Raw genomic sequence first — 251246 nt, 5'->3', positions numbered from 1 at the left:
CACCCACGTGGGTATAACCAATGAGGAGATGGCACGTGGGTACCTGCTTCTATAAACCAATGAGGAGATGGCACGTGGATACCTGCTTCTATAAACCAATGAGGAGATGGGAGAGGCAGGACTTGCAGCACGATCTGCGTCAGAAATAGAACTGATATCTATTTTAGCTCTTGGCAACGCAGAAGTTCGTCGCCGCACGCGAGCAGTGTGGGTGCAATAATTGAGTAACATAGATTTCTAAATGTATTTTGCAACACTCGCGCATACGACGTGAGTGGTGTGGTCAGACTGTAAGGGTAGAGCTCAAACATTCAAGCCCCTTGGGTGCTGCCTTAGAGTTACTTTAGAAGTGCCCATCCAAGAAGGCGCAAGGTCATTGGCCACAGATAAAAGGACATAAAATCACGTTATATCTACAGTAGCTTTGATTGGACTGATCATGTGAAAATCAAACTTTCAAAATCTAAGCTAGCCGTCTGCATTCTGTTGCTGTACATTTCAAAAGTGCTGAACACATAGTTATATTGACTACATCCGTCTTACTGTAGCTCGCTCATTGTCTTCATCGAAATTACGGAATGCCTCATATCCCTTATGTCGTAGTTTGTACATCTTAATTGACAGTAGAAACCACATTTGTTTAAGCAAGTCAGCAATATCAGCTGTGTTTTTTTTAAAGTCAGTAAACGAGGCTGAAATAATTGTTTCGCTGCCAGACAAGGCTCCGCTGATAGCCAGGTGTAGCGGCCATGCTTTACACCTGGCTACCCCTACCCCGATCAACAGCCCTGTACCCCCCACAGCAACTCGCCCAAGCCTTCCCCATTTCTCCTTCACCCAAATCCAGATAGCTGATGTTCTGAAAGAGCTGCAAATTCTGGACCCCTACAAATCAGCCGGGCTAGACAATCTGGACCCTCTGTTTCTAAAATTATCTGCCGAAATTGTTGCAACCCCTATCACTAGCCTGTTCAACCTCTCTTTCGTATCATCTGAGATTCCCAAAGATTGGAAAGCTGCCGCGGTCAACCCCTCTTCAAAGGGGGAGACACTCTAGACCCAAACTGCTACAGACCTATATCTATCCTACCCTGCCTTTCTAAGGTCTTCGAAAGCCAAGTTAACAAACAGATTACCGACCATTTCGCTATGCAATCTGGTTTCAAAGCTGGTCATGGGTGCACCTCAGCCATGCTCAAGGTCCTAAACGATATCACAACCGCCATTGATAAGAGACATTACCGTGCAGCCGTAATCATCGACCTGGCCAAGGCTTTCGACTCTGTCAATCACCACATTCGTATTGGCAAACTCAACAACCTTGGTTTCTCAAATGATTGCCTTCTCATGGTTCACCAACTACTCTGATAGAGTTCAGTGTGTCAAATCGGAGGGCCTGTTGTCCGGACGTCTGGCAGTCTCTATGGGGGTGCCACAGGGTTCAATTCTTGGGCCGACTCTCTTCTCTGTATACATCAATGATGTTGCTCTTGCTGCGGGTGATTCTCTGATCCACTTCTATGCAGACGACACTATTCTGTATACCTCTGACCCTTCTTTGGACACTGTGTTAACTAACCTCCAGACAAGCTTTAATGCCATACAACACTCCTTCTGTGGCCTCCAACTGCTCTTAAATGCAAGTAAAACTAAATGCATGCTCTTCAACCGATCGCTGCCCGCACCTGCCTGCCCGTCCAGCATCACTACTCTGGACAGTTCTGACTTAGAATATGTGGACAACTACAAGGTGTCTGGTTAGACTGTAAACTCTCCTTTCAGACTCACATTAAGCATCTCCAATCCAAAATTAAATCTAGAATCGGCTTCCTATTTCGCAACAAAGCATCCTTCACTCATGCTGCCAAACATACCCTCGTAAAACTGACCATCCTACCGATCCTCGACTTTGGCGATGTCATTTACAAAATAGCCTCCAACGCTCTACTCACTCAATTGGATGCAGTCTATCACAGTGCCATCCGTTTTGTTACCAAAGCCCCATATACTATCCACCACTGCGACCTATACGCTCTCGTTGGCTGGCCCTCGCTTCATACTCGTCGCCAAAACCACTGGCTCCAGGTCATCTACAAGTCTCTGCTAGGTAAAGCCCCGCCTTATCTCAGCTCACTGGTCACCATAGCAGCCCCCACCCGTAGCACGCTCTCCAGCAGGTATATCTCACTGGTCACCCCCAAAGCCAATTCTTCCTTTGGCCGCCTCTCCTTCCAGTTCTCTGCTGCCAATGACTGGAACGAACTGCAAAAATCACTGAAGCTGGAGACTCATATCTCCCTCACTAGCTTTAAGCACCAGCTGTCAGAGCAGCTCACAGATCACTGCATGTGTACAGAGCCGATCTGTAAATAGCCCATCCAACTACCTCATCCCCATACTGTATTTGTTTATTTATCTTGCTCCTTTGCACCCCAGTATCTCTACTTGCACATTCATCTTCTGCACATCTACCATTCCAGTGTTTAATTGCTAAATTGTAATTACTTCGCCACCATGGCCTATTTATTGCCGTACCTCCTTTATCCTACATCATTTGCACACACTGTATATATACTTTTTCTACTGTATTATTGACTGTATGTTTGTTTATTCCATGTGTAACTCTATGATGTTGTATGTGTCAAACTACTTTGCTTTATCTTGGCCAGGTCGCAGTTGTAAATGAGAACTAGTTCTCATCTAGCCTACCTGGTTAAATAAAGGTGAAATAAAAAATAAAATAATGGTGGAGCGGTGGTAAGGATTCATTCCATGGTGCTGAAAAGAAAGCTCTGCTGTTGGGACAGCTTTATGTAGGCCCTAACAGTTTGTGGGCACCGCTATCCACCGTTATGGTGCAAGTAATGTATTGTTTAGTGTTGTTTTGTGTAGTGTCTTTGCTGGCATGCATCTAAAAAAAGTTTTCCCCACCAAGATTTACATGCTAAAATCGCCACTGCATGTAGCCTATAACCTGTTTTTGAGAAATGTAATCATCTAATATCGGAAGAGCTTTCATTGTCTGCTTATAAGCCCCCTTTATGTATTCTACGGTTCTGACTTGGTGTACAGGAAACACACTGTAAGAACGGCCCATGTTCTGAATTCTGTCGCTGTACATATCAAAAGTGCTGAACAAATAGTTATGACTACGTCCATCTTAGCTTGCTCATTAATGTCTTAATCGAAATTACGGATTGCCTCTTATCCACTTGTCATCCCCTTATGCCATAGTTTGTACATCTCAATTGTCAGTAGAAACCACATTTGCAAGTCGTATATACATGTAGTTATTACCATGCATGAGATCCCCACATCGTAGCCTGTACATTTAATATATTCACTGATCAAGTAAGTACTCTACCTTTGCAAATAAAGGTGCAGTTCAGGTATGAATGTCTGAGATTCTTTTTCAGTCATATCCAATACCAGGAGTATCAAATTCCAGTCTTTGAATGATGCTGTGTCTGCATGTATGTATTACAATTATACACTTCAACAGTGTTTACCAATCCTGGTACATCAATGGGTACACATTGTAACTATGCAATAGACTAGAAACATGATTTAATTAGTTAAAGGCTGATGTTTAATTCACATATACAGAAATATAATTTAAAAAACAGTACACTACACTTCATATGCATCATGTAAATACTCTAAAACCGGTTCATCTCAATATCTCATTTCCTTCATCTGCATTGATCTGATAAACACAGGATAGGTGTCATCAAATGAGTCTTAATTTCAACCAGTAGAGAAAGTGAAACGCTTTATTGAAAGACATTCATTATCCAAGTGTTATAAATACATAATACTTACATTATAAATATTATAATTGTAATATTATATTTATAAATACAAGTATAATCTGCACTTAAATGCACATCTGGTGTGCATTATAAAAACAGAGGAAGAAAGAGGTGGCGAGAAAGGTATAAAAGACAAAAAGGGAACAGAGAAGCAGGTTAGACCGTATATGATTAATGAATCACAGTGTTACCCTAATATTCTCTGTTCATCACAATTACATAATAGTGTCTCTAGCTTAGTCTCCTAACCAGCCTTAGGCCCCCAGTCGGCCCGAAGGTTATCTTAAGAGCGGGTGAGGTGGCGATGACGGGACTGGGGGTTGGCATCTCACATCAAAACATACCTGCAGACGAGAGACAGATGGAGAAAGAGAGAGCATGTTTAAGCCTTGTGTTTTTTCTTTATTCTAACACTGTCAGTCATCATAATCATCAGGAGGTGAAATGCATAACTGGCCTTGGATCATTAATTCTGGGACTACTACATCTCTATCTGTATTTCAATGTAAAGCATATCTATAATAATACTTCCTGTTGACCTGACCAAGTGACCTCTCACCTCTGATCATGTTGTGCCCTCTATGTAGCCTGTTCACATCTGATATAACCTAGAGGATTCAGGGAAAAGGGGAGATAGGGATAAAGTGAAGTACTTTATGCTGAAAAACACGCACAGACACACAAGGACAAATAATATAGCGTAGTTATAGAAATAATGAAGTGTCTTACTATTCTCCATGGTTGGCCCTCATGCCTATTTGAAGTTGGAAGGAGCCACAGTTATACACCTGAGCCTGCTTACTGCACAACACAATCCATCAATCAGATTGATACGCGAGTGTGTAGGTGTGGGATATAGGGTGTCTAACTGTTAAAATAGCCTGTTTTGTTTTTGTATAGACATCACACCTTTACCTAAACAGCATCCTCAACTGAGAAGTAGAAATCAAATGGAGAGAAACTGGGAATTGAATAACTGCAGTTGACATAGCTAAGTAAATTGAAGAATACTCTTATTGCAATGTGGATGGCTATTAAAATAGCCTTTGGTTGTGCATAGTGTAGTCTATGGTTTTGCCAGGAGACAGCACCCTCTTTGAAGAAGTAGGAGGTGAAGATCTCCAGCACACGGATTGCCTCTCTTGCTGCGTTGTTGGACCCGATCCTTGAAACATTGTGCAGAGCAGCAGACTTCTCCTCTGGCACACAACAGAGAGCTGCAGATCCCCTCCTGGTCCTCGTGTCCATCCTCATGAAGTTGTGCAGGACACAGGTAGCCTTCACATGCCTGAATTCCCCCAGGAGGCAGTCCGAGATGGTCATGGTCACCCAACCTTGCAGTGCCCTACACGGTAACTGTAGGCAATCGTTTTGAAGCAATCTCCAGTTACAAGGTATCTGTAGGGATATGAACGATAATGTCATTAGTAATCATTATCACTTATAACATCATGATAACATTGGATAGATGCAGGTGCACACACATGTGCATGTGTAGCTTGTGACAATAGAAGGATAATATCAAGGATGGCATCACAAATGAATAAATAAATACCACTTGAAGCTTGATGATGAGTTGATCAGCTGTGTAGTGCTAAGGCAAAAACGTGCACCTCTTTGAGTTCCCAGGACCAGGACTGAGAACCACCATGCTTCATTGGGACCTCTTCATCTGCAGACAGGCATTCACAGCTCTCTGTATCAGAGGACGGAAAACCTCACAAGAAACAGATTTCATTACACTCAAATTAGACAGGCACTGAATATTATGTTACTATTATCTCCGTGCTCACTTCTGGGGACTGGAACTACACAAAAGTACCTGCCCTATCCAAAATAGTCTACTCCCTCACTTTGACAGTTGGGGCTGCTATCCTTTCACCCTCCTCCATGGCTTTTAGCTAGCTACCTACAAATGCATTTGGAGTTTGTTTTTTACAGTGATAAATATATTGATAGCTAGATAATATGAAGTTAGCTAGCTAAGTGAATTAAACATCACCATCTGCCTATGTAAAGTTGACTAGATAGCTAGCTAGCTACATTAGCAGCTATGTGGACAATTGGAAACAGGGCAGAAAGGTTTGTCACCAGTGTTTTAGACCATATTACTATTTACCTGTGAATAAATTCATGAAATGGAGAATGGATTAAACTATTGACCCATATAATAACCAGACCTTCAGACAAACTTGCTGCGCTGAATTCTTGACGCACAATCGAACATGCTGCCACATGCTGCCAGAAGAGAGCCACTGGGCGGCCTAAGCAGCACATGGCAATTTACCGCATGCTAGTGTACACGAGCTGTCCTGCCTAATGAGCAGGCTGACCCTGGCGCCTGGCACCTACTACCATACCCTGTTCAAAGGCACTTACATATTTCGTCTTGCCCATTCACCCTCTGAATGGCACATATACACAATCCATGTCTCGATTGTCTCAAGCATTAAAAATCCTAATTTAACCTGTCTCCTCCCCTTCATCTACACTGATTGAAGTTAACAAGTGACGTCAATAAGGGATCATAGCTTTCTCCTGGATTCACCTGGTCAGTCTATGTCATGGAAAGAGCAGGTGTTCTTAATGTTTGTACACTCAGTGTATATCTGGGGAAGGGTATAAAAGCATTTCTAGAGTGTTGGATGTTTCCAAGAGCACAGTGGTCTCCATCATTGGGAAATTGAAAAAAAATGGAACTACCCAGACTCTGACTAGAGCTGGCCGTCTGACCACACTGAGCAACCGGGCAAGAAGGACCTTGGTCAGGGAGGTAACCAATAACCCAATGACCACTCTGACAGAACTACAATGTTCCTTGGCTGAGATGGGAGTACCTGCCAGAAGGACAACAGTCTCTACAGCCATTCGCCAATCTGGGCATTTTGAGAGAGTGGCCAGACGGAAGCCACTCCTAAGAAAAAGGCACGTGACGGCATACCTGTAGTTTGCAAAAAGGCACGTGAAAGACTGAGATCATAAGGCAAAAGATTATGTGGTCTGATGAGACAAAAATGTAACTCTTAGGGCCTCCCGGGTGGCGCAGTGGTCTAGGGCACTGCATCGCAGCGCTAGCTGTGCCACCCACCAGAGACTCTGGGGTTTGCACCCAGGCTCTGTCGCAGCCAGCTGCGACCGGGAGGTCCGTGGGGCGACGCACAATTGGCCTAGCGTCGTCGGGGTTAGGGAGGGTTTGGCCAGTAGGGATATCCTTGTCTCATCGTGCACCAGTGACTCCTGTGGCGGGCCGGGCGCAGTGCGCGCTAACCAAGGTCGCCAGGTGCACGGTGTTTCCTCTGACCCATTTGTGTGGCTGGCTTCCGGGTTGGATGCGCACTGTGTTAAGAAGCAGTGCGGCTTGGTTGGGTTGTGTTTCAGAGGACGCATGGCTTTCGACCTTCGTCTCTCCAGAGCCCATACGGGAGTTGTAGCGATGAGACAAGATAGTAATTACTAACAATTGGATACCATGATGAAGGAGGTAAAACATATATTTTTTAAAATAAAATACAAAATGTAACTCTTTGGCCTATGTTTGGAGAAAAGCAGGCACAGCTCATCACCCTTCTAACACCATCCCTACCGTGAAGCATGGTAGTGGCAGCATCATGCTATGGGGATGCTATTCAGGGACTGGGAGACTGGTAATGATAGAGGGAACAATGAATGGAGCCAAATACAGGAAAATTATTGATGAGAAACGGCTTCAGAGAACCAACAACCTTAGACTGGGGCGAAGATTTACATTCCAACAAGACAATGACCCCAAGCATACAGCCAAAAGAACGCTGGAATGGCTTCAGAACAATAAATGTGAAAGTCCTTGAGGGGCCAAGCCAAAGTCTATTTAAAATCTGTGGAAAGACTTGAAGGTTGCTGTTCCCTGCCGCTTCCCATCTAATTTAACAGAGCTTGAGAAAATCTGCAAGGAGGAATGGGAGAAAATCCCCAAATCCAGATGTGCAAAATGGATACAGCCTACTGTAATCGACACCAAATGTGCTTCTACAAAGTATTGACTCAGGGGTGTGAATGCTTACAATATGTACATTAGATATTTCTGTATTCAATTTTCAAAAAACATGTTGTTTTCACCTTGTCATTATGGTGTATTGTGTGTAGATGTGTGAGAAAAATAAATACTGAACAAAATTATAAACGCAACAAGTAAATTGTTGGTCCCATGTTTCATGAGCTGAAATAAAGATCCCAGAAATTTGTTGACAAATTTGTTTACATTCCTGTTAGTGAGCATTTCTCATTTGCCAAGATAATCCATCCACCTGACAGGTGTGGCATATCAAGAAACTGATTAAACAGCATGATCATTACACAGGTGCACCTTGTGCCGGGGACAATAAAAGGCCACTCTAAAATGTGCAGTTTTGTCACACAACAAACACAATGCCACAGATGTCTCAAGTTTTGAGCGAGCATGCAATTGGCATGATGACTGCAGGAATGTCCACCAGTGCTGTTTCCAGAGAATGTAATGTTAATTTCTGTACCATAAGCTGCCTCCAATGTCGTTTTAGAGAATTTGGCAGTATGTCCATCCGGCTTCACAACCTCAGACCATGTGTAACCATGCCAGCCCAGGTCTTCCACATCTGGCTTCTTCACCTGCAGGATCGTCAGACTAGCCACCCTGACAGCTGATGAAACTGAGGATTATTTATGTTTGTAATAAAGCCCTTTTTGGGGAAAGACTCATTCTGATTGGCTGAGCCTGGCTCCACAGTGGGTGGGCCATGCTCTGATGTGGGTGGGCCTATCCTCCCAGGCCCACCGATAGCTGCGCCGCTGCCCAGTCATGTGAAATCCATAGATTAGGCCCTACTTAATTTATTTCAATTGATTGATTACCTTATATGAGCTGTACGTCAGTAGAAATCGTTGAAATTGTTGCATGTTGCTTTTATATTTTAGTTACGTATATACGAACTCTGTAATGGTCTTAAAATCCCCAATGGCCTCATGGAAACATCCCTGAGCAGTTTCCTTCCTGTCCTGCAGCTCAGTTCAGAAGGATGACAATATCTTTGACGTGTCTGGGTGGTTTAATATATCATCCACTGCATAATTATTCACCTAACCATGCTTAAAGAGATATTCAATGTCTGATTTGTTATCTTTACCCATCTAGCAATTACTGCCCTTTTTTACAAGGCTTTTCTCTGGTAGTTTTTAATCTGTGCTTGAAATTCAATACTTAACTGACGGACCTTACAAATGTTGTATGGGGGACAGAGGAAGGGTTAGTCATAAACAATCATATGTCAACCCATTTATTTCATACAGAGTCCATTTAACTTTTGATGTGATTTGTTTAGCCACATTTTACTCCTGAACTAATTTAGGCTTGCCTAAACAAAGGTACTGAATACTTATGCAACAACTGACTATAGTTATTTCATTTTGTATTAATCTTACAAAAAACATATCATTTTTCACTTTGACATTACAGAATATTTTGTGTATATTGTTGACAAAAAAAATGACAATTACATATATTTGAATCCCACTTGAAGAACAATAAAATGTGAAGAAATCCAAGGGTTCTGAATCCTTTTCAAGGCACTGTATTTCTACACTATGAGGTTGGAATAATACTGTGAGAATGCTGAAAACACCCTTTCAGGTTAAGAGCTGTTTGAAGAGACCGCCTGAAATGTCAGCATGTATTGGCTGGATGGAGTTTTGGCCTGTCTGGTGACATCACCAGGTGGTAAATTAGTTAATAGACCAATAATAAAGAGAGTTCCAAACATCTCTGCCAATAACAGCACATTTTCTGTTTTCCATCTCAGACCACTCCTAGACAGTCTGAGCAAAATTATTGCTTGAGAAATTTCTCTTGGCAAAGTAACTATTTTTGACCATGTTAAATGAAAACAATCACAGTAAGGTACTTAATTGATATTGAGCTAAAAAATGGCTGCATTGGCCCTTTAAACATCCCTCTCAAACTTGAAAAACATACCATGCTGCAATTAACAATAAATCTCTATGTCTCTGCAGCTGAGGTAAAAACACAATCAATAGGCCTTCAATTAAACTCAACATAAAGTGAAAACATACTCAATTGCCAGTTTATTAGGTACACCCATCTAGTAAATAAAGGTTAAATAAAAATGTCAGGTACCAGGTCAGACACCCTTTTGCCCATTCCATCTTATCCCAAAGATACTGTATAGAGTTGAGGTCTGGGGACTGTGCAGGCCACTCAAGTAAACTGAAATCGCGGTCATGTTCCAGGTGATATTTTTCCACTCCTAAATTGTCCCGTGTTGGTAATCGAATGCCCGCTGGAGCCGCTTCTTGTTGTTTTTAGCTGATAGCAGTGGAACACAGTGTGGTCGTCTGCTGTAGTAGCCCAATCCATGACAAGGATCTCTGGGTTGTGCCTTCCGAGTTGCCGTTCTGTGCTCCACTGATGTACTGCGCCGTTATTGGTTTGTTTGTGGCCTGCCTGTTAGCTTCCACGATTCTTGCCATTCTCCTTCAACCTCCTCCACCACCGAGCTGTTTTCATCCACATAATTGCTGCTTACTAGAAACTCCTTGTTTGTCACACCATTCTCGAGAAACCCTAGACACTGTCGTGCATGAAAATCCCAGGAGGGCAGACGTTTCTGAGATACTGGCGCCGACGATCATAACACACTGAAAGTCGCTTAGGTCACTCGTTTAGCCCAAATAGAACAGTAACTGAATGCCTCGATGCCTGCTTTATATAGCAAGCCCTGGCCACGTGACTCATGGTGTACTTAATAAACTGTACGCCAAGTATACATGTGTGGTTTGGCAAGGCAGATTTTGTAGGTAAATAAATCAAAGGCACACTCAATCAGGCCAAATAACAATGAAAAGAGTGGACATCAACATCATTATAAAGACTTGTTCCAGCACTAGTAAGTGTGGGGGATCTCCTTCCAAATCAACAATCCTACCTTCACAGCAAACCTCAGCAAGAAATCAATACAGTACAATCAATGAACAATCAAAACATTTATAATTTCAGTGGACTCACATTTCAATGCTTATTTAATTGTTTTAACTGCTGAGGCAAGCAAACCAATAACTACATGCTTTCTCATTTAGCAGATTGACTTGGATGGATCAAATAATGTCGGCACATAGACAATGGGTCAAAGTACCACAGAGCAACCTTGAGATACTGCAGCTACACCTGCCGTCCCACCCACCCACCCACCCACTCACCCACCCACCCACTCACTGACTCAGCAAACAGGGAAAGCAGTGGGTGAAGAGGCTTTCAGATTTACAGTCAAACTTCTCCACGAAGCCACACCACCTGCCTGCACTGCAAGGTGTCACTGTCATCCTCACACACCTGTGTCCGTCACATTACCAGGGTTACCGTGAGCGGTTGGGATCCGACTCCAGTGACTCTGTGACCTGGAAATGGATGCCGTCCCCAGGCAGTGGGGAGGGGATGAGTGGGCAGAGCCAGCAGATGTACCAGCGGGTACCCAGGCCGTGCCGCAAGTTGCCCAGTAATCCCAGGTTGTAGGGCCTGCGGATGGAGTACCACTCTCTGGTGGTCTGGCCTCGCAGGAGGAGGAAAAGGTGGAAGAAGAGGAAGGCTGCCACCAGCAGGAAGCCCAACACACAGGTGTCTGCGATGAAGGCAAAGGCAAAGGCCCGCGCTGTCACCTGACCTGGAGGAGAGGAGAGAGAAGCGAGAGAGGGTCAGATAATAGTACAATGCTCACACACAAATACACCTTTCTCTGTATTGCAGACACACAACCTTTATCTCTCTCTCACTCACACACACACCTCTCACTCGCCCGTCTCTCTATCTCTCCCTCTCTATTTCTGTCACACACCCTCCCCCTCTCTCCCTCCCAGTCTAACCAGAGACGAGCATGATCCAGGGCATGAGAAGTAGCAGGATGCTGTGCAGCGTGACTCCTTCCTTCAGGATGATGATGAAGACCTCAGCGTTCATCACTACAGCGTACAGCAGCCCCGTCCACATGAACAGCAGACAGCTGAGGAAGTAGCGGTAGTTACGGAAGCCCACACACTGGCCGAAGAACACACAGTGGTGGTCTCGTCTCAGAACACACACCTTACAGTCATAGCAGTGGGAGCACCGCGGGGGAGTGTGGGTCTCACATGTGTAGCAGTACCTGTGGGTGGAATAGATGTGTGTTACAATGTAATAACTGCAGGTATAACAGCGTCATGAACACTGGGGAAATAATATTTGAATAATGAGAACAATCTCTTGCCCCATAACATTTTTTGAATACCACCAGCCTATTGATGAGAAAATACCTCCGGTCATCATTGCATTGTCTCAACACACATGTGATTCAACCAGTCTTAACAGTTTGTTTGTCCTAATGATGAACCATTATGTCTGTTTAGATTACCTCCAGCCTTGTGCCATGCCTTCTGAACCCAGGAACACTCCTTGAATGCTGGTGCTGGTTTTCAGAAACAGCGAGGCGTTCCATGTGATGTTGCCAAACATGAAGTACTGCACGAGGAGGTGCAGAGTCTTCCACACGGTAGACCACTGGGTCTTCTTCTGGTCCGGTTGGAGCGGCGCCTCGACCAGGACCAGGTAGCTCACCTCCGCCGTGATGGAGAACACGAGAACGGTGTTCAGAACGATAGGCAGGTGGAGACACGTCTTCTCCACGCGATCCCACACCCGACCTGCGAAACTAAACCATGTCATGGTGCCTTGTCGGTCTTGCGTTCTCTATGCTTCCTTGTTTTCGCCACTGTTTTGATTTGAACTAACACGATATCTGACAGGCGACTGAAAAGTGGTGTGTGTGATCTGATGCTGACGTTAGCGATTTAGTGAGTAAAATACACTAAACTACAATTTGTTTGTTGTCATTAACCGGTGTGTGGATAAGCGATGGTGGTATTTTCACCAAATGCGTCTTCATTAATTAAACAAATGAAGTGGAGCTGTCAGTGTATCCTGTGTTACATGAAAAACCGTCCCCCACATCTTAACATAGCTCGTAAGTGATCCGTGTGAAATTACTAAAGGACCGTACTACAACAAAAAATTGTCACGTGCATTTACAGTAAAATAAACTCTCCTAAATATGAACGTTTATTATTTACTATCAGACATTAAAATGACATTACTTTCATTTTATTGAGGTTATTCATTAGTGTAACATTATTTGTCCTATATATTTTCTTACTCATAGTGAAGACAGCAAAGATACTAAGGTTTATCCAATTCATCTGTGATGACAGTAATGTCAATATACCCCATGTTCCTCCCCCTATGAGAGAGTAATCCAACTAACCCTTAATCCATGTTAATCCCAGGCGGCTGTTTGTGAGCCTTCGATTTCAAAGGTTTGTGGTTCCTGTCATGCCAGTAGTGAAAGATAAATGATGTCTACCTGGTATATGGACGGTGCCGAGGATAACCGAGGGGTTTATACAAAACAGGGACCAGAAGGACTGCTACAGAGGTGAGAGCGCAAACCAGAGAGAACCTCTCATGTATCCTTTTATTTGAGATAATACAGGGGTTGAATGATTGCTGTGACTTGATGTGACTACTAGTATGATATTAAAGTATTTTTTATTTTTTTACTTGCTTTTTTAACACTGTTATTTTGATTATGAGAAGTATATTTTAGTTTATTGTACAGTATGAAAAAAGACAGAATCTATCCACCACCAGGGGTCATTGTCGCCTGTATGATGGAGTAATCCATGTCGGTAAACTCTGGAAATAAAATCATTAGTACATGTTCAGTAGGTCTGTACTGTGTGTCTTCCTCCCCACAGTGAGCGCAGGAGGATAAAGCTGCAGAGTGACCTTGTGACCTTACAGAGGGATCAGCGCCTGTGAGTGAGCAGTGTACTTTTTATTTGGGAATCAAAATATATAAGAATAAAATACTACTGTGTGTGTGTGTGTGTGTGTGTGTGTGTGTGTGTGTGTGTGTGTGTGTGTGTGTGTGTGTGCGTGCGCGCGCGCGCGTGCGTGCATGCGTGCGTGTGTGAGTGCCGGCGTGCATGCCGTCTGTGCAGTTGTGTAAAGTACTTAAGTAAAAATAAGTACTACTTAAGTCGTTTTTTGGGGGTATCTGTACTTTACTATATATATTTTTGACTACTTTTAATTTTACTTCACTATATGCATAAAGAAAACAATGTACTTTTTACTCCATACATTTTCTCTGACACACAAAAGTGCTCGATACATTTTCAATGCTTAGCACGACAGGAAAATGATCCAACATACGCACTTATCAAGAGAACATCCCTGGTAATCATACTGCTTCTGATCTGGCGGACTCACTAAACACACATGCTTCGTTTGTAAACGATGTTGGAGTGTGCCCTTGGCTATCTGTAAATTAAAACAACAAGGAAATAGTGCCGTCTGGTTTGTTTAATATAAGGAATTTGAAATTATTCATACTTGTATGAAACTACATACTTTGTTTTATTTTTTTACTTTTGATACTTAAGTATATTAAAAAATATATATATATTTTAGACTTTTACTCAAGTAATATTTTACTGGGTGCCTTTCACTTTTACTTGAGTCCTTTTCTATTGAGGTATTTTTTACTTTTACTCAAGTATGACAATTGGATACTTTTTCCACCACTGCGTCTGTATGTGTGTGCGTGCATGCCTATCTGTGTGTATGTGTGCAGTAGCCGGGCTGTGCGGCTGCAGAGCCGGTGGCAGGAGCTGAGTGAGAGAGAGCGTCAGGCCCAGCAGCAGAACAGGCAGCTGCTGCAGGAGTTTGACAGAGCCCAGGACACTCTGAGAGACATGGTCACCCGCAACGCCGCTATGAATACCATAAAAGTGAGGACACCAATATGAAAGAATTAAATGAACACACATGGCATGCACCACCCGCATGTGGAATGGTAGACATCCACCTACCTCCACACCTTGACAAACACAAACACTTACATACAATCTTCACCATTGTCCCTCTCTGGGCCCCCAGATGACCCTGATCCCTAACTGTGACCACTGACCCCTCTAGGTGGAGTATGAAAGGTATCTGGAGGAGAGCTTCCCTCGCTGGCAGCAGCAGCTCAAACAGAAGACACTATCTGCCCAACGCAAGGTAGGCCTACCCTGCCGGACACCATAACAACAAGTCATTTATTAGATGTTTACAGATCTCATATGTGATGTGATTTGAGACACACCAGGCTAGGTTAATCCTGTAGTTTCCTCCACAGCGATTGGAGCAGCACCTGAAGGAGTGCCTGAGGAGTATGGAGGAGGACAATGCTGAAGAGAGGGGCTCCAGACCCCCCATTGGAGCCCAACCTCCACTTTCTCCATGTAACACCAACACACCCTTATACAGTTCACCTTACCTCCCACCAACCTACCTCACTGTCATTTCTCTTTCTTTAGGTCATGTCCAACAGCTCCAGAATGCCGCTGCGCATCAAGAATACCACAACCAAAATGGCCACCAGGACTACATCCAAAATGGCCACCATCATCCCAGCATCCCTTCAATTCAGTCCTCCTGGTTGATTCATGCTCGTTCCCAATGGGTTGATTCCCAAACCAGAATGCACTCCAAACTCCAACAAAGAGACATGACTCACCAACCCGCTCACCCCCTCCACCCCTATGACCCCCAGTTCCTCTACCCCCTCAGCCTTACCCTGTCCAGCACCCTCAGTCCCTCTACCCCCCTCAGCCTTACCCTATCCAGCCCCCTCAGTCCTACTCTAACCCCAGTAAACACCACATTGTGATCCAGCAGGAGGCACCACCGGCAGGGTTCCCCATGCAATGGGCTGCTGGAGTCGCCACAGCTGGGCTCCATTTCAGGGCCCCAGTGGGCCTTCAAACTTCCTGGACAAGCCCTGCCATGCCGGATACCCAGGGATGGAGAATAGTACAGGATGTGGCGGGGGAGGATCTGGGGAGGGTGGCCAGTGCAGCGACTAGTCCTGAAGGAGGGAGCAGTGTGGGACACAGACAGAAGAGAGAGAAGAGCAGCGATTTGGCACATGAGCTCGACATCAAACCAGGTAAGAACTGCTTCATATAATCTAAACGTGCCTAACTGTACACTAACCAACAATGAACCAGCAACTAAACCCAAGCTAACTGTCAACTCTGGCCACACTGGTCCGAGCTGACTGCTAAATGTAATTGTTGAACTCATCATAACCCAAATCTGTGTGTGCGTTTGCAGTGCGTCTGTCGAGTGGACATGGAGAGAGCAGTGAGAGTAGCAAAACCTCCAGTCAGGCCAGTAAAGACAGCGTCAGTAGCAGGGAGAGGAGGAAGAGGAAGGAGAAGAATGGAGGAAGAGCAGGACAGAGTGCAACAGACAGGTCCTCTGCAGGATCCGGGGAGGTGGTTATTCCTGAGGCTTCAGTATCTTCTGCCTCTGTGGTCCAAAGCTCAGAGAATGATGGGACATCGGTGGTAGGGAGAAACAGGAGCAGGATGAGTAGGGGACTGGCTAACCTATTCAGTGCAGAGGAGTCAGGAAGTCATAGAGACGAATCAGGGAGTGATAGGGAGTGGTCGGTGAGTCAAAAGGAGGAATCAAGTCAAATTCAAGAATCAGGGAGTCATAGGGTAGAGGCAGTGAGTCAAATGGAAGAGTCAAGAAGTCATATGCAGGCGTCAATGATTAAAAAAGAGTCAGTGAGTCATAGGGAGGAAGTAGCCAGTGAGAAAGAAGTAGGAGATAATGCCATGGAGGCCACAGAGGGAGAAGAGGAGAGTCTGGTTGGACTCAGTGCGGAGGAGGGAGCAACAGGAGAAGAGGAGAGTCTGGTTGGACTCAGTGAGGAGGGGGGAGCAACAGGAGAAGAGGAGAGTCTGGTTGGACTCCGTGTGGAGGGGGGAGCAACAGGAGAAGAGGAGGAGGAAATTAAACATGACAGAGAGGAGGGGAGGGAAACAAAGGAAGAAGAGGGAATGGGAGAACATGAAGGCGAAAAAGAGCAAGGAGAAGATCAGGATGAAGGCAATGAGGCACACCAGAGAGACAGAGAAGAAGGAGAGGAGGAGGAGGAAGAGGAAGAAGTCCAACCAGAGAGTGACAGCGTTTCTATAAGGGAGCACACTGCAGAGGACGAGGAAGACAGGGAGAGGGGAGAGGAGGAAGCAGAGGAGGCACAGGACTCAGAAGGGCAGGTAGAGCGCGAGGAGGTGGAACGGGGTGATAGAGGCATGGAGGAAGAGAGCGAGAACGAAAGAGAGGAATCACACACTTCTCAGAACGGAGAGATAGAAGAGGAGGATGTGGGAGTTGGGGATGAAAGATATGATAATGAGGAGGGGTCAGAAGGTGAAGAAGATGGTGGCGAGGAAGAGGAAGAGGAGCAGCGTTGTCAGGATGCTGAGGAAGACTCGGCAGCAGGGCAACCTGAGGATGAAGAGGAGAGAGACTCTGACGACAGCATCATCTCACCACCAGAACACAGGTAAAACACACTGATGATGATGATAAGACAATGACGATGATGAAGATGGTGATGATGGCGATGGTGATGATGATAAGGACGATGATGATGGTGATGATGATGAAAAGGACAATGATGATGGTGATGATAAGGACAATGATGATGATGATGATGACTCAATTGTTATGATTCTCAGGTCATCCAAATGCCTGGCAGAGGTAGCAGAAGAGGAGGAGGAAGAAGTGATCGGTGATAATGATGAAAATGATGATGGTGAAGATGATGAAGATGACAAAGTGAAAGGGTATTCATGGTCTGTGGATCCCTTTCCAGATGAGGATGATGATATTGAAAGTCTTCTCGCTCCACAAGCAAAGTCTCAGGAAAAACAGTGAGTGTTGTTATTTCTTTGACAAATTACTGCTCCAAATTACTATCTCTGGACATTTTTCTAAAAAGGATCTTTGTTTCTTTTAAGAGAGAAAGAAGAAAAGAAAAAGACAGTGGTCCTTGTGAAACCCAAAGGTAAGATCACTGCAGACTGCACTTAGGTATCCATAGATACAACTTAAAAAGGTTAGCTACTCGCACTATTTATAACCTAACCTGTACTATCTGTCTTTTCAGCCATATATGAAGACTTGGACAGTTTCTCTGAAGTAAAAGCACTTCACAAAAAGAAAGGGGCTAATCAGGACACAGACTCAGAAGAGTTTGATCACTTCTACGACTGACAAGCCTTGTGTTCCAGCTCACCTAAAACCTCAACAAGATATGAGTGACTGCAATTCTAATGCCAGACTTCTAAATCCACAACACTTGAACATGAAATCCACAACACTTGAACATGAAATGAACATTCCTTATCTAATGTCAAGATGCACCGAATGTAAATCATTAGCATTTTATTAAAAAGAGAATATTGAAAATGCTGTTTTGAGATTGAGATATAATTACCACTCCAGCACAGTAGGGGGCAGCACGCCCCAAATGAGTTGAGACTGCACGCGCCAAAAGCATATCTTTCTGTGGTGAAGAAGAAGATCTTATCCAATCACGTCGAAGTTTTACTTGCCCTCATGGAAATTGGAGGAAAACATTAGAAATCTTGACCGTTGAAAGGTAAATATTGAGATATGTAGCAGAGAAACTGTCCAAGTCTTCATATATGGCTGAAAAGACAGATAGTACAGGTTAGGTTATAAATAGTGCGAGTAGCTAACCTTTTTAAGTTGTATCTATGGATACCTAAGTGCAGTCTGCAGTGATCTTACCTTTGGGTTTGACAAGGACCACTGTCTTCTTCTTTTCTTCTTTCTCTCTTAAAAGAAACAAAGATCCTTTTTAGAAAAATGTAGAAGTCGGCTTCTACACCTGCATTGCTTGCTGTTTGGGGTTTTAAGATGGGTTTCTGTACAGCACTTTGAGATATCAGCTGATGTAATTAGGGCTAAATAAATACATTTGATTTTGATTTGTATTTATGGTTGAGTCGTTACTGTATAGTGTAACTGTGTTTTTCAGACCACATACTGTATCAGTATTCTAAACCAAATGTTTGAAATGTGTTTGCGAAAGTGCCTTAGAACATCTATCTGAATGCTGAGCAAGGGAATCAGTCCATTGTCATTGACTAGACAAGCTAGCTAGCTAACGATAAACCAACGTTTGACCAATTATACTGTTATCATCGGGTTGATAAGGATTTATTTAAGTTTGAGAATTCGCTGCAGTGCATTCATTTTCCGTAAAGGGGTATACTATAAAGGCAGATCAATGACTTTTTTTTTAGAGAGATACGTTTGAAATTGGCAACAACCAAAGACAAGACTAAATATAGCTTTCTTAATTACCCAAAAACTTAAACATTAATTTCTGGTTGTTTAACAAAGTTAGCTGGCTAACTCATTGATCTTGCTTTGTAGTATTTATTTAACTAGGCAAGTCAGTTAAGAACAAATTCTTATTTACAAAGATGGCCTACCCCTCTGGTCGTGGGTCCCCATGCACTTCTTGTGTTGTGTTTTCACTTTGACCGAGGAAGTAACTTTCTACAGCCGCTAAAGATAAAAACTGAATTCACCACACCATTTACTTCCATCGAAGTGTCATACCTAAGTGTCCATACAGAGAACATGTTGGTATCTATAATAGTGAATATGGGCCATATACTTGTTTTGGACATTTTGCCACTCTCTTTCAGGATGTCATCCAATTGCAGTGTGACCACATTACAGCTGGACTCAGTGAGCCAGGCAGAATGCCCCTCTGTTCACCTGCTGCCCTGTGAGATAGAGCATGACGGGCCTGCAGAGGTGTCCCAGTTCTTCACAGCCACCATCAAAGACCGAAAACATGGTACATAGAGGCAGCAGTAGCTGCATGCATTCTGTACATAGACTGTGGAAGACCAACATCTGATGTCACAGAGTGCTGTGTGTAGCCTACTGTCAATACAGATTACTTTAATAGGGCTTGTGTGTCTATTCCACATTTTCCACAGAGAAAACGGTGTCGTTCAGGGGTCGTGGGTTAAAAGGTCAGGAGGTCAGCTGTCCACAGGGCTACACAGGCCTGGTGCTGAGAGAGGTCAACAAATCAGGCTCTGACCAGGAGGTAAAAAGTAAACACTGCCAAAATCATCACTCTCTGGCCAACATCCACATAATCTACTGTAGCAGGTCAACAACTCACAAAGAATGCTCTCAGAATCTCCTCTAATCTATCTGTAATCACCAACCATTGTCCACAAGCTCTTGCCACTGGGCAACAACTCAAAGGAGATTTTTGAGCCGTTTTTGAGCTGTGAACCCCACACACCAACCAGGAAATATGAAACTTTTTCATTGTCTGCAGCAGGAACACATACTGTATAACACTATATTGCATATTTAAACTCTTCACACACTGACAGTAATTATATATGTGAGGTAATGTGTGTGTCCAGGACAGGACTGTGAAGGTGTCCTCAGTGTTCCATAAAGTCACCTACTGGAACCTCGAGACTTCGCCCAACTCTGATGACGGCATCGTCATGGCAATGGCCTGGCCAGATCTGGCAGAAGCGGTGTGTGTAATACAATAATTTGTTTTACTCCATTAATCAAAATTGAATTGTATTTGTCACATGCGACGAATACAACCGGTGTACATTTTTACCGTGAATGCTTACTTACGAGCCCTTTCCCAACATTGCAGAGTTAAAAATGATAAGTACCGGTACCGAGTAAATGTGCAGTGGTACGAGGTAATATATAAATGTAGGTTAGGGTAAAAGTGACTAGGCAATCAGGATAGATAAACAGTAGCAGCAGCGTATGTGATGTGTAGTATGTGTGAATGTGTGGGTCGTTTACAGTGAGTGTGCATAGAGCCGGTGCAAGAGAGTCAGTGCAAATAAAAAGGGGGTCAATGCACATAGTCAGGATATCCATTTGACTAACTGTTCAGCAGTCTTATAGATTGGGGGTAGACGCTGTTAAGGAGCCTTTTGGTCCCAGACTTGGCGCTCTGGTACCGCTTGCCATGCAGTAGCAGAGAGAACAGTCTATGATTTGGGTGGCTAGAGTCTTTGAAAATGTTTAAGGCCTTCCTCTGACACCGCCTGGTATAGAGGTCCTGAATGGCAGGGAGCTCGGTCCCAGTGATGTATTACCATACATGGCCCATGGGTAATAACACATTATTCATATTTGACAGATACATGGGCCGGTGGATGACTGACATGGAAGAGGCCAGAGCAAAGAAGATCAATCCCTTCTCTACCCTCCTTTTCATGCTGAAGACTGCCTCTAAACACATTTTGGTTGTGTTTTCAGTAGCCATTGCTTAGTTTGTAAAAATAGGAATAATGGACAGAACACTCCTCACAGTCCCTAGTGTTGTAGTGGACACTGTCTATCTTTTACAGATCCATAGGGGTGAATTGTGCTTGCTGCTTCTTGTGACTAATGTTACTATTGTACCATGTTCTTTTTGTTGTATTTTTCTATCATCAATTATACTCATATTATAGACCATTGTGATACAGATCGTGTTGGAAGTCATTTATTGAACAGTACTCCAATGGAAGTATGTTAGACTGAAGAAATGTGTTCTATTCACAGCAATGAAGTAGTATTTTTATTTTACCTTTATTTAACTAGGCAAGTCAGTTAAGAACAAATTCTTATTTTCAATGACGGCCTAGGAACAGTGGGTTAACTGCCTGTTCAGGGGCAGAACGACAGATTTGTACCTTGTCAGCTCGGGGGTTTGAACTTGCAACCTTCCGGTTACTAGCCCAACGCTCTAACCACTAGGCTACCCTGCCGTCCCCGATTCAGCCAATCGTAAAAGTTGGCAACAATGGAGACTTACAGGTAGAAGTATCACAGACCATTACGCTATTAGTGTTGACAAAAAACAGTACCCTTGACAACTGCCAATTTATCTGGAATATATAACATAGTACAGTACACAAAGTATTTTGGCACTGAGGTCATAGTAAGACAACTGGTACAATATGTAAAAGACAAAAGTCCTGAAAGTCCCATTTAAAATAGCTAAAACACCACCAGCCCCTGTCCTTTAGGAATGCCAGCACCAGCTTGTTGACTAAGCACCGGGCCCACTCAGTCCCGGGAATGGGCATGTCTGAAAAGACCATCCTGGTGGAGGGAAACACGTATCTGACATATCCCAGATCATTTGGAAGTGCCCCAGATCATGGGAAGTATCCCAGATCATTTGGAAGTATCTCAGATCATTGCCATGGACATGCAAGACCAGGATGTCTGGTGTTGGAAGGGGGAAGGCATAAATAATGTGTCATTCTCCGTAGCATGGAGAAGTATACAGCTAGCTGTGTGTGTTAGCTGTGTGGAGGCTGGCCCTCCTCAGTGTCTCCTTTACTGCGTTTGGCTGGCAGGCTGGAGTCATGAGCCTTCCTAATGTGGCGGTACAGGTCACCTGACTGCGTGTAGCTACGGTAACAGTAGCGGCACTCGTAGGGACGCTCACGTGTGTGCACGATGGCGTGTCGCCTCAGGGTGTACGCGCACGAGAACGTCTTTCCACAGACACTGCACGTGGGGACGTCCTCGACATAGTTCCCCATGGAATCCTGGAAGTAGACGGGCTGGTCGGAATGTTGGCCCACGGAGGGGAAGAGGGAGGAGGGGAAAGGGGGAGCATCAGAAGAAGTGGAGCTGGGTCCGGAGGGGGAGAAGGAGAAGGAGAAAGGCTCAGAGGGGTGGGAGTGGGTCATCTGGAGTGAGGTGTGGTGGGGGTGAGGAGGGATGAAGTGGGGGTTGTTTAGTTCATCTCTGTCTTTATTATCGTCGTTAAACTCATTCCTGTCCTCTACCTCCATCATCCCTCGTTCTCTACCCCCATTCATTCCTCTCCTTATCATCACTCCTTCCATCTCCTCAAACTCCTCATCTGAGATCACTATGGCCTCCACCTTTACCTTCACCCCTTCCCCCTCCTCCACTCCCACAGTCCCCATGTCAGCGTGTTCACTAGCCTCCTTGCTCTCCCTCTCTGACCCCCCATGCTGCAGCCCGTCAGGCCTTGACAGGGCTGAGGTTTGGCCCTGATGGGTTACAAGGTTCAGGTTGGGAGGTGAGGTGAGGAGTGAGTGTGGAGGCTGTATTCTAATCTGAGGGTGTGTGTTGATACTGAGACCATGCTGCTGGCATTGCATGCCTGGTGTGATTACTGTGCTCTTGTTAGAGACAGGGTCATGGCTGTCCTGTTCTGGGCTGGAGGAGCTGCTGTGGTCAGACTGGGTCAGTATCCCCACCATGGAGCTGGAGCCATCAGTCTGGGTCACAGGTACCACTGATGATGCACCTGCTGATGAAGAGGGCTGGCGATGGTGGCTGCTGAGATTGTATGACTCTGTGGAGCTGCAGGGGCTGCAAAGGGCCGAGCCCCCCTGAACCTCTCTCTGACCTCCCAGCCTGAGAGAGGGACCGGAGGAGAGGGTAACCAGCTCACCCACATGAAGGAGGGCGTGGTCCATGCCCGGCTGGGTGGTGTCGGCCATGTCAGGACTCAGAGAGGCGTGCGCATGAACCTCCACCCTCCTCTCTGACCTCGTATAACAGCCCAACTGGCTTCTCTGCATCGCCACTGACGCAGACTGAGACACTGACATCGCCATCACTTTGGCAGCTCCTGTTGCCACCATGCCAACTCCGGGTCCACTTGCACCCACCACCGCCACTCCACTCTCCTCCGGGCGCGTGCTGTCTGCCTCAGCTGGTGGTGGTCGGTGCTGTAGCCGTCTCTTACACACCCGGACCACCTCGTTCATGTGGAGGAAGCTCGCCGCCGCCAGCACGTCCTCTGCTGGGGGAGGGGCCTCAAGCCGCAGCACACCCTCGTACATGAAGTCTAACAACAGGCCGAATGCCGCCGCCGTCACGATGTCCCCGTCCAGCGTGACCGAGCTGGCCCCGGTGCCCCCTGGGGGATCAGAGTAGAACATGTGGAAGAATGGAGAGCAGGAGGCCAGGACAGCACGGTGGGCCAGGAAACGTGAGGAACTCACGAAGACGGTGCAGTCGCACAGGAACCCACGCTGACGCTGAGAACGTAGGCCTGACAGGAGCTGCAGGGCGTGCCGGGGGAACTCCATTACTGTAGAGAGAGAAGGGAGACAGAAAGAGCGAGGGAGTGGAGAAGAGAGAAGGGGGGTTGGGAGAGAGAAGGGGTTGGGAGAGAGAAGGGGGAGGAAGAGAGAAGGAAGAGAGAGAGTGAATTACAAGATCTGATGGATAGGAAGACAGAAAGAAAGAACCAGTGAAGCACCTACTGGAATGTGACAGTGTGCTCCCTCACACTGGCAATCAGTCTGCTTCAGAGAAGTCGGGTTGGACTGCCTCCCTTGTCTCAACAGACTGTTGCCATGGTTACTCCATGGATTATCAATCTGACTGGAGTCACCCTAAAAAAACACGCAATAGTCTCTACTAGACAATGTTGAATAAAACTATATTTACATATACTTTACCAGTAGTACCTGCTGTTAGCCCTTTTGGCGGTAGGAGGATGGAAAGGGTTGTTAAACCGACTCTTGCGGCGCTGGTAGGTTGTACAAGTGTTTGTCACGTGCGAATTGCATCAGTATTTAAAATAAAAACCGGAAATACCAACCATATACTGTACAGACCAGTGTATAAAAAACGGGCTAATAACACTTCCCTGTGGCTATTTTGTCTCAGATTACTCCTACATAAAGTAAAATTAAGTGGACAACAAGTAAAGTAAGTTAAAGGGGAAGTGTATTCAACATTCTGACTGTTAATAGCCTGTCCGGGAATACTGAGTTTACATAGAGACAAGTGCGTAAGTGTTTCACTCTAGGATTCTAATTGAGGATATCGCCTCGCTAGTCCTCAGGCACTGGTTACCCTCCTTGTATGCATGATAAAGGCAAGAAAATATATCCGTAATTTTCAATAGCTACACATCAAGCACTGTTATTCATCAATAGAAAACAATACAGTTTCTTAGTAGCGAGTAAGTGCACAATAAACACAAATGATTAATGTATTTGAATATTTACCAGTTATGCCAGGTTTATAGCTATTTGATACTCGCTGGACCAATATTAGCAAGCTAACTGGTAGCTTGCTAATACTGAATTATGACCATTTTAGCCCGTATATCTCTAAATAAACATATTTTAGATCACTTGATAAAGCCTTTATCGGGACATGTACCAAAATGTAGTTGGAAACACCATTGTTATATTTAAATCTATCATTAGCCCGCTGCTACAAGATATTCTTACCTGCTAAAAACGTAGCCTCTTTTCTTTATTGACACAAAACAAAGGGACAAAGCCCATTACTGGCACCTACTGGTTGGGAGTCTGAACAAAGTGCCTGCTTTTTTACATTTCGTGCAATTATTTTTAACTATATATGTCAATCTATATTTTGCCAGTGAGTTTTACCTCAGTAATTTACTGTGCTTCCGTAAGAACATTCAACATTTGCGCTTTGAATGTCCAAACTTTTCTTTAGTAGGCATGGCAGTAGGCAGGCCGGGCACCATAACGTTTGAATTATTGTGGTAGCTTGCCTTGCTGTGTAACTTAATGTTATGAGAGTTGAGAGAGATCCATTCCATATTGAACCGACAGAAAGAGCTGTACTGTAAATGGACAGTGGAGGAAGAGGACGTGGAAGGGGGAAGTCAGGTAATCGTGAAGAGGTGTCAGAAAATAGACTGACATTAGTCCTCTTTGGGCTGTTTCATATTTCTGTCTTTCGCTAGCCCTTCTCTAATGAAGTATTCAAATGCAAATCAGAACTAGGAAACTCGGAAATGTCCGACTTGTTAACTAGTAGTTAATCACGTGCAGTGTTCAAAGAATTAGCAAGTCGTACGAGTTTCCTTGTGAACGTGACATAAGACTAATTTGAGGACGTTTATTATATTCTAGCAAGTAGCAGAGTACTGGAAGCCTCTCGTTTTGCAAGTCTATATTGATTGGTGGTGTTATAGTTAGCTGGTGTGAGTTACCACCACAGACTCGCACATAAACAAAAATACTACATGTTTACTATAGAATATTAACTGTATTCTACAATCTGCAAAAATACTACATTAATTACTATAGCATATACTACAGTTCTTTTACTACAGTATTTGTACTGTAGTTCACTTTTAATACTATAGTATATTACAGTAAATACTACAGTATTCACTGTAGTGTTTTTGCAGACTTTAGTGAATACTACTAAAGTAAAGTCCGTAAAAACACAAAAGTGAATACTATAGTATTTATACCATGGTATACTGTAGTATTTTGTTTATGTGGGTAATCACAAGTGTGCATGTGTTGTCTTTCAGGACAAGGATGCCCGCCTGTCCAAGTCTCTGTCCTTTGCACTATGGAGCCAATCAGATGGAACTTCACATAAATCCTGTTATAAAAGCATCTTATTTAATCCCACTGTTCCATCATTTCACTATAAACATTTTTTTTTTTTAACCTTTATTTAACTAGGCAAGTCAGTTAAGAACAAATTCTTATTTTCAATGACGGCCTAGGAACAGTGGGTTAACTGCCTGTTCAGGGGCAGAACGACAGATTTGTACCTTGTCAGCTCGGGGATTTGAACTTGGATCCTTGCGGTTACTAGTCCAACACTCTAACCACTAGGCTACCCTGCCGCCATGACATGCACCCCTACAATCTTTACTCCTCATTTACACTGAGTGCACAAAAAAGTTTGGATTGATTGATTGATTTTGTCCGGGGGAAAAAAACATACATACCACTAAGATGACCGGGATTGCACAGTAAAGTTGGGGACTTATTTCCATTGTGGTCCCTATTTTGTTGTTGTTACATAAATACATAAACAATTACTTAGAGACGAAAAAATGCTGAATCTCCAGATGAGTATGATGTGGTTTTAAGTACAATTCTTACCAGTTTGTTTGGCTGGTAGCTTATTCTTTAGATGTTTGTGGCTGCTGGTGAACCATGATGTGCAGCATAATCAAGTGACACTGGACTGGTGCACTTGCCAGAGTTTTTAGGGTGTCTATAGCTAGGTTTCCATTCAGTTGGCGACAGATTTTCATGTGAATATTGTGGTAAACCGGGGTGTTGGGCTGAGCTGCAGAAAAAAACACACAATCCTCCCCTGTGTCCCCCCCAAAAACACAACCATCCCCTGTGCCCCCCCCCAAAAACACAAAACCCTCCCCTCTGTCCCCCCAAAAAACACACTACCCTCCCCTGTGTCCCCCCAAAAAACGCACTACCCTCCCAAAAGAAAAAAGAAAAGGTTGGCAACCCTCCCGTGTTTTGGACCACCCCTCACCCCAGTCCGATCTGTCCCTAAGCACTGTGAAATTATTTGTTGCCCAAATAAGGAGGGCTTTCTGGGAAGGCTTAATAGCCTACTCCTAGCTTTACAAGCATTCTCAATTAATGATTTCTTTAAGTGCTTTAAGTCCTGGAATATGCTTAATCTGGGTCTGGGAAACTTGCCATAGAGCCTCTCATAGATGGGCTTCCTTTGATGTCTGTATCCTCCCTTTGCTCCAGGTATGAGGAGAGACTGTGACCTGGCCATATTCACTGATGTCCCCAAAGCCTTGTCTGATAACTTAAAGTATCAGAGTGCTGTCATTGTCTAAATGCATAAGTATTTTTCTTGATGTGTTTGTGGTTTTTGTGCAGAGGCTATCCAGTTCTTCTGACTGGAGAACGGTGTATTGCTGACACATGGGGATACTGAGGGCGAAACTACTTCCCCGCCCTAAAACTAAGACCCACATGTGAGTACCTCACACATGACACACACTCACGAAGGGGAGGATGTTAGATGGGATGGATAGAGAGGGAAGTGAATATTTACAAATGATATAAATCATCTGTTTTAGAGAGTATTCTGCCACTGGAGTAGGTGAAGAGGCTTATCTGCGCTTCGGAGGTAAAAGACATGGCTGAGTTTGTCATCAGACAGCTGTCGATTTCCAGTTCTGTCTAGACTGTTTCCATGGAAACGGATACTGTTCGGAACCAGAACCAGAAGACTGAATGAAGACTATGAGTCTGAAAACACCCTCAACAACAGCTCTATTACCATACAGGCCACAGTACAGGCACAGAGACTGACGGGTGTTCCTGATAACACTGTCACATGACTGGAAGACACAAAAGGATGCTATCTATCAGATGGGAAGCAGAAGGCACAAGCTGTGGTTTTGTCAACGGACAGTCTCAACTGTGCCACAGAGATAGGAAAACACACACACACACACACACACACACACACTGCATGCCTTCCTGTGGCTTCCTGTGCATTTAGCAACATTTCCGGAAACTGCCACCATACTCGAGGACATTCAACCATCAAGCCAAATGCCTCATAGGGAAATTAAAACGGTCAACTTTTTTATGTATGTCAATAAACATATTTAATTCTGGATTTCAGAATTGAAAATTCATTACATTGTTAATCATTTTCTATAACTTTCTATTCATGGGTCACCTCTTCCTTGATTTATTGAATAGTCAACTGCATGTCTGTTAGGATCCCAGCGTGGACTGGTTGTCATTTCTCTTCAAGGCTGCTGCAGCCGCACCCTAAAACACTCAAACTGTCCACTGGTGTATCTGCTGTATGGATATATAGATTGCTTCTTGGGCTATAGCTGCTGTATATTACTGGGTGAGGGTGTCACAGAGCCTCGTGGCCTCCCGTCAGCTTGTGGAAGAGCTCTTCGTTGAGTGTGTCACTCTGCTCGCGGCTGCGTGTCGACATGAAGATGTAGCCTCCAATGAACTCATGGACGATCTTACAGTCAGCCGTCACACAACTGAACGCTATGTTCACGTTCCCATCGAACTCTATGGCCACCTGTGGGTTAGTAAAACAAACAAACACAAACACACAAAAGACGAGCAAAGCTAAATGACCAGGAAAAAGGGATACAGAGTTCAGTGTGTATTTGTATTACTAAAGGAGATTGTGTGCAGAAAAATGTGAACATTTTGATTGTTTGATTGACGGGTCTGGTCACCTGTCGTATGTCCCAGTTGACGTTCCACTGCCTCATGTTGTTGTAGCGCCAGGTCTTGACCACTTCTCCCACCCCCAGGTCGATACGGATCAGGCGGTTGGGGGTGATGCCCAGCACCTCGTCCTTCCTGCTGCCCTTAAACCTGAACGGGTCAGAGACCGTCCATTAGACTCAACTTTACCACAACTTATCCTTAGACCAGCCACTAGACTCAGCTTCACCACAACAACTTATCCTTAAACCAGCCACTAGACTCAACTTCACCACAACTTATCCTTAAACCAGCCACTAGACTCAACTTTACCACAACTTATCCTTAAACCAGCCACTAGACTCAACTTCACCACAACTTATCCTTAAACCAGCCACTAGACTCAACTTTACCACAAATTATTCTTAGACCAGCCACTAGACTCAACTTTACCACAACTTATCCTTAGACCAGCCACTAGACTCAACTTCACCACAACAACTTAACCTTAGCCAGCCATTAGCCTCTCACTAATCTTTGGTGATAGACTGTTAACATAAATGTAAATTGTGGTAACTGCCCAGCTAGTGCACGCAAGATTTGATTCTAGGTATCGAGAATAGCCTGCTGTGAAACGTGTGATGCACTGGGTTGCCAGATCCGCCTTACCTCACCACCACCAAGGAGATACCAAAGTCAGGCAGGGCCTGCCAGATCTGGAGGAAGCGGAGGAGGGCGTCAGTCAGGGAGAGCTGAGCCACGTTCTGATATGCCTCCAGGATACGAGGGCTCAACTGGGCATGGCCAGAGAGAGAGAGAGGGTCATGGTATATTATGTGGGGTTAGAAGGAAATAAAATGGTCTCAAAAGTGACTCAACTGTGTGGTACTATGTTGGACAACTGCCAAAATAAAGCACACACTTGAGTAAATGAGGGTTCTGGCAGCTCTATTGTGAAGTGTAATTTTCCTGGCATGGGTTAGGTCCTCTCATCCCTTTAGAGGGTCAGGTAAACGCCAATACATACACAGCCATTCTGAGTGATCACCTTCAACCTATGGTAAATCATTTATATTCAGGATGACAATACCCTCATCCTCAGGGCACGAGTGATCAAAGGATGGTTTGATGAGCATGAAAATGATGTAACCCATATGCCATGGCTGTCTCAGTCATCAGCTCTCTGAGCACTTAGGGAAGATTCTGGAGCGGCGCCTGAGACAGCGTTTTCCATCAACACAAAACTAAATTATGAAATTTCTCGTGGAAGAATGGTGTTTACATCCCTCCAACAGAGTTCCTGACACTTGAAGAATCTATGCCACGGTGCATTGAAGCTGTTCTGGCTCAACGCCCCATTTAGACCCTTCATGTTGGTGTTTCCTTTATTTTGGCAGTTACCAAGCTCTACTTGGTACCTGTTTGGCCTTGTACTTCTTGCTGTAGCGTGGAGAGACCAGGCTGTGTGTGTTGATGCTCATGCTGTCATCTGTGTGTGTGTTGGGGTTGGTCTGCTGCATGGCCAGGAAGGATCGGATGCTCTGGACCTCACTCTGGAATGAGCTGTCTGCCAGACTCTTCCCTTTAGAGGCCAGACGACACGCTGCCATCCAACTGGAATACTGCTCCTCCTATTGATAGAGAGAGAGAGAGACTACAGTCATGGGCAAGATCTTGGACCTTATAGTGGATCTTATCTACACTTTCAACAAATATTGCAAGGAATGTAGTACTCACGTATCTCGCAGTTTGTGTGTGTGTGTGTGTCTGTGTTTGTGTGTGTGTAACCCACATTTTCACAGCGCAGGTAGACCTCGTTCATGCCCTCTGGAGCTGGGATCAGAAGTTTGATGCAGAACTTTTGTCCAGCAACGTTCACATCTGGAGCAGCCTCACAGCCTGAAAAGGTGAAAGGTTATTGTACTGTGTGTATAAGGTCATTGTACTGTTAGTATAAGCAGGTGAAAGAGACTAAAGACAATTGATCTAAGGGAGAACATTAATTGCATTTCCTTGATTCCTTCTCCTCTGACCTCATCCAATGGGTTTTGGGAAAGAGGCCAGGAGAGAGGATGCAAGAAATCAAGGAAATGTAATTGAGATTCTCCCTCAGTGTCTGCTTCATACCTTTGAGGTTGATCTGTTGAATGGGTTCTCCCAGGCTCTCCTCTTTGCTCTTATAGTAGGAGATGGAGGCATCCTTAAACTTGAACCAGTACTGCTTGTATCCCTTCAGAGTCAACCTCTTGGGCCTCAAACAGAAGTACACTGTTATTACTGCTTTACATGCTGTGGGAATGACTTTGTGGGTGGGTGGGTGTGTGCATGTGCTGATAATGCATGTTTGTGTGTGTACAATTTTGTGTGTTCCAGTCTAAAAACTGCAGGGAAATGAGGAATCAGACATTTTTTCACACAAATGTCGGATCTTACCGGAATATCTTCAAATAATCATTCAGCTCTGGGGCGGTCAGGTTCTCCTGTGTGGAAGCCAAAGCAACATGCAAATTATTCATTGTTTGACATCTGCTTTTCAAATAGGCATGGGAAATAATTCTGGCATCTGTGTCGATAAAAAATATATTATAATTGAATTCTACTTAATTTAACCTTTTACTGCAGGGGGCTAAATCAGAGTCACACCGACAGTTTATTGGTCGTCTTAAACAAATCTACTTTGAAAATAAAGTACACACCTCCAACACAAGGTTATGGTCTTCAAAAAAAGAAGCATGTCAGATATTTGAGTTTGCCTCCCAATATTACACTTTATATACATCACAGAAGATAGAAACATAACCGGATTGGTTATGTTTCTATCTTCTGTGATGTATATAAAGTGTAATATTGGGAGGCAAACTCAAATATCTGACATGCTTCTTTTTTTGAAGACCATAACCTTGTGTTGGAGGTGTGTACTTTATTTTCAAAGTAGGTTTGACTGAGAAACACCAGAGGGGATTTGGTCATTTGACTACAGGAAAGGGCTACGCTACTTTATTTATAATTCAAATACATAACTGAAATACATATCATATTTTGACTCACAATAAAATATATTGTGGGAAATAAAGAGTCATAATGTTCTGACCAGCATGTCTTGGGGGCTGCTGTTCGCCCCATCCAGCTTGACCTCCAGGCACTGTAGGGCTGAGTCCAGGTCATCCATGGCCGGACTAGAGGTCATCGTCTGGGGCTCCGACAGGGACAGCTTGTTGATGTGGTACTGGGGGGGGGGGGTTGAAGATGACAAGGGAGAGGTAGTCATAGTTATACTTACAGCACATTATAACTAGGACAACAAGGGCCAGTTACATGTCAGTACGTGTTTGTGAACATGTTATATCTGGTTTAAAATGACAGCAGCTCATTTTGACAGTTGATGCTCTCTTTTGGTGAACGCTTGATGGGGTTCAGGTATTAGAATGAAGGCACATGTCTTGGAAGTATCCATTCTGTGTACCTGTATAGCTCCAAACAGCAGCATCTCCTCCTCAGTACAGTCTATGTCCTCCAGTAGGATGGCCCAGCGAGCCTGCTCATACATCTGGGTCAGACGCACCGCATCATACTGAGAGAGGGGTTGGGGTGAGGGGGCAGAGAGAGGGTGAGGGGGCAGAGAGAGGGGTGAGGGGGCAGAGAGAGAGAGAGGGGTTGGGGTGAGGGGGCAGAGGGAGAGGGGTGAGGGGCAGAGAGAAAGGGGTGAGGGGGCAGAGAGAGGGGTGAGGGGGCAGAGAGAGAGAGGTGAGGGGGCAGAGAGAGAGAGGTGAGGGGGCAGAGAGAGAGAGAGAGGTGAGGGGGCAGTGAGAGAGATAAGTGAGGGGGCAGAGAGAGAGATAAGTGAGGGGGCAGAGAGAGAGAGAGAGAGAGGTGAGAGGGCAGAGAGAGAGAGAGGTGAGAGGGCAGAGAGAGAGAGAGGTGAGAGGGCAGAGAGAGAGAGAGGGGTGAGGGGGCAGAGAGAGAGAGGAGAGAGAGGTGAGAGGGCAGAGAGAGAGAGGTGAGGGGGCAGAGAGAGAAAAATGTGAGGGGGCAGAGAGAAAGAGGTGAGGCGGCAGAGAAAGAAGGAGAGACAAAAGGGGAGAGAGAAGAAAGAGTGAGAAAAAGATGAGAGACAGAGGTCAGAAGATGTCACAGAAGTGAGTCAGTGAAACCCAGATGGTTAGATTCCAGAGTAGAGTTCACACTTCTATTTTAGAGCCTATTTCCAATTCAACTATCATTTCCATTCGGTATATCACTCACACACACACACACACACACACACACACACACACATACACACACACACACACACACACACACACACACACACACACACACACACACACACACACACACACACACACACACACACACACACACACACACAACACACACACCTTGGGCTCCAGGTCATGGAAGCAGTAGTATTTGAAGCGCAGCCAGAGTCTGTCATTCTCCTGAACTCCCTGCTCCATCAGTGAACGAGAAGAGTCCAGCCACCTGAGATAGGAGAATGGAGAGAGAGAAAGTACTTAGAACGAAGGACGACGACAGAGTGAAGTGAAGATCGAGACAGAGAAATGTGTGTGTGTGTGTGTATATGTCTACCTGCTGTGGATGTGGGCCTTGTCTACCACACTGGCGGGGCGGTACAGCTTAGCAATGGCCTCTGGGGGGGGAGCAGGCTGGGAGACTGACAGCATCTTGTACACCTTCTCAGTCTTAGGGGAGTCAGCGAAATGGGCAGGCATTCCATTATACAAGCAGGGGCGGGACACTGGGTAGGAAGGGAAACAGGACAGGGCCAATATTGGGTCAAATAGTGAAGATATCTAGATCGTACTACTACTGCTACTAGTACTACTGTTACTGCTACTACTACTGTTACTGCTAATACTGTTACTACTACTGCTACTAGTACTACTGTTACTGCTACTACTACTGTTACTGCGAATACTGTTACTACTACTGTTATTGTTACTACTACTACTACCACTACTACTGTTACTGTTACTACTACTACCACTACTATTACTACTACTACTACTGTTACTGCGAATACTGTTTCTACTACTGTTATTGTTACTACTACTACTACTACCACTACTACTACTACCACTACTATTACTACTACTACTGTTACTGCTAATACTGTTACTACTACTGTTACTGTTACTACTACTACCACTACTGTTACTACTACTACTACTGTTACTGCTAATACTGTTACTGCTACTGTTACTACTACTACTGTTACTGCTACTACTGTTACTACTACTGTTACTGTTACTACTACTGTTACTGCTAAAAATGTTACTACTACTGTTACTGTTACTACTACTGTTACTACTACCACCACTACTACTACTGTTACTACTACCACTACTACTACTACTATTGTCACTACTACTGTTACTGTTACTACTACTGTTACTACTACCACTACTACTACTACTACTACTACTACTACTGTTACTACTACCACTACTACTACTACTATTGTTACTACTACTGTTACTACTAATGTTACTGTTACTACCGCTACTACTACTACTACTGTTACTACTATCGCTACTACTACTACTACTACTGTTACTACTATCGCTACTACTACTACTGTTACTACTATCGCTACTACTACTACTACTACTACTGTTACTACTACTACTACTACTACTACTACTACTATCGCTACTACTATCGCTACTACTACTACTACTACTACTGTTACTACTGTTACTACTACTACTACTACTACTACTGTTACTACTGTTACTACTATCGCTACTACTACTACTACTACTACTGTTACTGCTAATACTGTTACTACTATCGCTACTACTACTACTACTGTTACTGCTAATACTGTTACTACTACCACTACTACTACTACTACTGTTACTACTACTGTTACTACTATCGCTACTACTACTACTACTATTGTTACTACTACTGTTACTACTATCGCTACTACTACTACTACTACTACTACTACTGTTACTACTGTTACTACTATCTACTACTACTACTACTGTTACTACTACTGTTACTACTATCGCTACTACTACTACTACTACTATCGCTACTACTACTACTACTACTACTGTTACTACTATCGCTATCGCTACTACTACTGTTACTACTACTACTACTACTACTGTTACTACTACTACTGTTACTACTATCGCTACTACTACTACTACTACTACTACTGTTACTACTGTTACTACTATCGCTACTACTACTACTGTTACTACTACTACTGTTACTACTATCGCTACTACTACTACTACTACTGTTACTACTATCGCTACTACTACTACTGTTACTGCTAATACTGTTACTACTACTGTTACTGTTACTACTACTGTTACGGTTACTACTACTACTGTTACTGTTACTACTACCGCTACTACTACTACTGTTACTGCTAATACTGTTACTACTATCGCTACTACTATCGCTACTACTACTACTGTTACTGCTAATACTGTTACTACTATCGCTACTACTACTACTGTTACTGCTAATACTGTTACTACTATCGCTACTACTATTGCTACTACTACTGTTACTGCTAATACTGTTACTACTAGCAAGCTTAGTTATTCTATAATTAGTCAGACATAACGATGCAGGTTCTGCTCTTCATATTGTGATTGGTCAGCTGAGGGTCGATGGGGACATGATGATGTCATAATGTGTACCTGAGGTGAGAGGCACTTCTGTGAGGTCATACACTACTACTGTTACTGTTACTACTACTACCACTACTATTACTACTACTACTACTGTTACTGCGAATACTGTTTCTACTACTGATATTGTTACTACTACTACTACTACCACTACTACTACTACCACTACTATTACTACTACTACTGTTACTGCTAATACTGTTACTGTTACTACTACTACCACTACTGTTACTACTACTACTACTGTTACTGCTAATACTGTTACTGCTACTGTTACTACTACTACTGTTACTGCTACTACTGTTACTACTACTGTTACTGTTACTACTACTGTTACTGCTAAAAATGTTACTACTACTGTTACTGTTACTACTACTGTTACTACTACCACTACTACTACTACTACTACTGTTACTACTACCACTACTACTACTACTATTGTCACTACTACTGTTACTGTTACTACTACTGTTACTACTACCACTACTACTACTACTACTACTACTGTTACTACTACCACTACTACTACTACTATTGTTACTACTACTGTTACTACTAATGTTACTGTTACTACCGCTACTACTACTACTACTGTTACTACTATCGCTACTACTATCGCTACTACTACTACTACTACTGTTACTACTGTTACTACTATCGCTACTACTACTACTACTACTACTACTACTACTGTTACTACTGTTACTACTATCGCTACTACTACTACTGTTACTACTATCGCTACTACTACTACTGTTACTGCTAATACTGTTACTACTACTGTTTCTGTTACTACTACTGTTACGGTTACTACTACTACTGTTACTGTTACTACTACCGCTACTACTACTACTGTTACTGCTAATACTGTTACTACTATCGCTACTACTACTACTACTACTACTGTTACTACTGTTACTACTATCACTACTACTATCGCTACTACTACTACTACTACTGTTACTACTATCGCTACTACTACTACTGTTACTGCTAATACTGTTACTACTACTGTTACTGTTACTACTACTGTTACGGTTACTACTACTACTGTTACTGTTACTACTACCGCTACTACTACTACTGTTACTGCTAATACTGTTACTACTATCGCTACTACTATCGCTACTACTACTACTGTTACTGCTAATACTGTTACTACTATCGCTACTACTACTACTGTTACTGCTAATACTGTTACTACTATCGCTACTACTACTGTTACTGCTAATACTGTTACTACTAGCAAGCTTAGTTATTCTATAATTAGTCAGACATAACGATGCAGGTTCTGCTCTTCATATTGTGATTGGTCAGCTGAGGGTCGATGGGGACATGATGATGTCATAATGTGTACCTGAGGTGAGAGGCACTTCTGTGAGGTCATACACTACTACTGTTACTGTTACTACTACTACCACTACTATTACTACTACTACTACTGTTACTGCGAATACTGTTTCTACTACTGTTATTGTTACTACTACTACTACTACCACTACTACTACTACCACTACTATTACTACTACTACTGTTACTGCTAATACTGTTACTACTACTGTTACTGTTACTACTACTACCACTACTGTTACTACTACTACTACTGTTACTGCTAATACTGTTACTGCTACTGTTACTACTACTACTGTTACTGCTACTACTGTTACTACTACTGTTACTGTTACTACTACTGTTACTGCTAAAAATGTTACTACTACTGTTACTGTTACTACTACTGTTACTACTACCACTACTACTACTACTACTACTGTTACTACTACCACTACTACTACTACTATTGTCACTACTACTGTTACTGTTACTACTACTGTTACTACTACCACTACTACTACTACTACTACTACTGTTACTACTACCACTACTACTACTACTATTGTTACTACTACTGTTACTACTAATGTTACTGTTACTACCGCTACTACTACTACTACTGTTACTACTATCGCTACTACTATCGCTACTACTACTACTACTACTGTTACTACTGTTACTACTATCGCTACTACTACTACTACTACTACTACTACTACTGTTACTACTGTTACTACTATCGCTACTACTACTACTGTTACTACTATCGCTACTACTACTACTACTACTACTACTACTACTACTGTTACTACTACTACTACTACTACTACTGTTACTACTGTTACTACTATCGCTACTACTATCGCTACTACTACTACTACTACTACTGTTACTACTGTTACTACTACTACTACTACTACTACTACTACTACTGTTACTACTGTTACTACTATCGCTACTACTATCGCTACTACTACTACTACTACTGTAACTGCTAATACTGTTACTACTATCGCTACTACTACTACTACTGTTACTGCTAATACTGTTACTACTACCACTACTACTACTACTACTGTTACTACTACTGTTACTACTATCGCTACTACTACTACTACTATTGTTACTACTACTGTTACTACTATCGCTACTACTACTACTACTACTACTACTGTTACTACTGTTACTACTATCGCTACTACTATCGCTACTACTACTACTACTACTGTTACTACTATCGCTACTACTACTACTACTACTGTTACTACTACTGTTACTACTATCGCTACTACTACTACTACTACTACTACTGTTACTACTGTTACTACTATCGCTACTACTATCGCTACTACTACTACTACTACTGTTACTACTATCGCTACTACTATCGCTACTACTACTGTTACTACTATCGCTACTACTACTACTGTTACTACTACTACTGTTACTACTATCGCTACTACTACTACTGTTACTACTACTACTGTTACTACTATCGCTACTACTACTACTGTTACTACTATCGCTACTACTACTACTGTTACTACTACTACTGTTACTACTATCGCTACTACTATCGCTACTACTACTACTACTACTGTTACTACTATCGCTACTACTACTACTGTTACTGCTAATACTGTTACTACTATCGCTACTACTATCGCTACTACTACTACTGTTACTGCTAATACTGTTACTACTATCGCTACTACTATCGCTACTACTACTACTACTACTGTTACTACTATCGCTACTACTACTACTGTTACTGCTAATACTGTTACTACTACTGTTACTGTTACTACTACTGTTACGGTTACTACTACTACTGTTACTGTTACTACTACCGCTACTACTACTACTGTTACTGCTAATACTGTTACTACTATCGCTACTACTATCGCTACTACTACTACTGTTACTGCTAATACTGTTACTACTACTGTTACTGTTACTACTACTGTTACGGTTACTACTACTACTGTTACTGTTACTACTACCGCTACTACTACTACTGTTACTGCTAATACTGTTACTACTATCGCTACTACTATCGCTACTACTACTACTGTTACTGCTAATACTGTTACTACTATCGCTACTACTACTACTGTTACTGCTAATACTGTTACTACTATCGCTACTACTACTGTTACTGCTAATACTGTTACTACTAGCAAGCTTAGTTATTCTATAATTAGTCAGACATAACGATGCAGGTTCTGCTCTTCATATTGTGATTGGTCAGCTGAGGGTCGATGGGGACATGATGATGTCATAATGTGTACCTGAGGTGAGAGGCACTTCTGTGAGGTCATACACTACTACTGTTACTGTTACTACTACTACCACTACTATTACTACTACTACTACTGTTACTGCGAATACTGTTTCTACTACTGTTATTGTTACTACTACTACTACTACCACTACTACTACTACCACTACTATTACTACTACTACTGTTACTGCTAATACTGTTACTACTACTGTTACTGTTACTACTACTACCACTACTGTTACTACTACTACTACTGTTACTGCTAATACTGTTACTGCTACTGTTACTACTACTACTGTTACTGCTACTACTGTTACTACTACTGTTACTGTTACTACTACTGTTACTGCTAAAAATGTTACTACTACTGTTACTGTTACTACTACTGTTACTACTACCACTACTACTACTACTACTACTGTTACTACTACCACTACTACTACTACTATTGTCACTACTACTGTTACTGTTACTACTACTGTTACTACTACCACTACTACTACTACTACTACTACTGTTACTACTACCACTACTACTACTACTATTGTTACTACTACTGTTACTACTAATGTTACTGTTACTACCGCTACTACTACTACTACTGTTACTACTATCGCTACTACTATCGCTACTACTACTACTACTACTGTTACTACTGTTACTACTATCGCTACTACTACTACTACTACTACTACTACTACTGTTACTACTGTTACTACTATCGCTACTACTACTACTGTTACTACTATCGCTACTACTACTACTACTACTACTACTACTACTACTGTTACTACTACTACTACTACTACTACTGTTACTACTGTTACTACTATCGCTACTACTATCGCTACTACTACTACTACTACTACTGTTACTACTGTTACTACTACTACTACTACTACTACTACTACTACTGTTACTACTGTTACTACTATCGCTACTACTATCGCTACTACTACTACTACTACTGTAACTGCTAATACTGTTACTACTATCGCTACTACTACTACTACTGTTACTGCTAATACTGTTACTACTACCACTACTACTACTACTACTGTTACTACTACTGTTACTACTATCGCTACTACTACTACTACTATTGTTACTACTACTGTTACTACTATCGCTACTACTACTACTACTACTACTACTGTTACTACTGTTACTACTATCGCTACTACTATCGCTACTACTACTACTACTACTGTTACTACTATCGCTACTACTACTACTACTACTGTTACTACTACTGTTACTACTATCGCTACTACTACTACTACTACTACTACTGTTACTACTGTTACTACTATCGCTACTACTATCGCTACTACTACTACTACTACTGTTACTACTATCGCTACTACTATCGCTACTACTACTGTTACTACTATCGCTACTACTACTACTGTTACTACTACTACTGTTACTACTATCGCTACTACTACTACTGTTACTACTACTACTGTTACTACTATCGCTACTACTACTACTGTTACTACTATCGCTACTACTACTACTGTTACTACTACTACTGTTACTACTATCGCTACTACTATCGCTACTACTACTACTACTACTGTTACTACTATCGCTACTACTACTACTGTTACTGCTAATACTGTTACTACTATCGCTACTACTATCGCTACTACTACTACTGTTACTGCTAATACTGTTACTACTATCGCTACTACTATCGCTACTACTACTACTACTACTGTTACTACTATCGCTACTACTACTACTGTTACTGCTAATACTGTTACTACTACTGTTACTGTTACTACTACTGTTACGGTTACTACTACTACTGTTACTGTTACTACTACCGCTACTACTACTACTGTTACTGCTAATACTGTTACTACTATCGCTACTACTATCGCTACTACTACTACTGTTACTGCTAATACTGTTACTACTATCGCTACTACTACTACTGTTACTGCTAATAATGTTACTACTATCGCTACTACTATCGCTACTACTACTGTTACTGCTAATACTGTTACTACTATCGCTACTACTACTACTGTTACTGCTAATACTGTTACTACTATCGCTACTACTACTACTGTTACTGCTAATACTGTTACTACTATCGCTACTACTATCGCTACTACTACTACTGTTACTACTATCGCTACTACTATCGCTACTACTACTACTACTGTTACTACTACTGTTACTACTATCGCTACTACTATCGCTACTACTACTACTACTACTACTGTTACTACTGTTACTACTATCGCTACTACTATCGCTACTACTACTACTACTACTGTTACTACTATCGCTACTACTATCGCTACTACTACTACTACTACTACTGTTACTGCTAATACTGTTACTACTATCGCTACTACTATCGCTACTACTACTGTTACTGCTAATACTGTTACTACTATCTCTACTACTATCACTACTACTACTACTGTTACTGCTAATACTGTTACTACTATCGCTACTACTACTACTGTTACTGCTAATACTGTTACTACTATCGCTACTACTACTACTGTTACTGCTAATACTGTTACTACTATCGCTGCTAATACTGTTACTACTATCGCTACTACTATCGCTACTACTACTACTGTTACTGCTAATACTGTTACTACTATCGCTACTACTACTACTGTTACTGCTAATACTGTTACTACTACTGTTACTGTTACTACTACTGTTACGGTTACTACTACTACTGTTACTACTACCGCTACTACTACTACTACTACTACCACTACTACTACTACTACTACTACTACTGTTACTACTACCACTACTACTACTACTATTGTTACTACTACTGTTACTACTACTGTTACTACTACTACTACTACTACTACTACTACTACTACTGTTACTACTATCGCTACTACTATCGCTACTACTACTACTGTTACTGCTAATACTGTTACTACTATCGCTACTACTACTGTTACTACTACCACTACTACTACTAATACTGTTACTACTATCGCTACTACTACTACTGTTACTGCTACTACTGTTACTACTACTGTTACTGTTACTACTACTACTACTACTACTGCTACTACTACTGTTACTGCTACTGTTACTGCTACTGTTAGTGTTACTACTACTACTACTACTGCTGTTACTACTAATGTTACTACTACTACTACTACTACTACTACTACTACTACTGTTACTACTACTGTTACCGCTAATACTGTTACTACTGTTACTACTACTGTTACTGTTACTACTACTACTACTACTACTGTTACTGCTAATACGGTTACTACTACTGTTACTACTATCGCTACTACTATCGCTACTACTATTACTACTACTGTTACTACTATCGCTACTACTACTACTGTTACTGCTAATACTGTTACTACTATCGCTACTACTATCGCTACTACTACTACTACTACTGTTACTACTATCGCTACTACTACTACTGTTACTGCTAATACTGTTACTACTACTGTTACTGTTACTACTACTGTTACAGTTACTACTACTACTGTTACTGTTACTACTACCGCTACTACTACTACTACTACTACTACTGTTACTACTACCACTACTACTACTACTACTGTTACTACTACCACTACTACTACTACTATTGTTACTACTACTGTTACTACTACTGTTACTACTACTGTTACTACTATCGCTACTACTATCGCTACTACTACTACTGTTACTGCTAATACTGTTACTACTATCGCTACTACTACTGTTACTACTACCACTACTACTACTAATACTGTTACTACTATCGCTACTACTACTACTGTTACTGCTAATACTGTTACTACTATCACTACTACTACTACTGTTATTGCTAATACTGTTACTACTACTGTTACTGTTACTACTACTGTTACGGTTACTACTACTACTGTTACTGTTACTACTACCGCTACTACTACTACTGTTACTGCTAATACTGTTACTACTACTATTACTCTTACTACTACTGTTACTACTACTGTTACTGTTACTACTACTACTACTGCTGCTACTACTACTGCTACTACTACTGTTACCGCTACTGCTACTGTTACTGTTACTACTACTGCTACTGCTGCTACTACTACTGCTACTACTACTACTACTACTACTGCTGCTACTACTACTGCTACTACTACTATTACTGTTACTACTGCTACTACTACTGTTACTGTTACTACTATTACTCTTACTACTGCTACTACTACTGCTACTATTACTCTTACTACTACTGTTACTACTACTGTTACTGTTACTACTACTACTACTACTACTACTATTACTGTTACTACTGTTACTGCTACTGTTACTGTTACTACTACTACTACTACTGCTGTTACTACTAATGTTACTACTACTACTACTACTACTACTACTACTGTTACTACTACTGTTACCGCTAATACTGTTACTACTGTTACTACTACTGTTACTGTTACTACTACTACTACTACTGTTACTGCTAATACGGTTACTCCTACTGTTACTACTACTACTACTACTATTACTGCTAATACGGTTACTACTACTGTTACTGCTAATACTGTTACTACTACTGTTACTACTACTACTACTAATATTACTGCTACTATTGTTACTGCTACTACTACTACTAATACTGCTACTATAGCAATTACTTAGTTACATAAGCTTTAAGCAAGCTTAGTTATTCTATAATTAGTCAGACATAACGATGCAGGTTCTGCTCTTCATATTGTGATTGGTCAGCTGAGGGTCGATGGGGACATGATGATGTCATAATGTGTACCTGAGGTGAGAGGCACTTCTGTGAGGTCATACAGTTCCTCTGACAAGTCTCTAACTTTCTTCCTCTTCTTCTCCTCTACAGGTCGCAGCAGGGACAGCTCCTCTGGCCGACGGATGTCTGGAACCAGAGAGGAAGGAGAAAGAATGGAGGGATGGGTGAAAAAGTGTTTTGTGGAGTGCCAAACTTTCTTTCACTTAAAACTATAAGCAGTAATATGGTAGATTGTGGATTCCTTTGTTATGTTGATGTGAAAACAAACTTCTTGGAAAGAGAAAATAAAGTAATTGATTTTTGAACTCACTCAGCATCTTGCAGATGCCCAGCACAGTGCGGAACACAGGCCCAGAGAAGCAGACCCGGAGCCTGAGGTTCAGTCCGTTGGGCAGGCCCAGCCTCAGGGGCTTGTGCTGGGGCATGAAGATGAGCCCGGCATCTGCCTGGATGCCACACTTCTCAAGGGTCCAGGCCGTTCGCAGGAGCCACTGCTGCTTCTGCTCCCACCACAGGGCATGATCCGACCAGTCACGCTTTACCTCTGCACAGGGGAGGAAACTGGTGAGCCCTCTGACACAACATGTCCGCCATGCATCACCCACACAGTCAGTGCCTTGGGATCTACTTGTGGTGGATCATATGAGTGAATATCACCTCTATACAATGCTGTGTAGGATAGGGAGATTGCTGGTCTCCACCATACAGTGTGCACTATCTGAATACGTGTATGTGTGTGTGTGTGTGTGTGTGTGTGTGTGTGACTCACGTGACTTCTCCACCAGTTTGAGGATGACCCCACCTATGTGTAGGTCAGAGGTCACACTGACAGTGATGGGCGGAGCATCAGCTCCCAGGTCCTCCACCGCAACTGACAGGTCCCACGCTGCCATACTGAGAGAGAGAGAAATAGAAAGAGAGAGAATAGTAAGGGAGAAACAAGTGTTGGGTTGGGAAAGAGAAAGAACGTGTGAAGGGGAGGACAGAAAATATGTCTGTATGTCACATGAAACACACTTTCGAATCCCAACCACACGTCCCACACCCTGGATGACCGGGTTATTCTGACAACACACACACCCTGGATGACCGGGTTATTCTGACAAGTTTACTATGACAACACACACACACACACACACACACACACACACACACACACACACACACACACACACACACACACTAGATTTTTTTAATTTTTAATTTTACTAGGCAAGTCAGTTAAGAACAAATTCTTATTTTCATTGACGGCCTAGGAACAGTGGGTTACCTGCCTGTTCAGGGGCAGAACGACAGATTTGTACCTTGTCAGCTCGGGGATTCGAACTTGCAACCTTTCGGTTACTAGTCCAACGCTCTAACCACTAGGCTACCCTGCCGCCCCAGATGACCGGGTTCTTCTGACAAGTTCAATATGACAACACACAAACACACACTTCCTATTTCTAACTTCAGCAATCATTCTGGACGCATACTTCCGCTTTCAGACCCTACCCGACTCTACCCAACCCAATCCTACCCAACCCAACACCATTAAATGTCCAACTGTGTGTGTGCACAGGAGGTTGGTGGCACCGAAATTGGGGAGGACAGGCTCGTGGTAATGGCTGGAGTGTAATCAGTAGAACGGTATCAAACACACCAGGTGTTTGATGCCAATCCATTAGCTCCGTTCCAGCCATTATTATGAGCCGTCCTCCCCTCAGCAGCCTCCACTGGTGTGTGTGTGTGTCATGTCAGTATGGTAATAACAACATGGTGTAAGGTTAAGCACTCTGTAACTTGACTAGTTGTCTTGTTCTACATACAGCAAAGGAGTCAGAGTTTTGGCCCATCGATAGAATAGAAGCCGACTGCAGTCATATACTGTTCACATCCATCCCTCTGTCCCATCCTCCAACATCACAATCGACCAGAAAGACATCTCTCTATCTCTCTCTGAGACCCCGGGTGAAACACTCTCACACAAACAACACAGTCCGTCTCGCATTTGCTACACACTCTTGTGCATCTTACCTTCTCCACCGTCCAAAATGCAGGGGACTCTGGCAGCTTCTTTTAAAAAAGACCCACTACCCTTCTTCTGCTTGTTCTGTGAAACTACCCTTCTGGACTCATTTGGTGAAACCTGCCTATTCCACTTCCCCTCTCTCTCTGTTGGGTTGGGTCTTGAGTTGTGGTCTATGTATGATATGTGGTGCACATGTCAGTGCTGAAAAGGGTGTTCCTCCTTTGTCAATTTCCGGCCACCGGAAGTGTGAGTGACAGTGACACTGAATTTAGCTCTATGTGTGTGTGTGTGTGTCAGTTATAATGACCGTATGTCAGTCTCATTGCTTCTGTAGCAGTCTGGGGAGGGTGGGTAGGGGAAGGGAGGGTCATGTGATCCATAAAGTAGACCAGGGTTCATCAACTAGATGATTTTTTTCATGGGCAGATGGTCAGAGGGCCAGATCATCTGTAGACTGCAAATTGACCGCAAGAAGCCCAAACAGATGTCATATTTGACTAAAACATTCTCATTTCAAACCTGGCTTAGTGTCTCTCTATTATGAGTGGGAATACTTTGGAACAGATTTCCCTAATTAAAATCACTAGGAGATGATTTTCTGGTGTTTTTACAGTCTTTTAATGTCGAACAATATAAAAATATATTTTATAGAGCTCAGACAACTTGGCCAAATAAAATCCCCCCGCAAGTTGGGGAACCACCTGCAGTAGGCTGTGTGTCAATTGACATGTGATGGACACACACACACAGTCTTGTACAGCTAACCTTGTGGGGACACACAATTCAGTCCCATTCAAAATCCTATTTTCCCTAACCCTAACCCGTACTATTACCCTAACCCTAACCTTAACCCTAGCTCCTAACCCTAAAACTAACCCGTAACATAATTCTAACCTTAATCCTAAACCACCTAGAAATAGCATTTGACCTTGTGGGGACTAACAAAATGTCTCCAGTTGGTCAAATTATTATTTGTTTACTATACACCCCCCCAACATACACACACACACACACACACACAGGAGTAAGGGGCACTTCTATGTAACCTTTGACACTTGGTTGACATAGTCTTGCATTAGCTTTTGAAGGATATGCCCTAAAAGTTCTAAATGTTCTCTTCTCTCCTCATATTTCCTCTGGTCGCTGACCTGAAAATAAATAGTGTGTACAAGAGGAGTTGAGGAAAGAGGATTTTTTCAATAAAATAAAAAAAAACTCAGTTAAGAACACATCCTTATTTACAATGACCGCCTACCAAAAGGCAAAAAGGCCTCCTGCGGGGACGGAGGCTGGGATTGAAAAAAAAAAAAAAAATAGAACAAAACACACATCACGACAAGAGAGACACCACAACACTACATAAAGAGAGACCTAAGACAACAACATAGCATGGCAACAACACATGACAACAACACAACATGGTAGCAACACAACATGGCAGATGAGCAAAGAGGAGATGTGTTCTAAGCAACACTTGTATTGTTTTTCTTTTCAGGAGGGCTAGCTCGGAACATTTATATTGTTTTTCTTTTCAGGAGGGCTAGCTCGGAACATTTGTATTGTTTTTATTTTCAGGAGGGCTAGCTCGGAACATTTGTATTGTTTTTCTTTTCAGGAGGGCTAGCTCGGAACATTTGTATTGTTTTTCTTTTCAGGAGGGCTAGCTCGGAACATTTGTATTGTTTTTCTTTTCAGGAGGGCTAGCTCGGAACATTTGAAAATGGATTTGAAAGAACTGATTTTAGCATTAAAAGACTCCAAAAATGTAAATAATGATAGTAAAAAGCTATCCATTGCACAGATTGAGGGAGACAATGCCAACCTATCTGATGTTCAGACTCTGCTTGCAGATGTAAGAGAAGAAATCAGTACTGCCCTGCCCACTTCATTGTTGAGATCAACAAGGCCTATGGTGTCATCACTATCACTATCGCCACCTTGGCCTGTACGAGGGCAAGGTTCTTGGCAGTCTGGCGAAGTACACTTCCAAGCAAGGGCTTTGGGATGGAAATGCAATATGGCAGTCGTGCCAACATATCTCATCAGCCACCTGGTGGAAGGGACTTTGTGGATCTGAGGCTCTTTCCCCTGTTGCATCCATCATCCTCCAAATCCCACCAACATCAGCCGCCTCAGAGCGCAACTGGTCCTTGTTTGGGAACAAACACACCAAAGGACGCAACAGGCTGACGAATACAAGGGTTGAAGAATTGGTGGCCATCTGGGCAAATTTGTGGCTTTTTGAGCCTGACAACGAGACATCCTCAACAAGGTGGAAAGTGACAGTGAAGATGAGGCCTCAGTCTGATGTTCACGAGGACATTGAGGAGGTCCAGGGAGAAGACATGGAAGACTGAGGGGAAGACAGACTATCATTTTACAGATGTATGTTGAAAACATTTTTGGGAGATGCGATGGATCAATATTCCCTTTCTTTTGCAGTTCAGTGAAATCATCCCATGTGAAGAGTCAACTCATTTAATTAAAGTTAAATTCGTAACTAAATAGTTAAAAAATATATATATTGGAAGGATTTAATAATTTGCAATTATGTCTACTATGATAAGGTAAAAGGTTTATGCTTCTGTCTCCATATGATATGGTAAATATATCCAATGCAAAAAACTTCTACATGGTATTAATGTTAATTTGCATATATTTCCATTAATTCCCATATTTTCCTGTTAATTCCCATATATTCCCAGAAAGTTTCCACCTCTGAATATTCCCCAAAATGTGCAACCCTGGCAGTAGCTAAGATGGGGAGAAGTCTGTCCATAATAAAGCGATGCTCTGCCTTCTTAACAACACTATCAACAAGGCAGGTCCAACAGGCCCTAGTTTGTCGCACCTCAGTCATGTGGTCAGGTGCCACAAAAAAGGACAGGAAAATTGAAATTGGCTCAGAACAGGGCAACATGGCTGGCCCTTGGATGTACACAGAGAGCTAATATTAATAATATGCATATCAGTCTCTCCTGGCTCAAAGTGGAGGAAAGATTGACATCATCACTACTTGTATTTATGAGAGGTATTGACATGTTGAATGCACCGAGCTGTCTGTCTAAACTACTGGCACAGCTCAGACGCCCATGCACACCCCACAAGACATGCCACAAGAGGTATCTTCTCAGTCCCCAAGTCCAGAACAGACTATGGGAGGCGTACAGTACTACATAGAGCCATGACTACATGGAACTCTATTCCACATCAAGTAACTGATGCAAGCAGTAAAATTAGATTTAAAAAACACCTTATGGAACAGCAGGGACTGTGAAGCAACACAAACGTAGGCACAGATACATGCATACACACACATGATAACATACGCACTATACACACGGATTAAGTACTGTAGATATGCAGTGATGGTGGAGTAGGGGCCTGAGGGCACACAGTGTGTTGTGAAATCTGAATGTATTGTAATGTTTTTAAAATTGCATAAACTGCCTTAATTTTTTCCTGGTCCCCAGGAAGAGTATATGCTGCTTTGGCAGGAGCTAATGGGTAACCATAATAAATACAAATACACTAGATGTAATTAGGCTACAAATTACGTTACAGAGTAAGATGTAATTCTAGCTGTTGGCCAGTAGAGGGCGGTGAATGACAGACAGAGAAACAGTAAACTTGATCAGCTCAACACAGAGCTCCTGACACGTTGGGCGACTGGCTTCCGGGCTAAGCGAGCAGTGTGTAAAAGCAGCGCGTCTTGGCGGATCGTGTTTCGGAGGACCTTCGCCTCTCCCGAGCCCGTTGGGGAGTTGCAGCGATTAAACAAGATTGTAATTACGAATTAGATATCACGAAAATGGGGAGAAAAATTCGCAAAATAAATTAAATAAAACACTGAACTCCTTCCTACCATACGTTATATCCACATTCCACACACAGCCTTGATAATTCGAGTGAACGGTGATGGTTAATTTGTTGAATCATTAATTTGTTTACACTCAACTTGCAAGGTATTTTATAACAACACAACAATACATACTTTCCTGGTCATACTCTATATAGGTCATATAGCTCCCCTCCCATTTGGTACAATCCATGCGTCATTGTTTACAACAAAATGGCCAAGTATTTCTTCCCCAAAATTCAAACTGGATGAAGGCGCTTTAAATAACGAAAACGAAACTAACAACCGAACTGAAAAACACCGGACACCGACGTAACGTTAGTAGTTCTGTGTCGGATTGACTTCAGGATCACACTCGCAGCATGGCATTTCAAATGTCAACTCTCTCTTCGCGTATCAGAGCCATAGGTCCATTTTCCCGCTGTCGTAGTGGTGACTTTCATACTAGTGACATCGGTGTGTGCTCCAAATTTAGAAACATTTTTGGTGTTGCAAATCGTCAGGTTTATTCGCTAGTGCGAAGTGGGCAGAGTTCGGCGAACTCCAGCCCTGCAAAGTGCAAGGCCATTCTGAACCCAGGTGGTATTCATTTTGCAAACCGCGTGGAGAAGTTTTCAACAACTACAGCTGCCGCGAAGTCGTTTGAGTCGTTTCAGGGGCAAAACAAGGCCTCGCCCTCCGGGGGAAAGTACGGTTCGTTGTACCGGATCGCCCTCGCCGCGCTTGGGGTGACCACCGCGGTCGTGTCCCTGCACTTTAGTGCCCATCTCGCCATGGCAACGGGATTGGAGCGGCTAAACCTTGACTCAGCCAAAGGCGACTGGAACGAGGTGAAGGGTAAGTCTGCAGACAGACACAGTCTGGGTGAGAATCTATAGGTGCTCATGTTGAGAATTTGGTTTCTCAACAGGACCTGTTGCGTGTGAAAAGTAAAGTTGTCAAAGTTGTGTGGCCTAAATTGCAATAGAAAAAAAGTAGGTGCCAACTCAAAGTTTGAAGTGGCTCATCGTGGCCTTATGTGGTACTAGGTTACAACCAAGCCATTAGGGCATTGCAGCTTTTCACTATGTTGTCCCTACATTACCCACATTGATTAGTGGAATGATCATAATCATCAACTCTGTCCCTCTCCTCTTCCTTAGCTGCCTTGCTCCATATGAGTCAGGAGGAGAGAAGGAATCACTACAGAACTACCTACCTGTCCCTGGAGGTGGTGCCTGTGTGGACTGCCAAGTCACTCACAGTGGACAGAGGTTGGTGGCACCTTAATTGGGGAGAATGGGTTCGTGGTAATGGCTGGATCGGCGTCAGTGGAACGGTATCAGACGCATGGTTTCCATGCCGTTCCATCTGCTCTAAACCATTGTTGTTTCTCAACTCCCGTTCTGGGGTCCTACAACACAGGTTTACATGTGTTTGGTCCAGCCCAGCATTACACACTGTAATTTAGTTAATGCTAGGTTATTAGGTCTATCGGGCCCCAGGACTACAGCTGTGAGACACTGGAAAGCAGCATCGCTGAGCGTCCACTATAGATATTCTTGAAAGGCAACATAAACGGTAAACGCATGTTGATATTACAGTGTTCTTATTAACAGTGTTTACAGAAGCAGGTGTTCATCTGTCTCCAAGGTGATTCAGTCAAGGCGACCAAATTCAAGAGGAACGAAGCTCTGGACAAGAAGATCTCGCTGTTCAGCGGTGACATCACCAAACTGGAGATTGATGGGATCGTCAATGCAGGTGATCATATAGTAACCTAGCTAATATTAACATAACATTATAGAAATAACATAACTTAAAGATGGAATCTGCAGTAGGGGAAACGACGCCATTGCCCCACCCCCACCACCGCTGTTGTTGTTGTTGCTGAGCGGAGGAGTGTCATGCAGCATGGTAAATAAATCGCAGTACTTATTGTGCTCTTCTATTGCACATGCAATGATGTCAGAGGGCTAAAAGCTGTGTTGGTTGTTTACAGTAAATGATTTGTTGTAATATCGCAAACAGACGTGGCTGTTTCACCATTAAAGGATTCCAGCTTTAACTTGTAGTAATAACATTACTTAAAAATAACAGAGTCACATGTAGTAATAATATTACTTAGTAATAACATAGCATTACTTAGTAATAACATAGCATTACTTAGTAATAACATAGCATTACTTAGTAATAACATAACTAGTAATAACATAGCATTACTTATTATTAACATTACTTAGTAATAACATTACTAGTAATAACATAACATTACTTAGTAATAACATTACTTAGTAATAAGATAGCATTACTTAGTAATAAGATAGCATTACTTAGTAATAACATAGCATTACTTAGTAATAACATGACTAGTAATAACATAGCATTACTTATTATTAACATTACTTAGTAATAACCTAATATGACTAGTAATAACATTTCATAGTAATAACATTACTTAGTAATAACATAACATTACTTAGTAATAACATTACATGACTAGTAATAACATAGCATTACTTAATATTAACATTACTTAGTAATAACCTAACATGACTAGTAATAACATTTCTTAGTAATAACATTACTAGTAATAGCATCGCATTACTTAGTAATGGCATTACCTAGCAATAACAGCATTACTTAGTAATAACCTAACATGACTAGTAAAAACATTACTTAATAATAGCATTACTAGTAATAACATTGCATTACTAGTAATAACATTACTTAGTAATAACCTAACATGACTAGTAATAACATTACTTAGTAATAGCATTACTAGTAATAACATTGCATTACTAGTAATGGCATTACCTAGCAATAACAGCATTACTTAGTAATATAGTATTACTTAGTAATAACATAGCACTACTTAAAGTAATAATAAGTGACATTTCTTATAGTATAACATGAATTGTGTACCTGTCCTGAGGCCTCAGTGCTCTATATGGGACAAATCACTGTGAAATGAGAAGTATTATCGTACTGATCGCCTGTCTTGGTTAGAGTCAGAATTCTATGGCCTGGGGTTGATACATTATCCTGATCCCATCATATATTTTTGAGTGAACTGTATCTTATTTCACGCTCCACGTCACAGTTGACCTGGTTACACACCCACATTTATAATCCCTCCATGTGGGTAAATATTGGTCTGGGAGTTTGATGAAAACCCTATCTTCTCTTTGTGTGTGTGACTCTACTGTACTGCATTCAGAGTGACACCTAGAGAGCTTATAAAGAGCTAATGCTTATGCTCTACTTCTGTTTTTGAACTTTGACCTTTACCCACCCTGAACCTGTGGTCTTCTCAGTTTCTTTTGAAATACTGCCCTGTTGGCTGTCTGCAAGGCCTCTTTGTTTAAAAAAAACAACTATAGTATTAACTAATCAGAATCATATATTAATGTCTTTATTATGTGTGCTTTAGAAAGAGGTTAATATAATACAATACACTGGTTGCTCAATGCCATTTGGGTGTAGTGTAATTTTCCACCTCCAGATGGCAGTAAATGCAAGTGTATCATACCATATCCGTCTGAAGTTTCTTTGATCATAGCAAGACTTTAATTAGTACTGTGTTTGGCATTGAATTGGCATTACTGTGTACAGTCCAACATCAAAAGAGCTACTTTATGATCAGGTTTTGCATAGAAAAGTATGTTTCTTCATTGGGTCATTTAGTGTTAACTGTCATAAAACAACATGGCCGCCTATGTGATGCTGTGTGAATAACTCATCTCTCATTAACATCATGTTGGCTCCAACATCAGAGCCAGCAGCCTGTATGTTTTACAAGGCTTTTTATAGAGTCCCACTCTCAATATGCAAAGTGCCACTGAATAACAAGAGAAACAGAGCTGTAAACAACCCCTAGAAGGGACAGGCAGAGCAAGGTGAGGGAACGAGAAGGGCTGACTGAGGATGCATCTGAAACCAAATGGCACCCTATTCCCTATGTAGTGCAGTTTATAAAGAATAGGGTAGGGTTTTGGACAAAGCTAGAGTACGATAGGAGTAACAGGGAGAGGGATCAAGGGGACCTCTCGTGAGTATCTCTGTCACTATGGCAACTGCTGTGGTGACATGGAGTTTGGTGGGGGGGCCTGCCCTACTACAATAATGATAGGTGAAGAACTGCACACACCCATTGCCACGCATTCGCATCACTTCACTCACGGCTGCTGATCGATCAGTAGGGAGGGCGAGCCGATAAGGGAGGACTGTTGATGTCGTTTGTGTCATTGTCAATAAAGATTGGATTTACAGTAACCCCCCACCCACCCACCCCTTCACCATTTTACTGCTGCTGGCTCCTGCATTCTCCTATAAAACACTGCAAACATAAAAACCCATAAGCACTTAAGAGCTGTCTTAGAGATGGAGAGGAGGGCGGGTTGCAGGGTAGAACATCCTTCTCTTTACACCCCTCAATCACTCCATCCAGCCTCAGCACAGAGAGAAAGCGATTGAGAGGAGAATATATTGTGTCTGATGGGCTATTTGATTAAGATGGATTACGCAATGAAATGTGAATTGTCATTGGAGTGATGAGGTAAATGTGTGTGGGTGCGTGACTCTACACTCTTGTACAGTTCTTCAAGTCAACAAGTTTTTAGTTCTGTTTTATCTACATTCGATTGCATTTATTTCAATTAAACCCACAGATCAATTTACACGAGTTTCTACTGTAATAGCTTAACTACCTGCTGTCAGACAGCAAGGTATGGGCAGGGGATAAATGTTCTGATTATATTCCCAGGTCCCCAGCCTCTTAGGGGGTGTCAGAGATAAGAGGCCCCTGGTTGCCGTGGGGAACCGTCACTGTCACCACTGCAGCAGTAGCTCAGATACAAGATAAGCGGCAATCCTGTCTGTTCAGGTCAAGGCCCCACAGACAAACAGAGAGACGGGAGCAGAGCAGCTGTGTTTCAACCTCAACGCCTAAACCCACTAGTCTAGAGATAACACAGCCGCATTGACTGGCCACACGCACGCAGGGCTGACAGGTGGCTGGCCCCAATGGCCACAGGGAGTTAGTGATTTCCACTGCTTCCCTCTCAGTGACGGGAGGTAATCTATAGTACAGGCCCCACAGGTACACTACCTCCATACTGATCTACACTGTACTTAGGGCTACTGTTTTAACCACTGACTGCTGTATCTACTGGCTGGCCTAAATCTCTGACTGTAGGTGTTCTGACTGACTGCTGTCTTGACTGGCTGGCCTAAATCTCTGACTGTAGGTGTTCTGACTGACTGCTGTCTCTACTGGCTGGCCTAAATCTCTGACTGTAGGTGTTATGACTGACTGCTGTCTCTACTGGCTGGCCTAAATCTCTGACTAGGTGTTATGACTGACTGCTGTCTCTACTGGCTGGCCTAAATCTCTGACTGTAGGTGTTATGACTGACTGCTGTCTCTACTGGCTGGCCTAAATCTCTGACTGTAGGTGTTATGACTGACTGCTGTCTACTGGCTGGCCTAAATCTCTGACTGTAGGTGTTATGACTGACTGCTGTCTCTACTGGCTGGCCTAAATCTCTGACTGTAGGTATTATGACTGACTGCTGTCTCTACTGGCTGGCCTAAATCTCTGACTGTAGCTGTTATGACTGACTGCTGTCTCTACTGGAACTCTGCTGTAGTTTCTGCAGTGACTTCAGGCTATTTCTGTCAGTTTTAGTTAGTGTATCTCTAACTGGATACTGTACTGTAGGCCAAGTATATCTGCACTGTAGTTAGGAAGTTTGTCTGTTGACTCACATGCTCTCACACACACACACACACACACACACATATTCCGGTCGGACCACCATCAGCAACCACGGCAATGCTGAAGCGCTCCAAAACGGACAGACGTATTATCCCAGAATAATTTACAACGTTCTGATTTATATTTCATTTCCATGTTTGACATTGACGAGTTAACAGGAGCCCCCAGAGTCAAGCCTTAATGACTGGTAAACAAAACGGTGGAGGAAAAAACAGTGAATGAGTTTGCAGATCGCCCATTCATAGCAATTATTTCTCTCCTCTGTAAAAGCTTCCCCCCCAATCAATCGCCACTTTAGCTCAAATGGATGAAGTGAGAGCCTCATTAGCCTGATTGGCCCAGTGCAATGTGGGAATTTCAGAGAGGAGTCAGCCTGCTCATCAGCACCGTGCTCCTCAAGCTGCGTTCATCAAGGCTGTGTGCTTTATCTGTTCAACTGAGCTGGGCCTATACTTTTAATTAGGCCAATAGAGTTCAATAAAGTTTTACCTTGATTAGGGATTCTGTCATTAGAGCTAGGTTGACTGTACACACCGGTAGTGGTGACCAAGCATTCAACGTGGTGTAGTGTCACTGAAAACCAGGGTTGTAGTCACTAAACCTCGAGTCCGAGTCAACTACCAAGTCTGCTGTGCTCGAGTCCGAGTCATGAGTCCCTATGGCTGAAGTTAGAGTCCATGGCCGAGTCACGAGTCACGTCAGGAGACCCTCAATTTATACTAGGTGTTATTATGCAATTGTTTTTAGTCGCCACCAGATGGCAATATATGAGGGGTCCAGCTGCGACACATCTCAGTGCAGTGCATCCCTCAGGAAAAGTGGACGTTTTGAAAGGAACCATATAAGGAGAAGTGGGGGTTTCGAAAGGTGCCACTCAAGACTTCGTTTGAGTTATCGGATGTTAGTCATGCTCTGCAGAGATGACAGTGTGTTGTTTTTCCTAAATGTAAATGCTAGTTAACGTTAATTTTACAATGTATTATTTGTTATTGAATATTTGAAATAATAATTGAAATATCAAGTCATGGCGGTTCTAGTAGTTATGTAATTCCAGCACTTTTAGTGTTGACTCCTTTCGAAACGCCTACTTCTCCTTTATATGGTTCCTTCTGAGACGCCCATTCCTTTCCACACTCCCACTTTTCCTGAGAGATGACATATCAGTAGGTGAGAACATAGAGACTCAGAGATGATGTCGCAGCTGGACCCTACTGCACTATATCGCCACTCGCTCATGAAAAACCCTAACGAATCCCTATCACTACCTCAAGTTCTACTCAATACCTGTGTTACTTATTTCCTACATAAATTAATGGGAAGTCAGGCTCTCAGCTACTTTTTTGTAATCACCCACTGATATATGTGTAGGTTTTATTGTCAGAACCTGGCTGTGGGATACAAGGGGAAAGTGGGAAGGCAGAGCTACAAGACAAAGACAGATTGGAACAACATGATGCTTGAAATACAGTACATCCACAGATTCACCTCCAATTGACTCAAATGATGTCATTTAACCTATCAGAAGCTTCTAAAGCCATGACATCATTTTCTGGAATTGTCCAATCTGTTTAAAGGCACAGTCAACTTAGTGTATGTAAACTTCTGACCCAATGGAATTGTGATATAATGAATTATAAGTAATAATAATCTGTCTGTAAACAATTGTTGTGTCATGCACAATGTAAATGTCCTAACTGACTTGCCAAAACTATAGTTTGTTAACAAGACATTTATGGAGTGGTTGAAAAACAAGTTTTAATGACTCCAACCCAAGTGTATTTCCGACTTCAACTGTACATACATACATACCTACTTTTTCCTGCCACTGTATGTGAACCCTTTGGAATTACCTAGATTTCTGCATAAATTAGTAATACAATTTGATCTTCATCTTTGTCACAACAATAGACAAACACAGTGTGCTTAAACTAATAACACACTAATAATTGTATTTTTCTTGTCTATATTGAATACATCATTTAAACATTGGAAAAGGGTTGGAAAAAGTACATTATGTGAACCCCTAGGGGCGGCAGGGTAGCCTAGTGGTTAGAGCGTTGGACTAGTAACCGAAAGGTTGCAAGTTCGAATCCCCGAGCTGACAAGGTACAAATCTGTCGTTCTGCCCCTGAACAGGCAGTTAACCCACTGTTCCTAGGCCGTCATTGAAAATAAGAATTTGTTCTTAACTGACTTGCCTAGTAAAATAAAGGTAAAAATAAATAAAATGATGACTTTGAGTCAGCTAACCTGGAGTCCAATCAATGAGATGAGATTGGAGATGTTGGTTAGAGCTGCCCTGCCCTATAAAAAAACTCACAAAATTTGAGTTTGCTATTCTCAAGAAGCATTGCCTGATGTGAACCATGCCTCGAATAAAAGAGATCTCAGGATATGTAAGATTAAGAATTGTTGACTTGCATAAAGCTGGAAAGGGTTACAAAAGTATCTCAAAGTCTTGATGTTCATCAGTCCACGGTTAGACAAATTGTCTATAAATGGAGAAAGTTCAGCACTGTTGGTATTCTCCCTAGGGAGAGCACAGCGCAGAATGCTCAATGAGGTTAAGAAGAATCCTAGAGTGTCAGCTAAAGACTTACAGAAATCTCTGGAACATGCTAACATCTCTGTTGACGAGTCTACGATACGTAAAACACTAAACAAGAATGGTGTTCATGGGAGGACACCATGGAAGAAGACACTTCTTTTCCAAAAAAAAACACTGCTGCATGTCTGAAGTTCGTAAAAGAGGACCTGGATGTTCCACAGCGCTACTGGCAAAATATTCTGTGGACAGAGGAAACTCCAGTTGAGTTGTTTGGAAGGAACACACAACATTATGTGTGGAGAAAAAAAAGGACCAGCACACCAACATCAAAACCTCATCCCAACTGTAAAGTATGGTGGAGGGAGCATCATGGTTTGGGGCTGCTTTGCTGCCTCAAGGCCTGGACAACTTGCTATCATCGACGGAAAAATTACTTCCCAAGTTTATCAAGACATTTTTCAGGAGAATGTAAGGCAATCTGTCCGCCAACAGAAGTTGGGTGATGCAACAGTATAACAACCCAAAACACAGAAGTAAAACAACAACAGAATGGCTTCAACAGAAGAAAATATGCCTTCTGGAGTGGCCCAACCCGATTTAAAATGCTGTGGCGTGACCTCGAGCAGTTCAAACCAGACATCCAAAGAATATTGCTGAACTGAAACAGTTTGTAAAGAGGAATGGTCCAAAATTCCTCCTGACCGTTCTGCAGGTCTGATCCGCAACTACAGAAAACATTTGGTTGAGGTTATTGCTGCCAAAGGAGGGTCAACCAGTTATTAAAGCCAAGGGTTCCCATACTTTTTCCACCCTGCACTGTGAATGTTTACACTGTGTTCAATAAAGACAAAAAATGTATAGTTGTTTGTGTGTTATTAGTTTAAGCAGACTGTATTTGTCTATTGTTGTGACTTAGATGAAGATCAGATCAAAGTTTGACACATTTCTGCAGAAATCCAGGTAATTCCAAAGGGTTCACATACTGTTTCTTGCCACTGTGTGTGAACAGCTCTGGACAAAAATTAGGAGACCACTGGAGAATGATCAGTTTCTCTGCTTTTACTATTTATAGGTATGTGTTTGGGTAAAATTTACATTTTTCTTTTATTCTATAAACTACTGACATTTCTCCCAAATTCATTTATTTGCAGAAAATGACAGCAGTGTTGTCACACCTCGAATACTGCAAAGAAAATAAGTTCATATTCATTTTTAAACAACACAATACTAATGTTTTAACTTAGGAAGAGTTCAGAAATCAATATTTGGTGGAATAACCCTGATTTTCAATCAGCTTTCATGAGTCTTGGCCTGATCTCCACCAGTCTTTCACATTGATGTTGGTTGACTTTATGCAACTCCTGGTGCAAAAATTCAAGCAGCTCGGCTTTTAATTATAATTTTTTTACCCCCTTTTTTCTCCCCAATTTCGTGGTATCCAATTGTTAGTAGTTACTATCTTGTCTCATCGCTGCAACTCCCGTACGGGCTCGGGAGAGACGAAGGTCGAAAGCCATGCGTCCTCTGAAACACAACCCAACCAAGCCGCACTGCTTCTTAACACAGTGCGCATCCAACCCGGAAGCCAGCCGCACCAATGTGTCAGAGGAAACACTGTGCACCTGGCGACCTGGTTATTAGCGTGCACTGCGCCCGGCCCGACACAGGAGTTGCTAGTGCGGGATGAGACAAGGATATCCCTACCGGCCAAACCCTCCCTAACCCGGACGACGCTAGGCCAATTGTGCGTCGCCCCATATACCTCCCGGCTGCGACAGAGCCTGGGCTCGAACCCAGAGTCTCTGTTGGCACAGCTAGCACTGCGATGCAGTGCACTAGACCACTGCGCCACCCGGGAGGCCCCAGTTCGGCTTTTTTTGATGGCTTGTGACCATCCATCTTCCTCTTGATCCCATTCCAGAGGTTTTCAATGGGGTTCAGGTCTGGAGATTGGGCTGGCTGTGACAGGGTCTTGATCTGGTGGTCCTCCATCCACACTATGATTGACCTGGTTGTGTGGCATGGAGCATTGTCCTGCTGGAAAAACCAATACTCCACCAAATTTCACAGTGGGTGCGAGACACTCTGGCTTGTAGGCCTCTCCGCACTCACTGTGTAATTGTGTGAGAACAGAGTGATGGCCTCTATTAAAAATAGGAGGATCCCATCAGCTTTCTGTAGGCTAGGCCTACTATATTTCTCAACACTCCTCATATTAAGCACATTGCTTTGCTTTACAACAGGAGTATAGCCTTCCTGGCTGACATGAAAATAAACCACGGGAAAAGCATCCTCCATTCGCTATTTAAGAGATTACATGTATTTTTTCCCCTGCCCCCTTCTGAGACAGGTGCATGATAATGGTTCTTTCAAAATCAAACTCATTTCACCCATATTATTTAGTATATGTAAAGACAATATTAAATCAAGACTAGTCTGATGGGTGACCATATTAGCCTACCACTTGTGAGTGATGTATTATCACTTGTGAATGAGGCAAGAAACAGCGCATGCCTTTTTCTTGCGACTCTTTCGAATCATAGTCGCACACCTCATATAGCCTAGCACATAGGCCTATATGTTTGATACGGTTTGTATCACAACTAAAGTGGCCAAATAACTTCTTAAACTGAAGCACATTAATCCGCTTATCAACCAGTGTAGCCTAACTGGCACACATAAGCGGCGCCTGAGTTTCACGTTTGGGGAAGATACATTCACCATTAAAATGCACCTCTTATATTAAAGTATTACTTGCCCAATCACATTAGCGGTCACTTTTGAAAACAGTGTTTTCCCGCTATTTGCAATTTGGAACATTCGCACTTATAACCTGCTGCCGTATGTGCGTTGCTGTGCTTATAATGTGAAGAAATAGCCTAATAGTTGATCAACATTTTAAGCTAAATGTTCTGATCTGTTGCATCAGCCTCATTGCTTTTAATTTTTTTTTTGATGTGATTGGTTGTAATAATTTGGGATCTATCGCATCCCAGAACTGTCCCAGAGTATGTTTGGAATATGCATTTCTTGCACAGAGGGACAAGTTGACCAATAGAATAGGTCAACTTTTGTACTGTGGGGGATAGTAGATTGACATAAGCTAGTGATTTTGCTGGTCGTTAGGCCTACTCATCTTGTTGGCTGACACAAAGTAAATGAGGACAGTTCTTCTAACATCTTCAATGTGCGTCTCGGAATTGGATAAGAGGAACTAGCACAGTTGCGTCCCCGATGTGTTAGTCTTCACTTGTAGCTTACTTGTTAGCTACAAGTGAAGAGATGCTGAGATGCCTGTGAGAAGGAACCGATCACGTGATGGGCGTTGGCTAATAAGAATTGAGATATCTGAGGGAGCCATGTGAGTGAGAGGTGCTTCGGAGCATGGCAACTGGGAGAAGGGAATTATAATTATTATATTCAGCCCAAGGGCACAGCGGCCACTTTATCCGCAAAAGGCATGGATTTTTTTTTAGGGAGCATTACGGCCACACAAGGGGTATGCCGCCAGGAATTTTGAGGCCTGGTGAGAATATTATCAAGTACTTGTCAAATGGTGAAAGAGAAACTGATGAAGTGTGTGCAGCCTGTGCAAGAAACAAAGCAGAGCTCATGCATTTCATGCAACTTTTTTCAAATCATCATTAGTTGCATCATGCAGCCTTAGAATGTATTACAAATCAAAACATATAGGCCAATGTTTTGTATCACAACTAGAGTTACAGAAATAGTTTTAAATGAAGCATATCGGAGGACCTGTTTCTTTGTTACCCTCTCAACACAGAACAGCTGCATGTGCACATTTCCTCAGAAATCATTTGGTTAAAATATCATTTCTATTTTATTCAGCTTTGTTCAATTGTATTCTTCATACTATAAAAAATAATGCCACGGAATTCTAAGCATATTTTGTCTGCTAAATGAACTAGTGTAGCCCACAGCCATATGCCATAGCCACATCAGGACCTAACATAAGGACAACTCAGAGTATGTTATTCTGTTCTTCTGAAATAGACTATATTTTCTTCATATCATGTTTCTTTAGACCGGTCTAAAATAAATAATGGATTTATTGTGATGGTGTAGGCTATATTACATGGATTTATTAGACTTTTAAAATGTAGATGTTCCAAAGGTCTGCATCAGTGGCTTATAGGCTACAGTATGCCTGGAAGCATGGAGATGCCAAATGTGTTTGTTAATTAACAGTCAATTGCCATGAGACCTGCAGTTATTTGCTTGACAATCACAGGCTGACAAAATGTCATGACTGCCACAGCACTAGGTCCATTATCTTTTCAACCTACTTTATATCTGGTTATAGTCGTTCAAGTTTACACTGAAAATGTTTTACCATCCCCCAAAATAATTGTGATGTTTTATTTTAATTACATTTTTTACTGTTTGGACAAAAATCGCTGAAGTTGGAGAGTTTTATATCTCCCTCACTAACTTCAAACATCAGCTAACCAATCGCTGCAGCTGTACATAGCCCATCCAACTACCTACTTCATCCAAATATTGTTTTATTTACTTTTTGCTCTTTTGCACACCAGTATTTCTACTTGCACATCGTCATCTGCACATCTATCACTCCAGTGTTAATTTGCTAAATTGTAATTACCTCGCTACTATGGCCTATTTATTGCCTTACCTCCTCACTCCATTTGCACACTGTATATAGACTTTTCTATTTTGTTATTGACTATGTTTGTTTACTCCATGTGTAACTCTGTGTTGTTTGTCTCGCACTGCTTTGCTTTATCTTGGCCAGGTCGCAGTTGTAAATGAGAACTTGTTCTCAACTGGTCTACCTGGCTAAATAAAGGTAAAATACAATTTGGAAAAAATAGGCTGAGAGAGGCTGGACTGAGGGCTTGTAGGCCTGTTGTAAGGCAGGTCCTCACCAGACATCACCGGCAACAAGGTTGCCTATGGGCACAAACCCACCGTCGCTGGACCAGACAGGACTGGCAAAAAGTGCTCTTCACTGACGTGTCGTGGTTGTGTCTCACCAGGGGTGATGGTCGGATTCGCGTTTATCGTTGAAGGAATGAGCGTTACACCGAGGCCTGCACTCTGGAGTTGGAACGATTTGGAGGTGGAGGGTCCGTCATGGTCTGGGGCGGTGTGTCACAGCATCATTGGATTGAGCTTGTTGTCATTGCAGGCAATCTCAACGCTGTGCGTTACAGGGAAGACATCCTCCTCCCTCATGTGGTATCCTTCCTGCAGGCTCATCCTGACATGACCCTCCAGCATGACAATGCCACCAGCCATACTGCTCGTTCTGTGCCTGATTTCCTGCAGGACAGGAATGTCAGTGTTCTACCATGGCCAGTGAAGAGCCCCGATCTCGATTCCATTGAGCACGTCTGGGACCTGTTGGATCGGAGGGTGAGGGCTAGGTCCATTCCCCCCAGAAATGTCCGGGAACTTGCAGGTGCCTTGGTGGAAGAGTGGGGTAACATCTCACAGCAAGAACTGGCAAATCTGGTGCAGTCCATGAGGTGGAGATGCACTGCAGTACATAATGCAGCTGGTGGCCACACCATATACTGACTGTTACCCCCCCTTTCCATTTCTGTTAGTCATATGTCTGTGTAACTTGTTCAGTTTGTCTGTTGTTGAATCTTATGTAAATACAAATATTTACACAAGTTAAGTTTGCTGAAAGTAAACGCAGTTTATTGTTGACAGTGAGAGGACATTTTTCTTTGCTGAGTGTTTTTATATACATATATATACACTTCTATGTGGAAAAAACACTGCATTAAACTCAGTACTAGTATTGTTTTTCAATTTCGTTAAGCAGTTTGTGTTTCTTAACCAGGCAAAGCTAAATAGTAGGCTGGTGACTAATAGTTAAGGGGAAGCAAGAGGTTTGCTTGCATGATGTGTAACCTATGATCAGATGCGGAGCCTGCCTGCCTCTCTGCCCACAATCATCGCATGCTCCCCTGCAGCTCACCAGCTGATGTAGGCTGCGTGTGCTGGGTGTGGTGCATCCTTCCCACTGCTAGAGAACAGAACCCTTGCTTCTCTGCCCACCCAGTGCTGCTAATAGTCTGCTTATCAAATTAGCCTATCCAGTCCATGTGCAAATACAAGTCACAGAAGGGCGAGTCCAAGTCTGAGTTACTAATGGTCGAATCCAAGTTGAGTCACAAGTCATGAAAATCGGGACTCGAGTACAACAAAACCATTACCAGTGTTGCCACAACTGACATGGGTAATATTGGGATCGATGCTCTCACCCCCGTTTAACCCCCTCGGCATGCTCGACTTGTCTTGCACATTCTAAGCGCTAGCAAACCCTCTTCAGAGATGAGGATGAAACTCCCATGGGAAATTCTAGAGGAACCCATTCTACAAGGTTGTATTGTTCTGTGCTCATACTTTTCCTTTTCTATTCCTGCCGTTAAGTAGGGTCGTTAAGTAGGGTCATTGAATCTGTAAGAGGCGGAAATGAGTCGGTGTTAATTCTGTAGGTCGGAGAGAGGCTGTGTTGCCCGAGAGCTCTCCTGATGCTGGAGCACTGTGCATTCTCTCTCCTGCTACTCTACTAGGAACGCAATTAATTTGTATCAATTGAATGTCATTGCCAAAGGTTGTCAGTTTTGTACTGTACTACTATTAGTTCTACTCAGTGAGAGGTAGTTAAATGGACAGGAAGAGCACAATCACATGGGCTAGCTAGCTCACTGAAAGGTTTCAGAGATTAGATGGCTGGTGCACACACACACACACATGCCCTTACCGTCGGGGAGATGGTATGAGGTCTGATACCAACAGACAGTTTCTATCTACAAGCCATCAGAATGCTGAACACTGGCGCACGTCGTCTCTCTCTCCTCCCTACTGCAGCGAAAGGGCATCACAGCACAGCAAGTGTTTATAGCGCTGTCCCTGCTGAAGCATAATTTCAGACATTTAGTTTCTTACTTGTTTCTGACTGAAAGGTTCTGTTACCGAAATCCCTCAACCCTTGCTCTCTTTACATGAAACATGTAAGCATCGCATGCATGTGACCAATATCTCCTGGTTATGACAAACTCAGAACACAGTAACACGTGTCAGCTCGATAGTGTTTGTACAAGCTACTAATGATAACATTACTTATTATAATATTGATGATTAATAATAATAGTAACAATAAGGAGATCAAGAAAAAGGAGGGTATAGTTGTGAGACCTGTGTGTATATTATGTGTGACAAACAGGTGCTGTTAGATTACAGTATCATTGTTCTGCCTGTTTGAAACAGTGTAAACAAATGTAATTATAAGTAATACCAGTCTGTTCTAATGAAAAACTAATTGTAAAGCCTTTAAAAACAGCCAAATCTGTCAAATTGCTTTCTGCAACATTTTGCTGCTGCATGAGGTTCACATAATCAGTCATTTATTAAACACACAGTCAAACAGGAAACAGGAAACAGAATCTGTCTTATTTCTGGAGATTTCTGTCTGTATGTATATGGAGGATTTATGAAGACAGGCACGTTTGACATTTAGGCTATTGATTATAGACCTAATTAAGTTTGTGTTTCCTCAATTTTCTTAGATAATTGGGGAATGTATCCTTGTCTCTGCTGCTGCGGCCTCCGCCACATTGTTTGCTATTATGCACATACAGTGGGGAGAACAAGTATTTGATACACTGCCGATTTTGCAGGTTTTCCTGCTTACAAGCAAGTAGAGGTCTGTCATTCTTATCATAGGTAGACTTCAACTGTGAGACGGAATCTGAAACAAAATTCCAGAAAATCACATTGTATGATTTTAAGTAATGTCGAGAAGGAAACTGCAAGTAAGCATTTTGTTGGACGGTGTATACTATGTGTATCCCGTATGACTAATAAAATGTATAAACACACAAACATATAGTACACACATACACACACCCGCCCTGTACTGTGTTACACAAACTGTTTGTCTGAGATAGACACTTTTGCCCTCCCTGGCTTGTTATATTGATTTGTGCTTACAGCATTTGTACTCACTTAGAATGGGAGGCATGTCCTCACGTTAACATACAGACAGACTATGTAGACTAGATACACACACACACACACACACACACACACACACACACACACACACACACGTCTCCAGACCATATAGACTAGATACGCACGCACGCTCAAGAGCATGCTGATACAAACACACACAAATCGATAGGGAGTAGCTTCCGAAGGCTCCTAGTCTAGTCAGAAAATAACACATCTATGTATTCAGAGAGTATATTTAATGAACATCACTCTGCCGCTTTATATATACTGAACAAAAATATAAACGCAAAATATAAAGTGTTGGTCCCATGTTTCATGAGCTGAAAAAAAAGATCCCATACATTTTCCATAAGCACAAAAAGCTTATTTCTCAAGTGTTTGTTTACTTCCCTGTTGGTGAGTGTTTCTCAAAATAATCCAGTCACCTGGCAGGTGTCGTGAGGGGGCGCCGGCCGAGCCGAGGGGGAGCCGGGCCGAGGGGAGCCGGGCGGGGCGAGCCCAGGGAGGGGGAGCCGGGCGGGGCGAGCCCAGGGAGGGGGGAGCCGGGCGGGGCGAGCCCAGGGAGGGGTGGGCGGGGCGAGCCCGGGGAGGGGGGCGAGGGTAGCCCGGGAGGGGGGAAAGCCGGGCGAGTCGGGCGGGGGAGCCGAGCCGAGGGGGGGGCGAGGGGGTGCCCGGGCGAGAGCCGGCCGGGACGCGGGGGAGCCCAGACGAGGCGGGACGCTGGAGAGCCAGGAGAAAAAACTCTGATGCTTCCAATATGTGATGTCAGCATTCTGTGAGGACTGACGATGGGAGACGAGAAGCAAGTAGAGGGAGTGAATATTTTAATAAATAACCGACATGAAACTAAATCTACCAAAGCTCTTGCCAGAGAATTGAATGTTAATTTCTCTACCATAAGCCGCCTCCAACATCGTTTTAGAGAATTTGGCAGTACATCCGACCGGCCTGACAACCGCGGACCATTTGTAGTCACTTCATTCCAGGACCTCCACATCCAACTTCTTTACCTCCACATCCAACTTCTTTACCTGTGGGATAGTCGGAGACCAGCCACCCGGACAGCTGATGAAACTGAGGAGTATTTCTGTCTGAAATAAAGCCCTTTTCCCGACAAAAGCTCATTCTGATTGGCTGGGCCTGGCTCCCCAGGGTTGGACCTGGCTCCCAAGTGGGGGGGGCCTATGCGGGTGGGCCTAAGCCCCTGCCCAGTCATGTGAAATCTGTAGATTAAGGCCTAATTTATCTATTTCAATTGACAGATTTTCTTATATGAACTGTAACTCAGTAAAATCGTCAATTGTTGCGTTTATATTTTTGTTCAGTATATTTAAGTTGACTTGATTCTTCCTAATATTATGGCAGTATATTTGTACAGTATAATTTAACACAACCCACCACCTCTCAATAAAACACATATGAAAACATTTGAAGTTTAACCAATATATTTTTTTTATTCGCATAGAAAATCAAAGAAACCAAACAAACAGTTCTCACTGTTTAGATTTATACATAAGACATTGTGAAAAGCTGAGCGTATTTAAAGGAAAGGTTTCTAAGACTTATAAAGAAGGCTCTAGATCTTTTCTCTTCCCCCAGAATGCTTTTCCCACTGGAGTTTTGGATTGGAAAAAGACACATTTACATTTAAGTCATTTAGCAGACGCTCTTATCCAGAGCGACACAAGGCTAATTAAGTTTAGCATGGTATATTTAAGCAATAAGGTACGAGGGGGTGTGGTATATGGCCAATATACCACGGCTAAGTGCTGTTCGTATGTACGACGCAACGCGGAGCGCCTGGAAAAACTCCTGTGGTATATTGGCCATATACCACAAACCCCCTCGGTGCCTTATTGCAATTATAAACCGGTTACAAATGTAATTAGAACAGGAAAAATACATGTTTTGTCATACCCGTGGCCAATCAGCACCCAGTTTATAATAAAAACTATAGTCTATACATAACTCACTCGAACAATCTCTTTTCTTTCTCTCCCTCCTTTTCCCATCACTCTCTTTACTCTTCTCTCCATTGTGATTCAGTTGTGATTGAGAGGCCAGAACATTGTTATAATATACGTAGAGTGACAGAAATACACTTCAGAGTGTGTGATTAGTGTGCATAGATGCACAGTGCTGCAGTTTGGTTCATCCATGATTTCTACGTAACTCTCCCCCCCCCCCCCCCCCCACCTGTGACCTGACTGTCTCGCTGGATCTGAATGACTGACTGATGCACACAGAGCTACTAAGTAGATACTAAGTGGCTGTAATGGTACGGCTATTACAGCTTGCTGTGTTCAGATGTTTGCGTGCTGAATGGGTACATCACTGTAAACACATGTTTTTTCCCCTTCATCTTTCCTGATAGCAACCAATAGAAAATGCCTTTTACTTTGGGTTGATTTACTTAATTTGATTGCAGACATTTCTGTATGATTGTCCAGTTAACATGCCTTTGCCGTTCATATTATGATGACATGCAATAAGCAAAATGATATATCCTTTAATATTGGTGTTCTGTATGTTAAGGGAAATGCCAATATGTTGAATTATTTTATTCCATGGCCAAATTGTAATAACAATTTTATCTCTTTAAAGATGGGCACGTTTGATGAACACACTCTTTTCACTGTCTGCTCCTTCCTGTACTAAAATATCAACGATAGGTCAAGTAGAAATGAACTGGTCCTGTTAAGAAGTAGCAGGGTTTGGATGAGGTCCTAGCTATATTCCTACCCTTTTCACTGTCTGCTCCTTCCTGTACTAAAATATCAACGATAGGTCAAGTAGAAATGAACTGGTCCTGTTAAGAAGTAGCAGGGTTTGGATGAGGTCCTAGCTATATTCCTACCCTTTTCACTGTCTGCTCCTTCCTTTACTAAAATATCAACGATAGGTCAAGTAGAAATGAACTGGTCCTGTTAAGAAGTAGCAGGGTTTGGATGAGGTCCTAGCTATATTCCTACCCTTTTCACTGTCTGCTCCTTCCTGTACTAAAATATCAACGATAGGTCAAGTAGAAATGAACTGGTCCTGTTAAGAAGTAGCAGGGTTTGGATGAGGTCCTAGCTATATTCCTACCCTTTTCACTGTCTGCTCCTTCCTGTACTAAAATATCAACGATAGGTCAAGTAGAAATGAACTGGTCCTGTTAAGAAGTAGCAGGGTTTGGATGAGGTCCTAGCTATATTCCTACCCTTTTCACTGTCTGCTCCTTCCTGTACTAAAATATCAACGATAGGTCAAGTAGAAATGAACTGGTCCTGTTAAGAAGTAGCAGGGTTTGGATGAGGTCCTAGCTATATTCCTACCCTTTTCACTGTCTCCCTCTGCCATTAGTTCTCCCTTTGCTCTCCCTCTTCACTCTCCCTCTTCACTCTCCCTCTTCACTCTCCCTCCTCTTTTGTCTCTCGCTCCCTACTTTTTCTCCCTCTCTCTTTATCTCTCTCGAAGGATCAGGGTCTATATTCTTCCTTTTCACCCTTTCCCTCTTTTATTATCTCCCCCTCCTCAATTATTCTGTCTCTCTTTTTAACCTCCCTATGCTTACTCCTATCTCTCCCTCTCACTAGAGTCCCCGGGCGGACATCGCTGCAGTAGGAGCCCCTGTCCCTCAGAGCTGCTATCAGCTCTTCTCAGCTAGAACACAGTTATCTCGCTCTCATTCTCTCTCTCTCTCTCTGCAGCACAAAATAAACAGAGAAATAAAATATAAAAACAGGAGGGGAAAGAGAAAAGTAGAGGTCTAATATAGGAACATATATATTTTCTGTCAGTCAGTGATGAGTTGTTGTGACTAGTACCATCAAACCCTTACCCGTGTGTCTACTCAGCGCATACAGAAGTAGGTAGTTGTATACACTACATGACCAAAAGTATGTGGACACACTCGTCAAACATCTCATTCCATAATCACAGGCATTAATATGGAGTTGGTCCCCCCTTTGCTCTTCTGGGAAGGATTTCCACAAAATTTTGGAACATTGCTGCGGGGGCTTGCTTCCATTCAGCCATAAGCATTAGTGAGGTCAGGCACGGATGTTAGGCGATTAGGCCTGGCTCGCAGTCAGCATTCCAATTCATCCCAAAGGTGTTGAGGTCAGGGCTCTGTGCAGGCCAGTTATGCTGTAGCGTAAAGATTTCCCTTCACTGGAACTAAGGGGCCTAGCCCGAACCATGAAAAACAGCCCCACCCCATCATTCCTCATCCACCAAACTTTACAGTTGGCATTGGGGCATGTAGTGTTCGTCTGACATCTGCCAAACCCAGATTCGTCCGTTGGACTGCCAGATGGTGAAGCGTGATCACTCTCGAGTCCACTGCTCCAGACTCCAATGGCGGCGAACTTTACACCACTCCAGCCGACACTTGGCATTGCGCATGGTGATCTTAGGCTTGTGTGCGGCTGCTCGGCCATGGAAACCCATTTAATGAAGCTCCCGGCGAACAGTTCTTGTGCTGACGTTGCTTCCAGAGACCGTTTAGAACTCTGTAGTGAGTGTTGCAACCGAGGACAGACCATTTCTACATGCTTCAGCACTCGCCGGTCCTGTTCTGTGAGCTTGTGTGGCCTACCACTTTGCTGCTGAGCCATTGTTGCTCCTAGACGTTTTCACTTCACAATAACAGCACTTACAGTTCACCGGGGCAGCTCTAGCAGGACAGAAATTTGAAGAACTGACTTTTTGGAAAGGTGGCATCCTATGACGTTGCCACGTTGAAAGTTACTGAGCTCTTCAGGAAGGCCATTCTACTGCCAATGTTTGTCTATGGAGATTTCATGGCTGTGTGCTTGATTTTTTTTTCACCTGTCAGCAACGGGTATGGCTGAAATAGCCGAATCCACTCATTTGAAAGGATGTCCACATACTTTTGTATATATAATGTAGCAGTCTACACAAGTGTTTCTCTCTGGAATATATTTGCCTTTTAGCGTCTTCCTACGCCTAAACATCCACTTCAAACTACTAACGGTCTTTTATGGAATAGAAGGAAGAGTACAGTAGCTGTAAAGATACTGAGACCTCAAAACAATGTATAAACATGAGAAGCACTGAAACACTTCTGTCACCCAGCAAACATGTATGTGGGGTGGCCCTGTGGGGACACAGCAACCCAAGCCAGTCAGCCAGTAACAGATAAATAAGATTCAGAGCAGAAGTGAGGAGGCACAGAGGGTACTTTGGAACCAAGGAGACCAACCAACCAACCGCCTGCTGGAACCGTATCCTTAGAACGGCATCCAACCGGTGGAGGTGGGAGAAGTGTGTCTGAGATGATGTCATCACGTGTAGGTGTAGTCTATATCCGGGATCATCCCTTGCTCCCGGTAACCCTGGTTGGTCCCGTAGCCTGCCGTGTGACCCAGTTGGGTGATGATGCCGTTGTGACTCTGGTTGCTTCGGTAGGTGCCGTTACCGTGCGATGAGGGGAAGATGGTGTGCACGTAGGTCACATCTTCCCCTCCTTTGGGTTGCAGTGGCTGATGGGTCGTCATGGGCGTCATAGCGAAGCCGGGGCTCCTGATCTCCAGGATGGAGCTGTCCTTCTTAGTACCCGACTCCACGTAGTCATCGTACGGCTTCCCGACCACGCGCTGACCTCTGACCCCATAGGAGTCTGTTTCCCCGGAGACATACCCGGTGCGCTGGCCATACCAGCAGAAGATGCCGAAGATGAGTATGAGGGAGACTAGGGCTGTGGCTCCGCCAATGATCTCGGCCAGGGGGAGGGCTGCCATCTCTGTGTCCGAGTCCTCACCCCCATTTCCCCCCTCGGGGCGCAGAGCCTCCCCCATCTCTATCTGAGAGCAGACGGGGCTCTGGTCTGTTGTGTCCTTTTCCTGTTGCTGTCCTCTCTGTGACCCTCCAGAGTGGGAGGAGGTGGAGCGCAGGGGGAGCAGGCAGATGAGATAGTGTGATCGTGGCGTGAGCTGGGTTAGTAGGTACTGCTGTCTCTCCCCGGGTACCAGCGTCTCTGTGATGGAACCCAGAGCTGCGCTGCTGCCCAGCCTCAGCCAGGACAGCCGGAAGGAGGGCGCCGGCCGCGTGCACAGCCACGTCACCTGCACACTGTCCGCCGACAGAGGCTTCACGGTGAGTTCTAAAGCGTTGTGTGAGGCATGACCCCCCGCCTCTCCTCCCGGTGGTAATGGCTTCACCAGGCCCGGCCGTATGGCTCTGAGGGTGAACAGAGAGCCCTGGGTGGGGGGAAAGGTGGTAGTACTAGTGACACCTCCTCCTCTACCCCCCACACTGTTCACCCCTCCTGGGGGGCCTTCACACTGGTCCATGAGCCCAGAGAGGTCCCTGAGGGCCTGGCCTCGCACCGCCTCCGGTCCGTGGCAGGTCAGGCCCCGTACTGTCACCGCCGCCCCGCGGCCATACAGCCAGGCGTGGAGCCAGTGCAGGTTGCAGCCACAGTACCAGGGGTTCCCCCGGAGCAGCAACAGCTCCAGGCCGTCCGTGTCCCTCAGCAGCCCCCGGGGCAGAGTGGTCAGGTTGTTCCCTGCAGGCATGGAAGTGGACACAAGTCACTCTACGTATGGCACCTGATGTAGAATAATATGCTCATCTGCTGCTAATTTTGTTAGTAGTTCACTAAAGTTACTCTGCAATATACAGAGTATATGTCTAGACTCAGAGCAATGTCAAATCTTAACTAGAATCCTAAGCAAACTATTTGCAGCTGTTCTCATTAGGGTTGAACAGTGGGAACCGGGTTACCGAGATTTACCACCCAAACCCACTCCCCTTTCCCGATTTTATAAATAACTGCGAGAAACCGGTAAATTTGAATGTTATTTTTATGAACAGCATGACTTGAAATGGAAGTGTTAAATTATATGCAATATCTAAATCTGTCTTCTCTACGGGCCATGGTCTACTCTGCTATCTGCATGATCAATCATTAACTCTTAGGGTGGGGACAGACAGCGCATCTCAGTATGAAGAGGAGTTCACAATGCATGTATCATCTCATCATGGCAACTTCTTTTCTTGTGGATGGTAGGAATACATTTGTTGCAGCATAACAGTAATATAAGGACTGAATGCATGTCCTATTTACACATCTCCATCTGGCTTTCGGAGGTTTCCTTATTTTTTCATTGTAAATATGCATTTTTTAAATTGCAACTGCAGAGTTTTAAAACAGCCCATCAGTCTAATATTGTTATTTTAAATCAGTGCGCACGCAAGTGCACCCTGTCTTTCTCTCCATCAATTCTGTGGTTATGTCGTGTGTAATGTGCAGTAGCCTGTATCAAAATTATGTATTGGATAACGGCACTATTATTTAGACTTTCTTGGGATAATAAAATGTCTTATGTAGGGCTGATCAGGCTCAGGTAGCATCAGGCTGGTTGGTTACCTGACAGATCCAGCCGCTGCAGCCTCCTCATCCCGTCCAGGGTCCCCCGGGGCACGTGAATCAGTCCGTTGTCCTGCAGGTGCAGCCTCATCAGGTGTGTGCTGGGCAGGTTGATGGGTGGGGCCTGCAGGGCATTGCGGACTAGCGACAGCTCCGTGAGGTTGGCCAGGCGGGAGAAGGTGTCGTCGGCGATGCGGGTGTTGGCCAGGAGATTCCCGTCCAGGACCAGGCGCCTCAGTGAGGCCAGGCCCCGGAAGGCGTGGGTGGGGATGGTGTTGATGCGGTTGTCGTCTAACCTCAGCTCCTCTAAAGAAGCCGGGAGGCCGGCTGGGATGCTGGACAGGTGGTTCCGGGAGAGGAAGAGTAACCTCAGCCGCCGCATACCGGAGAAGGCCCGCTCCTGAATGCTCACCGTGGAGATGGAGTTGTCGTCCAGGTGTAGCCTCTCTAGCAACGGTAACCTGGCCAACACCGTGCGCGGCAACGTCCGAATGTTGTTGTCCTGCAGGTGTAGTTCCCGTAGCGACGGCGGCAGGTGTATAGGAAACTCATCTAGTTGGTTGGCATAAAGGTAGACCACACGGATACTACTGCTGCGCTCCAACGACGCCGGTAGGCCGGAGTTGGCCAACCGGTTGCTCTGTAGGTAGAGAACGGTAGCTGTTAACGGTAGAGGAGGGATCATGCTCAGGCTCCGGTCGTTACAGTAAACGAAGCCCTCGTCACACCGGCACACTGACGGGCACGGGAAGTCTTCCTCGCCTTCCTCCATGGCAACTGCTGCCGCCGCCAACTCCAGCATCTCGGCCAATAGAGTCAGGCACAGGAGGAGCAGAAAGAGCCAATCACGGAGCTCGGTCAGACTCTCGGCAGCCATAGTCCCGCCCTCTGTGAGTGGGAGAGAGACCAAGAGTTATTGAGTTTTGAGAGTCGTTGTGCTTTAGGAAAGAGAAAGAATAAGAGTTACAGCTCATTTCTGGATTTTGAAATTCTTGTGTTGTGTAAATGTGTTGTCTTCAATTTTTAGTGATGAGTGTATGAATAGTCGCTGGGCCCAATGGAGTGGAGCTGTCCTGATAATATGGGTCCCTCCTACCAACAAGAATCTGTCAGGATAATATGGGTCCCTCCTACCAACAAGAAGCTGTCCTGATAATATGGGTCCCTCCTACCAACAAGAAGCTGTCCTGATAATATGGGTCCCTCCTACCAACAAGAAGCTGTCAGGATAATATGGGTCCCTCCTACCAACAAGAAGCTGTCCTGATAATATGGGTCCCTCCTACCAACAAGAAGCTGTCCTGATAATATGGGTCCCTCCTACCAACAAGAAGCTGTCAGGATAATATGGGTCCCTCCTACCAACAAGAAGCTGTCCTGATAATATGGGTCCCTCCTACCAACAAGAAGCTGTCAGGATAATATGGGTCCCTCCTACCAACCAGAAGCTGTCAGGATAATATGGGTCCCTCCTACCAACAAGAAGCTGTCCTGATAATATGGGTCCCTCCTACCAACAAGAAGCTGTCCTGATAATATGGGTCCCTCCTACCAACAAGAAGCTGTCCTGATAATATGGGTCCCTCCTACCAACAAGAAGCTGTCAGGATAATATGGGTCCCTCCTACCAACCAGAAGCTGTCAGGATAATATGGGTCCCTCCTACCAACAAGAAGCTGTCCTGATAATATGGGTCCCTCCTACCAACAAGAAGCTGTCAGGATAATATGGGTCCCTCCTACCATTACATTTACATTACATTTAAGTCATTTAGCAGACGCTCTTATACAAGAAGCTGTCCTGATAATATGGGTCCCTCCTACCAACCAGAAGCTGTCAGGATAATATGGGTCCCTCCTACCAACAAGAAGCTGTCCTGATAATATGGGTCCCTCCTACCAACAAGAAGCTGTCAGGATAATATGGGTCCCTCCTACCAACCAGAAGCTGTCAGGATAATATGGGTCCCTCCTACCAACAAGAAGCTGTCCTGATAATATGGGTCCCTCCTACCAACAAGAAGCTGTCAGGATAATATGGGTCCCTCCTACCATTACATTTACATTACATTTAAGTCATTTAGCAGACGCTCTTATACAAGAAGCTGTCCTGATAATATGGGTCCCTCCTACCAACCAGAAGCTGTCAGGATAATATGGGTCCCTCCTACCAACAAGAAGCTGTCCTGATAATATGGGTCCCTCCTACCAACAAGAAGCTGTCAGGATAATATGGGTCCCTCCTACCAACCAGAAGCTGTCAGGATAATATGGGTCCCTCCTACCAACAAGAAGCTGTCCTGATAATATGGGTCCCTCCTACCAACAAGAAGCTGTCCTGATAATATGGGTCCCTCCTACCAACAAGAAGCTGTCCTGATAATATGGGTCCCTCCTACCAACAAGAAGCTGTCGGGATAATATGGGTCCCTCCTACCAACCAGAAGCTGTCCTGATAATATGGGTCCCTCCTACCAACAAGAAGCTGTCCTGATAATATGGGTCCCTCCTACCAACAGGAAGCTGTCCTGATAATATGGGTCCCTCCTACCAACAAGAAGCTGTCAGGATAATATGGGTCCCTCCTACCAACCAGAAGCTGTCAGGATAATATGGGTCCCTCCTACCAACAAGAAGCTGTCCTGATAATATGGGTCCCTCCTACCAACAAGAAGCTGTCAGGATAATATGGGTCCCTCCTACCAACAAGAAGCTGTCCTGATAATATGGGTCCCTCCTACCCAGAAGCTGTCAGGATAAAGCTGGGTACCAACAAGGATAATATGGGTCCCTCCTACCAACCAGAAGCTGTCAGGATAATATGGGTCCCTCCTACCAACAAGAAGCTGTCCTGATAATATGGGTCCCTCCTACCAACAAGAAGCTGTCTTGATAATATGGGTCCCTCCTACCAACAAGAAGCTGTCCTGATAATATGGGTCCCTCCTACCAACAAGAAGCTGTCAGGATAATATGGGTCCCTCCTACCAACAAGAAGCTGTCCTGATAATATGGGTCCCTCCTACCAACCAGAAGCTGTCAGGATAATATGGGTCCCTCCTACCAACAAGAAGCTGTCCTGATAATATGGGTCCCTCCTACCAACAAGAAGCTGTCCTGATAATATGGGTCCCTCCTACCAACAAGAAGCTGTCGGGATAATATGGGTCCCTCCTACCAACAAGAAGCTGTCCTGATAATATGGGTCCCTCCTACCAACAAGAAGCTGTCAGGATAATATGGGTCCCTCCTACCAACCAGAAGCTGTCCTGATAATATGGGTCCCTCCTACCAACAAGAAGCTGTCCTGATAATATGGGTCCCTTCTACCAACCAGAAGCTGTCAGGATAATATGGGTCCCTCCTACCAACCAGAAGCTGTCCTGATAATATGGGTCCCTCCTACCAACAAGAAGCTGTCAGGATAATATGGGTCCCTCCTACCAACAAGAGGCTGTCCTGATAATATGGGTCCCTCCTACCAACAAGAAGCTGTCAGGATAATATGGGTCCCTCCTACCAACAAGAAGCTGTCAGGATAATATGGGTCCCTCCTACCAACAAGAAGCTGTCAGGATAATATGGGTCCCTCCTACCAACCAGAAGAGGAAGGGACATTGGAGAGTGGGCAAGGGATGATCAATCAATTTAATTTACCATTGGGTGGACTCCAATCAAGTTGTAGAAACATCTAGAAACATCTCAAGGATGATCAATGGAAACAGGATGCACCTGAGCTCAATTATGAGTGTTTATTTATTTTGTATTTTTTTCACCTTTATTTAACCCGGTAGGCAAGTTGAGAACAAGTTCTCATTTACAATTGCGACCTGGCCAAGATAAAGCAAAGCAGTTCGACACATACAACGACACAGAGTTACACATGGAGTAAAACAAACATACAGTCAATAATACAGTATAAACAAGTCTATATACGATGTGAGCAAATGAGGTGAGATAAGGGAGGTAAAGGCAAAAAAAGGCCATGGTGGCAAAGTAAATACAATATAGCAAGTAAACACTGGAATGGTAGATTTGCAGTGGAAGAATGTGCAAAGTAGAAATAAAAATAATGGGGTGCAAAGGAGCAAAATAAATACAGTAGGGAAAGAGGTAGTTGTTTGGGCTAAATTATAGGTGGGCTATGTACAGGTGCAGTAATCTGTGAGCTGCTCTGACAGTTGGTGCTTAAAGCTAGTGAGGGAGATAAGTGTTTCCAGTTTCAGAGATTTTTGTAGTTCGTTCCAGTCATTGGCAGCAGAGAACTGGAAGGAGAAGCGGCCAAAGAAAGAATTGGTTTTGGGGGTGACCAGAGAGATATACCTGCTGGAGCGCGTGCTACAGGTGGGTGATGCTATGGTGACCAGCGAGCTGAGATAAGGGGGGACTTTACCTAGCAGGGTCTTGTAGATGACATGGAGCCAGTGGGTTTGGCGACGAGTATGAAGCGAGGGCCAGCCAACGAGAGCGTACAGGTCGCAATGGTGGGTAGTATATGGGGCTTTGGTGACAAAACAGATTGCACTGTGATAGACTGCATCCATTTTGTTGAGTAGGGTATTGGAGGCTATTTTGTAAATGACATCGCCGAAGTCGAGGATTGGTAGGATGGACCGTTTTACAAGGCTATGTTTGGCAGCATGAGTGAAGGATGCTTTGGATCTAGGATGCTAGATTTAACTTTGGATTGGAGATGTGGGTTTGGAAGGAGAGTTTACAGTCTAACCAGACACCTAGGTATTTGTAGTTGTCCACCTATTTTAAGTCAGAGCTGTCCAGAGTAGTGATGTTGGACAGGCGGGCAGGTGCAGGCAGCGATCGGTTGAAGAGCATGCATTTAGTTTTACTTGTATTTAAGAGCAATTGGAGGCCACGGAAGGAGAGTTGTATGGCATTGAAGCTTGCCTGGAGGGTTGTTAACACAGTGTACAAAGAAGGGCCAGAAGTATACAGAATGGTGTCTGCGTAGAGGTGGATCAGAGACTCACCCGCAGCAAGAGTGACATCATTGATGTATACTGAGAAGAGAGTCGGTCCAAGAATTGAACCCTGTGGCACCCTCATAGAGACTGCCAGAGGTCCGGACAGCAGACCCTCCGATTTGACACATTGAACTCTATCAGAGAAGTAGTTGGTGAACCAGGCGAGGCAATCATTTGAGAAACCAAGGCTGTCGAGTCTGCCGATGAGGATGTGGTGATTGACAGAGTCGAAAGCCTTGGCCAGATCAATGAATACGGCTGCACAGTAATGTTTCTTATCGATGGCGGTTAAGATATCGTTTAGGACCTTGAGCGTGGCTGAGGTGCACCCATGACCAGCTCTGAAACCAGATTGCATAGCAGAGAAGGTATGGTGAGATTCGAAATGGTCGGTAATCTGTTTGTTGACTTGGCTTTCGAAGACCTTAGAAAGGCAGGGTAGGATAGATATAGGTCTGTAGCAGTTTGGGTCAAGAGTGTCCCCCCCCTTTGAAGAGGGGGATGACCGCAGCTGCTTTCCAATCTTTGGGAATCTCAGACGACACGAAAGAGAGGTTGAACAGGCTAGTAATAAGGGTGGCAACAATTTAGGCAGATCATTTTAGAAAGAAAGGGTCCAGATTGTCTAGCCCGGCTGATTTGTAGGGGTCCAGATTTTGCAGCTCTTTCAGAACATCGGCTGACTGGATTTGGGAGAAGGAGAAATGGGGAAGGCTTGGGCGAGTTGCTGTGGGGGGTGCAGTGCTGTTGACCGGGGTAGGGGTAGCCAGGTGGAAAGCATGGCCAGCTGTAGAAAAATGCTTATTGAAATTCTTAATTATAGTGGATTTATCAGTGGTGACAGTGTTTCCTATCTTCAGTGCAGAGTGTCATAGCAAAGGGTCTGAATACTTATGTAATAAGGTCTTTCTATTTTTTGTCTTTGTCATTATGGGGTATTGTGTGTAGATCTCTGAGGAAAATGTTAATTTAATCAATTTTAAAATAAGGCTGTAACATAACAAAATGTGGATAAAGTTGAGGCGCCTGAATACTTTCCGAAGGCACTGTGTGCATGTCTGTAGTTTGTTGTACAAGTCGGAGAGGCAACGTAACTGGGATTTAGAAAACCCACAAACATTCACTCACAACAAACTGAGACATACAGTATTATGCATGCTGTCTGTGTGTGTGGCTACAGTGGTTATTGTTCTCTTAAATGTGGTATAAATGATTCAGTGAAGACCTTCTGAATTCCCAATAAATATTTAAGTGGATGTTTTACATGTCCTTTTTTAAAAACATTTATACGTTCCTCGGTTTACATTTCTCTGCTTGTCTTTTGGTGTTGAATATTGGTGAGAGTGCCATCAATTTAAAATTCAGAAAAACAAAAAGGAATGTCAGTTGAGTTTTATAGCATACTGTTCATATGACAGAAAATAAAGAAATGAGATGACACGTTATTGTGTACAGTGCAGTATATTCTAGGGGTTTCAGTCTTGAACATGTGTTTTCCTGTCCTCTGAAGTGCTTGACATGATTTGACAGAACATTTGACAAACAAATGCTCTGCAGGCAAGTTTTTCCACAAGTGTGTATGTGTGTGTGTTCTCACTCTCAGGACAACATGCAAAATTGCCCCTCGGCTCCAGTCAAAAGCAAACAAGAGATGCAAAGCAAACAAGAGATGGCAACAATGAGAGGGAGGAGTAGAGCAAGAGACTGAAAGAGACAGATGGAGAGATGGACAGACTGAGAGAAGGAGTTGAGGCTGACTCTGGCAGTGGGTTGTGAGATACTCAGAATTGAATGAATTGGTTTTAAAAGGAGAATCATTAATAATGATGTAATGCTGCTGTGTATCTAGTGATATCCTCATGTGGACGTCAGGGCCTTGTGGAGGAGTTTTGGCAGGTTGATGATAATGATTGATAAAGTTATATCCGGATTCAAGACCGGGTCTGGAGGTGTTTCAGTCTATGTATATTTAGCACAAAACGGCCGGTTTCAAAGTAGTGCAACAGCCAACGTTCACCCAACAGAGGGAGGGAGGGAGGGAGGGAGGGAGTCAGGGAGCATAAAAACATATTGGAGAGTCTCCACTATGAATAACAAATAGCATGTAGCTCTCTGTGACGCCCGCCCGCCTGCTCTCTCTCTACCCTCTTTCTCCTTTCCCTCCCCCCTCTCTTTTCATCTCTCTCCTTGGATAATCTCTTTAATCTGTTCAGCTCCTCGTCCTTTTGTTTATTCACTCACTCCATTCCTTCTGACTGAGATTGGCTCAATCAGACCCCACCCAGCTCGCTCCTCCTCCAATCCTCCTCTCCTCCCTAGTGAGTCTGTTGTCCTTTCTGTCGTTTCATTTGGATTCTGTCCTTCCTACCTCACTCACTGCTATTTTCTCTGAGGCATTGCTCTAAGAATTTTAAATCATCTTCTGAAATGACACAAATTAGCTGTATATCTCAGTAGAATATAGAGAACTTATGACAGGGTATGTTTTAAGACATTACAGAGCAACTTTGTAAAAATAGGTTGAACCTCAAATCTCTGAAGATGATGTTTGAGAAACCTGTTTAACTTACCCTCTCAGTGCTGAGTTTCTCTTTGCCTTCTGTCTTTGTCTGTTCCACAGCTGAAGGGGCTGTTTGTGTGTGTGTGTGTGTGTTTCCAGTTCACTCTGTCCGTAATAGTTGAGGGTCAGTCAGTCCCCTCCTAGGCACCGTACTTCCTGTGGCATTGGTGAGTGATGAAGATGACGGTGACGATAATGATGTTTGTAGCCCGTAGGTCTCCTGGAAGCAGCATGGGAGAGGAGGAAGGCACAGGGAGCAGCATGGCCTACCTAGCCTAACAGCCTACAGCCTCCAGCCCCATCCAGAGTAGCATCTGGCAGCTCAGTCAGTATCCAGGAGAGTCCGTCTTCAAGGCTTGTTGGTTAATGTTGTCTTCGTGTTGATTTACATAGGTCCAGATGGTCATCCAGTCAGTCTGTGTCTGTATAGATTGAACCAGCCGGGGGGAATGGAGAACGTTACACAGTTTAGAGGTTAGAGGAAAGGTGAAGGAGGAGGTGGTGGGATGAGAGGTCACAGGAGTCTGGGCCACTTGTTATCCTTCACTTTGAGGTTTAGAATGAATCATCTCTGGCTCTTAAGGCCTATAGTGACACTGGCACTTTTTCTCTCCTCGAATTTGCAGGGATTAGCGGCTAAAGATGATATTCCTCCCGCTGTCTGTGACACTTGGGCCAGAGACACTGCACCCCCCCTGTGGGGAGAACAGAGAGGGCAGTTAGCTAGGACTCCTCACTCATATACACACACACACACACACACATTACATAATAATGGATTATGGCATTAAAGAGCAGGCACCCTAGGGCTCTGGTCAAAAGCAGTGCACTATAAAGGGAATAGGGTGCCATTTGGGTCATTACCATTCACTACTTTATCAATGAGTCAACTGTATACCAGCAGGGAAGGTTTCAGAATAACCATTATAATTTTTTTGCTTAATACGAATGCGCAAGTCTAACCATGCTCAAGTTAATCTTCAAAGGACAGACACTCCAGCTTCAGTGACTAGACAGTTATGTGTGGCAAGGTGACGAGTCTAGGATTAAAGCACTGTTCTTCAGTCCACAGACTTTCAGTCCAGCCCAGTACTAACACACCCAATGCAGTTATTCAACTTCACATCAAGACTTTTGATTTGTTGAATCAGTTGTGTTAGTGCTGGTCTGGAACAAAAGCCTGCACACCCCAGACTTGAAGCACACTAGATTGAGAGGTCTAGAAAGTGAAAAGTGTAGCGTGTAGTGCGGTGAAGTAGTAATGTGTGGTGAGGTGTGGTAGTGAGGTAGCGTGGTGTGGTAGTGTGGTGAGGTAGTAGCGTGGTGAGGTAGTGTAGCGAGGTAGTGTAGTGAGGTAGTGTGGTGAGGTAATGTGGTGAGGTAGCATGGTGAGGTAATGTGGTGAGGTAGCATGGTGAGGTAGTGTGGTGAGATAATGTGGCGAGGTAGCGTGGTGGTACTGTGGTGAGGTAGCGTGGTGGTACTGTGGTGAGGTAGCGTGGTGGTACTGTGGTGAGGTAGTGTAGCATGGTGAGGTAGTGTAGCATAGTGTAGTGAGGTAGTATAGTGAGGTAGTGTAGCGAGGTAGCATAGTGTAGTGAGGTAGTGTAGCATAGTGTGGTGAGGTAGTGTAGCATGGTGTGGTGAGGTAGTGTAGCGAGGTAGCGTAGCATAGTGTAGTGAGGTAGTGTAGCATGGTGTGGTGAGGTAGTGTAGCGAGGTAGCGTAGCATAGTGTAGTGAGGTAGTGTAGCATGGTGTGGTGAGGTAGCGTAGCATAGTGTAGTGAGGTAGTGTAGCATGGTGTGGCGAGGTAGTGTAGCATAGTGTAGTGAGGTAGTGTAGCATGGTGAGGTAGTGTAGCGAGGTAGCGTAGCGTGGTGAGGTAGTGTAGCGAAGTGTGGTGAGGTAGTGTAGCGAAGTGTGGTGAGGAAGTGTGGTGAGGTAGTGTGGTGTGGTAGTGTAGTGTGCTGAGATAGTATAGCTTAGTGTGCTGAGGTAGTGTAGCTTAGTGTGCTGAGGTAGTGTAGCTTAGTGTGCTGAGGTAGTGTAGCTTAGTGTGCTGAGATAGTATAGCTTAGTGTGCTGAGGTAGTGTAGCTTAGTGTGCTGAGGTAGTGTAGCTTAGTGTGCTGAGATAGTATAGCTTAGTGTGCTGAGGTAGTGTAGCTTAGTGTGCTGAGGTAGTGTAGCTTAGTGTGCTGAGGTAGTGTAGCTTAGTGTGCTGAGGTAGTGTAGCTTAGTGTGCTGAGGTAGTGTAGCGTAGTGTGCTGAGGTAGTGTAGCGTAGTGTGCTGAGGTAGTGTAGCGTAGTGTGCTGAGGTAGTGTAGCGTAGTGTGCTGAGGTAGTGTAGCGTAGTGTGCTGAGGTAGTAATGTCAGTGTAGTGTATTTTGGTGTGGTGGTTGTGTTTCTGTGCTCCTCCCTCCCCATGCTGACACAGCCTATATCCAGCCATGGATAGCTAGTACTGTAGCAGTAGAATATAGACTAGAATGGTTCCTCTGGGTCTCATTGGCTGACAGCTCTATTGTCCTGACCTCTGCTGAATGTCTGTTCTGCAGCACAACACTTAGAACAGCAGTTACACTGTACTACTGGAGATGGACTGGGTCTTTTACAGCATTATGGACTGGGTCTTTTACAGCATTATGGACTGGGTCTTTTACAGTATTATGGACTGGGTCTTACAGCATTATGGACTGGGTCTTACAGCATTATGGACTGGGTCTTTTACAGTATTATGGACTGGGTCTTTTACAGCATTATGGACTGGGTCTTTTACAGCATTATGGACTGGGTCTTTTACAGTATTATGGACTGGGTCTTACAGCATTATGGACTGGGTCTTACAGCATTATGGACTGGGTCTTTTACAGTATTATGGACTGGGTCTTTTACAGCATTATGGACTGGGTCTTTTACAGCATTATGGACTGGGTCTTTTACAGTATTATGGACTGGGTCTTGCAGCATTATGGACTGGGTCTTTTACAGTATTATGGACTGGGTCTTTTACAGCATTATGGACTGGGTCTTTTACAGCATTATGGACTGGGTCTTACAGCATTATGGACTGGGTCTTTTACAGTATTATGGACTGGGTCTTTTACAGTATTATGGACTGGGTCTTTTACAGCATTATGGACTGGGTCTTACAGCATTATGGACTGGGTCTTTTACAGCATTATGGACTGGGTCTTACAGCATTATGGACTGGGTCTTACAGCATTATGGACTGGGTCTTACAGCATTATGGACTGGGTCTTTTACAGCATTATGGACTGGGTCTTTTACAGCATTATGGACTGGGTCTTACAGCATTATGGACTGGGTCTTACAGCATTATGGACTGGGTCTTTCACAGAATTATTGACTGGGTCTTTCACAGAATTATGGACTGGGTCTTTCACAGAATTATGGACTGGGTCTTACAGCATTATGGACTGGGTCTTACAGCATTATGGACTGGGTCTTACAGCATTATGGACTGGGTCTTTCACAGAATTATGGACTGGGTCTTACAGCATTATGGACTGGGTCTTTCACAGAATTATGGACTGGGTCTTACATCATTATGGACTGGGTCTTTTACAGCATTATGGATTGGGTCTTACAGCATTATGGACAGGGTCTTGTTCGGCAGTACCACAGATGGACTGGGTCCTGTACGGCAGTACCATAGATGGACTGGGTCTTGTACGGCAGTACCACAGATGGACTGGGTCTTGTACAGAATTATGTACTGGGTCTTGTACGGCATTACCACAGAAGGACTGGGTCTTGTTCAACAGTACCACAGATGGACTGGGTCTTGTACGGCAGTACCCCAGATGGACTGGGTCTTGAACAGAATTATGTACTGGGTCTTGTTACGGCAGTACCACAGATGGACTGGGTCTTGTGCGGAAGTACCACAGATGGACTGGGTCTTGTGCGGAAGTACCACAGATGGACTGGGTCTTGTGCGGCAGTACCACAGATGGACTGGGTCTTGTGCGGCAGTACCACTGATGGACTGGGTCTTTTGCGGCAGTACCACTGATGGACTGGATCTTGTGCGGCAGTACCACTGATGGACTGGGTCTTTTGCGGCAGTACCACTGATGGACTGGGTCTTGTGCGGCAGTACCACAGATGGACTGGGTCTTGTGCGGCAGTACCACAGATGGACTGGGTCTTGTGCGGCAGTACCACAGATGGACTGGGTCTTGTACAGAATTATGTACTGGGTCTTGTACGGCATTATCACAGATGGACTGGGTCTTGTGCAACAGTACCACAGATGGACTGGGTCTTGTGCGGCAGTACCACAGATTGACTGGGTCTCGTACGGCAGTACCACAGATTGACTGGGTCTCGTACGGCAGTACCACAGATGGACTTGGTCTTGTACGGCATTACCTCAGATGGACTGGCTCTTGTACAGAATTATGTACTGGGTCTTGTACGGCATTACCACAGATGGGCTGGGTCTTGTGCAACAGTACCACAGATGGACTGGGTCTTGTACGGCAGTACCACAGATGGACTGGGTCTTGTACAGAATTATGTACTGGGTCTTGTACGGCAGTAACACAGATGGACTTGGTCTTGTACGGCATTACCTCAGATGGACTGGGTCTTGTACAGAATTATGTACTGGGTCTTGTACGGCATTACCACAGATGGACTGGGTCTTGTGCAACAGTACCACAGATGGACTGGGTCTTGTACAGAATTATGTACTGGGTCTTGTACGGCAGTAACACAGATGGACTGGGTCTTGTACAGAATTATGTACTGGGTCTTGTACGGCAGTAACACAGATGGACTGGGTCTTGTGCGGCAGTACCACAGATGGACTGGGTCTTGTGCAGAATTATGTACTGGGTCTTGTACGGCAGTAACACAGATGGACTGGGTCTTGTACAGAATTATGTACTGGGTCTTGTACGGCAGTAACACAGATGGACTGGGTCTTGTGCGGCAGTACCACTGATGGACTGGGTCTTGTGCGGCAGTACCACAGATGGACTGGGTCTTGTGCGGCAGTACCACAGATGGACTGGGTCTTGTGCGGCAGTACCACAGATGGACTGGGTCTTGTGCGGCAGTACCACAGATGGACTGGGTCTTGTGCGGAAGTACCACAGATGGACTGGGTCTTGTGCGGCAGTACCACAGATGGACTGGGTCTTGTGCGGCAGTACCACTGATGGACTGGGTCTTGTGCGGCAGTACCACAGATGGACTGGGTCTTGTGCGGCAGTACCACAGATGGACTGGGTCTTGTGCGGCAGTACCACAGATTGACTGGGTCTCGTACGGCAGTACCACATATTGACTTGGTCTTGTACGGCATGACCTCAGATGGACTGGGTCTTGTACAGAATTATGTACTGGGTCTTGTACGGCATTACCACAGAAGGACTGGGTCTTGTTCAACAGTACCACAGATGGACTGGGTCTTGTACGGCAGTACCACAGATGGACTGGGTCTTGTACAGAATTATGTACTGGGTCTTGTACAGCAGTAACACAGATGGGGACTGGGTCTTGTACAGCAGTAACACAGATGGACTGGGTGTGTTCTAGTAATCTTTTATGGTCCTCTATATTACCAGAACACTCGCAGCGCAGCAGTATAGGAGATGCATGGTACTCTGGGGTGTGTTCTGGTAATATTTAGCCCCATAAAGAGGTTTCTCCAGAGGACACTTCTATCTACCTACCACCAATGAGGAGAAAAGCATTCTTCATATTTTTGACTAGAGTGCCAATGTGTGCTGTGCAACGAACATTCATTAAAACCTGTGTGTGTGTGTGGAAGAATGCAAATGATGTGCATGTGCTATGGTGAGCACAACATCTAATTGTTTGCCTGTGTTAAAGCATGAGTCTCCACTCGTGTGTGTGTGTGTTAACTGTTTAACCAACAACTCACGTAACCCCCCACTCCCCTCCTATTTCTCATTTACTGAGGGAGAGCTGGAAAGAGGGAGGAAGAGTGGGTGATAGGAGAGAGGGGGAAAGCCGGAGCGAGCGAGGGAGGGAGGGGGAAAGCCGGAGCGAGGGAGGGAGGGGGAAAGCCGGAGCGAGCGAGGGAGGGAGGGAGGGGGAAAGCCGGAGCGAGGGAGGGAGGGAGGGGGAAAGCCGGAGCGAGCGAGGGAGGGAGGAGGGAGGGGGAAAGCCGGAGCGAGCGAGGGAGGGAGGGAGGGAGGGGGAAAGCCGGAGCGAGCGAGGGAGGGAGGGAGGGGGAAAGCCGGAGCGAGCGAGGGAGGGAGGGAGGGAGGGAGGGAGGGGAAAGCCGGAGCGAGCGAGGGAGGGAGGGGGCAGATTTATGAACCCATTGGAATGTAATTTGGAGGCAGAAATTACTGTCAGCCTGAGCAAGGTTTAAACTCACTGAAGCCTGAATCAACATCCACTGACGTGAGTGAGTGAGTACAGGAACGCAGGCATGTTTTATAGTAAATAGAAGTGGTTGGTAAATGTGATGGGGAGTATAATACCACAGAGCATGCTTTGATATGCAGATGGGGAGTATAATACCACAGAGCATGCTTTGATATGCAGATGGGGAGTATAATACCACAGAGCATGGTTTGATATGCAGATGGGGAGTATAATACCACAGAGCATGGTTTGATATGCAGATGGGGAGTATAATACCACAGAGCATGGTTTGATATGCAGATGGGGTGTATAACACCACAGAGCATGGTTTGATATACAGATGGGGAGGATAACACCACAGAGCATGGTTTGATATGCAGATGGGGAGTATAATACCACAGAGCATGGGTTGATATACAGATGGGGAGGATAACACCACAGAGCATGCTTTGATATGCAGATGGGGGGTATAATACCACAGAGCATGGTTTGCTATAGATGGGGAGGATAACACCACAGAGCATGGTTTGATATAGATGGGGAGTATAATACCACAGAGCATGGTTTGATATAGATGGGGAGTATAACACCACAGAGCATGGTTTGATATAGATGGGGAGTATAACACCACAGAGCATGGTTTGATATGCAGATGGAGAGTATAAAACCACAGAGCATGGTTTGATATGCAGATGGGGGGTATAACACCACAGAGCATGGTTTGATATACAGATGGGGAGTATAATACCACAGAGCATGGTTTGATATACAGATGGGGGGTATAACACCACAGAGCATGGTTTGATATACAGATGGGAAATAATACCACAGAGCATGGTTTGATATACAGATGGGGGGTATAACACCACAGAGCATGGTTTGATATACAGATGTGGAGTATAATACCACAGAGCATGGTTTGATATACAGATGGGGAGTATAACACCACAGAGCATGGTTTGATATACAGATGGGGAGTATAATACCACAGAGCATGGTTTGATATACAGATGGGGGTATAATACCACAGAGCATGGTTTGATATACAGATGGGGAGGATAATACCACAGAGCATGGTTTGATATGCTACTATACCACTCCACGTATGAGTGTCACAACTGCACAATATCTGGAGATGTAATACAGAATTCATATTTAAAAGTTCATATTCCTTACTGTGTTTCACTGACTGCTCTGACCTGACTTCATGACATTACACACACTGAGGCCTGACTGACTGCAGAGGCCATGACACCGGCGAGATCAGCCAAGGCTGTCCATCCATACAGAGAGGGAGGGAGGGAGCGAGAGAGAGGGATGAAAAGAGAAAGGGAAGGGGAAAAGCAGGAGAGAGAGAGAATAAGAGGGTGTAAAAGTGAGAGAGAGGGATGTGACTAGCTTTTTAAAACAGTGACACACAGCAGCCATTTTAGTGTGAGAGAGAGAGAGGCTGGGGGAAATACAGGCAGCCTGACAGAGTGATGAGGGAGGGAGCAGGGCTAAACGAGAAAGAGATGGAGGGAGGATAGGAGGAGAGGAGAAGACACCATACTGTATTTTCTTATCACCTTTCCTCCCTCTCTGACCCGCTTTCCCTTTCTCTCACTCACTCACTCACTCACTCACTCACTCACTCACTCACTCACTCACTCACTCACACGCACACCCCTCACACATGAATATACACTCTTAACAGCAGTCCTTTACTCAATGATAATGATCTCACCATAAACCTCTTTTACTCTGTAAAGCAGTTCAGCCCCTGTAAGAAGTAGAGAACCACTTCCCTTCCTGTTCCTCTACTTCTCCATTTATGCCAGCCAGCCATCAGTAAGGAGCTGTACCTTCACTACTCTCCCTCATCCCTGTCTTCCTAGCATCTGTTCTCATCTAGCCATCTCCCTGCCTAGAGATCTCTGTTCTATCACTCATTTGGGTAAACGTCATTCTGCACATAAAAAACAAAAAAAATGTAATTTGTTATATTATTTTAGACTGAACCACTTGGCTATAAATGGACCAGCCCCTCCCTCTCCACTGATGCCATCAGGGCTTTGGGTCATTTAAGTGGTTTTCTGTACTAATGCTGTGTTACTCCCTTCCTCCCTAGACCTCTCCTCTTAAATATGAGAGAGATAGACAGACACAGACACACACACACGCACACACACACACCCACCCACGCGCGCGCACACACACACACACACCCACGCGCACACACACCCACGCGCACACACACACAGAGAGACAGACACGCAGAGACAGACGCACACACAGAGACAGACACGCAGAGACAGACGCACACACAGAGACAGACACGCAGAGACAGACGCACACACAGAGACAGACACACAGAGACAGACACACACACAGAGACAGACACGCAGAGACAGACGCACACACAGAGACAGACACGCAGAGACAGACGCACACACAGAGACAGACACACAGAGACAGACACGCAGAGACAGACACACACACAGAGACAGACACACAGAGACAGACACGCAGAGACAGACACGCACACAGAGACAGACACACAGAGACAGACACGCAGAGACAGACACACACACAGAGACAGACACGCAGAGACAGACACGTAGAGACAGACACACACACAGAGACACAGAGACACACACAGAGAGAGACAGACACACACAGAGACAAACACACAGAGACAGACACACGCACACAGAGCTACACACGCACAGAGAGATACACACGCACACAGAGACACACACACAGAGAGAGACACACACAGAGACAGACACACACAGAGACAGACACACACAGAGACAGACACACACAGAGACAGACACACACAGAGACAGACACACACAGAGACAGACACACACAGAGACAGACACACACAGAGACAGACGCACACGCAGAGAGACAGACGCACACGCAGAGAGACAGACGCACACGCAGAGAGACAGACGCACACGCAGAGAGACAGACGCACACGCAGAGAGACAGACGCACACGCAGAGAGACAGACGCACACGCAGAGAGACAGACGCACACGCAGAGAGACAGACGCACACGCAGAGAGACAGACGCACACGCAGAGAGACAGACGCACACGCAGAGAGACACGCACACGCAGAGACACGCACACGCAGAGAGACACACACAGACACACAGAGACCCACAAGCACAGACACACAGAGACCCACAAGCACAGACACACACCCAAACACACACACACACAGACACAGACACACACACAGAGACACAGAGACACACACACACACACACACACAGAGACACAGAGACACACACACACACACACACACAGAGACACAGACACACACACACACAGAGACACAGACACACACACACAGACACAGAGACACACACACATACAAGAGACACACACACACACATACAAGAGACACACACACACAGACACACGCACACACCCACGCGCACACACACACACCCACGCGCACACACACACACAGAGACAGACACGCAGAGACACACACACACACAGAGACACACACAGAGAGAGATAGACACACACAGAGACAAACACACAGACACACACACAGAGACAGACACACAAACACACAGACGCGCACACACAGAGAGACACACACACAGAGAGACACACACATACACACAGAGACACACACATACACACACAGAGACGCGCACACACAGACACACGCACACAGAGAGATACACACACACAGAGAGATACACACGCACAGAGAGATACACACGCACACAGAGACACACACACAGAGACGCACACACAGAGAGACACGCACATACACGCAGAGAGACACGCACATACACGCAGAGAGACACGCACATACACACAGAGAGACACACACATACACGCAGAGAGACACACACATACACACAGAGACACACCGAGAGAGAAACACAAGCACAGACACACAGAGACACAGACACACACACACACACACATACAAGAGACACACACACACACAGAGACACACACACACACACACACACACACACACACAGACACACACACACACACACAGAGACACACACACACACACACACACACATACATACAAGAGACACACACACACACACACACACATGCATACAAGAGACACACACACACACATACATACATACAAGAGACACACACACACACATACATACATACAAGAGAGACACACACACATACATACATACAAGAGAGACACACACACATACATACATACAAGAGAGACACACACACACATACATACATACAAGAGACACACACACATACAAGAGACACACACACACACACACACACACATACAAGAGACACACACACACACACATACAAGAGACACACAGACACACGCGCACACACAGACACACGCACAGACACACGCGCACACACAGACACACGCGCACACACAGACACACGCGCACACACAGACACACGCACACACAGACGCACACACAGACACACGCGCACACACAGACACACGCACAGACACACGCGCACACACAGACACACGCGCACACACAGACACACGCGCACACACAGACACACGCGCACACACAGACACACACAGACACACAGACGTACACACACACACACACCGAGATACACTCAGAGGGACACACACACATACACACACACAGAGAGACACACAGAGACACACACACACACAACTGATTGACTCAAACGTATTAAGAAGGAAAGAAATTCCACAATTAGCTTTTAACAAGGCACACCTGTTAATTGAAAAGCATTCCAGGTGACTACCTCATATAGCTGGTTGACAGAATGCCAAGTGTGCAAAGCTGTAATCAAGGCAAAGGGTGGCTCCTTTGAATAATCTAAAATATATTTTGATTTCTTTAACACTTTTGTTTACTGCATGATTCCTTATATGTTATTTCATAGTTTTGATGTCTTCACTATTATTCTACAATGTAGAAAATAGTAAAATAAAAGAAAAACCCTTGAATGAGTGTGTCCAAACTTTTGACTTTATATTGAAAGCAGGTGCTTCCACACAGGTGTGGTTCTTTAGTTAATTAAGCAATTAACATCCCATCATGCTTAGGGTCATGTATAAAATGCTGAGCAGGCCATTATTTTGGCTGCCATGGCTATGCCCCCATAGGATAACTATCCCCCATCCACAGGGCACGAGTGGTCACTGAATGGTTTGAAGAGCATGAAAACTATGTAAGCCATATGCCATGACCTTCTCAGTCACCAGATCTCAACCAATATTTTTTTATACTGTATAGATTAGTGGTTCCCAAACTATTTATAGCCGCGTACCCCTTCAAACATTCAACCTCCAGCTGCGTACCCCCTCTAGCAGGGTCAGCGGACTCTCAAATGTAGTTTTTTGCCATCGTTGTAAGCCACACACTATACAATACATATATTAAAAATAAATGAGTGTTAGTTTTTGTCACATCCCGGCTCGTGGGAAGTGACAAAGAGCTCTTATAGGACCAGGGCACAAACAATAATATAATAATGATCAATAAGTTTGCTCTTTATTTAACCATCTTACATAAAAAACCTTATTTGTTAATGAAATGTGAATAACTCACCACAGGTTAATGAGAAGGTTGTGCTTGAAAGGATGCACATAACTCTGCAATGTTGGGTTGTATTGGAGAGTTTGTCTTAAATCATTTTGCACACACAGTCTGTGCCTCTATTTAGTTTTCATGCTAGTGAGGGCCGAGATTCCACTCTCACATAGCTACGTGGTTGCAAAGGGCATCAGTGTCTTAACAGCACGATTTACTAAGGCAGGAAACTCTGAGCGCAGCCCAATCCAGAAATCTGTCAATGGCTTCTGAATAAATTCAATTTTCACAGAACTGCTTGTTGCAAGGGCATGAAAGGGATAACGAATCCAGTTGTTTGTCATCTATTTCAGGAAAGAACCTGCGTAATTGCGCACCCAGCTCACTCAGGTGCTTCGCTACATCACATTTGACATTGTCCGTAAGCTTGAGTTCATTTGCACACAAAAAATCATACAGTGATGGAAAGACCTGTGTGTTGTCCTTGTTAATGCAGACAGAGAAGAGCTCCAACTTCTTAGTCATAGCCTCAATCTTGTCTCGCACATTGAATATAGTTGCAGAGAGTCCCTGTAATCCTAGATTCAGATCATTCAGGCGAGAAAAAACATCACCCAGATAGGCCAGTCGTGTGAGAAACTCGTCATCATGCAAGCGGTCAGACAAGTGACTATTATGGTCAGTAAAGAAAACTTTAAGCTCGTCTCTCAATTCAAAACAATGTGTTTAACCTTTGCCCCTTGATAACCAGTGCACCTCTGTATGTTGTAGAAGTGTTACATGGTCGCTGCCCATATCATTGTGTAGTGCAGCTCTGTATGTTGTAGAAGTGTTACATGGTCGCTGCCCATATCATTGTGTAGTGCAGCTCTGTATGTTGTAGAAGTGTTACATGGTCGCTGCCCATATCATTGTGTAGTGCAGAAAATACATGAGATATGTGACACTTGGCATTCAGGCCAAAGAGTTCAATCTTGGTGTCATCATACCAGAGAGTCTTGTTTCTCCTGGTCTGAGTCCTTTAAGTGTCAAACTCCATTTGGGCTGTCATGTTCCTTTTACTGAGGAGTGGCTTCCGTCTTGCCACTCTACCATAAAAGCCTGATTGGTGGAGTGCTGAATTTGTGAATATACCACAGGTAGACTTCAATCAAGTTGTAGAAACATCTCAAGGATGATCAATGGAAACAGGATGCACCGGAGTTCAATTTCGAGTCTCATTGCAAAGGGTCTGAATACTTACGTATTGTTTTTACAAATATCTGTTTTCGCTTTGTCATTATGTGGTATTGTGTGTAGACTGATGAGGGAACATTTTTATTTAATGAAGTGTAGAAAAAGGCTGTAATTTATCAATGTGGAAAAAGTGAAGGGGTCTGAATACTTTCCGAATGCACTGCATTTCTCAGATATAGGACAGACACTTCAGATGTTTGTATCTGTTGTTCCATGTAGTGAATCTGTTATTCAATGTGTTTGTATGGGCTAATACCAAAAATATTTTTTCATCCAATCAATTGTTTTATATCTTTTTTTGATACTTCAAGGGGTCTTAAAATTATAAATCAAATGACAAAATGATCCTTGGTATGACCTTCTTAAAACAATTCCATATAGCTTAGTAGAATCGCCTCCCCGGGGTTAGACAGGGCTTAGATTCTTAAGGGCCTTAATGTGTACCTTCTTATTCTATTATGTGAGCTAAACATGTAAAAAAATATATCAAAACATTTTATTTAAAGTAATATTTTTCAAAAGTATTAATGTTACTGTCTCCACTACAACAACAAAATACTTAAATACATGTATTTTGTCCATTTAAATTAAACACTGTAGAATTCCATTCGTTCCAATGGTGGACTGCTTTTCTGAGGAGTGCCAATATGCCGAACGGTGGCTTCAAAGTCTCTCGTTGGCCAGTACATAGCATCAGCAACCCAGAGTTTATATACATCATTTATAGAAACCCAATTGAACACTTATGGGAGATTCTGGGGCAGCGCCTGAGACAGCATTTTCCACTATCTTCAACAACACCAAATGATGGAATTTGTTGTGGAAGAATGGTGTCGCATCCCAGACACGTAGAATCTGTGCCACGGTGCATTGAAGCTGTTCTGGCTCGTGGTGTCCAACAACCTATTAAGACACTTTATGTTGGTGTTTCTTTTATTTGGGCAGTTACCTGTACAGTTTGGTTTATTTGTGATTCCTTACAACAAGCACCATTGTGTATTATTTTGGTACCTGGTACTAATGGAATTGTTAGGAGTGTTGAATTATTTTGAAGGAAGTACCGTTGTTGCATCAATGAAATATCAGGTAAACGAACACTAACTACACTGTTTGTTAACTTAAGCTCTCATAGAGTTTTGTTCACACGCAATGGCAACACAGCACACACACAAAAAATGTGCACATTACAGTACACGCGCTAGAGATGTAACAAATGGATCATTTTGCTTAACGTTTAAACAACGATAAAAAAATACAAAAAGTTTTTCCGTTAAAATGATAACAAAAAATAATAATACAATTCCACTCAATTCACAATGTAGAATAATGGTCCTATGAAGTTCTGTCTAGCGCCACCCTTTACAGACAGAACGCAGCTACAGTCACATTTCAATAGTACAGAAGTCCAGAGAGGACATATGAATAAAACAATTATTCCCTTATGTCCAGATCACAAATGATTTATCTCATGATCACTACATAACAAGAGTTGTTTTGTCCAGATCACAAGATAATCAAAAGTACCAGATATTATCCATTCATTTGTACAGATGCGCGGTAACAACCTCATCAATGAGCCCTGTGGCTGCGTTGATCAAAATGCTCTCGTGGGGCATTTAAGCCTTGAACAATGCCTGACAGGCAGCACTGTCTCCCAGGCTGAATGCCGCCCCCAAGTCCACAGCCAATGGCATGCAAGGAACAAGGAACTTTTAGCTTTCTAACCTAAAAACTGATAAAGAGCTCCAAAACATGAAATGTTAGCAGGACATGTACCATCCCTTAGTGTAGCAATGAATAAAAACATATGCTCTGATCCACCGTGGGCTCTGCTGCCTCAGCCATACTGTCAATTTGTCATCAATACGTCCACACTCCTACAAAACAACACTCGACAACGACACTTATCTTGATAAATAAGTTGTGATCTCGACATAATGAAGGATTTATTTTGTTAATATGTCCTTTCTGGACTTCTGAACAATAGCAACAATTGATAACTTTTCAGACAATTAAAAGAGTGCCGCATCAAGAGTCTGTGGGTGTGTTTGTAAATTCAATCTGTAGTGCCAGAGTGCGCTCAGAGTGCGCTCTGGGCGTTCGTAAATTCATAGCATTGTCAGATTGTCCATTTGTAAATTCAGAGCGTTTCGCTCTCGGAGAGTTCAGAACCACACTGGATGCTCTGGTCGAGAAGTAGGGTTGATCTGAACGTTCTGTCCTCACAATGGCAGTCAAGCACTCAAGCTAACTGGCTAACGTTGGCTAGCTTGTTAGCTACTTCCAGACAAATGAGAGAACACCTCACTCTGACCATTTTACTCTCCCTAGCAGAGCTGGTTAGGCTGTTTACATGTTATCCAGAGCGTTGTTGACTGTAAATGTGCTGCTGGCAACAATTTAATGATGCTTTTTTGCCGACGTTTACTGACACCGGCCATATTCAACGGGTGTTGAGCGTTCGTAAATTCATCAGTTATTCTGCACTCTGGCACACTCAGACAAGAGTGCTCTGAAATTCAATAACCAGAGCGAATTTACGAATGCACCTTGTATCTTTCCAGACAGTAGAATTCTGCTCCGACTTATAATGTTCTATTGTTTCCCTGACAACAATAAAGGTCGCTGATTGATGTGCTGCTGTGTTGTTAATGCTGTTTTTTATGGTAGGATAGCTAGATGTACTTTATTTCTACTAAATGTCTTGCTAAATCACAGTATTTAAAGAACTTTAAAGTACCTTTTTAGGAGAGAGTGGTCTGCGTGCAGCCAGCAGGCTGAGTGGAGCGGAGCAGCTCAAGATGATTTGATTGACAGTTTTGGTCGCACAGTGATGGAAATTAGTCCTGCTTCAGAAGCAGCATTACTTTAGACATGTAAACGGCCGTAGTGTAGCCTACCCTAACCGACGAGGTGACACATTATTATATCTGAAAAGGGTCATTGATACAGGCTACCGGTAGCCTACTGTAATTTCAGAATAAGAGACAAAACACGCCTACCCACTCAGCAACGAAGAGCACCCCGGTCTCAAGACTGGCCCAAAGATACACGACATCAGTCCCATGAATAAACTAGGATATTCTACAGGCAACAGACCGAAGACTGAACACACACTGGCATCATTAGCGAGGGAGAGTGAGGGGCAGCCAGAACCGTGCTCATATGTCTTGCTAATCTGCATCTTACCATCTCTTGTCTTGCATGCCTCACAAATTCACCCAAGTAGCCTAAGGTTTGCATCTTCCTCTCTGGTTTGATTTAAAATACACAACTTTCCCCAGGCTGTTATAGCCTATCGTCTAGTTAGGCTAGGACACGGATAACTGTTTTGTGGCAACTGCACAGTGATTTTAATTATGTGGGGATAACATTGTTAGGGAATTTTCCTAACGTTAAGAATTCCAACTTAGTTTTAACATTTAAACGTTCACACCCCTAATACTCGCACACAGTCACACAGACCGACACACACTCACACAGACCGACACAAAGACAGTGAATATGTTTTGCATAAATCGGTTGCGTATTCCAAGCTGAAGGCTCCTTTTAAACTGAGTAGGGAATAATTATCCCAGTCAGATTCTCATCCCCATACTGTATGCGCACACAAAGTACTCATTGTATACACACACACTGTATACACACACACTGTATACACACACACTGTATACAAACACACTGTATACACACACACTGTATACACACACACTGTATACACACACACTGTATACACACACACTGTATACACACACACTGTATACAAACACACTGTATACACACACACTGTATACACACACAGCTTCATCTCCCTGTCAAACACGTAGCAAGCATGATCACAGTCTACTGTATAAATGCAACCTATTTGATGCAGCTCCAATAATTTCTCTCTTCATGTCTTTCTCTCACTCTCTCTCTTTCCTCGCTATCTCTGAATGATGCAGACCCTGAGAATAAACAGGCAATTTAAGTGCTGGACACCACTGCTCATACACACACGCCACCACACACACACGACTCACTCCAGAGGCCCAAATATTTAACAATACACACACCTCACACACCCCTCCCAAGGCCCACACACACACACACACACACACCTCACACACCCCTCCCAAGGCCCACACACATACACACCTCATCAGAGAGACACACATAAACATTCAGAGTGGATATAGTGAGGGAGTAAAGGTTACAGTCTATATTCTGTTGAAATAAATTCAGTCCCTGAACTTCACTCTGTGACTCCTACTGCAGCAGTTTGGGTCTGGTGTATTGTGATATTGTACTCCTGCGCCAATAACTAGGGCTGCAAAACACTGCTCTTTAATGCCATAATCCACTATTATGTAATGTGTGTGTGTGTGTGTGTACTCAGATGGACCATGAATTTCCCCTCACTGTAATGCATCCCTCTAATATCTTAATTTAGAATGTAATCTATGCCATCTCCAGAATGTCTCCTAGAGGTTGGGGCCTTGGTTTTAAATAGACCCCTACACAAAGGTTTCGTATTAACGATGTATAAAAACAAAAGCAACATCAGCCAATATTGTGTAAAATGATACCAGACCAGTTAGGTAAAATAATATTGCATGGTCTAACCATGACGATGTTGTGTATTTTGAATTGTTTGATTTTGACTGAATTCTGTAACTGAATTGAAGTTGAAATCACAGTTCTCTGAAATGATTGGACTAGTAGAGCCTAAATTACTCAAGTGCTGGGACTGGAACTTGGTTTTACAATTGTCTTTGTTGTATTTTCTGGGCATTCTCTCCTCATCATGTTGCCAATGTGCAGTGTTTCTCTCTCCATCTCTCTCCCTGTCTTTAATCTGATGTTCTGTAACATTTCGGCACTGAGAATTTCCTTCTAATCTCAATATGGCCTTGTTTGCTCTGTAATAATCCTGTGTGTGTGTGTGTGTGTGTGTGTGTGCATGACTAACGCATATTGTTGTTTTTAATTCATGCCCAGTGAAACTGTAAGACAACTGATCTCTATGCACTCTAAACCCTGTTGTGTTTGTATGCTTAAATGACTTCTGATTGTCATATTTTCCTGGTTATTGTGCTTGAGATGCTGTGCTGCACAATATGTTGCGTTTGTGTAAACAACTAAGTGTGTGTGTGTGCGTGTGTGTGTGAAAACACACACAAAAAAACTTTAAATCCTATGCTGACCTGTAGTCCTTTGTGCTTGGCCTGAGTAGTATATACACACACACATCCAGAGTGACACACACACACACAGGATTAATTGTTTATCCAAACAATACGAAACAATATGCACCACACAAATACTAAGCGTGTAAGAGTGCCCTTTCTGTCCTATTCCCCCTCTTATAAACCTGTTGTATTCAGATATAATTTATCCTAAAATGAACCATGTAAAGTCTCATTTGAGGCTGTTTTTATGTACTTTAGCATATAGAATGATACTACCTTTTTTTATTCTAGTCTTCCCTCGCCGATCTCAGGCTTGTCGAGTCGATCGTTTTCTCTCTCTTCTATGTACAGCGGTTAAAAACTGCCTCCAAAATGCTTCATCGCTGTGGAAACCGCCTTCGCACGGCTGTTACATCTCCATCCCAGTGTGTCGCTCTCTCTCTCTCTCTCTCTCTGTGTGTGTGTGTGTGTGAGGGAAAGAGTCACTAACCTATTAAATAAGCGTTGCGCTCCGTTTCCCTAGCTCCCTGCGTCGCTTTGTTTGGGAGCTCGGAGTCTCTGTGCCTAACAATGGAAGTGCACTCTAGCCTATAACTTCACCCTGAACTAATGTTAAAATAGGTGTCACATCTGCTTAACATTTGCTTTATTGTGTCTATGGTTACGCATTTTAACTAACCTTTCCATACATCCTTATGGATCTATAGCCTATACGCTATATAATGTCATTGTCTCTTTTTTTATCCGTTTGGTAAAGGGTGCCCAGGTGTTACCAAGAGCCCGTGCTGTGATCCCTGCGCGTGAAGCTCACGGTCTTCTGTCTGTTCAGCAGGTTGTTGTGGTTCAGTCACACTAGCCTTGCCATGAAAACCAGAAAGTATTTCAAGTCCACCCACCATGTGCAACACAACCAGCTCTTTTTATATTGTCCTTTTAATTCAGTTAATCGTTCAGTTAATCATTCAGTTTGACCCACACCTGTTGGCTTTGTGCAGTGGTGGAAAAAGTAATACATTTTCATACTTGAGTAAAAGTAAAGATACCTTAATAGAAAATGAAAGTAAAAGTGGAAGTCATCCAGTAAAATCCTACTTGAGTAAAAGTATTTGGTTTTACATATACTTAAGTGTCAAAAGTAAATGTAATTTCTAAAATATACTTAAGTATCAAAAGTATAAATCATTTTAAATTCCTTATATATAAAGCAAACCACAGGGCGCAATTTATTTATTTTAATTTTATTTACAGATAGCCAGGAGCAGACTGCAACACCCAGACATCATTTACAAACAAAGTATTTGTGTTTAGTGAGTCCACTAGATCAGAGGCAGTGGGGATGACCAGGGTTGTTCTCTTGATAAGTGTGTGAATTGGACCATTTTCCTGTCCTGCTAAGCATTAAAAATGTAACGAGTACTTTTGGGTGTCAGGGAAAATGTATAGAGTAAAAAGTACATCATTTCCTTTAGGAATGTAGTGATGTAAAAGTAAAAAAAATATAATTAGTAAAGTACAGATACCCCTAAAAACGACTTCAGTACTTTACACCTCTGACCTTATACATAAATTACAACTGTGCATAAAATAACTCAAACCGTTTTGTCAGAAAAATATGCTTTCCCTGAAAAGAGATATAGCCTTAGTTTATTCTACTAGATAAGTGGTTATTTTAGGCTACAACAGGCCTGTGACTTTTCAGCTGCGTGTGTTCACAGATTCAGAAGGTTGTTATTTAGACACTGTAGAGCAGTCTCTAATTACAATTCACCAGTTTTGGTTTTTTTGACCAAGGAAAGTACAATCAAATGTACAAAATCCAATCAACGAGGGAAAGAGAGGTTTGGTTGGAGAAAGAGGGGAATAAGAGGTGAAAGGGCAGAGAGAGAACAACACACAAACATGTTGCTCACGGAATGAAAGAGAGGAGATGAGCTGATGGATTATAGAGCAATATATATTCTGGATACATTGTACAGAACTGTTGTTTTTATCAGCAGCAACATCATAAGAATCATCAGCATCACTGTTCAGTTATGAAACCAAGACAGGATTCAGTCTTACAGTATATTCCGAGCGTCCCTAAATACACCACAACAGTAGAAACACACACACACACACACACACACAGCCTTAACACACTGGCACCTTAGTTGGGGAGGATGGGCTCGTGGTAATGGCTGGAGTGGAATCAGTGGAACGGTATCAAATATATCAAACACATGTTTGATGTCATTCCATTAACTCCGTTCCAGCCATTATTTTGAGCCGTCCTCCCCTCAGCAGCCTCCACTGATTTTCACTCACTCTCTCATTGTCAGTCACAGCAAGATTTTCTTTCCATCTTTTCTTTCAATTGATATATTTTCACCCTTGCTCTGTCCATCCTTTCAGTGCTGAAAGCAAAGTCTGGTACACATCACCTATTCCCCTCCATTCCGTGCCCTTTCTCTCTCTCTGTCTGTCTCTGTGTGTTTCTCTGTGTGTGTCTGTCCAGTCATAATTGAATGACTTCCCTTTCCAGGAGAAAGTAGGCTACGCTCCATCTTTTTAGTTTATGTTCACAGAAATGTAGTGCTGCTCCTCTCTCTCTCTCTCTCTCTCTCTCTCTCTCTCTCTCATTCTCAGTGCCGCCAGTTTCACCTCCCTCTAAAAAAAAGAAAATAACAGTACTACTTATCAGCAGATACTTTATTTGAATCTGGAATCCCTAATTGAACAATAACAAAACGGCCACCCCGCCTCTGTTTGGGTGAAAACCTGAGGATGGGCCTGGAGAAATGGAACCACTCTCAAATTCATAGACAGCTATGGATGCAAGGACTGGCCATCCATGATATCACAATCATAGCATAAGTCGATATAGTGTTTGTTTACACACATTGGAGTAAAACAAGGTTATATTTGTGGTTCTGATGGGGTATGACAGATGAACTAAGCTCATGAGGCATTTAGAAGTTACATTCTTCAAGAATCAGTGGGTACATATCATTCAATTATAAGTCCATAAATTGATGTAGCGACTAAGGATTCTAGCTTTAACTGAAACATGTATCGAGTTTATCATCATTTACAGATGTAGGATCTTAATTTGATCACCCTGTTGCAGGAGACATTTTGTGCAATGCAGGATATTTAAAACGTAGTGCATTTGAGGTTTAAAGGCGTCTGGCGTTTGTAACATGCCATTTGAAATGATTTACCCTTACGAAAAATGTATCAACCCCTTCAAAAAATGTCCATGAAATTTAATCCTCATAATAATTCACATTTCCTCTTGCAGCCTCTATCTCAAGGCCATCAGACTGTTAAACAGCCATCACTGACACAGAGAGGCTGCTGCCTACATACAGACTTGAAATCATTGGCCACTTTAATGAATGGATCACTAGTCACTTTAATAATGCCATGTAATAATGTTTATAATGTTTACACATCTTGCATTACTCATCTCAAATGTATATGTTGTATTTTATACCATCTATTGCACCTTGCCTATGCCACTCAGTCATTGTTCATCATTCATGTATATATTCTTATTCCTTTACTTAGATTTGTGTGTATTAGGTAGTTGTTATGGAATTGTTAGATATTGCTGCACTGTTGAAGCACAAGCATTTCGCGACACTCGCAATAACATCTGCTAACCATGTGTATGTGACCAACCAAATTTGATTTGATTTGCAGGATTATTTTTTCTTCTGTAGCAAACTGGCTCAAATTATGATCCTACATCTGTACAACACTTGGAAAGAGTCTAATTTACAGAAATATACAGTATATTAGGATTTATATTCAGTTTCTCTATTTCTCTCTCTCTTTCACTCACTCACTCACACCTCTTTCTCTGGGGTGAAGGATACATAGGGTTTAAACAGATGTTAAACCTCTCTCCCTGGGGTAACAGCGGTACACCCCTCTGTCTGTCTCCCCAGTCGCTCTCTCTTTATCGCTCTTTTTTTTCTCTGCCCATCCTCCTGTCTCACTTTCTTCTCTCTCTTCTCACACGTTCATCCTTTAACTGACAGAAGTGGGAGAGGCACCTCTACAGGCTAAGTACTTATTTCACCTCTTTCTGACACCATCTCTCTATCTCTCTCCCTCTCGCGCTCTTTCCACCCATCTCTCTCTCGCTCTCTCCACCCGTCTCTATCCCTCTTTCTTGCTCTTTCCACCTCTCTCTCTCTCTCTCTCTCTCTAATTAACTAGGTTTTAGTAACAAACCTTTGGGCTTTGGAGTTTCCATGGTTACACCAACATCCAATCTTGTCGGTCCACGTCTGTGTGTGTGTGTGTGAGATATGTGTGTGTGTGTGCGCGTGGTTGTGCATGCACATGGACATGTTTTGGCTGTGCATGCACTGGGCTCTGTTTTTAATGCTTTTGTCTTCCAGAGGGACAGACAGATGTTGCCATTCTGCTGCCTCCTCTCGCTCCTCTCCTCTCGCTCCTCTTTTCTCCTCTCGGCCGCTCCTCTCGCTCCCCTCCTCTCTTGAGACCATGTGAATAGAGGCTCCTGGATAGGCGGGATGTGTCTACAATCTCCCTCTCTCTCTTCTGCTCTGTATTTCCCTGTCTGAATGGCTGTCCAGAAGAGTTACACACAGTGTCCAGTGCTGCATCTGGCTGGTGAGGTGCTGTGGTGTCCTCATATCGACCAGCCAGTCAGGTTAAAGTTGCTCTGTATTGGATCATGACTCCTGGTGGCAGGGCAGGAACCGAAATAACTGAATTTTATTCCAGCCCGCCTTCAAATCAATTGAGTGATGAAGGCTGATGATGGAGCTTGTGACATCACTGAGATCAAAGGTCATAAGTCAGAGGCAGCGCTGATGACACAATGGACCAATCCCAGAGCTATATATATATATGGCTCAGCCATACTGCTGTTTATTTCCAGGAAGGTTGGAATAAGACCTTGAAGGGCTATACAATCCTGCCAGCTAGAAGGTATATTTGCATTATAAAGAATGTTTTCTCATGATGTTTCTCTTTTCTGTTTTATCTTTCAGCCAACAAGACTCTGCTGGGGGGAGGAGGAGGTGAGTCATTCTGTCGCTCTTTACTCTGTTATTTCTGTTCCCTTGTTCCTGGAGAGAAAGAATACAGACGTGTGTGTGTGTGTGTGTGTGTTAGACCTGGGATAACTATAGTTCACTATGCTTCATCGAAAGTAAAATAAAAATTGGGGTTTACCTACTTTGGAGGTGACTACAACTATTTGTAGTCAAATCCCAAAAACAGATCCCAAAAAATGAAAACTTTTTAAAATGATTTGAATACAGTTCTGAGAAAGCAACTACTTTCCAAAAATATTTCAATACAGATCTCATGAAGTGACTACTTTTCAGAAACAATTGGATTGGCTGCCTTCAACTAATGGCAGGGCTGTATCTGGAACTGCATGTTGATGACAACAATAGAATGAATAGAGCACAAACAATCTTCTATACTATTCCAGACTATCTGACAGTCATATTTGATCTACACAATACATTTCTATCTGAACATTCTGTAAATATTCATTCTGAATGTCCATTGACCCAGGTGTACATAATCAAACCAATTAACCAATAATATGTTGTACAGATAAGTATAGATACGTTTTGACTCTCAACAACCATATGACTCTTTCAACATGCCAATGAAAAGGTTGAAAGCTGCAATTCATTTAATGATACCCGAAAATACTGCAGGGAAATTCTAAGCCATTTGCGAACATTGCAAATAGCAAGTTAGATGCTTAGCAAAAACAACTCTGAACCTCTTTGTCCATCTGAGGGTAAGTGTTCTTGTTTCAAACACACACTATAAGATCTTTAAAGGGATAGTTTGCTCAGAATACAAACTAACATGTTTTTCTACCTACCTTGGCTATAGTTGATTCAAGTTTTTGGATATTTCATTTCCTTTCTACAGTTAATAGACATATTTTGTTATGGTTGGCATTCTCAGTAACACTTAACATTAAACCGTTATTGTTCCTGTGTAATACAACTGTAGTTACTTTTGGAACATTTTGTTAGCATGTCATATAATACTTTGATAATTGCATTTGAATTGCATAGCAATGAGCTTAGAGCTTTTGTAGCTACTGTACACAAGAGGAATAGTGACTGTTTCTTATTCTACTGGAATAACTCCATTATTATGCAACTATAAATCAACGTCCTATGTAACAACAATGTTGCTATTGTAATAATCACTAAGTTGCTACACATGTATAAGAACTGGATGTTACTGCATTACCTTTTGTCACTCATTATCAAAATCATTTATTAGTCATTTTGAAGCTGCAAAAGTGGTTTACTCTAATGTTGAGGCGATTAAATGTCAAATCAAATGTTATTTGTCACATACACATGGTTAGCAGATGTTAATGCGAGTGTAGCGAAATGCTTGTGCTTCTAGTTCCGACAATGCAGTAATATCCAATGAGTAATCTAACCTAACAATTTCACAACAATTACCTTACACTTGTGTGTATAAAGGAGTGAATAAGAATATGTACATAAAAAAATATCTGAATGAGTGATGGTATAGAACGGCATAGGCAAGATGCAGTAGATGGTATAGAGTACAGTATATACATATGAGATGAGTAATGTAGGTTATGTAAACATTATATGAAGTGGCATTGTTTAAAGTGGCTAGTGATACATTTATTACATCAATTTTTCCATTATTAAAGTGGCTGGAGTTGAGTCAGTATGTTGGCAGCAGCCACTCAATGTTAGCCTTGAGATAGAGGCTGTTTCTCAGTCTCTCGGTCCCAGCATTGATGCACCTGTACTGACCTCGCCTTCTGGATGATAGCGGGGTGAACAGGCAGTGGCTTGGGTGATTGTTGTCCTTGATGATCTTTTTGACCTTCCTGTGACATTGGGTGGTGTAGGTGTCCTGGAGGGCAGGTAGTTTGCCCCCGGTGATGCGTTGTGCAGACCTCACTACCCTTTGGAGAGCCTTTTTTATTTTACCTTTATTTTACCTTTATTTTACTAGGCAAGTCAGTTAAGAACAATTTTTTATTTTCAATGACGGCCTAGGAACAGTGGGTTAACTGCCTTACGGTTATGGGCGGAGCAGTTGCCGTACCAGGCGGTGATACAGCTCGACAGGATGCTCTCGATTGCGCATCTGTAAAAGTTTGAGGGGTTTTGGTGACAAGCCGAATTTCTTCAGCCTCCTGAGGTTGAAGAGGCGCTGCTGCGCCTTCTTCACCACACTGTCTGTGTGGTTGGACCATTTCAGTTTGTCCGTCATGTGTACGCCGAGGAACTTAAAACTTTCTACCCTCTCCGCTACTGTCCCGTCGATGTGGATAGGGTGGTGCTCCCTCTGCTGTTTCCTGAAGTCCACGATCATCTCCTTTGTTTTGTTGATGTTGAGTGTGAGGTTATTTTCCTGACACCACACTCCGAGGGCCCTCACCTCCTCCCTGTAGGCCGCATCGTCGTTGTTGGTAATCAAGCCTACCACTGTAGTGTCGTCTGCAAACTTGATGATTGAGTTGGAGGCGTGCATGGCCACACAGTCGTGGGTGAACAGGGAGTACAGGAGAGGGCTGAGAACGCACCCTTGTGGGGCCCCAGTGTTGCGGATCAGCGGAGTGGAGATGTTGTTACCCACCCTCACCACCTGGTGGCGGCCCGTCAGGAAGTCCAGGACCCAGTTGCACAGGGCGGTGTTGGGACCCAGGGTCTCGAGCTTGATGATGATTTTGGAGGGTACTATGTTGTTAAATGCTGAGCTGTAGTCAATGAACAGCATTCTTACATAGGTATTCCTCTTGTCCAGATGTTAGGGCAGTGTGATTACGATTGCGTCTGTCTGTGGACCTATTGGGGCGGTAAGCAAATTGGAGTGGGTCTAGGTGTCAGGTAGGGTGGAGGTGATATGGTCCTTGACTAGTCTCTCAAAGCGCTTCATGATGACGGAAGTGAGTGCTATGGGACGGTAGTCATTTAGCTCAGTTACCTTAGCTTTCTTGGGAACAGGGACAATGGTGGCCCCCTTGAAGCATGTGGGGACAGCAGACTGGGATAAGGATTGATTGAATATGTCCGTAAACACACCAGCCAGCTGGTCTGCGCATGCTCTGAGGACACGGCTGGGATGCCGTCTGGGCCTGCAGCCTTGCGAAGGTTGACACGTTTAAATGTTTTGCTCACGTCGGCTGCAGTGAAGGAGAGCCCGCAGGTTTTGGTAGCGGGCCGTGTCAGTGGCACTGTATTGTCCTCAAAGCGAGCAAAGAAGTTGTTTAGTCTGTCTGAGAGCAAGACATCCTGGTCCGCGACGGGGCTGGTTTTCCTTTTATAGTCCGTGATTGACTGTACATACCTCTCGTGTCTGAGCTGTTGAATTGCGACTCTACTTTGTCTTTATACTGACGCTTAGCTTGTTTGATTGCCTTGCGGGGGGAATAGCTACACTGTTTGTATTCAGTCATGTTTCCGGTCACCTTGCCCTGATTAAAAGCAGTGGTTTGCGCTTTCAGTTTTGCGTGAATGCTGCCATCAACCCACGGTTTCTGGTTGGGGAATGTTTTAATAGATGCTGTGGGTACGACATCGCCGATGCACTTGCTAATAAACCTGCTCACCGAATCAGCGTATTCATCAATGTTGTTGATCGCCGCAATGCGGAACATATCCCAGTCCACGTGATCGAAGCAATCTTGAAGCGTGGATTCCGATTGGTCGGACCAGTGTTGAACAGACCTGAGCGTGGGAGCTTCCTGTTTTAGTTTCGGTCTATAGGCTGGAAGCAACAAAATGGAGTCGTGGTCAGTTTTTCCGAAAGGAGGGCGGGGGAGGGCCTTATATGCGTCGCGGAAGTTAGAATAACAATGATCTAGGGTTCTGCCAGCCCTGGTTGCGCAATCGATATGCTGATAGAATTTAGAGAGCCTTGTTTTCAGATTAGCCTTGTTAAAATCCCCAGCTACAATAAATGCAGCCTCAGGATTTGTGGTTTCCAGTTTACATAGAGTCAAATAAAGTTCGTTCAGGGCCATTGATGTGTCTGCTTGGGGGGCGAGGATATATGCGGCTGTGATTATGATGGAAGAGAATTCTCTTGGTAGATAATGCAGTCGGCATTTGATTGTGAGGAATTCTAAGTCAGGTGAACAAATTGACTTGAGTTCCTGTATGTTGGTATGATCACACCACGTCTCGTTAATCATAAGGCATACACCCCCGCCCTTCTTCTTACCAGAGAGATGTTTGTTTCTGTCGGCGCGATGTGTGAAGAAACCAGCTGGCTCTACCGACTCCGATAGCGTGTCTCGAGTGAGCCATGTTTCCGTGAAACAAAGAATGTTACAGTCTCTGATATCTCTCTTGAAGGCTACCCTTGCACGGATTTAGTCTACCTTGTTGTCAAGAGACTGGACATTGGCGAGTAGTATGCTCGGGACTGAGGAGGGGCGCCTCTGGACTGAGGAGGGGCGCCTCTGGACTGAGGAGGGGCGCCTCTGGACTGAGGAGGGGCTGCGGCTCTGGACTGAGGAGGGGCTGCGGCTCTGGCAGCTCCGGACAGGAGGGCGGCTCTGGCAGCTCCGGACAGGAGGGCGGCTCTGGCAGCTCCGGACAGGAGGGCGGCTCTGGCAGCTCCGGACAGGAGGGCGGCTCTGGCAGCTCCGGACAGGAGGGCGGCTCTGGCAGCTCCGGACAGGAGGGAGCAACTGGAGGGAGGAGACTGAGAGACAGCCTGGCGCGTGGGGCTGCCACCGGAGGCCTGGTGCGTAGTGGAGCGGATACACAGGGCCGTGGAGGCGCACTGGCGGTCTCGAGCGCAGAGCTGGCCCCACCCATTCTGGCTGGATGCCAGCAACCCCCCAGCAAATGCGGGACGACGATAGACAACTGTCCCTGATTGAGAACCATACCTGGCCAGGACATAGAAAAAAGGACATAGAATGCCCACCCCAGTCACACCCTGGCCCAACCAAAATAGAGAATAAAAAGCCTCTCTATGGCCAGGGCGTGACAGCCTTTAAATTGTTTAACTTGGGGTAAACGTTTCAGGTAGCCTTCCACAAGCTTCCCACAATAATTTGGGTGAATTTTGGCCCATCCTCCTAACAGAGCTGGTGTAACTGAGTCAGGTTTGTAGGCCTCCTTGCTCGCACATGCTTTTTCAGTTCTGCCCACAATTTTTTTATAGGATTGAGGTCAGGGCTTTGTGATGGCAACTCCAATACCTTGACTTTGTTTTCCTTAAGCCATTTTGCCACAACTTTGGAAGTATGCTTGGGGACATTGTCCATTTGGAAGACCCATTTGCGACCAAGCTTTAACTTCCTGACTGATGTCTTGAGATGTTGCTTCAATATATCCACATAATTTTCTTTCCTCATGATGCCACCTATTTTGTGAAGTGCACCAACCAGTCCCTCCTGCAACAAAGCACCACCACAACATGATGCTGCCACCGCTGTGCTTCACGGTTCGGATGGTGTTCTTAGGCTTGCAAGCATCTCCCTTTTTCCTCCAAAAAAAACAGTTCTATTTTTGTTTCATCAGACCAGAGGACATCCTACAAAAAGTAGGATCTTTGTCCCCATGTGCAGTTGCAAACTGTAGTCTGGCTTTTTTATGGAGGTTTTGGAGCAGTGGCTTCTTCCTTGCTGAGCGGCCTTTCATGTTATGTTGATATAGAACTCGTTATACTGTGGATATAGATACTTTTGTACATGTTTCCTCCAGCATCTTCACATGGTCCTCTGCTGTTGTTCTGGGAATGATTTGCGCTTTTCACACCAAAGTACGTTCATCTCTAGGAGACAGAATGCGTCTTCTTCCTGAGCGGTATGATGGATGCATGGTCCTATGGTATTTATAATTGTGTACTATTGTTTGTTCAGATGAACATGGTACCTTCAGACATTTGGAAATTGCTCCAAAGGATGAACCAGACTTGTGGAGGTCTACAATTGTTTTTCTGAGGTCTTCGCTGATTTATTTTGATTTTCCTATGATGTCAAGCAAAGAGGCACTGAGTTTGAAGGTAGGCTTTGAAATACATACACAGGTACACCTCCAATTGACTCAGAAGCCTCTAAAGAATTTTCCAGGCTGTTTAAAGGCACAGTCAACTTAATGTATGTAAACTTCTGACCCACTGGAATTGTGTTACAGTGAATTATAAGTGAAATAACCTGTCTGTAAACAATTGTTGGAAAAATGACTTGTGTCATGCACAAAGTAGATGTCCTAACAGACTTGCCAGAACTATAGTTTGTTAACAAGAAATTTGTGGAGTGGTTGAAAAACTTCCGACCAGTCAAAAGTTTGGACACACTTACTAATTCAAGGGTTTTTCTTTATTGTTACTATTTTCTACATTGTAGTAATATTGTAATAATAGTGAAGACATCAAAACTATGGAATCATGTAGTAACCAAAAAAGTCTTAAACCAATGAAAATATATTTGAGGTTTGAGATTCTTCAAAGTAGCCACCCTTTGCCTTGATGATAGCTTTACACACTCTTGGCATTCTATTAACCAGCTTCACCTGGAATGCTTTTCTAACAGTCTTGTGCACATATACTGAACACTTGTTGGCTGCTTTTCCTTCACCCTGCAGTCCAACTCCTCCCAAACCATCTCAATTGGGTTGAGGTCGGGTGATTGTGGAGGCCAGGTCATCTGATGTAGCAATCCATCACTCTCCTTCTTGGTCAAATAGCCGTTACACAGCCTGGAGGTGTGTTGGGTCATTGTCCTGTTAAAACAAATGATAGTCCCACTAAGTGCAAAACAGATGGGATGGCGTATCGCTGCAGAATGCTTAGGTAGCCGTGCTGGTTATGTGTGCCTTGAATTCAAAATAAATCACGACAGTGACAACATCCAAGCACTCCCACACATCACACCTCCTCCTCCATGCTTCACAGTGGGAACCACACATGCGGAGATAATCCGTTCACTTATTCAGCGTCTCACAAAGACATGGCGGTTGGAACCAGAATCTCAAATTTGAACTTATCAGACCAAAGGACAGATTTCCACTGGTCTAACGTCCATTGCTCGTGTTTCTTGGCCCAACCAAGTCTCTTCTTATTGGTGACTTAGTAGTGATTTATTTGCAGCAATTTGTGAAGGCAATGAAGGCCTGATTCACACAATCTCTTCTGAACAGTTGATGTTGAGATATATCTGTTTCTTGAACAGTTATCTGACTTCGTGAGAGAGAGAGGAAATGTTTTTGCATTTGTGTGTGTGTGGTGTATGTTTGGTGTGTGTTTCCATCCAGCTTCCGAGTTAGTATATTATGTGAGACTGCTGGTGAGAAGTCATTAGTACAGTGCATTTGAAAGTATTCAGACCCCTACATTTTGTTACGTTACAGCCGTATTCTAAAATTGAATAAATAGTTTTTCCCCCTCATCAAACTACACACAATACCCCATAACGATGAAGCAAAAACAGTTACTTAAGTATTCAGACCCTTTACTCAGTACTTTGTTAAAGCACTTTGGCAGCGATTACAGCCTTGAGTCTTCTTTGGTATGACACTGCAAGCTTGGCACACCTGTATTTGGGGGGTTTCTAACGTTCTTCTTCACAAGCTCTGTCAGGTTGGATGGGAAGCGTCGCTGCAGAGCTATTTTCAGATCTCTCCAGAGATGTTCGATCGGGCTCAATTCCGGGCTCTGGCTGGACCACTCAAGGATATTCAGAGACTTGTCCCGAGGCCACCCCTGTGTTATCTTAGCTGTGGGCTTAGGGTCGTTGTCCTGTTGGAAGGTGAACCTTCTCCCCAGTCTGAGGTCCTGAGCTCTCTGGAGCAGGTTTTCATCAAGGATCTCACTGTACTTTACTCCATTCATCTTTGCCTCGATCCTGACTAGACTCCCGGTCCCTGCCACTGAAAAACATCCCCACAACATGATGCTGCCGCCACCATGCTTCACTGTAGGAATGGTGACAGATTTCCTCTAGATGTGATGCTTGGTATTCAGGCCAAAGAGTTCAATCTTGGTTTCATCAGAACAGAAAATCTTGTTTCTCATGGTCTGAGAGTCCTTTAGCCCAAGCGGGCTGTCATGTGCCCTCTAAGTGAGGAGTGGCTTCCATCCGGCCTGTCATGTGCCCTCTAAGTGAGGAGTGGCTTCCATCCGGCCACTCTGCCATAAAGGCCTGATTGGTGGAGTGCTGCAGAGATGGTTGTCTTTCTGGAAGGTTCATCCATCTTCACAGCGGAACTCTGGAGCTTTGTCAGAGCGACCATCGGGTTCTTGGTCACCTCCCTGACCAAGGCCCTTCCTCCCCGATTGCTCAGTTTGGCCAGGCAGCCAGCTCTAGGACGAGTCTTGGTGGTTCCAAACTTCTTCCATTTAAGAATGATTGAGGCCACTGTGTTCTTGGGGACCTTCAATGCTGCATAAATGTTTTGGTACCCTTCCCCAGATCTGTGCCTCGACACATTCCTGTCTCTGAGCTCTACGGACAATTCTTTTGACCTCATGGCTTGGTTTCTGTCCCACTGTCAACTGTGGGACCTTGTATAGACAGGTGTGTGCCTTTCCAAATCATCTCCAATCAATTGAATTTACCACAGGTAGACTCCAATCAAGTTGTAGAAACATCTCAAGGATGATATTTGGAAACAGGCTGCACCTGAGCTCAATTTCGAGTCCGATCGCAAAGGGTCTGAATTCTAAAGTAAATTTAGTAATTTTTTTGTTATTTATACATTTGCAAACATTTAAAAAATTAAAAATAAACTATTTTTGCTTATCATTGTAAGGTATTGTGTGTAGGTTGAGGAACAGTTTTTATTGAATCAGTTTTAGATTAAGGCTGTAACGTAACAAAATGTGTTAAAAGGGAAGCGTCCTGAATCCTTTCTGAATGCACTGTATATAATTTATTACTATGGGGTGCTGTGTATATAAACAGTAATTTCTCAGTCTGTTGTTAATTCAGTGCTTTGCGGCATGTGTGTGGTGTTGAGAGACTGTGGAGGTAATCGATACCAGTGATAAATCTGTACTACTAGTGGTCAGTCACTCAGACCCCCCCACCCCCCCAGCTGAGGGTGAGACCATGTGAGTGCGACCGTGTGTGTGAGTTCGTGCCTAAGTGTGTTTGTGTGTGTGTTATTCACCCAGAAGGCCAGCTGTGTTTGGTCTATCCCAGGCAGTCTTCCTGTCGCTGCATGTCCATGGCAGTGTCTCAGGTTGCTACGCAGGGCAATTCTTCCTGCCTGTTTGGAGGGAAATAGTAGTGGTGGACCACAAATGGGAATTAGCTATATTTAGCTACTGTAACTTATTTTGTGCAATACTTAGAGTATGTTATGCATGGTCCCTGGCTGCTGAATAAACAAATAAATAAATGAATATATATTCATTGGTTTAATATATTCAGAAACAAAGCTAAGACCTATGTAGAACTGACAATCTCTAAGGAGGATTCTACCACCAAATATACTACATGGTAGATATACTAAAAGTATGTGGACACCCCTTCAAATTAGTGGATTCTGCTATTTCAGCCACACCGGTTGCTGACATAGTAACTAGACTGGGCACGTGCGTGTGTCCGCGCTTGTTGATTTTGTCCAGACACGATCAGGACACGCAGGTTGAAATATCAAAACTAACCCTGAACCAACTACATTCATTTGGGGACAGGTCGAAACACATAAAACAATTATGGCCATTTTAGCTAGCTAGCTTGCTGTTGCTAGCTAATTTGTCCTGGGATATAAACATTGGGTTGTTATTTTACCTGAAATGTACAAGGTCCTTTTTAAAATAAAATGTCATCTTTGTAGAATTTTGACCAATTTTGAGTCACACAAAATTGTGTGTTCTCAACTCCGACAATTAATCCACAGATAAAAGGGGAAAGCTAGTTAGTTTCTAATAATCTCTCCTCGTTCAGTCTTTTACTTCTGTGGATTTTACATGGCGCTCGGCAACCAACTTTAAGATGCATTAGTCTCTCCTGCAGCAAAGCACCCCCACAACATGATGCTGCCACCCCCGTGCTTCACAGTTGGGATGGTGTTCTTCGACTTGCAAGCCTCCCCCTTTTCCTCCAAACATAACGATGGTCATTATGGCCAAACAGTTATATTTTTGTACCATCAGACCAGAGGATATTTCTCCAAAAAGTATGATCTTTGTCCCCATGTGCAGATGCAAACTGTAGTCTGGCTTTTTTATGGCGGTTTTGGAGCAGTGGCTTCTTCCTTGCTGAGTGGCCTTTCAGGTTATGTCAATATATGACTCATTTTACTGTGGATATAGATACTTTTGTACCTGTTTCCTCCAGCATCTTCACAAGGTCCTCTGCTGTTGTCCTGGGATTGATTTGCACTTTTCACACCAAAGTACGTTCATCTCTAGGCGACAGAATGCGTCTCCTTCCTGAGTGGTATGATGGCTGCGTGGTCCCATGGTATTCATACTTGTGTACTATTGTTTGTAGCGTCAACCTATTGTTTGTATCTTCAGGCATTTGGAAATTGCTCCCAAGGATAAACCAGACTTGTGGAGGTCTACAATTGTTTTTCTGATGTCTTCGCTGATTTCTTTTGATTTTCCCATGATGTCAAGCAAAGAGGCACTGAGTTTGAAGGTAGGCCTTGAAATACATCCACAGGTACACCTCCAATTGACTCAAATGATGTCAATTAGCCTATCAGAAGCTTCTAAAGCCATGACATAATTTTCTGGAATTTTCCAAGCTGTTTAAAGGCACAGTCAACTTAGTGTATGTAAACTTCTGACCCACTGGAATTGTGTTACAGTGAATTATAAGTGAAATAATCTGTCTGTAAACAAATGTTGGAAAAATTATTTGTCGTGCACAAAGTAGATCTCCTAACCGACTTGCCAGAACTATAGTTTGTTAAAACCTCTTTCGGCTGAGACCCCGCTAACGGGATCGATTTGACAACAGCCAGTGAAAGGGCGCCAAATTCAAAATAACAGAAATCCCATATTTAAAATTCCTCAAACATACAAGTATTTTACACCATTTTAAAGATAGATTTAAAATATATATATATACAGTGGGGCAAAAAAGTATTTAGTCAGCCACCAATTGTGCAAGTTCTCCCAATTAAAAAGATGAGAGAGGCCTATAATTTTCATCATAGGTACACTTCAACTATGACAGACAAAATGAGAGTTGATATACGGTGAGAGGAGAGCGTATAGAACCAGATATCTGGAGTGTGACTGTTTGAGGTTGTGGACAGGTGTCTTTTATACTGATAACAAGTTCAAACAGGTGCCATTAATACAGGTAACGAGTGGAGGACAGAGGAGCCTCTTAAAGAAGAAGTTACAGGTCTGTGAGAGCCAGAAATCTTTGTAGGTGACCAAATACTTATTTTCCACCATAATTTGCAAATAAATTCATTAAAAATCCTACAATGTGATTTTCTGGATTTTTTTTCTCTCATTTAGCCGTGTATCAGCTCTAGATATCTGGTTCTATACGCTCTCCTCTCACTGTATATCAGCTCTAGATATCTGGTTCTATACGCTCTCCTCTCACTGTATATCAGCTCTAGATATCTGGTTCTATACGCTCTCCTCTCACCGTGTATCAGCTCTAGATATCTGGTTCTATACGCTCTCCTCTCACTGTATATCAGCTCTAGATATCTGGTTCTATACGCTCTCCTCTCACTGTATATCAGCTCTAGATATCTGGTTCTATACGCTCTCCTCTCACCGTGTATCAGCTCTAGATATCTGGTTCTATACGCTCTCCTCTCACTGAGTATCAGCTCTAGATATCTTGTTCTATACGCTCTCCTCTCACTGTGTATCAGCTCTAGATATCTGGTTCTATACGCTCTCCTCTCACCGTGTATCAACTCTAGATATCTGGTTCTATACGCTCTCCTCTCACCGTGTATCAACTCTAGATATCTGGTTCTATACGCTCTCCTCTCACCGTGTATCAACTCTAGATATCTGGTTCTATACGCTCTCCTCTCACCGTGTATCAGCTCTAGATATCTGGTTCTATACGCTCTCCTCTCACCGTGTATCAGCTCTAGATATCTGGTTCTATACGCTCTCCTCTCACCGTATATCAACTCTAGATATCTGGTTCTATACGCTCTCCTCTCACCGTGTATCAACTCTAGATATCTGGTTCTATACGCTCTCCTCTCACCGTGTATCAACTCTAGATATCTGGTTCTATACGCTCTCCTCTCACCGTGTATCAACTCTAGATATCTGGTTCTATACGCTCTCCTCTCACTGTGTATCAGCTCTAGATATCTGGTTCTATACGCTCTCCTCTCACCGTGTATCAACTCTAGATATCTGGTTCTATACGCTCTCCTCTCACTGAATATCAGCTCTAGATATCTGGTTCTATACGCTCTCCTCTCACCGTGTATCAACTCTAGATATCTGGTTCTATACGCTCTCCTCTCACCGTGTATCAACTCTAGATATCTGGTTCTATACGCTCTCCTCTCACCGTGTATCAGCTCTAGATATCTGGTTCTATACGCTCTCCTCTCACCGTGTATCAGCTCTAGATCAACAGTGGATATGCTTTTTCTCCCATCTTCTCTATCACTGGCAATCTCACTTTCTCTCTCTCTCTCTTTTTTTTCTGTTTCCCCTCGTTCCTCCCCCTCTCCTCTGTTCTTTATGGCAGAGTAAAGGGAGATGCTAATTAGGCAGGTACAGACTGGTCAGACCTTTAAAGAGAGGGGGAGACAGAGATAAACAAGTAGGCAGGTACAGACTGGTCAGACCTTTAAAGAGAGGGGGAGACAGAGATAAACAAGTAGGCAGGTACAGACTGGTCAGACCTTTATAGAGGGGGGGAGACAGAGATAAACAAGTAGGCAGGTACAGACTGGTCAGACCTTTAAAGAGAGGGGGAGACAGAGATAAACAAGTAGGCAGGTACAGACTGGTCAGACCTTTAAAGAGAGGGGGAGACAGAGATAAACAAGTAGGCAGGTACAGACTGGTCAGACCTTTAAAGAGAGGGGGAGACAGAGATAAACAAGTAGGCAGGTACAGACTGGTCAGACCTTTAAAGAGCGGGGAGACAGAGATAAACAAGTAGGCAGGTACAGACTGGTCAGACCTTTAAAGAGAGGGGGAGACAGAGATAAACAAGTAGGCAGGTACAGACTGGTCAGACCTTTAAAGAGAGGGGGAGACAGAGATAAACAAGTAGGCAGGTACAGACTGGTCAGACCTTTAAAGAGAGGGGGAGACAGAGATAAACAAGGGGAAATGTTTGAAAGACAGTGAGGGAGGGACATAAAGGCAGTGAGCAGGAGCTCAGTGGGTGATGAAGTTGATAGATTAGGATTTGAAGAGAGAAGGGAAACGCTTTGTCCTGCATACATCACATTGACAATAGGCCAGTGTTTTCCAACTGTTCAACTGTGTGTCTCACAGTGGCTAACAGGAGGCAGGCAGGCAGAGTGGGTAGCAGAGATGAGCTGTACTGGGATGTGTGTGTGTGTGCTCTGTGGGCTGCTGGGGAACAGCATAGAATGAGCTCCATGTCAAAACACCTACACATACATAATAATGCAGCATTCACTTATAGTCAATTCACAGATCTGCTAAAGTCTCTTAAGAAAACAAGATCAGTTAAAAATAAGTGTTGTTCTTGTCAATGCCAGTCAGTACTCTATATACCAGTGGTCACCAACCGGTGTATATCCAAGGCATTCCTAGTCGATCATCAAACATTTCTGTAAAAAAAACAAGGATAAGGCCTTCCTATTTTCTTTATGTATTTGTGCTGTTGGTGCCCTTGATCCAGCAGCCATAGCACCAGGAAGGCAGTGTTCCCATTTTCAACCATTCCATGTGTCTAAAGGTAGAACTCCACCTACCTGGCAGGTCTAGACACTAAGTCAAGAGTGCCTATCGCTGGCCAATCAGATAGCTCAGATCACTGTGTCTGCACAGTTTCCACGAGCCATAGACTGTAAAAAGAAACCTCGAGCTCATAGCAAAGTTGATACTGTGAGATTTCAAAACTTTTAAAGCCATGACGAGAGAGACTGTCAACGAATACAGCAAAGAGCTGCTGTTTTTATGACTGACTTCATGTTTCAGTTGTTATTCAGCCCTGTCAACACTTTAAGCCATGAAATGTGCGTTCTCCCTACTTCCACCCACGCTACAACCAGCACTGCAGCTGAATTGAAGGAGTACAGCAAAGTGTTCCGATAAGCTAGCGTTGGTATTATTAGCTGCTTGGGTCTTTTTTAATATCAAGGAATATTCCACTTTCTCTGGTCATAGGAGTAACAACATGAATTGGTGCATGAGGCAGAAATAATGCCATCGCCATCAGCTGGAAGACTATGTCCCCTTTTCTCAGCGGAGGGAGGGAGGAGGGACGCTGCTCCGGGTTAGGGGGGGCTTGACCGGCCGGGATTTCCTTGTCCCATCGCGCTCTAGCGACTCCTTGTGGTGGGCCGGGACCCTGCATGCTGACTGCGGTCACCAGCTGGACGGTGTTTCCTCTGACACATTGGTGTGTCTGGCTTCTGGGTTAAACGAGCAGTGTGTCAAGAAGCAGTGCAGCTTGGCAGGGTGGTGTTTCGGAGGACTTTCGACCTTCGCCTTTCCAGAGTCGGTCGTGGAGTTGCAACGATGGGACAAGACTGATACCAATTAGATTTCATGAAAAGGGGGTAAAAGTACAACAATAAAATATATACATATATTTGCCAATTATTATGCTAACTCCGCTGTGCCTCACAAGTGACACAACAAATGATAAATTACCAGTGTGATTATATATACATACATACATGCAAAAAATATATATAATTTGAAAATGGTCTGAGAAGAACATGCAGTGATAATGTATTGGGCCTATAGTCAAATGCACAAACCTCATCGCTACAGAACTGGTTTTAATTGGTTCATGTTGCATAGGCTTACGTTTTCAGTCTTGTTTTTATTTTATTTTAAATGAGCGGTAGATCTCAGACTGCATTTTGACTCAGAAAAGGTTGGTGACCACTGCTATATACACTGTCCATATACAGTCAGCGTAAGATAAATGAATCACTTCCCCCAACAGGATCTGGGTTCAAATACTATGTAAAATATCTATATTACTAAGTAGGTGAATATTTTAATTTATTTGAAAATACTGAAAAACACTGACTCAAATGCATTTAACCCAGATATTTGAAAATATTATTTGAAATAAGTAGTTGAAAATACTTTCATATACTTTCAAAAGAAGAAGTTGATTGGGGCCACATTATTAGAAATACTCAAATACACAGATAACAAGTATTTAATATCAAATACTCAAATACACAGAAAACAAGTATTTAAATATCAAAAAATCAAATACACGTGTTTCTGAACCCAGTTTTTCCCCCAAAACACACACTATACTGCTGATGTTGTCTTTGAGCTTTGTGTTGGCCGGACTGTACGGTGTCCACCACCAGACCATCATAAATATTGCCATGGCAACCAGGCTGAAATAAATGATTGGCCCTCTCGCTGGGGGACTCTGGGAAAGGCAATAGTTCCACCCCATTAGTTCAACAGACAGGCTCTGGACCTATCACCGGTCAGCTGGCAAGGTTATCTGCTGCGACTTAGTATTCCATATGTACAGCAAGTAAGAGTGTGTTTTTGCGTGTTGTGTGTCTGTGAGTGTAGTGGTTTATGTGTGTATCTATGTGTTTGTGTGCATGTGTGTGTGCGTCTCTGAGTGTGTTTTGCTGAGAAAAGCAGCCTCCCAGCCAGGTAAGCATAGAGCCAATTATCACCTCCTTCTCCTCTAGCTGACAGTGTTTAATGATAAGGGAGGTTGTAGGGAGATGACAGTAAGGCTGAAACACTGTCCTGGCAGGTCCCTGAAGCCAACACTCACCCCTCCTCTCTTCTGCTCCTCCTGCACCCCTCCTCTCTTCTGCTCCTCCTGCACCCCTCCTCTCTTCTGCTCCTCCTGCACCCCTCCTCTCTTCTGCTCCTCCTGCACCCCTCCTCTCTTCTGCTCCTCCTGCACCCCTCCTCTCTTCTGCTCCGCCTGCACCCCTCCTCTCTTCTGCTCCGCCTGCACCCCTCCTCTCTTCTGCTCCTCCTGCACCCCTCCCTCTTCTGCTCCTCCTGCACCCCTCCTCTCTTCTGCTCCTCCTGCACCCTCCTCTCTTCTGCTCCGCCTGCACCCTCCTCTCTTCTGCTCCGCCTGCACCCCTCCTCTCTTCTGCTCCTCCTGCACCACTCTTCTCTTCTGCTCCTCCTGCATCCCTCCTCTCTTCTACTCTGCCTGCACACCTCCTCTCTTCTACTCTGCCTGCACCCCTCCTCTCTTCTACTCCTCCTGCACCCCTCCTCTCTTCTGCTCCTCCTGCACCCCTCTTCTCTTCTGCTCCTCCTGCACCCCTCCTCTATTCTGCTCCTCCTGCACCCCTCCTCTTTTGCTCCTCCTGCACCCCTCCTCTCTTCTGCTCCGCCTGCACCCCTCCTCTCTTCTGCTCCTCCTGCACCACTCCTCTCTTCTGCTCCTCCTGCACCACTCTTCTCTTCTGCTCCTCCTGCATCCCTCCTCTCTTCTACTCTGCCTGCACACCTCCTCTCTTCTACTCTGCCTGCACCCCTCCTCTCTTCTGCTCCTCCTGCACCCCTCCTCTCTTCTGCTCCTCCTGCACCCCTCTTCTCTTCTGCTCCTCCTGCACCCCTCCTCTATTCTGCTCCTCCTGCACCCCTCCTCTCTTCTACTCTGCCTGCACCACTCTTCTCTTCTGCTCCTCCTGCACCCCTCTTCTCTTCTGCTCCTCCTGCACCCCTCCTCTCTTCTGCTCCTCCTGCACCCCTCCTCTCTTCTGCTCCTCCTGCACCCCTCTTGTCTTCTGCTCCTCATGCACCCCTCTTGTCTTCTGCCCTCCTGCACCCCTCTTGTCTTCTGCCCCTCCTGCACCCCTCCTCTCTTCTGCTCCCTCCTGCACCCTCTTTCTTTTTCCTCCTCCTGCACCCCTCTTCTCTTCTGCTCCACCTGCACCCTCTCTTCTCTTCTGTTCCTCCTGCACCCTCTTCTCTTCTGCTCCACCTGCACCCCTCTTCTCTTCTGTTCCTCCTGCACCCTCCTCTCTTCTGCTCCTCCTGCACCCTCCTCTATTCTGCTCCTCCTGCACCCCTCCTCTTTGCTCCTCCTGCACCCTCCTGTCTTCTGCTCCGCCTGCACCCTCCTCTCTTCTGCTCCGCCTGCACCCCTCCTCTCTTCTGCTCCTCCTGCACCACTCTTCTCTTCTGCTCCTCCTGCATCCCTCCTCTCTTCTACTCTGCCTGCACACCTCCTCTCTTCTACTCTGCCTGCACCCCTCCTCTCTTCTACTCCTCCTGCACCCCTCCTCTCTTCTGCTCCTCCTGCACCCCTCCTCTATTCTGCTCCTCCTGCACCCCTCCTCTTTTGCTCCTCCTGCACCCCTCCTGTCTTCTGCTCCGCCTGCACCCCTCCTCTCTTCTGCTCCGCCTGCACCCCTCCTCTCTTCTGCTCCTCCTGCACCACTCTTCTCTTCTGCTCCTCCTGCATCCCTCCTCTCTTCTACTCTGCCTGCACACCTCCTCTCTTCTACTCTGCCTGCACCCCTCCTCTCTTCTACTCCTCCTGCACCCCCTCCTCTCTTCTGCTCCTCCTGCACCCCTCTTCTCTTCTGCTCCTCCTGCACCCCTCCTCTATTCTGCTCCTCCTGCACCCCTCCTCTTTTGCTCCTCCTGCACCCCTCTTGTCTTCTGCTCCTCCTGCACCCCTCCTCTCTTCTGCTCTGCCTGCACCCCTCCTCTCTTCTACTCTGCCTGCACCCCTCCTCTCTTCTACTCTGCCTGCACCACTCTTCTCTTCTGCTCCTCCTGCACCCCTCTTCTCTTCTGCTCCTCCTGCACCCCTCCTCTCTTCTGCTCCTCCTGCACCCCTCCTCTCTTCTGCTCCTCCTGCACCCCTCTTGTCTTCTGCTCCTCCTGCACCCCTCTTGTCTTCTCCTCCTCCTGCACCCCTCTTGTCTTCTGCCCCTCCTGCACCCCTCCTCTCTTCTGCTCCTCCTGCACCCCTCTTGTCTTTTCCTCCTCCTGCACCCCTCCTCTCTTCTGCTCCTCCTGCACCCCTCTTCTCTTTTCCTCCTCCTGCACCCCTCTTCTCTTCTGCTCCACCTGCACCCCTCTTCTCTTCTGTTCCTCCTGCACCCCTCTTCTCTTCTGCTCCACCTGCACCCCTCTTCTCTTCTGTTCCTCCTGCACCCCTCCTCTCTTCTGCTCCTCCTGCACCCCTCCTCTCTTCTGCTCCTCCTGCACCCCTCCTCTCTTCTGCACCTCCTCTTTTCCCTTGTTTCCTCTCATCACCTGTTGTTTCTTCTACTTAACTCTATTCTTCTTCAACCCTCCTCTCTTTTGTCTTTATTCTCCCTCTTTAATGACTGCCCCTCTGAGTTTTCTTTATTTCTCTCATCACTTTCTTTTTAAAAATCTCTGTCCTCAAATCTCTCCTGTCATCCTCTCTGCCATTCTCCTCTCCTTTCATTTCTCATGTCTCTTTATTCTTTCCTCTTTTCCTCTCCTCAAGAAGAACAAAAAAGGATGGAGAAGAATATGAATATGTAGACTCACAAATTTCCTTCAGTGTTCTCATGAGGTAGGGGTTGAATTGTACATTTATAGATTCAGAATCCATTTTCTCTTAAGTGAACTTGTTAGTATTCCCACTTGTCACATTGAATGACTACAGTCATTCTAGAGCTGTGAGAGATATTGTCTTTGTATCTTTGTCGTTTTTGTGTCGTCACATCGTCTTTGTAGGTCTGCGACTTGAAACAGTCATGTGTCTGTTCTCTGTAGTCTGATAAATGCAGGTTTGTGAGCAGTGGCAGGTATTTGGAGCTGTCTGGTATATAAGCCAGGATCATAGAGAACGCATATTTCATACACCCCCACAAATCCTTACACTGGAGGTTGTGACACACACACACACACACACACCACAGACACAAACCACACGCGCACACTCACATCACGTAACTCTGTCAAATACAAGGTCAAACATAAGGAACCTGAAATTAAAAACGACCTTGCTATGGTCTTCTTCCTCTCCCATCTCTCTCCTTTTTCTCTCTCCTATTCTCTAACTATATCTGTATGTCTCTTCCATCAAACTATTTATACATCTATCGCTCTTTCCCTCCGTCTCCCATCTCTCCTCCATCCCTCCCTCTCTCCTTTCTCCTCTCTTGGTCTTGTTATAACACTTGTTCTCTATTTCAGTGAGTGAGAGTGTGTGTCGGTGGGGGTGACTAGCTGTCTGGTGCGTGTCACCTCCAGTTCTATTCACACAGCAGCACTGTAACTAAATGCTGCTTCTCTACCCCCCAGGGGACCTAGACAGTCAGTCTGTGTGTTTCTTTTTCAGTCAGTCAGCCATCGTACCCTGCCTTCCACCCTTAGTCACAGGGCAATAATGTATCACACAGTGGCAGTGCAGGGTGATAATGTATGACACAGTGGCAGGGCAGGGTGATAATGTATGACACAGTGGCAGTGCAGGGTGATAATGTATGACACAGTGGCAGGGCAGGGTGATAATGTATGACCCAGTGGCAGGGCAGGGTGATAATGTATGATACAGTGGCAGGCCATGGTGATAATGTATGACACAGTGGCAGGGCATGGTGATAATGTATCACACAGTGGCTGTGCAGGGTGATAATGTATGATACAGTGGCAGGGCAGGGTGATAATGTATGACACAGTGGCAGGGCATGGTGATAATGTATGACACAGTGGCAGGGCAGGGCGATAACGTATGACACAGTGGCAGGGCGATAATGTAAGACACAGTGGCAGGGCAGGGTGATAATGTATGACACAGTGTCAGGGCAGGGTGATAATGTATGACACAGTGGCAGGGCGATAACGTATGACACAGTGGCAGGGCGATAATGTAAGACACAGTGGCAGGGCAGGGTGATAATGTATGACACAGTGGCATGGCAGGGTGATAATGTATGACACAGTGGCAGGGCAGGGTGATAATGTATGACACAGTGTGAGGGCATGGTAATAATGTATGACACAGTGGCAGGGCATGGCGATAATGTATGACACAGTGGCGGGGCAGGGTGATAATGTATGACACAGTGGCATGGCAATGTGATAATGTATGACACAGTGGCATGGCAGGGTGATAATGTATGACACAGTGTGAGGGCATGGTGATAATGTATGACACAGTGGCATGGCAGGGTGATAATGTATGACACAGTGTGAGGGCATGGTGATAATGTATGACACAGTGGCAGGGCAGGGCGATAATAAGTGATGTTCCAGGAAGGATCCAACCCAACACACTGAACTCACACACCCCCCACTCCCGTATGGAGCTGTCAAGTTGTTAGAGCTGAAGTGAGGGGTGCTGTGCACTAATGATTGTTAGTTCAATGATCATGGGAAGGAGATAAAGTGTCTCCCAAATCAAATAATAATTTCCCTCGATTTAGATAACGTCAACTGATATTGCTCATCAATATGAAGGGTTCCACAGTGGGAGCTGGTGTGTGTGTGTGTGTGTGTGTGTGTGTGTGTGTAAATTATATCTCTCACCCCTCCTCTCACATTAACAATGCACAGGCAATTGTCAATTCACTTCATACCTCATTTACATTTTTTTGTTGTTGACAGTTTATACAAATTGTACAAATATTCATCCTCACTTCCCTCTCTTCTCTCTCTTCCCTCTCTCCTCAGTGGATGGTGCAATCCACCGCACGGCCGGCCCCCTCCTGAGGTCTGAGTGTGCTGAGCTTCAAGGGTGTGAGACGGGAGAGGCTAAGATTACAGGGGGCTACGGCCTGCCTGCCAAGTGTGAGTCCATGAGGAGATGATATCCCAGCTATACTGTACATCTCTATCACACCGCGATGATATCCCACCTATACATCTCTATCACACAGCGATGATATCCCACCTATACATCTCTATCACTCAGCGATGATATCCCACCTATACATCTCTATCACACAGCGATGATATCCCACCTATACATCTCTATCACACAGTGATGATATCCCACCTATATATCTCTATCACACAGTGGTGATATCCCACCTATACATCTCTATCACTCAGCGATGATATCCCACCTATACATCTCTATCACACAGCGATGATATCCCACCTATACATCTCTATCACACAGCGATGATATCCCACCTATACATCTCTATCACACAGCGATGATATCCCACCTATACATCTCTATCACACAGTGATGATATCCCACCTATATATCTCTATCACACAGCGATGATATCCCACCTATATATCTCTATCACACAGTGGTGATATCCCACCTATACATCTCTATCACTCAGCGATGATATCCCACCTATACATCTCTATCACACAGCGATGATATCCCACCTATACATCTCTATCACACAGCGATGATATCCCACCTATACATCTCTATCACTCAGCGATGATATCCCACCTATACATCTCTATCACACAGTGATGATATCCCACCTATACATCTCTATCACACAGGGTGGTCTTATAAAATGTTGGAGGCTATACGACCTGTAACAAACAGAGTGAATTATAACACCACCATGCCTTTGGACATCATTCCAACCAACAAAGATAATTGATACATGATATATCACACAGAGTGAATTATAACATATTCACTGGATATGGTATTATACATCCCTACCCTCCTTCTCTCCCTCTTTCGTCATTCACTTCCTTCTTCCTTGTTCTCCCTTTCTCTCCACCGTTCTCCTCCCTCCCCCTCTCTCATCCCTCCCCCTCTCTCCTCCCTCCCCCTCTCTCATCCCTTCCCCTCTCTCATCCCTTCCCCTCTCTCCTCCCTCCCCTCTCTCTTCCCTCCCCTCTCTCTTCCCTCCCCCTCTCTCTTCCCTCCCCTCTCTCTTCCCTCCCCCCTCTCTTCCCTCCCCCTCTCTCTTCCCTCCCCCTCTTCTTCCCTCCCCTCTCTCTCTTCCTCCCCCTCTCTCCTCCCTCCCCCTCTCTCTTCCTCTCTCTTCTCTCTCTCCTCCCCTCCTCTCCTCCCTCCTCTCTCTTCCCTCCTCTCTCTTCCCTCCCCTCTCTCTTCCCTCCCCTCTCTCCTCCCTCCCCCTCTCTCTTCCCTCCCCTCTCTCCTCCAACCTTCCTCCCGTGTCCTGGTGTGGATGCAGTAATTATGTGGTTGGTCTGACTGTGTTTAGAGATTCATACACTCTTTAATGTATTCACTTAGCTATGATGTCCTCTGTTATTTGTGTTTGTGTGTGTCTTTATCTCTCTGCTTGTGGTTGTCCTTGTTTGGATGTATGTAGGCGTGTGTGTGTTTGTGTGTGTCTTTGTCTCTCTGCTTGTGGTTGTCCTTGGTTGGATGTGTGTGTGTGTGTGCGTGTGTGTGTGTGTGTGTGTGTGTGTGAGTGTTAAAAGCATGGTGGTAGACTGTTGGATACCAGCTTTTTGTCATTGTTGAGTTAAACTTCACAGTGGGAGAAAGAGTACATGAGAAGACCAATAGACAGAGAGGGGAGAAAGAGAGGGAATAGATGAGAGGAGGGTGGGAGGAAGGAGTTAGTGCAAATGGAGGGTGGGAGGAAGGAGTTAGTGCAAATGGAGGGTGGGAGGAAGGAGTTAGTGCAAATGGAGGGTGGGAGGAAGGCGTTAGTGCAAATGGAGGGTGGGAGGAAGGAGTTAGTGCAAATGGAGGGTGGGAGGAAGAAGTTAGTGAAAATGGAGGGTGGGAGGAAGGGGTTAGTGAAAATGGAGGGTGGGAGGAAGGAGTTAGTGCAAATGAAGGGTGGGAGGAAGGAGTTAGTGAAAATGGAGGGTGGGAGGAAGGAGTTAGTGCAAATGGAGGGTGGGAGGAAGGAGTTAGTGCAAATGGAGGGTGGGAGGAAGGAGTTAGTGCAAATGGAGGGTGGGAGGAAGGAGTTAGTGCAAATGGAGGGTGGGAGGAAGGAGTTAGTGAAAATGGAGGGTGGGAGGAAGGAGTTAGTGAAAATGGAGGGTGGGAGGAAGGAGTTGGTGAAAATGGAGGGTGGGAGGAAGGAGTTAGTGAAAATGGAGGGTGGGAGGAAGGAGTTGGTGAAAATGGAGGGTGGGAGGAAGGGGTTAGTGAAAATGGAGGGTGGGAGGGTTGATGACTGTAGGGAATTAAAATGAGATGAGCTGTTGTCACAGTGCCTCGTTTTTTCACTATATCATTCTGTGTGTGTAGATGGTGTGAGTTTATGTGTTTGGTGGTGACTAGGACAGTGTCTCAGCCTGTCAACAGCTCAGTTCTACTTCATTCTCGCCCACAGAGATGATCTGTCATTGTGCGACATCAGACAGTTCAGACAATGATCACAGGCCTGTTGAAACACACTTATATTGCTTCCCAAATGGCACCCTATTCCCTATGCAGTGCACTACTTTTTTTTTTACCATAGCCCATACGACTCTGGTCAAAGTAGTGCACAATATAGTGGACAGGGTGCCATTTGGGACACAGTCAGTGTCCCTGTGGTACAGGCCTGCTGGGGTGTCTCACTGTGTAGTGCACACAGCCTGCAGAGCACAGCATGTTCAACCAACAGAGAGATACTAAACACAGCCATCCATTAAATAACAGCCCCTAACAGTTGAACTGCCTCAGACTGTTAACCAACATTAACTGTCCAGACTCCAGTGTAACAGGCCTGGAAGACTGGTGGAGAAGAGGAGAAGAATTAAGAAACATGGAGAGAGAAATGGGGAGAGAAAGAGAATCTGGCAGAATGACGTAAGAGCGTCAGGCGGAGTGTGTGTGTGTGTGTGCGTGCGTGCGTTTGTTGTTGTTGTTAGAGTAGGGAACCTTTGGCAGGTAGACCAGACAACCACAGCCCCAGAGTCCACCTGTGTACCGATACTGCATTGTTACCATGTCAAAACCACAGAGAGTCAGCAACACACACCAGGGAGAGGAGGGAGAGAGAGACAAGAGGGGAGAGAGACAGGGATTGTTTCGTCATCACTGCCAGTTATCCTCTCTCACCTTATCCCTCCATCCCTCCCTCAGTGGCCAATTATTACTAATTAAAATCTTCACCACAAACCTAACAAACACCCTCGCCCTATTTTCAGCAACTCTCCCCCTCTCTTTCTAATCTATACATCTCCTTTACCTGCTTTCATTCTCCCAGTTCCCCTTAGCCTTCCTTCGCTCCCTTCTCTTCTTCTTTATATTTCCCTGTGTTATTGATATTGATAGTTAGTTGAGTATTGACTAAGGAGCCAGGGCGTAGGACTAAAGATGCATCATGATATTGATAGTTAGTTGAGTATTGACTAAGGAGCCAGGGCGTAGGACTAAAGATGCATCATGATATTGATAGTTAGTTGAGTATTGACTAAGGAGCCAGGGCGTAGGACTAAAGATGCATCATGATATTGATAGTTAGTTGAGTATTGATTAAGGAGCCAGGGCGTAGGACTAAAGATGCATCATGGTATTTATAGTTAGTTGAGTATTGACTAAGGAGCCAGTGCGTAGGACTAAAGATGCATCGTGATATTGATAGTTAGTTGAGTATTGACTAAGGAGCCAGGGCGTAGGACTAAAGATGCATCATGATATTGATAGTTAGTTGAGTATTGACTAAGGAGCCAGGGCGTAGGACTAAAGATAAATCATGATATTGATAGTTAGTTGAGTATTGACTAAGGAGCCAGGGCGTAGGACTAAAGATGCATCATGATATTGATAGTTAGTTGAGTATTGACTAAGGAGCCAGGGCATAGGACTAAAGATGCATCATGATATTGATAGTTAGTTGAGTATTGACTAAGGAGCCAGGGCGTAGGACTAAAGATGCATCATGATATTGATAGTTAGTTGAGTATTGATTAAGGAGCCAGGGCGTAGGACTAAAGATGCATCATGGTATTTATAGTTAGTTGAGTATTGACTAAGGAGCCAGTGCGTAGGACTAAAGATGCATCGTGATATTGATAGTTAGTTGAGTATTGACTAAGGAGCCAGGGCGTAGGACTAAAGATGCATCATGATATTGATAGTTAGTTGAGTATTGACTAAGGAGCCAGGGCGTAGGACTAAAGATAAATCATGATATTGATAGTTAGTTGAGTATTGACTAAGGAGCCAGGGCGTAGGACTAAAGATGCATCATGATATTGATAGTTAGTTGAGTATTGACTAAGGAGCCAGGGCGTAGGACTAAAGATGCATCATGATATTGATAGTTAGTTGAGTATTGACTAAGGAGCCAGGGCGTAGGACTAAAGATGCATCATGATATTTATAGTTAGTTGAGTATTGACTAAGGAGCCAGGGCGTAGGACTAAAGATGCATCATGGTATTTATAGTTAGTTGAGTATTGACTAAGGAGCCAGGGCGTAGGACTAAAAATGGATCATGATATTGATAGTTAGTTGAGTATTGACTAAGGAGCCAGGGTGTAGGACTAAAGATGCATCATGATATTGATAGTTAGTTGAGTATTGACTAAGGAGCCAGGGTGTAGGACTAAAGATAAATCATGATATTGATAGTTAGTTGAGTATTGACTAAGGAGCCAGGGCGTAGGACTAAAGATGCATCATGATATTGATAGTTAGTTAAGTATTGACTAAGGAGCCAGGGCGTAGGACTAAAGATGCATCATGATATTGATAGTTAGTTGAGTATTGACTAAGGAGCCAGGGCGTAGGACTAAAGATGCATCATGATATTGATAGTTAGTTGAGTATTGACTAAGGAGCCAGGGCGTAGGACTAAAGATGCATCATGGTATTTATAGTTAGTTGAGTATTGACTAAGGAGCCAGGGCGTAGGACTAAAGATGCATCATGATATTGATAGTTAGTTGAGTATTGACTAAGGAGCCAGGGCGTAGGACTAAAGATGCATCGTGATATTGATAGTTAGTTGAGTATTGACTAAGGAGCCAGGGCGTAGGACTAAAGATGCATCATGATATTTATAGTTAGTTGAGTATTGACTAAGGAGCCAGGGCATAGGACTAAAGATGCATCATGATATTGATAGTTAGTTGAGTATTGACTAAGGAGCCAGGGTGTAGGACTAAAGATGCATCATGATATTGATAGTTAGTTGAGTATTGACTAAGGAGCCAGGGCGTAGGACTAAAGATAAATCATGATATTGATAGTTAGTTGAGTATTGACTAAGGAGCCAGGGCGTAGGACTAAAGATGCATCATGATATTGATAGTTAGTTGAGTATTGACTAAGGAGCCAGGGCGTAGGACTAAAGATGCATCATGATATTGATAGTTAGTTGAGTATTGACTAAGGAGCCAGGGCGTAGGACTAAAGATGCATCATGATATTTATAGTTAGTTGAGTATTGACTAAGGAGCCAGGGCATAGGACTAAAGATGCATCATGATATTGATAGTTGAGTATTGACTAAGGAGCCAGGGTGTAGGACTAAAGATGCATCATGATATTGATAGTTAGTTGAGTATTGACTAAGGAGCCAGGGCGTAGGACTAAAGATGCATCATGAAGTAAGATAGATCATTAATTATTCTTTCTTCTTCGTGATAGCGGTTCATCTAGCTAACAGCAGATCTGTTGCTCTAGGTGTTGCTTTGTACTGCAGGCTCCATACTGGGTGGTGGTGTTAATACATTCACTTAATTCATTCAATGCTCAAAACACGGTCTGATGTGGTTCTGAGAAAAAAAAGAGGGGTGTAGAAGACTATTTGAAGCTCTGTTTAGGAAAATGATGTCAGATCCTTTTATCATTGTGATTTTGTTCCTCTCCGTCCCCCTGTTTCTCTCTCTCTCTGTCGGTTTGTCTCTTTCTGTCTCTCTCTGTCCCCCTGCTACTCTCTCTGTGTCTCTCGGTCCCCCTTTCTTTCTCTGTCTCTCTCCGTCCCCCTGTCTCTCTCTGTCTCTCTCCGTCCCACTGTTTCTCTTTATCTCTCTCTCCGTCCCCCTGTCTCTCTCTGTCTCTCTCCGTCCTACTGTTTCTCTTTATCTCTCTCTCCGTCCCCCTGTCTCTCTCTGTCTCTCTCTGTCCCACTGTTTCTCTTTATCTCTCTCTCCGTCCCCTGTTTCTCTCTCTGTATCTCTTGGTCCACCTGTTTCTCTCTCTGTCTCTCTCCGTCCCCTGTTTCTTTCCCTCTCTCCTCTCTCTCTCTCTCTCTCTCTCTCTCTCTCTCTCTCTCCGCCCCCTGTTTCTCTCTCTCTCTCCGTCCCCCTGTTTCTCTCTCTCTCTCCGTCCCCCTGTTTCTCTCTCTCTCGTCCCCTGTTTCTCTCTCTCTCTCTTTCTCTCCGTCCCCGTTTCTCTCTCTCTCTCCGTCCCCCTGTTTCTCTCTCTCTCCGTCCCCCTGTTTCTCTCTCTCTCCGTCCCCTGTTCTCTCTCTCTCCCTCCTCTCTCTCTCTCTCTCCCTCTGTCCCCGTTTATCTCTCTCTCCGCCCCCTGTTTCTCTCTCTTTCTCTCTCCATCCCCCTGTTTCTCTCTCTCTCTTTCTCCCTGTCCCCGTTTCTCTCTCTCTGTCCGTCCCCTGTTTCTCTCTCTGTCCGTCCCCTGTTTCTCTCTCTGTCCGTCCCCTGTTTCTTTCTCTCTTCTCTCTCTCTCTCTCTCTCTCTCTCTCTCTCTCTCTCCTCTGTCCCCGTTTCTCTCTCTCCGCCCCCTGTTTCTCTCTCTCTCCGTCCCCCTGTTTCTCTCTCTCTCTCTCTCTCCCTGTCTCTCTCTCTGTCTCTCTCCTTGTCCCCGTTTTCTCTCTCTCCGTCCCCCTGTTTCTCTCTCTCTCTCCGTCCCCCTGTTTCTCTCTCTCTCTCCGTCCCCTGTCTCTCTCCCTCTGTCCATCCCCCTGTTTCTCTCTCTGTATCTCTCGGTCCCCCTGTTTCTCTCTCTGTATCTCTCGGTCCCCCTGTTTCCCTTCTCTATATCTCTCGGTCCCCCTGTTACCCTTCTCTGTATCTCTCGGTCCCCCTGTTTCTCTCTCTGTATCTCTCGGTCCCCCTGTTACCCTTCTCTGTATCTCTCGGTCCCCCTGTTTCTCTCTCTGTATCTCTCGGTCCCCCTGTTTCTCTCTCTATATCTCTCGGTTCCCCTGTTTCTCTCTCTGTATCTCTCGGTTCCCCTGTTTCTCTCTCTGTATCTCTCGGTCCCCCTGTTTCTCTCTCTGTATCTCTCGGTCCCCCTGTTTCTCTCTCTGTATCTCTCGGTCCCCCTGTTTCTCTCTCTGTATCTCTCGGTCCCCCTGTTTCCCTTCTCTGTATCTCTCGGTCCCCCTGTTTCTCTCTCTGTATCTCTCGGTCCCCCTGTTTCCCTTCTCTGTATCTCTCGGTCCCCCTGTTTCCCTTCTCTGTATCTCTCGGTCCCCCTGTTTCCCTTCTCTGTATCTCTCGGTCCCCCTGTTTCCCTTCTCTGTATCTCTCGGTCCCCCTGTTTCTCTCTCTGTATCTCTCGGTCCCCCTGTTTCTCTCTCTGTATCTCTCGGTCCCCCTGTTTCTCTCTCTGTATCTCTCGGTCCCCCTGTTTCTCTCTCTCTCTCTCTGTCCCGGTTTCTCTCTCTCTCCGTCCCTCTCTCTGTCTCCAGTTGGATGGTTGTTTACAATAAGTCCTCTCCTCAAGAGGGAACCGAGGGGCCCTCAGGGCTTTAAGGAACAGAACTGGGGCCTTTCTTTGTGCCAAAGCCTGGGCCTGGATTTAGTGCACTTTCTGCTTCACTGAGCACGAACTGAGGCCTGACACCCAGAGGGTCGCCTGGAATGGGAGTTAAAAAGGAAAAAGACAGATGGGAGTGAAGAGAAAGGAAGGGAATGAGAGGATAGAGAAAGAGAGGTGGAGGAGGGACGGAAGTTTTTAATAAAAGGCAATCGCATTGACTCTCGGGCAAGAATTCAGTGTCCAGGACAGAGGGGAGGTGTCAGGGGGATGAAAATAGAAGTGACACTAAAACAGGTTGAATTGCCAGGATAATAGGGGGGAATATGACACAAAAGCAAAGTAGGAGTGGGTGTTACAGGATCACATGACTTTCACTTTTCTTTTGGGTTCAGACTAGCATGACAACCAAATATGAAAGAGGATGTACACACACACACACACACTCACACACACACACACACACACACACACACTCTGAACTGTATTATCCATGCATGGTCAACTGTGTATCATGTCCAAACTTCTCCTCTCGTTCCCATCTCTCTCTCTCTTTCAGTAATATGTGCCTGACTCTGGTGATGTATGGGGAAACTAAACAAACAGAAAATCGATGATGTAAACAACAGTGGAGAGAGGCAGTAAATTACACCCCACAGACAGCACTGTCTAACTGAGGTGACAGAGGGGGGAAGAGAGAGGGACAGTGAGGAGGAGGGTTGAGAGCGAAGGAGAAAGTGAAGTGTAGAAAGGAAGAATGGAGAAAGGGACGATTAAAGAGTCAGGAAGAAGTGCGGAAATTATAAATTGTAGTGAAAAACAAAGTAGAGAATTGTGTTTTTAGATTTCGAGAATAAAGATAGTTGGACTATATGATGGGCTCAGACTCAGTGGTATAGTGTGGTGGTGACTCAGACTCAGTGGTATAGTGTGGTGGTGACTCAGTGGTATAGTGTGGTGGTGACTCAGACTCAGTGGTATAGTGTGGTGGTGACTCAGACTCAGTGGTATAGTGTGGTGGTGACTCAGTGGTATAGTGTGGTGGTGACTCAGACTCAGTGGTATAGTGTGGTCATGGCCCAGACTCAGTGGTATAGTGTGGTGGTGACTCAGACTCAGTGGTATAATGTGGTGGTAACTCAGACTCAGTGGTATAGTGTGGTCATGGCCCAGACTCAGTGGTATAGTGTGGTCATGGCCCAGACTCAGTGGTATAGTGTGGTCATGGCCCAGACTCAGTGGTATAGTGTGGTGGTGACTCAGTGGTATAGTGTGGTGGTGACTCAGACTCAGTGGTATAGTGTGGTTGTGACTCAGTGGTATAGTGTGGTGGTGACTCAAACTCAGTGGTATAGTGTGGTGGTGACTCAAACTCAGTGGTATAGTGTGGTGGTGACTCAGTGGTATAGTGTGGTGGTGGCTCAGACTCAGTGGTATAGTGTGGTGGTGACTCAGACTCAGTGGTATAGTGTGGTGGTGACTCAGACTCAGTGGTATAGTGTGGTGGTGACTCAGACTCAGTGGTATAGTGTGGTGGTGACTCAGACTCAGTGGTATAGTGTGGTTGTGACTCAGTGGTATAGTGTGGTGGTGGCTCAGACTCAGTGGTATAGTGTGGTGGTGGCTCAGACTCAGTGGTATAGTGTGGTGGTGGCTCAGACTCGGTGGTATAGTGTGGTTGTGACTCAGTGGTATAGTGTGGTGGTGGCTCAGACTCAGTGGTATAGTGTGGTGGTGACTCAGACTCAGTGGTATAGTGTGGTGGTGACTCAGACTCAGTGGTATAGTGTGGTGGTGACTCAGTGGTATAGTGTGGTCATGGCCCAGACTCAGTGGTATAGTGTGGTGGTGACTCCGACTCAGTGGTATAGTGTGGTCATGGCCCAGACTCAGTGGTATAGTGTGGTCATGGCCCAAACTCAGTGGTATAGTGTGGTTGTGACTCAGTGGTATAGTGTGGTGGTGGCTCAGACTCAGTGGTATAGTGTGGTGGTGACTCAAACTCAGTGGTATAGTGTGGTGGTGACTCAGTGGTATAGTGTGGTGGTGACTCAGACTCAGTGGTATAGTGTGGTGGTGACTCAGACTCAGTGGTATAGTGTGGTGGTGGCTCAGACTCAGTGGTATAGTGTGGTGGTGACTCAGTGGTATAGTGTGGTGGTGACTCAGACTCAGTGGTATAGTGTGGTGGTGACTCAGACACAGTGGTATAGTGTGGTGGTGACTCAGACTCAGTGGTATAGTATGGTGGTGACTCAGTGGTATAGTGTGGTGGTGGCTCAGACTCAGTGGTATAGTGTGGTGGTGGCTCAGACTCGGTGGTATAGTGTGGTTGTCACTCAGTGGTATAGTGTGGTGGTGGCTCAGACTCAGTGGTATAGTGTGGTGGTGACTCAGACTCAGTGGTATAGTGTGGTTGTGACTCAGTGGTATAGTGTGGTGGTGGCTCAGACTCAGTGGTATAGTGTGGTGGTGACTCAAACTCAGTGGTATAGTGTGGTGGTGACTCAGTGGTATAGTGTGGTGGTGGCTCAGACTCAGTGTTATAGTGTGGTGGTGACTCAGACTCAGTGGTATAGTGTGGTGGTGACTCAGACTCAGTGGTATAGTGTGGTGGTGGCTCAGACTCAGTGGTATAGTGTGGTGGTGACTCAGTGGTATAGTGTGGTGGTGACTCAGACTCAGTGGTATAGTGTGGTGGTGACTCAGACTCAGTGGTATAGTGTGGTGGTGACTCAGACTCAGTGGTATAGTGTGGTGGTGACTCAGACTCAGTGGTATAGTGTGGTGGTGACTCAGTGGTATAGTGTCGTGGTGGCTCAGACTCAGTGGTATAGTGTGGTGGTGACTCAGACTCAGTGGTATAGTGTGGTGGTGACTCAGACTCAGTGGTATAGTGTGGTGGTGGCTCAGACTCAGTGGTATAGTGTGGTGGTGACTCAGACTCAGTGGTATAGTGTGGTGGTGACTCAGTGGTATAGTGTGGTGGTGACTCAGTGGTATAGTGTGGTGGTGACTCAGTGGTATAGTGTGGTGGTGACTCAGACTCAGTGGTATAGTGTGGTGGTGACTCAGACTCAGTGGTATAGTGTGGTTGTGACTCAGTGGTATAGTGTGGTGATGGCTCAGACTCAGTGGTATAGTGTGGTGGTGGCTCAGACTCGGTGGTATAGTGTGGTTGTGACTCAGTGGTATAGTGTGGTGGTGGCTCAGACTCAGTGGTATAGTGTGGTGGTGACTCAGACTCAGTGGTATAGTGTGGTGGTGACTCAGTGGTATAGTGTGGTGGTGACTCAGTGGTATAGTGTGGTGGTGACTCAGACTCAGTGGTATAGTGTGGTGGTGACTCAGACTCAGTGGTATAGTGTGGTGGTGACTCAGACTCAGTGGTATAGTGTGGTTGTGACTCAGTGGTATAGTGTGGTGGTGTCTCAGACTCAGTGGTATAGTGTGGTGGTGGCTCAGACTCAGTGGTATAGTGTGGTGGTGGCTCAGACTCAGTGGTATAGTGTGGTGGTGACTCAGTGGTATAGTGTGGTGGTGGCTCAGACTCAGTGGTATAGTGTGGTGGTGACTCAGACTCAGTGGTATAGTGTGGTGGTGACTCAGACTCAGTGGTATAGTGTGGTGGTGACTCAGACTCAGTGGTATAGTGTGGTGGTGACTCAGTGGTGTAGTGTGGTGGTGACTCAGTGGTATAGTGTGGTGGTGACTCAGTGGTATAGTGTGGTGGTGACTCAGACTCAGTGGTATAGTGTGGTGGTGACTCAGACTCAGTGGTATAGTGTGGTGGTGACTCAGTGGTATAGTGTGGTGGGTGACTCAGTGGTATAGTGTGGTGGTGACTCAGACTCAGTGGTATAGTGTGGTGGTGACTCAGACTCAGTGGTATAGTGTGGTTGTGACTCAGTGGTATAGTGTGGTGGTGTCTCAGACTCAGTGGTATAGTGTGGTGGTGGCTCAGACTCAGTGGTATAGTGTGGTGGTGGCTCAGACTCAGTGGTATAGTGTGGTGGTGACTCAGTGGTATAGTGTGGTGGTGGCTCAGACTCAGTGGTATAGTGTGGTCATGGCCCAGACTCAGTGGTATAGTGTGGTCATGGCCCAGACTCAGTGGTATAGTGTGGTCATGGCCCAGACTCAGTGGTATAGTGTGGTCATGGCCCAGACTCAGTGGTATAGTGTGGTCATGGCCCAGACTCAGTGGTATAGTGTGGTGGTGACTCAGTGGTATAGTGTGGTGGTGACTCAGACTCAGTGGTATAGTGTGGTTGTGACTCAGTGGTATAGTGTGGTGGTGACTCAAACTCAGTGGTATAGTGTGGTGGTGACTCAGTGGTATAGTGTGGTGGTGGCTCAGACTCAGTGGTATAGTGTGGTGGTGACTCAGACTCAGTGGTATAGTGTGGTGGTGACTCAGACTCAGTGGTATAGTGTGGTGGTGTCTCAGACTCAGTGGTATAGTGTGGTGGTGACTCAGACTCAGTGGTATAGTGTGGTTGTGACTCAGTGGTATAGTGTGGTGGTGGCTCAGACTCAGTGGTATAGTGTGGTGGTGGCTCAGACTCAGTGGTATAGTGTGGTGGTGGCTCAGACTCGGTGGTATAGTGTGGTTGTGACTCAGTGGTATAGTGTGGTGGTGGCTCAGACAGTGGTATAGTGTGGTGGTATAGTGGTATAGTGGTGGTGACTCAGACTCAGTGGTATAGTGGTGGTGACTGTGGTATAGTGTGGACTCAGACTCAGTGGTATAGTGTGGTGGTGACTCAGTGGTATAGTGTGGTCATGGCCCAGACTCAGTGGTATAGTGTGGTCATGGCCCAAACTCAGTGGTATAGTGTGGTTGTGACTCAGTGGTATAGTGTGGTGGTGGCTCAGACTCAGTGGTATAGTGTGGTGGTGACTCAAACTCAGTGGTATAGTGTGGTGGTGACTCAGTGGTATAGTGTGGTGGTGACTCAGACTCAGTGGTATAGTGTGGTGGTGACTCAGACTCAGTGGTATAGTGTGGTGGTGGCTCAGACTCAGTGGTATAGTGTGGTGGTGACTCAGTGGTATAGTGTGGTGGTGACTCAGACTCAGTGGTATAGTGTGGTGGTGACTCAGACACAGTGGTATAGTGTGGTGGTGACTCAGACTCAGTGGTATAGTATGGTGGTGACTCAGTGGTATAGTGTGGTGGTGGCTCAGACTCAGTGGTATAGTGTGGTGGTGGCTCAGACTCGGTGGTATAGTGTGGTTGTGACTCAGTGGTATAGTGTGGTGGTGGCTCAGACTCAGTGGTATAGTGTGGTGGTGACTCAGACTCAGTGGTATAGTGTGGTTGTGACTCAGTGGTATAGTGTGGTGGTGGCTCAGACTCAGTGGTATAGTGTGGTGGTGACTCAAACTCAGTGGTATAGTGTGGTGGTGACTCAGTGGTATAGTGTGGTGGTGGCTCAGACTCAGTGTTATAGTGTGGTGGTGACTCAGACTCAGTGGTATAGTGGTGGTGACTCAGACTCAGTGGTATAGTGTGGTGGTGGCTCAGACTCAGTGGTATAGTGTGGTGGTGACTCAGTGGTATAGTGTGGTGGTGACTCAGACTCAGTGGTATAGTGTGGTGGTGACTCAGACTCAGTGGTATAGTGTGGTGGTGACTCAGACTCAGTGGTATAGTGTGGTGGTGACTCAGTGGTATAGTGTCGTGGTGGCTCAGACTCAGTGGTATAGTGTGGTGGTGACTCAGACTCAGTGGTATAGTGTGGTGGTGACTCAGACTCAGTGGTATAGTGTGGTGGTGGCTCAGACTCAGTGGTATAGTGTGGTGGTGACTCAGACTCAGTGGTATAGTGTGGTGGTGACTCAGTGGTATAGTGTGGTGGTGACTCAGTGGTATAGTGTGGTGGTGACTCAGTGGTATAGTGTGGTGGTGACTCAGACTCAGTGGTATAGTGTGGTGGTGACTCAGACTCAGTGGTATAGTGTGGTTGTGACTCAGTGGTATAGTGTGGTGATGGCTCAGACTCAGTGGTATAGTGTGGTGGTGACTCAGACTCGGTGGTATAGTGGTTGTGACTCAGTGGTATAGTGTGGTGGTGGCTCAGACTCAGTGGTATAGTGTGGTGGTGACTCAGACTCAGTGGTATAGTGTGGTGGTGACTCAGTGGTATAGTGTGGTGGTGACTCAGTGGTATAGTGTGGTGGTGACTGACTCAGTGGTATAGTGTGGTGGTGACTCAGACTCAGTGGTATAGTGTGGTGGTGACTCAGACTCAGTGGTATAGTGGTATAGTGTAGTGTGGTGGTGTCTCAGACTCAGTGGTATAGTGTGGTGGTGACTCAGACTCAGTGGTATAGTGTGGTGGTGACTCAGACTCAGTGGTATAGTGTGGTGGTGACTCAGTGGTATAGTGTGGTGGTGACTCAGACTCAGTGGTATAGTGTGGTGGTGACTCAGACTCAGTGGTATAGTGTGGTGGTGACTCAGACTCAGTGGTATAGTGTGGTTGTGACTCAGTGGTATAGTGTGGTGGTGTCTCAGACTCAGTGGTATAGTGTGGTGGTGAGACTCAGTGGTATAGTGACTCAGACTCAGTGGTATAGTGTGGTGGTGACTCAGACTCAGTGGTATAGTGTGGTGGTGACTCAGACTCAGTGGTATAGTGTGGTGGTGACTCAGTGGTATAGTGTGGTGGTGACTCAGTGGTATAGTGTGGTGGTGACTCAGTGGTATAGTGTGGTGGTGGCTCAGACTCAGTGGTATAGTGTGGTGGTGACTCAGACTCAGTGGTATAGTGTGGTGGTGACTCAGTGGTATAGTGTGGTGGTGACTCAGACTCAGTGGTATAGTGTGGTGGTGACTCAGACTCAGTGGTATAGTGTGGTGGTGACTCAGACTCAGTGGTATAGTGTGGTGACTGACTCAGTGGTATAGTGTGGTGGTGACTCAGACTCAGTGGTATAGTGGTGGTGGCTCAGACTCAGTGGTATAGTGGTGGTGACTCAGTGGTATAGTGTGGTGGTGACTCAGTGGTATAGTGTGGTGGTGACTCAGACTCAGTGGTATAGTGTGGTGGTGACTCAGACTCAGTGGTATAGTGTGGTGGTGACTCAGTGGTATAGTGTGGTGGTGACTCAGACTCAGTGGTATAGTGTGGTGGTGACTCAGACTCAGTGGTATAGTGTGGTGGTGACTCAGACTCAGTGGTATAGTGCGGTTGTGACTCAGTGGTATAGTGTGGTGGTGTCTCAGACTCAGTGGTATAGTGTGGTGGTGGCTCAGACTCAGTGGTATAGTGTGGTGGTGGCTCAGACTCAGTGGTATAGTGTGGTGGTGACTCAGTGGTATAGTGTGGTGGTGGCTCAGACTCAGTGGTATAGTGTGGTGGTGACTCAGACTCAGTGGTATAGTGTGGTGGTGACTCAGACTCAGTGGTATAGTGTGGTGGTGACTCAGTGGTATAGTGTGGTGGTGACTCAGTGGTATAGTGTGGTGGTGACTCAGACTCAGTGGTATAGTGTGGTGGTGACTCAGACTCAGTGGTATAGTGTGGTGGTGACTCAGACTCAGTGGTATAGTGGTTGTGACTCAGTGGTATAGTGTGGTGGTGGCTCAGACTCAGTGGTATAGTGTGGTGGTGGCTCAGACTCAGTGGTATAGTGTGGTGGTGGCTCAGACTCGGTGGTATAGTGTGGTTGTGACTCAGTGGTATAGTGTGGTGGTGGCTCAGACTCAGTGGTATAGTGTGGTGGTGACTCAGACTCAGTGGTATAGTGTGGTGGTAGCCCAGACTCAGTGGTATAGTGTGCTGGTGACTCAGACTCAGTGGTATAGTGTGGTGGTGACTCAGACTCAGTGGTATAGTATGGTGGGGGCTCAGTGGTATAGTGTGGTGGTGACTCAGGCTCAGTGGTATAGTGTGGTGGTGGCCCAGACTCAGTGGTATAGTGTGGTGGTGACTCAGACTCAGTGGTATAGTGTGGTGGGGGCTCAGTGGTATAGTGTGGTGGGGGCTCAGACTCAGTGGTATAGTGTGGTGGTGGCCCAGACTCAGTGGTATAGTGTGGTGGTGACTCAGACTCAGTGGTATAGTGTGGTGGGGCTCAGTGGTATAGTGTGGTGGTGACTCAGACTCAGTGGTATAGTGTGGTGGTGACCCAGACTCAGTGGTATAGTGTGGTTGGGGCTCAGTGGTATAGTGTGGTGGTGACTCAGGCTCAGTGGTATAGTGTGGTGGTGGCTCAGACTCAGTGGTATAGTGTGGTGGTGACTCAGACTCAGTGGTATAGTGTGGTGGTGACTCAGACTCAGTGGTATAGTGTGGTGGTGGCTCAGACTCAGTGGTATAGTGTGGTGGTGACTCAGACTCAGTGGTATAGTGTGGTGGTGACCCAGACTCAGTGGTATAGTGTGGTGGTGACTCAGACTCAGTGGTATAGTGTGGTGGTGACTCAGACTCAGTGGTATAGTGTGGTGGGGGCTCAGTGGTATAGTGTGGTGGTGACTCAGACTCAGTGGTATAGTGTGGTGGGGGCTCAGACTCAGTGGTATAGTATGGTGGGGGCTCAGTGGTATAGTGTGGTGGTGACTCAGACTCAGTGGTATAGTGTGGTGGTGACTCAGACTCAGTGGTATAGTGTGGTGGTGACTCAGACTCAGTGGTATAGTGTGTGGTGGTGACTCAGTGGTATAGTGTGGTGGTGACTCAGTGGTATAGTGTGGTGGTGACTCAGTGGTATAGTGTGGTGGTGACTCAGACTCAGTGGTATAGTGTGGTGGTGACTCAGACTCAGTGGTATAGTGTGGTGGTGACTCAGTGGTATAGTGTGGTGGTGACTCAGACTCAGTGGTATAGTGTGGTGGTGACTCAGACTCAGTGGTATAGTGTGGTTGTGACTCAGTGGTATAGTGTGGTGGTGTCTCAGACTCAGTGGTATAGTGTGGTGGTGGCTCAGACTCAGTGGTATAGTGTGGTGGTGGCTCAGACTCAGTGGTATAGTGTGGTGGTGACTCAGTGGTATAGTGTGGTGGTGACTCAGACTCAGTGGTATAGTGTGGTGGTGACTCAGTGGTATAGTGTGGTGGTGACTCAGTGGTATAGTGTGGTGGTGACTCAGACTCAGTGGTATAGTGTGGTGGTGACTCAGACTCAGTGGTATAGTGTGGTGTGACTCCAGTGGTATAGTGTGGTGGTGGCTCAGACTCAGTGGTATAGTGTGGTAGCTCAGACTCAGTGGTATAGTGTGGTGGTGGCTCAGACTCGGTGGTATAGTGGGTTGTGACTCAGTGGTATAGTGTGGTGGTGGCTCAGACTCAGTGGTATAGTGTGGTGGTGACTCAGACTCAGTGGTATAGTGTGGTTGTGACTCAGTAGTATAGTGTGCTGGTGACTCAGACTCAGTGGTATAGTGTGGTGGTGACTCAGACTCAGTGGTATAGTGTGGTGGTGGGGGCCCAGACTCAGTGGTATAGTGTGGTGGTGGCTGTAGACTCAGTGGTATAGTGTGGTGGTGACTCAGACTCAGTGGTATAGTGTGGTGGTGGCTCAGTGGTATAGTGTGGTGGGGGCTCAGACTCAGTGGTATAGTGTGGTGGTGACCCAGACTCAGTGGTATAGTGTGGTGGTGACTCAGACTCAGTGGTATAGTGTGGTTGGGGCTCAGTGGTATAGTGGTGGTGACTCAGACTCAGTGGTATAGTGTGGTGGTGACTCAGACTCAGTGGTATAGTGTGGTGGTGACTCCAGACTCAGTGGTATAGTGTGGTGGTAGCTCCAGACTCAGTGGTATAGTGTGGTGGTGGCTCAGACTCAGTGGTATAGTGTGGTGGTGACTCAGACTCAGTGGTATAGTGTGGTGGTGACTCAGACTCAGTGGTATAGTGTGGTGGTGTCTCAGACTCAGTGGTATAGTGTGGTGGTGTCTCAGACTCAGTGGTATAGTGTGGTGGTGACTCAGTGGTATAGTGTGGTGGTGACTCAGACTCAGTGGTATAGTGTGGTGGTGACTCAAGAGACTCCAGTGGTATAGTGTGGTGGTGACTCAGTGGTATAGTGTGGTGGTGACTCAGACTCAGTGGTATAGTGTGGTGGTGACTCAGACTCAGTGGTATAGTGTGGTGGTGACTCAGACTCAGTGGTATAGTGTGGTTGTGACTCAGTGGTATAGTGTGGTGGTGTCTCCAGACTCAGTGGTATAGTGTGGTGGTGGCTCAGACTCAGTGGTATAGTGTGGTGGTGGCTCAGACTCAGTGGTATAGTGTGGTGTGACTCAGTGGTATAGTGTGGTGGTGGCTCAGACTCAGTGGTATAGTGTGGTGGTGACTCAGACTCAGTGGTATAGTGTGGTGGTGACTCAGACTCAGTGGTATAGTGTGGTGGTGACTCAGTGGTATAGTGTGGTGGTGGCTCAGACTCAGTGGTATAGTGTGGTGGTGACTCAGACTCAGTGGTATAGTGTGGTGGTGACTCAGACTCAGTGGTATAGTGTGGTGGTGACTCAGACTCAGTGGTATAGTGTGGTGGTGACTCAGTGGTATAGTGTGGTGGTGACTCAGTGGTATAGTGTGGTGGTGACTCAGTGGTATAGTGTGGTGGTGACTCAGACTCAGTGGTATAGTGTGGTGGTGACTCAGACTCAGTGGTATAGTGTGGTGGTGACTCAGTGGTATAGTGTGGTGGTGACTCAGACTCAGTGGTATAGTGTGGTGGTGACTCAGACTCAGTGGTATAGTGTGGTGGTGACTCAGACTCAGTGGTATAGTGCGGTTGTGACTCAGTGGTATAGTGTGGTGGTGTCTCAGACTCAGTGGTATAGTGTGGTGGTGGCTCAGACTCAGTGGTATAGTGTGGTGGTGGCTCAGACTCAGTGGTATAGTGTGGTGGTGACTCAGTGGTATAGTGTGGTGGTGGCTCAGACTCAGTGGTATAGTGTGGTGGTGACTCAGACTCAGTGGTATAGTGTGGTGGTGACTCAGACTCAGTGGTATAGTGTGGTGGTGACTCAGTGGTATAGTGTGGTGGTGACTCAGTGGTATAGTGTGGTGGTGACTCAGACTCAGTGGTATAGTGTGGTGGTGACTCAGACTCAGTGGTATAGTGTGGTGGTGACTCAGACTCAGTGGTATAGTGTGGTTGTGACTCAGTGGTATAGTGTGGTGGTGGCTCAGACTCAGTGGTATAGTGTGGTGGTGGCTCAGACTCAGTGGTATAGTGTGGTGGTGGCTCAGACTCGGTGGTATAGTGTGGTTGTGACTCAGTGGTATAGTGGTGGTGGCTCAGACTCAGTGGTATAGTGTGGTGGTGACTCAGACTCAGTGGTATAGTGTGGTGGTAGCCCAGACTCAGTGGTATAGTGTGCTGGTGACTCAGACTCAGTGGTATAGTGTGGTGGTGACTCAGACTCAGTGGTATAGTATGGTGGGGGCTCAGTGGTATAGTGGTGGTGACTCAGGCTCAGTGGTATAGTGTGGTGGTGGCCCAGACTCAGTGGTATAGTGTGGTGGTGACTCAGACTCAGTGGTATAGTGTGGTGGGGGCTCAGTGGTATAGTGTGGTGGGGGCTCAGACTCAGTGGTATAGTGTGGTGGTGGCCCAGACTCAGTGGTATAGTGTGGTGGTGACTCAGACTCAGTGGTATAGTGGTGGGGGGGCTCAGTGGTATAGTGGTGGTGACTCAGACTCAGTGGTATAGTGTGGTGGTGACCCAGACTCAGTGGTATAGTGTGGTTGGGGCTCAGTGGTATAGTGTGGTGGTGACTCAGGCTCCAGTGGTATAGTGTGGTGGTGGCTCAGACTCAGTGGTATAGTGTGGTGGTGACTCAGACTCAGTGGTATAGTGTGGTGGTGACTCCAGACTCAGTGGTATAGTGTGGTGGTGGCTCAGACTCAGTGGTATAGTGTGGTGACTCAGACTCAGTGGTATAGTGTGTGGTGGTGACCCAGACTCAGTGGTATAGTGTGGTGGTGACTCAGACTCAGTGGTATAGTGTGGTGGTGACTCAGACTCAGTGGTATAGTGTGGTGGGGGCTCAGTGATATAGTGTGGTGGTGACTCAGACTCAGTGGTATAGTGTGGTGGGGGCTCAGACTCAGTGGTATAGTATGGTGGGGGCTCAGTGGTATAGTGTGGTGGTGACTCAGACTCAGTGGTATAGTGTGGTGGTGACTCAGACTCAGTGGTATAGTGTGGTGGTGACTCAGACTCAGTGGTATAGTGTGGTGGTGACTCAGTGGTATAGTGTGGTGGTGACTCAGTGGTATAGTGTGGTGGTGACTCAGTGGTATAGTGTGGTGGTGACTCAGACTCAGTGGTATAGTGGTGGTGACTCAGACTCAGTGGTATAGTGTGGTGGTGACTCAGTGGTATAGTGTGGTGGTGACTCAGACTCAGTGGTATAGTGTGGTGGTGACTCAGACTCAGTGGTATAGTGTGGTTGTGACTCAGTGGTATAGCGTGGTGGTGTCTCAGACTCAGTGGTATAGTGTGGTGGTGGCTCAGACTCAGTGGTATAGTGTGGTGGTGGCTCAGACTCAGTGGTATAGTGTGGTGGTGACTCAGTGGTATAGTGTGGTGGTGACTCAGACTCAGTGGTATAGTGTGGTGGTGACTCAGTGGTATAGTGTGGTGGTGACTCAGTGGTATAGTGTGGTGGTGACTCAGACTCAGTGGTATAGTGTGGTGGTGACTCAGACTCAGTGGTATAGTGTGGTTGTGACTCAGTGGTATAGTGTGGTGGTGGCTCAGACTCAGTGGTATAGTGTGGTGGTGGCTCAGACTCAGTGGTATAGTGTGGTGGTGGCTCAGACTCGGTGGTATAGTGTGGTTGTGACTCCAGTGGTATAGTGTGGTGGTGGCTCAGACTCAGTGGTATAGTGTGGTGGTGACTCAGACTCAGTGGTATAGTGTGGTGGTAGCCCAGACTCAGTGGTATAGTGTGCTGGTGACTCAGACTCAGTGGTATAGTGTGGTGGTGACTCAGACTCAGTGGTATAGTATGGTGGGGGCTCAGTGGTATAGTGTGGTGGTGACTCAGGCTCAGTGGTATAGTGTGGTGCTGGCCCAGACTCAGTGGTATAGTGTGGTGGTGACTCAGACTCAGTGGTATAGTGGTGGGGGCTCAGTGGAGTGTGTGGTGGGGGCTCAGACTCAGTGGTATAGTGTGGTGGTGGCCCAGACTCAGTGGTATAGTGTGGTGGTGACTCAGACTCAGTGGTATAGTGTGGTGGGGGCTCAGTGGTATAGTGTGGTGGTGACTCAGACTCAGTGGTATAGTGTGGTGGTGACCCAGACTCAGTGGTATAGTGTGGTTGGGGCTCAGTGGTATAGTGTGGTGGTGACTCAGGCTCAGTGGTATAGTGTGGTGGTGGCTCAGACTCAGTGGTATAGTGTGGTGGTGACTCAGACTCAGTGGTATAGTGTGGTGGTGACTCAGACTCAGTGGTATAGTGGTGGTGGCTCAGACTCAGTGGTATAGTGTGGTGGTGACTCAGACTCAGTGGTATAGTGTGGTGGTGGCCCAGACTCAGTGGTATAGTGTGGTGGTGACTCAGACTCAGTGGTATAGTGTGGTGGTGACTCAGACTCAGTGGTATAGTGTGGTGGGGGCTCAGTGGTATAGTGTGGTGGTGACTCAGACTCAGTGGTATAGTGTGGTGGGGGCTCAGACTCAGTGGTATAGTATGGTGGGGGCTCAGTGGTATAGTGTGGTGGTGACTCAGGCTCAGTGATATAGTGTGGTGGTGGCCCAGACTCAGTGGTATAGTGTGGTGGTGACCCAGACTCAGTGGTATAGTGTGGTTGGGGCTCAGTGGTATAGTGTGGTGGTGACTCAGGCTCAGTGGTATAGTGTGGTGGTGACCCAGACTCAGTGGTATAGTGTGGTGGTGACTCAGACTCAGTGGTATAGTGTGGTGGTGACTCAGACTCAGTGGTATAGTGTGGTGGTGACTCAGTGGTATAGTGTGGTGGTGGCTCAGACTCCAGTGGTATAGTGTGGTGAGTGGCTCAGACTCAGTGGTATAGTGTGGTGGTGACTCAGACTCAGTGGTATAGTGTGGTGGTGACTCAGACTCAGTGGTATAGGTGTGGTGGTCAGACTCAGTGGTATAGTGTGGTTGGGGCTCAGACTCAGTGGTATAGTGTGGTGGTGACTCAGACTCAGTGGTATAGTGTGGTGGTGACTCAGACTCAGTGGTATAGTGTGGTGGTGGCTCAGCTCAGTGGTATAGTGTGGTGGGTGACTCAGACTCAGTGGTATAGTGTGGTGGGGCTCAGTAGTATGGTGACTCAGTGGTATAGTGTGGTGGTGACTCAGACTCAGTGGTAGACTCAGTGGTATAGTGTGGTGGTGGCTCAGACTCAGTGGTATAGTATGGTGACTCAGACTCAGTGGTATAGTGGTGGTGACTCAGACTCAGTGGTGGGGGCTCAGTGTATAGTGTGGTGGTGACTCAGACTCAGTGGTATAGTGTGGTAGTGACTCAGACTCAGTGGTATAGTGTGGTGGTGACTCAGACTCAGTGGTATAGTGTGGTGGGTGACTCAGTGGTATAGTGTGGTGGGGGCTCAGACTCAGTGGTATAGTGGTGGTGGCTCAGACTCAGTGGTATAGTGTGGTGGTGACTCACTCAGTGGTATGTGTGGTGGTGACTCAGTGGTATAGTGTGGTGGTGACTCAGACTCAGTGGTATAGTGTGGTGGTGACTCAGTGGTATAGTGTGGTGGTGACTCCAGACTCAGTGGTATAGTGTGGTGGTGACTCAGACTCAGTGGTATAGTGTGGTGTGGCTCAGACTCAGTGGTATAGTGTGGTGGTGACTCAGACTCAGTGGTATAGTGTGGTTGACTCAGACTCAGTGGTATAGTGTGGTGGTGGCTCAGACTCAGTGGTATAGTGTGGTGGTGCTCAGACTCAGTGGTATAGTGTGGTGGTGGCTCAGACTCAGTGGTATAGTGTGGTGGTGACTCAGACTCAGTGGTATAGTGTGGTGTGGCTCAGACTCAGTGGTATAGTGTGGTGGTGACTCAGACTCAGTGGTATAGTGTGGTGGTGACTCAGACTCAGTGGTATAGTGTGGTGGTGGGCTCAGACTCAGTGGTATAGTGTGGTGGGGACTCAGGCTCAGTGGTATGACTCAGTGTGGTGGTGACTCAGACTCAGTGGTATAGTGTGGTGGTGACTCAGACTCAGTGGTATAGTGTGGTGGTGACTCTAGACTCAGTGGTATAGTGTGGTTGGGGCTCAGTGGTATAGTGTGGTGGTCTCAGGCTCAGTGGTATAGTGTGGTGGTGACTCAGACTCAGTGGTATAGTGTGGTGGTGGCTCCAGACTCAGTGGTATAGTGTGGTGGTGACTCAGACTCAGTGGTATAGTGGTGGTGACTCAGACTCAGTGGTATAGTGTGGTGGACTCAGTGGTATAGTGTGGTGGTGACTCAGACTCAGTGGTATAGTGTGGTGGTGACTCAGACTCAGTGGTATAGTGTGGTGGGACTGACTCAGTGGTATAGTGTGGTGGTGACTCAGTGGTATAGTGTGGTTGGGGCTCAGACTCAGTGGTATAGTGTGGTGGTGGCCCAGACTCAGTGGTATAGTGTGGTGGTGACTCAGACTCAGTGGTATAGTGGTAGACTCAGTGGTATAGTGTGGTGGTGACTCAGACTCAGTGGTATAGTGTGGTGGGACTCAGACTCAGTGGTATAGTGTGGTGGGGGCTCAGTGGTATAGTGTGGTGGTGACTCAGGCTCAGTGGTATAGTGTGGTGGTGACTCAGACTCAGTGGTATAGTGTGGTGGTGGCTCAGACTCAGTGGTATAGTGTGGTGGTGACTCAGACTCAGTGGTATAGTGTGGTGGTGCTCAGACTCAGTGGTATAGTGTGGTGGTGACTCAGACTCAGTGGTATAGTGTGGTGGTGGCTCAGACTCAGTGGTATAGTGTGGTGGTGACTCAGACTCAGTGGTATAGTGTGGTGGTGTGACTCAGTGGTATAGTGTGGTGGTGACTCAGTGGTATAGTGTGGTGGTGACTCAGACTCAGTGGTATAGTGTGGTGGTGACTCAGACTCAGTGGTATAGTGTGGTGGTGACTCAGACTCAGTGGTATAGTGTGGTGGTGCTCAGTGGTATAGTGTGGTGGTGACTCAGTGGTATAGTGTGGTGGGGTTCAGACTCAGTGGTATAGTGTGGTGGTGACTCAGACTCAGTGGTATAGTGTGGTTGACTCAGACTCAGTGGTATAGTGTGGTGGTGGTGACTCAGTGGTATAGTGTGGTGGGTGACTCAGACTGACCAGTGGTATAGTGTGGTGGTGACTCAGACTCAGTGGTATAGTGTGGTGGTGACTCAGACTCGGTGGTATAGTGTGGTGGTGACTCAGTGGTATAGTGTGTGGTGACTCAGTGGTATAGTGTGGTCAGACTCAGTGGTATAGTGTGGTGGTGGCTCAGACTCAGTGGTATAGTGTGGTGGTGGCTCAGACTCAGTGGTATAGTGTGGTGGTGACTCAGTGGTATAGTGTGGTGGTGACTCAGACTCAGTGGTATAGTGGTGGTGACTCAGACTCAGTGGTATAGTGTGGTGGTGACTCAGACTCAGTGGTATAGGTGGTGGTGGTGACTCAGTGGTATAGTGTGGTGGTGACTCAGACTCAGTGGTATAGTGTGGTGGTGACTCAGACTCAGTGGTATAGTGTGGTGGTGTGACTCAGTGGTATACTGACTCAGACTCAGTGGTATAGTGTGGTGGTGACTCAGACTCAGTGGTATAGTGTGGTTGTGACTCAGTGGTATAGTGTGGTGGTGGCTCAGACTCAGTGATAGTGTGGTGGTGGCTCAGACTCAGTGGTATAGTGTGGTGGTGACCCAGACTCAGTGGTATAGTGTGGTGGGCCCAGACTCAGTGGTATAGTGTGGTGGTGGCTCAGGCTCAGTGGTATAGTGGTGGTGACCCAGACTCAGTGGTATAGTGTGGTGGTGACTCAGACTCAGTGGTATAGTGTGGTGGTGACTCAGACTCAGTGGTATAGTGTGGTGGTGACTCAGTGGTATAGTGTGGTGGTGGTCAGACTCAGTGGTATAGTGTGGTGGTGACTCAGACTCAGTGGTATAGTGTGGTGGTGACTCAGACTCAGTGGTATAGTGTGGTGGTGGCTCAGACTCAGTGGTATAGTGTGGTGGCCCAGACTCAGTGGTATAGTGTGGTGGTGACTCAGACTCAGTGGTATAGTGTGGTGGTGGCTCAGACTCAGTGGTATAGTGTGGTGGTGACTCAGACTCAGTGGTATAGTGGTGGTGACCCAGACTCAGTGGTATAGTGTGGTGGTGACTCAGACTCAGTGGTATAGTGTGGTGGGGGACTCAGACTCAGTGGTATAGTGTGGTGGGGGCTCAGTGGTATAGTGGTGAGGGCTCAGACTCAGTGGTATAGTGTGGTGGTGACTCCAGACTCAGTGGTATAGTGTGGTGGTGGCTCAGACTCAGTGGTATAGTGTGGTGGTGACCCAGACTCAGTGGTATAGTGTGGTGGTGACCCAGACTCAGTGGTATAGTGTGGTGGTGACTCAGACTCAGTGGTATAGTGGTGGTGACTCAGACTCAGTGGTATAGTGTGGTGGTGACTCAGACTCAGTGGTATAGTGTGGTGGTGACTCAGACTCAGTGGTATAGTGTGGTGGTGACTCAGACTCAGTGGTATAGTGTGGTGGGGGCTCGGTGGTATAGTGTGGTGGTGGCTCAGACTCAGTGGTATAGTGTGGTGGTGACTCAGACTCAGTGGTATAGTGTGGTGGTGACTCAGTACTCAGTGGTATAGTGTGGTGGGACTCAGACTCAGTGGTATAGTGTGGTGGTGACTCAGTGGTGGGACTCAGTGGTATAGTGTGGTGGTGACTCAGACTCAGTGGTATAGTGTGGTGGGCTCAGACTCAGTGGTATAGTGTGGTGGTGACTCAGACTCAGTGGTATAGTGTGGTGGTGACTCAGACTCAGTGGTATAGTGTGGTGGTGACTCAGACTCAGTGGTATAGTGTGGTGGTGTGACTCAGTGGTATAGTGTGGTGGTGACTCCAGACTCAGTGGTATAGTGTGGTGGTGACTCAGACTCAGTGGTATAGTGTGTGGTGACTCAGACTCAGTGGTATAGTGTGGTGGTGACTCAGACTCAGTGGTATAGTGTGGTGGTGACTCAGACTCAGTGGTATAGTGTGGTGGTGACTCAGACTCAGTGGTATAGTATGGTGGTGGTGACTCAGACTCAGTGGTATAGTGTGGTGGTGACTCAGACTCAGTGGTATAGTGTGACTCAGTGGTATAGTGTGGTGGTGGCCCAGACTCAGTGGTATAGTGTGGTGGTGACCCAGACTCAGTGGTATAGTGTGGTGGTGACTCAGTGGTATAGACCAGCTCAGTGGTATAGTGTGGTGGTGGCTCAGACTCAGTGGTATAGTGTGGTGGTGGCTCAGACTCAGTGGTATAGTGTGGTGGTGACTCAGACTCAGTGGTATAGTGGTGGTACCAGACTCAGTGGTATAGTGTGGTGGTGACTCAGACTCAGTGGTATAGTGTGGTGGTGACCCAGACTCAGTGGTATAGTGTGGTGGTGACTCAGACTCAGTGGTATAGTGTGGTGGTGACTCAGACTCAGTGGTATAGTGTGGTGTGACTCAGTGGACTCAGTGGTATAGTGTGGTGGTGGCTCAGACTCAGTGGTATAGTGTGGTGGTGACTCAGACTCAGTGGTATAGTGTGGTGGTGACTCAGACTCAGTGGTATAGTGTGGTGGTGGCTCAGACTCAGTGGTATAGTGTGGTGGTGACTCAGACTCAGTGGTATAGTGGTGACTCAGTGGTATAGTGTGGTGGTGACTCAGACTCAGTGGTATAGTGTGGTGGTGACCCAGACTCAGTGGTATAGTGTGGTGGTGACTCAGACTCAGTGGTATAGTGTGGTGGTGACTCAGACTCAGTGGTATAGTGTGGTGGTGACTCAGACTCAGTGGTATAGTGTGGTGGTGACTCAGACTCAGTGGTATAGTGTGGTGGTGACTCAGACTCAGTGGTATAGTGTGGTGGTGACTCAGACTCAGTGGTATAGTGTGGTGGTGACTCAGACTCAGTGGTATAGTGTGGTGGTGGACTCAGACTCAGTGGTATAGTGTGGTTGTGACTCAGTGGTATAGTGTGGTGGTGGCTCAGACTCAGTGGTATAGTGTGGTGGTGACTCAGACTCAGTGGTATAGTGTGGTGGTGACTCAGACTCAGTGGTATAGTGTGGTGGTGACTCAGACTCAGTGGTATAGTGTGGTGGTGGCTCAGACTCAGTGGTATAGTGTGGTGGTGACTCAGTGGTACTCAGTGGTATCAGTGTGGTGGTGGCTCAGACTCAGTGGTATAGTGTGGTGGTGACTCAGACTCAGTGGTATAGTGTGGTTGTGACTCAGTGGTATAGTGTGGTGGTGGCTCAGACTCAGTGGTATAGTGTGGTGGTGACTCAGACTCAGTGGTATAGTGTGGTGGTGACTCAGTGGTATAGTGTGGTGGTATAGTGGTGGTGACTCAGACTCAGTGGTATAGTGTGGTTGTGACTCAGTGGTATAGTGTGGTGGTGGCTCAGACTCAGTGGTATAGTGTGGTGGTGACTCCAGACTCAGTGGTATAGTGTGGTGGTGACTCAGACTCAGTGGTATAGTGTGGTGGTGACTCAGACTCAGTGGTATAGTGTGGTGGTGACTGACTCAGTGGTATAGTGGTGGTGGCTCAGACTCAGTGGTATAGTGGTGGTGACTCAGTGGTATAGTGTGGTGGTGTCAGACTCAGTGGTATAGTGTGGTGGTGACTCAGACTCAGTGGTATAGTGTGGTGGTGACTCAGACTCAGTGGTATAGTGTGGTGGTGACTCAGTGGTATAGTGTGGTGGTGACTCAGACTCAGTGGTATAGTGTGGTGGTGGCTCAGACTCAGTGGTATAGTGTGGTGGTGACTCAGACTCAGTGGTATAGTGTGGTGGTGACTCAGACTCAGTGGTATAGTGTGGTGGTGACTCAGACTCAGTGGTATAGTGTGGTGGTGACTCAGACTCAGTGGTAGTGTGGTGGTGACTCAGACTCAGTGGTATAGTGTGGTGGTGACTCAGTGGTGACTCAGTGGTATAGTGTGGTGGTGACTCAGACTCAGTGGTATAGTGTGGTGGTGACTCAGACTCAGTGGTATAGTGTGGTGGTGACTCAGTGGTATAGTGTGGTGGTGACTCAGACTCAGTGGTATAGTGTGGTGGTGACTGACTCAGTGGTATAGTGTGGTGGTGTCAGACTCAGTGGTATAGTGTGGTGGTGACTCAGACTCAGTGGTATAGTGTGGTGGTGACTCAGACTCAGTGGTATAGTGTGGTGGTGACTCAGTGGTATAGTGTGGTGGTGACTCAGACTCAGTGGTATCAGTGGTATAGTGTGGTGGTGACTCAGACTCAGTGGTATAGTGTGGTGGTGACTCAGACTCAGTGGTATAGTGTGGTTGTGACTCAGTGGTATAGTGTGGTGGTGACTCAGACTCAGTGGTATAGTGTGGTGGTGACTCAGACTCAGTGGTATAGTGTGGTGGTGACTCAGACTCAGTGGTATAGTGTGGTGGTGACTCAGTGGTATAGTGTGGTGGTGACTCAGACTCAGTGGTATAGTGTGGTGGTGACTCAGACTCAGTGGTATAGTGTGGTGGTGACTCAGACTCAGTGGTATAGTGTGGTGGTGACTCAGACTCAGTGGTATAGTGGTGGTGACTCAGACTCAGTGGTATAGTGTGGTGTGTGACTCAGACTCAGTGGTGACTCAGTGGTATAGTGTGGTGGCTGACTCAGTGGTATAGTGTGGTGGTGACTCAGACTCAGTGGTATAGTGTGGTGGTGCTCAGACTCAGTGGTATAGTGTGGTGGTGACTCAGTGGTATAGTGTGGTGGTGACTGACTCAGTGGTATAGTGTGGTGGTGACTCAGACTCAGTGGTATAGTGTGGTGGTGACTCAGACTCAGTGGTATAGTGTGGTGGTGACTCAGTGGTATAGTGGTGGTGACTCAGTGGTATAGTGTGGTGGTGACTCAGACTCAGTGGTATAGTGTGGTGGTGACTCAGTGTGGTGGTGACTCAGTGGTATAGTGTGGTGGTGACTCAGACTCAGTGGTATAGTGTGGTGGTGACTCAGACTCAGTGGTATAGTGTGGTGGTGCTCAGACTCAGTGGTATAGTGTGGTGGTGGCTCAGACTCAGTGGTATAGTGTGGTGGTGACTCAGTGGTATAGTGGTGGTGTGACTCAGTGGTATAGTGTGGTGGTGGCTCAGACTCAGTGGTATAGTGTGGTGGTGACTCAGACTCAGTGGTATAGTGTGGTGGTAGCTCAGACTCAGTGGTATAGTGTGGTGGTGACTCAGACTCAGTGGTATAGTGTGGTGGTGACTCAGACTCAGTGGTATAGTATGGTGGTGACTCAGTGGTATAGTGTGGTGGTGACTCAGGCTCAGTGGTATAGTGTGGTGGTGGCCCAGACTCAGTGGTATAGTGTGGTGGTGACTCAGACTCAGTGGTATAGTGTGGTGGGGGCTCAGTGGTATAGTGTGGTGGGGCTCAGACTCAGTGGTATAGTGTGGTGGTGGCCCAGACTCAGTGGTATAGTGTGGTGGTGACTCAGACTCAGTGGTATAGTGACTGGGGGCTCAGTGGTATAGTGTGGTGGTGACTCAGACTCAGTGGTATAGTGTGGTGGTGACCCAGACTCAGTGGTATAGTGTGGTTGGGGCTCAGTGGTATAGTGTGGTGGTGACTCAGGCTCAGTGGTATAGTGTGGTGGTGGCTCAGACTCAGTGGTATAGTGTGGTGGTGACTCAGACTCAGTGGTATAGTGTGGTGGTGACTCAGACTCAGTGGTATAGTGTGGTGGTGGCTCAGACTCAGTGGTATAGTGTGGTGGTGACTCAGACTCAGTGGTATAGTGTGGTGGTGACCCAGACTCAGTGGTATAGTGTGGTGGTGACTCAGACTCAGTGGTATAGTGTGGTGGTGACTCAGACTCAGTGGTATAGTGTGGTGGGGCTCAGTGGTATAGTGTGGTGGTGACTCAGACTCAGTGGTATAGTGTGGTGGGGGCTCAGACTCAGTGGTATAGTATGGTGGGGGCTCAGTGGTATAGTGTGGTGGTGACTCAGACTCAGTGGTATAGTGTGGTGGTGACTCAGACTCAGTGGTATAGTGTGGTGGTGACTCAGACTCAGTGGTATAGTGTGGTGGTGACTCAGTGGTATAGTGTGGTGGTGACTCAGTGGTATAGTGTGGTGGTGACTCAGTGGTATAGTGTGGTGGTGACTCAGACTCAGTGGTATAGTGTGGTGGTGACTCAGACTCAGTGGTATAGTGTGGTGGTGACTCAGTGGTATAGTGTGGTGGTGACTCAGACTCAGTGGTATAGTGTGGTGGTGACTCAGACTCAGTGGACTCAGTGGTATAGTGTGGTGGTGTCTCAGACTCAGTGGTATAGTGTGGTGGTGGCTCAGACTCAGTGGTATAGTGTGGTGGTGGCTCAGACTCAGTGGTATAGTGTGGTGGTGGCTCAGACAGTGGTATAGTGTGGTGGTGACTCAGACTCAGTGGTATAGTGTGGTGGTGACTCAGTGGTATAGTGTGGTGGTGACTCAGTGGTATAGTGTGGTGGTGACTCAGACTCAGTGGTATAGTGTGGTGGTGACTCAGACTCAGTGGTAGTGTGGTGACTCAGACTCAGTGGTATAGTGTGGTGGTGGCTCAGACTCAGTGGTATAGTGTGGTGGTGGCTCAGACTCAGTGGTATAGTGTGTGGTGGTGACTCAGTGGTATAGTGTGGTGGTGGCTCAGACTCAGTGGTATAGTGTGGTGGTGACTCAGACTCAGTGGTATGTGACTCAGTGGTATAGTGTGGACTGGCTCAGACTCAGTGGTATAGTGTGGTGGTGACTCAGACTCAGTGGTATAGTGTGGTGGTAGCCCAGACTCAGTGGTATAGTGTGCTGGTGACTCAGACTCAGTGGTATAGTGTGGTGGTGACTCAGACTCAGTGGTATAGTGTGGTGGGGGCTCAGTGGTATAGTGTGGTGGTGACTCAGCTCAGTGGTATAGTGTGGTGGTGGCCCAGACTCAGTGGTATAGTGTGGTGGTGACTCAGACTCAGTGGTATAGTGTGGTGGGGGCTCAGTGGTATAGTGTGGTGGTGACTCAGACTCAGTGGTATAGTGTGGTGGTGACCCAGACTCAGTGGTATAGTGTGGTTGGGGCTCAGTGTGGTGGTGACTCAGACTCAGTGGTATAGTGTGGTGGTGGCTCAGACTCAGTGGTATAGTGTGGTGACTCAGACTCAGTGGTATAGTGTGGTGGTGACTCAGACTCAGTGGTATAGTGTGGTGGTGACTCAGACTCAGTGGTATAGTGTGGTGGTGACCCAGACTCAGTGGTATAGTGTGGTGGTGGCTCAGACTCAGTGGTATAGTGTGGTGGTGACTCAGACTCAGTGGTATAGTGTGGTTGTGACTCAGTGGTATAGTGTGGTGGTGACTCAGTGGTATAGTGTGGTGGTGACTCAGACTCAGTGGTATAGTGTGGTGGTGGCTCAGACTCAGTGGTATAGTGTGGTGGTGACTCAGACTCAGTGGTATAGTGTGGTTGTGACTCAGTGGTATAGTGTGGTGGTGACTCAGACTCAGTGGTATAGTGTGGTGGTGGCTCAGACTCAGTGGTATAGTGTGGTGGTGGCTCAGACTCAGTGGTATAGTGTGGCTGACTCAGTGGTATAGTGGTGGTGGCTCAGACTCAGTGGTATAGTGTGGTGGTGACTCAGACTCAGTGGTATAGTGTGGTGGTGACTCAGTGGTATAGTGTGGTGGTGACTCAGTGGTATAGTGTGGTGGTGGCTCAGTGGTATAGTGTGGTGGTGACTCAGACTCAGTGGTATAGTGTGGTGGTGACTCAGACTCAGTGGTATAGTGTGGTGGTGACTCAGACTCAGTGGTATAGTGTGGTGGTGACTCAGTGGTATAGTGTGGTGGTGACTCAGTGGTATAGTGTGGTGGTGACTGGTGGTATAGTGTGGTGGGTGACTCAGACTCAGTGGTATAGTGTGGTGGTGACTCAGACTCAGTGGTATAGTGTGGTGGTGACTCAGTGGTATAGTGTGGTGGTGACTCAGACTCAGTGGTATAGTGTGGTGGTGACTCAGACTCAGTGGTATAGTGTGGTGGTGACTCAGACTCAGTGGTATAGTGCGGTTGTGACTCAGTGGTATAGTGTGGTGGTGTCTCAGACTCAGTGGTATAGTGTGGTGGCTCAGACTCAGTGGTATAGTGTGGTGGTGGCTCAGACTCAGTGGTATAGTGTGGTGGTGACTCAGTGGTATAGTGTGGTGGTGGCTCAGACTCAGTGGTGTGGTGGTGACTCAGACTCAGTGGTATAGTGTGGTGGTGACTCAGACTCAGTGGTATAGTGTGGTGGTGACTCAGTGGTATAGTGTGGTGGTGACTCAGTGGTATAGTGTGGTGGTGACTCAGACTCAGTGGTATAGTGTGGTGGTGACTCAGACTCAGTGGTATAGTGTGGTGGTGACTCAGACTCAGTGGTATAGTGGTTGTGACTCAGTGGTATAGTGTGGTGGTGGCTCAGACTCAGTGGTATAGTGTGGTGGTGGCTCAGACTCAGTGGTATAGTGGTGGTGGCTCAGACTCGGTGGTATAGTGTGGTTGTGACTCAGTGGTATAGTGTGGTGGTGGCTCAGACTCAGTGGTATAGTGTGGTGGTGACTCAGACTCAGTGGTATAGTGTGGTGGTAGCCCAGACTCAGTGGTATAGTGTGCTGGTGACTCAGACTCAGTGGTATAGTGTGGTGGTGACTCAGACTCAGTGGTATAGTATGGTGGGGGCTCAGTGGTATAGTGTGGTGGTGACTCAGGCTCAGTGGTATAGTGTGGTGGTGGCCCAGACTCAGTGGTATAGTGTGGTGGTGACTCAGACTCAGTGGTATAGTGTGGTGGGGGCTCAGTGGTATAGTGTGGTGGGGGCTCAGACTCAGTGGTATAGTGTGGTGGTGGCCCAGACTCAGTGGTATAGTGTGGTGGTGACTCAGACTCAGTGGTATAGTGTGGTGGGGGCTCAGTGGTATAGTGTGGTGGTGACTCAGACTCAGTGGTATAGTGTGGTGGTGACCCAGACTCAGTGGTATAGTGTGGTTGGGGCTCAGTGGTATAGTGTGGTGGTGACTCAGGCTCAGTGGTATAGTGTGGTGGTGGCTCAGACTCAGTGGTATAGTGTGGTGGTGACTCAGACTCAGTGGTATAGTGTGGTGGTGACTCAGACTCAGTGGTATAGTGTGGTGGTGGCTCAGACTCAGTGGTATAGTGTGGTGGTGACTCAGACTCAGTGGTATAGTGTGGTGGTGACCCAGACTCAGTGGTATAGTGTGGTGGTGACTCAGACTCAGTGGTATAGTGTGGTGGTGACTCAGACTCAGTGGTATAGTGTGGTGGGGGCTCAGTGGTATAGTGTGGTGGTGACTCAGACTCAGTGGTATAGTGTGGTGGGGCTCAGACTCAGTGGTATAGTATGGTGGTGGCTCAGTGGTATAGTGTGGTGGTGACTCAGACTCAGTGGTATAGTGTGGTGGTGACTCAGACTCAGTGGTATAGTGTGGTGGTGACTCAGACTCAGTGGTATAGTGTGGTGGTGACTCAGTGGTATAGTGTGGTGGTGACTCAGTGGTATAGTGTGGTGGTGACTCAGTGGTATAGTGTGGTGGTGACTCAGACTCAGTGGTATAGTGTGGTGGTGACTCAGACTCAGTGGTATAGTGTGGTGGTGACTCAGTGGTATAGTGTGGTGGTGACTCAGACTCAGTGGTATAGTGTGGTGGTGACTCAGACTCAGTGGTATAGTGTGGTGGTGCTCAGACTCAGTGGTATAGTGGTGGTGTCTCAGACTCAGTGGTATAGTGTGGTGGTGGCTCAGACTCAGTGGTATAGTGTGGTGGTGGCTCAGACTCAGTGGTATAGTGTGGTGGTGACTCAGTGGTATAGTGTGGTGGTGACTCAGACTCAGTGGTATAGTGTGGTGGTGACTCAGTGGTATAGTGTGGTGGTGACTCAGTGGTATAGTGTGGTGGTGACTCAGACTCAGTGGTATAGTGTGGTGGTGACTCAGACTCAGTGGTATAGTGTGGTGGTGACTCAGTGGTATAGTGGTGGTGGCTCAGACTCAGTGGTATAGTGTGGTGGTGGCTCAGACTCAGTGGTATAGTGTGGTGGTGACTCAGACTCAGTGGTATAGTGGTGGTGTCAGACTCAGTGGTATAGTGTGGTGGTGGCTCAGACTCAGTGGTATAGTGTGGTGGTGACTCAGACTCAGTGGTATAGTGTGGTGGTAGCCCAGACTCAGTGGTATAGTGTGCTGGTGACTCAGACTCAGTGGTATAGTGTGGTGGTGACTCAGACTCAGTGGTATAGTATGGTGGGGGCTCAGTGGTATAGTGTGGTGGTGACTCAGGCTCAGTGGTATAGTGTGGTGGTGGCCCAGACTCAGTGGTATAGTGTGGTGGTGACTCAGACTCAGTGGTATAGTGTGGTGGGGGCTCAGTGGTATAGTGTGGTGGGGCTCAGACTCAGTGGTATAGTGTGGTGGTGGCCCAGACTCAGTGGTATAGTGTGGTGGTGACTCAGACTCAGTGGTATAGTGTGGTGGGGGCTCAGTGGTATAGTGTGGTGGTGACTCAGACTCAGTGGTATAGTGTGGTGGTGACCCAGACTCAGTGGTATAGTGTGGTTGGGGCTCAGTGGTATAGTGTGGTGGTGACTCAGGCTCAGTGGTATAGTGTGGTGGTGGCTCAGACTCAGTGGTATAGTGTGGTGGTGACTCAGACTCAGTGGTATAGTGTGGTGGTGACTCAGACTCAGTGGTATAGTGTGGTGGTGGCTCAGACTCAGTGGTATAGTGTGGTGGTGACTCAGACTCAGTGGTATAGTGTGGTGGTGGCCCAGACTCAGTGGTATAGTGTGGTGGTGACTCAGACTCAGTGGTATAGTGTGGTGGTGACTCAGACTCAGTGGTATAGTGTGGTGGGGGCTCAGTGGTATAGTGTGGTGGTGACTCAGACTCAGTGGTATAGTGTGGTGGGGGCTCAGACTCAGTGGTATAGTATGGTGGGGGCTCAGTGGTATAGTGTGGTGGTGACTCAGACTCAGTGATATAGTGTGGTGGTGACCCAGACTCAGTGGTATAGTGTGGTGGTGACTCAGACTCAGTGGTATAGTGTGGTTGGTGACTCAGTGGTATAGTGTGGTGGTGACTCAGACTCAGTGGTATAGTGTGGTGGTGACCAGACTCAGTGGTATAGTGTGGTGGTGACTCAGACTCAGTGGTATAGTGTGGTGGTGACTCAGACTCAGTGGTATAGTGTGGTGGTGACTGACTCAGTGGTATAGTGTGGTGGTGACTCAGACTCAGACTCAGTGGTATAGTGTGGTGGTGACTCAGACTCAGTGGTATAGTGTGGTTGGTGACTCAGTGGTATAGTGTGGTGGTGACTCAGACTCAGTGGTATAGTGTGGTGGTGGCTCAGACTCAGTGGTATAGTGTGGTGGTGACTCAGACTCAGTGGTATAGTGTGGTGGTGACTCAGACTCAGTGGTATAGTGTGGTGGTGACTCAGACTCAGTGGTATAGTGTGGTGACTCAGACTCAGTGGTAGTGTGGTGGGGGCTCAGTGGTATAGTGGTGGTGACTCAGTGGTATAGTGTGGTGGTGACTCAGACTCAGTGGTATAGTGTGGTGGTGACTCAGACTCAGTGGTATAGTGTGGTGGTGACTCAGTGGTATAGTGTGGTGGTGACTCAGACTCAGTGGTATAGTGTGGTGGTGACTCAGACTCAGTGGTATAGTGGCTCAGTGGTATAGTGTGGTGTGACTCAGGCTCAGTGGTATAGTGTGGTGCTGGCCCAGACTCAGTGGTATAGTGTGGTGGTGACTCAGACTCAGTGGTATAGTGTGGTGGTGCTCAGTGGTATAGTGTGGTGGGGGCTCAGACTCAGTGGTATAGTGTGGTGGTGGCCCAGACTCAGTGGTATAGTGTGGTGGTGACTCAGACTCAGTGGTATAGTGTGGTGGGGGCTCAGTGGTATAGTGTGGTGGTGACTCAGACTCAGTGGTATAGTGTGGTGGTGACCCAGACTCAGTGGTATAGTGTGGTTGGGGCTCAGTGGTATAGTGTGGTGGTGACTCAGGCTCAGTGGTATAGTGTGGTGGTGGCTCAGACTCAGTGGTATAGTGTGGTGGTGACTCAGACTCAGTGGTATAGTGTGGTGGTGACTCAGACTCAGTGGTATAGTGTGGTGGTGGCTCAGACTCAGTGGTATAGTGTGGTGGTGACTCAGACTCAGTGGTATAGTGTGGTGGTGGCCCAGACTCAGTGGTATAGTGTGGTGGTGACTCAGACTCAGTGGTATAGTGTGGTGGTGACTCAGACTCAGTGGTATAGTGTGGTGGGGGCTCAGTGGTATAGTGTGGTGGTGACTCAGACTCAGTGGTATAGTGTGGTGGTGGCTCAGACTCAGTGGTATAGTATGGTGGGGCTCAGTGGTATAGTGTGGTGGTGACTCAGGCTCAGTGGTATAGTGTGGTGGTGGCCCAGACTCAGTGGTATAGTGTGGTGGTGACCCAGACTCAGTGGTATAGTGTGGTGGGGCTCAGTGGTATAGTGTGGTGGTGACTCAGGCTCAGTGGTATAGTGTGGTGGTGACCCAGACTCAGTGGTATAGTGTGGTGGTGACTCAGACTCAGTGGTATAGTGTGGTGGTGACTCAGACTCAGTGGTATAGTGTGGTGGTGACTCAGTGGTATAGTGTGGTGGTGACTCAGACTCAGTGGTATAGTGTGGTGGTGGCTCAGACTCAGTGGTATAGTGTGGTGGTGACTCAGACTCAGTGGTATAGTGTGGTGGTGACTCAGACTCAGTGGTATAGTGTGGTGGTGACTCAGTGGTATAGTGTGGTTGGGGCTCAGACTCAGTGGTATAGTGTGGTGGTGGCCCAGACTCAGTGGTATAGTGTGGTGGTGACTCAGACTCAGTGGTATAGTGTGGTGGGGCTCAGTGGTATAGTGTGGTGGTGACTCAGACTCAGTGGTATAGTGTGGTGGTGGTTCAGACTCAGTGGTATAGTGGTGGGGGCTCAGTGGTATAGTATGGTGAGGGCTCAGTGGTATAGTGTGGTGGTGACTCAGACTCAGTGGTATAGTGTGGTGGTGACTCAGACTCAGTGGTATAGTGTGGTGGTGACTCAGACTCAGTGGTATAGTGTGGTGGTGACTCAGACTCAGTGGTATAGTGTGGTTGTGACTCAGTGGTATAGTGTGGTGGTGGCTCAGACTCAGTGGTATAGTGTGGTGGTGGCTCAGACTCAGTGGTACTAGTGGTATGGTGGTGGTGACTCAGTGGTATAGTGTGGTGGTGACTGACCAGTGTGGTGGTGACTCAATGGTATAGTGTGGTGGTGACTCAGACTCAGTGGTATAGTGTGGTGGTGACTCAGACTCAGTGGTATAGTGTGGTGGTGACTCAGTGTGGTGGTGACTCAGACTCAGTGGTATAGTGTGGTGGTGACTCAGACTCAGTGGTATAGTGTGGTTGTGACTCAGTGGAGTGTGGTGGTGGCTCAGTGGTATAGTGTGGTGGTGACTCAGACTCAGTGGTATAGTGTGGTGGTGACTCAGTGGTATAGTGTGGTGGTGGCTCAGACTCAGTGGTATAGTGTGGTGGTGACTCAGACTCAGTGGTATAGTGTGGTTGTGACTCAGTGGTATAGTGTGGTGGTGGCTCAGACTCAGTGGTATAGTGTGGTGGTGGCTCAGACTCAGTGGTATAGTGTGGTGGTGACTCAGTGGTATAGTGTGGTGGTGACTCAGTGGTATAGTGTGGTGGTGACTCAGACTCAGTGGTATAGTGTGGTGGTGTCTCAGACTCAGTGGTATAGTGTGGTGGTGACTCAGACTCAGTGGTATAGTGTGGTGGTGACTCAGACTCAGTGGTATAGTGTGGTGGTGACTCAGTGGTATAGTGTGGTGGTGGCTCAGACTCAGTGGTATAGTGTGGTGGTGACTCAGACTCAGTGGTATAGTGTGGTGGTGACTCAGACTCAGTGGTATAGTGTGGTGGTGACTCAGACTCAGTGGTATAGTGTGGTGGTGACTCAGTGGTGTAGTGTGGTGGTGACTCAGGCTCAGTGATATAGTGTGGTGGTGGCCCAGACTCAGTGGTATAGTGTGGTGGTGACTCAGACTCAGTGGTATAGTGTGGTGGTGACTCAGTGGTATAGTGTGGTGGTGACTATCAGTGGTATAGTGTGGTGGTGACTCAGACTCAGTGGTATAGTGTGGTGGTGACTCAGACTCAGTGGTATAGTGTGGTGGTGGCTCAGACTCAGTGGTATAGTGTGGTGGTGACTCAGACTCAGTGGTATAGTGTGGTGGTGGCTCAGACTCAGTGGTATAGTGTGGTGGTGACTCAGACTCAGTGGTATAGTGTGGTGGTGACTCAGACTCAGTGGTATAGTGTGGTGGTGACTCAGTGGTATAGTGTGGTGGGGCTCAGACTCAGTGGTATAGTGTGGTGGTGGCCCAGACTCAGTGGTATAGTGTGGTGGTGACTCAGACTCAGTGGTATAGTGTGGTGGGGGCTCAGTGGTATAGTGTGGTGGTGACTCAGACTCAGTGGTATAGTGTGGTGGTGGCTCAGACTCAGTGGTATAGTATGGTGGGGGCTCAGTGGACTCAGACTCAGTGGTATAGTGTGGTGGTGACTCAGACTCAGTGGTATAGTGTGGTGGTGACTCAGACTCAGTGGTATAGTGTGGTGGTGAGCCCAGACTCAGTGGTATAGTGTGCTGGTGACTCAGACTCAGTGGTATAGTGTGGTGGTGACTCAGACTCAGTGGTATAGTATGGTGGGGGCTCAGTGGTATAGTGTGGTGGTGATCAGGCTCAGTGGTATAGTGTGGTGCTGGCCCAGACTCAGTGGTATAGTGTGGTGGTGACTCAGACTCAGTGGTATAGTGTGGTGGGGGCTCAGTGGTATAGTGTGGTGGGGGCTCAGACTCAGTGGTATAGTGTGGTGGTGGCCCAGACTCAGTGGTATAGTGTGGTGGTGACTCAGACTCAGTGGTATAGTGTGGTGGGGGCTCAGTGGTATAGTGTGGTGGTGACTCAGACTCAGTGGTATAGTGTGGTGGTGACCCAGACTCAGTGGTATAGTGTGGTTGGGGCTCAGTGGTATAGTGTGGTGGTGACTCAGGCTCAGTGGTATAGTGTGGTGGTGGCTCAGACTCAGTGGTATAGTGTGGTGGTGACTCAGACTCAGTGGTATAGTGTGGTGGTGACTCAGACTCAGTGGTATAGTGTGGTGGTGGCTCAGACTCAGTGGTATAGTGTGGTGGTGACTCAGACTCAGTGGTATAGTGTGGTGGTGGCCCAGACTCAGTGGTATAGTGTGGTGGTGACTCAGACTCAGTGGTATAGTGTGGTGGTGACTCAGACTCAGTGGTATAGTGTGGTGGGGCTCAGTGGTATAGTGTGGTGGTGACTCAGACTCAGTGGTATAGTGTGGTGGGGGCTCAGACTCAGTGGTATAGTATGGTGGGGGCTCAGTGGTATAGTGTGGTGGTGACTCAGGCTCAGTGATATAGTGTGGTGGTGGCCCAGACTCAGTGGTATAGTGTGGTGGTGACCCAGACTCAGTGGTATAGTGTGGTTGGGGCTCAGTGGTATAGTGTGGTGGTGACTCAGGCTCAGTGGTATAGTGTGGTGGTGACCCAGACTCAGTGGTATAGTGTGGTGGTGACTCAGACTCAGTGGTATAGTGTGGTGGTGACTCAGACTCAGTGGTATAGTGTGGTGGTGACTCAGTGGTATAGTGTGGTGGTGACTCAGACTCAGTGGTATAGTGTGGTGGTGGCTCAGACTCAGTGGTATAGTGTGGTGGTGACTCAGACTCAGTGGTATAGTGTGGTGGTGACTCAGACTCAGTGGTATAGTGTGGTGGTGACTCAGTGGTATAGTGTGGTTGGGGCTCAGACTCAGTGGTATAGTGTGGTGGTGGCCCAGACTCAGTGGTATAGTGTGGTGGTGACTCAGACTCAGTGGTATAGTGTGGTGGGGGCTCAGTGGTATAGTGTGGTGGTGACTCAGACTCAGTGGTATAGTGTGGTGGGGTTCAGACTCAGTGGTATAGTATGGTGGGGGCTCAGTGGTATAGTATGGTGAGGGCTCAGTGGTATAGTGTGGTGGTGACTCAGACTCAGTGGTATAGTGTGGTGGTGACTCAGACTCAGTGGTATAGTGTGGTGGTGACTCAGACTCAGTGGTATAGTGTGGTGGTGACTCAGACTCAGTGGTATAGTGTGGTTGTGACTCAGTGGTATAGTGTGGTGGTGGCTCAGACTCAGTGGTATAGTGTGGTGGTGGCTCAGACTCGGTGGTATAGTGTGGTTGTGACTCAGTGGTATAGTGTGGTGGTGACTCAGTGGTATAGTGTGGTGGTGACTGACTCAGTGGTATAGTGTGGTGGTGACTCAATGGTATAGTGTGGTGGTGACTCAGACTCAGTGGTATAGTGTGGTGGTGACTCAGACTCAGTGGTATAGTGTGGTGGTGACTCAGTGGTATAGTGTGGTGGTGACTCAGACTCAGTGGTATAGTGTGGTGGTGACTCAGACTCAGTGGTATAGTGTGGTTGTGACTCAGTGGTATAGTGTGGTGGTGGCTCAGACTCAGTGGTATAGTGTGGTGGTGGCTCAGACTCAGTGGTATAGTGTGGTGGTGACTCAGTGGTATAGTGTGGTGATGGCTCAGACTCAGTGGTATAGTGTGGTGGTGGCTCAGACTCGGTGGTATAGTGTGGTTGTGACTCAGTGGTATAGTGTGGTGGTGGCTCAGACTCAGTGGTATAGTGTGGTGGTGACTCAGACTCAGTGGTATAGTGTGGTGGTGACTCAGTGGTATAGTGTGGTGGTGACTCAGTGGTATAGTGTGGTGGTGACTCAGACTCAGTGGTATAGTGTGGTGGTGACTCAGACTCAGTGGTATAGTGTGGTGGTGACTCAGACTCAGTGGTATAGTGTGGTTGTGACTCAGTGGTATAGTGTGGTGGTGTCTCAGACTCAGTGGTATAGTGTGGTGGTGGCTCAGACTCAGTGGTATAGTGTGGTGGTGGCTCAGACTCAGTGGTATAGTGTGGTGGTGACTCAGTGGTATAGTGTGGTGGTGGCTCAGACTCAGTGGTATAGTGTGGTGGTGACTCAGACTCAGTGGTATAGTGTGGTGGTGACTCAGACTCAGTGGTATAGTGTGGTGGTGACTCAGACTCAGTGGTATAGTGTGGTGGTGACTCAGTGGTGTAGTGTGGTGGTGACTCAGTGGTATAGTGTGGTGGTGACTCAGTGGTATAGTGTGGTGGTGACTCAGACTCAGTGGTATAGTGTGGTGGTGACTCAGACTCAGTGGTATAGTGTGGTGGTGACTCAGTGGTATAGTGTGGTGGTGACTCAGACTCAGTGGTATAGTGTGGTGGTGACTCAGACTCAGTGGTATAGTGTGGTTGTGACTCAGTGGTATAGTGTGGTGGTGTCTCAGACTCAGTGGTATAGTGTGGTGGTGGCTCAGACTCAGTGGTATAGTGTGGTGGTGGCTCAGACTCAGTGGTATAGTGTGGTGGTGACTCAGTGGTATAGTGTGGTGGTGGCTCAGACTCAGTGGTATAGTGTGGTGGTGACTCAGACTCAGTGGTATAGTGTGGTGGTGACTCAGACTCAGTGGTATAGTGTGGTGGTGACTCAGTGGTATAGTGTGGTGGTGGCTCAGACTCAGTGGTATAGTGTGGTGGTGACTCAGACTCAGTGGTATAGTGTGGTGGTGACTCAGACTCAGTGGTATAGTGTGGTGGTGACTCAGACTCAGTGGTATAGTGTGGTGGTGACTCAGTGGTATAGTGTGGTGGTGACTCAGTGGTATAGTGTGGTGGTGACTCAGTGGTATAGTGTGGTGGTGACTCAGACTCAGTGGTATAGTGTGGTGGTGACTCAGACTCAGTGGTATAGTGTGGTGGTGACTCAGTGGTATAGTGTGGTGGTGACTCAGACTCAGTGGTATAGTGTGGTGGTGACTCAGACTCAGTGGTATAGTGTGGTGGTGACTCAGACTCAGTGGTATAGTGCGGTTGTGACTCAGTGGTATAGTGTGGTGGTGTCTCAGACTCAGTGGTATAGTGTGGTGGTGGCTCAGACTCAGTGGTATAGTGTGGTGGTGGCTCAGACTCAGTGGTATAGTGTGGTGGTGACTCAGTGGTATAGTGTGGTGGTGGCTCAGACTCAGTGGTATAGTGTGGTGGTGACTCAGACTCAGTGGTATAGTGTGGTGGTGACTCAGACTCAGTGGTATAGTGTGGTGGTGACTCAGTGGTATAGTGTGGTGGTGACTCAGTGGTATAGTGTGGTGGTGACTCAGACTCCGTGGTATAGTGTGGTGGTGACTCAGACTCAGTGGTATAGTGTGGTGGTGACTCAGACTCAGTGGTATAGTGTGGTTGTGACTCAGTGGTATAGTGTGGTGGTGGCTCAGACTCAGTGGTATAGTGTGGTGGTGGCTCAGACTCAGTGGTATAGTGTGGTGGTGACTCAGACTCAGTGGTATAGTGTGGTGGTAGCCCAGACTCAGTGGTATAGTGTGCTGGTGACTCAGACTCAGTGGTATAGTGTGGTGGTGACTCAGACTCAGTGGTATAGTATGGTGGGGGCTCAGTGGTATAGTGTGGTGGTGACTCAGGCTCAGTGGTATAGTGTGGTGGTGGCCCAGACTCAGTGGTATAGTGTGGTGGTGACTCAGACTCAGTGGTATAGTGTGGTGGGGGCTCAGTGGTATAGTGTGGTGGGGGCTCAGACTCAGTGGTATAGTGTGGTGGTGGCCCAGACTCAGTGGTATAGTGTGGTGGTGACTCAGACTCAGTGGTATAGTGTGGTGGGGGCTCAGTGGTATAGTGTGGTGGTGACTCAGACTCAGTGGTATAGTGTGGTGGTGACCCAGACTCAGTGGTATAGTGTGGTTGGGGCTCAGTGGTATAGTGTGGTGGTGACTCAGGCTCAGTGGTATAGTGTGGTGGTGGCTCAGACTCAGTGGTATAGTGTGGTGGTGACTCAGACTCAGTGGTATAGTGTGGTGGTGACTCAGACTCAGTGGTATAGTGTGGTGGTGGCTCAGACTCAGTGGTATAGTGTGGTGGTGACTCAGACTCAGTGGTATAGTGTGGTGGTGACCCAGACTCAGTGGTATAGTGTGGTGGTGACTCAGACTCAGTGGTATAGTGTGGTGGTGACTCAGACTCAGTGGTATAGTGTGGTGGGGCTCAGTGGTATAGTGTGGTGGTGACTCAGACTCAGTGGTATAGTGTGGTGGGGGCTCAGACTCAGTGGTATAGTATGGTGGGGCTCAGTGGTATAGTGTGGTGGTGACTCAGACTCAGTGGTATAGTGTGGTGGTGACTCAGACTCAGTGGTATAGTGTGGTGGTGACTCAGACTCAGTGGTATAGTGTGGTGGTGACTCAGTGGTATAGTGTGGTGGTGACTCAGTGGTATAGTGTGGTGGTGACTCAGTGGTATAGTGTGGTGGTGACTCAGACTCAGTGGTATAGTGTGGTGGTGACTCAGACTCAGTGGTATAGTGTGGTGGTGACTCAGTGGTATAGTGTGGTGGTGACTCAGACTCAGTGGTATAGTGTGGTGGTGACTCAGACTCAGTGGTATAGTGTGGTTGTGACTCAGTGGTATAGTGTGGTGGTGTCTCAGACTCAGTGGTATAGTGTGGTGGTGGCTCAGACTCAGTGGTATAGTGTGGTGGTGGCTCAGACTCAGTGGTATAGTGTGGTGGTGACTCAGTGGTATAGTGTGGTGGTGACTCAGACTCAGTGGTATAGTGTGGTGGTGACTCAGTGGTATAGTGTGGTGGTGACTCAGTGGTATAGTGTGGTGGTGACTCAGACTCAGTGGTATAGTGTGGTGGTGACTCAGACTCAGTGGTATAGTGTGGTTGTGACTCAGTGGTATAGTGTGGTGGTGGCTCAGACTCAGTGGTATAGTGTGGTGGTGGCTCAGACTCAGTGGTATAGTGTGGTGGTGGCTCAGACTCGGTGGTATAGTGTGGTTGTGACTCAGTGGTATAGTGTGGTGGTGGCTCAGACTCAGTGGTATAGTGTGGTGGTGACTCAGACTCAGTGGTATAGTGTGGTGGTAGCCCAGACTCAGTGGTATAGTGTGCTGGTGACTCAGACTCAGTGGTATAGTGTGGTGGTGACTCAGACTCAGTGGTATAGTATGGTGGGGGCTCAGTGGTATAGTGTGGTGGTGACTCAGGCTCAGTGGTATAGTGTGGTGGTGGCCCAGACTCAGTGGTATAGTGTGGTGGTGACTCAGACTCAGTGGTATAGTGTGGTGGGGGCTCAGTGGTATAGTGTGGTGGGGCTCAGACTCAGTGGTATAGTGTGGTGGTGGCCCAGACTCAGTGGTATAGTGTGGTGGTGACTCAGACTCAGTGGTATAGTGTGGTGGGGGCTCAGTGGTATAGTGTGGTGGTGACTCAGACTCAGTGGTATAGTGTGGTGGTGACCCAGACTCAGTGGTATAGTGTGGTTGGGGCTCAGTGGTATAGTGTGGTGGTGACTCAGGCTCAGTGGTATAGTGTGGTGGTGGCTCAGACTCAGTGGTATAGTGTGGTGGTGACTCAGACTCAGTGGTATAGTGTGGTGGTGACTCAGACTCAGTGGTATAGTGTGGTGGTGGCTCAGACTCAGTGGTATAGTGTGGTGGTGACTCAGACTCAGTGGTATAGTGTGGTGGTGGCCCAGACTCAGTGGTATAGTGTGGTGGTGACTCAGACTCAGTGGTATAGTGTGGTGGTGACTCAGACTCAGTGGTATAGTGTGGTGGGGGCTCAGTGGTATAGTGTGGTGGTGACTCAGACTCAGTGGTATAGTGTGGTGGGGGCTCAGACTCAGTGGTATAGTATGGTGGGGGCTCAGTGGTATAGTGTGGTGGTGACTCAGGCTCAGTGATATAGTGTGGTGGTGGCCCAGACTCAGTGGTATAGTGTGGTGGTGACCCAGACTCAGTGGTATAGTGTGGTTGGGGCTCAGTGGTATAGTGTGGTGGTGACTCAGGCTCAGTGGTATAGTGTGGTGGTGACCCAGACTCAGTGGTATAGTGTGGTGGTGACTCAGACTCAGTGGTATAGTGTGGTGGTGACTCAGACTCAGTGGTATAGTGTGGTGGTGACTCAGTGGTATAGTGTGGTGGTGACTCAGACTCAGTGGTATAGTGTGGTGGTGGCTCAGACTCAGTGGTATAGTGTGGTGGTGACTCAGACTCAGTGGTATAGTGTGGTGGTGACTCAGACTCAGTGGTATAGTGTGGTGGTGACTCAGTGGTATAGTGTGGTTGGGGCTCAGACTCAGTGGTATAGTGTGGTGGTGGCCCAGACTCAGTGGTATAGTGTGGTGGTGACTCAGACTCAGTGGTATAGTGTGGTGGGGGCTCAGTGGTATAGTGTGGTGGTGACTCAGACTCAGTGGTATAGTGTGGTGGGGTTCAGACTCAGTGGTATAGTATGGTGGGGGCTCAGTGGTATAGTATGGTGAGGGCTCAGTGGTATAGTGTGGTGGTGACTCAGACTCAGTGGTATAGTGTGGTGGTGACTCAGACTCAGTGGTATAGTGTGGTGGTGACTCAGACTCAGTGGTATAGTGTGGTGGTGACTCAGACTCAGTGGTATAGTGTGGTTGTGACTCAGTGGTATAGTGTGGTGGTGGCTCAGACTCAGTGGTATAGTGTGGTGGTGGCTCAGACTCGGTGGTATAGTGTGGTTGTGACTCAGTGGTATAGTGTGGTGGTGACTCAGTGGTATAGTGTGGTGGTGACTGACTCAGTGGTATAGTGTGGTGGTGACTCAATGGTATAGTGTGGTAGTGACTCAGACTCAGTGGTATAGTGTGGTGGTGACTCAGACTCAGTGGTATAGTGTGGTGGTGACTCAGTGGTATAGTGTGGTGGTGACTCAGACTCAGTGGTATAGTGTGGTGGTGACTCAGACTCAGTGGTATAGTGTGGTGGTGACTCAGACTCAGTGGTATAGTGTGGTTGTGACTCAGTGGTATAGTGTGGTGGTGGCTCAGACTCAGTGGTATAGTGTGGTGGTGGCTCAGACTCAGTGGTATAGTGTGGTGGTGGCTCAGACTCAGTGGTATAGTGTGGTGGTGACTCAGACTCGGTGGTATAGTGTGGTTGTGGCTCAGACTCAGTGGTATAGTGTGGTGGTGACAGACTCAGTGGTATAGTGTGGTGGTGGCTCAGACTCAGTGGTATAGTGTGGTGGTGACTCAGACTCAGTGGTATAGTGTGGTGGTGGCTCAGACTCAGTGGTATAGTGTGGTGTGGCTCAGACTCAGTGGTATAGTGGTGGTGGTGACTCAGACTCAGTGGTATAGTGTGGTTGTGACTCAGTGGTATAGTGTGGTGGTGACTCAGTGGTATAGTGTGGTGGTGACTGACTCAGTGGTATAGTGTGGTGGTGACTCAGTGGTATAGTGTGGTGGTGGCTCAGACTCGGTGGTATAGTGTGGTTGTGGCTCAGACTCAGTGGTATAGTGTGGTGGTGACTCAGACTCAGTGGTATAGTGTGGTGGTGGCTCAGACTCAGTGGTATAGTGTGGTGGTGACTCAGACTCAGTGGTATAGTGTGGTGGTGACTCAGACTCAGTGGTATAGTGTGGTGGTGGCTCAGACTCAGTGGTATAGTGTGGTGGTGACTCAGTGGTATAGTGTGGTGGTGACTCAGACTCAGTGGTATATTGTGGTTGTGACTCAGACTCAGTGGTATAGTGTGGTAGTGACTCAGACTCAGTGGTATAGTGTGGTTGTGACTCAGTGGTATAGTGTGGTGGGGGCTCAGACTCAGTGGTATAGTGTGGTGGTGGCCCAGACTCAGTGGTATAGTGTGGTGGTGACTCAGACTCAGTGGTATAGTGTGGTGGGGGCTCAGTGGTATAGTGTGGTGGTGACTCAGACTCAGTGGTATAGTGTGGTGGTGACCCAGACTCAGTGGTATAGTGTGGTTGGGGCTCAGTGGTATAGTGTGGTGGTGACTCAGGCTCAGTGGTATAGTGTGGTGGTGGCTCAGACTCAGTGGTATAGTGTGGTGGTGACTCAGACTCAGTGGTATAGTGTGGTGGTGACTCAGACTCAGTGGTATAGTGTGGTGGTGGCTCAGACTCAGTGGTATAGTGTGGTGGTGACTCAGACTCAGTGGTATAGTGTGGTGGTGGCCCAGACTCAGTGGTATAGTGTGGTGGTGACTCAGACTCAGTGGTATAGTGTGGTGGTGACTCAGACTCAGTGGTATAGTGTGGTGGGGGCTCAGTGGTATAGTGTGGTGGTGACTCAGACTCAGTGGTATAGTGTGGTGGGGGCTCAGACTCAGTGGTATAGTATGGTGGGGGGCTCAGTGGTATAGTGTGGTGGTGACTCAGGCTCAGTGATATAGTGTGGTGGTGGCCCAGACTCAGTGGTATAGTGTGGTGGTGACCCAGACTCAGTGGTATAGTGTGGTTGGGGCTCAGTGGTATAGTGTGGTGGTGACTCAGGCTCAGTGGTATAGTGTGGTGGTGACCCAGACTCAGTGGTATAGTGTGGTGGTGACTCAGACTCAGTGGTATAGTGTGGTGGTGACTCAGACTCAGTGGTATAGTGTGGTGGTGACTCAGTGGTATAGTGTGGTGGTGACTCAGACTCAGTGGTATAGTGTGGTGGTGGCTCAGACTCAGTGGTATAGTGTGGTGGTGACTCAGACTCAGTGGTATAGTGTGGTGGTGACTCAGACTCAGTGGTATAGTGTGGTGGTGACTCAGTGGTATAGTGTGGTTGGGGCTCAGACTCAGTGGTATAGTGTGGTGGTGGCCCAGACTCAGTGGTATAGTGTGGTGGTGACTCAGACTCAGTGGTATAGTGTGGTGGGGGCTCAGTGGTATAGTGTGGTGGTGACTCAGACTCAGTGGTATAGTGTGGTGGGGGTTCAGACTCAGTGGTATAGTATGGTGGGGGCTCAGTGGTATAGTATGGTGAGGGCTCAGTGGTATAGTGTGGTGGTGACTCAGACTCAGTGGTATAGTGTGGTGGTGACTCAGACTCAGTGGTATAGTGTGGTGGTGACTCAGACTCAGTGGTATAGTGTGGTGGTGACTCAGACTCAGTGGTATAGTGTGGTTGTGACTCAGTGGTATAGTGTGGTGGTGGCTCAGACTCAGTGGTATAGTGTGGTGGTGGCTCAGACTCGGTGGTATAGTGTGGTTGTGACTCAGTGGTATAGTGTGGTGGTGACTCAGTGGTATAGTGTGGTGGTGACTGACTCAGTGGTATAGTGTGGTGGTGACTCAATGGTATAGTGTGGTGGTGACTCAGACTCAGTGGTATAGTGTGGTGGTGACTCAGACTCAGTGGTATAGTGTGGTGGTGACTCAGTGGTATAGTGTGGTGGTGACTCAGACTCAGTGGTATAGTGTGGTGGTGACTCAGACTCAGTGGTATAGTGTGGTGGTGACTCAGACTCAGTGGTATAGTGTGGTTGTGACTCAGTGGTATAGTGTGGTGGTGGCTCAGACTCAGTGGTATAGTGTGGTGGTGGCTCAGACTCAGTGGTATAGTGTGGTGGTGGCTCAGACTCAGTGGTATAGTGTGGTGGTGACTCAGACTCGGTGGTATAGTGTGGTTGTGGCTCAGACTCAGTGGTATAGTGTGGTGGTGACTCAGACTCAGTGGTATAGTGTGGTGGTGGCTCAGACTCAGTGGTATAGTGTGGTGGTGACTCAGACTCAGTGGTATAGTGTGGTGGTGACTCAGACTCAGTGGTATAGTGTGGTGGTGGCTCAGACTCAGTGGTATAGTGTGGTGGTGACTCAGTGGTATAGTGTGGTGGTGACTCAGACTCAGTGGTATAGTGTGGTTGTGACTCAGTGGTATAGTGTGGTGGTGACTCAGTGGTATAGTGTGGTGGTGACTGACTCAGTGGTATAGTGTGGTGGTGACTCAGTGGTATAGTGTGGTGGTGGCTCAGACTCGGTGGTATAGTGTGGTTGTGGCTCAGACTCAGTGGTATAGTGTGGTGGTGACTCAGACTCAGTGGTATAGTGTGGTGGTGGCTCAGACTCAGTGGTATAGTGTGGTGGTGACTCAGACTCAGTGGTATAGTGTGGTGGTGACTCAGACTCAGTGGTATAGTGTGGTGGTGGCTCAGACTCAGTGGTATAGTGTGGTGGTGACTCAGTGGTATAGTGTGGTGGTGACTCAGACTCAGTGGTATATTGTGGTTGTGACTCAGACTCAGTGGTATAGTGTGGTAGTGACTCAGACTCAGTGGTATAGTGTGGTTGTGACTCAGTGGTATAGTGTGGTGGGGCTCAGACTCAGTGGTATAGTGTGGTGGTGGCCCAGACTCAGTGGTATAGTGTGGTGGTGACTCAGACTCAGTGGTATAGTGTGGTGGGGCTCAGTGGTATAGTGTGGTGGTGACTCAGACTCAGTGGTATAGTGTGGTGGTGACCCAGACTCAGTGGTATAGTGTGGTTGGGGCTCAGTGGTATAGTGTGGTGGTGACTCAGGCTCAGTGGTATAGTGTGGTGGTGGCTCAGACTCAGTGGTATAGTGTGGTGGTGACTCAGACTCAGTGGTATAGTGTGGTGGTGACTCAGACTCAGTGGTATAGTGTGGTGGTGGCTCAGACTCAGTGGTATAGTGGTGGTGACTCAGACTCAGTGGTATAGTGTGGTGGTGGCCCAGACTCAGTGGTATAGTGTGGTGGTGACTCAGACTCAGTGGTATAGTGTGGTGGTGACTCAGACTCAGTGGTATAGTGTGGTGGGGGCTCAGTGGTATAGTGTGGTGGTGACTCAGACTCAGTGGTATAGTGTGGTGGGGGCTCAGACTCAGTGGTATAGTATGGTGGGGGCTCAGTGGTATAGTGTGGTGGTGACTCAGGCTCAGTGATATAGTGTGGTGGTGGCCCAGACTCAGTGGTATAGTGTGGTGGTGACCCAGACTCAGTGGTATAGTGTGGTTGGGGCTCAGTGGTATAGTGTGGTGGTGACTCAGGCTCAGTGGTATAGTGTGGTGGTGACCCAGACTCAGTGGTATAGTGTGGTGGTGACTCAGACTCAGTGGTATAGTGTGGTGGTGACTCAGACTCAGTGGTATAGTGTGGTGGTGACTCAGTGGTATAGTGTGGTGGTGACTCAGACTCAGTGGTATAGTGTGGTGGTGGCTCAGACTCAGTGGTATAGTGTGGTGGTGACTCAGACTCAGTGGTATAGTGTGGTGGTGACTCAGACTCAGTGGTATAGTGTGGTGGTGACTCAGTGGTATAGTGTGGTTGGGGCTCAGACTCAGTGGTATAGTGTGGTGGTGGCCCAGACTCAGTGGTATAGTGTGGTGGTGACTCAGACTCAGTGGTATAGTGTGGTGGGGGCTCAGTGGTATAGTGTGGTGGTGACTCAGACTCAGTGGTATAGTGTGGTGGGGGTTCAGACTCAGTGGTATAGTATGGTGGGGGCTCAGTGGTATAGTATGGTGAGGGCTCAGTGGTATAGTGTGGTGGTGACTCAGACTCAGTGGTATAGTGTGGTGGTGACTCAGACTCAGTGGTATAGTGTGGTGGTGACTCAGACTCAGTGGTATAGTGTGGTGGTGACTCAGACTCAGTGGTATAGTGTGGTTGTGACTCAGTGGTATAGTGTGGTGGTGGCTCAGACTCAGTGGTATAGTGTGGTGGTGGGGACTCGGTGGTATAGTGTGGTTGTGACTCAGTGGTATAGTGTGGTGGTGACTCAGTGGTATAGTGTGGTGACTGACTCAGTGGTATAGTGTGGTGGTGGACTCAATGGTATAGTGGTGGTGACTCAGACTCAGTGGTATAGTGTGGTGGTGACTCAGACTCAGTGGTGACTCAGTGGTATGTGGTGGTGACTCAGACTCAGTGGTATAGTGTGGTGGTGACTCAGACTCAGTGGTATAGTGTGGTGGTGACTCAGACTCAGTGGTATAGTGTGGTTGTGACTCAGTGGTATAGTGTGGTGGTGACTCAGACTCAGTGGTATAGTGTGGTGGTGGCTCAGACTCAGTGGTATAGTGTGGTGGTGGCTCAGACTCAGTGGTATAGTGTGGTGGTGACTCAGACACCGGTGGTATCGGTGGTACTCAGTGGTGTGTGGTGGTGGCTCAGACTCAGTGGTATAGTGTGGTGGTGACTCAGACTCAGTGGCTCAGACTCAGTGGTATAGTGTGGTGGTGACTAGTAGACTCAGTGGTATAGTGTGGTGGTGACTCAGACTCAGTGGTATCAGTGGTGTGGTGGTGACTCAGACTCAGTGGTATAGTGTGGTGGTGACTCAGTGGTATGGTGGTGGCTCAGACTCAGTGGTATAGTGTGGTGGTGACTGACTCAGTGGTATAGTGTGGTGGTGACTCAGACTCAGTGGTATAGTGTGGTTGTGGCTCAGACTCAGTGGTATAGTGTGGTGGTGACTCAGACTCAGTGGTATAGTGTGGTGGTGACTGACTCAGTGGTATAGTGTGGTGGTGGCTCAGACTCAGTGGTATAGTGTGGTGGTGACTCAGACTCAGTGGTATAGTGTGGTGGTGGCTCAGACTCAGTGGTATAGTGTGGTGGACTGACTCAGTGGTATAGTGTGGTGGTGACTCAGACTCAGTGGTATAGTGTGGTGGTGACTCAGACTCAGTGGTATAGTGTGGTGGTGGCTCAGACTCAGTGGTATAGTGTGGTGGTGGCTCAGACTCAGTGGTATAGTGTGGTGGTGACTCAGACTCAGTGGTATAGTGTGGTGGTGACTCAGACTCAGTGGTATAGTGTGGTGGTGACTCAGACTCAGTGGTATAGTGTGGTGGTGACTCAGACTCAGTGGTATAGTGTGTGGTGGTGACTCAGTGGTATAGTGTGGTGGTGACTCAGACTCAGTGTGGTGGTGACTCAGTGGTATAGTGTGGTGGTGACTCAGACTCAGTGGTATAGTGTGGTGGTGACTCAGACTCAGTGGTATAGTGTGGTGGACTCAGACTCAGTGGTATAGTGTGGTGGTGGCTCAGACTCAGTGGTATAGTGTGGTGGTGACTCAGACTCAGTGGTATAGTGGTGGTGGACTCAGTGGTATAGTGTGGTGGTGACTCAGACTCAGTGGTATAGTGTGGTGGTGACTCAGACTCAGTGGTATAGTGTGGTGGTGACTCAGTGGACTCAGACTCAGTGGTATAGTGTGGTGGTGACTCAGTGGTATAGTGGTATAGTGTGGTGGTGACTCAGACTCAGTGGTATAGTGTGGTGGTGACTCAGTGGTATAGTGTGGTGGTGACTCAGACTCAGTGGTATAGTGTGGTGGTGACTCAGACTCAGTGGTATAGTGTGGTGGTGACTCAGACTCAGTGGTATAGTGTGGTGGTGACTCAGACTCAGTGGTATAGTGTGGTGGTGTGACTCAGTGGTATAGTTTGGTTGGTGACTCAGACTCAGTGGTATAGTGTGGTGGTGACTCAGACTCAGTGGTATAGTGTGGTGGTGACTCAGACTCAGTGGTATAGTGTGGTGGTGACTCAGTGGTATAGTGTGGTGGTGACTCAGACTCAGTGGTATAGTGTGGTGGTGACTCAGTGGTATAGTGTGGTGGTGACTCAGTGGTATAGTGTGGTGGTGACTCAGACTCAGTGGTATAGTGTGGTGGTGACTCAGACTCAGTGGTATAGTGGTGGTGACTCAGTGGTATAGTGTGGTGGTGACTCAGACTCAGTGGTATAGTGTGGTGGTGACTCAGACTCAGTGGTATAGTGTGGTGGTGACTGACTCAGTGGTATAGTGTGGTGGTGACTCAGACTCAGTGGTATAGTGTGGTGGTGACTCAGACTCAGTGGTATAGTGTGGTGGTGACTCAGTGGTATAGTGTGGTGGTGACTCAGACTCAGTGGTATAGTGTGGTGGTGACTCAGACTCAGTGGTATAGTGTGGTGGTGACTCAGACTCAGTGGTATAGTGTGGTTGTGACTCAGTGGTACTCAGTGGTATGGTGGTGGCTCAGACTCAGTGGTATAGTGTGGTGGTGGCTCAGACTCAGTGGTATAGTGTGGTGGTGGCTCAGACTCAGTGGTATAGTGTGGTGGTGACTCAGACTCAGTGGTATAGTGTGGTGGTGACTCAGACTCAGTGGTATAGTGTGGTGGTGACTCAGACTCAGTGGTATAGTGTGGTGGTGGCTCAGACTCAGTGGTAGTAGTGTGGTGGTGACTCAGACTCAGTGGTATAGTGTGGTGGTGACTCAGACTCAGTGGTATAGTGTGGTGGTGACTCAGTGGTATAGTGTGGTGGTGACTCAGACTCAGTGGTATAGTGTGGTGGTGACTCAGTGGTATAGTGTGGTGGTGACTCAGTGGTATAGTGTGGTGGTGACTCAGACTCAGTGGTATAGTGTGGTGGTGACTCAGTGGTATAGTGTGGTGGTGGCTCAGACTCAGTGGTATAGTGTGGTTGTGGCTCAGACTCAGTGGTATAGTGTGGTGGTGACTCAGACTCAGTGGTATAGTGTGGTGGTGGCTCAGACTCAGTGGTATAGTGTGGTGGTGACTCAGACTCAGTGGTATAGTGTGGTGGTGACTCAGACTCAGTGGTATAGTGTGGTGGTGGCTCAGACTCAGTGGTATAGTGTGGTGGTGACTCAGTGGTATAGTGTGGTGGTGACTCAGACTCAGTGGTATATTGTGGTTGTGACTCAGACTCAGTGGTATAGTGTGGTAGTGACTCAGACTCAGTGGTATAGTGTGGTTGTGACTCAGTGGTATAGTGTGGTGGTGGCTCAGACTCAGTGGTATAGTGTGGTGGTGGCTCAGACTCAGTGGTATAGTGTGGTGGTGACTCAGACTCAGTGGTATAGTGTGGTGGTGACTCAGACTCAGTGGTATAGTGTGGTGGTGACTCAGTGGTATAGGGTGGTGGTGACTCAGACTCAGTGGTATAGTGTGGTGGTGACTCAGTGGTATAGTGTGGTGGTGACTCAGTGGTATAGTGTGGTGGTGACTCAGACTCAGTGGTATAGTGTGGTGGTGACTCAGACTCAGTGGTATAGTGTGGTGGTGACTCAGACTCAGTGGTATAGTGTGGTGGTGACTCAGTGGTATAGTGTGGTGGTGACTCAGACTCAGTGGTATAGTGTGGTGGTGACTCAGTGGTATAGGGTGGTGGTGACTCAGACTCAGTGGTATAGTGTGGTGGTGACTCAGTGGTATAGTGTGGTGGTGACTCAGTGGTATAGTGTGGTGGTGACTCAGACTCAGTGGTATAGTGTGGTTGTGACTCAGTGGTATAGTTTGGTTGTGACTCAGTTGTATAGTGTGGTTGTGACTCAGACTCAGTGGTATAGTGTGGTGGTGACTCAGACTCAGTGGTATAGTGTGGTGGTGGCTCAGACTCAGTGGTATAGTGTGGTGGTGGCTCAGACTCAGTGGTATAGTGTGGTGGTGACTCAGACTCAGTGGTATAGTGTGGTGGTGACTCAGACTCGGTGGTATAGTGTGGTTGTGACTCAGTGGTATAGTGTGGTGGTGGCTCAGACTCAGTGGTATAGTGTGGTGGTGACTCAGACTCAGTGGTATAGTGTGGTGGTGACTCAGTGGTATAGTGTGGTGGTGACTCAGTGGTATAGTGTGGTGGTGACTCAGACTCAGTGGTATAGTGTGGTTGTGACTCAGTGGTATAGTGTGGTTGTGACTCAGTGGTATAGTGTGGTGGTGGCTCAGACTCAGTGGTATAGTGTGGTGGTGACTCAGACTCGGTGGTATAGTGTGGTTGTGACTCAGTGGTATAGTGTGGTGGTGGCTCAGACTCAGTGGTATAGTGTGGTGGTGACTCAGACTCAGTGGTATAGTGTGGTGGTGACTCAGACTCAGTGGTATAGTGTGGTGGTGACTCAGTGGTATAGTGTGGTGGTGACTCAGACTCAGTGGTATAGTGTGGTGGTGACTCAGACACAGTGGTATAGTGTGGTGGTGGCTCAGACTCAGTGGTATAGTGTGGTGGTGACTCAGACTCAGTGGTATAGTGTGGTGGTGACTCAGACTCAGTGGTATAGTGTGGTTGTGACTCAGTGGTATAGTGTGGTGGTGGCTCAGACTCAGTGGTATAGTGTGGTGGTGACTCAGACTCAGTGGTATAGTGTGGTGGTGACTCAGTGGTATAGTGTGGTGGGGGCTCAGACTCAGTGGTATAGTGTGGTGGTGACTCAGACTCAGTGGTATAGTGTGGTGGTGGCCCAGACTCAGTGGTATAGTGTGGTGGTGACTCAGACTCAGTGGTATAGTGTGGTGGTGACTCAGACTCAGTGGTATAGTGTGGTGGTGACTCAGACTCAGTGGTATAGTGTGGTGGGGGCTCAGACTCAGTGGTATAGTGTGGTGGGGGCTCAGTGGTATAGTGTGGTGGTGACTCAGGCTCAGTGGTATAGTGTGGTGGTGGCCCAGACTCAGTGGTATAGTGTGGTGGTGACTCAGACTCAGTGGTATAGTGTGGTGGGGGCTCAGTGGTATAGTGTGGTGGTGGCTCAGACTCAGTGGTATAGTGTGGTGGTGACTCAGTGGTATAGTGTGGTGGTGACTCAGTGGTATAGTGTGGTGGTGACTCAGACTCAGTGGTATAGTGTGGTGGTGACTCAGACTCAGTGGTATAGTGTGGTGGTGACTCAGACTCAGTGGTATGGTGTGGTGACTCAGTGGTATAGTGTGGTGGTGACTCAGACTCAGTGGTATAGTGTGGTGGTGACTCAGTGGTATAGGGTGGTGGTGACTCAGACTCAGTGGTATAGTGTGGTGGTGACTCAGTGGTATAGTGTGGTGGTGACTCAGTGGTATAGTGTGGTGGTGACTCAGACTCAGTGGTATAGTTTGGTTGTGACTCAGTTGTATAGTGTGGTTGTGACTCAGACTCAGTGGTATAGTGTGGTGGTGACTCAGACTCAGTGGTATAGTGTGGTGGTGGCTCAGACTCAGTGGTATAGTGTGGTGGTGGCTCAGACTCAGTGGTATAGTGTGGTGGTGACTCAGACTCAGTGGTATAGTGTGGTGGTGACTCAGACTCGGTGGTATAGTGTGGTTGTGACTCAGTGGTATAGTGTGGTGGTGGCTCAGACTCAGTGGTATAGTGTGGTGGTGACTCAGACTCAGTGGTATAGTGTGGTGGTGACTCAGTGGTATAGTGTGGTGGTGACTCAGTGGTATAGTGTGGTGGTGACTCAGACTCAGTGGTATAGTGTGGTTGTGACTCAGTGGTATAGTGTGGTTGTGACTCAGTGGTATAGTGTGGTGGTGGCTCAGACTCAGTGGTATAGTGTGGTGGTGACTCAGACTCGGTGGTATAGTGTGGTTGTGACTCAGTGGTATAGTGTGGTGGTGGCTCAGACTCAGTGGTATAGTGTGGTGGTGACTCAGACTCAGTGGTATAGTGTGGTGGTGACTCAGACTCAGTGGTATAGTGTGGTGGTGACTCAGTGGTATAGTGTGGTGGTGACTCAGACTCAGTGGTATAGTGTGGTGGTGACTCAGACACAGTGGTATAGTGTGGTGGTGGCTCAGACTCAGTGGTATAGTGTGGTGGTGACTCAGACTCAGTGGTATAGTGTGGTGGTGACTCAGACTCAGTGGTATAGTGTGGTTGTGACTCAGTGGTATAGTGTGGTGGTGGCTCAGACTCAGTGGTATAGTGTGGTGGTGACTCAGACTCAGTGGTATAGTGTGGTGGTGACTCAGTGGTATAGTGTGGTGGGGGCTCAGACTCAGTGGTATAGTGTGGTGGTGACTCAGACTCAGTGGTATAGTGTGGTGGTGGCCCAGACTCAGTGGTATAGTGTGGTGGTGACTCAGACTCAGTGGTATAGTGTGGTGGTGACTCAGACTCAGTGGTATAGTGTGGTGGTGACTCAGACTCAGTGGTATAGTGTGGTGGGGGCTCAGACTCAGTGGTATAGTGTGGTGGGGGCTCAGTGGTATAGTGTGGTGGTGACTCAGGCTCAGTGGTATAGTGTGGTGGTGGCCCAGACTCAGTGGTATAGTGTGGTGGTGACTCAGACTCAGTGGTATAGTGTGGTGGGGGCTCAGTGGTATAGTGTGGTGGGGGCTCAGACTCAGTGGTGGTGACTCAGACTCAGTGGTATAGTGTGGTGGTGACCCAGACTCAGTGGTATAGTGTGGTTGGGGCTCAGTGGTATAGTGTGGTGGTGACTCAGGCTCAGTGGTATAGTGTGGTGGTGACCCAGACTCAGTGGTATAGTGTGGTGGTGACTCAGGCTCAGTGGTATAGTGTGGTGGTGACTCAGACTCGGTGGTATAGTGTTGTTGTGACTCAGTGGTATAGTGTGGTGGTGGCTCAGACTCAGTGGTATAGTGTGGTGGTGACTCAGACTCAGTGGTATAGTGTGGTGGTGACTCAGACTCAGTGGTATAGTGTGGTGGTGACTCAGACTCAGTGGTATAGTGTGGTGGTCACTCAGTGGTATAGTGTGGTGGTGACTCAGACTCAGTGTTATAGTGTGGTGGTGGCTCAGACTCAGTGGTATAGTGTGGTGGTGACTCAGACTCAGTGGTATAGTGTGGTGGTGACTCAGACTCAGTGGTATAGTGTGGTGGTGGCTCAGACTCAGTGGTATAATGTGGTGGTGACTCAGACTCAGTGGTATAGTGTGGTGGTGACTCAGTGGTATAGTGTGGTGGTGGCTCAGACTCAGTGGTATAGTGTGGTGGTGACTCAGACTCAGTGGTATAGTGTGGTGGTGACTCAGACTCAGTGGTATAGTGTGGTGGTGGCTCAGACTCAGTGGTATAATGTGGTGGTGACTCAGACTCAGTGGTATAGTGTGGTGGTGGCCCAGACTCAGTGGTATAGTGTGGTGGTGACTCAGACTCAGTGGTATAGTGTGGTGGGGGCTCAGACTCAGTGGTATAGTATGGTGGGGGCTCAGTGGTATAGTGTGGTGGTGACTCAGGCTCAGTGGTATAGTGTGGTGGTGGCCCAGACTCAGTGGTATAGTGTGGTGGTGACTCAGACTCAGTGGTATAGTGTGGTGGGGGCTCAGACTCAGTGGTATAGTGTGGTGGTGACTCAGACTCAGTGGTATAGTGTGGTGGTGACCCAGACTCAGTGGTATAGTGTGGTTGGGGCTCAGTGGTATAGTGTGGTGGTGACTCAGACTCAGTGGTATAGTGTGGTGGTGACTCAGACTCAGTGGTATAGTGTGGTGGTGGCTCAGACTCAGTGGTATAGTGTGGTGGTGACTCAGACTCAGTGGTATAGTGTGGTGGTGACTCAGACTCAGTGGTATAGTGTGGTGGTGACTCAGGCTCAGTGGTATAGTGTGGTGGGGGCTCAGACTCAGTGGTATAGTGTGGTGGTGACTCAGACTCAGTGGTATAATGTGGTGGTGACTCAGACTCAGTGGTATAGTGTGGTGGTGACTCAGACTCAGTGGTATAGTGTGGTGGTGACTCAGTGGTATAGTGTGGTGGTGACTCAGACTCAGTGGTATAGTGTGGTGGGGGCTCAGTGGTATAGTGTGGTGGGGGCTCAGACTCAGTGGTGGTGACTCAGACTCAGTGGTATAGTGTGGTGGTGACCCAGACTCAGTGGTATAGTGTGGTTGGGGCTCAGTGGTATAGTGTGGTGGTGACTCAGGCTCAGTGGTATAGTGTGGTGGTGACTCAGGCTCAGTGGTATAGTGTGGTGGTGACTCAGACTCGGTGGTATAGTGTTGTTGTGACTCAGTGGTATAGTGTGGTGGTGGCTCAGACTCAGTGGTATAGTGTGGTGGTGACTCAGACTCAGTGGTATAGTGTGGTGGTGACTCAGACTCAGTGGTATAGTGTGGTGGTGACTCAGACTCAGTGGTATAGTGTGGTGGTCACTCAGTGGTATAGTGTGGTGGTGACTCAGACTCAGTGTTATAGTGTGGTGGTGGCTCAGACTCAGTGGTATAGTGTGGTGGTGACTCAGACTCAGTGGTATAGTGTGGTGGTGACTCAGACTCAGTGGTATAGTGTGGTGGTGGCTCAGACTCAGTGGTATAATGTGGTGGTGACTCAGACTCAGTGGTATAGTGTGGTGGTGACTCAGTGGTATAGTGTGGTGGTGGCTCAGACTCAGTGGTATAGTGTGGTGGTGGCTCAGACTCAGTGGTATAGTGTGGTGGTGACTCAGACTCAGTGGTATAGTGTGGTGGTGACTCAGACTCAGTGGTATAGTGTGGTGGTGGACCCAGACTCAGTGGTATAGTGTGGTGGTGACTCAGACTCAGTGGTATAGTGTGGTTGGCTCAGACTCAGTGGTATAGTGTGGTGGTGGCCCAGACTCAGTGGTATAGTGTGGTGGTGACTCAGACTCAGTGGTATAGTGTGGTGGGGGCTCAGACTCAGTGGTATAGTGTGGTGGTGACTCAGACTCAGTGGTATAGTGTGGTGGTGACCCAGACTCAGTGGTATAGTGTGGTTGGGGCTCAGTGGTATAGTGTGGTGGTGACTCAGACTCAGTGGTATAGTGTGGTGGTGACTCAGACTCAGTGGTATAGTGTGGTGGTGGCTCAGACTCAGTGGTATAGTGTGGTGGTGACTCAGACTCAGTGGTATAGTGTGGTGGTGACTCAGACTCAGTGGTATAGTGTGGTGGTGACTCAGGCTCAGTGGTATAGTGTGGTGGGGGCTCAGACTCAGTGGTATAGTGTGGTGGTGACTCAGACTCAGTGGTATAATGTGGTGGTGACTCAGACTCAGTGGTATAGTGTGGTGGTGACTCAGACTCAGTGGTATAGTGTGGTGGTGACTCAGTGGTATAGTGTGGTGGGGGCTCAGACTCAGTGGTATAGTGTGGTGGTGACTCAGACTCAGTGGTATAATGTGGTGGTGACTCAGACTCAGTGGTATAGTGTGGTGGTGGCCCAGACTCAGTGGTATAGTGTGGTGGTGGCCCAGACTCAGTGGTATAGTATGGTGGGGGCTCAGTGGTATAGTGTGGTGGTGACTCAGGCTCAGTGGTATAGTGTGGTGGTGACTCAGACTCAGTAGTATAGTGTGGTGGGGGCTCAGTGGTATAGTGTGGTGGTGACTCAGGCTCAGTGGTATAGTGTGGTGGTGACCCAGACTCAGTGGTATAGTGTGGTTGGGGCTCAGTGGTATAGTGTGGTGGTGACTCAGGCTCAGTGGTATAGTGTGGTGGTGGCCCAGACTCAGTGGTATAGTGTGGTGGGGGCTCAGTGGTATAGTGTGGTGGTGACTCAGACTCAGTGGTATAGTGTGGTGGTGACTCAGGCTCAGTGGTATAGTGTGGTGGTGGCCCAGACTCAGTGGTATAGTGTGGTGGTGACTCAGGCTCAGTGGTATAGTGTGGTGGTGGCCCAGACTCAGTAGTATAGTGTGGTGGGGGCTCAGTGGTATAGTGTGGTGGTGACTCAGGCTCAGTGGTATAGTGTGGTGGGGGCTCAGACTCCGTGGTATAGTTTGGTGGTGACTCAGACTCAGTGGTATAGTGTGGTGGGGGCTCAGACTCAGTGGTATAGTGTGGTGGTGACTCAGACTCAGTGGTATAGTGTGGTGGTGACCCAGACTCAGTGGTATAGTGTGGTTGGGGCTCAGTGGTATAGTGTGGTGGTGACTCAGGCTCAGTGGTATAGTGTGGTGGTGACCCAGACTCAGTGGTATAGTGTGGTTGGGGCTCAGTGGTATAGTGTGGTGGTGACTCAGGCTCAGTGGTATAGTGTGGGGGTGGCCCAGACTCAGTGGTATAGTGTGGTGGTGACTCAGGCTCAGTGGTATAGTGTGGTGGTGGCCCAGACTCAGTGGTAAAGTGTGGTGGTGACAGTCTGTGTCCCTGACATTAATCTGTCTGACATACAGATGGATAGCCACCATAAATGACCATACTCTGAACCTTGAGTCATGTTGGGCTTTTAACGGGAGTATCTGTGATGGTTGACCTTTGTGTTACTAACAGAGACCCCCCCCCTGAGACCCCCTCTAACCCCTACTAACCCACCCAGACCCCCAAAGGTCCCCTTGCTCTTGACTGAGGCTCAGTGCACAGAGCTAATGTACTCTGAGACAAGCCAGCCCAGTAGGAAAAGGGCTTCAGTGTAGTAATAGATTGACGCAGTGTCCCTGTAGGAATTGTGTTCAGAATACCAGAGTAGTGCAGTTTGTTGATGCAGTGTCCCTGTAGGAATTGTGTTCAGAATACCAGAGTAGTGCAGTTTGTTGATGCAGTGTCCCTGTAGGAATTGTGTTCAGAATACCAGAGTAGTGCAGTTTGTTGATGCAGTGTCCCTGTAGGAATTGTGTTCAGAATACCAGAGTAGTGCAGTTTGTTGATGCAGTGTCCCTGTAGGAATTGTGTTCAGAATACCAGAGTAGTGCAGTTTGTTGATTGCAGTGTGCTGTAAATGAACGTAATCTCGCTCTTCGTCTCTGTCATTCTCTCTCTCTCTCTCTCTCTCTCTCTCTCAATTCAATTCAATTCAAGGGCTTTATTGGCATGGGAAACATGTGTTAACATTGCCAAAGCAAGTGAGGTAGACAACATACAAAGTGAATATATAAAGTGAAAAACAACAAAAATTAACAGTAAACATTACACATACAGAAGTTTCAAAACAGTAAAGACATTACAAATGTCATATTATATATATATATACAATGTACAAATAGTTAAAGGACACAAGATAAAATGAATAAGCATAAATATGGGTTGTATTTACAATGGTGTTTGTTCTTCACTGGTTGCCCTTTTCTCGTGGCAACAGGTCACAAATATTGCTGCTGTGATGGCACACTGTGGAATTTCACCCAAAAGATATGGGAGTTTTTCAAAATTGGATTTGTTTTCGAATTCTTTGTGGATCTGTGTAATCTGGGGAAATATGTCTCTCTAATATGGTCATACATTGGGCAGGAGGTTAGGAAGTGCAGCTCAGTTTCCACCTCATTTTGTGGGCAGTGAGCACATAGCCTGTCTTCTCTTGAGAGCCATGTCTGCCTACGGCGGCCTTTCTCAATAGCAAGGCTATGCTCACTGAGTCTGTACATAGTCAAAGCTTTCCTTAATTTTGGGTCAGTCACAGTGGTCAGGTATTCTGCCGCTGTGTACTCTCTGTGTAGGGCCAAATAGCATTCTAGTTTGCTCTGTTTTTTTGTTAATTCTTTCCAATGTGTTAAGTAATTATCTTTTTGTTTTCTCATGATTTGGTTGGGTCTAATTGTGCTGTTGTCCTGGGGCTCTGTAGGGTGTGTTTGTGTTTGTGAACAGAGCCCCAGGACCAGCTTGCTTAGGGGACTCTTCTCCAGGTTCATCTCTCTGTAGGTGATGGCTTTGTTATGGAAGGTTTGTGAATCGCTTCCTTTTAGGTGGTTGTAGAATTTAACGGCTCTTTTCTGGATTTTGATAATTAGTGGGTATCGGCCTAATTCTGCTCTGCATGCATTATTTGGTGTTTTACGTTGTACACGGAGGATATTTTTGCAGAATTCTGCGTGCAGAGTCTCAATTTGGTGTTTGTCCCATTTTGTGAAGTCTTGGTTGGTGAGCGGACCCCAGACCTCACAACCATAAAGGGCAATGGGCTCTATGACTGATTCAAGTATTTTTAGCCAAATCCTAATTGGTATGTTGAAATTTATGTTTCTTTTGATGGCATAGAATGCCCTTCTTGCCTTGTCTCTCAGATCGTTCACAGCTTTGTGGAAGTTACCTGTGGCGCTGATGTTTAGGCCAAGGTATGTATCGTTTTTTGTGTGCTCTAGGGCAACAGTGTCTAGATGGAATTTGTATTTGTGGTCCTGGTGACTTTTTTGGAACACCATTATTTTGGTCTTACTGAGATTTACTGTCAGGGCCCAGGTCTGACAGAATCTGTGCATAAGATCTAGGTGCTGCTGTAGGCCCTCCTTGGTTGGTGACAGAAGCACCAGATCATCAGCAAACAGCAGACATTTGACTTCGGATTCTAGCAGGGGAGGCCGGGTGCTGCAGACTGTTCTAGTGCCCGCGCCAATTCGTTGATATATATGTTGAAGAGGGTGGGGCTTAAGCTGCATCCCTGTCTAACCCCACGACCCTGTGTGAAGAAATGTGTGTGTTTTTTGCCAATTTTAACCGCACACTTGTTGTTTGTGTACATGGATCTTATAATGTCGTATGTTTTACCCCCAACACCACTTTCCATCAGTTTGTATAGCAGACCCTCATGCCAGATTGAGTCGAAGGCTTTTTTGAAATCAACAAAGCATGAGAAGACTTTGCCTTTGTTTTGGTTTGTTTGGTTGTCAATTAGGGTGTGCAGGGTGAATACATGGTCTGTTGTACGGTAATTTGGTAAAAAGCCAATTTGACATTTGCTCAGTACATTGTTTTCATTGAGGAAATGTACGAGTCTGCTGTTAATAATAATGCAGAGGATTTTCCCAAGGTTACTGTTGACGCATATCCCACGGTAGTTATTGGGGTCAAATTTGTCTCCACTTTTGTGGATTGGGGTGATCAGTCCTTGGTTCCAAATATTGGGGAAGATGCCAGATCTAAGTATGATGTTAAAGAGTTTTAGTATAGCCAGTTGGAATTTGATGTCTGTATATTTGATCATTTCATTGAGGATACCATCGACACCACAGGCCTTTTTGGGTTGAAGGGTTTTTATTTGGTCCTGTAACTCATTCAATGTAATTGGAGAATCCAGTGGGTTCTGGTAGTCTTTAATAGTTGATTCTAAGATCTGTATTTGATCATGTATATGTTTTTGCTCTTTGTTCTTTGTTATAGAACCAAAAAGATTGGAGAAGTGGTTTACCCATACATCTCCATTTTGGATAGATAATTCTTCGTGTTGTTGTTTGTTTAGTGTTTTCCAATTTTCCCAGAAGTGGTTAGAGTCTATGGATTCTTCAATTGCATTGAGCTGATTTCTGACATGCTGTTCCTTCTTTTTCCGTAGTGTATTTCTGTATTGTTTTAGTGATTCAACATAGTGAAGGCGTAGACTCAGGTTTTCCGGGTCTCTATGTTTTTGGTTGGACAGGTTTCTCAATTTCTTTCTTAGATTTTTGCATTCTTCATCAAACCATTTGTCATTATTGTTAATTTTCTTCGGTTTTCTATTTGAGATTTTTAGATTTGATAGGGAAGCTGAGAGGTCAAATATACTGTTAAGATTTTCTACTGCCAGGTTTACACCTTCACTATTACAGTGGAACGTTTTACCCAGGAAATTGTCTAAAAGGGATTGAATTTGTTGTTGCCTAATTGTTTTTTGGTAGGTTTCCAAACTGCATTCCTTCTCTCTCTCTCTCTCTCTCTCTCTCTCTCTCTCTCTCTGTCTCTCTGTCTCTCTCTCTCTGTCTCTCTCTCTGTCTCTCTCTCTGTCTCTCTCTGTCTCTCTCTCTCTCTCTCTCTCTCTCTCTCTCTCTCTCTCTCTCTCTCTGTCTGTCTCTCTCTCTGTCTCTCTCTCTCTCTCTCTCTCTGTCTGTCTCTCTCTCTCTCTCTCTCTCTCTCTCTCTCTCTCTCTCTCTCTCTCTCTCTCTCTGTCTCTCTCTCTCTCTCTCTCTCTGTCTCTCTCTCTCTCTGTCTCTCTCTCTCTCTCTCTCTCTCTCTGACTCTTTCTCTGTCTATATATATATGTCTGTCTGTGTGTTCCAGATGTGATCCACACAGTGGGGCCCATAGCGATGGGGAAAGTGGGGGAGGAGGAGAGGAGCCGCCTCAGGGACTGCTACCATCACAGCCTGCAGAAGGCCACCGATACCAAGCTACGCACTGTGGTGGGTGGAAGGGTTATTATCATCAATCAGTTTTAAATGTATTTTCTCTGTTTTACACTGTGTTTTATACCCCCAGGCGTTCCCTTGCATCTCCACTGGAATCTACGGTTAGTCAACAAATGTGTTTGTCTGTGTGTTCTCTGTGTGTTGTTGTGTTTTCCAGCATCACTACTCAGAGGGTAGTGATGCAGAGGGGTGAATTGAGTTCAGCACACTAGATATCAGTTTTAAGTAGAAAGAGGTTTCCAGATTAGGGGTTGAGATTAAACAGGCAGATTAACAGAGATTAGGGATGAGATGGTGTCAACTGGGATGTAATCCCCCCATTTGCTGCTGGCGAGTTTAGCGATGGCAGCACTCCAAGACTCCCCACGGTTTCTGACTAGTGTTCTTCACACAGAGTTCAGAGAAGGTCAAACTCAATGAAACGGTCTCAATAAATATATAGTTTAGAGTTAAGTACTGATTTGTGTGTTTTTACTCAATATTGTCACATTTACATTACATTTAAGTCATTTAGCAGACGCTCTTATCCAGAGCGACTTACAAATTACCAATTGAATTGTAGTGGGAAGATGATTGAGACAGTGGGAACATCCACAGTTAGTGCGCTATATAGGGAATAGGTTGCCATTTGGGACTCAGGAATATAAAATGTAGATAAAAGTGAAGAAGAGCCACTCTGTAGCCACTCTGTTAGAGAGTAGACAGCCACTCTGTTAGAGAGTAGACAGCCACTCTGTTAGAGAGTAGACAGCCACTCTGTTAGCAGAGATAAGAGAGTAGACAGCCACTCTGTTAGAATATAGAAAAGAGTAGACAGCCACTCTGTTAGATGAGAGTAGACAGCCACTTTGTTAGAGTAGACAGCCACTCTGTTAGAATATAGAAGAGAGTAGACAGCCACTCTGTTAGATGAGAGTAGACAGCCACTCTGTTAGATGAGAGTAGACAGCCACTCTGTTAGATGAGAGTAGACAGCCACTCTGTTAGATGAGAGTAGACAGCCACTATGTTAGATGAGAGTAGACAGCCACTCTGTTAGCAGAGATAAGAGAGTAGACAGCCACTCTGTTAGAATATAGAAGAGAGTAGACAGCCACTCTGTTAGATGAGAGTAGACAGCCACTCTGTTAGAGAGTAGACAGCCACTCTGTTAGAGAGTAGACAGCCACTCTGTTAGAGTAGACAGCCACTCTGTTAGCAGAGATAAGAGAATAGACAGCCACTCTGTTAGAATATAGAAGAGAGTAGACAGCCACTCTGTTAGATGAGAGTAGACAGCCACTCTGTTAGAATATAGAAGAGAGTAGACAGCCACTCTGTTAGATGAGAGTAGACAGCCACTCTGTTAGAATATAGAAGAGAGTAGACAGCCACTCTGTTAGAATATAGAAGAGAGTAGACAGCCACTCTGTTAGAATATAGAAGATAGTAGACAGACACTCTGTTAGAATATAGAAGAGAGTAGACAGACACTCTGTTAGATGAGAGTAGACAGCCACTCTGTTAGAAGAAGAGAGTAGACAGCCACTCTGTTAGAAGACAGAAGAGAGTAGACAGCCACTCTGTTAGAAGACAGAAGAGAGTAGACAGCCACTTTGTTAGAAGACAGAAGAGAGTAGACAGCCACTCTGTTAGAAGACAGAAGAGAGTAGACAGCCACTCTGTTAGAAGACAGAAGAGAGTAGACAGCCACTCTGTTAGAAGACAGAAGAGAGTAGACAGCCACTCTGTTAGAAGACAGAAGAGAGTAGACAGCCACTCTGTTAGAAGACAGAAGAGAGTAGACAGCCACTCTGTTAGAAGACAGAAGAGAGTAGACAGCCACTCTGTTAGAAGACAGAAGAGAGTAGACAGCCACTCTGTTAGAAGACAGAAGAGAGTAGACAGCCACTCTGTTAGAAGACAGAAGAGAGTAGACAGCCACTTTGTTAGAAGAGAGAGGAAGAGAGTAGACAGACACTTTGTTAGAAGACAGAAGAGAGTAGACAGCCACTCTGTTAGAAGACAGAAGAGAGTAGACAGCCACTCTGTTAGAAGACAGAAGAGAGTAGACAGCCACTCTGTTAGAAGACAGAAGAGAGTAGACAGCCACTCTGTTAGAAGACAGAAGAGAGTAGACAGCCACTCTGTTAGAAGACAGAAGAGAGTAGACAGCCACTCTGTTAGAAGACAGAAGAGAGTAGACAGCCACTCTGTTAGAAGACAGAAGAGAGTAGACAGCCACTCTGTTAGAAGACAGAAGAGAGTAGACAGCCACTTTGTTAGAAGAGAGAGGAAGAGAGTAGACAGACACTTTGTTAGAAGACAGAAGAGAGTAGACAGCCACTCTGTTAGAAGACAGAAGAGAGTAGACAGCCACTCTGTTAGAAGACAGAAGAGAGTAGACTGCCACTCTGTTAGAAGAGAGTAGACAGCCACTCTGTTAGAAGACAGAAGAGAGTAGACAGCCACACAACCACAGTGCTCTTGGCCACCCATAACACAGTTCTCTTGGCCACCCATAACACAGTTCTCTTGGCCACCCATAACACAGTTCTCTTGGCCACCCATAACACAGTGCTCTTGGCCACCCATAACACAGTTCTCTTGGCCACCCATAACACAGTGCTCTTGGCCACCCATAACACAGTGCTCTTGGCCACCCATAACACAGTGCTCTTGGCCACCCATAACACAGTGCTCTTGGCCACCCATAACACAGTGCTCTTGGCCACCCATAACACAGTGCTCTTGGCCACCCATAACACAGTGCTCTTGGCCACCCATAACACAGTTCTCTTGGCCACCCATAACACAGTGCTCTTGGCCACCCATAACACAGTGCTCTTGGCCACCTGCACACCATAGTAATTGCTGTGTTTTTGTGTCTAGGATACCCACCTGAGCAGGCTGTGCACGTCGCGTTGGAGACTGTCAGGAAGTACCTGGATGAACACCATGAGAAGGTGTGTGTGCTCTTGTTTGTTTGTGTGTGTGTCTAATTATTATTATTTTCCTTTCCTTCTGGTATTCTGTCTCACAGCTGTTGTTTTTGGTTTTCTGGAGAGAGTCAGGAGAGGGCGGACTGCGACAACACGCACGCACACACACACTCACACACACACACTCGTGGCTAAGGCTGTGTTTTAATTGGCTCCTGACGGGCTTAGAGGACTAATACACACCTTTTCCTGACAGAAGAGAGAAGAGGGAAAAGAGGAATAGATGACTGGAGGGAAGTTAGTCTGTCGCCTGTCTGTTATCTTTACTATCTTCTTCTTCATCATTCACTCCTTCCTCCTCTACTCTTCCTCCAGTTCTCCAGTGTACACTATTTTTGTGATAAATTTAACTTTTTTTTAGTTATACTAGTTGACACAACACAACAGCATGAGATATCTACATATTAAACCAAAACAAAAAGGAAGTCCCTAAATTCATAGTCCTACAAAATATTATATTTTGACCTTCAGATTCTGATCTATTGTCAATGTTCCTCTGCACTCTCCCAGCATCCATACAGCTGACTGTTTACCTGATGCCAATAACATCTGCCTCCTACCAAACCCTATGATATATACTGTATAGATAATGATAGCTTCTGCTGGATCTGTGGCCTAATTGTAGTGGACCAGCATCCAGCTCTGCTCCAGTCCAAACACGGACTTAATGGCAGTGTGTTCATTGAGTAATGAGGATGTGAAGGGATGGGAGGCTTCACTGCCAGCAGCAGGGTACCTTATAGAAGTCACTGCTGGTCATTATTAAGTGTTCTGATATCGTAGAGATATTTTCTCTGGGCTGATGAAGACGTAGTCCGGACATACAGCTGTTATATTACAACTCGTTTTGTATGAAAATGCTTTGTTCTCAGTATTTAGCATTGCTTCTGAAGATCAACTTTATTCTACAGTTATACCAGCAGCAGACAACGTCCGGCCCGTCAGCCCATTCAATCTTTTTGTTGTTGATGGGGTAATTATTATTCTGGGGTCAAATAAAACCTCTAGGCCACTGTTGAAAGTCTAAAACTTGATAGAAAGTAGGTAGAAATACTAATGGACCTATACGTTTTCAGATAACTGCTCTTTTTCTGACCAACAAATTGTTCCAAAGAAAATCTGTGCTGCCCTCCGCTGAACTTTGAAATCCTGCTGTGGCCCTCGAGACAAAATTATGGTCTTCCACTTATTTATATGGATGTTTTTTGTGTGTGTGTGTGTGTCTCATAAAGCTGGACAGAGTGATCTTCTGTGTGTTCCTGCCCACTGATAAGGAGCTGTACCTGAAAAACCTCCCTCTCTACTTCCCTTCCGGTGAGTCAACACATACACAGTGACACCATACATATCCTACACAGCCAAATCATCACCTCTGACTCATTTGACACCAGTGGGAGTAGCTAGTAGTTAACACTGGTTTGCTCTGGTAACACCACTCCATGTAAAAGGACTTGTCATGGTGGCTCCATATCTGGAGCTACGGTACTGACAGGCCTCTTAGCCAATCATCTCTCTTTACCCCTTATCTTTGTACCCGCCCTTAGCCTGCTGATCAGAGCGCCCTGTTCGAACGCAGGTAACACGCATGGTGTGGAGTAGTGTCATGTGTGTCAATAGCTGTAGCTATGGCAACGATGGTAGTTTTGCTATCAAGGGTCTGACAGTGATTGAACTGATCGTGCTGTGGTGTTTGTGGAACCCTTCTGTAGTTTCCTAACTCCTAACCTAGACCCTTTCCTAACCAACTGACAATGTAGCAGACTGTACAAATGGTTCTGTGCTAGTATCTTAGAAGAAGTCTAACCAAGGATCCCCATAGGTTAAGACTAGCCTTGAGGTGAATGTTCGCTGTTCAAACTGACTGTGTGGAATATTGTACTTGTCTTTTCCTGTGAGAGATGTATGGTGAGATCCTGGTTGAATGACTGTGGTTAACCCTCTCAGCCCTGCTTGTGTTGACAGATATTACTCTCACAGTATAATACATTATGTATATTACACTGAACTCAAATAGAAACGCAACAATTTATAAGATTTTACTGAGTTAAGGTTCATATAAGAAAATCAGTCAATTTAAATTCATTAGGGCCTAGTCTATGGATTTCACATGACTGGGAATACAGATATGCTGATGGTCACATACACCTTAAAACCAGAAGGGGAGTGGATCAGAAAACCAGTCAGTATCTGGGGTGACCACCATTTGCCTCGACACATCTCCTTCTCATAGAATTGATCAGGCTGTTGATTGTGGCCTGTGGAATGTTGTCCCATTCCTCCTCAATGGCTGTGCGAAGTTCCTGGATATTGGCGGGAACTGGAACACGCTGTCGTACACGTCGATCCAGAGCATCCCAAACATGCTGAATGGGTGACATGTCTGGTGATTAGGCAGTCCATGAAAGAACTGGGATTTTTTCAGATTCCAGGAATTGTGTACAGATCCTTGCGACATGGGGCCATGCATTATCATACTGAAACATGAGGTGATGGCGGCGGATGAATGGCACGACAATGGGCCTCAGGATCTCGTCACGGTATCTCTGTGCATTCAAATTGCCATAGATAAAATTCTGTTGTGTTTGTTGTCCGTAACTCATGCCTGCTCATAATATTACCCCACCGCCACCATGGGGCACTATGATCACTACGTTGACATCAGCAAACTGCTCGTCCACACTACGCCATCTGACCAGTACAGTTGAAATCGGGATTCATCCGGGAAGAGCACACTTCTCCAGCGGTCATCGTAGGTGAGCATTTGCCCACTGAAGTCGGTTACAACGCCCGAACTGCAGTCAGGTCAAGACCCTGTTGAGGACAACAAGCATGCAGATGAGCTTCCCTGAGTTGATTTCTGACAGTTTTTGCAGAAATTCTTTGGTTGTGCAAACCCACAGTTTCATCAGCTGTCTGGGTGGCTAGTGTCAAACGAGCCCACAGGTGAAGAAGCCGGATGTGGAGGTCCTGGGCTGACGTGGTTACACGTGGTCTGAGGCCGGTTGGACGTACTGACAAACTCTCCAAAACAGCATTGGAGGTGGCTTATGGTAGAGAAATAAAGATTAAATTATTTGGCAACATCTCTGATGTACATTCCTGCAGTTATCTAGCATCGAATAGTCCCCGCGATATGCAACTGTTCAGGGAAGTCAGGAACCAATACACGCAGTCAGTCAGGAAAGCTAAGGCCAGCTTCTTCAGGCAGAAATTTGCATCTTGTAGCTCCAACTCACAAAAGTTCTGGGACACTGTGAAGTCCATGGAGAACAAGAGCACCTCCTCCCAGCTGCCCACTGCACTGAGGCTAGGTAACACGGTCACCACCGATAAATCCATGATTATCGAAAACTTCAACAAGCATTTCTCAACGGCTGGCCATGCCTTCCGCCTGGCTACTCCAACCTCGGCCAACAGCTCCGCCCCCCCCGCAGCTACTCGCCCAAGCCTCTCCAGGTTCTCCTTTACCCAAATCCAGATAGCAGATGTTCTGAAAGAGCTGCAAAACCTGGACCCGTACAAATCAGCTGGGCTTGACAATCTGGACCCTCTATTTCTGAAACTATCCACCGCCATTGTCGCAACCCCTATTACCAGCCTGTTCAACCTCTCTTTCATATCGTCTGAGATCCCCAAGGATTGGAAAGCTGCCGCAGTCATCCCCCTCTTCAAAGGGGGAGACACCCTGGACCCAAACTGTTACAGACCTATATCCATCCTGCCCTGCCTATCTAAGGTCTTTGAAAGCCAAGTCAACAAACAGGTCACTGACCATCTCGAATCCCACCGTACCTTCTCCGCTGTGCAATCTGGTTTCCGAGCCGGTCACGGGTGCACCTCAGCCACCCTCAAGGTACTAAACGATATCATAACCGCCATCGATAAAAGACAGTACTGTGCAGCCGTCTTCATCGACCTTGCCAAGGCTTTCGACTCTGTCAATCACCATATTCTTATCGGCAGACTCAGTAGCCTCGGTTTTTCGGATGACTGCCTTGCCTGGTTCACCAATTACTTTGCAGACAGAGTTCAGTGTGTCAAATCGGAGGGCATGCTGTCCGGTCCTCTGGCAGTCTCTATGGGGGTGCCACAGGGTTCAATTCTCGGGCCGACTCTTTTCTCTGTATATATCAATGATGTTGCTCTTGCTGCGGGCGATTCCCTGATCCACCTCTACGCAGACGACACCATTCTATATACTTCCGGCCCGTCCTTGGACACTGTGCTATCTAACCTCCAAACGAGCTTCAATGCCATACAACACTCCTTCCGTGGCCTCCAACTGCTCTTAAACGCTAGTAAAACCAAATGCATGCTTTTCAACCGTTCTCTGCCTGCACCGGCATGCCTGACCAGCATCACCACCCTGGATGGTTCCGACCTTGAATATGTGGACATCTATAAGTACCTAGGTGTCTGGCTAGACTGTAAACTCTCCTTCCAGACTCATATCAAACATCTCCAATCGAAAATCAAATCAAGAGTCGGCTTTCTATTCCGCAACAAAGCCTCCTTCACTCACGCCGCCAAACTTACCCTAGTAAAACTGACTATCCTACCGATCCTCGACTTCGGCGATGTCATCTACAAAATTGCTTCCAACACTCTACTCAGCAAACTGGATGCAGTTTATCACAGTGCCATCCATTTTGTCACTAAAGCACCTTATACCACCCACCACTGCGACCTGTATGCTCTAGTTGGCTGGCCCTCGCTACAAATTCGTCGCCAGACCCACTGGCTCCAGGTCATCTACAAGTCCATGCTAGGTAAAGCTCCGCCTTATCTCAGTTCACTGGTCACGATGGCAACACCCACCCGTAGCACGCGCTCCAGCAGGTGTATCTCACTGATCATCCCTAAAGCCAACACCTCATTTGGCCGCCTTTCGTTCCAGTTCTCTGCTGCCTGTGACTGGAACGAATTGCAAAAATCGCTGAAGTTGGAGACTTTTATCTCCCTCACCAACTTCAAACATCTGCTATCTGAGCAGCTAACCGATCGCTGCAGCTGTACATAGTCTATCGGTAAATAGCCCACCCATTTTTACCTACCTCATCCCCATACTGTTTTTATTCATTTACTTCTCTGCTCTTTTGCACACCAATATCTCTACCTGTACATGACCATCTGATCATTTATCACTCCAGTGTTAATCTGCAAAATTGTAATTATTCGCCTACCTCATGCCTTTTGCACACAATGTATATAGACTCTCTTTTTTTCTACTGTGTTATTGACTTGTTAATTGTTTACTCCATCTGTAACTCTGTATTGTCTGTTCACACTGCTATGCTTTATCTTGGCCAGGTCGCAGTTGCAAATGAGAACTTGTTCTCAACTAGCCTACCTGGTTAAATAAAGGTGAAATAAATAAATAATAAATCAAAATTGCACGCTCCTTCAAAACTTGAGAGATCTGTGGCATTTAGTGGCCTTTTATTGTCCCCAGCCCAAGGTGCACCTGTGTAATGATCATGCTGTTTAATCAGCTTCTTGATATGCCACACCTGTCAGGTGGATGGATTATCTTGGCAAAGGAGAAATAAACAACTGTGTACAAAAGTTGAGAGAAATAAGCTTTTTGTGCATATGGAACATTTCTGGGATCTTTTATTTCAGCTCATGAAACATGGGACCAACACTTTACATGTGGCATTTATATTTTTGTTCAGTGTGTGTGTGTGTGTGTGTGTGTATATATATATATATATATATATAAAATGTAGTCATGGCTACTGAATTTCACAGGTTTCTGATACACCTTGTTCTGTCTTTCCCTTAGGCTCACCTGTGAAGAGTAAACTCTGAAAGAGTGACATGTGGAGTTGTGCAATAATGCGGCTCACCACATGCTCTTCCTCCTCTTCCTCCTCTTCCTTTCCCCACCGGCTCTGCACTAGAGAAGACCTGGGTACATATCTTAACACTGGATGAATGTCTAGAACTGAATAAACTTTATTATCAATGAACCTCAGGCTTCTGACCAAACTCATCTGACGAGCTGTTTGTACATGTTTGAATAATGAGATGTTGGGGGACTTTGTGTGTGTGAGAATAGTAAACAAACAACAATTTGACCATCTGGGGACATTTTGTTAGTCCCCACATGGTCAAATGCTACTTCTAGGGGGTTTAGGGTTAGGAGCTAGGGTTAGTTTTAGGGTTAGGAGATAGGGGTAGTTTTAGGGTTAGGCGTAGTTTTAGGGTTAGGAGCAAGGGGTAGTTTTAGGGTTAGGAGCAAGGGGTAGTTTTAGGGTTAGGAGCTAGGGGTAGTTTTAGGGTTAAGGTTAGGTTTTGGGGAAAATAGGTTTTTGAATGAGACTGAATTGTGTGTCCCCACAATGTTAGCTGTACAAGAGTGTGTGTGGAGAAGAAGAAGCTAATTAAAAGAGATCAGAGGATTACATGTTGGCATTTTGGTGGATTGGATTGGATTCACTGAGTTTGTCAGGTGGGACCGCTCCCTGTGAGTCGTTTCGTCTTTAGTGTGCGTGTGTGTGCGTTTGAGTGTCTACATTTGTGTGTCTGACTGAGTGCGACTGCCTACCTGAAAATGTGTGTCATTCTCAGGCAGACCAGGTGGTGGTTTGTTTGAAATGAAATGACAGTTTGTTCCTGTCACCCCACCCTGTGCTCCCGCTTTCATGTTTAGACAACTTTCTTTATTGATTTTCACATTTTCACAACAGCACAAAAATAAATAAGCAATGCTGACAAGAAGCCCCAGCTATCATTACAACTCCCCTAATGTCACTAGCTGTCTGAATATTTATTTTAGCTAAGGAAGAGGTAGAGGGAGGTAGGGAAAAGACAAGAATTGGGGAGTGAGGGATCGAGGGGAAGAAGAGAGAGAGAGACTTTTTATAAGCAGATAGACTGAGAGGATGAGATTGAGAGAGACAGGGATAAAAAGAGAGTGAGACTCATTATCCCCAACCGAATGCTTGCTTAGGAGCCCTTCCCAAACGATGCAGATAAAAAAAAAAATAGTAACTTGAGGAATAAAATACACAATTGAGCTATATACAGGAAGTGTTACGAATCCCTTTTGGCCCGACAGTCTAGGGGGGATGGTAATGAGAGCCGTAACATAACTCATGCAAATTATTATTGTGACAAAGTAAAAGTGTGAACGAAATAACCACGACAACAGAAATCTACCGTCAAACTCCAGGTTTATTTATAAACACACGGTACTGGGTGGAGCAGGAAAAGGGGCTGAGCTGGACCCAAGGAAAGAAACAATAAGTATTCAAAAACACCCCTAAGCTAGACTAGCCTACTTTAACAACAGCTAACTAACTAACCAGAAATACAGTGGGTGGTCCGCCCAGTTCTAACTAGTGTATTTAAAAGTTCACCTACGGGTAGTGTATGCCCATGGGCGACTTGTCTTGGTTTCCCCCTTTTCCCACCAGCAAACAAACAAACACCATAACCAAAAACAATACTCACAGGTGATGACAAAGTGCTATGGAGGTGCTTAAACAAAAGAGAGGTTAAGACAAAAAGCGAGAGTGAAACACAGAGACCTACAGACATGGCATTTACAGAGAGATTGAGCTAGAGATTGAGCTAGAGATTGCTCCAGAGCAAACAAATGATGGGGTTTTTAAACCATGGGGAAGGAACTGTGATAGGGTAGGAAATAGGAGGAGGTGTGTCTTCTGATTGATGATTGATTGTTGATTGATTGGGGAGTGATGGTTTTCACCTGTGAGGGGAGAAGGAGAGAAAAGAAACACACACAGGATACACACACACACAGGATAACTGTATCCGTAACAGGAAGTACCAGATCAATGCGGAGCTATATACAGTAAGTACCAGTACCACATCAATGTGGAGCTATATACAGGAAGTACCAGTACCAGATCAATGTGGAGCTATATACAGGAAGTACCAGATCAATGTGGAGCTATATACAGGAAGTACCAGTACCAGATCAATGTGGAGCTATATACAGGGAGTACCAGTACCAGATCAATGTGGAGCTATATACAGGATGTACCAGTACCAGATCAATGTGGAGCTATATACAGGAAGTACCAGTACAAGATCAATGTGGAGCTATATACAGGAAGTACCAGATCAATGTGGAGCTATATACAGGGAGTACCAGTACCAGATCAATGTGGAGCTATATACAGGGAGTACCAGTGCCAGATCAATGTGGAGCTATATACAGGGAGTACCAGTGCCAGATCAATGTGGAGCTATATACAGGGAGTACCAGTGCCAGATCAATGTGGAGCTACAGTGGGGAGAACAAGTATTTGATACACTGCCGATTCAACTATGAGAGACAGAATCTAAAACAAAAATCCAGAAAATCACATTGTATGATTTTTTAAGTAATCAATTTGCATTTTATTGCATGACGTAAGTATTTGATACATCAGAAAAGCAGAACTTAATATTTGGTACAGAAACCTTTGTTTGCAATTACAGAGATCATAAGTTTCCTGTAGTTCACTGCAGCAGAGATTTTGGCCCACTCCTCCATAGACCTTCTCCAGATCCTTCAGGTTTCGGGCTGTTGCTGGGCAATACGGACTTTCAGATCCCTCCAAAGATTTTCTATTGGGTTCAGGTCTGGAGACTGGCTAGGCCACTCCAGGACCTTGAGATGCTTCTTACGGAGCCACTCCTTAGTTGCCCTGGCTGTGTGTTCCGGGTCGTTGTCATGCTGGAAGACCCAGCCACTACCCATCTTCAATGCTCTTACTGAGGGAAGGAGGTTGTTGGCCAAGATCTCGCGATACAGTGCCTTGCGAAAGTATTCGGCCCCCTTGAACTTTGCGACCTTTTGCCACATTTCAGGCTTCAAACATAACGATATAAAACTGTATTTTTTTGTGAAGAATCAACAACAAGTGGGACACAATCATGAAGTGGAACGACATTTATTGGATATTTCAAACTTTTTTAACAAATCAAAAACTGAAAAATTGGTCGTGCAAAATTATTCAGCCCCCTTAAGTTAATACTTTGTAGCTGCGATTACAGCTGTAAGTCGCTTGGGGTATGTCTCTATCAGTTTTGCACATCGAGAGACTGACATTTTTTCCCATTCCTCCTTGCAAAACAGCTCGAGCTCAGTGAGGTTGGATGGAGAGCATTTGTGAACAGCAGTTTTCAGTTCTTTCCACAGATTCTCGATTGGATTCAGGTCTGGACTTTGACTTGGCCATTCTAACACCTGGATATGTTTATTTTTGAACCATTCCATTGTAGATTTTGCTTTATGTTTTGGATCATTGTCTTGTTGGAAGACAAATCTCCGTCCCAGTCTCAGGTCTTTTGCAGACTCCATCAGGTTTTCTTCCAGAATGGTCCTGTATTTGGCTCCATCCATCTTCCCATCAATTTTAACCATCTTCCCTGTCCCTGCTGAAGAAAAGCAGGCCCAAACCATGATGCTGCCACCACCATGTTTGGCAGTGGGGATGGTGTGTTCAGGGTGATGAGCTGTGTTGCTTTTACGCCAAACATAACATTTTGCATTGTTGCCAAAAAGTTCAATTTTGGTTTCATCTGACCAGAGCACCTTCTTCCACATGTTTGGTGTGTCTCCCAGGTGGCTTGTGGCAAACTTTAAACAACACTTTTTATGGATATCTTTAAGAAATGGCTTTCTTCTTGCCACTCTTCCATAAAGGCCAGATTTGTGCAATATATGACTGATTGTTGTCCTATTGACAGAGTCTCCCACCTCAGCTGTAGATCTCTGCAGTTCATCCAGAGTGATCATGGGTCTCTTGGCTGCATCTCTGATCAGTCTTCTCCTTGTATGAGCTGAAAGTTTAGAGGGATGGCCAGGTCTTGGTAGATTTGCAGTGGTCTGATACTCCTTCCATTTCAATATTATCGCTTGCACAGTGCTCCTTGGGATGTTTAAAGCTTGGGAAATCTTTTTGTATCCAAATCCGGCTTTAAACTTCTTCACAACAGTATCTCGGACCTGCCTGGTGTGTTCCTTGTTCTTCATGATGCTCTCTGCGCTTTTAACGGACCTCTGAGACTATCAAGTGCAGGTGCATTTATACGGAGACTTGATTACACACAGGTGGATTGTATTTATCATCATTAGTCATTTAGGTCAACATTGGATAATTCAGAGATCCTCACTGAACTTCTGGAGAGAGTTTGCTGCACTGAAAGTAAAGGGGCTGAATAATTTTGCATGCCCAATTTTTCAGTTTTTGATTTGTTAAAAAAGTTTGAAATATCCAATAAATGTCGTTCCACTTCATGATTGTGTCCCACTTGTTGTTGGTTCTTCACAAAAAAATACAGTTTTATATCTTTGTTTGAAGCCTGAAATGTGGCAAAAGGTCGCAAAGTTCAAGGGGGCTGAATACTTTCGCAAGGCACTGTACATGGCCCCATCCATCCTCCCCTCAATACGGTGCAGTCGTCCTGTCCCCTTTGCAGAAAAGCATCCCCAAAGAATGTTTCCACCTCCATGCTTCACAGTTGGGATGGTTTTCTTGGGGTTGTACTCATCCTTCTTCTTCCTCCAATCACGGCAAGTGGAGTTTAGACCAAAAAGCTCTATTTTTGTCTCATCAGACCACATGACCTTCTCACATTCCTCCTCTGGATCATCCAGATGGTCATTGGCAAACTTCAGACGGGCCTGGACATGCGCTGGCTTGAGCAGGGGGACCTTGCGTGCGCTGCAGGATTTTAATCCATGACGGCGTAGTGTGTTACTCATTGTTTTCTTTGAGACTGTGGTCCCAGCTCTCTTTAGGTCATTGACCAGGTCCTGCCGTGTAGTTCTGGGCTGATCCCTCACCTTCCTCATGATCATTGATGCCCCACGAGGTGAGATCTTGCATGGAGCCCCAGACCGAGGGTGATTGACCGTCATCTTGAACTTCTTCCATTTTCTAATAATTGCGCCAACAGTTGTTGCCTTCTCACCAAGCTGCTTGCCTATTGTCCTGTAGCCCATTCCAGCCTTGTGCAGGTCTACAATTTAACTCTGATGTCCTTACACAGCTCTCTGGTCTTGGCCATTGTGGAGAGGTTGGAGTCTGTTTGATTGAGTGTGTGGACAGGTGTCTTTTATACAGGTAACGAGTTCAAACAGGTGCAGTTAATACAGGTAATGAGTGGAGAACAGGAGGGCTTCTTAAAGAAAAACTAACAGGTCTGTGAGAGCCGGAATTCTTACTGGTTGGTTGGTGATCAAATACTTATGTCATGCAATAAAATGCAAATGAATTACTTAAAAATCATACAATGTGATTTTCTGGAATTTTGTTTTAGATTCCGTCTCTCACAGTTGAAGTGTACCTATGATAAAAATGACAGACCTCTACATGCTTTGTAAGTAGGAAAATCGGCAGTGTATCAAATACTTGTTCTCCCCACTGTATATTGTGAGGACCAGTACCAGATCACTGTGGAGCTATATATTGTGAGGACCAGTACCAGATCACTGTGGAGCTATATACATGGAGTACCAGTACCAGCTCAATGTGGAGCTATATATTGTGAGGACCAGTACCAGCTCAACGTGCAGAGGTACAAGGTATTTAAGGTAGATATGTACAGTGCCTTCAGAAAGTATTCATACACCTTGACTTATTCCCCATTTTGTTGTGTTAGTCTGAAAATAGATTAAATCGTTTCTCTCACCCATCTACAGACAATACCCCATAATGACAAAGTGAAAACATGTTTAGACATTTTTGCTAGTTTATTGAAAATTAAATACAGTTCTCATTTACATAAATATTCACACCCCTTTACTATGACACTCCAAATTGAGCTTAGGTGCATCCAATTTCCTTTGCTCATCCTTGATGTCACTGCAACTTGATTGGAGTCCACCTGTGTCCAAATCATTTGTTCTGACAGGATTTCAAAAGAAACCTGTCTATACAGTGCATTCGGAAAGTATTCAGACCCCTTTACTTTTTCATGTTTTGTTACATTACAGCCTTATTCAAAAATTGATTCAATTGTATTTTTTCTCATCTACACACAATACCCCATAATGACAAAGCAAACCGTTTTTTAGAAATGTTTGCAAATTAATTATTTTTTTTAAATAAAAAAGGAATTTTAACATTTACACAAGTATTCAGACCCTTTACTCAGTACCTCAAGTTTTTTTGGGTATGTCGCTACAAGCTTGGCTGTGGGCTTTATCCTGTTGGAAGATGAACCTTCGCACTCTGGAGCAGGCTTTCATCAAGGATCTCTCTGTACTTTGCTCCGTTCATCTTTCCCTCGATCCAGACTAGTCTCCCAGTCCCTGCTGCTGAAAAACATTCAATGCTACAGAAATGTATTGTATTACCCTTCTCCAGATCTGTGCCTCGACACAATCCTGTTTTGGCGCTCTAAGGACAATTCCTTCGACCTCATGGCTTGGTTTTTGCTCTGACATGTACTGTCAACTGTGGGACCTTATATAGACAGGTGTGGGCCTTTCCAAATCATGTCCAATTAACTTAATTTACCACAGGTGCTCCAATCAAACATCTCTGGAAACATCATGGATGATCAATGGAAACAGGATGCATCTGAGCTTAATTTCGATTCTCATAGGTAAGGGTCTGAATACTTATGTAAATAAGGTATTTCTGTTTGACGTTTTTAATACATTTGCAAACATTTCTAAAAAGCAGTTTTCGCTTTATCATTATAGGGTATTGTGTGTAGATTGATGAGGACAAAAACATATTTAAACCATTTTAGAATAAGGCTGCAACTGTAAAGTCAAGGTGTCTGAATACTTTGCAAAGGCACTGTATAAGGTCCCACAGTTGACCGTGCAAGTCAGAGCAGAAACTATAGCATGAAGTCCAAGGAACTGTCCATAGAACTCTGAGATAGAATTGTGATGAGGCATATATCTGGGGAAAGTAATAAAACCATTTCTAGAGTGTTGAACGTTTCCAAGAGCACAGTGGTCTCCATCATTGGGAAATGGAAAAAATATGGATATTTTCAGCGGTAGGGACTGGGAGACTGGTAAGGATGAGGGAACAGTGAATGGAGCCAAATACAGGCAAATCCTTGATGAGAGTCTGCTTCAGAGTGCAAACGTTCCAACAGGACAATGACCCCAAGCATACAGCCAAATCAAAGGTGGAAGGGCTTCAGAACAAGACTGTGAAAGTCATTGAGTGGCCCAGCCAAAGCCATTTGAAAATGTGTGGAAAGACTTGAAGATTGATGTTCACCGCCACTTCCTGTTTTACTTAACAGAGCTTTTGAGAGAATCCCCAAATACAGATTTGCAAAGCTGATACAGACATACCCAAGACGACTCAAAGCTGATACAGACATACCCAAGACGACTCAAAGCTGATACAGACATACCCAAGACGACTCAAAGCTGATACAGACATACCCAAGACGACTCAAAGCTGATACAGACATACCCAAGACGACTCAAAGCTGATACAGACATACCCAAGACGACTCAAAGCTGATACAGACATACCCAAGACGACTCAAAGCTGATACAGACATACCCAAGACGACTCAAAGCTGATACAGACATACCCAAGACGACTCAAAGCTGATACAGACATACCCAAGACGACTCAAAGCTGATACAGACATACCCAAGACGACTCAAAGCTGTAATCGCCGCCAAAGGTGCTTCTACAAAGTATTGACTCAGGGCCACTATTCAATATAGACTGTGCCCTGTGTGTGTGTGGGTTTGAAAAAAGTTAGCAACGTAATAGAATTAAGCATTTTTTTTCACAAAACGTTTTACCTTAAATCCAATAACATTGTGACATTTTTTGTTTTCACGTTGAAGTCACGTTAGTTGGCAACTCAACCAAATGTACATTTGAACTGACGTGTGTTTGTGTTGTCTGTATGTGTGTGTATGTGAACGTGTGTCGGTGTAGTGAGTGTGTGTATATATAGTCTTGATATATAGTGAGTTTGGATGGAGTGCAAGATGTATCCAGGCTGCAACACAACCGGCCGTGATTGGGAGTCCCATAGGGCGGCGCACAATTGGCCCAGCATTGTCCAGGTTTGGTCGGGGTAGGCGGTCATTGTGAATAAGAATTTGTTCTTAACTGACTTGCCTAGTTAAATAAAGGTTCAATAAGAAATGTTACAAAGATAAGAGTCCGTGCAGGTAACCATTGAATGAACTATTTAGCAGTCTTATGGCTTGGGGATAGAAGCTGTCTCGGAGCCTGTTGGTCCAAGAGCCGAGGCTCCGGTGCTGTTTGCTGGAGGGTAGCAGAGTGAACATTCTATGACGTGGGTGTCTGGAGTCTTTTGCCAATTGTTGGGTCCTTCCTCTGACACCGCCTGTTATAGAGGTCCTGGATGGTAGGGAGCTCGGCCCCAGTGATGTACTGGGTTGTACACACCACCCCCTGTAGCGCTTTGTGGTTGAGGGTGGTGCATTTGCCATTCTAAGCTGTGATGCAGCCAGTCAAAATGTTCTCGATAGTGCAGCTGTATAACTCTTTGAGGAGCTGAGGGCTCATGCCAAATCTTTTCAGCCTCCTGAGGGGGACGATGTGCCGCTGTGCCCTCTTCACCACTGTGCGGTTTACAGTCTATTTACAGTCTGTTTTATTAGTATACTGTTTCTCAAGGTTTAACCTGTTTCTCTTCTGGGTGGAGAGTTGTTTTTTCTTTGTCAGGCCATCACTAAGTGGGAGGGAGACAAAGAGAGAGAGAAGGATGGAGAGTATATGCAGGGATAGAGGATCAGGTAGGAGGGTTGGGTGATGTGTATGGAGGAGGGTCTAATGGGAGGAGGGATGGAGAGGAGGAGGAGGGGTGGGGGGATGTTTATGGATGGGGGAGCAGGGTGGTAAACTGCTAGTGAAATGAAAATGGCTCTTTAGCAGAATCCAGGACACTTGGGCGCTGCTGCTGGATAAATGTTTCTGATTTACCGCCTGAAAGCCTGTCAGAGCGAGGGAGTGGAGGAGAGGAGAGCGGGAGGGAGTGCGAGAGAAGGGGAGAAGTTTGAGCAGAGCCCGTGGGAGAAGAATCCTGAGACAGAAGGGGAGAGAGAGGGAAATGCGGGGTGTTCAAGAGGGAGACAGGTAATAAACTGAGTAATGTAGCGGTGTTCAACCACTTCCCTCTGTCCCAAAACACACACACATTCACAATAAAACAAACAGCACAATTAACACGTTAACACCACATGTACAACCCCATAAGGAACGTTGTCCTTGCGTAACCTGGAGTCCTCAACACGGTTCTTTTAGACCTACTTGTGTTCCTCTAGTTCCCAACCATTCCCACGAACCGTTACATTAATGTCTACTTAAGAATGTGTGATATTCATGTGTTTAAGTGTGCGTGTGTTTGCTGGGAGATCTGTGTGTGCGCTGACCTGTGGAAAGTTTGACTGAGACACTATTCAATATAGACTGTGGTCTGGGTGTGTGTGTGTGATCGAAGTGTGTGTCTCTCATTCATACACACACACACACTCCAGACGTGCTGAAGGCCGGGGACGGTGGACGGGGCGGACGTCTCCTCTCCCAGAGCGTTTACTTGCTCTCTGGGGAGGTCAGGATTATTTTATTTTTATTTTGAGTGTTTAATGTATTAAAAGGGCCGAGGTAATGAATTATAATCTTTAATGCAGCGACCGATCGATACCACAAGATAATAAATCAGCTTTTACGGAGAGGGACAAACCCTTTAATACACTAGGAGAGAGGGGGAGAGAGAGGGCGGGAGGGAGGGGGAGAGAGAGACATAGGAAAGGTGGGGAGAGAGAGACATAGGAAAGAGAGGGGGAGAGAGAGACATAGGAAAGGGAGGGAGGGAGGGAGGGACAGACTGAAGGAAGGAGAGCGATGGAGAGAGGAGTGGTAAAGAAGAAAGTGTGTGGATAGAGTTACCTTAGGGGTAGCCTCATTGACTAAAAGGCCCTGAAAGCTCTGCGATTTTGACAGTTTTGTGATGACTCAAGGTTGCAGGGTCAGACTCTGAGTTAAGACAAACACTTATTCTCTCTCTCCTGCTGTCTGTTGTTGTGTTTATGCTTTTCTCCTCTCAGCAAATCCTCGTCGATCTCAGAGTGTCTCCACAGCCCGGGGCTGGACTTTAATTAATTAGACAAAACCTTATTCCTCTCTCTTGATCAGAGTTCAGCTTTCTAGGTCTCTCATTGTACCTGCTCTAGTCCTACAGGTAGCTAGCACCTCCGTCTTTGGAAATAATACAGCAACAAAAATAAAGATATACCTTGAATATCTGATATCACCAAGGGCCGGTAACTACAGTACCATCTATGAGTAAATAATACATCAAAAACAAGGAATGTAATATTTCCAAAGTCTCAATTCATCGTGCTTTTTAGTCTGGGAATAGGCCTAGTCTGTGTCCTGGAAACCGGACCCTGGTGTTTGCTGGGTCCAAGTCAGTGTTACTGTTTCTCAGTTTTTGCTAGGTCAGTGTGATTTCAGGCAGGCAGTAAAAGAAAAAGCTGGCCATTAGTGGCCCTTTAGAGAAGGCCACCCACATTCACATTTGATGTCCAGGGCTGAAATAGTTAAATAGACATACTCAAGACAGAGAGAGTTCTTCACTGACAGAAAAACACAGATGGCATTACACCACTCCACTTGTCAATTACAGTGCCTTCAGAAAGTATTCATACCCCTTGATTTATTCCATATTTTGTTGTTACAGCCGGAATTCAAAATGTATTGTTTTTTTTCTCTCATCCATCTACACACAATACCCCATAATGAGAAAGTGAAAACATGTTTTTGTACATTTATTGAACATTTAATTCAGAAATATCTCATTTACATAAGTATTCACACCACTGAGTCAGTATATGTTAGACTCACCATTGGCAGTGATTACACCTGTGAGTCTTTCTGGGTAAGATCTTTGCACACCTGTATTGTACAATACTTTTACATTATTATTATTTTAAATCTTCAAGTTGGTTGTTGGTCATTTCTAAACAGACATTTTTAGGCCGATTTTAAGTCCAAACTGTAACTAGGCATTCAGTGTTGTCTTGGTAAGCAAACTAGTGTCTATTTGGTTATTGTCCTGCTGAAAGGTGAATTTGTCTCCCCGTGTCTGTTGGAAACCAGACTGAACCAGATTGTCCTCTAGGATTTTGCCTGTGCTTAACTCTATTCCATTTATTTTTATTCTGAAAAGCTCCCTAGTCCTTGCCAATGACAAGCATACCCATAACATGATGCAGCCACCACCGTGCTTGAAAATATGAAGAGTAGTACTCAGTGATGTGTTGTGTTGGATTTGTCCCAAACATAACACTTTGTATTCAGGACTTAGAGTTAATATTTTAGCCAAACGTTTGGCAGTTTTACTTTAGTGCCTTATTGCAAACAGGATGCATGTTGAATATTTGTATTCTGTACAGGCTTCCTTCTTATCACTCTGTCGATTATGTTAGTATTGTTGAGTAACTACAATGCTGTTGATCCATCCTCCGTTTTCTCCTATCACAGCCATTAAACTCTAACTGTTTTAAAGTCACCATTGGCCTCATGGTGAAATCCCTGAGCGGTTTCCTTCCTCTACAGCAACTGAGTTAGGAAGAACGCCTGTGTTGTTGTAGTGACTGGGTGTATTGACACACCATCCAACGTGTAATTAAGAACTTCACTATGCTCAAAGAAATATTCAATGTCAGATTTTTTATTTTTACCCATCTACCCATATTTGTCCTTCTTTTTGAGACATTGGAAAACCTCCCTGATCTTTGTGGTTGAATCTGTAATGAAATGCATTGCTCAACTGAGGGACCTTACAGATAATTGTATGTCGTGTAGAGAAATTAGGTACTTAAAATATCATGTTAAACACTATTATCGCACACAGTGAGTCGATGCAACTTATTATGTGACTTGTTCAGCAAATGTTTACTCCTGAACTTATTTAGGCTTGATATAACAATGAGGTTGAATACTTATTGACTCAAGACATTTCAGCTTTTTATTTTTAATGAATTTGTTTAAAAAATGACAAACATAGTGGGGCAAAAAAGTATTTAGTCAGCCACCAATTGTGCAAGTTCTTCCAATTAAAAAGATGAGAGAGGCCTGTAATTTTCATCATAGGTACACTTCAACTATGACAGACAAAATGAGAAGAAAAAATCCAGAAAATCAGATGCAGATCTCCTCTAGAGCAGTGATGTTTTGGGGCTGTTGCTGGGCAACGCGGACTTTCAACTCCCTCCAAAGATTTTCAATGGGGTTGAGATCTGGAGACTGGCTAGGCCATTCCAGGACCTTGAAATGCTTCTTACGAAGCCACTTCTTCATTGCCCGGGCGGTGTGTTTGGGATCATTGTCATGCTGAAAGACCCAGCCACGTTTCATCTTCAATGCCCTTGCTGATGGAAGGAGGCTTTCACTCAAAATCTCACGATACATGGCCCCATTCATTCTTTCCTTTACACGGATCAGTCGTCCTGGTCCCTTTGCAGAAAAACAGCCCCAAAGCATGATGTTTCCACCCCCATGCTTCACAGTAGGTATGTTGTTCTTTGGATGCAACTCAGCATTCTTTGTCCTCCAAACACGATGAGTTGAGTTTTTACCAAAAAGTTATATTTTGGTTTCATCTGACCATATGACATTCTCCCAATCTTCTTCTGGATCATCCAAATGCTCTCTAGCAAACTTCAAACGGGCCTGGACATGTACTGGCTTAAGCAGGGGGACATGTCTGGCACTGCAGGATTTGAGTCCCTGGCGGCGTAGTGTGTTACTGATGGTAGGCTTTGTTACTTTGGTCCTAGCTCTCTGCAGGTCATTCACTAGGTCCCCCCGTGTGGTTCTGGGATTTTTGCTCACCGTTCTTGTGATAATTTTGACCCCACGGGGTGAGATCTTGCGTGGAGCCCCAGATCGAGGGAGATTATCAGTGGTCTTGTATGTCTTCCATTTCCTAATAATTGCTCCCACAGTTGATTTCTTCAAACCAAGCTGCTTACCTATTGCAGATTCAGTCTTCCCAGCCTGGTGCAGGTCTACAATTTTGTTTCTGGTGTCCTTTGACAGCTCTTTGGTCTTGGCCATAGTGGAGTTTGGAGTGTGACTGTTTGAGGTTGTGGACAGGTGTCTTTTATACTGATAACAAGTTCAAACAGGTGCCATTAATACAGGTAACGAGTGGAGGACAGAGGAGCCTCTTAAAGAAGAAGTTACAGGTCTGTGAGAGCCAGAAATCTTGCTTGTTTGTAGGTGACCAAATACTTATTTTCCACCATAATTTGCAAATAAATTCATTAAAAATCCTACAATGTGATTTTCTTTTCTCATTTTGTCTGTCATAGTTGAAGTGTACCTATGATGAAAATTACAGGCCTCTCATATTTTTATGTGGGAGAACTTGCACAATTGGTGGCTGACTAAATACTTTTTTGCCCCACTGTATTTCCACTGACATTATGGGGTATTTTTTATAGGCCAGTGACACAAAATCTAAAATTCACGCTGTAACACAACAAAATGTGGAAAAAGTCAAGGGGTGTGAATACTTTCTGAAGGCATTGTGTTGAACCACCACTACAGACACATACTGACAAGTTAAGATAACCACTGGGCTGTGTACCGTACATGTCATTTGACTTTTATTCTAGTCTATTGGCTGAAAGGAATCAGAAATGTCTCTTTTTTACACCCCTACTCTTCAAACGTACATGTTAATGACTACTGGCACAGATGTACAATGCATTTAGTTTTATTGAATGTAAGGAATGAGAAGGAGTTTCATTGTCTTTGTTCTGGGTTCTTATGTCACTGCTTTTTTCACCTTGTGGTTGCTGTCTGTCTGCAGGTGTTAGATGGAGATGTCTGACTGAGTGGCAGGCCCAATATCATCCTCCACACTCACACTCACTCACGCTGGATGCATCTCAATTTCATAAACAAAATGTTCAGAGGCTGGGGCCTCATTTTGATTAATGTTGCCATGACAACTACATAATTCATGAATTGTATTAGCCTTCCATTTGTCTTTTTCTGAATCGTAATTCACCGGGGCTTCGGTGGAGAGCCTCTCTCTCTGCTTTTATCCTTTAGTGTCAGTCTTCTCTCCCCTTAATCCCTCCACCCCCCACCCTCCCCAGCTGAAATGCTGAGGTGTTGCTTCCTTGGTGTGGGATGCAGGGAACCAGAGAGGCCCTACAGTCGTGATGGACCTACAGGCCATGTTTCTCATTTCAAAGATTCTCCCGCATCTGATCTGTATTGGTGTCTAACTAGCTCTACACTGACACCTGTTGGCCACAGAGAAGAAACTGCTGCTTATCACCCCAGAAGAACAGTGGCATCTCTTCAATGACAAATACAGTACTAGCTGGTAGAAAAACATTTTGTTTACAGTCTATGGAATCGGAAATACTGTATTTTCTGGCACATTTTACAAAAATCAGACAAAACATTTGAATTTGACACTTTTTTAATTTGAGTCCCTATCTGGATTTAGATCAGATCTGTATGCAGAGGTTGGATGTGTGCAAAGGATCATGTTACGGTTTATCCTTACTGGACTGACAGCAGGGGTCTGAGTTGAGATGTCCTTCAATGTTGTCCCCACTCACGGCTAAAACCAAACACACACAGAGGTCCTGTCAAAAACCAGTCACTTCACTTCAATTTGTCAGGGTTGGTCAGGGACATCAGTGCCAGCTCATGTCTAACCCCTCCCTCCGTCCTCCCTCCACCTCTCCCCTATAGTCCACACCTGCATGTTCACCTCTCCCCCCCACTCCTTTCTCTGATCCCTCCTTACCTCTCTTCCCATTTCCATCTACTACCTCCCTCCCTTGTTATCCCTTCTCACCTCTCCCTCCCCTGTTTCCCCCCACTCCCTCCCTCTTCATCCATCTCACCTTTATCCTCCTCACCTCTTCCTCCCTCCTCCATCACATTTTCCTGGCTGTTGTTGGCTGAGGTCATGGGTGTGGTTTTGGGTGTGTCTGTAGGGCTGCTCTGCCCTTCCCAGATCACGCTATCTGCAGATTGGAGACGCTGGAGGGGTGAAGTCTTCTGGTCTCCGGGACTGAAGGACTGGGAGCCCAGCTTTCGATGGGAGCCCAGCTTTCGACGGCCCCCCAAACCTGAACGCAGCGGCAGCCCACACAGCCCTCCCGCCTGGTCAGAGTCACCCAGAGAGGTGGCATGTCGCAGGGGGGAGGGGGAGACGGGGGCACTGCGGGGGTCTGGAGGAGAGAAGAAAGAGAACAGATGGGAACGATGTAACGGAGATAGAATAGAGGGGACAGTGAGGGAGAGAAAGAGACGTATGAGTAGTAGTATCAGTACAAATGACTCATGTAGGGATTCGTGTATAATAGTGTCTGTGGTCTCTCACGAGTTGTTGTTCTGTCTGTCTGTCTTGTATAGTCTCACCAGAACCAGCAGCAGTCTGTGTGTCTGGTGGGTAGTCTGCACTGTCAGCCAGGTTCTCTATACTGCCAGCAGCATAGAACAGAGCACGTCCCTCTCTCCCTCCTCCTCCTTTAGGCTTAATCAGCTTCTTCATCCTGTCTGCTATCCAGTTGGACTTCCTACAGAGATGGGGGAGGAAAGAAAGGAAGGAGACATAGTGAAGGAGATCAAGATCAATAAGAAGTGAGGGAGATGGAGAGAGTGGGTGGAGGGGATTACGACAAAAAGAGGGATTTGGCCTTGATCTGTGTCTGCATCCAAACGAATTGCAGGAGTCCAGAGGAAACGCTGGAACCTCTCTCGACAAGTCCACCTGTCCATGACTGTGTGTGTGTGCGTGTGCGTGTGTGTCTTTACTTGGCCTTGATGGGTGTAGGCATGCCGGGGTCCAGGACTCTGTACTGATCCATGATCTTCTCCACCAGCTTCTGTTTCTCTCTACGCAGTTCACCCATCTTCTCCCTGGAGAGAGAGAGGAGAGGAGAAAGAAGAGAGATGAGAAGTTAGGCGAAAATATAATCATATTTACATTTGTGTGTGTGTACTGACTGGTACTCTCTCTGGTGTGTGTGTGTACTGACTGGTACTCTCTCTGGTGTGTGTGTGTGTACTGACTGGTACTCTCTCTGGTGTGTGTGTGTGTACTGACTGGTACTCTCTGCTGTGTGTGTGTGTACTGACTGGTATTCTCTCTGCTGTGAGTGTGTGTGTGTGTACTGACTGGTATTCTCTCTGCTGTGAGTGTGTGTGTGTGTACTGACTGGTATTCTCTCTGCTGTGAGTGTGTGTGTGTGTACTGACTGGTACTCTCTCTGCTGTGTGTGTGTGTGTGTGTGTACTGACTGGTATTCTCTCTGCTGTGTGTGTGTGTGTGTGTGTGTGTGTGTGTGTGTACTGACTGGTATTCTCTCTGCTGTGAGTGTGTGTGTGTGTGTACTGACTGGTATTCTCTCTGCTGTGAGTGTGTGTGTGTGTACTGACTGGTACTCTCTCTGCTGTGTGTGTGTGTACTGACTGGTATTCTCTCTGCTGTGTGTGTGTGTGTGTGTGTGTGTGTGTGTGTACTGACTGGTACTCTCTCTGCTGTGTGTGTGTGTGTGTGTGTGTGTGGTGTGTGTGTGTGTGTGTGTGTACTGACTGGTATTCTCTCTGCTGTGAGTGTGTGTGTGTGTACTGACTGGTATTCTCTCTGCTGTGTGTGTGTGTGTGTGTGTGTGTACTGACTGGTATTCTCTCTGCTGTGTGTGTGTGTGTGTGTGTACTGACTGGTATTCTCTCTGTGTGTGTGTGTGTGTGTGTGTGTGTGTGTGTGTACTGACTGGTATTCTCTCTGCTGTGTGTGTGTGTGTGTGTGTACTGACTGGTATTCTCTCTGCTGTGTGTGTGTGTGTGTGTGTGTGTGTGTGTGTGTGTGTGTGTGTGTGTGTGTGTGTGTGTGTGTGTACTGACTGGTATGCTCTCTGCTGTGTGTGTGTGTGTGTACTGACTGGTATTCTCTCTGCTGTGTGTGTGTGTGTGTGTGTGTGTGTACTGACTGGTATTCTCTCTGCTGTGTGTGTGTGTGTACTGACTGGTATTCTCTCTGCTGTGAGTGGTGCTGGTCCTTGCGCTCCAGGCTCTGCTCCATCAGGTCTCTGTTGTGATTGGTCAGACTCTGGTTCTGCTCCAACAGGTGACGGTTCTCCTCCTCCATGTTCCCCTTCAGCTGGGTCAGCAGCTATACACAGGTTTCAGAATTATTTATAGTAAACAAGGTAAGGTGTGTGTGTGGTCTAACTTAAATATACTTTTGTGTTCCAAAAGTCATCACAAGGATAGTAAAACAAGGACAATTTGACAATGTGGACATTTCGCCGGTCCCTAAAAGCAACAATGCTATTTTGTGCTCAGGGTTTAGGGTACAATTAGGGTTAGGGTTAGTTTTAGGGTTAGGGGAAATAAAATAAAAACTCCCTTCCTCCTGACCTGGTACTGGTTGGTGAGGCGGTCAGTGCAGAGCTCCAGTCTCTGGTTGTTCTCCCTCAGAGAGTTGATCTCTCCCTCCAGCCTGGTCCTCTCCAGCTGGGCAGCACTCAGCTCACCCCGCAGCATCGAGCCCTGAGCCAGCAGCTCACTCTGTACCCGAGCTGACTCCCTCTGCACGCCATGCAGCCTGGGAGAACAGAACAACACAACCAGATAGGATCAGATCAGACAGACCGACAGACAGAGACAGAAAACCAAGGAATTACTTGACAAAATAAGACAGTGATACAGCAACTCAGGCTATTTGTCAGTTATACAACCAACTGCTTGGTGTCGGACTGAATAGATCAGGAATGAACTGAATAGATCAGGGATGACATGAATAGAACAGGGACAAACTGAATAGAATAAGGACAAATAGAATAGATCAGGGATGAAATTAATAGAACAAGGACAAACTGAATAGATCAGGAATTAACTGAATAGATCAGGGACGAACTGAATAGATCAGGGATGACATGAATAGAACAGGGACAAACTGAATAGAATAAGGACAAATAGAATAGATCAGGGATGAAATTAATAGAACAAGGACAAACTGAATAGATCAGGAATTAACTGAATAAATAGATCAGGGACGAACTGAATAGATCAGCAATTAACTGAATAGATAATGGATGAACTGAATAGATCAGGGATGAAATTAAATGAATAGAACAAGGACAAACTGAATAGATCAGGGATGAACTGAATAGATCAGAAATTAACTGAATAGATCAGGAATTAACTGAATAGATCAGGGACTAACTAAATAGATCAGGAATGAACTGAATAGATCGGGGATGAACTGAATAGATCAGGGATGAACTGAATAGAACAAGAACAAACTGAATAGATCAGGGATGAACTGAATAGATCAGAAATTAACTGAATAGATCAGAAATTAACTGAATAGATCAGGAATTAACTGAATAGATCAGGGACTAACTAAATAGATCAGGAATGAACTGAATAGATCGGGGATGAACTGAATAGATCAGGGATGAACTGAATAGAACAAGAACAAACTGAATAGATCAGGGATGAACTGAATAGATCAGAAATTAACTGAATAGATCAGGAATTAACTGAATAGATCAGGGACTAACTAAATAGATCAGTAATTAACTGAATAGATCAGGGATGAACTAAATAGATCAGGAATTAACTGAATAGATCAGGGATGAAATTAAATGAATAGAACAAGGACAAACTGAATAGATCAGGAATGAACTGAATAAATCAGGAATGAACTGAATAGATCGGGGATGAACTGAATAGATATGGGATGAACTGAATAGATATGGGATGAACTGAATAGAACAAGGACAAACTGAATAGATCAGGAATTAACTGAATAGATCAGGAATTAACTAAATAGATCGGGAATTAACTGAATAGATCAGGGATGAACTGAATAGATCAGGGATGAACTGAATAGAACAAGGATGAACTGAATAGATCAGGAAAGAACTGAATAGATCAGGGACTAACTAAATAGATCAGGAATTAACTGAATAGATCAGGGATGAACTAAATGGATCAGGGATGAACTGAATAGATCAGGAATTAACTGAATAGATCAGGGATGAACTAAATAGATCAGGAATGAACTGAATAGATCAGGGATGAACTGAATAGATCAGGAATTAACTGAATAGATCAGGGATGAACTAAATAGATCAGGAATTAACTGAATAGATCAGGGACTAACTAAATAGATCAGGAATTAACTGAATAGATCAGGGATGAACTAAATGGATCAGGGATGAACTGAATAGATCAGGAATTAACTGAATAGATCAGGGATGAACTAAATAGATCAGGAATGAACTGAATAGATCAGGGATGAACTGAATAGATCAGGAATGAACTGAATAGAACAAGAAGTTATATTACATGAAACAAGTTGAAGAGAATAAGTGATGACGGAGCAGTTAGTTGTTTGACTGAGAGGGTGTTCTTTTTTTACCTCTCATAATCCTCTTTCAGTCTCTCTAGTTCTCTTTCTCTCTCCGCTTTCTTCTGCACCTCTCCCTCCATCTTCTCTCTTTCCATCTTCATCTCTGTTTCTTTCTCCTCCAGATGGGATTTGAGGCCCAGGAGCTCCTGATACCTGGAGAACATGAAGGAGTTATGAACATTGCTATGACTTATACTTTAACACTCATTAAGGTGTCATGACTAATTTCATAAACGTTATTTTATCAGGGGTTTTCTCACAAGTCAGTTTACAGTGTATTCAAAGGTATATGAAATTACAATCAGACTGGTTTCATAAAGTTAACGATGCCTTATGTATACTTCTTTACATAAAGTGTTACTTTGTGTTCACTACCTTCCCTCCGGCTCCCTACCTTCCCTCCGGCTCCCTACCTTCCCTCCCGCTCCCTACCTTCCCTCCGGCTCCCTACCTTCCCTCCGGCTCCCCACCTTCCCTCCGGCTCCCCACCTTCCCTCCGGCTCCCCACCTTCCCTCCGGCTCCCCACCTTCCCTCCGGCTCCCCACCTTCCCTCCGGCTCCCCACCTTCCCTCCGGCTCCCTACCTTCCCTCCGGCTCCCTACCTTCCCTCCAGCTCCCTGTACTGTGTCTCCAGGTTACGGTTGTTGCTCCTCAGGTCAGAGTGTCTATCCAGCAGCTCCTCTAGCTCCACCTCCTGCCTCTGCTGCAACATTGTCATTCGCTCCTGGTCCCTCCTCAGCCCCTCCGTCCTGGCCAATGACTCCTCATGCTCCCTGGCCCACACCTTAGACTCCGCCTCCAGAGCAGCACACCTGGCTTCGCTCTCGCTGCACCTCGCCAACACTGCTGCATGCTGGAAGCTCAGGGCCGCCTGGTCCACCTGGGAGAGGGGAGGGGGGGTGTTGGAAACCAAACACTGTGACTCTTGACAGTACTACAGTCTGAAGTGGCGAGAGGTAACAGTTTCAGTATAATAACTATTTAAAACAATAGTAGCTGTATGATACCTGTAGCTGAGTGTTGAGTGTCTGCAGCTTGGTGCAGGTCTCCTGCAGGCTGATGGAGTGATGATGCAGGGTGTCTATCTGCTCCCTCAGGTGGCTACTGGCTGACTGGGACTGAGACAGCTGGCATAGCAACACCTCCCGCTCCGCGCCCACCGCTGCATTCTGAGGGGGAGGTGAGAAAGAGATGATTTGACTAGAGAATGTTGACAATCACATGACTAGTTGTCACAGCATATCTCAGCAGATTAGAATATGTCAGGTGAACACACACAGACACACACCTCCCTCTCCTAACCCACCGCTACATTCTGAGAGGTGAACACACACAGACACACACCTCCCTCTCCTAACCCACCGCTACCTTCTGAGAGGTGAACACACACAGACACACACCTCCCTCTCCTAACCCACCGCTACATTCTGAGAGGTGAACACACACAGACACACACCTCCCTCTCCTAACCCACCGCTGCCTTCTGAGAGGTGAACACACAGACACACACCTCCCTCTCCTAACCCACCGCTACCTTCTGAGAGGTGAACACACACAGACACACACCTCCCTCTCCTAACCCACCGCTACCTTCTGAGAGGTGAACACACACAGACACACACCTCCCTCTCCTAACCCACCGCTGCCTTCTGAGAGGTGAACACACACAGACACACACCTCCCTCTCCTAACCCACAGCTGCCTTCTGAGAGGTGAACACACACAGACACACACCTCCCTCTCCTAACCCACCGCTGCATTCTGAGAGGTGAACACACACAGACACACGTCTCCCTCTCCTAACCCACCGCTACATTCTGAGAGGGAGGTGAGTTGATTACAAATATGTGATGAGGGTATAAGCCGAATATTCTTCCTAGAGAGGTACACTGGGGGACAGGGTACGGTCCACTGTAGCTAGCTTCTGTTATCTAGGACATATGATATGGCACAGCAAATATTTTAAAAATCTAATAATAACGAAAGGTGAACACACACCTCTCTCTCCAGGTCTATCAGTCGTTCACTCAGAGACCAGTCCGTCTTCTCTACTCCAGCTTTTGGGGTCGTAGGGAGGTCGTGGCCCTCCTTTGATTGGGCATCTTTAGCCTCTGGGTGCTCTAATGTGAGTGTGTCTGAGGATGTAGCCTGCTGTGTGTTAGCAGGGCTTTCTGGTGGGATATTAGCAGGGACGGCATCTCTCTCCCGCTTCTCTGAAAGAAGAATGTCAGCGGTAACTGTCTTCAGTTCCGCCTCTGCCCTCTCCAACTCCTGCTTCAGCCGTGCAGCCTCATTGGACAGTTTTTGAGACTGCACCTTCTCATTGGCTAGCTCCTGTGGGAAAAGGAGAGGATGAAAACTTGTTTCTAGGCTCAAGGCACACACACACATACACACACACACACACACATACACACACCTGAGTCAGAGATCTGATTTTATCCTGGGCTTCTGTGTTCAGCTCTTTAAGCTCCTGGCTCTCCTTCTCCAGACCCTGTAGCCGAGTACCGAGCTCCTGCTCCAGGTGCTGTAGTTGAGCACAGAGCTCCTTGGATTGAGACAGCTCCTGACACACATGCCTACAGAGACAGAGAGATCAACTAGGTCAGACCCATAATATGGTAATAGTACAGAAACACACTGTATGTACATGGAGGGGACTGTTCTGCTACCTCTATTTTAAATGAATTGTGTGTGTGTGTGTGTGAGCACGCACGCAGCTTCAGGTGTTTGTGTATCACCTGTGCTCTGTCTCCAGACTGCAGGCCCTCTGGTTGCTGTGTTCCAGGGCTGATGCTGTACTCTGTAGCTGCTGCCTCAGCCTGACCGCCTCCCTCTCCCTCTGCCTCTGCTCCTTTCGTTGGCTGTCCAGCTCGCCCTGGCACGCCTCCTTCTCCTGCTCCAATCGCAAGGCCTCCAGCAGAGCCTGGTCCCGCCCCCGGGTCAGAGACTCCACCTCTAGTGCTACCTCGCGAAGCTCCGCCTCTAGCTCCTCCTCATTGCGCCGTGAGGATTCCAGACTCCTCCCCTGGCGCTCTAGCTCCGCCCTCAGAGCTTGAGTCGTCAGCTCCAATTGGTCACCCTGTCAAACAAGGTAGCGTTCAGGATCACAGTATTCAGTGACATTGTGTAATCTAGTCCTGATCTTTCTGTTGGTAGTAATGTGTGTGTTTTGCAGTGCATAGTGTGTGTATTGCAGCAGTGGCACCTTGCGTTGGGCAGTGCGTAGGGTGTCCACAGAGCTACGGAGGGTCTCTCTCTCTCTCTCCAGCGTGGCTCGCTCCCCCTCCAGAGTAGCGATGACCGAGGCCTGCATCCGCTGCAGCTCAGCCTGGCTCCGCAGACGACATAGCTCCTCCTCCATCTCCAGGCGCTCCCCCTGTAGCACCTAACACACACCAGAGAGGAATGATGTGGAAGGGACAGAGGGACGGACCATCTGACAGACAGACTACAGTAAGGAGGACTAGGAAGACTATGGTACTCAATGGAAGACTATGGTACTCTATGGAAGACTATGGTACTCTATGGAAGACTATGGTACTCTATGGAAGACTATGGTACTCTATGGAAGACTATGGTACTCTATGAAAGACTATGGTACTCTATGGAAGACTATGGTACTCTATAGAAGACTATGGTACTCTATGGAAGACTATGGTACTCTATGGAAGACTATGGTACTCTATGGAAGACTATGGATGGATGGATAAGGGATTGAGTAACTGTCTATGACAGCTGCAATGTGAAGGAAGAAAGCCCTATGAGTCTGGTACATGAAACTACTGGCAGAGTAATGATTTTTTCGTGATTGGTTCCATACCTCTATCTGTCTCCTAGCCTCCGCCAGGCTCTCTGAAGCCTTCCTCAATCTCTGGCCCTCGGCCTCCAGTAGCACCAGTCTCTGCTCAGCCTCCCAGGCTTTCCTGCTCTGCTCCCCCAGCTTGGAGCGCAGGTCCTGGGCTACAGACACCTGCTTGTCAGCCTCCTCCAGGGCCTGCTGGAGCTCAGAGGCCAGGCGCTCCACTTCAGGCCCAGGGAACACACACACGTCTTTTTCACTGAGTTCCACTGTCTTTTCTTTGTCTTCTCTCTCCTTTGTTTTTGGTAGTTTCTCTTCTTCAGTGGCTGGGCTGGGGTCTTGTATCTCTTTCCGGTCAATATCTGCCTTCCCAAGATCTTCTTCCTTCTCATTTGTAACATGTTTTATCTCTCTCTCTATCTTCTCACATTCTGCTTCTTCTTCTCTCTTTTTGGGTTTCATCACCTGATCCTCTGCTTCCACCTCTCTCTCTTCAGGATGGAGCAGCTCTGCCCCAACTCCAGCTTCTCTTTGGGTTCTAATGATGTTGGCTCCCCTTTCACTGTCCAACCCTCTCCGGGCAGTACCCTCCCCTTCTCCTCTTGAGGACTCAGAACCTTGGACTCCCCTCTCCTCCTTCTCTCCCCTCTCCTCCTTCTCTCCTTCTTCCTCAATACTTTGACGCTTTGTCAACAGCAGTTCCAGGCTCTTTTTCAAAGTGGCATTTTCATTCTTGACATTCTGAAACTGAGAGTGGAGAGGAAGGTAGACAATGACAAGAACAGTTAATGTGTCAGACGACACAGTGAGGTCACATCTAGATTACATGTCGGACGACAGTGAGGTCACATCTAGATACATGTCGGACGACAGTGAGGTCACATCTAGATACATGTCAGACGACAGTGAGATCACATCTAGATACATGTCAGACGACAGTGAGGTCACATCTAGATACATGTCGGACGACAGTGAGGTCACATCTAGATACATGTCAGACGACAGTGAAGTCACATCTAGATACATGTCAGACGACACAGTGAGGTCACATCTAGATACATGTCAGACGACACAGTGAGGTCACATCTAGATACATGTCAGACGACACAGTGAGGTCACATCTAGATACATGTCAGACGACAGTGAGGTCACATCTAGATACATGTCAGACGACACAGTGAGGTCACATCTAGAAACATGTCAGACGACACAGTGAGGTCACATCTAGATACATGTCAGACGACACAGTGAGGTCACATCTAGATACATGTCAGACGACACAGTGAGGTCACATCTAGATACATGTCAGACGACACAGTGAGATCACATCTAGATACATGTCAGACGGCACGGTGAGATCACATCTAGATACATGTCGGACGACGGTGAGGTCACATCTAGATACATGTCAGACGGCACGGTGAGATCACATCTAGATACATGTCAGACGACAGTGAGGTCACATCTAGATACATGTCGGACGACAGTGAGGTCACATCTAGATACATGTCAGACGACAGTGAGGTCACATCTAGATACATGACACAGTGAGGTCACATCTAGATACATGTCAGACGACACAGTGAGGTCACATCTAGATACATGTCAGACGACACAGTGAGGTCACATCTAGATACATGTCAGACGACACAGTGAGGTCACATCTAGAAACATGTCAGACGACACAGTGAGGTCACATCTAGAAACATGTCAGACGACACAGTGAGGTCACATCTAGATACATGTCAGACGACACAGTGAGATCACATCTAGATACATGTCAGACGACACAGTGAGGTCACATCTAGATACATGTCAGACGACACAGTGAGATCACATCTAGATACATGTCGGACGACGGTGAGGTCACATCTAGATACATGTCAGACGGCACGGTGAGATCACATCTAGATACATGTCAGACGACAGTGAGGTCACATCTAGATACATGTCAGACGACAGTGAGGTCACATCTAGATACATGTCAGACGACAGTGAGGTCACATCTAGATACATGTCAGACGACAGTGAGGTCACATCTAGATACATGTCAGACGACAGTGAGGTCACATCTAGATACATGTCAGACGACAGTGAGGTCACATCTAGATACATGTCAGACGACAGTGAGGTCACATCTAGATACATGTCAGACGACAGTGAGGTCACATCTAGATACATGTCAGATGACACAGTGAGGTCACATCTAGATACATGTCGGACGACAGTGAGGTCACATCTAGATACATGTCGGACGACAGTGAGGTCACATCTAGATACATGTCAGACGACACAGTGAGGTCACATCTAGATACATGTCAGACGACACAGTGAGGTCACATCTAGATACATGTCAGACGACACAGTGAGGTCACATCTAGATACATGTCAGACGACACAGTGAGGTCACATCTAGAAACATGTCAGACGACACAGTGAGGTCACATCTAGAAACATGTCAGACGACACAGTGAGGTCACATCTAGATACATGTCAGACGACACAGTGAGATCACATCTAGATACATGTCAGACGACACAGTGAGGTCACATCTAGATACATGTCAGACGACACAGTGAGATCACATCTAGATACATGTCAGACGGCACGGTGAGATCACATCTAGATACATGTCAGACGACAGTGAGGTCACATCTAGATACATGTCAGACGACAGTGAGGTCACATCTAGATACATGTCAGACGACAGTGAGGTCACATCTAGATACATGTCAGACGACAGTGAGGTCACATCTAGATACATGTCAGACGACAGTGAGGTCACATCTAGATACATGTCAGATGACACAGTGAGGTCACATCTAGATACATGTCGGACGACAGTGAGGTCACATCTAGATACATGTCGGACGACAGTGAGGTCACATCTAGATACATGTCGGACGACAGTGAGGTCACATCTAGATACATGTCAGACGACACAGTGAGGTCACATCTAGATACATGTCAGACGACAGTGAGGTCACATCTAGATACATGTCAGACGACAGTGAGGTCACATCTAGATACATGTCAGACGACAGTGAGGTCACATCTAGATACATGTCAGACGACAGTGAGGTCACATCTAGATACATGTCAGACGGCACAGTGAGGTCACATCTAGAAACATGTCAGACGACACAGTGAGGTCACATCTAGATACATGTCAGACGACACAGTGAGATCACATCTAGATACATGTCAGACGACACAGTGAGGTCACATCTAGATACATGTCAGACGACACAGTGAGATCACATCTAGATACATGTCAGACGGCACGGTGAGATCACATCTAGATACATGTCGGACGACGGTGAGGTCACATCTAGATACATGTCAGACGACAGTGAGGTCACATCTAGATACATGTCAGACGACAGTGAGGTCACATCTAGATACATGTCAGATGACACAGTGAGGTCACATCTAGATACATGTCGGACGACAGTGAGGTCACATCTAGATACATGTCGGACGACAGTGAGGTCACATCTAGATACATGTCAGACGACACAGTGAGGTCACATCTAGATACATGTCAGACGACACAGTGAGGTCACATCTAGATACATGTCAGACGACACAGTGAGGTCACATCTAGATACATGTCAGACGACACAGTGAGGTCACATCTAGATACATGTCAGACGACAGTGAGGTCACATCTAGATACATGTCAGACGACAGTGAGGTCACATCTAGATACATGTCAGACGACAGTGAGGTCACATCTAGATACATGTCAGACGACAGTGAGGTCACATCTAGAAACATGTCAGACGACACAGTGAGGTCACATCTAGAAACATGTCAGACGACACAGTGAGGTCACATCTAGATACATGTCAGACGACACAGTGAGATCACATCTAGATACATGTCAGACGACACAGTGAGGTCACATCTAGATACATGTCAGACGACACAGTGAGATCACATCTAGATACATGTCAGACGGCACGGTGAGATCACATCTAGATACATGTCGGACGACGGTGAGGTCACATCTAGATACATGTCAGACGGCACGGTGAGATCACATCTAGATACATGTCAGACGACAGTGAGGTCACATCTAGATACATGTCAGACGACAGTGAGGTCACATCTAGATACATGTCAGACGACAGTGAGGTCACATCTAGATACATGTCAGACGACAGTGAGGTCACATCTAGATACATGTCAGACGACAGTGAGGTCACATCTAGATACATGTCAGACGACAGTGAGGTCACATCTAGATACATGTCAGATGACACAGTGAGGTCACATCTAGATACATGTCAGACGACAGTGAGGTCACATCTAGATACATGTCGGACGACAGTGAGGTCACATCTAGATACATGTCAGACGACACAGTGAGGTCACATCTAGATACATGTCAGACGACACAGTGAGGTCACATCTAGATACATGTCAGACGACACAGTGAGGTCACATCTAGATACATGTCAGACGACACAGTGAGGTCACATCTAGATACATGTCAGACGACAGTGAGGTCACATCTAGATACATGTCAGACGACAGTGAGGTCACATCTAGATACATGTCAGAGACAGTGAGGTCACATCTAGATACATGTCAGACGTCACAGTGAGGTCACATCTAGATACATGTCAGACGACACAGTGAGATCACATCTAGATACATGTCAGACGACAGTGAGGTCACATCTAGATACATGTCAGACGGCACAGTGAGATCACATCTAGATACACAGTGAGTACATGGACGACAGTGAGGTCACATCTAGATACATGTCAGACGACACAGTGAGGTCACATCTAGATACATGTCAGACGACAGTGAGATCACATCTAGATACATGTCAGACGACAGTGAGGTCACATCTAGATACATGTCGGACGACAGTGAGGTCACATCTAGATACATGTCGGACGACAGTGAGGTCACATCTAGATACATGTCGGACGACAGTGAGATCACATCTAGATACATGTCAGACGACAGTGAGGTCACATCTAGATACATGTCAGACGACACAGTGAGGTCACATCTAGATACATGTCAGACGACACAGTGAGGTCACATCTAGATACATGTCAGACGACACAGTGAGGTCACATCTAGATACATGTCAGACGACACAGTGAGGTCACATCTAGAAACATGTCAGACGACACAGTGAGGTCACATCTAGAAACATGTCAGACGACACAGTGAGGTCACATCTAGATACATGTCAGACGACACAGTGAGATCACATCTAGATACATGTCAGACGACACAGTGAGATCACATCTAGATACATGTCAGATCGACACAGTGAGATCACATCTAGATACATGTCAGACGGCACGGTGAGATCACATCTAGATACATGTCGGACGACGGTGAGGTCACATCTAGATACATGTCAGACGGCACGGTGAGATCACATCTAGATACATGTCAGACGACAGTGAGGTCACATCTAGATACATGTCAGACGACAGTGAGGTCACATCTAGATACATGTCAGACGACAGTGAGGTCACATCTAGATACATGTCAGACGACAGTGAGGTCACATCTAGATACATGTCAGACGACAGTGAGGTCACATCTAGATACATGTCAGACGACAGTGAGGTCACATCTAGATACATGTCAGATGACACAGTGAGGTCACATCTAGATACATGTCGGACGACAGTGAGGTCACATCTAGATACATGTCAGACGACACAGTGAGGTCACATCTAGATACATGTCAGACGACACAGTGAGGTCACATCTAGATACATGTCAGACGACACAGTGAGGTCACATCTAGATACATGTCAGACGACACAGTGAGGTCACATCTAGATACATGTCAGACGACACAGTGAGGTCACATCTAGATACATGTCAGACGACACAGTGAGGTCACATCTAGATACATGTCAGACGACAGTGAGGTCACATCTAGATAGATACATGTCAGATACATGTCAGACGACAGTGAGGTCACATCTAGATACATGTCAGACGGCACGGTGAGATCACATCTAGATACATGTCGGACGACAGTGAGGTCACATCTAGATACATGTCAGACGACACAGTGAGGTCACATCTAGATACATGTCAGACGACAGTGAGATCACATCTAGATACATGTCAGACGACAGTGAGGTCACATCTAGATACATGTCAGACGACAGTGAGGTCACATCTAGATACATGTCAGACGACACAGTGAGGTCACATCTAGATACATGTCAGACGACACAGTGAGGTCACATCTAGATACATGTCAGACGACACAGTGAGGTCACATCTAGATACATGTCAGACGACACAGTGAGGTCACATCTAGAAACATGTCAGACAGTGAGGTCACATCTAGATACAGTGAGGTCACATCTAGATACATGTCAGACGACACAGTGAGGTCACATCTAGATACATGTCAGACGACACAGTGAGATCACATCTAGATACATGTCAGACGACACAGTGAGGTCACATCTAGATACATGTCAGACGACACAGTGAGGTCACATCTAGATACATGTCAGACGGCACGGTGAGATCACATCTAGATACATGTCAGACGACAGTGAGGTCACATCTAGATACATGTCAGACGACACAGTGAGGTCACATCTAGATACATGTCAGACGACAGTGAGGTCACATCTAGATACATGTCAGACGACAGTGAGGTCACATCTAGATACATGTCAGACGCACACAGTGAGGTCACATCTAGATACATGTCAGACGACAGTGAGGTCACATCTAGATACATGTCAGACAGTGAGATCACATCTAGATACAGTGAGAGTCACATCTAGATACATGTCAGACGACAGTGAGATCTAGATACATGTCAGACAGTGAGATCACATCTAGATACATGTCAGACGACAGTGAGGTCACATCTAGATACATGTCAGACGACAGTGAGGTCACATCTAGATACATGTCAGACGACACAGTGAGGTCACATCTAGATACATGTCAGACGACACAGTGAGGTCACATCTAGATACATGTCAGACGACACAGTGAGGTCACATCTAGATACATGTCAGGATCTAGACATGTCAGACACAGTGAGTGAGTGAGGTCACATCTAGATACATGTCAGACGACACAGTGAGGTCACATCTAGATACATGTCAGACGCACAGTGAGGTCACATCTAGATACATGTCAGACACAGTGAGGTCACATCTAGATACATGTCAGAGACGACAGTGAGGTCACATCTAGATACATGTCAGACGACAGTGAGGTCACATCTAGATACATGTCAGACGATACACAGTGAGGTCACATCTAGATACATGTCGGTGAGATCACATCTAGATACATGTCGGACGACAGTGAGGTCACATCTAGATACATGTCGGACGACAGTGAGGTCACATCTAGATACATGTCAGACGGCACGGTGAGATCACATCTAGATACATGTCAGACGACAGTGAGGTCACATCTAGATACATGTCAGACGGCACGGTGAGATCACATCTAGATACATGTCGGACGACAGTGAGGTCACATCTAGATACATGTCAGATGAGGTCACATGTGAGGTCACATCTAGATACATGTCAGACGACAGTGAGGTCACATCTAGATACATGTCAGACGACACAGTGAGGTCACATCTAGATACATGTCAGACGACAGTGAGATCACATCTAGATACATGTCAGACGACAGTGAGGTCACATCTAGATACATGTCAGACGACAGTGAGGTCACATCTAGATACATGTCAGACGACACAGTGAGGTCACATCTAGATACATGTCGGACGACGGTGAGGTCACATCTAGATACATGTCGGACGACAGTGAGGTCACATCTAGATACATGTCAGACACAGTGAGATCACATCTAGATACATGTCAGACGACACAGTGAGGTCACATCTAGAGGTCAGGTCACATCTAGATACATGTACAGTGAGGTCACATCTAGATACATGTCAGACGCACAGTGAGGTCACATCTAGATACATGTCAGACGACACAGTGAGGTCACATCTAGATACATGTCAGACGACACAGTGAGGTCACATCTAGATACATGTACAGTGAGGTCACATCTAGATACATGTCAGTGAGATCTAGAAACATGTCAGACAGTGAGGTCACATCTAGATACATGTGTCAGATCACACTAGATACATGACACAGTGAGATCACATCTAGATACATGTCAGACGACACAGTGAGGATCACATCTAGATACATGTCAGACGACACAGTGAGATCACATCTAGATACATGTCGGACGACAGTGAGGTCACATCATGTCAGACGGCACAGTGAGGTCACATCTAGATACATGTGAGAGGTCACATCTAGATACATGTCAGACGGCACGGTGAGATCACATCTAGATACATGTCAGACGACAGTGAGGTCACATCTAGATACATGTCAGACGGCACGGTGAGATCACATCTAGATACATGTCGGACGACAGTGAGGTCACATCTAGATACATGTCAGACGACACAGTGAGGTCACATCTAGATACATGTCAGACGACAGTGAGATCACATCTAGATACATGTCAGACGACAGTGAGGTCACATCTAGATACATGTCAGACGACAGTGAGGTCACATCTAGATACATGTCAGACGACACAGTGAGGTCACATCTAGATACATGTCAGACGGTGAGATCACTAGGTGAGGTCACATCTAGATACATGTCGGACGACAGTGAGGTCACATCTAGATACATGTCAGACGACACAGTGAGATCACATCTAGATACATGTCAGACGACGGTGAGATCACATCTAGATACATGTCAGACGACACAGTGAGGTCACATCTAGATACATGTCAGACGACGGTGAGGTCACATCTAGATACATGTCAGACGACGGTGAGATCACATCTAGATACATGTCAGACGACACAGTGAGATCACATCTAGATACATGTCAGACGACACAGTGAGGTCACATCTAGATACATGTCGGACGACAGTGAGGTCACATCTAGATACATGTCGGACGACAGTGAGGTCACATCTAGATACATGTCAGACGACAGTGAGGTCACATCTAGATACATGTCAGACGACACAGTGAGGTCACATCTAGATACATGTCAGACGACACAGTGAGGTCACATCTAGATACATGTCAGACGACACAGTGAGGTCACATCTAGATACATGTCAGACGACACAGTGAGGTCACATCTAGAAACATGTCAGACGACACAGTGAGGTCACATCTAGAAACATGTCAGACGACACAGTGAGGTCACATCTAGAAACATGTCAGACGACACAGTGAGGTCACATCTAGATACATGTCAGACGACACAGTGAGATCACATCTAGATACATGTCAGACGACACAGTGAGATCACATCTAGATACATGTCAGACGACACAGTGAGATCACATCTAGATACATGTCAGATACATGTCAGACGCACGGTGAGATCACATCTAGATACATGTCGGACGACGGTGAGGTCACATCTAGATACATGTCAGACGGCACGGTGAGATCACATCTAGATACATGTCAGACGACAGTGAGGTCACATCTAGATACATGTCAGACGACAGTGAGGTCACATCTAGATACATGTCAGACGACAGTGAGGTCACATCTAGATACATGTCAGACGACAGTGAGGTCACATCTAGATACATGTCAGACGACAGTGAGGTCACATCTAGATACATGTCAGATGACACAGTGAGGTCACATCTAGATACATGTCAGACGACAGTGAGGTCACATCTAGATACATGTCAGACGACAGTGAGGTCACATCTAGATACATGTCAGACGACAGTGAGGTCACATCTAGATACATGTCAGACGACAGTGAGGTCACATCTAGATACATGTCAGACGACAGTGAGGTCACATCTAGATACATGTCAGATGACACAGTGAGGTCACATCTAGATACATGTCGGACGACAGTGAGGTCACATCTAGATACATGTCGGACGACAGTGAGGTCACATCTAGATACATGTCAGACGACACAGTGAGGTCACATCTAGATACATGTCAGACGACACAGTGAGGTCACATCTAGATACATGTCAGACGACACAGTGAGGTCACATCTAGATACATGTCAGACGACACAGTGAGGTCACATCTAGATACATGTCAGACGACACAGTGAGGTCACATCTAGATACATGTCAGACGACAGTGAGGTCACATCTAGATACATGTCAGACGACAGTGAGGTCACATCTAGATACATGTCAGACGACAGTGAGGTCACATCTAGATACATGTCAGACGACAGTGAGGTCACATCTAGATACATGTCAGACGACAGTGAGGTCACATCTAGATACATGTCAGACGACAGTGAGGTCACATCTAGATACATGTCAGACGACAGTGAGGTCACATCTAGATACATGTCAGACGACAGTGAGGTCACATCTAGATACATGTCAGACGACAGTGAGGTCACATCTAGATACATGTCAGACGACAGTGAGGTCACATCTAGATACATGTCAGACGGCACGGTGAGATCACATCTAGATACATGTCAGACGACAGTGAGGTCACATCTAGATACATGTCAGACGGCACGGTGAGATCACATCTAGATACATGTCAGACGACACAGTGAGGTCACATCTAGAAACATGTCAGACGACACAGTGAGGTCACATCTAGATACATGTCAGACGACACAGTGAGATCACATCTAGATACATGTCAGACGACACAGTGAGGTCACATCTAGATACATGTCAGACGACACAGTGAGATCACATCTAGATACATGTCAGACGGCACGGTGAGATCACATCTAGATACATGTCAGACGGCACAGTGAGGTCACATCTAGATACATGTCAGACGACACGGTGAGGTCACATCTAGATACATGTCAGACGACAGTGAGGTCACATCTAGATACATGTCAGACGACAGTGAGGTCACATCTAGATACATGTCAGACGACAGTGAGGTCACATCTAGATACATGTCAGACGACAGTGAGGTCACATCTAGATACATGTCAGACGACAGTGAGGTCACATCTAGATACATGTCAGATGACACAGTGAGGTCACATCTAGATACATGTCAGACGTCAGACACAGTGAGGTCACATCTAGATACATGTCGGATCTAGATACATGTCAGACGACAGTGAGGTCACATCTAGATACATGTCAGACGACACAGTGAGGTCACATCTAGATACATGTCAGACGACACAGTGAGGTCACATCTAGATACATGTCAGACGACACAGTGAGGTCACATCTAGATACATGTCAGACGACACAGTGAGATCACATCTAGATACATGTCAGACGACACAGTGAGGTCACATCTAGATACATGTCAGACGACACGGTGAGGTCACATCTAGATACATGTCTAGACAGACGACAGTGAGATCACATCTAGATACATGTCAGACGACACAGTGAGGTCACATCTAGATACATGTCAGACGACACAGTGAGGTCACATCTAGATACATGTCAGACGACAGTGAGATCACATCTAGATACATGTCAGACGACAGTGAGGTCACATCTAGATACATGTCAGACGATACACAGTGAGGTCACATCTAGATACATGTCAGACGCACAGTGAGGTCACATCTAGATACATGTCAGACGACAGTGAGGTCACATCTAGACAGTGAGGTCACATCTAGATACATGTCAGATCACAGTGAGATCACATCTAGATACATGTCAGACAGTGAGGTCACATCTAGATACATGTCAGACGACAGTGAGGTCACATCTAGATACATGTCAGACGGCACGGTGAGATCACATCTAGATACATGTCGGACGACAGTGAGGTCACATCTAGATACATGTCAGACGACAGTGAGGTCACATCTAGATACATGTCAGACGACAGTGAGGTCACATCTAGATACATGTCAGACGACAGTGAGGTCACATCTAGATACATGTCAGACGTCACACAGTGTCAGACGACAGTGAGGTCACAGACGGCACGGTGAGATCACATCTAGATACATGTCGGACGACAGTGAGGTCACATCTAGATACATGTCAGACGACACAGTGAGGTCACATCTAGATACATGTCAGACGACAGTGAGATCACATCTAGATACATGTCAGACGACAGTGAGGTCACATCTAGATACATGTCAGACGACAGTGAGGTCACATCTAGATACATGTCGGACGACGGTGAGGTCACATCTAGATACATGTCGGACGACAGTGAGGTCACATCTAGATACATGTCAGACGACACAGTGAGATCACATCTAGATACATGTCAGACGACACAGTGAGATCACATCTAGATACATGTCAGACGACACAGTGAGGTCACATCTAGATACATGTCGGACGACGGTGAGGTCACATCTAGATACATGTCGGACGACAGTGAGGTCACATCTAGATACATGTCAGACGACACAGTGAGATCACATCTAGATACATGTCAGACGACGGTGAGATCACATCTAGATACATGTCAGACGACACAGTGAGGTCACATCTAGATACATGTCAGACGATGGTGAGATCACATCTAGATACATGTCAGACGACACAGTGAGATCACATCTAGATACATGTCAGACGACACAGTGAGATCACATCTAGATACATGTCAGACGACACAGTGAGATCACATCTAGATACATGTCAGACGACACAGTGAGATCACATCTAGATACATGTCAGACGACACAGTGAGGTCACATCTAGATACATGTCAGACGACACAGTGAGATCACATCTAGATACATGTCAGACGACACAGTGAGGTCACATCTAGATACATGTCAGACGACGGTGAGGTCACATCTAGATACATGTCAGACGACACAGTGAGATCACATCTAGATACATGTCAGACGACACAGTGAGGTCACATCTAGATACATGTCAGACGACGGTGAGATCACATCTAGATACATGTCAGACGACGGTGAGATCACATCTAGATACATGTCAGACGACAGTGAGGTCACATCTAGATACATGTCAGACGACAGTGAGGTCACATCTAGATACATGTCAGACGACAGTGAGGTCACATCTAGATACATGTCAGACGGCACGGTGAGATCACATCTAGATACATGTCAGACGACAGTGAGGTCACATCTAGATACATGTCAGACGACACAGTGAGATCACATCTAGATACAGTGCCTTCGGAAAGTATTCAGACCCCTTGACTTTTTCCACATTTTGTTACATTACAGCCTTATTCTAAAATGGATTGAATACTTTTCCCCCTCATACATCTACACACAATACCCAATAATGACAAAGAAAAAACTGGTGTTTTGATATTTTTGCAAATGTATTAAAAATTAAAAACTGAAAGTAGAATAGAAGTATTAAGACCCTTTACTCAGTGCTTTGTTGAAGCACCTTTGGTAGTGATTGCAGCCTTGAGTCTCCTTGGGTATGATGCCAGAAATGTTCGAATGGGTTCAAGTCCAGGCTTTGGCTGGGCCACTCAAGGACATTCAGGGACTTGTCCCGAAGCCACTACTGAGTTGTCTTGGCTGAGTGCTTAGGGTCGTTGTCCTGTTGGAAGGTGAACCTTCGCCCCAGTCTGAAGTCCTGAGCGCTCTGGAGCAGGTTTCATTAAGGATCTCTCTGTACTTTGCTCCGTTCATCTTTCCCTCGATCCTGACTAGTCTCCCAGTCCCTGCCGCTGAAAAACATCCCCACAGCATAATGCTACCACCACCATGCTTCACTGGTGCCAGGTTTCCTCCAGATGTTGATTCTTGTTTCTCATGGTCTGACAGGCTGACTACATCGCTCGCGTCGCCTGCACCTGCACTCGTGTCGCAAAATAAATTTAGAAATCTATGTTATTCAATTATTGCACCCACACTGCTCGCGCCCGCCAACAAGCGTCTGCGTTGCCAAGGGGTAAAATAGAAGTCAGTTCTATTTCTGACAAAGATCGCGCTGCATGTCCTGCCTCTCCCATCTCCAATCAAGATGTATAAACCTCTCAAGGATGATCAATGGAAACAGGATGCACCTGAGCTCAATTTCGAGTCTCGTAGCAAAGGGTCTGAATACTTATGTAAATAAGGTATTTCTGTTTTTGTTTTTTTGCAAACATTTCTAAAAACCTGTTTTCACTTTGTCATTATGGGGTTTTGTGTGTAGATTGATGAGGACATTTAAAATATATATATATATATTTTAGAATAAGGCTGTAACAGAATGTGGCAAAAGTGAAGGGGTCTGAATACTTTCTGAATGCACTGTAAACGTCACTAACGGTTTAGTGACCCACATGATGAATAGCGTTCTCTTAGGCCTAAATACTTTTGTTAGCCTCCTAATGCCTAGGCTTTAGCTCAGAGGGTTAACACAGTCGGTCACATCAGCTCACCTCTCTTAGCGTATTCTGATGTTCTGCATCCAGACAGGCCAGCTCCTCCCTCACCTCCGGCAAATCAGCTTGCTGCAAAATATAGCAGACAGTTGGATCCTCCAATAGCAGTGCCCTTAGCCTGGACACTAATACAAGTACTTGGCAAGCCACAAGGCTCCCTGTGTAGAGTCTTCTTTTTTACTGTTCCTTGCTACTGTTGCCTTTGTCTGCCCCCTGGAGGTTTAACCTAGACTCAATCCATTTTGATAGATCGACTCTCGTGACCCTTACCCTCTGACCCCTGAACTCCTGTTCGGACTGCAGGTCCTCCAGGCGTCTCCTCAGCTCAGCGTTCTCATTCTCAGCTCCCAGAAGCCTCAGTGACGATGCCTCGCCCACCTCCACACTCAGAGGCTTCAGATCTGAGAGAGAGAGAATGAGAGGGAGTGGAGAGGGAGGGATATATATTTCATTGCTTTGGCAACAGTGGTACCATTCATGCCATTAAAGCTTATTTGAATTTGAATTAGAGAGGAGGGGTCGTTCAAAATAATCCAATTTAACTGAAAAGACACACAACAGACAGGCAGACTGACTGACCAATCTCTTCTCTTAGCTCCACTCTTAGCCCAGCCTCCTCATCAGACTCCACCTCCAATTGGTGGAAATGTGGAGCCGCTGTCATCGTGCCTGTATTGTTGTTGTTATGTCTAAGCTCCTGTCTAAGCTCCGCCTCCAGGCCCATATTCATCTCTAACAGCTCATCGACCCTCTGCCTCTCAGTATCCCGCTCCTACACACACACAGACACCAACAAATTAGGGGAAATATCTACGTGAGCCCGGCCAGCAGATACCAAATGTCTTACTTGTGATTCAGAAACACATTACCACACACACATTACCATCATTACCTACCCCCTCCAGGTCTATGAGTCTTCGTCGCAGCAGTAGATTGTCTCTCTCCAGCTCACGTAGGCTCGAGCAGCGTTGTCGTGTGTCCGCCAGCTGCTCCTCCAGCAGGACCCGGGTCTCCTGCAGTGCCACACACAGCTGCTGCTGCTCCTATGGGGGGCGCCATACAGAGATGGGACAGAGACGGGGACAGGGGATAGAGACAGAGAGAGAGAAAGAGTCAGGGACAGGGGATAGAGAGAGAGAAAGAGTCAGAGACAGGGGATAGAGACAGAGAGAGATGGGGACAGGGGATAGAGACAGAGAAAGAGTCAGAGACGGGGGATAGAGACAGAGAAAGAGTCAGAGACAGGGGATAGAGACAGAGAGAGATGGGGACAGGGGATAGAGACAGAGAAAGAGTCAGAGACAGGGGATAGAGACAGAGAAAGAGTCAGAGACAGGGGATAGAGACAGAGAAAGAGTCAGAGACAGGGGATAGAGACAGAGAGAGATGGGGACAGGGGATAGAGACAGAGAAAGAGTCAGAGACAGGGGATAGAGACAGAGAGAGAGAAAGAGTCAGGGACAGGGGATAGAGACAGAGAGAGAGAAAGAGTCAGGGACAGGGGATAGAGACAGAGAGAGAGAAAGAGTCAGAGACAGGGGATAGAGACAGAGAGAGATGGGGACAGGGGATAGAGACAGAGAAAGAGTCAGAGACAGGGACAGGGGATAGAGACAGGGAGAGAGAAAGAGTCAGAGACAGGGACAGGGGATAGAGACAGGGAGAGAGAAAGAGTCAGAGACAGGGACAGGGGATAGAGACAGAGAAAGAGTCAGAGACAGGGACAGGGAATAGAAACAGAGAGAGAGAAAGAGTCAGCGACAGGGACAGGGGATAGAGACAGAGAGAGAGAAAGAGTCAGAGACAGGGACAGGGGATAGAGACAGAGAGAGAGAAAGAGTCAAAGACAGGGACAGGGGATAGAGACAGAGAAAGAGTCAGAGACAGGGGATAGAGACAGAGAGAGAGAGAAAGAGTCAGAGACAGGGACAGGGGATAGAGACAGGGAGAGAGAAAGAGTCAGAGACAGGGACAGGGGATAGAGACAGAGAAAGAGTCAGAGACAGGGACAGGGAATAGAAACAGAGAGAGAGAAAGAGTCAGCGACAGGGACAGGGGATAGAGACAGAGAGAGAGAAAGAGTCAGAGACAGGGACAGGGGATAGAGACAGAGAGAGAGAAAGAGTCAGAGACAGGGACAGGGGATAGAGACAGAGACAGGGACAGGGGATAGAGACAGAGAGAGAGAAAGAGTCAGAGACAGGGACAGGGGATAGAGACAGAGAGAGAGAAAGAGTCAGCGACAGGGACAGGGGATAGAGACAGAGAGAGAGAAAGAGTCAAAGACAGGGACAGGGGATAGAGACAGAGAAAGAGTCAGAGACAGGGACAGGGGATAGAGACAGAGAGAGAGAAAGAGTCAGAGACAGGGACAGGGGATAGAGACAGAGAAAGAGTCAGAGACAGGGACAGGGGATAGAGACAGAGAGAGAGAAAGAGTCAGAGACAGGGGATAGAGTCAGAGACAGGGACAGGGGATAGAGACAGAGAGAGAGAAAGAGTCAGAGACATGGACAGGGGATAGAGACAGAGAAAGAGTCAGGGACAGGGGATAGAGACAGAGAGAGAGAAAGAGTCAGAGACATGGACAGGGGATAGAGACAGAGAGAGAGAAAGAGTCAGAGACAGGGGATAGAGACAGAGAGAGAGAAAGAGTCAGAGACAGGGACGGGATAGAGACAGAGAGAGAGAAAGAGTCAGAGACAGGGACAGGGGATAGAGACAGAGAGAGACGGGGACAGAGAGAGAGAAACAGTCAGAGACAGGGACAGGGAATAGAAACAGAGAGAGACGGGGACAGGGGATAGAGACAGACAGAGAGAGAGAAAGAGTCAGAGACAGGGACAGGGGATAGAAACAGAGAGAGACGGGGACAGGGGATAGAGACAGACAGAGAGAGAGAAAGAGTCAGAGACAGGGACAGGGGATAGAAACAGAGAGAGACGGGGACAGGGATAGAGACAGACAGAGAGAGAGAAAGAGTCAGAGACAGGGAATAGAAACAGAGAGAGACGGGGACAGGGATAGAGACAGAGAGAGAGAAAGAGTCAGGGACAGGGAATAGAAACAGAGAGAGAAAGGGACAGGGGATAGAGAGAGAGAAAGAGACAGGGACAAGGGATAGAGACAGAGAGAGAGAAAGAGTCAGAGACAGGGACAGGGGATAGAGACAGAGAGAGAGAAAGAGTCAGAGACAGGGACAGGGGATAGAGACAGAGAGAGAGAAAGAGTCAGAGACGGGATAGAAACAGAGAGAGAGAAAGAGTCAGAGACAGTGACAGGGGATAGAGACAGAGAGAGAGAAAGAGTCAGAGACAGGGGATAGAGACAGAGAGAGAGAAAGAGTCAGAGACAGGGACAGGGAATAGAAACAGAGAGACGGGGACAGGGGATAGAGACAGACAGAGAGAGAGAAAGAGTCAGAGACAGGGACAGGGACAGGGGATAGAAACAGAGAGAGACAGGGACAGGGGATAGAGACAGACAGAGAGAGAGAAAGAGTCAGAGACAGGGACAGGGAATAGAAACAGAGAGAGACGGGGACAGGGGATAGAGACAGAGAGAGAGAAAGAGTCAGGGACAGGGAATAGAAAGAGAGAGACAGGGACAGGGGATAGAGACAGCGAGAGAGAAAGAGTCAGAGACAGGGACAAGGGATAGAGACAGAGAGAGAGAAAGAGTCAGAGACAGGGGATAGAGAGAGAGAGAGATGGGGACAGGGGATAGAGACAGAGAAAGAGTCAGAGACAGGGGATAGAGACAGAGAAAGAGTCAGAGACAGGGGATAGAGACAGAGAAAGAGTCAGAGACAGGGGATAGAGACAGAGAGAGATGGGGACAGGGGATAGAGACAGAGAAAGAGTCAGAGACAGGGGATAGAGACAGAGAGAGAGAAAGAGTCAGGGACAGGGGATAGAGACAGAGAGAGAGAAAGAGTCAGGGACAGGGGATAGAGACAGAGAGAGAGAAAGAGTCAGAGACAGGGGATAGAGACAGAGAGAGATGGGGACAGGGGATAGAGACAGAGAAAGAGTCAGAGACAGGGACAGGGGATAGAGACAGGGAGAGAGAAAGAGTCAGAGACAGGGACAGGGGATAGAGACAGAGAAAGAGTCAGAGACAGGGACAGGGAATAGAAACAGAGAGAGAGAAAGAGTCAGCGACAGGGACAGGGGATAGAGACAGAGAGAGAGAAAGAGTCAGAGACAGGGACGGGATAGAGACAGAGAGAGAGAAAGAGTCAAAGACAGGGACAGGGGATAGGGACAGAGAAAGAGTCAGAGACAGGGACAGGGGATAGAGACAGAGAGAGAGAAAGAGTCAGAGACAGGGACAGGGGATAGAGACAGAGAAAGAGTCAGAGACAGGGAATAGAAACAGAGAGAGAGAAAGAGTCAGCGACAGGGACAGGGGATAGAGACAGAGAGAGAGAAAGAGTCAGAGACAGGGACAGGGGATAGAGACAGAGAGAGAGAAAGAGTCAAAGACAGGGACAGGGGATAGAGACAGAGAAAGAGTCAGAGACAGGGACAGGGGATAGAGACAGAGAAAGAGTCAGAGACAGGGACAGGGAATAGAAACAGAGAGAGAGAAAGAGTCAGCGACAGGGACAGGGGATAGAGACAGAGAGAGAGAAAGAGTCAGAGACAGGGACGGGATAGAGACAGAGAGAGAGAAAGAGTCAAAGACAGGGACAGGGGATAGGGACAGAGAAAGAGTCAGAGACAGGGACAGGGGATAGAGACAGAGAGAGAGAAAGAGTCAGAGACAGGGACAGGGGATAGAGACAGAGAAAGAGTCAGAGACAGGGAATAGAAACAGAGAGAGAGAAAGAGTCAGCGACAGGGACAGGGGATAGAGACAGAGAGAGAGAAAGAGTCAGAGACAGGGACAGGGGATAGAGACAGAGAGAGAGAAAGAGTCAAAGACAGGGACAGGGGATAGAGACAGAGAAATAGTCAGAGACAGGGACAGGGGATAGAGACAGAGAGAGAGAAAGAGTCAGAGACAGGGGATAGAGTCAGAGACAGGGACAGGGGATAGAGACAGAGAGAGAGAAAGAGTCAGAGACATGGACAGGGGATAGAGACAGAGAAAGAGTCAGGGACAGGGGATAGAGACAGAGAGAGAGAAAGAGTCAGAGACATGGACAGGGGATAGAGACAGAGAGAGAGAAAGAGTCAGAGACAGGGGATAGAGACAGAGAGAGAGAAAGAGTCAGAGACAGGGACGGGATAGAGACAGAGAGAGAGAAAGAGTCAGAGACAGGGACAGGGGATAGAGACAGAGAGAGACGGGGACAGAGAGAGAGAAACAGTCAGAGACAGGGACAGGGAATAGAAACAGAGAGAGAAGGGGACAGGGGATAGAGACAGACAGAGAGAGAGAAAGAGTCAGAGACAGGGACAGGGGATAGAAACAGAGAGAGACGGGGACAGGGGATAGAGACAGACAGAGAGAGAGAAAGAGTCAGAGACAGGGAATAGAAACAGAGAGAGACGGGGACAGGGGATAGAGACAGAGAGAGAGAAAGAGTCAGGGACAGGGAATAGAAACAGAGAGAGAAAGGGACAGGGGATAGAGAGAGAGAAAGAGACAGGGACAAGGGATAGAGACAGAGAGAGAGAAAGAGTCAGAGACAGGGACAGGGGATAGAGACAGAGAGAGAGAAAGAGTCAGAGACAGGGACAGGGGATAGAGACAGAGAGAGAGAAAGAGTCAGAGACGGGATAGAAACAGAGAGAGAGAAAGAGTCAGAGACAGGGGATAGAGACAGAGAGAGAGAAAGAGTCAGAGACAGGGGATAGAGACAGAGAGAGAGAAAGAGTCAGAGACAGGGACAGGGAATAGAAACAGAGAGACGGGGACAGGGGATAGAGACAGACAGAGAGAGAGAAAGAGTCAGAGACAGGGACAGGGACAGGGGATAGAAACAGAGAGAGACAGGGACAGGGGATAGAGACAGACAGAGAGAGAGAAAGAGTCAGAGACAGGGACAGGGAATAGAAACAGAGAGAGACGGGGACAGGGGATAGAGACAGAGAGAGAGAAAGAGTCAGGGACAGGGAATAGAAAGAGAGAGACAGGGACAGGGGATAGAGACAGCGAGAGAGAAAGAGTCAGAGACAGGGACAAGGGATAGAGACAGAGAGAGAGAAAGAGTCAGAGACAGGGACAGGGGATAGAGACAGAGAGAGAGAAAGAGTCAGAGACAGGGGATAGAGACAGAGAGAGAGAAAGAGTCAGAGACAGGGACAAGGGATAGAGACAGAGAGAGAGTCAGAGACAGGGGATAGAGACAGAGAGAGAGAAAGAGTCAGAGACAGGGACAGGGGATAGAGACAGAGAAAGAGTCAGAGACAGGGACAGGGGATAGAGACAGAGAGAGAGAAAGAGTCAGAGACAGGGACAGGGGATAGAGAGAGAGAAAGAGTCAGAGACGGGGACAGGGGATAGAGACAGAGAGAGATGGGGATAGAGACAGACAGAGAGAAAGAGTCAGGGACAGGGAATAGAAACAGAGAGAGACGGGGACAGGGGATAGAGACAGACAGAGAAAGAGTCAGAGACAGGGACAGGGGATAGAGACAGAGACCGGGGATAGAGACAGAGACCGGGGATAGAGACAGAGACCGGGGATAGAGACAGAGACCGGGGATAGAGACAGAGACCGGGGATAGAGACAGAGACCGGGGATAGAGCCAGAGACAGGGGATAGAGCCAGAGACAGGGGATAGAGCCAGAGACAGGGGATAGAGCCAGAGACAGGGGATAGAGCCAGAGACAGGGGATAGAGCCAGAGACAGAGGATAGAAACAGAGACCGGGGATAGAAACAGAGACCGGGGATAGAGCCAGAGACAGGGGATAGAGCCAGAGACAGGGGATAGAGCCAGAGACAGGGGATAGAGACAGAGACCGGGGATAGAGACAGAGACCACCGGGGATAGAGACAGAGACAGAGACCACCGGGGATAGAGACAGAGACCGGGGATAGAGACAGAGACCGGGATAGAGACAGAGACCGGGATAGAGACAGAGACCGGGATAGAGACAGAGACAGGGGGTAGAGACAGAGACCGGGGGTAGAGACAGAGACCGGGGACAGAGACAGAGACCGGGGACAGAGACAGAGACCGGGGACAGAGACAGAGACCAGAGACAGAGACCGGGGATAGAGACAAAGAGAGGGACAAAGATAGAGAGGGGATAGACACAGAGACAGGGGATAGAGACAGAGAGAGGGAGAGAGACAGGGGATAGACAGAGACGGGGGTAGAGACAGACAGGGGACAGAGAAGGAGACATGAGATTGGGACAGAGACAGACAGGGGACAGAGACCGAGACAGGTAACAGCATTCAATGTCCCAGTAGAAAAACAAGGCATAGCACCTACAATACCTAGCACCAATACTACAGGTATGTACAGATCTGAAGAAACTGCAAAGTATTATCTCTATTGAGGGAGCTCACCTACTGTAAGCCCATCTGCAAACACAGAGGGAAGTAGCTAGGGGGAAGGGGCTGAGGGTTGTTTTGGGAATGGGCCAACCATCAGCTGAGTGTGGCTACAGTTGACGGTAGAGGTGGTGTGGTACCTTCAATTGTGCCTGTGTGTGGCAACAGTGTGTGGTGTATTGGTGGCGATACCTTCAGTAGAGTCTCTGTGTACTAAATAGTGTGTGGTGTATAGGTGTAGAAACCCTCAATAGTGTCTCTGTGTACTAAACAGTGTGCAGTGTATTGGTGGAGATACCTTCAGTTGTGTGCGAGTGACTTCCAGGCTGCGTAGTCTATGAGTGCAGCTCTGTACTTCTGTCTGCAGCTGCTCGGCTCTGCCTGCACGGTCACGAAGACAGTCCAGCTCGTCACGCAACGCTCGCATTCCCCGCACCTCACCCTGAAGACTGCGGTTCTGCCCAACACACACAAGATAGAGGTGAGGTTAGAGGAGGACAAAAGTAGCAGAAAGTTCTGGTCCAGTTACTGGTAGTGATACCAGAGAAAATCTTACCTCTTTCTGAAGTTTCTTCAGCTGCTCGTCCATAGTTTGTACTTCCTGCTTGTGATCCAATAGTTGATCCCCTTTGTCTTCCCTTTAGAAACAGACGTCATTATTGCAATAGTATTGTACTACTAAACTACAGACACCTCTTACAGAATAGTCCTCTTCCAATTTAGAAACCTTAAACACACACTTGTCTTTTGTATTCCCTAGAAATGGACGACATGCTGTATGTAGTTCTAACAGTTACCAGACATCTCTCAAAGAAAAGTCTTCCTCCAACTTAAAAACCTTAAACACACACTTGTCTTTTGTATTCCCTAGAAATGGACGACATGCTGTATGTAGTTCTAACAGTTACCAGACATCTCTCAAAGAAAAGTCTTCCTCCAACTTAAAAACGTTTTGATGCACACACTGACATGACGGTCTCACACACACAAGCATACACACACGTCTTACAGTTCTTGTTTGAGGCGTCGTAGTTTGGCCCTGCTGTCTGCTAGCTGGACAGCCAGACCCTGGGGCTGCTCGTCAATGTGACCACCTCGGGTTGCCATGACAGACTCAGCCTGCTGGACCTCACTCTTCCAACACAACTCTGCTATCCTCTGAGAGAGGGCGGAGGGAGAGACAGAAGGAAAAAGAGAGACGGAGAGAGATGATAGGAAGGTGATGAAATCAGGATCAGGTTCTGTGTGAATCTCGGAGAGGAAGAAACCCTTAGAGCTTTTTAAATCAGGTTTGACACAGCGATGCTTTCATTTGGAATACACTCTCCTATAGAGGCTGAAAGGCCTGGTTTCATCATTCAATCCCTCTTTGTTGTTCTGGACCTATTTGTGAGTATTTGTCTGTGTACCTCCAGGTGTGTGTCCCTCTGTGCCAGCAGGCCTTGGATCTGTCTGGCCATGGAGCCAAAGAGCACCTGTAGCTCCACCCCCTCCAGCCCTCCCAGCTCCCCCCACTGCAGCGGCAGCACCGCTCTGGGGTCCTGGGTCACCTGCAGGAACAACAGTTTCTTACCTCTCTATGGTAATAACAGTATGTGACTGAGCATTCCAGCACAAAATGGCTGACGTGGTGAACGTTAATAGTGGATATGAATAAATGAGTAGGGAACTGAACCGACCTCCTGGATACAGTTGGCAATGGCAGTTTGAGTCTCGATGTCCAGCGACTGGATTTGCTGTATGAATGTTTCCTTCCTCTCACACTGTTGTTGATCAACAAAGAGTAGTCAGTAAAGTTGGCTCAGTGTGTGTGTGTGTGTGTGTGTGTGTGTGTGTGTGTGTGTGTGTGTGTGTGTGTGTGTGTATTTGTGTGTGTGTATTTGTGTGTATTTGTGTGCGTGTGTATTTGTGTGCGTGTGTATTTGTGTGTGTGTGTGTGTGTGTGTGTGTGTGAGAGAGAGAAATCACCTGTACAGCACATCCCAGTAAAAGCAGGAGCAATCTCCTCAACTCCTCCACTGCTGCCTCTAAAGACACAGATACTCTTATACTCTCACTCTTATGACTCTCTTGTTCCCATCATACTCTCATAGACAACATAGGAGCCCAATCAGAGATTCTGTACTTTCAACTGACTCTTTTTACCTGTTAGGGGGTCTTGCCCCAAAATGGCAATGTTCGGAAGAGGCATCAGAATCAGCTGCTGTAGGTCTTCCTGTAGACAGAATCAGAGGGAGAGCTTGAAAGGATTCAAACATTTATTTATTGAAATTTCCCTAACCACATTGCAGTTACTGTATTCAAATCAACATTGAAATGACAAAACCTTCCAGTTTAGTTCAGTTTAGAATATAAACACAGATGACATCAGAGGGGAAAGTAGACCAATTTGTTCATGTATGTTTCAACGTAGTACGATGACTATATTTAGTTCTCAGACACAAGCCCTGGTAGAGAGAAATTAGGCTGCAGAGTGACCACATGCTGCTGGTGGTTTAAGGTTTCACAGCCCTGCCAGTGTGACCAGGAAACACGAAGCAAGAAGTGAAACCACAAAAAACAAAATGACATCGTAGCAACATCAAACAAGACTGAATTGTTGTCATGACAAACAGTCCTGTCAATAAATTGTATCCAAAACATTTCTGAATAAATCCCAGAATATTATTTGAAACTTGCTGGTGTCCCTCCCATGATGCTCCACTGTTCAGAGGGTTTGAATGACTTATCAAAAGCAGGAACTCAAACAGTGAAGACTCATGTTTTTGTGTGTTTTGTAAATTGTATTGGACTAAAGTTCATTTCTCGCAGAGATTTTCCTGGATGTCTCCCTAGGCTCAAGTCTGGACCTTGTGTGGTAAATTACTCTGAGATGTGATTGTGTATCAAACAAAATCATGACACAAATACCAATACCTGGTAGAAGGCCCTGAGGTGTCGGTTGAGGATGGAGAAGTTCTGGACTCGGAGCATCTGGTCATCTCTCCCACTGAGGTACAAATGCTCCAGCTTGGGGTTGGGGTCTCTGGGAATGACAGACAGACAGACAGACAGACAGAGTGGGGATTGAGCCAGTGTGCACGTCTACTTGTGCCATAAAAGCTCTCACCTCTTAGCAAAGGTAACTATCCCAGCCCAGTATTTCACCAGCTATAATACCTTTGATCAGGTAAAGTAAAATAAATGTATTACATTGAATCCTTCAGTACACATTCCATGCTATGGAATGTGTACTTCCTGCTTGTGACATTTGAGGCCTGTGCAAAGGTGTGAACTTACATGACCCTCATGACCTCGTTGAGAAAGATCCCATTGGTCAGCCTCAGGTAGCGGTCATGGGAATTCTGGGACTTGTAGTTCACCTCCATGTACTGGTTGAAGAACATGACATTGTCCTCCCTGTCCACTACACCATCAAAGAGCTGTACCTGAGGGAGGGGGCATCCTATTAGGGCCTTTAATTCAATCTGTAGCGGTGAAGATCCCTTTTATAGCGCGATCAACAATTAATGTCGCGGAGACTGCATTCACAGTAAACGCTGTATACACTATATATACAAAAGTATGTGGACGCCCCAAATGAGTGGTTTTGGCTATTTTAGCCACACCCATTGCTGACAGGTGTATAAAATTTAGCACGCAGCCATGTAATCTCCATATACAAACATTGGCAGTAGAATGGCCTTACTGAAGAGCTTAGTAACTTTTAACATTGCACTGTCATCAGAAGCTATCTTTCCAAAAAGTCAGTTTGTCAAATTTCTGCCCTGCTAGAGCTGCCCCGGTCAACTGCAAGAGCTGTTATTGTGAAGTGGAAACGTCTAGGCACAAAAACGGCTCAGCCGCAAATTGGTACACCACACAAGCTCACGGAATAGAACCGCAGAGTGCTGAAGCACGTAGAAATGGTCTGTCCTCGGTTGCAACACTCACTACAGAGTTCTAAACTGTCTCTGGAAGCAACGTCAGCACAAGAACTGTTCATCGGGAGCTTCATGAAATGGGTTTCCATGGCTGAGCAGCCGCACTGCACTAAGATCACCATGCGCAATGCCAAGTGTCAGCTGGAGTGGTGTAAAGCTCCACGACATTGGACTCTGGAGCAGTGGGAACACGTTCTCTGGAGTAATGAATCACGACTTCCCCATCTGGCAGTCTGACGGAAGAATCTGGGTTTGTCGGATGCCAGGAGAACACTATGTGCCCCAATGCTGTAAAGTTTGGTGGAGGAGGAATAATGGCCTGGGGCTGTTTTTCATGCTTCGGTCTAGGCCCCTTAGTTCCAGTGAAGGGAAATCTTAATGCTACAGCCTACAATGACATTCTAGACGATTCTGTGCTTACAACTTTATGGCAAAAGTTTGTCAAGATCGGTGTGGACGAACTTGACTGGCTTGCACAGAGCCCTGACCTCAACCCCATCGAACACCTTGGGGATGAATTGGAACGCAGACTGCGAGCCAGGCCTAATCGCCCAACGTCAGTGCTCGACCTCACAGCAATGTTCCAACATCTAGTGGAAAGCCTTCCCAGAAGAGTGGAGGCTGTTATAGCAGCAAAGGGGGGACCAACTCCATATTAATAAACATGATTTTGGAATGAGATGTTTGACGAGCATACTTTTGGTCATGTAGTGTACATTGGCTCAATCGGAAATGACCTTTAAATGTGAACCGCGCCACAACATAGATATTCTGCGCTACGGATTGAATCGAGCCCTAAATTCTATAGAAACACAATAAACGGTGCCTTCGGGAAATATTCAGATCCCTTGACTTTTTCCACATTTTGTTACGTTACAGCCTTATTCTAAAATGGATTAAATAAATAAAAATCCTCATCAATCTACACACAATACAACATAATGACAAACGAAAACAGGTCTTTTGAAATGTTTACAAATATATTAAAAATGAAAAACAGATACCTTACTTAAATAATTATTCAGACCCTTTGCTTTGAGACTCGAAATTGAGCTCCGGTGCATCCTGTTTCCATTGATCGCCCTTGAGATGTTTATTCAATTTGATTGGAGTCCAACTGTGGTAAATTCAATTGATTGGATATGATTTGGAAAGGCACACAGCTGTCTATATAAGGTCCCACAATTGACAGTGCATGTCAGAGCAAAAACCAAGCAATGAGGGCAAAGGAATTGTCCATAGAGCTCAGAGACAGGAACGTGTCGAGGCACAGATCTGGGGAAGGGTACCAAAACAATTCTGAAGGTCCCCAAGAACACAGTGGCCTCAATCATTCTTAAATGGAAGATATTTTACTCTTCCTAAAGCTGGCTGCCCGGCCAAACTGAGCAATCGGGGGAGAAGGGCCTTGGTCAGGGAGGTGACTAAGAACCTAATGGTCACTCTGACAGAGCTCCAGAGTTCCTCTGTGGAGATGGGAGAACCTTCCAGAAGGACAACCATCTCTGCAGCACTCCACCAATCAGGCCTTTATGGTAGAGTGGCCAGACAGAAGCTACACCTCAGTAAAAAGGCACATGACAGCCCGCTTGGAGTTTGCCAAAAGGCACCTAAGAACTCTGACCATGAGAAGCAAGATCCTCTGGTCTGAAACCAAGATTGAACTCTTTGGCCTGAATGCCAAGTGTCAGGTCTGGAGGAAACCTGGCACTACCCCTACAGTGAAGCATGATGGTGGCAGTATCGTGCTGTGGGGATGTTTTTTAGTGGCAGGGAGACTAGTCAGGGTCGAGGCAAAGATGAATGGAGCAAAGTACAAAGAGATCCTTGATAAAAAACCTACTCCAGAGTGCTCAGGACCTCAGATTGGGGCAAAGGTTCACCTTCCAACAGGACAACGACCCTAAGCACACAGCCAAGACAACACACGAGTGGCTTCGGGACAAGTCTCTGAATGTCCTTGAGTGGCCCAGCTAGAGCCATGACTTAAACCCGATCGAACATCTCTGGAGAGACCTGGAAATAGCTGTGCAGCAACGCTCCCCGTCCAACCTGACAGAGCTGAGAAGGTCTGCAAAGAAGAATGGGAGAAACTCCCCAAATACAGATGTGCCAGGCTTGTAGTGTCATACCCAAGAAGACTCGGTCTGAATACTTACGTAAATGGGTTTTGGATTTTGAATAAATTAGTAAGAATTTCTAAAAACCTGTTTTTGCTTTGTCATTGTGGGGTATTGTGAGTAGATGAGGGGGGGAAAACAACTTATTCCATTTTAGAATAAGGCTGTAACGTAACAAAATGCGGTAAAAGTCAAGGGGACTGAACACATTCCGAAGGCACTGTACAACCTAAATAATGTATATAGAGACCACATGGGGATCACTGCAAACAGAGAAAACTGCTATCTGGAATCTGTGGTGTAGATCAATGAAACCCGAGATGGTCATATTTTACTGAGAAATAAATAAGAAAGGGAATAGGAAGTCACAGATATAAGGTAAAACAACAAGATACATTCTATGAGCCATTGTAGAGAAAGCTGTGAAAAGGAGAAGTTTGAGAACTAAGTGTTGTTTGCTGTTATGACAAAAGTTATGACAAGCATTTACATCTGATTCAAGTTCAACCCATCCGTGTTGTTATAACTTTTGTAAAAGAGTTATACTTTATTTACAAAATGCATAATCTCATAAGTGTTTTTAAATTTACACGTCGTTTATTTACAGGATTTGTATGTATTGATACTCCATAAAAGCAAAACAACAGCAATAGGCTATGTGTTTTTATATGTTATAAAAGACTATCATCATCACGTATATCTAGGTCTACTACTATAGCATCTGAAAGTGATTTAAATAAGCTTTGACACATACCCAAGTCACCAACGCACTTTCCATGAATTCTTCTAGAATGTCCATTATGTTAGAGTCCATGGTGTCGCATAAATAATTTACAAACTTCTATAAAAAAATATAAATAAAATATATCCTACATTATTAAAGCAATTTTACTAAATACTAAATCCATTGTGTTCGTCATTTCAGTTCCCCTCCCTCTCTCTTCCTCTATCTCACTTTTTCAGTTAGTGCTGGTGGTAAGCACATTGCAAAACCACACCGGAATTTCTTAACGAACACATTTCATTAGTGCTTTAGGCCTACCCGGAACAATCACCACCTTTACCAGTGAGTTTGTTTCCAGAAAAGAAAGTCGCTCAATGACAAATGAGTAGGTGGTTTGAGATGGATGGAAAATATTAGACTACTTTGTGCGCACTGGGGTTCCTTGCCTAGACGTTTGTAACAATGTTTATATTACAATTCACTTATTCAGTTGTTTGTAGCCTATGCATCCGATTGATCAAGATATACTATAAACAAGTTCGAAATGGTCAATTCAGTAGGACAGGCGTTCGTTGCGCTTTCAGGTGTAATGCAATGGCGAACCCTGGTGGAATTATGGTGAAAGGTCGGTAGTCTACTATATG

General features: G+C 46.0%; 9 protein-coding genes and 1 long non-coding RNA gene across 17 annotated transcripts; 5 read left to right on the top strand and 5 right to left on the bottom strand.

The window, feature by feature from the left end:
• Positions 1 to 11041: 11041 nt before the first annotated feature.
• On the bottom strand, positions 11042 to 13731 carry zdhhc24 (zinc finger DHHC-type containing 24). The gene is made up of 3 exons (XM_029662504.2): positions 12221 to 13731; positions 11697 to 11974; positions 11042 to 11497 (listed from the first exon to the last, which is right to left on the bottom strand). The coding sequence occupies exons 1-3, from the start codon at positions 12529 to 12531 to the stop codon at positions 11193 to 11195; spliced, it is 894 nt and encodes a 297-aa protein (XP_029518364.1). The 5' UTR covers positions 12532 to 13731; the 3' UTR covers positions 11042 to 11192.
• On the top strand, positions 13030 to 15580 carry LOC115130918 (uncharacterized). 2 transcript variants are annotated; one of them, XM_029662503.2, is made up of 6 exons: positions 13030 to 13297; positions 13620 to 13679; positions 14501 to 14657; positions 14845 to 14928; positions 15047 to 15152; positions 15228 to 15580. In XM_029662503.2, the coding sequence occupies exons 1-6, from the start codon at positions 13215 to 13217 to the stop codon at positions 15578 to 15580; spliced, it is 843 nt and encodes a 280-aa protein (XP_029518363.2). In that variant the 5' UTR covers positions 13030 to 13214. The 2 variants fall into 2 exon arrangements, with proteins under 2 accessions (XP_029518363.2, XP_029518362.2); XM_029662502.2 differs by having other exon boundaries at positions 15047 to 15580.
• On the top strand, positions 15512 to 18167 carry LOC135572235 (high mobility group nucleosome-binding domain-containing protein 5). The gene is made up of 5 exons (XM_065019856.1): positions 15512 to 15859; positions 16027 to 17272; positions 17448 to 17642; positions 17730 to 17776; positions 17879 to 18167. The coding sequence occupies exons 1-5, from the start codon at positions 15613 to 15615 to the stop codon at positions 17983 to 17985; spliced, it is 1842 nt and encodes a 613-aa protein (XP_064875928.1). The 5' UTR covers positions 15512 to 15612; the 3' UTR covers positions 17986 to 18167.
• A 123-nt stretch (positions 18168 to 18290) lies between these two features.
• On the top strand, positions 18291 to 21280 carry rnaseh2c (ribonuclease H2, subunit C). The gene is made up of 5 exons (XM_029662505.2): positions 18291 to 18373; positions 19455 to 19609; positions 19755 to 19867; positions 20199 to 20318; positions 20951 to 21280. Exons 2-5 carry the CDS (start codon positions 19456 to 19458, stop codon positions 20972 to 20974), a joined length of 411 nt encoding a protein of 136 aa, XP_029518365.1. The 5' UTR covers positions 18291 to 18373; position 19455; the 3' UTR covers positions 20975 to 21280.
• A 2-nt stretch (positions 21281 to 21282) lies between these two features.
• LOC115130922 (zinc finger and BTB domain-containing protein 3-like) lies at positions 21283 to 25117 on the bottom strand. Of its 2 annotated transcripts, none has more exons than XM_029662506.2 (2): positions 25038 to 25117; positions 21283 to 23881 (listed from the first exon to the last, which is right to left on the bottom strand). In XM_029662506.2, the coding sequence occupies exon 2, from the start codon at positions 23877 to 23879 to the stop codon at positions 22104 to 22106; it is 1776 nt and encodes a 591-aa protein (XP_029518366.2). In that variant the 5' UTR covers positions 23880 to 23881; positions 25038 to 25117; the 3' UTR covers positions 21283 to 22103. The 2 variants fall into 2 exon arrangements, with proteins under 2 accessions (XP_029518366.2, XP_064875929.1); XM_065019857.1 differs by lacking the exon at positions 25038 to 25117 and adding an exon at positions 24057 to 24143.
• Positions 24396 to 28018, top strand: LOC135572237 (uncharacterized). Of its 2 annotated transcripts, none has more exons than XR_010464153.1 (3): positions 24396 to 24507; positions 27450 to 27547; positions 27653 to 28018. It is a non-coding gene; the product is annotated as an uncharacterized LOC135572237 (long non-coding RNA). The 2 variants fall into 2 exon arrangements; XR_010464152.1 differs by lacking the exon at positions 24396 to 24507 and adding an exon at positions 25008 to 25448 and having other exon boundaries at positions 26105 to 27547.
• Positions 28019 to 28163: 145 nt separating this feature from the next.
• Positions 28164 to 45997, bottom strand: fermt3b (FERM domain containing kindlin 3b). The gene is made up of 15 exons (XM_065019855.1): positions 45838 to 45997; positions 44591 to 44715; positions 44132 to 44365; positions 43831 to 43947; positions 33357 to 33525; positions 33146 to 33248; positions 32230 to 32337; positions 31858 to 31992; positions 31200 to 31246; positions 30894 to 31018; positions 30559 to 30665; positions 30185 to 30397; positions 29436 to 29560; positions 28796 to 28937; positions 28164 to 28632 (listed from the first exon to the last, which is right to left on the bottom strand). Exons 2-15 carry the CDS (start codon positions 44712 to 44714, stop codon positions 28453 to 28455), a joined length of 1929 nt encoding a protein of 642 aa, XP_064875927.1. The 5' UTR covers position 44715; positions 45838 to 45997; the 3' UTR covers positions 28164 to 28452.
• Positions 45998 to 49569: 3572 nt separating this feature from the next.
• Positions 49570 to 198778, top strand: macrod1 (mono-ADP ribosylhydrolase 1). Of its 2 annotated transcripts, XM_029662510.2 has the most exons (11): positions 49570 to 50528; positions 50834 to 50944; positions 51324 to 51434; positions 104261 to 104290; positions 124986 to 125102; positions 189698 to 189819; positions 189896 to 189926; positions 192697 to 192770; positions 194039 to 194120; positions 194351 to 194382; positions 198592 to 198778. In XM_029662510.2, exons 1-10 carry the CDS (start codon positions 50054 to 50056, stop codon positions 194356 to 194358), a joined length of 1161 nt encoding a protein of 386 aa, XP_029518370.1. In that variant the 5' UTR covers positions 49570 to 50053; the 3' UTR covers positions 194359 to 194382; positions 198592 to 198778. The 2 variants fall into 2 exon arrangements, with proteins under 2 accessions (XP_029518370.1, XP_029518369.1); XM_029662509.2 differs by lacking the exon at positions 194351 to 194382 and having other exon boundaries at positions 49573 to 50528.
• Positions 68213 to 99992, bottom strand: LOC115130924 (leucine-rich repeat transmembrane protein FLRT1-like). 2 transcript variants are annotated; one of them, XM_029662507.2, is made up of 4 exons: positions 99528 to 99992; positions 80940 to 81624; positions 73389 to 74276; positions 68213 to 72524 (listed from the first exon to the last, which is right to left on the bottom strand). In XM_029662507.2, the coding sequence occupies exons 3-4, from the start codon at positions 74263 to 74265 to the stop codon at positions 71302 to 71304; spliced, it is 2100 nt and encodes a 699-aa protein (XP_029518367.1). In that variant the 5' UTR covers positions 74266 to 74276; positions 80940 to 81624; positions 99528 to 99992; the 3' UTR covers positions 68213 to 71301. The 2 variants fall into 2 exon arrangements, with proteins under 2 accessions (XP_029518367.1, XP_029518368.1); XM_029662508.2 differs by lacking the exon at positions 99528 to 99992 and having other exon boundaries at positions 80940 to 81994.
• Positions 198779 to 213224: 14446 nt separating the features above from the next.
• Positions 213225 to 250846, bottom strand: LOC115130075 (protein Daple-like). Of its 3 annotated transcripts, none has more exons than XM_065019854.1 (28): positions 250633 to 250846; positions 247115 to 247263; positions 246752 to 246860; positions 245981 to 246050; positions 245804 to 245862; positions 245515 to 245598; positions 245245 to 245385; positions 244845 to 244993; positions 244392 to 244473; positions 244134 to 244292; positions 237274 to 237420; positions 236957 to 237149; positions 236648 to 236778; positions 236375 to 236446; positions 222026 to 222751; positions 221411 to 221590; positions 220944 to 221284; positions 220622 to 220781; positions 220201 to 220536; positions 219210 to 219371; positions 218805 to 219082; positions 218211 to 218354; positions 216200 to 216386; positions 215806 to 215951; positions 214592 to 214696; positions 214196 to 214353; positions 213691 to 214005; positions 213225 to 213386 (listed from the first exon to the last, which is right to left on the bottom strand). In XM_065019854.1, exons 1-28 carry the CDS (start codon positions 250690 to 250692, stop codon positions 213313 to 213315), a joined length of 4917 nt encoding a protein of 1638 aa, XP_064875926.1. In that variant the 5' UTR covers positions 250693 to 250846; the 3' UTR covers positions 213225 to 213312. The 3 variants fall into 3 exon arrangements, with proteins under 3 accessions (XP_064875926.1, XP_029516705.2, XP_064875925.1); XM_029660845.2 differs by having other exon boundaries at positions 213676 to 214005; positions 250633 to 250845; XM_065019853.1 differs by having other exon boundaries at positions 213676 to 214005; positions 247115 to 247257; positions 250633 to 250845.
• Between the last annotated feature and the right edge of the window lie 400 nt (positions 250847 to 251246).

This window comes from Oncorhynchus nerka, linkage group LG6, assembly GCF_034236695.1.
Source record: "Oncorhynchus nerka isolate Pitt River linkage group LG6, Oner_Uvic_2.0, whole genome shotgun sequence".
NCBI lineage: Eukaryota > Metazoa > Chordata > Actinopteri > Salmoniformes > Salmonidae > Oncorhynchus > Oncorhynchus nerka.
The sequence above is the reverse complement of the archived record's forward strand: the minus strand, read 5'-3'. Positions and strand labels throughout refer to the sequence as shown.

Excerpts from the sequence above, each read along its gene's own strand:
- zdhhc24 (XM_029662504.2), bottom strand. The coding sequence starts at position 12,531 with ATGACATGGTTTAGTTTCGCAGGTCGGGTGTGGGATCGCGTGGAGAAG. Across the intron at positions 11,975-12,220 it reads GGCATGGCACAAGGCTGGAG|GTACTGCTACACATGTGAGA; the intron begins GTAATCTAAACA and ends TTCCACCCACAG. Across the intron at positions 11,498-11,696 it reads CTGGATCATGCTCGTCTCTG|GTCAGGTGACAGCGCGGGCC; the intron begins GTTAGACTGGGA and ends CCTCTCCTCCAG.
- LOC115130918 (XM_029662502.2), top strand. The coding sequence starts at position 13,215 with ATGATGTCTACCTGGTATATGGACGGTGCCGAGGATAACCGAGGGGTT. Across the intron at positions 14,658-14,844 it reads CCGCTATGAATACCATAAAA|GTGGAGTATGAAAGGTATCT; the intron begins GTGAGGACACCA and ends TGACCCCTCTAG. Across the intron at positions 14,929-15,046 it reads CACTATCTGCCCAACGCAAG|CGATTGGAGCAGCACCTGAA; the intron begins GTAGGCCTACCC and ends TTTCCTCCACAG.
- LOC135572235 (XM_065019856.1), top strand. The coding sequence starts at position 15,613 with ATGCAATGGGCTGCTGGAGTCGCCACAGCTGGGCTCCATTTCAGGGCC. Across the intron at positions 15,860-16,026 it reads TGAGCTCGACATCAAACCAG|TGCGTCTGTCGAGTGGACAT; the intron begins GTAAGAACTGCT and ends GTGCGTTTGCAG. Across the intron at positions 17,643-17,729 it reads GCAAAGTCTCAGGAAAAACA|AGAGAAAGAAGAAAAGAAAA; the intron begins GTGAGTGTTGTT and ends GTTTCTTTTAAG.
- rnaseh2c (XM_029662505.2), top strand. The coding sequence starts at position 19,456 with ATGTCATCCAATTGCAGTGTGACCACATTACAGCTGGACTCAGTGAGC. Across the intron at positions 19,610-19,754 it reads CATCAAAGACCGAAAACATG|AGAAAACGGTGTCGTTCAGG; the intron begins GTACATAGAGGC and ends CATTTTCCACAG. Across the intron at positions 20,319-20,950 it reads GGCCAGATCTGGCAGAAGCG|ATACATGGGCCGGTGGATGA; the intron begins GTGTGTGTAATA and ends CATATTTGACAG.
- LOC115130922 (XM_029662506.2), bottom strand. The coding sequence starts at position 23,879 with ATGGAGTTCCCCCGGCACGCCCTGCAGCTCCTGTCAGGCCTACGTTCT.
- fermt3b (XM_065019855.1), bottom strand. The coding sequence starts at position 44,714 with ATGGCAGCGTGGGACCTGTCAGTTGCGGTGGAGGACCTGGGAGCTGAT. Across the intron at positions 31,019-31,199 it reads GATTATTTGAAGATATTCCG|GCCCAAGAGGTTGACTCTGA; the intron begins GTAAGATCCGAC and ends CTTCTGTTTGAG. Across the intron at positions 30,398-30,558 it reads TCTACCTGCGCTGTGAAAAT|GAGGAGCAGTATTCCAGTTG; the intron begins GTGGGTTACACA and ends CTCTATCAATAG.
- macrod1 (XM_029662509.2), top strand. The coding sequence starts at position 50,054 with ATGGCATTTCAAATGTCAACTCTCTCTTCGCGTATCAGAGCCATAGGT. Across the intron at positions 51,435-104,260 it reads TGATGGGATCGTCAATGCAG|CCAACAAGACTCTGCTGGGG; the intron begins GTGATCATATAG and ends TTTATCTTTCAG. Across the intron at positions 189,820-189,895 it reads ATACCAAGCTACGCACTGTG|GCGTTCCCTTGCATCTCCAC; the intron begins GTGGGTGGAAGG and ends TTATACCCCCAG.
- LOC115130924 (XM_029662507.2), bottom strand. The coding sequence starts at position 74,265 with ATGGCTGCCGAGAGTCTGACCGAGCTCCGTGATTGGCTCTTTCTGCTC. Across the intron at positions 72,525-73,388 it reads GCAGCGGCTGGATCTGTCAG|GGAACAACCTGACCACTCTG; the intron begins GTAACCAACCAG and ends CCATGCCTGCAG.
- LOC115130075 (XM_029660845.2), bottom strand. The coding sequence starts at position 250,692 with ATGGACTCTAACATAATGGACATTCTAGAAGAATTCATGGAAAGTGCG. Across the intron at positions 245,863-245,980 it reads GGGGCAAGACCCCCTAACAG|AGGCAGCAGTGGAGGAGTTG; the intron begins GTAAAAAGAGTC and ends CTGTGTCTTTAG. Across the intron at positions 214,354-214,591 it reads CCTACACCCATCAAGGCCAA|GAAGTCCAACTGGATAGCAG; the intron begins GTAAAGACACAC and ends CCATCTCTGTAG.